The sequence below is a fragment of the Apostichopus japonicus genome, chromosome 10 (assembly GCF_037975245.1).
Source record: "Apostichopus japonicus isolate 1M-3 chromosome 10, ASM3797524v1, whole genome shotgun sequence".
NCBI classification, from domain to species: Eukaryota; Metazoa; Echinodermata; class Holothuroidea; order Aspidochirotida; family Stichopodidae; genus Apostichopus; species Apostichopus japonicus.
The window spans coordinates 15,284,195-15,550,000 of NC_092570.1; the positions used below are offsets into that span (position 1 = coordinate 15,284,195).

General features: G+C 37.3%; 10 protein-coding genes and 2 long non-coding RNA genes across 33 annotated transcripts in view; 6 read left to right on the forward strand and 6 right to left on the reverse strand.

The window, feature by feature from the left end:
• Positions 1–13,936: 13,936 nt before the first annotated feature.
• LOC139974641 (uncharacterized) lies at positions 13,937–51,434 on the reverse strand. Its single transcript, XM_071981867.1, has 9 exons — positions 51,275–51,434; positions 48,587–48,705; positions 47,247–47,310; positions 45,618–45,685; positions 44,872–44,977; positions 43,370–43,488; positions 41,210–41,340; positions 24,041–24,199; positions 13,937–16,154 (listed from the first exon to the last, which is right to left on the reverse strand). Exons 1-8 carry the CDS (start codon positions 51,402–51,404, stop codon positions 24,094–24,096), a joined length of 843 nt encoding a protein of 280 aa, XP_071837968.1. The 5' UTR covers positions 51,405–51,434; the 3' UTR covers positions 13,937–16,154; positions 24,041–24,093.
• Positions 18,128–217,231, reverse strand: LOC139974640 (uncharacterized). Of its 2 annotated transcripts, XM_071981866.1 has the most exons (7): positions 217,065–217,231; positions 214,284–214,460; positions 212,071–212,252; positions 208,883–209,069; positions 207,937–208,110; positions 206,609–206,780; positions 18,128–18,147 (listed from the first exon to the last, which is right to left on the reverse strand). In XM_071981866.1, the coding sequence occupies exons 1-6, from the start codon at positions 217,147–217,149 to the stop codon at positions 206,617–206,619; spliced, it is 969 nt and encodes a 322-aa protein (XP_071837967.1). In that variant the 5' UTR covers positions 217,150–217,231; the 3' UTR covers positions 18,128–18,147; positions 206,609–206,616. The 2 variants fall into 2 exon arrangements, with proteins under 2 accessions (XP_071837967.1, XP_071837966.1); XM_071981865.1 differs by lacking the exon at positions 18,128–18,147 and having other exon boundaries at positions 206,133–206,780.
• Positions 53,627–89,170, reverse strand: LOC139974996 (uncharacterized). Of its 10 annotated transcripts, XR_011795611.1 has the most exons (9): positions 88,911–89,169; positions 87,058–88,295; positions 80,609–80,638; positions 67,035–70,810; positions 63,927–63,998; positions 58,578–62,047; positions 57,690–57,743; positions 57,273–57,352; positions 53,627–55,065 (listed from the first exon to the last, which is right to left on the reverse strand). XR_011795611.1 is itself a non-coding variant. In XM_071982574.1 (4 exons), the coding sequence occupies exons 1-3, from the start codon at positions 58,817–58,819 to the stop codon at positions 57,295–57,297; spliced, it is 354 nt and encodes a 117-aa protein (XP_071838675.1). In that variant the 5' UTR covers positions 58,820–58,963; the 3' UTR covers positions 53,627–55,065; positions 57,273–57,294. The 10 variants fall into 10 exon arrangements, 1 of the variants encoding a protein (XP_071838675.1); XR_011795617.1 differs by lacking the exon at positions 67,035–70,810 and having other exon boundaries at positions 63,906–63,998; positions 88,911–89,170; XR_011795615.1 differs by lacking the exon at positions 67,035–70,810.
• On the forward strand, positions 55,387–97,635 carry LOC139974997 (uncharacterized). 2 transcript variants are annotated; one of them, XR_011795621.1, is made up of 4 exons: positions 55,387–55,562; positions 69,163–69,718; positions 95,457–95,623; positions 96,689–97,635. It is a non-coding gene; the product is annotated as an uncharacterized lncRNA (long non-coding RNA). The 2 variants fall into 2 exon arrangements; XR_011795620.1 differs by lacking the exon at positions 55,387–55,562 and adding an exon at positions 64,005–65,144.
• Positions 108,405–137,799, reverse strand: LOC139974994 (uncharacterized). 2 transcript variants are annotated; one of them, XM_071982569.1, is made up of 11 exons: positions 137,570–137,799; positions 131,855–132,126; positions 129,868–130,121; positions 129,072–129,211; positions 127,736–127,868; positions 123,205–124,527; positions 121,984–122,166; positions 120,786–121,087; positions 118,657–118,835; positions 113,045–113,189; positions 108,405–111,868 (listed from the first exon to the last, which is right to left on the reverse strand). In XM_071982569.1, exons 2-11 carry the CDS (start codon positions 132,092–132,094, stop codon positions 111,846–111,848), a joined length of 2,922 nt encoding a protein of 973 aa, XP_071838670.1. In that variant the 5' UTR covers positions 132,095–132,126; positions 137,570–137,799; the 3' UTR covers positions 108,405–111,845. The 2 variants fall into 2 exon arrangements, with proteins under 2 accessions (XP_071838670.1, XP_071838671.1); XM_071982570.1 differs by having other exon boundaries at positions 137,566–137,799.
• Positions 141,077–155,265, forward strand: LOC139974995 (uncharacterized). Of its 2 annotated transcripts, none has more exons than XM_071982571.1 (9): positions 141,077–141,236; positions 148,355–148,571; positions 149,584–149,668; positions 150,382–150,434; positions 151,631–151,762; positions 152,026–152,219; positions 152,819–152,899; positions 154,096–154,315; positions 155,081–155,265. In XM_071982571.1, exons 1-9 carry the CDS (start codon positions 141,168–141,170, stop codon positions 155,122–155,124), a joined length of 1,095 nt encoding a protein of 364 aa, XP_071838672.1. In that variant the 5' UTR covers positions 141,077–141,167; the 3' UTR covers positions 155,125–155,265. The 2 variants fall into 2 exon arrangements, with proteins under 2 accessions (XP_071838672.1, XP_071838674.1); XM_071982573.1 differs by having other exon boundaries at positions 141,082–141,236; positions 148,358–148,571.
• On the forward strand, positions 158,321–159,152 carry LOC139975238 (uncharacterized). The gene is made up of 2 exons (XR_011795702.1): positions 158,321–158,525; positions 158,886–159,152. It is a non-coding gene; the product is annotated as an uncharacterized lncRNA (long non-coding RNA).
• Positions 163,873–173,753, forward strand: LOC139974638 (uncharacterized). 2 transcript variants are annotated; one of them, XM_071981860.1, is made up of 9 exons: positions 163,873–164,054; positions 166,236–166,461; positions 167,596–167,653; positions 168,191–168,243; positions 168,974–169,102; positions 170,132–170,322; positions 171,812–171,892; positions 172,750–172,972; positions 173,385–173,753. In XM_071981860.1, the coding sequence occupies exons 2-9, from the start codon at positions 166,239–166,241 to the stop codon at positions 173,426–173,428; spliced, it is 1,002 nt and encodes a 333-aa protein (XP_071837961.1). In that variant the 5' UTR covers positions 163,873–164,054; positions 166,236–166,238; the 3' UTR covers positions 173,429–173,753. The 2 variants fall into 2 exon arrangements, with proteins under 2 accessions (XP_071837961.1, XP_071837960.1); XM_071981859.1 differs by having other exon boundaries at positions 163,874–164,054; positions 166,236–166,470; positions 173,385–173,752.
• LOC139974642 (uncharacterized) lies at positions 181,796–190,154 on the forward strand. Of its 2 annotated transcripts, none has more exons than XM_071981869.1 (6): positions 181,796–181,964; positions 184,507–184,672; positions 185,133–185,230; positions 185,949–186,135; positions 186,622–186,786; positions 188,190–190,154. In XM_071981869.1, the coding sequence occupies exons 2-6, from the start codon at positions 184,582–184,584 to the stop codon at positions 188,321–188,323; spliced, it is 675 nt and encodes a 224-aa protein (XP_071837970.1). In that variant the 5' UTR covers positions 181,796–181,964; positions 184,507–184,581; the 3' UTR covers positions 188,324–190,154. The 2 variants fall into 2 exon arrangements, with proteins under 2 accessions (XP_071837970.1, XP_071837969.1); XM_071981868.1 differs by having other exon boundaries at positions 181,797–181,960.
• A 4,803-nt stretch (positions 217,232–222,034) lies between the features above and the next one.
• Positions 222,035–243,066, reverse strand: LOC139974639 (LIM and senescent cell antigen-like-containing domain protein 1). Of its 3 annotated transcripts, none has more exons than XM_071981861.1 (13): positions 242,913–243,066; positions 241,228–241,335; positions 240,916–240,961; positions 234,358–234,424; positions 231,086–231,206; positions 230,461–230,501; positions 228,125–228,155; positions 226,932–227,009; positions 226,041–226,191; positions 225,367–225,459; positions 224,185–224,233; positions 223,593–223,668; positions 222,035–222,354 (listed from the first exon to the last, which is right to left on the reverse strand). In XM_071981861.1, the coding sequence occupies exons 1-13, from the start codon at positions 242,930–242,932 to the stop codon at positions 222,234–222,236; spliced, it is 1,002 nt and encodes a 333-aa protein (XP_071837962.1). In that variant the 5' UTR covers positions 242,933–243,066; the 3' UTR covers positions 222,035–222,233. The 3 variants fall into 3 exon arrangements, with proteins under 3 accessions (XP_071837962.1, XP_071837963.1, XP_071837965.1); XM_071981862.1 differs by having other exon boundaries at positions 242,788–242,927; XM_071981864.1 differs by lacking the exon at positions 242,913–243,066 and adding an exon at positions 242,675–242,693.
• A 2,017-nt stretch (positions 243,067–245,083) lies between these two features.
• LOC139974635 (trimethyllysine dioxygenase, mitochondrial-like) lies at positions 245,084–262,293 on the forward strand. 2 transcript variants are annotated; one of them, XM_071981849.1, is made up of 8 exons: positions 245,084–245,228; positions 245,737–245,950; positions 250,918–251,080; positions 253,889–254,004; positions 255,872–256,125; positions 257,424–257,578; positions 258,239–258,463; positions 259,179–262,293. In XM_071981849.1, exons 2-8 carry the CDS (start codon positions 245,788–245,790, stop codon positions 259,450–259,452), a joined length of 1,350 nt encoding a protein of 449 aa, XP_071837950.1. In that variant the 5' UTR covers positions 245,084–245,228; positions 245,737–245,787; the 3' UTR covers positions 259,453–262,293. The 2 variants fall into 2 exon arrangements, with proteins under 2 accessions (XP_071837950.1, XP_071837949.1); XM_071981848.1 differs by having other exon boundaries at positions 245,087–245,242.
• A 2,123-nt stretch (positions 262,294–264,416) lies between these two features.
• The window catches only part of LOC139974637 (uncharacterized), a 14,333-nt gene continuing 12,943 nt past the window's right edge, over positions 264,417–265,806 (reverse strand). For all 4 annotated transcript variants that reach the window (XM_071981857.1, XM_071981856.1, XM_071981858.1 and 1 more), the window contains exon 8: positions 264,417–264,789. In XM_071981857.1, coding sequence (XP_071837958.1) covers positions 264,557–264,789 — 233 coding nt within the window. In that variant the 3' untranslated portion in view covers positions 264,417–264,556. The remainder of the gene's footprint in view (positions 264,790–265,806) is intronic.

Consider the following 265,806-nt stretch of genomic DNA (forward strand, 5'->3'; position numbering starts at 1 on the left):
TCCACCCACTTATTTCCTGAAATTACACGAAACGAGGTTAATTAGTATTCTAAGAAGTGTGCAGTGCTTAGAAAACCAACACATCGAACAAAATTTCAATACCGAATCGGATCGTCCATTATTAAAATAATCCAGGGAGTTAATGGTGCCTACTCTCTCATGTGACATTTCAAAGAGATATTACTAATCACATTGGAAGCATCTGACTTATTATACGTTCATATCACTCAAGGTCATTAATGCTACTGGAATGCTCCACTCGAAGCTTCGTTTATAAATCCCGTGTTTGCAATTTTCTCCGCGTTCTACCCGAACAGCCCAGTCTTGATTCTTGATTAATGAACATCCTCATAAGCAAACTTGCTGTCCCGGATGTGTAACTTAACCCTGGTCATTGGTAACTTGTCACGCATACACACCAAAGTGTGCACAATTCAAACAATCTCTCCTGGGGCACCACAGTGCACCACAGCCACGACAGCCACGTGTCCCCTGGGGGACTTCCCACAAACCGGCGCACGCAACTATATTTACAAGTCACCTCGCAAGTCCCCATTTATACACCTGGGTGAAGAGAGGCAATGGAGATAAAGTGCCTTGCCCAAGGACACAACGCAGTGATCTGGCCAGGGCTCGAACCTGTAATCCTTAGATCACAAGCCCACTGCCTTAACCACTTGACCACAACGCCCTCTTGTAACTGCGCTGCTTCAAATTCACGTTTTGATGGCAAGTTCTGTGTTAGGCTCGGAATATCCGTCTTCTCTACAACTGATGACAAATAATACAGTAAGTGTTTGTTTCGGTTAAAAATACTATGGTTCTGAGTTCATGACCGACGCAGTGTTTATAGTTCATATGATCGCTCCAATATTGCGCTTGAGAGTTAATACATCTAAGGTTCTCTTCATTATCAGAACACGTGTGAAGAATGATACGATTATATTAACTGACATTGGGCCTTGACCTTCAGTTCTTTTTGCAATCATCATACATCTTGTCGATAATCTTAATGGTTTTGGGGGTAGGCCTCATTGACCCTCACAATAACTACACGAAAAGGAATCAACAAACTATGAGTTTCATCACTATACATTACACTCTGCAGCATCTTACACAGCCATACCCCGCTCATCGGCCGCGAGCTATGTTCCCTTGTCTATTAATTGTAGGTATGCCTCCCATATACTGTCCAATAAACAGTGGGTTTGTAATATCTGCTTGATAGCATCCTCCGCGCCCCAGGCATCCGAAATATCATTTGCTGAAAACTGTGGGGGAATCAATTAGGTTCAAGCCATCGTTGAAATATATCTGGGCTCCAGGCGGTTGAATAAGAAACACTACATTAGAGGGGTTCCATTCATGTTGTAAGACTACAAGATAGCATCGAGAACCGAAAGACAATTCACTTCTGAAGTGTTTTCTATGGATACTGGGGCCGTTTGTCATGTCACGAATCCACTACAAGTCTCCAACAGGCCTTAAATTAACCTTTAGGTATTTCTTATCAAAGCAATGATCACATGGTATACCGGGTATAGTTACGATTACAAACGATGTAATAATAAGTTGGTTAAATGGTGTTAAATATAAATCCAATTTTGGGCGAAAAGATATTTGGTTGTCTTAATATAGGGTTGCCGCACTGTCAATATAAATGTTAAAATTTATTTCATTTTTCACTTGAATGTTAATACTAAAACCACAAAACAAGGTTGGAAAAATTATTTTAAAAAAATAGATTGTTGTATAAGTTTGACGGATTGCAAAACGTAAATTGATTTTTTTTACCGGATTAGATTCGTATAAACGCAAGTGAATATTTCGTTTTTTATGTATCAATTATATATTCCATGATAAATTTTTCAAACATATTTAAATGTCGTTATTAACGTTTCATCTTGCTAGAGCTAATTTTCATGATCGATTCCATTCTTGGGTTATCCGAAAATTACATTCTTCAACGGAATCGATATGCGGTTAGACAGTATTAGCTTTTATTAGACATGAATGAAACGTGAAACAAGTTTTGTATACAGAGATTATTGGTTAGGCGTCATAATCATCGTATGTATAATGTGGTAGGCAAACACCAAATCGTAACACTATAAGACAATGTATTAATTTCTGGTCATCTACGCACATATATTTGCTCTGTTTTTCTCTTTATTCTTTGAAGACGTGTATATAGTTAAAAAATTACTTATCCATGTGAAATCCTTGAGAGGAAAGTATCAGTTCAAAACTTACGAAATCAGGGATCACGATTGACATATGCGATTGATATATTAAATATTATTATTATAGAAAATGTAACCGGAATAGTACATGGCTTGATCAATTTTTACTATGAATAAGAGACAACCGTTAATCAGTATAAACTGAAGTGTGTTGTAACACCGTAAGACATGTTAGACCTGTCAACAGATGCTACTGTGGAAGAATTCCTCACAGACGAATTTATTACTCAAAGGCTGTTTCAACCAATGACTGGTTAGGAGTAGAAACAACTGTCCTTATGTTTGACTAGTAAGTATACCCTGTAAAATTGGTACAAATTGTAGATTTTAAGCGTTTGGCAGTAAAGTGTCATCCACTTCTCTGTAAGTCCAGTCAAACATGCATAGGATTGTATGTTTAATATTTTATGTTTGTAAGTCTTTCACAGTAACAACTACGGTACTCATAAATGTAACACATGTTACGAAAATGTAATACATATCAGTTTAACTGATTAACGGGTACTCAACTTTACCAGTTTTAGCTGATAAAGCCATGACAAGTGGATGAAACTGTTCAGTTTAACCTAAGCTTTTCATTAAAAACGCGCCTGAGGCAACACGGTAAATTCGAAGCGCTCGTTCGCCGAAGAATTACGATAAATGTCACAATGTGTTTTGTGTGTCGCATTGTTGATAACATTCGTTTTGGGAATTAACCTTCCAGTGACTCGTTCGCTTCAGAATTGCCGATTGTCGTTATCATTCCCTTAGATGCACAGATAAGTGTCGCTGGCAATATGCAATGTTTTCAAGAAATCTTGTTTGCAATGAGTTATCGGACTAGGAATGTAATAGCGTCGTTTGACAAGACTATTCCTATGTAGCTGAGTTTATGATGTCACTGATATCATGACATGAACAGGAATCTAAGCAGAAAACGCTAGTTGATCCAGGCAATGTGACATTTCAGAATGGACTCTTTGATGAGGGGCGCTATGTAACTTTTCGTTGTCAAGTGATTATAATTACCACAATTATAGTCGAATATTTTATTTTTCTTATCGCTTAATATGAAATAATCACACATATTTCACGTCGCGATCCACGAGTAGGAAGATATGTAAAACGAATCTACAGCGTACACACGTTCATGAAACCGTACAAAAAGTTGAAATGTAAAACATTTTGATAATACCTGATCAAAATATCGATTGCAATAATCGTTACATATGAACAAGAAGCCGACAGTAGAAAAATGCAACAGAAAGTGCAAGTTAAGCTATAGCTACAAAACACAAAGCATGGCAAAGGCCTGACTTTTACAATCCATAATTAATGTTACTACACACACACACACACACACACCCATATATATATATATATATATATATATATATATATATATATATATATATATATATATATATATATATATATATATATATATAGATATATTGATAGATACATAAATTGATAGATAGACTGATAGATAAATAGACTGATAGACATAAATAGACTGATAGATAGATATTAAGGATGATCGTCATTCCACTGCAGGCATTTCCCCCTGTATCGAACAATGCTAGTCTATAATAGTTCGCACCCTATTTTGAACGAGGAGACAGTTTCTTATATTTCACACACGATGTTGTACCTGCATAACTTAAATTAGACTGTAAACCCTACGGCCTGCTATATATATATATATATATATATATATATATATATATATATATATATATATATATATATATATATATATATATATAGCTAAAATGGATTTCGTTGAATCCTCACAAATCTGCAAAAAAAAAGCTTGCAATAACGTAATGTTTAGTATTTCGGATATCAAAACTAGGTCGAACAAAAGTTAATCTTAATATCAAAATAAAAGAAAAAACCAAGAATGAAATCAGAGAAACTCATTCCAAGACAAATATCTTGATAAAAAAAGTAGGTCGCACTGTGACTCAGGGAAAACGAAAACACTTTTGAACTGTCTCTAATTTACTAATAGACTTTTATATCGAGTTACTATTTGTCCGTACAGGTGGCAGGAGAATATTCCATACAGACGAGAAATCTACGAAATGTCATCTCTTATGGGATTAACTCGATTTGATTATAACGACGTGGCCGGTGTGAGCAACAAATCACGTCACTCGTACTTTTGAATGGTAAGAAATTACATCTTCCGAAAAGCGAAAAGTAAAGAAGTCATTTATATATATATATATCTTCCTCGTTTTGTCCCCCTTTTATGCTTTGATCTTCCAAAGATAGCATGGCATTTAGCGTTATATCTTGGAAATGTTTTGCTATTACCCACGGTTAGAACTCGCACTCGGTAAACAAAATAGCCGGCAGCCGCGTGTTAGCAGAATATTTACACACCAAAATGCGATCCGATGGCCTAATTTCGCACAGTCAGTTTCAATGATTAATACATTAGAATGGTTATTGTCAGGTGTTGTGCTAGTTCAAGTTAGTGGGATGCAGTTATATAATTACCCACAATTCCCTTTTGTTGGTAGGAAAAGTCACAACACAGATTACGCACTAGAATTAATGGCCGTACTGACTTATAGGCCTATATATACTTGGTATACTTTTTAAATCCAATATAAGGTGTGAAGAGGGTGTTCAACTGGATATTCTTACCTACTTTGTGAGGGCCGACGACAGACCTGATATGATGGTGATCGGGGGACCATAGCCACCGGAGCCCGTGGTCAATTTGGTGGGGGGGGGTGGACCGGGAAATGTGGGATAAAGACTAACTTATTCACATTTTCATTACATAAGTCAGGAAGCATGAGGATTTTCAAATAGGGGCCCAGTGACATCATTGAGACCGGGCCTCCGTGGAGCCAGGGCCCCGTGAGTTGACAAAGGCCGCATCGGCCTAGTTTACGCCACTGCCTACAATGTGTACAATTCTACTGTATAAGCTGTAAGTCTATAACCTATACACATAAACAGTGCATCCCCCACATAGTTAAAAAACTAGGCCATCGGATCGCATTTTGGTGTGTAAATATTCTGCTAACACGCGGCTTGCGGCTATTTTGTTTACCGAGTGCGAGTACAAGTCTACAATATGCAGACTATCCGGATAAGCTTGGTTCTACTGAATATACGCTAAGCCAGTGTATATGTCAACATTAAACCCCACTGATATAGCCACAGTGACATTTCCTTTGTCATTGTATCCGGATACATATATGGATATATATCCGGATACACACACTTCTCAGAGACGCTGATATATAGGTTTAATTATTTGTTTGGCGTATGTACACTTTCGCAGTCGAGAAATTAAGAATTATTTATTAAAATGTTCAGACTGTTCAATTAATGGAAACAGATAGTGATTTTCAAAGTGCAATCGAACGAAGTTTTGTCTCTAAATAGCTCGGTGTTTTTCTCTCTCACTTTATCTCTTTAATTATTGTTTGGCGTATGTACACTTTCGCAGTCGAGAAATTAAGAATTATTTATCAATTGTATTGATTTCACAAGTTCCGTCAAATGTCAGGCAAACGTTTTACAGACAGTTACGTACATATCGTGGGTGGATGCTATAGTTACTCATTGAAGCCCCATAATTATTCGCAGGTTTGCGAAAACATTGCGAACCAACGTGTCACGTCAAGGTTACTAACGGGGGAACCTTAAGTTGAAACTATACCGTTCAGTAGAATGGATTAGTACGTCCGGTCAGCAATGTATAGACTACCTGTTTTGCTTTTGTTTTGAATGTGTCTTTGATGTTACATGTTTGACCCTAAAATCGTAAAAAACGCAGTCCTTCAGGATGGTTATGGTTATGGTTAAGTTTCATTTCAAGTAATGTACAATTTTGTTTTTGAAATGTATGCTTTTGGTTTTTGAATGATTAGTTCTAAAGGAAATGGTCTGTGCAACAACACATTTAAAGTTACATAAATATATATATATATATTATATACATTTATATATATATATATATATATATAAATAAATATATTTATATATATATCAACAAAGGGTGATACAATACATATCAACCGCCAGAATATCCCTTACCTTTCAAGACAAACCGAGCAACCGAGCCAGTTTATCGAATAAGAAACGAAAAGGGTACAATTTGTCTTTCCCGAACGATATGCAGGGTAGTGAGAAATAGTTTTGTCGTTCCCCTTAAGAGATGCATTCGTTGTTGTTTGTTATTCCCTCTTTAAAATGTTCAGACTGTTCAATTAATGGAAACAGATAGTGATTTTCAAAGTGCAATCGAACGAAGTTTTGTCTCTAAATAGCTCGGTGTTTTTATCTCTCTCTCTCAGTCTGTCTACTTTCTCTTGTAACGTTGAGTATTTTGTACTTTTCCCTATTGATTTGCCAGGCTAGATACTACAAGAACGAGCTCCTTTTGGACTAGCTAAATCGGTCTAGAATATCGACAACCGATCGTTCGTTCACGGCACAGAGTCACTTTTAAAGCAGTCTGTGGACGTTGCTTGGTATTTTAAATCACTTTGACCTTTAAAGGTCATCAGCTTTGGCCAAAATGGTCTAGCATGGTAACAATTACTTCATTAATTAGATGTATTAACATGGAACTTTAGTCCCAGCATCCAGAGTGTGTAATTCAGATTTGTGGTGAGTTCATTACCATGTTCTAGCACATACTAGGGATGCACCGGATATCCGGTCCGGCCGGACTATCCGGCCGGATAGTGAGCAATTATCCGGTTCCGGCCGGATATTTTTCAAAATCCGGCCGGATCTTTTTCAAAGTCTGGCCGGATCTTTTTCAAAATCTAGCCTGAATTATTCCTGAAAAAAGGTCTTGGTATTAACTTAAATCAGTGTAAAGTTGTAAACTATTTCCAAAAATTAATATAAACATTCAAAGTAAGGAAAATTAGGTTCAACATGTTTAATTTAATTTTCTCAATGGTCTGACCCACTGTTTCTAAAGATCAACCAAAATAATACAACTATCGTACTTCTACTTCTTTTTAATGATTTTCTTTTGTGTAATGAATAAAATCCGGTTCCAGCCGGAATTTTATTCGGCCGGATTGCATGTACTATCCGGCAAAATCCGGTTCCGGCCGGATCCAAAAAGTTGGATCCGGTGCATCCCTAGCACATACCACAGTTTCCCAAACTCGTACTCTCTCTGATGGGTTCGCACTCGGTGCATTTTTTGAAACTACGTAGCTGAAACTATAAGCTTTGATATACATTACAATGATGTGCAATGTAAAAAAAAGTTCTTCACTATGTTATGCAGTACAATACAAAAGAATGCAGTGCAATGCATTGCAACACAATATAGTGCAATGCGATACGGTAAGTTTCGATACATTAAGTACAATACAATGCAGTGCAATACAACACACTACAGTGTACTCTACTTCAATACAATGCAAAGCAATTCAATACACTGTAATGCACTACACTGTATTACAATACACTACAATACAATGCAAAACAGTTCAATACAATACAATGCAATGCACTACACTGTACTACAATGCAAAGCAATTCAATACACTGCAATGCACTACACTGTACTACAATACACTACAATGCAATTCAATGCACTGCAACGCACTACACTGTACTACAATACACTACAATACAATGCAAAGCAATTCAGTACACTGCAATGCAATACACTGTACTATAATACACTACACTACATTACAAAGCAATACATGTACAGAACAATCAATCGTAGGCTGAAGCATATAAGTGTATCATGATAGAAAAAGGTTACATCGAGAGTATACCCACCTTCTTCAAGTTCTAGACACACTTTCAAAAAACGCAAATCTAAGAGAAGATTTTGAACTCTAAAACATTGTGTATTGCGATTGGCGCAAAATCCTCTACGTTGATTGTCGAAATCCGACTCACACATAAGCTAATATCCCTGAGGTTCTAGAATGAAATATGAGAAAAAGTAGTAATCACTAAAAGTCACAAAAAGTACGTATACTATATGAAATATCAGAGAGCAAAACAACGAATACGATGAAAAGAAATATAAAGAAATAAGAATATGCGGAAGTAACCATCAAAAGTTTTGAAGCTCAATTTTTTTTTTGGCGATTAAGCTGGGTATAAGTTTAGGATAGAAAGTGGGTCCCTTTATATCCCTTTCATAACTAGCGAATACAGTCATCCTAGGAGCTGGTTTGCTCTTTCAAAAAAACAAAAAACAAAAAAACAATTGCTTTATTTTTGAAGGTCGCCAACGTTTTTCAATTTGACAAACAGATCAATCGATGTAGGATCGGTCATACAGAAAAATCACTGTATAGAAAACATGACTGAACCTGGTAGGAATTGAGTTTCTTTAACCCAAGCAGCTACTTCAGTTTCAGCTACTCATTTTTAAGCAGTTAAGGAACACTTTTTAAATATTAAACTAATTTTGATAAATTGTAGATATAAAAACAGCAGCAACAACAACAAGAACAACAACAACAAAAATAATAATAACAAAGAAACAAAAAAAAAACGGTTCGGTTATCAGTTCGGATTGCACTGGTAACACTTTTGCGTTTTGAGATAGGACCCTTCAAACATCTGAGGTTTTGCGATTCAAGTGGGCTGGACTACTTTTTCTAACATGAATACAGACAGTTTTAGGTCAATTCATGAGATCCAATATGTAAACTCATTACGAAATCATACACTTTTGTGGACTAAATAGGAAAACAGGACGATTTTGACCTCAAATAACGTTAAAAACTTTTTACACAAATTTGTCGACGAGACTTGGTGTTATACATGACATCTAAGGGTGGTATGCTGTTTATATGACGTAAAACTATATGATGACATGATCCGCTCTACTGTTGCCAGATGCATAAAAAAAAATTGAAAATAAGATCACCACATCTTTGTCAGACGAAATCTTGAGGATTATGAGGACCCAAAGCTATAGATGATTCCAGCAGGTGTATACGGAAGCTTAAAAAGGCCATAAACATAACAAAGACTTTGCCCTATAAGTTGACTTATTGGGGCAGTTCTCTTATGTTGATGGCACTTTTAAGCCTCCGTATGTGTGTTTAACAATCGACCTCTGCAACCAGAAATTCCTTCAACAACTTAACAGCGTATAACATATCAAGATGAATTTAAAACCTACCCTGTGTCTTCCTTTAACAGTAATAATGTTAGTGATGAAAAACCATATGCATCTGCTTTAAATTGTCTAACATTATCCACTCTCAAGAGTCTTGTAAACAATCGTCGCCCGCTTCAACAACCAGTTGTTGAACTTCAAGAAGCAGAAATGGAATAGATCGTGATATATCACGCGTTATATCTCGCATCTTCTGGAGTCGACCGTAAAACTTCGAATTAAAACAATTCAGTTTGAGTCGTGTTTGGCGTCTCCTTCAATTCAATCAATTTATTTCAGGATTTAAAGCACAATTCAACGTTTCAGGTCAACGTTTCAAAGTCTAAACGCAATAACATTGAAAAGAAAGTCTAAACGCAATAACCTTGAAAAGAAAAAGTCATACCGGAAATGTAGTTTTTTTTTTACCTTTACCGTTTTATTGTACACGCAGTATAGGCGGTTTTCTAAACAATGAACATTTTGTGTAAAGTGCTTTTGGTAAAAAAACGAAAGAATAAAACTAGTTACCTGGTCTTAGCCAGAACAAGCTAAAAAACTGTCTCTTTTGGGGTTGAATTTTCATAAGATGGGATACCGTCACAAAATAAATCAATAAGCAAATTAAAACTTAAGGTACGTGAAATTACATGTTACTTAACTCCATCAAGGTCGCGAAAGGAATGTTAAAGGTAGGCATAAATGTCTAAAGGGTGCATATGAAACAATAAAACATTTCTTTATTAAAATTTACACACAAAAAACAAATACACAAAATTCTTCAACTTACATTGTCTTGTAACGAAAATTATTTACAAATAAAAAATGAAATGGTGGGACTTGTTTACTTAATATTTCGTCGTCGTTTTTTTTTTGGATCAAAGAGAAAAAAACATTGGTAATTAAAACGAGTAAATGAATAAACAAACTATAATGCGAGTACCAATTGCGTATATGAGCTTAACTTCGATTGGTCAAACATTTAATTAGTAATGATAATCAAACAAGGTGCAGACGAATATATTGTGCAAAATTAGAATACCAAAAGTAGGCACCATCTTTTGGTGTTATTTATCAGTGGGGTTTAACTTACAGACTTTAAAAAAAAAACAGATATACACACGTAATGCATCTGTATGTTAAGATTCCTTGCGAGACTTCTAAAAATATAAACATCGGGGTTTTATATGATCCTATAGAGTAGTTGCTTATTTTTATTTTCGTTTCCTATAGCATTGCAACTTTTAGAAATGAATAGATTTTCCAATTAAACAAACAATTCCAAGTAAAACTTTTTTTCATCTGCTAAGGAGAATGAGTTTGATTGAACTCAACAGTTCCTTAAGAATTTATTTACAATTTTTACCAAAAATGACGCAAAGTATATATATATATATATATATATATATATATATATATATGTAATATATATATATATATATATATATATATATATATATATATATATATAATTAAATAACTATATATATATATATATATATATTCTATCCCTTTTTGCTTAATTTGCAATAACTGAAGCCCTCCTTTTTTTTAACTATTTGAAGTCGATAGATAAATTGATTCTAAATTTATCCAAATAATATATAATAAGTCACTGTTTCAATAACTTATAACCATTAGCCATTGTTTGGAAAGGTTGATCCAAGAACGCAAGACATTTTTCTTACAAACATTCTATAATTAAAATTCTGAACATTCCAATTTTTTCGATGAAACCTTCGCAGCTGAGAAAGAAAGGTGAAAAAACTGTCATGTCCTTTTAACAGTTGTCCCATAGGTCACGGACTTACTGACTTGGGGGCATCCAAGCACTTACTCAAATTCTATACCACGTATCAGACACGCAAACACTTGATTAAGAGATTGCGCCACTTAAATAATTGTTTCTCTTTTGACGTGACTGAAATAGATAAACACAAATGTGAAAGGGTAATATAGGGCATTTTTATTTCCAAGTAAAATCTGAAGATTCGCAAAAACTTGATTCGTGTATGTGAATGATATAACTATGCAGTTTTTTTTCTACCTGTTTGTAGGGGGAACAACTTCCGATTAGTTCTTTTCTTAAGGTTTTTGTCATTTTTTTATTTTCATATTCCCTTGCAAATCTATCACTTGTATTTTGGAAACTAAATATAAGGAATACAAAATTATCTTGGCTACAAGTCAATCTTTTGCAAGATGAACACATCTTCGTGGAGAGAAATTTTGTGATGGCATGTCTTTTGGGGTTATCTGGATTATATTTTACTGCTGATATGTTATAATATAACCATAAAAGATAAAGTTGATTGCAGGCAATTTTTTCCAAAGTGTTCACCATTAAAGTATGCTCATTGTCCAAAATGATCCTTTTAAGGCTAAATTTATGATGACGTCATTCCCTCAGTTTTGACATAATTGGTAATGGAAATCAGTTTCTTCTATACATTTTCATTATTGCAACAAAAAATGCTCTTTTAAATTTCATGTAAACAAAGGTTGGAGGAAGCAAGAACCACGTCCTTGAACAATGGTTAGGGCATAGTTAACATTGTTGCCCCACCCCCGCCCACCCACCCCACCCCGTTTTTGTTGTTGATTCCTGGCAATTTCATCAAACCTAAACAAAATCACACTTTAAGTTTTATCTAACCTAAAGTAAGATTACAATTGTTGAAAGCAACCAGACATTCTTCTGCTACGTTTTTTTTTTTACACCAAAATGAATATTAATAAGTATGTTATTGAAATATATTCAAATACAACACTTCCATTGCCCAGACATTTCTTGTTATCAAAGACGAACAAAGAGCAAACAGAATTTCGAAAACGTTGAACCTTTTTCTAATCATGATTTGAAATTAAAACTTGACTGATTAAATTTGAAATGAAAATTGACTAATTTTCATATCGATGAGAAATTAAAGAGTCGATCAAAACCAGTGCAAAAAGCTGCACAGCGTTCAATAAGATAGGCTGCAGGAGCTGCAACATCCCCTGCAGCAAGGCTGAACCAATAACAAACAATAGACATGACCTCGACAGACCAGCAGCGCGTAACGTGCTTAGCCGCTGTGCCGATTGTGCTAAGCTGTACAACAGTTGCACAGTGTTCAAGAATATAGCTGCATCGGCTGCAACATCCCCTGCAGCAAGGCTGAATCAATAACAAATAGACAAAACCTCGACAGACCAGCAGCGCGTATTGTACTTAGCCGCTGTGCCGATTGTGCTAAGCTGTACAACAGTTGCAGAGTGTGCAAGAAGATAGCTGCATCAGCTGCAACATCCCGTGCAGCAAGGCTGAATCAATAACAAACAATAGACATGACCTCGACAGACCAGCAGCGCGTATTGTACTTAGCCGCTGTGCCGATTGTGCTAAGCTGTACAACAGTTTGCACAGTGTGCAAGAAGATAGGCTGCAGCAGATGCAACATCCCCTGCAGCAAGGCTGAATCAATAACAAACAATAGACATGAACTCGACAGTCCAGCAGCGCGTATTGTACTTAGCCGCTGTGCCGATTGTGCTTAACTGTAAAACACAAGCGATTAATACCTATACTACACGTCTTGGCTGAAGGACGCTGCAGCCCCCACAGCTACTGACTTTTGACCTAGTACATACTTATCTAGACCAACTGACTTCTGTGTAACTGCCACAGTTTTTTTTTCTCTAAGATAAAACTCGAACGACATTGAAAATGCCCAAGGCAAAACCCAAGTAGACGTTTTCTCATCAATGACTGCAGGAATAACAGCACTGAAAATAGCATGCAATCACATTTAAAAGTAAAATTTTGGAGTTGTAATATTTTCCATTTCTTATTTAGCCATTCTCCTTGTCCTAATACAGTCACGCTATTATAGTATAGCTCTTTTGTTGATTTCCCAAAAGTTTTGAATAAGTTTTAGGGGCTTGCAAAAAAACAAAAAAACAACAAAGTTTCAAATTTTATGAATATGACTTTAAACAAAAAAATATATAAATGCCAAAGGAATTGTTGCTATACCTGACAGCCAGCCAGCTTGGCTGTATTAAGACAAGTAGCTGAAGTCACTGTGGAATATAACTTTAGTTACCTTAAAAGCAACCTTGTAATTCTGGTAAAAATTTCGACACTTTGCCATGATGAAAATTTCCACTTTTTTGAGTTTGTTTATCAGCTGTCATGAATCGTTAAACAAAAACAAAACAGATTGAAAGGAAAGAGAGAAAGAAACCAAACAAATCCTCATGATAATAATATGAGATAACAATTAAATACGGAAAATTGAAATGAACAACAAATTTCTCAGGACTCAAAAAAATCATAAATTCATTGAAAAACTGGAAAGATCAAATCTAACACAAATAGCAAACTGAGTAGAAATCATAACTCATATTATGTCTGCTAACTTCTTACTATAATGTTAACTACTTACTTGTAAATTTTGGTCTCCTGCTGCTGTATTTACATTTGAAAATAATAATAATTTACAAACAAAAAACTTGTTTGTATTTATTAAAGGTCATCCATTTGATATTGACCTCAAATTTATTTAACACACCCCCTAAAATTGTTTTTTTTGGGGGGGGGATCGGGAATGCAATGTTCTTTATTATCTTCTTTGTTGGTGCAAACTCTCTAAACTGGATGAAACCATGACAACTGCTTTAACGGAGCAATTTTACATTTCGAGGTCAATTTTAAGCAGCCAACAGAGACTTTTTCAAGCTTAGGTTACAATTGATCGGACTAAAGGCAGCACCAGCAGCCTCTGACTGTTTGTTTATACCAAAGAGAATAATAACGAGGAATTAATGAATTTTGAAACCAACTGGAATAATTCCTAATTTTGTTTCTTGTTACTGTTAATTCATTACTGGTAATTAAAATTGACAAACACCAGTTAATTTCCTATATTGTTTTATACGGGATTCTAGTATGGGGGAGCAATCTGTATGAAACAATCGGTATGAAAATCATATCGGTTTTAAGTTGAGAATGTTGAAAGGATTAATGTCAAGTCTGACATTTGACAATTTCTTCTTGAATATTCTTGAATATGAAGTTACGCAAAAAATGGCAGCTGATACCCAAAAGCTTTATTTAAATTCCTAAAGTAATCTTCCTAACGATTAATTCCTTGGATTCCATTTGGAAATACGTCTTCTGGTTACCTGAATATGTACGTTCTCTGTATTTTCAATATCATCTAATATGTCACTGGTTTATTGGCAAAAGAAAAATCTTTTCCCACTGTGGGTATTAACTTAGATATTATAAAGAAAGATTTTGAATATCATCTAACATGCCACTGGTTTTTTGGCAAAAAAAATATTCTTTCCCAATGTGGGTATTAATTTAGATATTATAAAGAAAATAAAGCAAAGAAAATATATTTCTTTCCAGCTAAAATGACATGATGACATCATTCATTTCACTGTTGTGAGATATATTCGGCAAATAACCCCAAAGATTTGCAAACAAACGTATAGCCTAATTTTGGCCAAAAACACAACAAAAAAAAAACTATTAGGATGTTATTCTGACTCAAAGATGCAGAAAATATCCATCAAGTATTGTAGAGCAATCAATTTTCTGCCACCTGACCTGAATATCACTTTAAGTTTCCATACTGAGGAAAGAATGAACCTCGTCAATAGATCTATATATATAGCAATATAGCATATAGAATATAGCAATAGATCAAACGAGAAACAGAGTCCTAAATGGTCAATTCACCAAATAATGCAACACATTCAGCTTTATTTAATACCCAAGTGGGGAACAGGGTTGCCAGTTTTCGGTTGTGAAATCGGCCAGGTTAGCTGCTGAATCAGGTAAATAGAAAAAACCCCGCCACATACGAAGTTGGTGTTATTTTTTATGAAAATTGACCCTGTATATGGATAAGAATTGGTGTCACATTATCTGATGCTATGGAATGAACATGCCCAAAATTGCCCATATTTTTTTTTTTTTACTAACGATTAGCCCTATAGAATCAATGTTCTTTGATGGAATTAGGCAATTTTCAGCTACATTTTTTGGTCTTCAAATTGCCAGGCCATTCCAACGCAAAAAGAGTAAAAAAAAAATAAAAAAAAATAAAAACATGCTGTTTGGCCGGACTTTTCATTTTCCTCCAGCCAAGGAAATTTGAAAAAAACCCTCAAACTTGCCATTTTCGACATTTGAAACGTCAAACTGGCAATTCCTGGTGATGAGTCTTTTTTAGACATCACATATCTTCCTACAGGTGACTACTTGAATGTTATTTAAGACTTTCACAAACACACACATCTACGAATCACTACCACATGGAATCCATCATTAAATTTTTGCCTCCTTGAGATACCTGTACAATATATTGTGTTCTTTCACAATCATTCTAAGTTTTCCTGATGAAAGGGAGCCAGCAACATGCATTTATAAATAAATGACTCACTGATTAACAGACAAAACTTTAACTTGACTAAATTACTCAAACTAGGTCACAGGTGTTTTAAACTGTAACCAACTACGAGCAGCCCCTTGTTTCTCTAGCAAAAAAACCCACCTTCATTTGAAATTCATCAGCTTCGTCATCAAAGCTTTGACCATTTTCTTTTACCATGTCAAACCTACAATTATGTACACTCTCTGTACTACTTAACTGCATGCACAGCCCAGCCACTATTCAGTCACCTGTTCTTACAAAGAAGTTGATAATTATATTTAACTGCTGTAGACTTCCATGATGCTTCTTGTTCTTCATCCTCCTACTTCTATAACCTTCGGGTATAATCTTCTTTTGCACCACCGCCTGTAAAAAGCAAGGCGAAACAAGAGGCTGCATCAAGACTGAAGCAGAATTTGCAAGTGAAATTATCTTTCCTTTTTTCCCCCTCATCTACATCAAACATGATGATTAAAAAATAGGGCAAGACTTTCACTGATACTACGAGCACACTGTTTCCTCTTACTTTCACTACTTAAAGAAACATGATATTTAAAAAAAAAAAATATCCTGCACAAACCAAAAAAGGGCAGGGGTAGCAGGGAGGGGGTGGGGGAGGTGTATGAAGGGTGAGGACAAGTTCCCCCTCCCCAGTTATGCACAAGGAAAGAAACATAAAAAATGCTCTTTCATAAATTATAAGTATTCCAAAACGGGCAGGAACAGCAGGGAGGGGGTGGGGGGAGGGGGACTTTGAAGGGGAGGGTATAAGTTCCCTATCCAGTAACACACAAGGAAAGAAACATCAAAACTGCTCATTTCATAATTTACAAGTATCCCTTTGTGGCAATAAAAGTACCATTTTGGGGGGTTACTTTTTAAATAAAAAGTGTTTTTACTAAAAAAGTGTATTCATGTTGAGTAATGATTTAAAAAAAACTGTGTTTAGAAAGTGCCCTTTGGTTGAAAAAAAACATGCAAAACTTTGTGGTTTTGTCCCCTCAGAGTAAAGAGTGACATATTTTCGTATACTGTCCCTGCAAGTTTAACACCTCCTTCCCCCCTCCACCCACCAGATTCAGTACCTTCTTCTGCCTTGAGGAGCGAAAGATTATTAGCTGGTCCAAAATATGAAGCAATTAATAACTCTGTGATTGTAGAAAGTGAGCAGGACCAAACGCATGCATAAATGTTATATGAAACTGTGTTTTGTATTTTAATTAACATTCAAATTAACATTCTCAATGTAGTTGTATTTTGCCAATATTTCATCAACTGTGTGTAAAATACTGTACAAAAACGAATCATTGCTTCTACTAGATTATCTGCGAAGACAGATGCTTGAAATGGTGAGAACCTCGAGTGTTTCTTTGCACATGTTGTTACTGTACATACATTAGCATAATCCAATATGGATGCACTTACCGTAACCAAAATGAAACATACAGATGCTATTTTCCCCTTCCCCCTGACCACTTCTTGTCGATGGCCTTTTGTACTATGTTTTGAAACTTCATTGTAAACACTTGTTTGTAAATTCCAACTTGATTTACTATATTAGTCACTAAACTATTCTTGAGAGGTTTCGTGTTTAATTTGTAATACTCATGTTTCGTATGGCATCATGATCTTGTATTTTGTTATTTTGAAACATCAAATTACCTCTGTCACATGTCAGTTTTACTGAAGACACAAAGTCACCTAAAACAAAATGACAAGAAAAAAGAAAAAGCAAAGGTCACAGCTGTTCTTTAGCGGCCTCTTTAGACCCAAACACAGGCATACAGCTCAATTACAATATTTTATTGGAGGGCTGCTTAAAACTGTTTTCAATGCTTGAAAGTTACTGTTGATCTGAAGTCGAGCTATGGCCCCCATTGGGCGAGAAGCAGCCCGCGAACAGTTGGGAGTAGAGCTGAGTGTGGTCAGCCCAGAGTTGGGGAGGGTTTGGTCCCAAGAGATCCTATCCACAGCCTTCAACCACATACTTGATAATGACACCACTCTTTTTCACTTGCCCATTGGTGGCAGGTAGGGGTCAAGAAAAATAATTCAAACTGAGCTAATATGTCACAAGTAGTTTTAGAGTGGGGAAAGAGATTTCGGGCAACCCGTCATGTGGGAGGGGCTTCGGTCCCAAGAGAGCATAAACCGCAGCCATTCTCTAGCTCATGTGTACTGTATGTTGCATCCTTCAAGTTTATTTAGCAAAGTTCTACCTTTCTTTTTTATCACAACCCATATGGCAAAATAGTTTAATTTGATCACGATCCATTGATCCTTTTAGATTTTGGATCAATTTAGATTGAGCTTGATCTAGAGTAACAAGGTTAAATAGGCTTGCTGTTTATATGTTTGAGGTATAAACACTGTTTATAGGTTTGAGGTAAATACTGTTTATAGGTTTGAGGTAAACACTGATTCTAGGTTTGAGGTCAACACTATTGATAGGTTTGAGGTCAACACTGTTTATCGGTTTGAAGTAACACAGTTTGAAGTAACATTTTGAGGTTAACACTGTTTATAGGTTTGAGTCAATACTGTTTATAGGTTTGAGGTAAACACTGTTTACAGGTTTGAGGTCTATAGGTTTGAGGTAAACACTGTTTATAGGTTTGAGGTCAACACTGTTTATAGGTTTGAGGTAAACACTGTTTATAGGTTTGAGGTAAACACTGTTTATAGGTTTGAGGTAAACACTGTTTATAGGTTTGAGGTAAACACTGTTTATAGGTTTGAGGTAAGCACTGTTTATAGGTTTGAGGTCAACACTGTTTATAGGTTTGAGGTCAACACTGTTTATAGGTTTGTTGTAAACACTGTTGATAGGTTTGAGGTCAACACTGTTTATCGGTTTGAAGTAACACAGTTTGAAGTAACACTTTGAGGTTAACACTGTTTATAGGTTTGAGTCAATACTGTTTATAGGTTTGAGGTAAACACTGTTTACAGGTTTGAGGTCTATAGGTTTGAGGTAAACACTGTTTATAGGTTTGAGGTCAACACTGTTTATAGGTTTGAGGTAAACACTGTTTAAAGGTTTGAGGTAAACACTGTTTATAGGTTTGAGGTAAACACTGTTTATAGGTTTGAGGTAAACACTGTTTATAGGTTTGAGGTAAACACTATTTAAAGGTTTGAGGTAAACACTGTTTAGAGGTTTGAGGTCAACACTGTTTATAGGTTTGAGGTCAACACTGTTTAAAGGTTTGAGGTAAACACTGTTTATAGGTTCGAGGTCAACACTGTTTATAGGATTGAAGTAACACTGTATATAGGTTTGAAGTAACACTGTATATAGGTTTGAGGTCAACACTGTTTATAGGTTTGAGGTAAACACTATTTAAAGGTTTGAGGTAAACACTGTTTAGAGGTTTGAGGTCAACACTGTTTATAGGTTTGAGGTCAACACTGTTTAAAGGTTTGAGGTAAACACTGTTTATAGGTTCGAGGTCAACACTGTTTATAGGATTGAAGTAACACTGTATATAGGTTTGAAGTAACACTGTATATAGGTTTGAGGTCAACACTGTTTATAGGTTTGAGGTAAACACTAAAGGAAGTCAGCATATTCATCTGACAACAAATGAACATTTTTCTTTGTCCCCTGGCAAATTTGAAATTGACATTAAAACAAAAATTATGTTTTTCAATCTGTCAGCACTGTGCCACTTCCATATACTGTATATACTGTCACGTAGTAGAATATACCTCTGGGTGGAAGCTGATATCGTCATCTTGCGTTTAGGAAGTTCCAATATCTTCTACATAGCACTGCTATTTTCAGCAAGAAGAATAATTATATTGCCCATGTGTGTCTCCCTGTGCAGGGTATTGCAAGTATTACACAAACAGGTTTAATTTTTCTAAATATTTCTTTTTTTTTTTTTTAGTCAATTTATTTGAACGAAGCAAAAAAAGTATTAAACTCCCTAACAGCAAATCTTTGATTTAAGGACATTTATCATTTTTGTCAAAGCCATTTGAAACTGAAATCCCCATGACAATATAGAATATTAGCTTTCCAAGACTGATTAAATTTCGTTTCAAGATAATTAAAATATTTGGAAAATTGGCAAATTTTGGATTTTACATAAACATTATCAAATTCTAAATATGACAAAGCAACCAAATCTTGAGAACCGTATAAAATCCACATTTGGTGAAAAAAAAGAAGAGAAAAAAGGAATTGAGGAAAAATTACTATTTCCTTGTTCTTATTTTGATTAAATACTTGCAGCTTCGTTAAGATTTTCGACCAAATTGACAGAAGGCTGGTTTCCAACTCATTACGAGTTTCATTTATATATATATATTTATATATAAAATGAGGTCAGTGTCCTCTGCATTCTACTTTTTTAATTAGTTTTAATTCCAGAGATTTCCATTGTCACAGATAAAAGTCAATGCGATAAATATTCAGATTGAGCGGTACACTTCTCTCCCAACACTTTGCTATTTTACAGATGACAATCTCTGTAAACAGAGTACAGTAAATCAATATGTAAACAACCAAATTATAAAACATAAACACCCTCTAACCACCCCCTCACCCCAGCCCCCGAAGATACAATATTTAATTAAAAAGTCTGTAGCATACCAAAGGTCACGTGACCAGTAAACGCCGTAACTAATTAGCAGCCTTAGCCCAGTATCATTACCATGCACACCAAAAATTTCTGAATGAATTTAAGAAGAGAGCAATTAGTCCTACTCTCCTTTTTTTACATTTTGAATTGCATTGGGTTATAATATTTTTACAGCCATCACGGGATAGCACAGATCTGCCTAAATTTAAATACGACATCTGAGTGGCTAAAAATCTTTGGGATAAAAGGGAGTGAGTTATTCACCATTTCATCAAATGTAGACAATTTAGTTTGCCATAGTTTTTTAAAACAAATTTATGTAAGGTACTATCTTATTTTCTCATTTGCGAATCACCTGTTTGGTTTTGGTGGATAATTTTACGCTGGTTGGTGTAATCTTGATGGAAACTATAGGACCAAAAACAATTAATCATACTCTCTTTTCTCTTGTTGACTCTCATTTTAATCTCTCTCCTTCAGGTCGAAAGGATGGCACCACTACAGTAGATTCAGAAGTTCAAGAAAATTATGGCCGGAAAAAAAAACTCTGATATTGCAACTAAACTCCAAGATGGATAATAGCCCCTGCTCGGACTACATATCTATGAATCTGAGACAGGACGAAACGAAGAAATCAAGGCTGCAGCCGAACGTGAGGCCACCCTATCGAGGCTACTTCTACCTTTTGGCTTTAAATGATGGAGTTTGTGAAACCTTTGTCTCGGCCAGGGTTATTCGACTTCCTATCGATCATTCGGAAGCATCTGACACGATTGGCAATCTCGGCTTTTTCGATGGGGTAACGAATCAGGCGCTGAAGTGACCTTTGGAAAAGTGGTGTAGCCTTTTCGAGTACCTGGCCTTAAGGCAATTGACGATGACCACATTAAAAAACGGCATAATTAAAGTCGGTGTTTGTCTTTGCAAAACACACGAAATAGTTTACAGAAAGGGTTTCGCATCAAGACTCAAGAACTGATATAGTGTTCAAAATGCAAACGTTTGTGTATCACTTGAGATAAAGCTAAATTTTTGCCATGAATGTGACTTTCTATAGGGGAGACACACTTGATCTTTCAAGGACAACATAAAGCACATAAGTATGCACAGTGTACCTAAAATCATAATTTGTCATTTACAGGTCATCAGTACTACCCCTCCAGCTCCCCTCTCGGCCCTCCAAATATGCTCACCCTCAGCATTCTACTTCAACCACACCAAACCTAGTTAAATCCAGACTGAAACATTTAATGGTCTATTTTATAAATATATATGTTGGAATACAGTGGTATTACGACCTTGCTTACCGGTTTCGAACCTCTGGACATACATTCAGCGTCCATAGCCTAGCGGTTAGGTTGTCCGCATATAAAGCGGGAGGCCCGGGTTCGAATCTCGGTGGAGGCTGGAAGTTTTATCACTGTTCTGGATTTTCATACTCATTACGTTTTAAATTATATATATATATATCTATATTTCTATATATATAGATATATATAGATATAGATATACATACATACATTTTATATACACACATACATTTCACAATAATTTACAAACACTTTGCAAGTTATTTTCAATTTGGACATGTATCCCTACAGCAGGATCCTTGTCCACAGTAGAGGCGTTTATTTACACATCTGAGTCAATCGAACCATGAAACCTGTGTTATCCTCTAAGGCTAGAGACAACTTGTGGACATGTGCAGTATATGGCAACATGATCTGTTCTTCAAAACGGGTGAAGTGGGACCAGAAATAGAACCACCGCGCATTAGAAGCTGCGGTTTTATCTTTAAACACTACAATACTAATGCTCATCTATACTATACTTACAACCCTTAAGTTCATAGGAAGTACAGGCATATACAGTATATGTATTCACATACATACTCAAGTACAGAAATGGCAGTACACAGTACTGTACTGTAGATAAATAGATATATTCAAGGACAAGAGAAAAATCAGCATAAAAACCGACAAATCACCCAATTTGAGCCCCCTTGAGATGGAGTATCAACGAAATGTTAAATATTTTAGCTGACTCCTTGAGAAGAAAAAAGGGAAAAACAAAAAAATCTAAACAAAAACAAAGATTTTGTCTAGTTTTTAATGGAGATGCGACTTTTGAAGGAAATTTTTTTTTCACTTCCTTGTTGAAGTATACAAAAAATCTAAAAAATTCCCCAAATTGAGTTTATGAAATCTTGTACTCCTACAACTTTGAATGAATCAAGAATGTTTAAAACAGTAGCAATCAAGAAGTGGGGTGGGGGGGTAGAAATCTAATGCTGGGGACTTGGGGTCTTCACCTGAAGAATTTTAGGGAAATATTCTAGATTTTAGGGATTATTTAAAACTCTTATCTCTCAATGCTTTCTTTTGTTATCTGTTCCAATACAGTGGTCATTTATACCTGTTCATTGTTTATTTTTTGCTTGTCACTCATTTGCTGATACCAAGGATCCAGCTGAAATGATTCCTACTGTAGTTGGATAAAAAAGGGGCAGAAATGTACTCCTACTCAGGGGGGTAGTGGGGGGGTACAACATCAGAGGGGCACTTTCTCATTCCACAACCACCACTCGTTATGCTATTAACCGATACACACCGGCCATATCACTTAAATATATATGATGTGTTAGTATGCTATCAATACTAATATGGTGCACGTGAATAATTAAAATAAAATATTAAAATTAACAAAGGCTTAAGATATCCAAAAGACAGTTCTTCATCAAAGGGGCACATTTTATTTGCCAGTAGGGCATATTTGGAAAAAAGTAGGGGGAGGGGGACGTTCCCCCAGGCTCCTACACTCTTGCTCCTACTGCACACTTTTCAAGGGGGAGTGGAGGTGGGGGGGGAGGGAAGAAATCAGCGGTACCCTCTGTCCCTTGTCCCTGTGTCTATGATACTGTTCATAGAACGATGTGAATTTTAAATGTAAGTTTGCTGGTCATCTTCATAAGTAGAAACATGGTTATTGAACAGCAAATTCCTTCATATCAGACTTTACAAGAGCTAACATAATTTGTCAACCTTTATAAGGATTTTATCACCCTTATGAGGTTAAAATGAACTACATTATTCTGGGTGATTGTTGTATTAAACAGCATCAAGAAATTCATGACACCCCCCTTCCCCACTCCCCTTGGAAAAAACCTCAAAGGCTGCTAAAGCTAACACAGTTTGGCACAAAACTGAAAGAGCACAGGGGAAAATTCAATTTTGCCAACCATCATTCCTTCCACTGATCTGTTAGTGCACAAAGTTACACTCCATCTTTTCTATACCCTACTCGTAAGATTTTGATCAGCTCAACGGTGACTTTTATAGCCTGTCACCGGAGTGTACCCACCGGGCAATAAATTCGTTGATATGTATACATGTATCTGTCAGTTCATTTCTATTATACAGTATAGTATTCTCCTCAAAGTTTTCCGTTGAAAACGCCGAAAAGAACTGTCATAATTTTGAAGGATAAATGAATTTTTCTTAAAATTGAATCTCTCTGTGCTATATAAATTGACATGAAGGCGAGCAATAAGGAGAAAAAGAAAGAAAAAAAAATAACATTATTTCAACCTTTTGAATGTAACATATTGATTATTTATTTAAAACATTTATTTTTGTTTTATTTAAGAAAAAGAGTTATATATACCCGTTCCAGATATCTCAACCTGTCTCCTTGCCTGTGATCGGTTGCCGTGGGCGTCAGCTGGTCTGGATCAAGAAGTTTATGACTGGCTTTAGCGGCTGTTTCATCTCCACCTCGGGTGACGTGACCAGGGCGTATAACGATGACGTCAGGTTGACCAACCTGAGAAAGGTTAGAAAACAGATAGAGACATTGAAAAAGACATCTCTAAAATGATGATCGTGTATTTATATAAAGATGGCAATTCTGGGCCTTTAGGTAGAATATCACAAGCATACACAATTTATGGTAACGTTTCCAGGCTTTATTCTTTCTGATGCCTCTGTACCAATTTTCACGCATGTCCACTAGCGAGACCGTAAGGTAAGCTCTCGGGGACAGAAGAAAAAGACAAGAGGGAAGGTTCAAAACCGTACAGTAGAAGGAAGTGTAATAACCTACCTGGAAGAAAGGCTTAATGGTTAGGATTTCGCAATGCAGTGATAATACAGTAGTACAGTGAACTGAACTTGTTTTTTTATTTTGTTTTTTTGGTAACCTATATAAATCCCAAGAGTTGATTCGGTACAAAGAGTTAAATGCTCATTGCATCCCCTACCGTCTTAGCTACTGTAGATGATCTAAATAAACTTTGGCAAAATATAAACAAAAGCAGAGAACTGATCAAACTCAATTTTTTAGATAAAATTATTGATGTTACTGTACTGTATTTATCAACATAAAATTCCAGAGATATACTGTACCTAGTACAGGTTAGCTTCATTGGAAACAAATTTAGTTGTGGGGTTGAAAACCTAATTATTTGGAATATTTAGCAATTTCCATAAAAGCCACAAAAAAAAAAAAAATTGGATGACAAAATGCAAAGTTTTGGCAATTTGAAGCTCCTTAAATTTAGTCACCATTTCTTGTATATTTTGGCAAACCTAATGAAATTTAAGTCCAACCAGATTGCATCTGTTCAAACTAAAAAAGTCACCACCTTTTTATTTGCAATAAACAAATTGAATTTTCTTCCACTAAAAACATCTGGTTATTTCATTCTCAATTAAATCATCTATCTTCTACCTATAAAATAAATTGCAATGCAAGAAAGCATACAGTAGTATAAGCTGCATATGACTCATGGTTTGGGTACAAGTAATGATACTTACCTGTCCCGCCCTACTTAAGCACTTTTCAATCTACCCAGCCGACTCGACTGGTAATGCTGTAATATTACTGCAGTCTTTAATCCCAGATCGCGACCCTTATCCCACACTGGGGACCCTAATCCCATAATGGGGATCCTACTACTTCATTGGGGACCCTTATACCATATCAGCAACCCTAATCCCATACTAGTGACCCTAATCCCACAATGGGGGACCCTAATACCACATCAGCGACCATAATACTTAATCTGGGACCCTAATCCAACAACCTGGACATTGCACACTTCCAGAAGGCAACCCAGTAGTTCTTTATAGGAGTTTTGAAAGATACAGGAATGATTCGTTGGATGTAGTCTGAATTGATTTACTGTACAGTATGGCAGGCATGCTGATGTAGGGTGCCATAGATAGTTTCTAGCTAATGCTCTTTCATAACAGTCAGTTAAAGTACTAATTTGCCATTTACGGTATAAACGGTAAATAATTTCCTTGTAACGCTTACACTGCAATTCATGCTCTGTAAAGAAGGAAATAGGGGCGTGGGATGGGTCGGGTGGGGGGGGGGGGAGGGTTGATAAAATCTAGTCCATCATCAGGCTTCTTCACCGTTAATAAATGAATTCAAACTGTACACACGGTTGATAATCACTCTGGCAATGTTATTATTTGTTTTTTCTTTAATTCATATACAGTATATACAGTATGGGCCTACTGTAAATCATACTGTACAAGATGCATTGAGAACCGGTACATGCTAAAAAATACACCGGTTATCACACAAGAAATGAACACTTTTCACAGCAGAAATTGTATTCCACTTGCTATTAAACTAATATTTCATTCTACATGCTGAATGGTCTGTATATTTATAAAAGGTTTTAAATTAGGATTCATCAGAGGTTGGGGGTGGGAGAGGGTGGGAGGGGTGGGAGGGGGTGGGAGGGGGATGTGATCCCATGATCCCCAAATTGTCATTTAACCAAAATTCCATCAGACAGATAGACGTGTACTGTACTGAAACTGGACATGTGACTGACCTTTCCAAAGCCTTAATGGAGATGGTCAATTTTTCACATGTTATTTAAGCAAACGGAATGAAACATTATCCCAGTCGTCAAGCTACCGCACACCCATTACTCAATTCTTGCATCGAATCAATTACCTCTCCACCCAACATACATCACCTGCTGATTCCATTATAAATTTAAAAAAAAATTCACTTCATCATATGCAATTGTCACGTTTCAAAATTACGATATAATAATACCAAAATTGCTCTCCCTCCCTTGCATGGAGTAATCTGTACTTCAAAAGCCTATAACTAAATCTTTCTAAAATAAAAGTTCTGTTTTAAAAAAAGACACTGAATATCTTCTTCTTTAATTGTATTCATCCCACACATTTGCTTTTTTTAAAAAAAAAAAATTTTTGACAAGTTCCCAAATCTCTGGAAATCTGATGAGTAGATTCATATCCCGGGTAGAAGAAAACTAAAGGATGAATTACTGCAAAGAAAGAAAAAAACTCCCAAAAATCAGTCGAAAGTTAACTTAAGAGCTGAAGACCGTGTAAAGCCAATAACCTACTAACACAAATTCACTCGATATTACTCCGAGGACAAGAGCCTTGTCAAATGACTCTTCTTTCTTTGTTTTTGTTATTTTAAACAAGAGAGGAAATAATTGATTCCAGAATTTTCTGACACACATTCAGAGATCTTGGCAAACCTATAAAAACTTTATCTGGACCGATGTCGATATCTGTTACGGTGGTCATTTGTGGATTGAAGTAAGAAGAAGAAGAAGTAACAAATGACCTTTGATGGATCAGCTCAAACGCTCTGTGCACTTGAAAGAAAGACTTCCAAACATTCTATTCCGCGTGGGAGCCTCGTCCCCGGCTTTCCTCAGAGACCATAACAGATACAGTAGAACCAGTACAAACTAAATCTATTTGACTTTAATCGAACATAGAAACCATGCATCGTATGTATGTCACGTTGAAGAAAGAAATAAAGGAAAAAAAACACAGTCGTGGGATGCCTATTTCCGCTGCAAGGTTATGAAAAAAGAAAAATCGCGACTTAAAACTTTAGAGCTAAAATCTCCCATTTCGCAGTCGCTTTGGCAAATTTGATGCTGAATGATATTGATACGCTTGTGACAAGTCGGTCAATCTACTCCGAGGTTCCGTCACGCACTGATAGTTTAGTGACACCTGAGGGTGTAGTGACAGATCCAGCTGGTAAATGGATCTTACACTAAACAGATCTATATGCAGTAACACAGTATCTCATTTCTATTTTTAGGAAATTTTTAGGAGTTCTTGTCATCACATCACCAAAATTAAGTCGAGTCTGTATATTGTTAAGTATTTAGTGCTGAAAACCCCCCCGAAAAGTTTTTTTTTTCTTTCTGAATTTGTTGGGTAATTTTCAAATGAATTTCAATACTGTATAATTATCACCATAGCGACTGCAGTTTGCTAGTGACTAAGTCAAAGTTTCATTTGACATCGTGTGAAGACGTAGAACAAAATGTTGAAATTTTTCCCAAATAATTTAATAAAGGCTTGCTAATTTGTGAGTTATTAATAATTTTAAACACTGTGGTTGGGAGACTACAATGGAAGACCAACTTTTTGAACTTGAACTAAACGATTAATTCTTTGCTACTTAACATTTGGTAAATGGTGTAACAAGCAAAAGTGGGGAGGGGTGGGTCTCCCCTCAGGACTCTTTACCTGCACATTGTCATACTGTACTTCCCACCCGCACCACCAACCCGCAAAAAACTGAAACATCACATCATAAAACAGGGATTACGATATTGGAGTATTTGGAACTAAAATCATGTCTCTGCAAATGTTCGCTCTAAAGTACTTCAAACATGACTGCAGAATGGAAAGTTTTTGTTATAGGTGAGTGCAAAGATAAATGGTTCTGGCGCCCCCTCTCTTTTGAAGCATCTTCTGTGGCTGTTAATATATTCAGCTCGTCAAGCTGCAATGTCTACTGAGGCACTATTAAACTCCATTTGGTCTAAGCTTTGGTTCACCAGGGGCCCCAAAATATTACGTTTAAAAGAAATATTAAAAAAAAGGATAATTTCTTTCGTGTTAGTTCTACTTTAGAAAATTTTAAAAAAAATTAACAAACTAGGAAAGTATAAAACAATCCTTTTGTATTGAAAGGTAGTACTTATGGTACAACCCATTGTGAAAGAAAATTTTGCATTTTCCGGCACCCTTTTTAAAGATTTTCAAGAAAGAGGAAAAATAATAAGAAGAACTTTTCAATATTTTTAAATTTTAGTGTCATAGTAATGAATTTATGTATATGCAATTATGGCAGAAATGCAATTCACATTGAAAGTTCTAAAGAGTTGTATTTTGACCTAGATTTTCAAATTATGATTAAATCAGACCATTACATGCCTTAGTACAAAGCAGTAGCCCATCAGAGGAGGTTTAGTGAAGGAGACTAAGGGACCACAAGGGGGGGGGGGCAAATAAAAGTGAAATGTAAAAGCTGGATAGTCAAAAGTGTTTTGGAAATTACTTTTGTCTTTTTTGTAAATTTTTCTTTTAGAATGCATTCAGCATAAAAATTTTACTGTACTAGCTAATCAGCACACAATATCAATTTGCAAGCAGGGCTGTTCGTCTTTTTTTGAAAGTTTTTCTTTTAAAATGCATTCAGCATAAAAATTTTACTGTACTAGGCTTATGGACACAAAATATCAATTTGCAAGCAGGGCTGTTCAAACTTTATAGAGAAAGCAAAACGGCAAGAGATAAATTTACACGAGTGGACTTTAGTCAATTTACACGGTTTATAAGTACACGTCACATACAGTTCGGTCGGTGTGCATTATTCAAATGAGTCCCCCTACTTGTGTTAGAATATAGATACCATGTGGCGCTTACACTTCCGTAATTTAACGTTTCTTTATCATAATCCTAGAGTCGGTCTGACCTTGAATAGTGGCCAGAATATCCCACGACCAAAGATTCTAATTAATTCTGCGTAGAAATCAGACACCAAAACCCGAGGCACTCTTACAAATAAAACTCTTCCGAGTGGGTGTTTTTTTTCTCTCTCTCCTCCAACATTTCTGTACTTCACTGCGCTATGATCTCTATTGCTCAAAAAAAGAGAAAAAAAAAATTAGAAAAAAAAAACCTAGGGTGACAATGTTAAGCTGTCATGAAAAGTGGTAGATAACAGGCTAGTGGCTAGCAAACTCCAAAGTCCTTCAGAGTCAAGGTTATGTCGATGACTCTTGGTCATTTTGCGGACGAGGAGAGGCTTGCAAAGAGATTGATCGTTTTTTTATTTCCTGTGGGCTACAGATTCAGCTTATACAGTCAATATTAGTTTATTAAAAAGTTCTTGTTTGCTCGGGGATTAACAAAAGTAAACATGACTATGACTGCCAAAGCCTCTAATTATTTGATTCCTGGTTTGCTCAAAGTTCTGAAGAGGATGATGCAGTTTCACTTGATAAGGATGCAAAGTTGACGAAAAAAAGAACCTTTTATCATTCACAGAGAAAATAAATCTCGCAAAATCTATTTCCACTGATCATTATCCACTCAAATCTACTCAACCCCTAAAGTTCTACACTATTTTCCTTCTCCTCCTCCAAAGAAAAGTTCAATAATGAAGGAATATAAAGATCGTAAACCGTGCCGAGTCAGTGACATGTAAAAGATATAGGCTCAAGATGGTTCCCATTTGGTTCAAATTTATGTTCAAAGAATGAATTTTAAATCTCTCCTGAATATTACATTAATTATATAAATCAGGCTTCTCAAGTATATTGGAAAAGCGCCAGGGTTTGCAAGTTTCTTCCCAGGTGGTGAAAGCCATGGACAGAAGAAACAGGTTTTCTTCAAGTTTCTTCCACTAAAATTGCAAGAAACTCAAACAAGTGGGAAATTACTGTTTAAGTTTTAACACATGTATTTTGTGTACTGACTGATTAATGTAAAATCTAAGAACTAAACAGAACTAATCCATAGGGTAACCCAGAGCACAGATACAACTGTCAATAAATCAGCTCTGATAAACCCCTCATAAATCTTGGAGCATGGAGCCACTGGCCACAACTTCTTGCTTAGAGCCGGGAGATAACCCTTCTTTCTAAACAAACATGGATTTTCCAATGCTTTTCGTTTGGTCACTACAGCTGGTCCAGTTTGGTGTAATCATAGGTTCTTGGGCCCCTACATGATTATTTTTAAGACATTCACATTCCTTTAAGAAATTTAAGAGACTTTTACTATTGTGGCACCCAGTTGGGTCAGTCTATTTCTATACTGTACTTTACTACTTTCATGTCCTGCTTAATAGCACTTGTATTGTCAGTACGAGCTATAAGAATATCATGTTTCTATCAAGGTTAGGAACTGTTTGTACTGACAATACCAGTGCTTTGAGAGCATGATATTGGAGTACAATTAAGAGAGGTATTAGCTTTAGGAAATTGTCCCAACTGGCTGGATGAACTCACCCAGTTGGGACAATTTTTTCTATACTGTACTTCCTTCCATGGCCCGCTTCAAAGCACTGGTATTGTCAGTACGAGCAGTATGAATATCATGTTTCTATCAGATCAAGTTTAGGAACTGTTTTTACTGTCAGTATGAGTGCTTTGAAGCATGGTATGGGAGGAGAGTATAGAGGGGTAATATGCATTAGCAGATTATCCCAACTGGCTGATTATGGAGGGGGGTGACGGAAGGTGTTAGGTTGGGGGAGGAATTTGCATCTCGGTATAGTTTGGACACACTCTTAGTACCATATACTGTATATAATGTTCAAAGTTTCTAAACAGACAAGACAATTAAGTTGTCAGTCTTTGTATGTCAAATAAACCCAGAATTTGTTCCTCTCAAGAATTCATACCACATACATGTCACATCTTGATGAAAACTGACAAACATTTTCAAAACTGCCTGTCAACTGAAGGGTTTTATTATGTTCGTGTATTGAAATGTTGTGTATTATGTTGTTTATTTCAGTGACTGAATTAAAATTCTTTGCATGAATGAATGGATGAATGATTGCATGAATGAATGAATGAATGAAAGTGTATATTGTTTTTCTTCTGGGAGAAACCTCCTAGTTATACATTCCCCTACGGCTTAAACAACCCTAGGGCCATACTCCCCCTCCCCCCCCCCCCCCCTCCTTCTTCATGAAATCTTGGCAAGATCTGCTCCTGATAAGGAACAATGATGGAGTTAAGCACAGAAAATACTGCGTCTTTTGAAAGAAAAAAGACTGAGGGTAGCTTTCTTTACATATATTGCGCACTAATTTACTGCATATATATTACATAGAATAAAAGGTGTCGTGAACTTTTGGTGAGGAAACCATGCCATGGAACATCATCATTACACTTTATACAACACCTAATTGTATTCTGGTCATTTGATTGGTCAATTGCTCGTTGATTGCATGTAAAATCCGCTCTATTCCACTATGAAATAGAACCATGGGTTATACTTTTTTGGTAGCACTTTTTGCAATTGTAAGAGAGCATAGAAACCTGTCTGTTCAAAACAATCTGTTCCATGAGTGCATTATACCCATCTTTATATAATATGTTGTATAAAACAAATAATGAATGGTTTCCATTCGTGCAATAGTGCAAATATTTCATTCGTTGAAAGATGTAATTTGTTCAATTCAACTCGGCTGCGCCCTCGTTGAATGGAACAAATTACATCTTTCAACTCATGAAATATTTGCACTATTGCACTCATAACCATTCATTATTTGTATAATGTTAGATTCTCGCTATATTACAAAGTTATATCATAGATCAAAACTAGGTCGACACGAATTCCCTCATTATGATGATCTTCTACGTCATGTTTGCACTTACTGTGACACCTCACTGAGATGTCACTTATGCTGTACTTAAGACTCCTGACAACAGAATTCAAGATATTTTACCGTTGAAGCGACTAATCTTGGGATTGGGTTGACAAATAGAACTTGAGATTTTTATATCAAAATAAGAAAAATACTGAAGTTTTGACTCAATATATTACTGTAAAGGTAAGTACAATTGATCAAATAAATCAAAATTTCCAAAAACAAAAAAAAGGTAAAGGGAAATTATTTTTATGGACAAGTATGATACATATATGAGTTTTGGCATAGATGTAGGTAGAGTATGCTGGTTATAGACATGCACAGTTTAGAAAGAACATAAATCAAATAGAATATCAAGCTCGAAAGGGAAAACTGAGCAAATTTGAGAAAAAGTTACAAGTTAAAGGGAATTATGGTTACAAATATGACACAAATGAAAACCATACAAGTTTTGGCACAGGTTCAAGTAAGTAGTAATATAGACAAATGAGTGTGTAGACTCCTATGTCAGAACTTCCATTATTAACTATCATGGTCATGTAGCCATTCAAAGAACCCTTCTACCAACAACCCTTCTATTGATCAACATCCTTCTACAAACAATCCTTCTATCAACAACTCTTCTACCAACAACTCTTCTTTCGATCATCAATCATTCTACCAACAATCCTTCTACGTATCAACAACCCTTGTATCAGCAATCCTTCTATCAATAATCCTTCCAACAACCCTTCTATCAACAATCCTTCTATCAACAATCCTTCTAACAACAACCCTTCAAACAACAACCCTTCTATCAACAATCCTTTTATCAAAAATCCTTCTACAGTATCAACAACCCTTCTATCAACAACCCATGTACCAACAACCCTTCTATCAACAACCCCTCTACCAACGACCTTTCTATCAACAATCCTTCTATCAGCAATCCTTCTATCAACAACCCTTCTAACAACAATCCTTCTACCAACAACCCATGTACCAACAATCCTTTCTATCAACAACCCCTCTACCAACGACCTTTCTACCAACCAACAATCCTTCTATCAACAATCCTTCTAACAACAACCCTCTAAATCTTGGCCTTGTACTCTCCTTCTTGGTTTTTGACAAGATATACAAAGTAAATACAGGACAACAGATCCACCATCTTCCTGACTTCAAACAGTTTTCAAAATTCACTGGTGTCTAAGTTCTTCCTTCTCTACAGGAAGAGTATACCGGCCTATCCAACAGGGCAATGGAAACTTGATTCCGATACCTGTATTCGATCTATTCTGGACATACAATATTAATAACACCATCAGTGGTAGTTGCTATGTGAGTTACATCAAACCGTGACAGGAAACATGACACAAGAGCCCTTGGAGAGATGCTCTGGTCTGTTGCCTTCCAAAAGAATTGTCAACATTTTAGGTTTAAAGGAGCAGTACATCATGTTAGGGACTTCTATCATGCAGTTGGTGGTGGTAAAATACAGACTCCAAAAATACTGTACTTGTTTATAAGTTGCAATATTTTTGCTTTTATGTGTATGCCTCTGCATGTATGTATTTTCTTTACATCCTTTTTTTTTTCTTTTTTTTTTACAGATGTGTCAACTTTTAGAGAGATTTCATGAACATTAGATTCAAAGATTTTGTGGTATCTGGGGAAAAAGTTTATGATTAAAGCTAAGTGCTTGGAAAGTTTGTAATCACAAGAAAAAGAAAAAGAAAAAAAAGGGAACAGAGAAGGGAAAGGAAAAATAAGAAAGGAGAAGAGAAATGGACAGAGATCTGAGCAAAGACGAAACACGAGAGAAAGATGAGGTTAATGACCTGACGTTGAAACATTAGACGTTTTACTTGTGACAAAAAAGGACCTTGACATAAAATGAGACTATTGAGTTTGATGGAAAAGACCGGTAGATTAAAGATACCTATGAGGCACTTGAGGAAATTGTCAAAACTTTTCCAGAAGACAGAATTGAGCTACGAGCAAGGGGGAAATAGAAAAAAAAACTTGACAAACACTTGGCAAAAGATGCACAAAATATATAAAAAAGGGAAGGGAAGGGAAGGAGAAAAAGAAATCTTGCAGTATCTCTCACATTCAAAAATGAAAACATGTCTACTTGTCAAACTCTCTACTATGCTCTCTGCGGGGAATTTTTTCCAAACCGACTAGAGAAACTCGAAAAAAAAATTGCATCATTTTTGCAAAATATTTTTATTTCAAGCAAAGCAGCAAGTCCTATAGTTTTGATTTATGAAAATTTAAGAAATGTGAGAACTTTTGTTGATATTATGATTTCCAATAAAGTTAATTTTAAGCTAAAATTTGGAGTTGGGTTGATAATCTCAAGTCTCCCTCTGATGGGGCCATTAAATATCATAACATAATTAGATATCACTTTAATAATATTATGGCTAAAAAAAATGAAATGCGATTACAAATTAATATACGTCAATCCTGACTACAACAAAGTCCCACATATTTCAAATAAGAATAATTGGTTTCATTTGAAAACCTTTTGTCTCACTTAATTATTCCAATTAGAGAGAGTGGGTATGTGATGGTTTCATATTTTTAGTCACAGACAGTTATGTTGGTTTAACTCTACAGTAACTCTCCTTTAAGTAAATTTATCGTGGACGGTATGACAGTAAGTACGGTACAGTACCATCAGACTGTCAGAAATCCAACCAGACACATGCAGCTTTTTTAATTCTGGCCGCAGTACATCGGGCGATCCCTCGTGTATGCTGAAAGTGTGAAGTGGGCATGCTGGAATTGATTGTACCAGCCCTTAGAGGTATGTTGCCGCAGTCCAAAAATAGATTCGTGTGAAGGACTACCGTTAAGCTGCAAAGATTCATCGCCTTCGCAACAGACGCAACTTCAACAAAAAAAAACATTTCTTAGTCCCATCAGGACCTTAGTAATTGATGAAAATCTGCCAAAGAGTGGATCAAATCCCAGTTAATAATTTTTTGGGTAAACTACGGGCTTAATTTTGTGCCTTTTCTTTTCCCTCCAGCAGCAGAAACCTTGGTTAAAAGTGGGTATGGTATTAAAGGAAGGTTATGGTACAGCTGGTTTTAAATGCAATATAAAAAAAAATATCTTAAATAAGAACAAAATATCAAAACAAAAAGATGATCTGCAACTTTGAATTGATAGGCTTGACTGCCCCTAGAACTATCACAAAATTTTGTTTTACCATTTGGTAACTTCGCGTTTACAGAATGCTAACTTCTACTTTTTAAAAAAGATAAGCTGCCATTTTTGGCAATTTAATTTAAGGCCTAATGACCTACAGAATATGACAGAAGCGTGTAGATTATTTCATTATTGCTTTGTACAATTATTGCAAACTTCAGGTTTACAATATGCTACACACAACTAACTTGTACTGAACTTTCAAAAAAGTTTAGCTGCCATTTTGGGCAATTATTTTAAGGCCTAATGACCAACAGAATATGACAGAAGCGTGTGGATTATATCATTATTGCTTTGTACAATTATTGCAAACTTCAGGTTTACAATACGGCGTACGTAATTGACAAACCTCTCCTTCTCAACGGCTAGCTGCAAAGTGTTTGGAAACAAGGAAGCCTAACAAACCAAGGTGTGCCCATATTATTTGATGGTTACTTTGTACAACTTTCTGTAGAACATTTTCCACCAGACCTACAGTACTGAACATTATCATTCTTCTCGTTATTAAATTACAAATTATTTTATTAAGTTCAAATAATGAGCAGTTTTAACTGATTAATTAACTAGTCTTGTAGAAATGATACTTGAGTTAGTTCTTTCAAACAGCGAAAGTTGCCATTGTTGTTAAACCTACGTGTACATTGGTACTATAGGCCACAAGAAGGGTTGTTAGTTTTTTTTTTTGGGGGGGGGATGAAATGGGGGGAGGGTTGGATGGAGGGGAGGAAAGGAGATTTAATAATCTCTTTACTACAAGTAGAACAGTAATAACACTGACTTTCTCAACATCTGTTTTTCATTACTTATACTGAGCTTGACTCTTGAAAAAGTTAAGTTACTTCCACCCCTTCCCACGCCCAGGGCAAATGCCCCCTGTTCTCCAGCCTCACTACAGGCCTGCCTTACTGCCCCGCCCCCCTTCTCCCTCTTTCAATGGCAGAAACTGCTTCACAGCTAGAACCCAGCAAACTCATATATTTTCTGTTGAATTTCATCATTTTTTCTTTCTCCCTGTTTCATTTGATGCCAGAAACACAGAACGAAACAGAAACACTGCTTGAATTATAAAATCAGGTAAATCATTTCAAATTATTGAGCTAAGCCTTACAAATTGGAAAAAATTAATAATGAAATACTATACTTTGCTTTTTTTTAAAGTAGAAAAAAACGGGTTTGGGACATTTTTCTGGGTTGGGGTAAAAAATTATCATCAAGTGGCAATCAAACCTCTAGAAGCTGCCTAGATGTGCCACCGTTGGGCAATATTTAAGATGGTAAATGAAACCGAATCCGACAATACCGAAAATGTGCCTTAACTCCCTGTTATAACGCTGAACTTACAGTACTAACAGACTTTTCAAAATGTATTCAGTTTATATAGAGGGCAGTATTAAGGAATTCCTCACCAACCAGCTGTCAATGACCTCACCATGTAATTAATCCCAACGTCTAGTTCTTTAATGTCTATTGTTTTGGGCAGGGGCTCTGATCTCTTTGTTTATATAGTTGTATTGTACCGGTATATGCGTATTGTGAAACCAAAGGCAAACAATTGGTCTCTAGAGAACAATGGAAAATTCTTAAAGCAACTGCAAGAAGCTTGGAATTATAACAAATTATGGACATTCTACTGAATATAAAAACGTTATGTCATCTTAGAAATTCATTTCCGTCCCATTATTTTTATGTAACAACCTTCCCCTTTAAAGAAAGAAAAATATTTTATTTGAGCCATGAAGTATAAACCAAAAGGGGAAATGCAAAGGGAAGGGATATTACTAACTCGCATTTGCCTCATTCCTACCCCTGTCCTCTTCCTGTTACCCCTCTCCACTCCCTTCCTTACCTCTTTACCTCTCTTCCCCTCTCATTTCCTTTGACTTTAAAAAAAGTTAAACCTTGTAGTCTTGACACTAGTATATTTTAACACGAAATATTCTTTCATACACAAACACTCACATCCTGTTGCATTCCCTTTCCCTTCCAACCTCTCCCCTCCACCCCCCCCAAGCCCCCCCCCTTTGATGTATATCATAAACAAACAACACCTCATCAAAAGTGGCTGTCCTCAAAGTGAGCCTTTAAATATGTTTACCCAATCTACCAAATGTTTGATATCTGTCTTCCATCCTCATCTTTCGTTTGAAAATCCTCCCCCCCTCTTCCCCCTTTATTTTTTCCTTTCCTGTCATGGCTAACCGGATTTGAAACTCAATCTGCTCAGTCACAAAACATAAAGTACTCAAACAGTTCCAAAATTGTAACCTTCAATCACGGGAGTTGCCAACTTCGTCCATCTGAATTGCCTCTCTTTAGCAAGACCCCCCCACCCACCCCCACCCCCCAGGACTGAGGTCCCAAACAAGAGCCTTTGACATATTTGCTCTCCATCAAAAATGAGCTTGAAGCATTGATTTGTGAAAGTGAAACTGTTCATGTACAGTTGAAAATCACAACGATGCATCTCTCAAGGAAAAATGTGACATGTACAAAATCTTTCTGAAGATGATGTTCCAAACCAAATATTTCTGACAGACAATTTTTTTTTACCTTAGCAACAGCTCTAGGCCATGGGTATACATATCAATTGTATTGATGATAATCCATTGCCTACAACCCATTAATCCATCTGACTCACACTTACTTCTTAGATCATCAGAATCGAACTGTTGTTGTTGTTATTTCTGTAAACAACTTTTCTTTTATTTTGTTTTTCCTTTTGTTGATATGGCTAGATTTACCCAAGACCTTTAAAATGTAATATGCAGTATCAACCTGAAGTACAGTATTAAGAAGTAGATAATAATTACATCTTCCAGGCACCCTTGATGTATGTATACACACCCACACACTTGCACACCCACGCACACACACACATGCCCACATACAAAGCAGACAGCAAATAGAAAGATGAAAGATGGCCAAATAAAACATGATCAAAAAATTTTGATTATATCATGCGACGCCAAGAGACTCTTTGCATAATTTTGCTACAGCCAAAAGCGTACAACTATATCCCACAGGTGAATACCTTATATACATCTTACGAATATTTATGTACCCTCCCCCCTCCCCCCCCCCCCGAAACACCTTCAACTCCCAGCAGATCCGCAAGGACACCCACACCGCTCAATAATATTAAGACAACCTCCCCATCAAACTTTCACACATTCACACAAACTTAATGTAATGTGTCATCACTTTACAATCCAACAGATTGAAAAATAAAAAAAACATTAAAGTAAACTAGACTATTATATTATATATGACAAGTTCCACATGATTGTTATACCCTTTGCTAAAATATTCCACTGCAACAGGAGAAATCATACAACGCTATCCAATTTGAACAGAAGAACTTCATTGCATGATGAGTCATTCATTGTGTGACTTTTATAAGCCTTTTACATCATTGAAGAAAGTTCGCCTCACACTTTCTTTAAATCTGCTATCGAGGGAGTTATGTTTCTTTATCACTCGCATCTATCTCTCTCTGGCCAAAAAGGCAGCCCCCCCGTCCCCCCCCCCCACAAAAATTGATTTTCCGTGACATCCTTCCCAATTGGTTATTTGATTTCACAGAAGATCTTCGATAACACAAGTAGCAAACATACACCAAACGTCAAATAACCAAACTTTACTCAGATGGCATTCTTAGCCAGTATCATGGGCAGGTGATTTCATGATTTCTCGTGATGTATTCTGACTTTCTCATGATGTATTCTGACACTTTATCACTGTCAACACTGTCAATAAAACATGACATGTTTGGTGTCCTATATCGGAGTGTACTGTAATAGTATCACAGAACTGAAGTATCTGGGCTGTCAATGGCATAAATTTGGAAGCCTAGTATATTGAGGGCAGTATTAAAGAATTATTCATGTCGCATGAACAATTTGGATGAGAACTTGGAAGGGAAAATTCTGCATTTTTTTGTTGTCTTTGAAAGAGTGATCCCCAGTGATGTGAGGGTGCCACTTTCTTAGCGCCTTACTGAACCAAGGGGTGACTGGAAGTCTTCTTATTACACAAAGGGGAACAACTTGGATTGAGAGGAGAGGGAGGTGGAGGTGAGGGGAATAGGGGTGCAAGATAAAGTTTAATAAACACTGTATAATTTTAAGGTTAACCTGAAAACACATGATCTGAATCCTCCAAAACGTACACAATCGTCCATGATTTTTAATGTCTATTTCTCAAAGAAAATCAGAGTCAAGACAATTTCTATGTTTGGATGATGGAGTACACAATTGGAAGTACATGTGATGCAGAAGACTAGATCAATTCAGGCAGTTTTAGACCACTTTAGGCCTAGCAGGAGCAGCGTACGAAAAATTGTTTTTAGTACTGAGTGAAGAGGTTTGTCTACAAGTGGCGAAAACTTCAGGCTCTCACGGCGAAAAAACCTTCACGGTCATGAAACGGAAAGTTGATGGTGCCGTGAAGAGCCAACTTGTAGCGTTTGGCTAGTGAAAGCTTCTATCTTGACTTAGAGACCACATTACTCTTCTGATTTAGTGTGTAAGTCAACAGGCCTTTTAATATGCGAGTATTTTACATTTACATTTACAAAATAACAATGGGAGAACTACTACATATATTTCCTTTGGGGATTTACTGTGTTTAAGTCAATGGGGCAATTTTCTGGAGTAGGTTATCAAATAATATAGACAATACTTGCAATTAGTAACGAGGGGGACAAATGACCTAGAGAGTTAGAGCAGTTTCCTTGATAATGTTAACAAGGTTCAAAGTTCACAGTTAGTTTTAAATACATTTCTCTCATATGCACGCCGGTAAAAAATTTAAAAAATATATATACTACTGTACAGCAAGAGACAACTTACAATATTAGTGAATACATATAAAAGACAACAATATAGTAAAAACTTTGTGGCAAATGAAACTAGTGACTGTTCAGACATTTTGTTCACAACTGTACCAAAACAGAAAGACTGATAAATGCCTATAAATTCCAACAGATAAATCTTTGATGATGTTTTCAGACCTCCTGGTTCTCCTTGTAAGGGTAAAATAAAAATGCTGGACAAACACCCATTATCCGTAATACTGTGACCCCCGGAGATGAGAACCTAGAACCGTGTTAAGAACATAAATCTGTATCAGGAGTGACCTCATGAGAAAGATAAGGTCTTCACGAAGGACATTTGTTTTGATCCTGAAAGGTTGCCTATTATTATATTTAAACAACAGACAATTAGGACTTTGATTTAGGGAGATTTAAAATGCTCTGACGCGCGTAGATCTACAGCAGCGGCAATTGAAATGACAGGAGCAAAATCCTGATATAAATATATTCTTATGAGTAAGACCAAGTTAACTCCCACACTCATTACTGATTGTTGAAAGACCCCAGCACATCTAAAACATAGTTGAAATATCTCTGCTTAAATGAAAACTTTCTTACCCCCAAGAATTGAATAATCTAAAGGTTATGGCTGGTAAGGTCATAGTGGCAAAGTTCTTCCACATCTTCGAATATTTTATTTTTAAATTGGAGACAATTTCGGAGACAGAGGTCTCGCGAATTAAAGATGAATTTTGACCAGGATTGGAACTTAAAGACATACAGTGACTGGACACCTTTTGTCGTAACCAAGAGATCAATCAGTGATAATGACAGTTAACTTCTCTGTGTTCTTTGGGTGAGAGGTGAATTACTAACCGTTTACAACCGGGAAATGTAAACTTTGTGTCCCACAATTCATGTTGTCATATTGTTAACTTTTCATTCCCACACCTTCGGAGTCGATACCTACCATCAGTCCTTAATGGATCCATTTTCATGGAGCAAACTAACAAAGAAGAGGGGTACATGACAACAGACTTTAAGGGGCCCTATATCGACCTTCCACAGGCAAAAAATGGTTCCAAACCTAAATTTGATAATCTGAAACTTACCAATTTCTCAGGCCATCAGGTAATTGAGGATGATCAGTTGATAGGGACTTCTTCAGTGTCTTGAAGGTGGTCTCTATACTGGTTCTGTACTCCACTAATGATCGGACATTTGTAAACTTTGTCAGGGTTGTCTGAGGAATAAAAATGTTGCGAATTGAGTTGCTGTTTTCTTTCTTCTTCTCTCTTTTTTTTTCTCTCCTACAGAGGTACAATAAAATATTAAGAAACTCCATTTCTTAAAGAAGCTAGACATAATTTTGTCTTCTATAATGGACAATATGATGCACTGTATGCTCTGAATTTTCAATACATTGTAGGAGTGTGCTTTTAATCTAATATCAGAGTAACTTTGGACGCTTACCCTAAGCTTATCTAAAAACGCGACATATACAGAAGCTCCTGCATCTACTGCAGGTCTACAAGTATGAGTACCAGTACAAAGCGATCTGTACCAGTGAGAGTACATGGAATTTGTTTTCTCCAAGTACGAGAACAAAACGATATGTGCTAGTGAAGGTACATGGATTTTGTTTCTCCAAGTACCAGTACAAAGCGATCTGTACCAGTGAGAGTACATGGAATTTGTTTTCTCCAAGTACGAGAACAAAACGATATGTGCTAGTGAAGGTACATGGATTTTGTTTCTCCAAGTACAAGTACAAAACGATCTGTACCAGTGAGAGCACATGGATTTTTTTCCTCCAAGTATGAGTACAAAGCAATGAGAACCAATGAGAGTACATGGAATTTGTTTCTCCAAGTACAAGTACAAAGCGATGTGTACCGGTATGAGTACATGAAATTTGTATACGAGTACAATGTCCTGAGTACCAGTACAAGTACAGAGAAATGTACTCCAGTACAGACTGAAGTACGAGTAATGGCCCACATACAAGTGTGCGTGTAAGACAACAAATACTTCATCAAGTGAGTAGGCTTATAAATCGGGTGATGGCACACTTTGGGGTCAGAAAGAATTAATTCACAGCACGATGAACTCACTGGTGAATGAAATGTGGGAGGACGTTTTGTTAAGTTGGCACGGCACTAGGGTTCTAGGATTTTTCAACACAAACACACTACTTTCAATATAAGTGACATGTTTGTCTTCCAAAACCAGCACACAACAAATAAAACTAGCAGTTTCTTGCAGTTTAGTAGCCCCTGAGTAGTTTTGTAGTCCTCCACACCATTTTGACCGGCATTATATGTTCTCTTTACAAAGTTGTTGATAAAGCAAGAATATATTCTTTACAAAAAGGACTAAATCCTTTGGAAATAAAGTACCTCATTATGGTAATATGATTGTAGGGAACAGGTAATTCACAGTAAAAAGTGACCACATAGGCCTGTATGATCGTGATCTTTATGTGTGTGTTTATAAAGGAACGCACATTAACAACGTTTAAGCTCATAAATTGTATCTAAACAGTTACTCTTCATCTACATTACCTTCGTTGGGACCTAGAAACCAAAATGGATACATTAAAACAGTAAAACAATCAATGGAATGATATTATCAATTAATTGCTACTTTGCATTGAATAATGCTCAGTAGTTTTGCTATTAAACAATTACCAACAGAGTGTACAGATTGCAAATAGAATGCGGACAGGTCCGAAAGTTCGTAAAAATAACAATTACGAAATGCAGGCTGTTAAAGGACACAGAAACCCAACCCATCATTATTGGTCTATTTGATTTTAGAGAAATACTGTCATGACCAACTTCCCCCAAAACAGCTAAGAAAAATCTGGTTCTTTTTGGAAGATATCCCAGATTTGATGTTCTCTTTAACACACAAGGCTGAAGACTTGATCAAGTTTAAAGTTGTTCAAGTATAAAGACTTTATCAAGTCTAAATATGAAATATTTGATCCATGTTTGCTTCAGTTTTTTTTTTTATGTTTTTTTTATATGTTTTTATAACAACAATTATTTTCTGTAATGAAGATGGGTTTTGCAAATGCTGAATCTAAAATATTGAACCCTCTTAATATGACCGTATGATGTCATTGGTTTCCATGTCAACACTATTAAAATCCTACTTTGAAAACATTTTAAAAAAAATAGAGAGAAAGTAAAAGTTTTACAAAATGAAAGCTAAAATGAAAGCCAAAGATGATGATGATAGGGGCTGTTTTGCATTAATTTACTCACATATAACAAGGCCACTTGGTGTGCAATGTACTTATGATTATGTAACTTCTCACAATCTGACTGGATTTGCTGGCACAAACTGGTAATCTGATTCAAGCTGGCCAGGTGGGCAAAATGTGCTGGAAAGTAGAAACCAAATAAAAATTGCAAGTATCATCCAAAAAGACTACTAAATGAATTTCTACAAATAATTTAAAACATTACAACTTCTCATGATAATCAAAGTTGATCATAATAATATTTTGTACCGCAAGTTAACAAGAAAATTTTTGCCTTGAATGTATACAGTTGGCTTGAAGCTTTCACTGTATGTGAGAAAGCAGTCCTATTAAAGCACAAATGTGGAATTTACTCAAGTTTAAGAATCAAATTGAGAAGTTTACACAATGATATCAGTACCCACAAAGCAGGAATCTGGATTTGACTCAGCTTCAGGAATCATGCTGAGAAGCATGAACAATGATATCAGTACCCACAAAGCAGGAATCTGGATTTCACTCCGCTTCAGGAATCATGCCGAGAAGCACATACAAATGATACTAGTACCCACAAAGCAGGAATATGGATTTGACTTAGCTTCAGGAATCATTCTGAGATAGCATGTACAATGATATCAGTACCCACAAAGAAGGAATATGGATTCCACTCAGCTTCAGGAATCATGCTGAGAAGCATGAACAATGATATCAGTACCCACAAAGCAGGAATCTGGATTTGACTCCGCTTCAGGAATCATGCCGAGAAGCACATACAAATGATACTAGTACCCACAAAGCAGGAATATGGATTTGACTTAGCTTCAGGAATCATTCTGAGATAGCATGTACAATGATATCAGTACCCACAAAGAAGGAATATGGATTCCACTCAGCTTCAGGAATCATGCTGAGAAGCATGAACAATGATATCAGTACCCACAAAGCAGGAATCTGGCTTTGACTCCGCTTCAGGAATCATTCTGAGATAGCATGTACAATGATATCAGTACCCACAAAGAAGGAATATGGATTCCACTCAGCTTCAGGAATCATGCTGAGAAGCATTAACAGTGATATCAGTACCCACAAAGCAAGAGAAACTGGATTTGACTCCGCTTCAGGAATCATGCCGAGAAGCACATACAAATGATACTAGTACCCACAAAGCAGGAATATGGATTTCTCTCAGCTTCAGGAATCATACTGAGAAGCATATACAAATGATATCAGTACCCACAAAGCAGGAATCTGGCTTTGAATCAGCTTCAGGAATCAGGCTGAGAAGCACATACAATGATATCGGTACCCACACAACAGGAATCTGGCTTTGAATCAGCTTCAGGAATCATTCTGAGAAGCACATACAAATGATATCAGTACCCACACAGCAGGAATATGGATTTCACTCAGCTTCAAGAATCATGCTGAGAAGCATATACAAATGATACCAGTATCCACAAAGCATGAATCTGGCTTTGAATCGGCTTCAGGAATCATCCTACTAAACACTGCTAAGTTTCTTACCATCCACAGATGTTGATTTGATGTCGGGAGGTATAACATGGGGATCTTCTGCTACTTTTGCTGCCCGTGGGAACATCAGTGCCAGTCCAGTCATATTGAGGTACTCCTACAAAAAGGGAGTAACACAATAAATTAGCATGCCCAATTGTCACCTACTGAAGACATCATCTACTGCAAGAAGAGAAAATTAATACACATCTGATTCCCCTCTAAATTGATTCCTCCACCCACACACCACTCTCCCCCTGCCCCACCAACAACAGCAGCAAGTGAAAAAAGTTTCAATTGCCTGGCTGTTTATTAATTTGTCCTTTACTCTTGCCAAAGCTTGACAATCTCTGCACAATTTACTATTTTGACCTAGATATAAATTTGCTGTGGTTATGTCACTACTAGAGGTATGCAAACACTATGCCCATAAGTCCTTTCCCTCTATCCACCACATGCCCCCTACCTTCACCCTCCCCCCCCCCTTACGGACTTCTATATAAAAATATATTGGAAGAATACCTGAATAGATTATATAGCCATAAAGCCAAAGTGACTTCATATAAGGTATCAAATCAAGTAATAATATTATTTTTTTTAATTGATGACAAATGGGACATTTAAGAATATTGTAAGCAGTTCCAAAATTGGTTGCATTTTTTGCATATTATATCCCATCTAAGATGCTGTGCATCTTGTGTATTCACTCCCTCTCTCTCTCATTGTGAATGTAATATGTACAAGAATAAGTTACTCACTGGTACGGTAGGTGAAGGTTTGGGTAGGCACTGCAGTACTTTCTCAACTTTGTCCAAAATTAGATTTGCTGCAAATTAAAAAGAGAAGGGGAAAAACAACGTTTCAGCTATACAGTGTATTAGAGACAAACAGTGAAGAAGACCTTTATTATCAACATCGAGTTGTTAGGAATTGTTTTGAGTAATGTCCAGAAAAAAGAATATAGGCAACACTTTGCATATAAAAAGGTACATTTTCACGTATAGCACTGTGCTTTAATTTACCGACGTTACACAACATGCATGATGCACTGGAGTTTAAGCATTCTTTACGTTAAACAAAGGGCTTTATACTTAATAATGAGGTTACAAAGTAGTGGGATGAAACGAAATGTCCTAAAATAAAAAATAAATAAAAAAATCATCGTGGAAGGCCAGTATCGCTTCACAAAATGTTGCACGAAAATGGTCAAATTGCTATACAAGTCCAAAGATGTAATAGCAGTTTTTCATACAGGAAAATATAGTGTTTTATAAGAGGAATTTCGGATCCTTCAGAACAGCTGCACAAAGTTTGAACGAAAAATTATTCCCCAAAGGCAGTTTATTTTATGACCCTTAAGGTGCATATGAGGGGGAAGCTACATGGCTTATAACTTTCACTTCACTTTGGGTGGCTCTCCAATATGACAGCATTAGCTCAGTTAGGACTCGTTTTGACAATCTAACAGACCATTTCAAATGGCAGAAAACATTAATATTCATTTGGATGAAAATCCTACTGGACCTTTAATTTTAGCCAGACTTGTACCAACCACATCCCAGAATCCTCCAGAATTGTTATTTCCAATGCTATCTCTTTTATAGACTCGACCCTAGCACTGTGACCCCTCATAACCCTAGTACAAACTTGTATCTGAAAACTTTAACTCTTAACCAAAGAAATTTCTCCAATTTTGTTTATGGGTGGTAACATAAGTTAAGCGATCTAGGAGGGGATGGTCCCTTTGTCTCTGCTTATGTCGCACATGGACAAATAACAATTCTTTCAAATTCAACAAATGGTAGAGAGGACACTAGAGGACTATGGTCAGTACATATGTCATTTTACAGTCACTCACTATCGTGTACTAAAAAAACAATTGCAATATTCATTAATTGCAATTCTGTTTGTTAAGACAGTATGTGACAAAGATCCCCCAAATCATCTGTTATTTGTAGCTGGATTTTATGAAACTTGTTTATATGTACTGCATAAGCTATAGTTTAATTAATGTCATGATAATTAATGAAACTGTGAGAGGTTTGCATCCAAGTTAGTTCAACCGGGGAATATGATATAACACAGGACGATAGGTGGGGTGTCTACTTCCTTTTTTCTTTGATGGGACAGAGGGAGGGGAGGGGAGGGTAGGGCAGATCAGAGCCAAACAAAACAAGATGTAGAAATTACTGTACCTGTGGTTTTACCAAGGTAATAATGAACATCGCATTCTGCTCTTAAAGTTCCCATAGTACTGATGTTAAGGTCAAATGTACAAAAATAAACACTGGTTTACTATTGATAATATGTAGTTTGAATAATCACAATCTCTTTTAAATTCAAAATATTAGTATATCTTCAATTTTAGAATTCAATTTAATCCAAACCTTGCGTTCCGAAAGTGTTGCTGTAGTTTCTCTTTCTGCCTCTGAACCCTGGTTTCTGAGTTGTCTGTCAAAAATCAAGAAGAAAAAAGTTCAGAATTTAAGTAAAAGAAAAGCATATCCTGCTTAGGTATATAACCAAGTTGTATCTACATTTATACAAAAGTATTAGACTTTTGGTACAGTGAAGAGGTAGACATTGAGGTTTGTCAGCTGAGTGTCAAGATCAACATCTGAAGCAAACCATTTTCAAGAGGTGAGTTTACGGTGATTGGCTACAGTCTGTAAGTCGTTTCGCAGCACAGACAGCCTAAACACAGAGATATTTTATTTTGAGATATTTTGTTTCTTTGTCACAGTGTTACTTTCTTTTAAGGATGACATACAATTAAACCAGCCAATGTGGGAAAGTATTGAAGGAAGACACCATAAATCCTGACAGAAGGGTGTTATATGGTACACTTGAGGTCAGAGTTGACCCTACCATCCCAAATTAGCAGGATGTTGGGTGTTCACTAATCTCAGTGCTTTTATATGTGTGAGGAGGTGTTGAGGGAGGAGTTTGGGGTGGGGAAGGAGGCCTTGGTACAACAGTCGACATGCAGAACACAATACTGTCAAGTACAGTAAAGCAGGGGTGGGGGATCCTTTGTGTACATAAGAGAAATAGGCTAAGGAGTAACAGGCTAAGACCACTTTCTTTCTTCTGGTATCAATGTTATGGAAATGCAATCACCCGTACTATATAATATAACACACTGCCAATATAAGAGGAAATAAAAGCATCTGCAGGGCGAATTTTTAACGGTCGTCGGGCCGTCTGATATGACCAAATTTCTGTTCGGACGACCTCAATCAGCTTTGGAGGTCTCCCGGAGGACAACCGGTTGTTTCCATCCAATTCAGATTGCATTGCAATTACTGTATGGTCAATACCGTACACGAACAAGGTAAATATTAAAGATTGGTATCACCCTCCATCACTTCTGAGATACTCAATATAATACAAAAATAGTGGTAGGCCTGTGATCCACCCTAAGGAGAGTATTACTGGCCCACAGCTGGTGTTCTATTCACCAAACCTACAGTACATATCTCTCTTACAGTGTAAATATTGGTCATTCTTTGCTATTTTGCTACATTTTTTTCGTCAACCATATTTCCTGTTCAGGCAACTCTCCCCCCCCCCCCCCTCTCCAAAAAATTAAAAGGGTGACCCACTTGTCTGGAGGAAAACCAGAAGAAAAAAATTAATAAAATTTTGTCCTGTTCATACTGTTTTCTATGTTATACACAATATTCTTTTCCTTCTCATAGAATTCATCATCGAAACACACTGATACCTCATGGTACTCTCGTTGGCAAAGCAGTTCCAGCTGAGAGCAAAAGGTCATGACCTCTATAACCAGGTCAGGTCCGGACATGGCGACTTCCCACAATGATTCATGAAGCCTGAGTTCCACTGTGCATAGGAATATGAAAATTAATACAATATGACAAAAGACAAATAAAATTTTACTATGTATACATCAAGTCCAGAGTCAAATTTTTTTTAACATTTTGAAAAACAACCCAAAAGATTTGTGATGTTTTGCATAATAAATTAACTCGGTACAACCAAATGTTCACAATGAACGATGAAAGGGAATATTTTAGTTCCTTTTGTTTTACAATCATGATTTTACCTGAATGAGTGTCTTATCTTCACTTAATACAGAATACAAGAAATAGTAAGCAGTATATAATTGAAAAAATGTTGAAGTTAACTTAACATTGGACGACAAGGTAATGCTAACAGCATAATGTCAAAGTTAAGAACTTTTTAGCAAACTTGGCTCTGAAGTGGAGGGGACCCTATATTTTGCAAGTTAAGCTGTCTCCTGTAACTTAAGTTAATATTGCAGTCTTCACTTAAGAGGTGGGAGTTGTAGGGTTAGCAGGCCTCGACCAATAATCACCAACTCGCCAATGGCAAGTACAATTTGGCGGCTGGCCAGTACAAAATGCATTACGCTCCACACTTCGGCTGGTTGCTCATTCGCTCGTGAACTGCCTTTAAACGATAGGCTTGCTATTAATTTGTCAGCCAATCAACATAGGTCCTATTGCCTAATGTTACGCAACATTATCAAGCCCACTGTTACAAGTACGGTCTTACGGAACAGCTCTGTTCACCAGCGCATAAGTAATTTGACACTGAATAATGCACGTGTAGCCAAAATGGAAGAAAAGAAACAGAAATAAAATGTGTTTACCACAACCAGGTGTAGCAAGTTGTGTATCCAGCGGTACAAAAGGAAAATAGTCAGTAGGTAACCGCAAACAAGATAAGGCCTTCTGTACCTGACCATAACTAAGAAATTGTCTTTAGTCACCCATCCCAATTCACAACACAGTGATAAGAGGCATAGCTTTGGCTTTTTTCCCCAAACTTTCAGTATTACCAATTTACTATGACAACAAATTGCGAAGCACAATGAATGAAGCAACTGTCTTACTATGCATAATGCTCCACATATGTACAGTACATAATTACACTCATTAGAATAGTTACTGTACTGTTAAAGTGCAAATAAGTAATTGTTGCTTTGTGTCACAAGGGTTTTTCTTCATATATTTTGTATCCTAAATTGAAAGTTTTTGTTTTGGGAACAATTATTTGTTATTTTTTGCCCCCTCCCTTCCTTCAAATGATGCAACTTGATTCAACACCATCATTTAATCATTTTTCTAAAGAAGTTTTTGCGGAAACCGTAGAGGAAAAAAGAACTTCTGTTTAAAAACAGAACCAAAGGAAAAAATCCTGTATATTTGTACCAAAAGTTTCTAAGTATCACAATTTAACTACTGTCTGAGCTTTGGTTGTTTTTGACTTATCAGCACACAATTAATATATAGCCTATCCCACTTGAAAATTGTTAGCTTTAATTGTAGTGAACTTGAAGCAAGTTCAAATCGTAGTTTAATTTTCAATGACCAATGTCAATGGGAGTTAACTGTGTGAAATGGCCCACTACTTTTACGTAAATTATGTATGGGGATATTGCACTTTTTTCAAGTTTTAAACACTTTAGAAGAATCCCAATTAAATAGATCGTTTTGCTGTAACCAACAAACATAATCCACAGTGGTAGCCTAATTCAGGCCATATTACATAGGCCAATATCACTCTAACAATTAGCAATAAAAAGTGGCGAGTAGAATTATTGCCTCAGTCACCAGTTGGAAAAGTTGTTTTAAAAGTATTTGTCAAGGCCTGAGGGTTAGGAATTTAACTTTTATGTGGAGTAGTTGTATTGTATTGCACACTACAAATGTCATTGTATTATATGTTGAGCAGTATAATGTAGCCTGCAAATGCACCGCTGTGATGATGAACAGAATACAATCAGTAGAGCGCAGACTTTTTAAATGTTGTACTCCTATCTCTCACTTCTCTTTAACTTAAGAACACAGGATAGCATTTGCAACCCTTTGGAAGCTACCTTGATCTGCTCCTTGAATTTGCAATGCACTCCATCTATCTGATCAGACTGTGCTATAAAAACAGTACTTCTTACATGAAGAAAGAACGCCATGACCCAGTACTGGCAGTAGCCTAGTACAGTACTAAAGTACTAAGTACAGCCTACAGGCATATACTTCTACAGAATTTGTCCAGGTTATCACGAATACATATTAAAATATATATAAACTATAGACGTCTATAGTTATAAAGCCTTGTTATGGTGCTCGACGTATAATGTATCAGACTGCATAAGTTTAAATTTAGCAAAACTTTAAATTTACATTTGCTGCATATAATTTTAGCCTAGGCATCACCTAACGCTAGGCTGTACACAAGACATATGCATGGCTAGCGTTAGGCTAACGTAGAGACGCATCGTTAAGAATGCACTAGGCCTAACAAAGAATGAGTTCGAACTTCGAAGCTTGTTCAGTAAACATAGTAAACTATTTTAATTCCATTCTTGATGAAATTATCAATCTAAGACCTGTCTAAAACTTCTCTTTCGATTCAAAGTTCTCACCTTTGTACTCAGGGCTGTAAGAATAAGGGACTCGTAAAGGTACAGCATCCAAGGGTTGCGCCATTTTTGGACAGTAACTGTTTCTAAATGTGTGTAAAATATTAGGTGGAAAGGTGACTGCTAACTTCATGTTTCATTTTCAAAGGGTGGCACAACAATATCAAAAAAGTTATCTGAGCGATAACACACGTTTGGATTTTTGTTAGTTTTTAGAATGTATAGAAACTTGTGGAAAATAGCTCTTGTTGCATATTGTCAATGACTGCACATTTACGACATTCGAACTAAGTAATATTTACACATAATTGGATACCCCGATCTAGTTCAATACACACCTAGGTCGTAATAACAACATGGGCTGCTGCTAAATAAGAGAGGTGCAACTGAACTGTCAACAAGCTATAATGCATTACCTCTAAACCTTTGTATCAGGTATTTTTTCCTGGTCAAACTCAGTATACCACGCACAGCTCTGCGTGCTTTGGACTGCACAGTTCCAACATACAATTACATAATATTGTTAATCAGGGATATTACAGACAATTTGAAATTATACCTGCCTTCTCGTAATATCTGATAAAGTAGGAGAGAGTGAAAGAATTAGGGGGGGGGGGGGAATAAGGAACTCAGTGAGTCAATTTTCAAGAGAGTTTTTTTACGCGAAATAGATTTTATGTTCACGTGTAAAGTATGTATTGTAAATCCCCCCCCCCCCCCCCGCCTCGTTTATTCAATGTTTTATGTTTATCGCATTTCTTGAAAGTAACTAATTCTTCAAGATTGAAAACTAAAACTAATCAATTAAATTGGGTTTATCCTCAAACAGGGACGAGAAAACAACCCCGTTAATACTTCTACACTAAATGCATATACTTAAGTCATGACGCCGTAAAGAAAAACTTAATCAATAGAAAATAATTTGAACGAATTCAGGATTGATGAGTTGTAGAGCGCCACATGACGAAGAAACCTGTAATTGGTAAAAGAGACAGCAAAAACTTCAAGTATTGTCATTTCAATAATACCGGAAATAATTATACATATTTACTGACATTCTACACATTTTAAGTAATATCCGTTTCGATCGGTACAGTTACCTACTATAACGCATAAACTGATGTTAAGTTATATTATTGTTTTGTCTTGAAGGAGTATGGGTGCGCATTGGGGGTGGGGGAGGGGGTGGGGAGTGTTAGCGAGGTGACATGGTCCATACGCATTTTGCTACTGATGAATTTTCCTTTATAATCCCCTCTCAAATATTGGGTGCAGTACATTCTGTTATGATCGGTTTTCCAGTTTCTCGAGTCTCCCGTTTATAATTTAATAATTCTGAAGAAAGTGAAGTTACCCCCTCTATTAAGTTTACCAGTTTACCAGACTGATGTTAAAGGGGAAATAGAAGCTATAAACTTTTCTGCTTAGAGAATACCGTTTTGCAGTACACTCTTTTCGACAGAAGCAACACGAATGCTCGAAAACATTTCTTTCAACCTTAAAAATCGATTTAATTGCCACCCATGCATGGCATTCGCCAATTTGTTTGAATTCCGACAGTTCCCGCTTGTTTCGTGACGTAAGCGAGCCGCGTTACGCATTTCAACACATTACATTTCCTTGGCGTCGCTCGCGATAACGAAGGCAATATGTAGTCAAATGTTTCTTCTGAAACACTTCCGGACTCTGGAATTTGGGGATAAAAAGAGAACATGGATGGATGCATTTGGACTTGACTGCTTGCTATCAAATCGATCCTGAATACACAGTGGTGGAACTGAGACAATCAGACCTAGAGCTTGCTAAACAGATCGCATCTGTGCCCGACAGTGGCATTTACTATATGTTGCTAGTATACTGCCAACACTAGTAACAGTTCTGCGACGGAGGGGTACGCCTTTTGTGCCTTTAGTACGTTCTATTTTCCCTGGAAACCTTCTCCCGTCAGGAATAACATAATATCGTTTTCCCTTCCCCGCTTATTTTTCACCTCTCTTGTTTACACAACCAAATAATTGGTACTACGACATTTTGCACCAACTTCCGAAAAATCTCGGACAACAAGTGTACAATGTATATGCAGAGAAAGGCATTTAACTTACGATGTGGCTTACTGACGTGTTTTTTTTTAAGCGCCCTCGTCATATAATGGCCGCCAACAAGGTAGGTTTGAAATAATAGTTAGAACTTCCTGAAAATTCGGGGGAAAGGTAGTTTTGACTAGTTGTTTCACATAGGGTGTAAGAATATTAGTCTCTACTATGAGGTCACTACAAAACCTCAGGGTTTATATCTCCTTTAAAAGATTATGCAAGTTTAATAAACAAGGAATACAAAAAATAATGACGAAAAAAGCAAAGTGAACGTTTCTTTATTCAAGATGCTGGTGTATTAATTGCACACAACGATTCACAAAAAGCCAAAAGTGGTATATTGGAATTAAAGTACACCATGGATAATTTTACCCCGGCTCCCCTCACCTGCAGAATACATTCAGAAGTCTCCCCAGACCCTGCCCCCCCCCACCATCCCCTCCCCTTCTTCTATAGTTTGCGCTGTTAATACTTTAATAAAGGCAACGGACGGTAAAGCTAACGCAAATGTTGATATTAAATGACCATGATACATGATTATGCCTTATCCATTAAAAAAACATCACAATTAAAGCCCACTAAAACAAAGATATGGTCGGGTATGAAATGCTGCGGAGTAGACTACAATGTAACAGAGTACTGTTTATCTCACACTCATTACAATTATATATATATATATATATATATATATATATATATATATATATATATATATATATATATATATATATATATATATATATATATAGGGGATTTATATCTCCTTTATAAGATTATGCAAGTTAAATAAACAAGGGATAACAAAAATAATGACGAAAAAAGAAAAGTGAACGTTTTTTTTTTTTTATTCAAGATGCAGGTGTCTCAATTGCACACAACGATTCAAAAAAGGCCTAAATGGGAATATTGGAATTAAAGTACACCATGGATAAGAATTTTACCCCGGCACCCCTCACCTGCAGAATACATTCAGAAGACTCACCAGACCCCCCCCCCACCATCCCCTCCCCTTCTTCTATAGTTTACACTGTAAATACTCTAAGAAAGGTAACGGACGGTACACCTAATATATAATTTCTATATATATATATTCATATATGTATATATACATATATATATATATATTCATATATGTATATATGTATATATACATATATATATATATATATATATACATATATATATATATATATATATATATATATATATATATATATATATATATATATATATATATAAAGCAATAAGGAGATAACGAATACAATACGCTGTGATGAGGCTGCGAGCAGAGGACTATCGCTTGGGTATCAAAGGCCTGCAGAACATTGTACGGGATGCACAAATGATTCATTTTGTCGGCATGTTTTGGGGGTAGCTAGGCTAGCTCCCGCCAACCCCCCCCCCCCCGCCCCCAACACACAAATACACACAATAAAATTCATGTCTCACTGCACCTCAAGATCTGTAAATTTGTTGTACTTAAGTCAAAACTTGGATTAGATATATCAGTACTATAATCAATTACAATGCGTTTCCATGGGTTTTATATCGAACAGTGACGACAGAAGAACTATGTTGACACCAACTTTTATACACTTCATGTATATTCTAGTAATTACGTAGAGAAAAACTTAATTAAGAGAAAATAATTTGAACGAATACAGGATCGATGAGTTGTAGAGCGCCACATGCAGAAGAACCCTATAATTGGTAAAAGAGACAGCAAAAAATCAATTATTGTCTTTTTAATTATACCGGAAAAAGTTATACATTTTTATTGACATTCTACAAAGTTTGAGTAATATCCGTTTCGATCGGTACTGTAACCGACAATAACGCGTTTATATTTAATAATACTAAAGAAAATAAACTACCCCCTCTACTAAGTTTACCAGCTAAACCAAACACTGAATGGTTGAGTAGCTACGTGAGTGACCCGTTACACACATGAAAATTCGCGTAAGTTAATCAAACTCGTAAAATTCCATAATAGGGTACGGTATATTCGCTTTGTATAATAAACCGTGTACTCGATATGTTTGGTCATATTCGCATCAGAAGGTTTAGAATCAGTCAGAGCTCATGTGAGGTTCTTGCGAAAAAATACTTGGGTTACCGAGGAAAAAAGTAATATTCATTTCTAGTTTTTGTTAAATTTGTTGGACCCATTTCGTTTCTTCATTTCTGAACCATAATTGGTAAGTAGACTACTCTATATATACCTAAATATATATATATATATATATATATATATACTTAGATATGTAGTGTGTGTTTTCTCGTCTTTACTGAAAAACATTGACCTAGTGTCTACGAGTGTTGAATATATAGGTATAAGCAATGACACTATGTCATTATCTTAAAATCATTTCAATAGCAGGCGAAAGTTTCAATTTTAAAGCATTTCTCTTAATTGACTAAAACCGTTTTCGGGTGTTAATGTTTATTTTCATCCACTTGTCTTGGTTTCTATTGCATTTTTTTATTTTTTTTTATTTTATTTTAATGAGCCAAGTGCATGTTTGTACACATGGAAACATTGAAAGTGATTGCATTAAGGGGCAAAAAGAAATTAAGATAAACTAAATATAACGAAAATGTGACCACTTAAGCATGTTTAAAGGAAATGCAACGCGTTATTCAGCAAATTCATAAAATGGCGTAGGAAACATTTCTAAGGTCACACCCAATAAAGATCAACGTTGGCAACTATTGATTATTCAACCTTTAATAAAAAAGGTGTCAAGCTTATTGTATATAAATGAGCTGTTTTGTGTAACGTCTGCTAAACAAGTGGATATGTCGTGTATTGTATGTATTCGTGAACTGTCGACAACATTGACTCATTGTGTGTATAACCCTCAGGGATCGTCAGAACATATTTTTTATTTATACGCGAATGTTGCCATTTTTTTTAATATGAGGCTAAAAGCTTTCTATTCACAATTAAATGACATTAATTTAATAGCTTGTCAATGAATTTTGTTATTGTATATAAGTGAGCTGTATGTGTTAGGTCTGCTAATAAAGTAGATATGTCGTGTATTGTATGCATTCGTGAACTGTAGACAAAAGTTATTCATTGTGTGTATAGGCCTAACCTTCAGGGATCGTCAAAACATATTTTTTATTTATTCGCGAATGTTGCAATTTTTTTAATTCATTGTGTGTATTACCCTCAGGGATCGTCAGAACATATTTTTTATTTATAAGCGAATGTTGCAATTTTTTTATTAATATTAGGCTAAAAGCTTTCTATTGGCACAATTAAATGACATTAATTAAATAGCTTGTCAAGGATTTTTTTATTGTATATAAGTGAGCTGTAAATGTTAGGTCTGCTAATCAAGTAGATCTGTCGTGTATTGTATGTATTCGTGAACTGTAGACAACATTTATTCATTGTGTGTATAGGCCTAACCCTCAGGGATCGTCAGAACATATTTTTTATTTATACGCGAATGTTGCATGGGTTTTTTTTTTAATATGAGGCCAGAAGCTTTCTATTCACAATTAAATGACATTAATTAAATAGCTTGTCAAGGAATTTTGTTATTGTATATAAGTGAGCTGTATGTGTTAGGTCTGCTAATAAAGTGGATCTGTAGTGTATTGTATGTATTTTCGAATTGTAAACAACATTTACTCATTGTGTATATCACCCTCAGGGATCGTCAGAACATATCTTTTATTTATACGCGAATGTTGAATTTTTTTAAATATGAGGCTAAAAGCTTTCTATTACAATAATTTCTATTTCACAATTAAATGACATTAACTTTCCGCCATGTCCCCGAGAAAAAGAAATTCTTAAAAAAAAACTAATATCAATATTAAATAGATAGATAGATAGATAACATTTTTCTTAACAATAATTAACGAATAAACCTGATAATTCATGGCTTTACCTGAATACACAGATGAATGTAGTTATCTCCGGGCTGGTTCGTTGTAGTTACCCTGTTGCCCACTTTGCTCAGAAGAGGCTCTACATCAGAAATTTAAGAGGGTGATATGAACCAACTCATAATTATGTAACTATGTAAAATATGTAATAACTGATAGTAATGAACAAGCTACTTCACTGTAATTTTAAATATTTTAAATATATTTTATATATTTTAAATAATTTAAAATATAGGTTGAAGCCTTGTGTAGAATAGACATATTGACATACAGCCTGTATCGAAATGGGTATATTAAATACCATATATGTATATTCCTTCGGTGAGCGAAGAAACAGAATCAGGTTTATAAATATCACGTATTTTTACCAGATATTCACTTATTTGTTAAGAATAGTTTAGAATATGCATGGAACTTACGAGCTTTTTGTTATAAGCGGTTCGTTGTATGTTCCACTTTGATCGTCACCACCTCTGAGAATAATAATATTAAGAAGAATTCAATTTTTCAAAACTGCTGCTCAATAACATGAGAGAGAGCGCGCGAGAGAGGTGGAGAGAGTGAAAAAGAGATATATACTATTATTCTCTAATATTTTAAATAACTTGAAAAGGGATCAACTTGTTCCACCTTAGTTTCAGCTATGTGCCATGTCAGCTCTACAAAAGTGAACCCATTTCGTTTTCTTGAAATGGATATGTTCTTTGGATCAAGTATTTGGTTTTTTGCAATATTGTTAATATTACCAAATACAGAATTATATGACTGTGAAGTAACTGTATTTGTTTAATTTTATTTTACTACAATCGAGAATTAAAAATTCAAAGCATAAAATTGCGTTAATCGGAAGTTTTTGAAGATTCTAAAAGAATCAAATCCAAAACTGCATGTATTGTTTTTTATTTGATTTAAAACGTTCTGTATTTAGATCTTTCTTTAAACCGTTAATATAATAATGCATGTAGCATACCTCAATTTGATCTTGTGAATGTGTTCTTTATCATTTTACATTGACAAAAAAGAACAATTTGTTAAATGGAGTGATGAAAACCAATTAAGGAAGAAGAAAGGCCAAAATCTTGGAAGGATTATTTAGTATAAACATTTAGAGAGAAAAAAAAGCCGTCATATCTTACCTTGATTCAGATTGATTCTCAGAGATTTGGGTGTCTATTTACATCGGCAACAAGAAAGAATAATATTCAAATGGCAAGAAGAAATCCAATTAAGTTATATGAAAGTCCAAAATCGTTTAAGGAAGTCTATAAGTATAAACATTAAGAAGAACAAAAACCGTCATATCTTACCCTGATTCAGATTGAGACTCAGATTTTTGAGTATTCTCAGATGTTTTATTTTTCTCCGATTTTTTCTCAGATGCTTGAGTTTTCTCAGATGCTTGAGTTTTCTCAGATGCTTGAGTTTTCTTAGATGCTTGAGTTTTCTTAGATGCTTGAGTATTTTTAGATGTTTGATTTTCCGCGGATGTTTGAGTTTTCTCAGATGTTTGAGTCTCCTCAGATGATTGAGAATTACCCTCGCTATCCATATTGAAAAGAAAATTTAATTTTCTCTAAGAGTTTTTAGATAAAGTTTCCCACCAATTTAGTAATGTTATCTGGGGTACTTTTTCAGATGTGATGAAGTAGAATTATATATTACTTCAATCAGAATAAGAGGCATTTGATGAAAACAGTTATATTTATATCTGATCTTTATTATCGATATTTCGGTGTGCGGGATTAACCAATGAAAACGTTCATCGTTTCATCACCTTTATTATTTTCATGGTTTAGCCAATCAAAAATCATTTACATGTGTGTGTGACAGATGTATTGGGGGTGCTACCCAATTTGAGCATGCGCAGAGTCTGCGACATTTTCCACAGATATGGTTGTTGCAATAAGTGGTTTAACCAATGAAAACGTTGCAATTGTTCATACGACACGTTACCTTGTAGGCCGTGCCCTGTGTCAGATCTGCCCTCACTTAATATTCCAAAAGCTATTTTTAATCCGAGTAGTTTTCCCGAGTATTGTTTTGTTAACTATATTTTGCGAGAGAATCTATTAGTGTGAAAAAATCGAGGGCAGCGTCAAGGTACTGTTTATGAAGGAAGGAATTTCCCCACACTTAGTTTCTATCCCAGTGTGTTTATGTTAACAAGCTAATAGCACAATACGAGAGATCCAGTCAAGAGTTATACAATGTTGGAACTTTAAGTAATTTGTTTTTTCTTCAAATTCATTGATTTGTTTTTAAAATAAAATGTGCCTTTTTTTCACTAAAAGGAGATTTTTTTATCTTTCAAGTCCCATTTTACAATGATTTTTCTATGGTAACGCCAAAGTGATTAATTATAGAAAATAAAACCCGATAAATGTAACAATAAAGATTTTTTTCTATTTAAATCAGTTTGTCGAAAACTAAAATTGAAAAATACCTTTCCATGACGAATATAGTCGTAATACAATTTAGCAAATTCCAGAGGCGTTTAACTATTGAAGGGTATCTAATGATTTGCGAATTTTCTTTAGTTTGCACAAAAAGTGACACAAATTATTACCAATGGGAGAGCTGCTTCAATAGCTCCTCAATGCAACAAAAGTATATGTGTGTGATGGGGGGGGGGGGTGGGAGGAGAAGCGGACATTGTTGATAATAGTACTGACTTAGAGTTCTGATTTTATCAAGTCTGGATATAAAATAGGTCAGCTATGTGTTGTCGTAGCCAAATATCTGATTGAGGCAAAATGGAAGAGAGTTTATTGTAGGGAGTATGTTTTTTTGAAAAAACATGACATCACATTATGACGAAATCTCGTACATGGGTTTTTGTAATTAGTTCATGTAATGATAACGCACTGCAAACCTCTTCCCCACCTCACCCCTGCCCACCTGCCCACCCATGTCCACAATTAAGTTGAAGATGTTCAACACACCCCTCCTTGTACCCTATCATTCAGCGTATTTTCGTTCATTTCTTTTTCATAGACAAGTATAAGTATTTTACTAACTCAAGAACAAAGTGTCAAAGGTTAGCAATTTGCCTAAGATGTTAATTGCATCCCCATTTCTTTGGTATATCTTACAGTTGATTTTGTGACGTCATGTTTTGTGTCGACTTGTTATAGCTTTACATGCTTTTATAGATTTATGGTGGCATCTTACTACATATAAATAAATTGCTCGATATACCCAAATTAACTTGAGGGTTGAAAAGATTATTTACAACCTAATGACGATATTCCAAACACGACCAGACGAAACCATCGAATTAGTAAATCTTTCAGAAAATTTCATTATTCTATAGTCTCAATTTCACGATTGGTGTCAACATAGTTTAGCAAATGTTTTAAACAAGGAATCAATAAATGATGACAAAAAGAGAAAAGTGAATATTTCATATTCAAGATGCATGTATATTGATTACAAAAAAACAGTTCACAAAAAGCCAAAAAGCAGATTATTGGCATTAAAGTACACCATGGATAAGATAACTAATTTAAAAGGATCTCAACACCTATTGCTACGAAGTTTACCCCGGCAACTTCCCCCAACCCCTATTCCAACACCGTCGTTTTGGGTCGCTTCATCACCCCATCCAGCTAACTATGCATTCCGATGACTCCGCACCACTCCCTTCCCCTCCAGCCTTCTATATTTTGAACCTTTTTCTAATTTTAAGAAAGGTAATGAACGGTGAAATTAACCATAAATGTTGATGTAAAATGACCATGATACATGCTGTGCCTCTTCCATTAAAAGCCATAACAATTACACCCCACTATAAAATGCTTCCCAGCAACAACAGCAAAAAGATCTTAATTTGTTACTGGTTCGGATTTAGTTCTAAAATGTAACAAAATACTGATTATCTCACACCCACGACAATTATATTTATGATACATATATCAAGAGTTCTCAAATAATTATCTACGAGGGCAAGAGAACAAAAACAACATTGTTTAGACCAATTAAAGGGGTAGTAGATAGGATCCAAAATTCACGATACCTACCATAGACTGGCAACGTGCAGTGCATGCAGGTCTGCATAAAGGGTGCAATCAAAGCATAGATAAGAGTGCTGTTGCGGGCCGATATGTATTTTTTTTCCTCACTTTTTGTTGTTGTTGTTGGCCGGATTGGAATCATTTCGCGAGTCTTAATTGGCCCGCGGGTGGCCAACTGAGAACCCCTGGTATATCAAAATGAAATTTCTAAAAAATGTGTAACAAAATTGTCCACGACCCAGGCTCATCCATAACTGATCTTAAAACAGCGAAATATGCCAGAGAGAAGAGATTCGTTGAATATGCATAGGTATAATGTCGGGTCGTGAATATCCATTGTCTCACGTATGATTCAGCCTCGGTTCGTGAATATCCATTGTCTCACGTACGATTCAGCCTCTCTTTCAGAAACACCTAATACCTCCTCATCTCCTTGTCAGGAGCAACTGAGAAGCCTCTTATTGTCTTACACCTCTTCTGTCTTAATCCTGGTTTCCCCCGAAGTCCATTGCGACGACGTCGTTGCCGTTTCGAGAGAAAGAAGCGCAGTGTTAGAGAAATGGCAGTTGCTTAGAGGAACGACCCCCCCCCCCCCCACCCCGCAAAAAAAAAATGCCTAAGGAGTTCCTGTATGCCTCCGTAGAGTCAGAGTGGTCACTCACATCTTGAACGCAGTGAAGTTCGTATATTCTTGATGGAACAAATCTATATCCATGCATCTTTTGAAAGGAATTGTTGTCCTAAATCGGCCCTCATGTTCGATTCTAATCAGGGGGAAAGAGGGAGAGAAAAGAGAGATGTTAAGAATTAGAAAGGGGAAAACATGCCACAGATGTATCAAGAGAACCCCCTCGTCTTCGTTGTGAATGATATATTCAGAGGCGACAGAATGCAGTTTAATCGGGCAGGTGGGGGTGGGGGCCGGAAGAAGTGGGGGTTAACACACTTTGACTGGCAGTGAGACATGTGACTGTTGACATGCAAATTGAAAAAAAAAGTTAACGTTTGTCTGTGCTGTTCATTACCTTTGTTATATATATACATATATATATAATATATATAAATATATATATATATATTTATATATATATATATATATATATATATATATATATATATATTTTTATATATATATTTATATATATATATATATATATATATATATATATATATATATATATATATATATATATATATATATATATATATATATAAAACAAAGGTAAACAGTCTTCTTCAGCTTGAATAAAATCAAAGTACCAACGTGTTATTGTTGTTGATGATAACTTCATGAATATCCAGCATCATGAATAATTTAAAGTGACAAACTCAATTGCTTTCTGTTGGTTTACTGGTTTATCTATATAAATTCAGGAGTAAGTCTAACGATATGGATAATTATTGGATTTTCCCCATATTTCGCTCGCTCGCTCAAAATTTTTTTTATTCGTAGACAGTTTTGAAAGATATTTTGTATATTGAAAAATCGATCTTTACCATCGAAATATGAGAGAAAATGGTCACAATGGCTAAAAGAAGGCAACGATAAGTTGTATATCTCGTTTTTTATTGTTTTTGGATAGCTGAATATCCATGACAGATATTAATTTTTAAAATTAATAATCCCTAGGAGAGATTGATTGAATTGTGCACACTTTGGTGTGTAAGTGTGACAAGTTACCGATGACCAGGGTTAAGTCGTGTGATAAGGCCTTGGCCATGAATAAGAATGTAAACATGAGATAAACATAATAATAATTATAATTATAATAATAATAATAATAATAATAATAATAATAATAATAATAATAATAATAATAATACTTATAATAATAATAATAATAATAATAATAATAGTAACAATAATAATAAAAACACGGAAGTCAAGTACAGCAGTTCATAAAATCGACCCTTATATATACAGACCCTTATATATATATATACATATATATATATATATATATATATATATATATATATATATATATATATATATATATATATATATATATATATATATATATGTATATATATATATATATGTATATATATATATATATGTATATATATAAATATATATATATATATATATATATATATATATATATATATTTATAAATTCAATGACGAAATATTACAAGCTATATCTGAAAACTATGAAATACCTATTGCCTAAACATGAACATATAGATTGTCTTTTAAACCAATTTCTTTCTCAAAGTGTTCTTGAGGGAAGGGGAGGGGAGGGAGGGGAAGGGGAAGGGAGGGAGGGGGTAGGGGAAGGGAGGGAGGGGAGGGGAAGGAGAGGGGAGGAGCGAGGGTAGGTCAGACAAGTTTATTTCCCCTCCCCTGTCACTGCCCAGAACTCATTAATAACGTCCTGTTTAGATTGTCAAAAATCAGAAACCTCTAGCGTTTATACACCTTTGTCGACACGCTCAAAGTTTAAACGGAATATCCCGTTGGCTGAAAGTGTTTGACAACACTATTTTTTGGACATGTAAGCTAAAAACACAACAAAATTCATGGTATTTCTTTAATACGGCAAATATTAGAATTTCTTTTTCAAACTTTTTTGATGGTATTTTGCTTTTAAAAGAGTATAAAAAATAATGTGAATACCATTTAAGAGGAGAAACTAACTTAATTTATCGTTTAGTTGGTTCGTTGCCGCTGTTGTTTTGCCCCTTGGTGTTTCCTGAAGACGAAGTCGAACTGCGGATAAACGAAATGTGATTTTTATGACACAAATCTATTTCGTTACCACAAAATTAAACATTCTATTAGACTATACTCATAAGCATACTACTTTGGTATTAAATCTTATCAAGAGAAACACTGGGGTGTGACAAAAACTGAAAGGCTGCCCTGCTATATACAAACACTGTCTTGATTAGTGACCCCAATTTTCATATTCATCATCTTGGCAATCCTTGGGGTAAGGGGGAGGGGAGGGGTCTACAGAGAGATGGCAACCCTTCTACCTTTGAGAAATGTACATATGATTAAAGCAACTTAGCGTTATATTTTTCAACTATTGGAAAAAATATATTTTCATGATTTTTTACCATTTTTTCCCCTGCAAATTTCTGTTTCCGAATTATTTGGCGACTCTCCAAAAAACACATATTTAACGCGACCTTATTTTGAATTACCAGGGATGTTAATGCAAACATTGTTATAACCAAGGTGTTATATGTCTCTTCCATATTTTGTCTACATTCTTTAAAAAAGCAGTTCTTTGCAAAGTTATATTTGGTAAACCTATATCCACCGGGGGAAAAAATGATGCATTTTTAAACATATTTAGACATTATGTTAGGGCCTAATTTTAGTCTAAACGCTGGTTTGGGATAATAACTATTTTTCGAATTCCTGTGGAAATATTAAAGGGATCAACCCTAAGACTTCCTGTACATTTCCTATACATTTTTTGGCGATGAAAAGTGAGTAGTAGAGCCAATTAAATGAGTTGAGAGATTTCTAAAAAAAAATGTAAAAAGAAAAGGCTTTAACTCACATCAACCCACGCCAATGTGCAACACTTCGCTGATTTTGGAATTCAAAAATGAAAACATGTTGACGCAGAAAGTTTGGCTTCCTGTACACGGAAATGGGGATTGTTTTTCCAGGGGCACGATAAATTCACAAGGAAGAGTTGTATGTGTGTTTAAAAAAAAATCTTTTACAAATACTGTAATTCAGTACAAGAGGGGTCGTCTTAGGGTTAACAGTAGGCTGAGAAGAAATTATTGTAAGTTAGATGTTTTAAGGAAGAAGGCAAAAGACTAATGTAACGTCGGGTATATTCTGTATTTCACTTCCAAATATCGTTTTTGATTAGTTTGGACCAATTTACCGGTGAGTAAATATTCTTTTCGTAGTTATAATTCATTGCATTCAGCATAAGGAAAGAAAATCAATGGCATTAATTGTAGTAAATTGTTAATTTTCTTAATATTTACAGGCTAGTTTAGTTATGTTCATTTTAATTGTCTAAACTGAAAACACGTCATCCATATTTACACTGTTTAATTTCTCGACCTCGAATTATTATTTTTTTTTTTTTAAGTTCTCAAAGATAAGTAAGTCCCTTGTCAAAGAATTATTATTGTCGATGCACTTATAACAGATACCCAAATTTTTTTTTTACAAGGAAAATGGATGTATGATTTCTGTTGTTTAATTTTTGCCATATAAATAGGTCAGAACCTTCCAGAAGAAATAAAATAAGCATGGGACCTAACATTCATAATTAAGATAATTTTATGGATCACCAAATAAGATTATACTTGTTACCACATTAACATGACCAAAAGGTATCTATATTCAACTATTCCCATTTAACATCATTATGTCACTCTTACTACAAAATATTATCCTGAAGGGGAAATCTCAACTTTAAGAAAAAAAAATCATGGATTCCAAGCCCAAAAGAAGTTTTTGTGATAGTTTTTTGTCAATGTTTTCATAAGATTCCACTGTCAAATATTGTTCAATAGCATTGTCATTGAAATGTATACTCCGTGAAGAGTGATACCTGATAAAATTGATAAATTGATAAAATACTTCCTCAATAGATTTTGTTAAAATATAGCCAACATCTCCGTGCAAGGGTGACATATACACGAGCCATTTCATTGGCATGCTTTATTTTGAGTGAACATAAAATTCTTCGTTCGATGTCTTTTTAAATTTAAGTTACACAATGATACTCTAATATTAATGCAGATGGGCTCATTGAAAGTTGCAGGGAAAACAAACGTTTTTTTTTTCTCTTTGACATTAAATACATTTTTTAAATAGGATATGATTGGCTAGGCCCCTATATGTATTTTCTTATTGATGAATGAGTAATAACAATCATATAATTTTTTCCTCGATATTCTTTTGTGTTATTTGCAATGAACAAAAGGTATTGTATCACGGCCTAGAAAATTTAATGGTTTTTGTACAATATTGTTTATGTCTCTTGTCTCGTTGTTAATAACTTAGTCTATAATTTCCGAGTAAATATTTAGTAGGCCTAAAAGAAACTTTCTCAAATTATTTGATAATTTTCAGTTCCGCTTTTAGCGGGATAGTTTGTTTATATTCAGTTTCTAAGCTAACGTTACTTAGAACTAGTGAAATCCTAAAACATGTAGGACCTTAGATCGAATTGATAGTAAAAATCGTGTTTTTGGCCAAAGTTGAAACCTATTTCGAGTTTGATAATTGTTAATAGTAACAATAATTACTAATGTATCTTGTGTTGGTGTAGAATCTACTAAGTAATTAATTAAAACAATGCATCAGACTGAGTTGACTGTAAACAAAAAAGTTAATTAGGATGACTCAATAATGAGTATAGAATTAGTTATTTTGTCAAAGCGAGAGGAAGATAGCTATGGATATTACGGGGTAAGAGAGGGAGCGGTGGGGGCGGAGGAACATGCGTAAATAAAGACAAAAGAAATCATGACATTATGAATTCATGAAAACTTAAACTGATCGATTCAAACTAACCGATGAATTACTGGGAAACTAAGCCTATCATTTGACACTTGTCGCGAGATAGATTTTTAGATTTTTATTACCATTGCCGAAGGACATCGCCTACCGATAACAAAAGTTAATTATATAAAAAATAACTATCTATATAAAATAATTATAATTATATAACCAAACATATTATGATATAACAATATAGATTATAGAAACTATAGCTGATAAGGTATAATAGATAATGTCTTTTTAAATTAAACTCGCCTCGGTTCATTTTCACTTGAAAATACTCCACCTTGTCCGTGTTCGTTAATTAACATGGTTCCAGAACCACAAACGCAGTGTAGGTACATTTTGAAAGGTGGAATAAAAACAAACTCCCAGGTAAAACTCTCACAGTGAATTATATAGGATACTTGTTCGAAGCAAGCTTAACACGGAATAAACTCATAAGCCTGGCTTGTATTTGATCCAGTCACATTCTGTCTTAGTTTATCATATCGAGGCTGCCTTTCTAATAAATATTCATGAATATCTAATGTTACAGGCAAGATCTGATTCGCTAAGGCGATTTCTAATAGCCAATGACGTGTCACCGACGAATATACACCCCCCCAACCCTCCCCTTTTCTTAGGGCGTTGTTTTCTACTTCGTCTGTATTATTTAACCTTTAGGATACGCACGTCACAATATATTGAGTTTTTTTCAGGCGTATTTTGTTGGCAAAAAGTTCAATATAAACTATTGTACTGTTACTTTAGGAGTCAAGAACATATATATATATATATATATATATATATATATATATATATATGTCATGATTTTTATATAACATTTTCAAACTATCATTTGGAAAACTTCTCGTGTTATTCTGGACATTCATCGACTATTATCAACTGTAACTACTAACATATTTTAGCTTAAATATAGATCAAATATTACTTGAAATAATCTGCAATAGCGCCCTCACTTATATTTTCATTTCTTAAACTTAACGATTGTAGTAGTATGTTCACTTACCGAAGTCAGGTCTGCTGAGATAGAGAGGAAGCGAGGGAGGAGGGGTGGGGTGGGGGTTGGGAGTATGATGAGGTCAGGAGAGGTAAGGAAAAAAGCCCGGTTACCTTTGGTCCTTAGTGGAAGTGGGGAGTGATAATGTATTCCCAGGGGTCCGAACTGGGTCTCGGCGTCTCTGGCTGGAGATGGTATTTTACTCCCTTACCAAAACGCCCCCGGCACTGACAACCCCCCCCCCCTCCCCACGTAAATCAAAATTTGACAGTGCAAGCGATAGCAGCATATTGACAAAGAACAATAACGAAGTTACAAATAAGTTTTAACTACAGCGCAAAGCAACGCATTGATGAATAATATACCCGGTGATATCCATATTTAAGTTCTCCTTATGTAATTATATTGTTTAGTCCATTTGATGTCTTAATACAATTAGAAACTAAGGGTAGTGTTATTAACATTGTTGCATAAAGTCATTATACGTTAGAGGTGTATGTCATAGAACTAATTACCTATGAGAAGATATGGGTTTAAACAATTTTGATTTTCTATTCATCCTTCCTATACTAGTTATTGCGATAAATTTTTGTTTTGAGCCAGAAAATTTAATATGTTAGTCAGTATTACCATTTCGGTGTTATTATTTTGTTTGTTTTATGTAATTGGTCAAAAGTAGGTTGTCCAACGTATTTATCATGTAAATGCTGTATGGTGATACTAAAAACAACTGGTGATTACATAACACCAACTGAAGTTGATTTTCAAGGACTTTCTCACAAATAGAAACTGGTATACATGGCGTTACAAATTAATGCTTATTCGAAGTTAAACCTGCCAAGGATATGGAGCTCTAAATGGGAACGTGTTTTTAACGTCAGATTTGATTGCACGTTTCAAATTTCACAATTGAGATTGATTTAAAGATATGAAACAATGCCACATACTAATACACACATTATATCGAATATTTTCTTATTACTTTTAATTTTCTTTCTTTCTTTCTTTCTATATATATATATATATATATATATATATACAGATAGGTAGATAGACAGATACAAAACACTGAGTGTGAATTTCTATTGTTCTGCCTGTAGGCAGACAAGTCAAAACTTGCAATACAGCATGTTACAAACTGGGGAAGAACCCATATCTGAAACACATTGCCTAATTTATTTACATACGCCAGAGATGGTTACAGTACTGTTCATTTAGGAACCTAAAACATAATTATTAATAGTCAACAGACAGGTATACTGTAGTTGAGATTCCGCTTTCCCTAAATAACCAACCAGACACAGTTCGTCTACATATGTGTTCGTGTGTTGATAATCTCTTGAATGTCTCGCATATCTGCTTCATTCGATTTTGTAACAGGCAAGCCTCTGGATCTGTGTGTTCGCGCACTGATGACTCCGACGGCCTTCGATCGGGATTTCAAGCAAGTTTGGATGTACAGCGCGTTCAGTTGTAATAGTGTCGTCACACGTTATCCATTGCATAGTACACATTACCGTTCTGTTTAATCGAAGGGTTATATGCTCACTGTTGTCAACAGTATTTAACGTTTGGGGGAGTTCGAGAAAAGATTGACGTGGTTAAATTCTGCTGGTTGTGTCCCGTTTTCAACAAATCTTGCAGTCTATTTTAAAATTCAGTGGAGGAGACAAGGAGAGACGAGGGTTATTTGAAGAGAAGAAAAATATAGACAACTTGTCATCTTGCTCACGGAAATTGGGCGTTGGTTCACAAAGGCTAACATAGACAACGTACAGCAATAACTTGTTTCACCAACGAGAATATTGCTGGCCAGAGTGATCCGAAAAACAGCACAATAAGAGGTTATTTACAACAGTGAAATTCGAAAGGAAAACAAGAAAGATCGTGAAATTTGTTGTGTCGGAATTATAATTTTTGTGAGAACAAACGATCGGTGAGTAATCTATTGTTGTTTTTTTTTTTTTTAATTCAGTCTAACATTGTGCTCATACCTTGAGCGCATACATGAATTTACTGCCAACCAATGCTTATTATGCTTAATTAACACAACACCCTTTTTTCTTTAAAGAATGAAAAACAATTATTAATGAACAATTAAAGCTTAACAGATTGGAAGGAATAGAAAGTACAATTATGAATCAGTTTGATTCAACAACTATAAATGGCTCATATCATAAAACACAGGCGTCAATGACGTCACCAAAACATTCTTGACGATATCAGTACTGCGCATGAGCAATGCAATCACTGACACAATGTCAAAGAGCATTGTGAGACAACATTCACGATTTTAAGGGATCAGCATAACAAAACACACAAAAAAAGATTAAAGAAATACAGTATGGAAAACAAGGGCTAACTAATTAACACATTATTATATATCGTAAGGAGTTTACCCCTATATATCTAACTTGGGTATTATTAACTGTTCATGTAGGGGGGGGGGGGGGGGGTTTGGGGTTTTTTCGGTGTTTTTTGCATCATGTATTGCTTGTACATGACAGAGCCTGATTGGTGACATATCTTCAAGTGCCCGAATTTGCTTCATTCACTTCCTTGTATGCATATATGCACATATAGTGTGTGCAGCAATGCCTAACGTACTGGCAATTCGCATGGTATACATAACTCACAGTATACGTAGACGTAATTATGTACAGGTAAACGATTGAAGAAACAAAACTAAGACACAGTGTCACTTGAAAGAAAATTGAAACCCAAACACATTAGACCGCCACTAAAGAATAATTAACATTATATGAAGATTAACCAGCAAAGTAAGATTAAATTAACAGAAACATACATGTGGTGATCCTCTTCCCTCGATTTGGCCCCCCCCCCCCTTCGACCTCTCTCATCTTCCCTCCCATCTGAAACCTCTTCTGTCGCTTCGGATCATGACGCCGGGAACGGGATCAAATGTGTCTCTTCTTCGGGTTACAGGATGATGACGATGGGCAAATGACCATGTTGTCTTTCTGGAGCGGTGTCCATCTTAGAGTGGAAGTGTGTTAGATAGTCCCCACTATAAAACAGAATGAAAAAGAAATAACTTTGACGTCCTCAGGGTTGTAGCTATATCCCCTACACCCACTATCCCTCCCCACATCGCTCCCCCCCCCCCGCCCCGACCATTCACTTGCACTAAATATTCCGATTAACCTCCTGATATAGCATTCATTGCCACACTTTTTACTTTTATTTTTTTTTTCTGTTTTCAAGTAACCATATAGTCAGCATAACGTGAGGGTTTTAGAATTATGTACAACATATTGCTATTATATTACACAGGCATATTGAGAAAATTGCGAAAGAACCTGTACAGTGTACTGGTATTGCACAATATCAAGGTTCATACCTTAGAGCGAGCCTGTATGACTGTGCACATATTTTAAAACAGTATTTCTGTCTGTGTGGGGGTGGTGTGGGGTGGGGTGGGAGAGGGTGGAGGGGGTGAAGTAGATTGGAGGGAATATAGTGGCTAGTCAAGATAGTTGCGTAATGTGTGAATAACAAATGTTCTTTCCATTGACTTTTATGTGTAATTTGTATGTACAGTAGGAAAGAGGAAACTTCTTTGCACAACAAAAAATTCCCATTGCGATGCAGTGATAATACAGATAAGATGTTTTCAAGGGCAAAGTTCCGCATGATGGTACTCCAAAGTCTTTAATGGGTGGAAATGATAAGATATGCCCGCAAGATCAAACTATAAACTTTTAACTGGTTAGTATATATATATATATATATATATATATATATATATATATATATATATATATATATATATATATATATATATATATATATATATTTATATATATATATATATATATATTAATATATATATATATATATATAAATATATATATGTATGTATATATATATATATTTATATATATATATATACATATATATATACATATATATATACATATACATATATATATATACATATATATATATATATATTTATATATATATATATATATATGTACATATATAGGTTTGTAAGAAGCTATGCAAAGAAGGACATAAATAGAGGAAACTCATTAACATGTCATACTTATTAGTTCAGTTGTGTTGTTATACCTAAGTACGATGTCTATACTTCCTGAACACACAGCAACTCAAACTCGTTAAATCCTATAGGAGATCATTGATATTAAAGACAAGGATGTATGGATAACTAAATCGAAACTAATGGACTTCCTTAAAATGTATGTAACTTAGTAGATCCAAGTGGAGGAAAGTGTACTCAAGCCACAGAGCACTAAAGGATCAAAGCAAAATATGAATACACTTCCTTTATTGATGTTAAAATACAAGTAATGCATCCAAGTGGGTTAAAGCTACACAGTGTCCTGAAAGCACTATAATATTCATTAGTACACTGTCAGTTTCCTACCCATATAAAGATAAGTCCCATAAAAATCATGCCCTTATAGCCTTGGTGTATTTGTAAACTTTTGATACGCATGTACCGTTGATATAAGAAACTGGGTAACCGGATATCCGATACCGATTATAAAGTTTGATGTGAATATTCGTTAAGTTTACCTTATACCTGTTTTCATTACAAAATTTAAAATTCAGGTAAACAATAATATTAAAAAAAGATTTTTTTTTTTAGAGAAGTCAAATGCTAAAAATAGTTGTACTTGACAAATTGTGAAGTCAAAAACATTTCAGTAGATACGGTAAACTAAGGAAATAAAGGGGTGGGAGGGGACACAGGGGTAGGAGGGGGGCAGGTAGGTGTGGAGATAGGAATGCATTTCGTTAAACTCAAACACAGGACTTTAGCTTACGTATACAGAATCATAAGATTTAATCCAGACTTCGTATAATATGTGTGTCATATACGTAGATATTACACAGAATACAAATGTTTGCTCTTATGCCAGGAATAGGCATACAGTAAAGCCCTATATATGGATTAGAATTGTTCTTTTAGAATGCAATTGTGCTCTTAGAAATGGACAGGCTTTCGCTAAAGGTGTTCTTATATTATAATTGGTTGAATTGGTTGGAGAAAAAAAAAACAACAACAAAGAGGAATTGTTGAATGGATCTAATCAATTGGAAAGTAAGTAAGGTAACTGAAGGAGTGAAGGGTACATAAAACAAATCAAGTGAACTATACTTAACTAATATACGCCTACGTTAAAACAGGTTGTATACACAGAAAGGTATACCCTGCATATTAACGAATGAAAAGGTCAATGAGTCATCGACTTTGAGGGAAAGAAAAATTAATGCTTGAATTAGTATAAGTAGTATTAGTATTACTTATTAACAAGAAACACAAGGTTAACAGTAAACAAAGTAAACAAATTTAAGAAAGTAAACAAAGGAAGATAAGAGCAAGGGCTTCATAACAAGTTTATCAACGATAGGTCGTAATTAATAACAAATAACGAAAAAATTTGCAAAAGGAAAATAAACTTACATTTTTAAGCAAAGGTAGTTGTTTTGTATTCTACTTTCGTGGCTGCGGCTCGTTGTGGCTTCCACTTTGACCGAGCAATCCACACGTAATATAATTAATGAAACTAGGTGGTTCGTTTTGGTCGTAGTCAGGCATTTTGAATTATTTTTTTGAAATATTGAAACGAAATGTTTGAAGTTCAATTCCTATGTTATGTTGAAGTTTTTGAGTTCGAATTTGGTCGTCTCAATATCTTCTGATAAAGTTTAAGAACATTTTACTCATATATATATAAGATACAGTGCACATACCCTGATAATAATTTTCATCGAAGGGGATTTTATTTATGTAATTTTACTTACCTTCTTCTCATTGGATGAGAAATATTCAGATTCAAAAATCTCCAATGAAAAAGACCGTTGAATGTTACCGATTCATGAATAGGAATGAAATGATGACGTTATCAGACACAAGTTCTCTTAAGCCCTCTGTAATTTGTGAAATCTCATGATCTCGCAGAGAACTGACCATTCAGAGACGTTGTAAGAAATTGATGTAATGCAACGTGTCTCAAAACATACGGTAATAAATTGCAATTTGAATATCCCTTGCTTCACTGAAGTCCAGACAAAACCAGTTTAATGTTAGTTATTGTAATAGGACGTGTATCACGTGATATGCTTACTGATGGGTGGTTCCATTTCATCATAAGCAGGTGAATGCATTAACTCGTCGGGGGAGACAATCATTTATTGCCAAATAATCTCATAAAAACTTAAAAACTATAAGGTTGCACAATTTAATATTTCACAATGTATATAAACCAAAAGGGTATTTTTCAATAAACTACGAATTTTGCTAATATTCAAACAATTAAACCTCATTTATTGCTCATCCCAAGTAAGCAGAACGGGAAGGTCACCTGTGTAAAATAGAATTCACTTTATGACGTCATAGTCCGGTATTCCCCCATCTTGCGCAACGCTACTTCATGTCAATCGGCTACATACTTTGACGTCGCAACAAACTGGATATTCGTTTCAGCTTCCCTTAAAACTTTAACGAATATCCTACTTTTTAAATTAATTTATGTTATTTTCTTTACGTAAACCACTTTTAGAGACTATTTGTTAGTCAAAATAGTTCAATTTACTTACCTTAATGCCTAATAGGTGAGGGATATTTCAATACAAAATATGTACCTTGAATCACAGCAAACAGTTTATAAACCAACGTGACACGTACATTCAAGAGATATTCAAAGCCTAAAACAACGATGAAATATGCTCCTTTTAACGGTTAATTCGGTAAAAAATTGTTCATGATTAATCAAAGTCATCTTTTATCCTTCTTGATGTTAAAGTTTTAATTAAATTAAATGTAAAATGTGTTGCAATAAAATTAAAATAAACCAATACAAGCAACTTACAATGCTAATCCTATAGCATCCACTTGCTATATTCTTAACATATCCAAACGTCGATAGGGATATTAATTTCATAAAACAAGGCTATCCTCCATACACACAATATGTATCTAAGTCGGGGAAATACGGGGTGTAGATTAGGGGTGAAGGGAGGAGGCAGATGAAGGGCTAAGAGGTCACAAGATGAACAGACCTTTTTTATGCATATACCTGTCAAGGAAAGGACTTTACGCTGAGATTCACAGACGAATTTTCCTCACCAGTTACTTTGTTTCTAAAATTAATTCTTCTTCCTTCATAGATTTACTTAAATTCAACCTCAATTTGCTTAAATTACTCATTAAATTCACAAAATTCGTCAAACTTTTCTCTTCATTATTTGCAGACTTTGATACAGTCTTTAATGGATGCATTTTGTATAGTTACTTGCAAAAGTGAAAGAAAAACCAAGAAACACGGTACATCGAATGCCGGTATGTGTATATGTGTGTGTTTCTGCAGTCTCTCTGTGCGTGTTTCAAAAGAATTGGGTGAGGGTGTGGAGTGAGGGATCTGGGAAAGCATCATTGCTGATTAACGAAATCCTGATTTCTGAAAACGAACACCGAATAAATTGCACTGTATTGCAAAGAAAAGTAACCACAAAAGGCTAAAATAAATTCCATTTCTACGTCTCCCCTCCCTCGACTCATCTTTAATCTTTAAGGTGCCCCCTTCCCTATTTTGTTAAAGCTCATAACCAAAATCACACAAGCAATGTACTTCCTAATCGTAACATTATCAGTGTATGTACACTCCCTGTACCATTGCCGTGTGAATAGTTTCAAGCACAACAATGCCACACTGAAATCACAAAAAAAAAATCTAAGTTGTTCCAGTTTTTTCTGGATTCCTACAAGCATAAAACCACAGTTGTATAAAGGCCTCGACCCTTTCTCCGTTTATCGAGATAATCTTAAGTGTGATTTTATGTTACACACGTAAACCGTATTCACATAACGTTGCATACCTGATACGCTTCGAAAGACGAAGAGAATTCAGGGATCACCTCAACATATCACCAAAACACAATAAGCCTATAATACATGTAAGGTTTCGCACAGAGTCTGTACTGCATTTTGTGTAAACATTATTACGGTTCATAATTATGTAGGACTATAGACTCTCCACTAGACAGACTGAAATATATCAGATGTTTGCAGCTGTTGTTGCTGTTGTTTATCGGTCGATTGCATTTGTTTCTGTTTAACAATTGTTCTACAATTTAGTTCACGGATTGTATTATACTGCATAGGTGCAGTAGATGTTAATTGAGATGTTTCAAAAGACAGAAACGAATGGAAATTCGTTAACATACAAGTAGGCATACATAACATACAAGTCAGGTAAACGACTTATTTTGTGTGAACATTTTGACGAAAGACAAACCAGTTCGTTGAGATATATAACGAATGAAATAACAACTTTTATAACTGAAAACAAGTGTCTGCTGTAATTGGTAATCCATGAAAACACCAGCATATGTAACGTTTTAGCGAGCAATATCTATTTGAATATATACATGTGTGTGCATACCAATATCATGCTATCAGAACGTGGGCGTTTATATAGAGTTGTACTATACTCCATATCATTATGTCCGACATATCTCAGTATTGTGTAAACGAAAGAATTCAAACTTTAGCATGTGTTTATTTGCTTCTTAAACTGAAAGGTCGTTACCAGGTTAACCGTTGAGTACTTTGGCGCCTTTATCTGTTATAATTTACGGCTGTTTTAGTTTTGGCGCCTTGGCAACATTGCATAGTATATACAAGGGGAGGAAGTAGCTATTGTTGTTTTGAAACGTTTTTTTGTGACACAGTATAGTGACTCGGGAAAAAATAAAATCATGAACGAAGCGCGTGATCATCTAGCCCTGGCTAAGCAGAAAGAAAAGAATGTCGGTAAACAAAAAAAAAATGCAATTCGTGAAAAACACATCACAAAGATCGATGGAATGCAATCGAAGCCTGTTTTTCTGTTGCTTTGAAAAATATGCGAGGGCTTCCTGTTTGTCAGTCATGCATGTAACCATAAAAGGGCAACAGGAGTAACGCATTTAATACAGCCCCCCCCCCCCCAAAAAAAAAAGAGAGGGAAAATGGCAAACCTTTTAATTATTTCTAACTGTCTAGACTATATTGAAATATCATGTTGTGGTAGGTCCTATATTTGATAATGAATGCAAAACGTCCATTATTTCTATTCATGAATATGGCGTGTGGCCAACACAAATTGAAACTAAAAAAAAAATGAAAAAAAATAATGTATTTTGAACAGCTGTCCAAATTTAATATGAATAAGATAAAACAAAAAAATGGAAAAGCGAAGTTCATGTCGTGGGAATTTTTTCGTATTTAAACCTCGTTATCTGTAGAAAGGTGAGGAGGTTATAGATTTCATACTCAAAAATCGTTATCTTTAGAGCGTTGAAGAGGTGATACAGGTATATATTTCAACACAAGAGTTTTCCCAATTGCGCAATAACCACTGGCGCCTTGTGAGAGAATTTTACCGCCCGTAAAACAATATAATAAATAAATAGGGCCCAGATATGTTTTTTTCCCCCAATATACACTGACCTAGACATTAAACAGAAGAAGGAAATAACCATACATTAAACGTACATGAAATAACAACACCGTACATATTAATACCGACAGTTTTGACACTATTAAGCTTCTTTTTTCGAATAATGTCAATGAGAAGAAAAATTGTTTTTTTTTTAGAGCTTTTGGTGGGGGGGGGGGGGGTAGAAACTCAACGAATTAACTACCAAACTATGGAAAATTGTTACTGAAAATAATTCAGAATTATTTGGATACTCAAATCTCATCATCAGTAGAAAGCCATACAGGCTAAGATAGCTGTTTTATGTCTAGTTTCTGTAACAAAGCCTCTCGTCTTCATATGTGTGCTAAATACTTGACGAATTTATTTTTAGAAACTAACTTTAATATACAAGTTAATAAAATGGGGTATTGAAACTAAAGATGAGGTGATACAGGTATATTGCAACACAAGGGATTTCCCAATTGCGCAATAACCCCTTGGGCACGAAACGAAATTGATATACAAGACCAAAACAATATACAATATACATTGACCTAAAAGGTTAGTTATAGCATAATTTAAATATATATTGAAACATATACAACAAGGAAGGAAATAACCACACATTAAACGTACATTAAATAACAACACCTTACATATTAATACAGTCAGTTTTGACACTATTAAGCTTCTTGTTTCTTGCATAATATTAATTGGAAGATTTTTTTTGAGTTTTGGAGAAGTTAGGGTGTTAGGGGAGAGGGGGGGGGGGTAGAAACTTAACGAATTTACTACCAAACTGTGCAAAATTGTTACTTAAAATAATTCAGAGTTATTAATATACTCAAAACTCGTCATCTGTAGAAAGCCATACAGGCTAAGATAGCTGTTTTATGTCTAGTTTCTGTAACAAAAGCCTCTCGTCTTCTTATATGTGCGAACAACTTGACGAATTCATCTCGAGTTCATGACGAGTTCATATAATGGGGTGATGAAACTAAAGATGAAGCGATACAGGTATATTGCAACATAAGGGATTTCCCAATTTCGCAATAACCCTTGGGAGCGAAACGAATTGTTTCACAAGACCAAAAAAAGGGGGGGGGGGAACATGATGTTTTACAATATACAGTGAACTTTGACATTAAACAGAGTAAGGGAAAATTCCAGTTCTGTAAATAAGTAAATTAACAACACGAGTTAGTACACGGTAATATAGACTGTATAAAGAATATAGAGCTGTCTCGAGTGATGTTAAGCTTTCGGAGAGGGGAAAGGGAGGAAATTAAGCTTAACGAATTTTCTACCAAATTGTCCAAAATTATTACTTAAAATACATCAGAGTCATTTGCATACTTAAAACCCGTCATCCGTAGAAAGCCATTTAAGGTTGGTGCTTGATGCGTCTCACAGTAACAAAAGCTTTTCGTCTCTTTTGTGTGGGAAAAGAATTCGACGAATTTATTTTTTAATCTATTGTGTCCACTTGCCTAAATCTACAAGTTCATGAACTTTCAATGGGATGATGAAACTAATATGAGGTGACAAAGTATATTGCAACATAAGGAATTTCCCAATTGCGCAATAAACTCTAGGGGCCTAAAGATTTTCATTTTAATGAAAAACAAAGAACGAAAGCAAACCCAATATGTTTTACAATATAAATTGACCTAGACATTAAACAGAGTAAGGGACAATTCCAGTTCTGGAAATAACAACACAGTACGCGGTAACATAAACTGTATTAAGAATACAGAGCTCTTACAAATGATGGTTAAGTGAAAGACCAACACTATTTTTTTTAGTTCTCGGGGAAGGGGATATAAAACTTAACGAATTTTCTACCTTAGTGAGTAAAATTGTTACTGAAAATACATCAGTTTTACATAAACTACATTTTCCAAGCATATACTGGCATATTAGCTAACAATGTACACTGCCTTACATACACTGTGAAGAATTCAAATTGAACTATTTTGCAAAAATAATTTTGTTCTTTTTGTTTTCTTTTATAGATTTTTGACATAATTTATGTTAGAAAATTGTTTATGCCTAACGGATACTACATTACATGTCTACATTATACAACCAAAACGGGGAAAGGAGTCTGGTGGGGTGTTTAGGAATGGGAGGCGGAGGTAGTAAAATATGATATCTTTAATGATAAAGGGAAACAGCAATTGAGTTTGTGTGATGTCACATACCACAAATATCTTTCATCAAGTCTTTTCAAAATCTTCTTGACTACGCTCTTCATAGTCATAAAGTGACGTGTTTTACTAGTATATGACAAGGAATAAAACTGTGGACAAGTTTTTTTCTGTCATTTTAAACCTTAATATATTAAGAAAAAAAAAGGGAAAATTCTTGATATGAAAGAGGAACGAAAAGTCCATGAACCTAAATAATCTGATAGGCTGACGCAAACCAAACTTAACTTTTCATTTGAGATCAAGGGTTGAATAAAAACTGTTAAAGAAAAAAAAAAGATATATATTTTTTAAGCTACCTGGAACACGTGACATCCTGTTTACAATTGAACTCGACATTAGTCACCACCCACTCCCTTAAACAAACAACGGTCCTTGTTAAATCAAACGACATTTCTCGATCGGGATTTTCCACCGTTAGCGAGAATAGATTGTATACATGTGTCACATACGCATAGTTAAGTTGTACATACAATATTGTACAACAGGGAGTTCAACAGAATGACCAAACTGTTTTGTTTCCTTTTTTTTGGAGACAAAAACGATATTACATATAACTTCATCCAAAAGTTAACGAATTTTTAACAATTTTAGCAATAATCTTCAAATGTTACAACTTATTATGTATGTAAATAATGTAAATATTATTATGATTTAGTTTCAAACAACATTAAGTTTGCTAATATTATTTTATTTTAAGAGCTTTGTTCATGCCATCATTTTATTCTGATATAAAAATCTTTGTACAAGGTAAATGAAACCATGACAAGTTTATCTTCTCAATTTATACATACATATATATATATATATATATATATATATATATATATATATATATATATATATATGTATATATATATATACAGATATATATGTATGTATATATATATATATATATATATGTATAAATTGAGAAGATAAACTTATATAAACATATATATATATATATATATACATACATATATACATATATATAAATATATATACATAAATATATATAAAATATGTATATATATACATATATATTTATATATTTATATATATATATATATCTATATATATATATATTTATATATATATATATATTTCCCCCCCCCCCTTTTTCATGTAATATGTTTCAGATACATTGAACCCCAGCAAAAGTGAAAATAGTAAACTTACATATACCCAGGTTTAGCGCCCACTGGTCACCTGTAAAGGTATAATAAAAAGAAACAGTCATATATAGCAAAACTGTTTTTATTAGTTGGAGATATAAACAGACACATAGAAGAAAATATTTTTTCTTAAAGTAATAAACCTGTAATCTGCTTTTGTTTCTTTGTTGTTGTTGATTTTTGTTGTTCCATTCTCTTCCAGCTATGTATCATTGGCACGTAACAGGAAATTCCTCAACAATACTTTATCTGTAATACTTTATTTACATAATGTATTACATAATATGTAACCGTTTGGAGGAGAATTAACGATTCTTGTGGTTGTTATATAATTTGGTCTCAGGCAGACATCTTTACCTCCCAATAAACTGATAAATTTAATCAGATATTTCATTGTAACAATTGCACATGGTTCGAGTCTCTTTTATAATCCACACAGAAAGACACACATTTTTTTCTCGTCTAAATTCATCATCCGTGTGTCAATATTTTGATGAACTCGCAACACATTTTGATGTTTCTAGATTGCCAATTTTTGTTCTTTAAATGGTCGAGTTTGGTATCAGAAAAACTGACTGAAATAAATGAAGACCAGTTTGCATCGACAATAGATACATAACTGAATTGAATTGTCTGTCAGGATAATGTATCTTGATTCATACAAACATATAAGTCTTGTTGTATTACATCATTTTTTGAACTTAACATTGTCGATATGAATATATAACTTACCTTATCATGTACAAAACTAAACTTTTCCGTAAAAAAACATGGAAATATTAAGGTTTGTCACCTGTATCCCTTTTGCTACCTGTATCGAACAATGCTGGTCTTGTTTTAGGGAACTGTTTTGACTTACTCTACAGATCAAGTCACAAATAATTTGTGAATCCTACTTACGGATCTCGAAAGAGATATTTTGAATAGAATTGTTAAATGAAATAGAAATTAACGAAATAACATACATATGCTTAATAACATAATAAATAAATATTCAAAAATTAAAAATATTCACAAATGAAACTATTCCGACTCGAAATCAAACACAAAAAACAACGAAGAGAACTATTCAATAAAACGAAAATCGGTAAAAGAAACACTAATTATAATGGAACAAGTACAAACTTTAAATCAGTGATTTAAATGTAAACTGCGTTTTCATTTGGTGGATATGCTTATTACTCACCTAATAAATTGATATTTAATTTTTTTTATAAAAAGACATATCTCATGCAAGACGAGACTTAACGATTGATTTTGTTAATGTAGCATATAAATAGTTCTTCGACTCACTTTTTTCCAAGGTTAGTCCCGGTATTTTGGTATTCTCTTAAACGGTTTACATAAAGGGTTTTCACAGATGAAAACGTAGTAATAATAATAATCATCCTCACGATCCAAAGTTCCATACACACGTGAGTGACAATAATCACATTTAAATTTTCTTTTTCGTTTTTCTGGTTCGTTGTAAGAACCTTGCGGACCTATGTTCTGGCCTCCTTTCTTCTTGCGAGAATTAGCGTTATTCGAATTCATTTTAATCGTTTCAAAGAGTGAAAATTATCCCTAAATTTAAGAATCAGTCATGAAAACCTTAATCAATCTATGAGCAAGCACAGACCCCTTTTCCCCTCGAAGTATATACCGACGTTACTACAAATGCAGGTATGACATGCAATAGTGTACACATTAACAAGTTTTTTTTATATATATAGAGAGCATCTCAAACGTTTAATGTATAAACCAATAGAAAAATTGTGCCTTGTCACTACCATGTGACGTACGTAGCTTATTTGTATGAAAGGGCACAGGCTAAAGTGTTGTTAAATTGAGGTAGTATATAAAGGTGTTGATAAAATTGGTTCAATATGTAAGTGATATCATAGTTTTTCAAAGCAGGATCACTTTCATGGTTAGAAATCAATTCAACTTCTCCCATATTATTTCTTAATTTTGCATCTGAAATATTATATATTTTAGTAAAAGTTGACCTCTGAGCCTCCTTGTTTACATGAGTTTCTGTACAAGTTTATGTTCCTCTTGCAAGGCGAAAAGAATATCGCTAGCGGTGGTAGCACTAAAACATTTTTCTTTCAATGACTATGAGATAGCTTTTAAGAACAGTCCCTTTCTGTTTTCATAAATTTGCTCTTCCTATGCCATTCAATTATGTTAATTACATTAAGATACAGAATATATGTATTGTGCTGAAGTAAGAAAAAAAAGAGACTACTTTGTTTGTCACATATGTTTGTATTATTATGTGACATTGACAGAAAAAAAATTGTGGTTGTTATGTCACAGTAAGAGATATGTAAATATTGTTGTATAAAATGAACGAACGGGTAATTAACGAGTTAAAACTCAAAACATCCCCAACAAAATTCCAGTCCCCTACTTAATTAAGTTTGTATAGATATAAAAGACTAACGTATTTCGTTTTTTGTGCAGGAGGAGGGGGGGGGGGGGAGGAGAAGTTTTCGAAACTGTTAATTTTATTAATTTGGTAAGTTTGTACTTTGATTCCACGGTATTTTACCATTTTGTATGTGCTATCTTTGATTTTAAGTTTCTTTTTTTTAAGATTGAATATTCAAAGGTTGGCATTTTATCGATAGTTTTTTTTTCCTGTTGGAATAGGTTGATTTCTTACCTCAAAATTTGAGGTATCGAATTTGATGGATAATAGTTGCCATAGTATTATTGATTCTTTTTTTTTTGCTGAATGGAGGGAAAAGAATGTACGAAAAAAATAGTTTAAAAATAACTGCGATAGCATTGGAGAACTATAGCATATTTAACGTAGAAGAAGGCTATCAAAGTTGTCGTAAATTTTGCATTATATAAGCAATCCTTAAAGAATCATTTTGATAACTCAGTTGGATAGTTATTCACTAAGACCTCAAGTTGAACTTAAATTAAATTAATTAATCTTCTTACGTGATGCCGTTTGCCGACTTTTAACTGCCATACTTTCCACATCTTGTATTGAAACATATCCACTGAATAGGCCAACTAGTTATTTTGGTCTTGAACTGTCCGCATCGTACACATTTATGGCTATATCCGCTTCTCCTTGGTTGATTGCTACTCATATTCCATCCATGCATTGTCCGCGAATTGTTGGTGTACCGGTTAGGTCCATTGGAACCCATTTTGTAAGTTGTTTTCCTTTGTTGCTTTTATCCTTTTATTGTTATACCAAACCAATAGGAATTAACTATATTTCCGTTCAGATCACCACGTTAAATTTAAACTATTGCTTGCCGATATGGTCACTGAAAGCGAATGAGCGAAACGGGGATCAGTAACATTTCTTGTTTTTTTGAAAGACAATTACCAGATATATAAATATTCATATCGTACGTCATATATAATGCCAAAGGTCAGACTTTGCTTATAATTGTTTGCAACAATTCGTAATTTCTATTTTTATGTCATTTTTATATACATATGTTTACCAGAGCTGATTCACCAGTATATTGTGGTTCCATACCATTCCCCCCCCCCCCCCTCCCCAATCAACACACAACAATATTTTACTGTATATATTGATTAAGGTTAGGAATCGGATGCCTAATTTTGTGAACTGGATTATCTATATAGCTTTGTCTCTCTAAGGATGTATTTCTGTTGATCAGACGGACATATCCTTATACCATAAACACTATCACAGCTTAGACCCTTAAGTTTTGAAAGAGTTCCAATTTTCCAAATTCATATCAAAATTTGTACTTATCCTTAAAATCCAACAAATGATCATATATTAGCTAGGGTGTAAACTGTATAGGCCTGTTTAATTAATACGTTCGTTTACAAATAAACATGCAACATATGGTATAGGCCTATATATATATACCTAAGTTAAAGAGAGAGAGAAAATTGTTCGCTTCACACAAATACCGAACATTATTACCCTTGGTTAGAGCAAAGGCAAGTAAAAAATGTGTCATCATATAGAATAAAGTTGATAAAATTTCACAAGTTTTCACGCAACGCGAACGATATTAAATATAAATCCTACCTCGATCACGCTTCACTAAGAAGATTTTGTTTTCGGCTTAGAAGATGACTCGGACTTGTCACCTTTTGTCTTCTTCTTGCCTTTATTTCCCACTTTATTTTTTGTGGGATAATTTCCGCTAGTATTCGGACCTTTTGTAGTTGTACTAGTGTTTTTCGTTTTTGCTTTCGGCATGATGATGTTTATATATCATGTCTTCCTTTACTTCTTTATGACAAATGATATCACAATTTAACAATTATAATGATAAATGACTATACATTCACGTGCATAGGTAGTAATATAGCGGGGAAAACACATGACGCTCGTTTCGGCCATTTTGGAAATTTCGCGCCAAAAAAAAAGATAAGCGTTTTCTGTAGCAAGTATACTGATATCGATAAGCTAATTAGAATAGAGGAGTGGCTTATGTTATTCGAACCTACCTATTTTATTTGAATATTCTGTGACGTAATGTGATGCATGTGATGAATCATGTTCTGAGAACCTGTTTCTATACTACCATGCACGTGTCCACTCTTTCATATTAAATTTAGATAGCCTATACTGAATAGCACCATGCGATTCATGACATGTCATGTTTTCTTATCTTGGATAAAGGTTATGTTGCTTTAGTTTTTATGCATTGGTTCGAAATCAAATAATTGCCCTCAAATCCGCGAAATCTGAAATAGCTAGCGAGCTAGCTTATATATTTCAGTTGTATCCTGTATATTTTGTAAATGGGTTTAATATTAATTGTTATGCTATATTACCTTACATTAATATATAGGTTTCCTTGAGTTTTTTTTCACTGTTAAAACAAAAGTATTAATTGATTTAAAAGCTTACCTAGACGTTATAAACATCCAGTATTTTTCCGTTTGCCCGCCAATTTGCAGTTATTCTGACTAGCGCACTCCACCCGCCGTTCACTAACTTTCTTCATGAATGTACCACATTCGCGACAATTCCATCTAACCGGCTGGTTGTCATCGATATTTGGGCCAATATACTTGTGCTGGTTACTTTTATCCCTTTTTTTTGGATCTGAAGACATTTTCTTGACCAAAGTAGACAGCAATTTGGTACTCACTAAATAGTACTGATGCTTCTAAAGTGATAGCAAGTGCTAAGTAACAAGATAACACTACTCACTAGTAACAATCTGAGGAAGGGCTTTTTCAAACATATAACCAGATATGAATATTCATATATATATATATGTATACTACGTCATAATGTCAAAGGTTAAATTTCCTACTTTTTTCTGCGTATACATATTATATAATTACGTGTTCCTCCTATGCACGGAGTCCGTTTTCAAAAATGTTGCGCTATTAAAAAGCAAATACATCCATAGAGTTTTCTGCTTCTTCATGATATTGGATTTTTTCTAACTCATTTTGCATATTAAATAGAATACCGCTATTGGAGACCCATATCGCTCTGTATTGTTTCATCATTACAAAATTGTCTTTGCCACAAACGGATTTATACATTTATTAAGGGGTTAGATTTGCTTTTACACAACTAAGAGAAAGAATAAAAAACAAGGTAAGCTGAAAACCTACAGAATTATTTCGTCTTTAGAAGCGAAGTTACGAAAATAGTATGTATTTTGTTTTCATGATATATGTTAATTTTTATATTTATGCGACGACCTAATATTAGATTTATATAAAGGCTAGCCTATTTATCTAGTTCTGGGGTTGATACTAACTAAAAATATGTTATACATATGGATATGTATTCATTCAGGACATTTCGAATAGGACGACCTTCCCTAAAATTAGCTTGAGCTATTCATGTTTTTTTTTATTTATATAACATATTAAATCTAAGAATTATAACCTTTAGTTTGCGAACCAAATTGATATAAAAAAGGGAACATAAAAGATCAAATTAAACGCGAAATATTGTAAAGATATAAGAGTATCCTAAAACTCATTGATGTGTGTTTATGTGTGTCAATGCTGTTGCACACAAATCAATTGACCTTTGGGGATAATGCTGATAACGCGCGGCCGTGTCGTACGGCTAAAATTTGTTGCTTTATCCCGTCAGCATTTAGCTCTCTGAATATACACCTACGTGGTTCTACAGCAAATTAAGTTTGATCCTGACTACGGTAATTAGATGTTTCTCTAACATATTTCTACGGTAAAATTGTCACTGTGGGCTTAACATACAAACATATATATATCAAGGTTATGTAAGATGTATAAAAGAATAAAAACCAACGTTAACTTATCATATAGCTTTTGAGGCGTATTTCTTGAAGATAAGTGGATTGAAATAATAAAAACATTGTCATCATTTAAGACATTCACGATTGCGATTCTCTGAACTTACCAGTTCCATCCTCTCTCCCCACCCCCACCCCACCCCCTTACCCCCCCCCCCCGCCCTATACTCAGTGGTAAACAATATTTATAAATGTTACTCACTTTATACTTCTCTGTATAGTTGATGGACCGTTGTACAGTTTTTATTTTGGTTTTGGGTGTCCCTACGACCGCTTTAGACCGCTTACTAGCGGTTGACGCTGTAGTCCTTTTGGGCTTAGCTATAGCTGGTTTCTTGTAGGTTTTCATAGCTGAGTTCGTCTTAGGTTTCCGAGTGTATGATTTCTTCCCTTGACTTAAAGCTCTGTTGCTAACACTGACATTAGCAACGACAGTGACTTTTACTTGTTTGCAATTAGCTTTTTTAGGCATTTTTTTCTCAGTATTAGCTGGCTAGATATAAACTTAAAGGCTGTACAATATTCTTAAATAGACACACCGCCTGATGCCTTGTGAAATGCCTTGTCTAAACTGTTATAAGTAAAAAAGTTAAAGTTGAGACACAACCGTTATAGTTAAAAGCAAATCGCGCTTAATTTTTTTTGGGAAAATGGCGGGAAGACAATGTTGTTTCGTTATCGATAAGGTTCCATAGGTAATGTCTGGCAAAGGTTTAGATAACAACTGTCATATCTCAAATAATACATAGCATAACTTGTCAATGATTAAAAGAGGAAAAAACCGAGAAAGCCTATCAGGAAATACTATACAATGAACAGGAAGGAACAGTTAAGCTAACTTGCTTATTAAGAACTCGGCAATATAGTGCCTTTTTTAAAATATTTAATGAGTTAGACCCAGGTCTGAAAAGAAGCCATGTTAGGGGGAAAGGGGGGGGGGAGGGTGAAGACAGTCCCATGAACCGGTGTTAATAATGGGCCCGGGTATATTAAGAATACTGCATTCTTTCCTTACATTGTATTCTTTAACACAAAGAGGAGTACACAGGGAAGTTGTAACTGTTTCAGGCTATTTTTCCTGCCCTGACTTGGATGATTGTAATATAGTCATATACACACATTGAGCTCTATTTTACGATGACAGGATATTTCTTTAACGTAGATGATTTATTGGGGATAAGCTACTACAAAGTCAAACAATTTAAAACAACAACAAATTTAAAAGGGAATATAGAAAGAGAAATTGTTGATTGTTTTTTAAATCAAATGGGTCTATATATTTTATTTACTAAAAAAAGTTTTTTTTAATTTTTTATCGGTCTTTCACAAACTCCGATGCAACGTCATAAGGTGATCGGTGTATCATTTTTTAGTTGGTTTGCGTGGAGGTTCGTTGTGGCTTGCCACCTGGAACTTCGTTGACCCGGGTATTTTTTTATACTTTTCGGAGGGGAAATAAAAAAAGAAAAGTCACAAAGTATTTGCAGTAAATTATATTTTATTTATATTGTCGAATTATGATGTAGTAGCCTCAGAAATGTATAAATGTGTGTGTTCATAACTTTTCATCGTATCGTAAGACAGCCTGAAGACATTTTTAATGATTATTTTGTCTTTAACCCTTCTATGCGATGTTCCATTAGCCCGATTACAACCCACTCCTGTATCAACCAAAAATGAATAAGTATAAAGGAATTAAATACACTATATTTAAAGTAAAACATCATGCATATATTGTGTTCATTTAGTAATTTAGATCATTCTTTCCCTAAATAACTTTTCTAGGGGGTCAGATTAGTTAGTCCCCTGTCAAGCCCAATCCGTTTCTTTCTTTCTCCTCCGTCCCCTCTTATTTGTCAGAAGTTGAGCTTAATCATCTTGATTTATTTGTAATATTTGCAGAGATGTGTTGTGGTCATTTGTACAATAGTTGTAATAAGTTCATTTAAATAAGCATTTGGATTCCAGCTATCACAGATGCTATAACAACACTATGCAGCTATGTGGTTTGAAGCATATCTAGTAATACTGTATATACAGCTGAATTGTACCTACCCTTGCAATCGGCTCATTTTGACAACCTCCACTTGAGCATACTTCTGTTTGCTGGTTTACAAATTTTCCACATCCCGTGCATTTGAGGCGGAATGAATCCATGTTAAATTATCGTGTCTTTGCTTCAGTTATAGTAATTGTTTTAGTACCTCTCTGACACCTCTCTTTGAGACGAAACTGTTTTAGTTGAACATCTATCGCCGACCTGTTTTTAACGGTGTTCAATAAATGGTTGACTGCATGGGTTTATCTGGAAACCAGATTTCCCGCCGAATAAAAGCAACACGAATGCGGATGCGCATGCGCATATTGTGACATTTCCAGATTGATCAACTGTATTTAACCCCTCAATGGATAATTGAATGCTCCCATTAAACAGGCAATAGTATTCAAATAAATACAAAAAAAAAATTAAATCATGTAGACATGTACCAAGAATCCTAAAACAATACAATGGACAATGCCAAGAGTCCGAAACAGTCCTAAGAAAATGTACCAAACATGTAAGCTATAACGTTTAAAATTTAAGTTATGAATTTTATGCATTGTGGAATAAATGAGGGGTGTTGATTTGTACTAGCCACTGGCAATCACATCCTATCACTTCGAGGGATCACTGCGCTGTCCAGAAGCAAGCGCAATGGGTGACAATAAGCACGCACAATGTTGTCTAGTTTAACCGCTAGTAACTGTTGATAGGACAATTCCAATGTTGGCCAATGTAGACAAACGAGACTGACGAAAGTGACCGTTTTTTCGTCAGCGATGTTTGTATAACTGGTCATCCTTCTCCTCATTCTTCTCCTTCTCCTCCTCCACCTTCCCCACCTTCTCCTTCTTCTCCTACTTCTTCTCCTTCTTCCCCTACTTCTCCTTCTTCTTCTCATTCTCCTCCTTCTCCTCCTTCTCTTACATCTTCTACTTCTCCTCCTTCTCCTCCTTCTACTCCTTCTCCTACTTTTCATTTCCTTCTTCTGATTCACTTTCTCCTACTTCTCCTCCTTCTCCTTCTCCTTCTCTTTCTCCTTCTCCTTCTCCTTCTCCTTCTCCTTCTCCTTCTCCTTCTCCTTCTCCTTCTCCTTCTCCTTCTCCTTCTCCTTCTCCTTCTCCTTCTCCTTCTCCTTCTCCTTCTCCTTCTCCTTCTCTTTCTCCTTCTCTTTCTCTTTCTCCTTCTCCTTCTCCTTCTCCTTCTCTTTCTCCTTCTCTTTCTCCTTCTCCTTCTCCTTCTCCTTCTCCTTCTCCTCCTCCTTCTCCTTCTCCTTCTCCTTCTCCTTCTCCTTCTCCTTCTCCTTCTCCTTCTCCTTCTCCTTCTCCTTCTCCTCCTTCTCCTTCTCCTTCTCCTTCTCTTTCTCCTTCTCTTTCTCCTTATCCTTCTCCTTCTCCTTCTCCTTCTCCTTCTCCTTCTCCTTCTCCTTCTCCTTCTCCTTCTCCTTCTCCTTCTCCTTCTCCTTCTCCTTCTCCTTCTCTTTCTCTTTCTCCTTCTCCTTCTCCTTCTCCTTCTCCTTCTCCTTCTCCTTCTCCTTCTCTTTCTCTTTCTCCTTCTCCTTCTCCTTTTCCTTCTCCTTCTACTTCTTCTTCTTCTCCTTCTCCTCCTCCTTCTCTATCGTAAAACAAGTATTCACTTCAAAGCTTAAGATAATTTCACACGAGGTGCGCATGTAAATGGGATAACATAAAAACATAACAACCACAAAGTTGTTACAAAACATAAACAATAATTTCTAATATTCAAGAAAATAGATTATAAAATACATCACTCCCCCCCCCCCCCCCCTCCTTTTCTATTATGTTCGCACAGTGCCAGGTAAAGGCAACAGGCAGACTATAAAAAAAAGGGTAAGCAGCTGTTTTGACAATTTGGTCTAAATGCAAAAACAATGTAAAGCCCGAACGATATTATATAGAGGATACGTTGCCTTGGCGACGAGGGAATTAGACAGCAGGAGAAAACTGTATACGGGCCACTAATCATGTATTCAACCAGGAGTTAATATTGACACTAATGCCGCTAGTAATAAAAACAATGCAGAATAATTTGTGAAATGGGACTGCCGAATTCATTAAAAATTCATATGAAGATCACGACGTTTTGGGATGTCTTCATTTTGATGAGGTTCTGGTTCAATGAATAGGTAGTAATAGAAAACATTGTGTGTTGTTCATATGGTTTATTTTGATACAACCTAACAGCTTAGGCTAAGGCCATTTCAAATTCTGGCATGTTATTATTATGCTTTACTATATGTCCAAACGTTTAGTGTTCTTTCAATTATATATACCAACTATAGATAACTACACATGTAAAGATATATGCGTCATAAATGTGATAATAAACAGGATTTTTTCCCCCCTGTTAGTTATGAAACTGCGTCCTTCTGGCCTCCAGAGGTCGGTATATAGAAATTACAGACAACATTATGTTGTTACTTAATCAATTTCAGCGTCCCCCTCCCTCCCCGTTTCACCTGTCAGAAATGCCGTTGTCAATCCCAAGGCTCTGATAAAGAAATGTTATGAGGGGTTTTTTCTCTTCCATATTGCCTTAAAGCAGCGGTCCTCAATTATTAAGGTTAACGACTCAGATTGTTCCATATAAGGACTGACCAACCAGACTCCAACCTCCCAGAAAGCTAGGGCTTTAACTATGAACCAAATTTTATTGGTTAAAAAGTGGGGGGGGGGGGTAACTGAATCAATACGTCGGTAAGCTCCGAAGAATCTACATTTAATAACTGTTTATGCCATTTGTAAAGATCCCTCGACCCACCATTTTGTTTTTTGCAGAGGGCTTTACACTTATTGGGTCGAGTCTCATGGTTTGCGGACAGTCTCAAAACATGTTATTTGAGTTGATTGTGATAAACATTTGTTTACAAGTTTACAACAGGTTGGTTAGTTAGGTCTAAGTGCAAACAATTGTATCAACCAAACGGAAGAATAAGAAGTAAAACAGCCACTTTCATTCATTTAACTCTGCAGTCTGAACAATTAAACTTCCGTTATAAACTTGATAGTCTTGTTAACGGTAAGTAGGTATGGGGGTGGGTATAGGTGGACATTGCCATGACTTTAAGATAATCTATATATAATATATGACACAACGAAAGGAATAGTTTAGCCTTAATTTAAATAATAGACCTACGTTACAAAACATTCATGTCACGTTAGATTTTTTTAAAGGCTCCTCTTCTTGCGCCCCCCCCTTCCCCACCCCATACAGGAATGATTTTGTTAAAAAAGGTTTTGTGCCTCTACTCAGCTAACGTCTGCATATGTTTGGTAGCATGTGTGTGTGATCTTACACTTCTGTATGATATCATGCCTGGTAAGTAAAGAAACGTATGCTTAGTGAGAGAAGTTATGTTAAGTGTGAGTAGATATGTTTAATGTGAGTAGATATGGTTTAGTACAGATTTGCAAACGTTGACCGAAATTTTCTAAGAATAACAATATTTGACCACAGCTTGTACTTTCACCATTGTATTTCATATTATCGCTGACTCTGAGCATAAGTAGTTGCAGTAAACTGCGACATGCAATATCCCTACCCATATACCCTTTCCCTCATCTCCCGAGGAAATATCTTTGAAAGTAGAATATGTGTAAAGTTTGAATTTAGGTCTTTTATAAAATACAGACAGCTCATTTTTATCACTACACGTTGACAACCTTATACTCTGATTTTCATAGGTTGTGCAACCCAAAGCTAATGACACGTCAAATAAGAGGCGCTATAATAATAAGCAAATATTTATATAGCGCTTTATGCAAAGGCCTCAAAGCGCTTTATGCAGCAATTAGGTTAAGTTTCCATACTTTCAACTAGCCTACGGTTACATTGCGCGTATAATATACGCCATATAATACGGTAATGCTTAGTGGCCATGTTAATTTCCAAATTCAGAAAACAAGTTATACTTAGGAATTTTTTTTTTTTTTTTTGGGGGGGGGGGGTTGAGGGTTTGAGGACGGCGGGTCTACTTAGATGGACGATTCCAGAGAGGGAATAATACATATGGCGACCCATTTTAGATTTACCTGCATATTGGATGGATATGTGGGGCCGATTGGGGGTGTAGGGGGAGGGGCGAAGTGGAAGACCAATAACCTTTAAGTTGCAATAGCTGCCAATAATCATCGAAGATATAATATAAAAAAAATCAACCAGAATGGTACACACAGTTTCATATACGGCCAAGCTCTCCAGCACATATTATTATCCTATATATGACTACCTACAACTACCTATACGGTACGTTCATTGTATATTTACCAGTTAACACTGGTCGTGGCGTTATCTCCATTACTGGGAAATTTGTCTTTGTTTTATGACCAGCAACGTCGACTACTGCTTGGGCATAATATGTAACACTGCATGATTTATCAAAATATAAACCAACTATCGAAAGGGTAACAACGGGCTGATTAGCCACCGTGCCTGGGCAAATTGATTTAAATTCGTCGTGGGCCAGCATGTACTTTACAGGCATCCGTAGAATCTTGGAATTCCCCAGGCGATTGCGCTTCTACCGTGTTTCCCAGTTAGCAACAAACCACCAGCAAACTGTTGTAACAAGCTCATTGGCTGCTGAAGTTCCTTCCACCTATATATCTTGCAAAACGGGGAATCTTACCATTTCATCAGTGGTCTGAATTCCTTTAACCCTCTTAACCATTCGTTGCAACAGTTGTTATTTAATTCGATAAAATAGTCGATACTTCAAGTCTGAACATGACTTCCAACCTACACAGTATTTATTGTACACGTACTCAATTGTTTGATTATTGTTTGGGTGTGAACTTCGATACCACATTGCCAGTTGTTCTCATATGACACATACGGATAGGCGTGCAAAGTACACCACTTCGAAGTTAGCTCTCTATTGCGGCACCTAGCGACGCAAGCAACCCAATATTGCACAATGTATCAAGTGACGTAGGCTGTAGAGTATCGAATTGCGTAAGTCATTAACGGGCGGTATTCCCAAATGAAATACACGTTGATCAGATGGTGCAATATGTTATGGTAAAGAAAAAAAGAGACAAACATAAATACCGAATGTTTACAATAGAAGAGTTCTAACATTTTATAATGACTTTTCGAAATGGCGGCTTTAGAAAGATCGAATTAAAGCCCCTGTAAACGTTGGCTTGGAATCTGCGAAATTCAATTGAGATCGTATAAGCAGTAAGGACGGTATTGTATAACGGAGGGTTACCATCTATAAAAGCGTAAGGAATGCATTTTGGTAGTGTACTATTTCTTCAAGTCGTAGACCAGAGCTTTCGTTTTTATAAACAAAAATCCGCTCCCCCTCCCACCCCCCCCCCCCGCTAGTCACACCCCTTATAGAGGTGGATGAAAAATCGTTCGCACCCCCTTTACCAGCTGTGGCTGAACGCTTTGGGCATTAGACATGAGGCTTAGAGGGCTTACTCTTTTAAGTAAATTTGTTACGTGTGTCCATCATAGCTTCCCAGCCTCTGTATAGTCCTGCCACGCAAGTATTGAAAATAGCGATTCCGACGACTAAAGTCTTAATTGTAGTGACAAGACTTGTTTAAGTGTTATATCTATCTCTTCTATATAATTTCCTTCAAAGTGCTTGTCGTATTTTCAAACTGGATTTTAAGTCTCTAGCAAATTAGGACCATGAAGGAATGGACACCTACCATGTCTTCTACAGTGATTGATTTTATATATAAAGGTGTCGCACCACAATTAATTATACTCCCATTGACATACACACTAAACACATCACTTTCCAAGGCCAATAGATCATAGATAGAAGTTTTCAACTGACATGTCCTACCCACCATATCATAGCTGATGGCTTGGGCTATCACAGCACATTCAACTTTTGCCAACATTACCGTTTTGATTTGGAGCTAGAAGGGATCAAAGTTATCATAGTGCTCCCCCCCCCCCCAAACCCATCTGCCAGCTGTCGCTGCCGAATCTTCTTGTTCCACCCAAGATTTTTCTAAAATACCTTAAATCACCTTAAATCCTCCAGATTTGCTAAACCATCTGTATAGTTTATTTCATCCTCCTCAACATCCAAGCATCAAATAGTATGATGATGACTCAAACAAATGCCAAATAAATATCGATACAGTAGGTCACTTTTGGGCTATTTTCCGACAATTGTTAACCTCTCTGGCGGGCGTGCGCTACTCTAATCTGCGGTGTGATTCCTAAACTTACCACAACACAGTAGGCGTGGTGTTTGGAGAAGCATTCTACTACCTACTTGCGTTTCTAAAACTTTCAGGCACATCCTGCCCGGTTCACTTTCGCTGATTTAATGTTAACTTTCTTTTCATTTTGATGTTGAACTCTTCCTGTTGTAGTTAGCAAAACGAATATAGCAAACTACTTTTGTGAAGTGTGTGTAGTATTATTGTTTCCTGGAAAGTATAAGATAACCCCCTCCCATCCGTTGTCTGCCATCTGCCCATAGATAATACTTTAAAAAAAAAATCCCATTTCGTTTCCTGTGAAATTATTGTCACAAAATTTCTCACATTTATTTGTTCTTTCAGCGTTACCATGGGTACCCAGGGAAATTGCTTTTCGTCCAAAGGGTCAGATGCGAAACAAGAAAATCAAGAGGATGAAAATGCGCAAAAGACGACTGCAGTGACTGCTGCTCAAGGAATGACTCCAATTTCGTCGAATGAACCAGCTAGAAGGAAGAGAAAGAAGCCAGGTAAAAAAGCTTATAAAGTTAGGACCTGGATAATAAAGATCAAATTTTAAAAAGAACTTTTGACTAGAAACGTTGACACGGTAGCTAACCATATAGAGTGTGACAGAAAGCTATAGAAGCTTATAGTTTTCATTTGTCACTAATTTAAATTACCTTCAATTGACATTCTACCATGACTTTGTCAAGCGATGACATCGAGCAAACATATGTCAATATTGCAACCGTTAAATACAAATAAATAAGGTAGCCCAGAAGTGACACTAATATACCAGATTTTCATTTCCACAAATATTTACATGCCATCGCGGTGTTTTGTGTTTTTCTAATGTCAAAGTGTCTATGCTAATGTTAGGGACATTAGGGTATGGATGTGAGACAGAGGACATAATAGTAAATAAAAGGATATCACACTAGGAGAAGGACTGTTATAGGGATATCACACTAACGAAATGAAAGTATATACATTATAAAAAAAATTTAAAAATATACAGTATAGACATGGAAGTATGAATGTAGAAAGTATAGGGACACGAGAGTATGTAAATGGTATAGTATGGATTTTAAGAGTATATGGATGTGAGACATAAGACATGAATTTAAACATTGGGACATGTCAGTAGTGAAAAGAGATAACATATCGAGTACCATGGGTTTAATATAGACATGCGGTCATGAGAAAGAGGATATGCAATAATATGGGCTAGGATTAGTCCTTCTACACACCTTATGATTTTTTGGTTTTGGAGGCAAATATTGATGATTCTTTCCCTATGATATATTTGGTACTGTTGCCTATACAATTACCAACATAAACCCTATGCACGCTTGCAATATGTGGATAAGTGTTAGCAATCAGTATGGTAGGCGAGCTAGGCCTATACATAATATGACGGGCATGATACTCCAATAACGCCCTTTTCCGTATTAACATTATTTCCTTTATTGAATGATGCCAGCACTTCAGTTATACTTTCGTATTGTCTACATGTAGTTTTTATAGTTTTCTAAACCTCTTTCCGTTTAGATATAATATCGTTTGTCTTTCGTTTTCATCTTTTTCTTCAGATGGCAGTACATGAATTGAGGCTACTATAGAACCAAGCTAGCGAGCGTTGTTATTTTTCGGACGTGAAAAGCTATGTGAATATTTACAAAGGAACTTGGGCATGCTGCAGAATGTTTAGGGAGAAAATATCATTTCAGCTTTTTGAGGCTCCATATAGCGACATCAAGACACTGAAGAAAACGAAAAAATCATTCGGTGACTATGTAAGTCCTGCAAAAGGGATCTGGACATACGAAAGGAAACGGTTTATTCACAAGGAGGAAAAAGAAAGACATTTGATATGTAGATTGGCGTAACCTATAAGGAAGCGTCTTGTAACGTGTTAGAAGACTTACGCAGAAATCCCGAACTGTAACAAATACCGTCTTTAACATGGTACATTGTCCATTCCAACCTTAAGTTTGATTGTTCAAAATTGGATAAAAAAAGCAAAAGTGTAAAAAATGAAACAATATTTTAGTAGCAGAACATATAAAAGGTATATGGGGGATATCAGAATTTGTCATAAGTTACCATATTGCCTTAGAATTGTAGTGAACTTGTATCATAAATGTGTGACTATTTTGCAGCCAGAGGTTACAAACAGTAGTTTGACAATTTCTATTCAACAAGAGCAACAATAAAAGCAGTTATATACTGTAGCTACATTTCCGTTGCACACTTTAAGATTTGCATGGTAAGTTTTATAGTTTGGTCTTTTTTATTTCGAAATATATATATAAAATTAAAAAAAAAACGAACAAGTTAGAACACGCCATTTTTCTTTCAAAACCTAGATTTAAATACCCCCATTACTCACTCAAAATGAACAATGCAATACAATAGCAGTGTATTATTGTTACTGCCTAAACCACTTAACACCCTAACAATGGGGGTCGAAAAGAGTAGCCCACTATAGATTAGACAAGCATTGTTGGCTATAGTATATATTTGTCTTGTATTATAGTTTGATACAAATCGTTCCATTGCACTTTCAATTGGGAGACTTAATGAAGCGAAACGCGAACCCAGACTATATATTCCGTTAGGGCGACACGCTCTCTTCTCGTGTAAAGCAAATATTATATTATAATAATTGCAAAGTGTTACACAAGTACCATCAACGAAATAAGATAATATGATCAACAAACGAATGAATTACTTACAGTCTCCGTAAAATATTATTCTATATATATATATTTATGTATATATATATATATAGCTATATATATATATATATATATATATATATACATATATATATATATAGATAGATATATATATATATATGTATATATATATATATATATATATATATATATATATATATATATATATATATATATATATATATATATATATATATATATATATATATGCAGCTGCATAAATAGTACGAAAATGGTGGGACCAGATGTAAACAAGAAACACCCAGCTGTGCCAATATTTGATGCAAAATGAAATGAAATGAGGACCACACTTTACCTTCAAAGGAAGACATTTACGTTAGACTATCAAGATGGAAAATTAATTGAGCTTGTCGCTATCTTAATAACAATTTTTTTTGTCGGGGGAGGTTGGGTGTAGGGACCGGGGTGAGGAGGAGGGGGTGGTGGAGGGGTATGTAGAGGCCGGTTCTTATCGTATTTATTATAACGCACGTATTTACTTTTGTTGACTGCCATTGCTTATTTTCAACACACTTGGAAACGCTTGAATTCTGTGGGGTCATTTAATACATATACCTTTTTGTGTCTTAAACATGGTTCAACTGCACAGAAACCCACCATATTGTACTTTTTACAACTAGCATCTTTGTGTACTATTGCCTGCTGGTTTAGTTGTGTATTCCTGTTATCTACATAGATATTTTGTGCTTTCTTTTCTATAGTTTCTTTGTTTAAGTATTATTTAAGTTTTAATGTTTCTTATCTCCTTTTTATTGCTTGTACTCTTTTCATCTTCTCGTATATCCATTGTATTCACTCTAAACCTTTTTTTCATCAACTCACCTCTGAAGGCCCATTGTTATGTTCAGCATTATATGGTAGGTTGTATGCTATACTCCCTCCGCACACAGTTTCGAGTTAATATAGGCCTATATGTTAAATCGAGTAGGCCCATGAATATAAGTATATAGAACATGGGCATGGTCATATATCATGGTCATTAATGAAAGATAAGGAATGGTTCTCTTCGAATCCAAGGTTCTATCTATGAAAAGATGGTGTTCAGTTGTATCAAAAATTTACAACTAATTACGCCCATAAGGTGTTATATACTCACGCTGCATAGCCTAATAATGATACGTTTCCAAGGGGCCTACAACTGTACAACCATGCATGGAAGATAGCAAAGTTGCTACATTTTGTGACATGAGGGTAGGGTGCAAACATGGTCAGAAATAGGCAGAAGGGGGTAACTGTGGAGCCAAGGGGCATGTGGATGTTGTCCCAAAAATGTTAGGAGAAGCAAGTTCATCATCTAAAACATCTAAACACAAATTCACTGATTTTATTCAATCTAATTTTGTCGGGGCAAAATATTACATGGGATGATTCCCCCCCCCCCCCCTGTGCCCCTCCTCCCAGCCTTCTTAATCACCGTCTATGCCCGTGTTAGGTAGCAGTACAAACGACCTATTTAGAGTGTTCATTATTTTTATTTTCTTCTGCAAACCACCTCATATTCGTTGTTTTACTCTCTATAAGTAACATTGATTGGATAAGCTGATCTTTGTCATTCCTTTCCAATTTTGCTCAGCACGTTCCTTTATTTTGTCTTCATATGTCATAAAGGTTGGCAGTTTTATGGTCCTGCATGTTTAACAATGCAGTATTCTGAAGTAAAGACACGGTGACGTCAACTCTTTGTATTGAGACTATATGTGTTTTCTTTAAGGTATACATGGAGAAAAGGAAAACAGAATATTTGTCAAGATGAAAATGTCTCTATGCTGTATTAATAGTTAGATTGGTCATGTTTTCAATTCCAATGGTTAGAGTGACTCTTTTATCGATCAGATTGTGCTAAGTCACAGTCTGTAAACACAGAATATGGCAGCATAAACCTGCAAAAATATAATTATCATGTACCACATTTCGGAAATCAGAGTTCTGGTAACCTTGAAATATTCCTGTTCATCTGTACTCTCTCTGTGGTTTATGTCAGTTTCGTTCAAATAAAGGATAATAAGGACCTTAATCATGTATTATGAATTTTCTTACCGATGTTTCTAAATTTAAAGTTATTAAAGGGTTACAGAACAACAAGCATCTCATATATTGTCTCTGAATAGCCAACAAAATTTGACTACGACGCGGAAAGGACCTAGTAACCCCCCTCCACCTCCACCACACCCCACCCCTTTCACCAACGTCCTCACCACATATTGTCCTTCATACTACCATTTTGTTCAAATTGGTTGTTCAAATATTTAGTGAATTTTCGTTGTTGTACAAAACAACTATCTGTATCTGCTTAGATATAGCTTCAACAATACATAGCATCATGCCGCAGGGTGTGGTTTGTGGACCACGTACGTGATTGTTTATAACCTATGACCTTTTCAAATGATTGTGATGTCATCGAAGAAACTTTTGTTATTGACAACAGTCAATCTTTAAAGCACTCATAAGGTTTTGGTTGAATATTCTTGTTCTTATTTTATTGAAAGACACCCCGACAACCTATAGGGCTAACCTTAAAGTGTAGGAATCGGGTTTTGATTTTCAGTTCCAGGAACACTGACAAGAATTATGTATAGCAAATGAAAATGCAAACTAGATGGAAACAAAAACATTGTTTATTGCAATGTTTTGGTAGTGCCGTCAACATTTCAAAACGTCCATTGTTTTTGTTTTCTGTCCTATATCACCTAGCCCACCCCACTCCGATCCCCAACCGCCTCCATAAATATACTTCTGAAAGTTACTGACTAACCGCAAAACGTTGTTTGTTACACAAGATGTCGAAAATGCAAAACTGTCCTGTCATTTGAGATTGATAATCAACCCCAACTTCTGCTTTTAAGCAACTGTTATGTTTTTCTTTTCACCAAGCATGGTTCTTAAAGTAGCGATTTTAAGCTAAAATGTATACTATTAACGAGCTTACATGTATATATGTATATATATATATATCAAAGGCCTCACAGCGCCAGATATATGACTCATGCCACACTTGTTTATTTGACATGATTACATCTTGCTATCATTAGCTATACGTATACGTCTTATAACTTAAACGAAGAGGAAGATATACCGATAAAGCTTAACTACTGCCAAGAGATACTTTTGAAAGCTCCACCGTTGCCATGGATATCGATGCCATGGATATCGATACTGAAAACTCTAGATTCTCGGTGAAAGATTGAGGGCTTGTTCATATTGAGACAGTCATATCCATATGTAATGATTGAACTGTTCATTAAGTCAATAGACTATAGCTTATTAAAAATTAAAAACAAAAGGTACTTAAACTGTAGTATTAACATCAATCATCAAAAGCTAGTTGAAGCATCGTTCATAATGAACGCTATCTTTCAGGACTTTTCAAAGAAAACAGACAACAGAAAGAAAACCATGAACTTATGTAATTATTCGTGCATGGTAAGAACTACTGGTTGCTTTTTAATGGCAAAGAAAGAAAGATAGAATCATATCATATTGAATAATTTTGTTCGTTATGTAGGCAATTGAGATATCAAAGTGTCTCCGCCAAGTGTTATAAAAGTATACTTGAAAATCAAAGAGTTTATGAGTCATAATTATTTTTGGTTTAAACTTGAAACGAGAAATAAGATGGTTATATAATATTCATGTTCCATAATTCAGTATAACAAGTTTGGTAGTAGGCCAAGCTACGACAGAATGAATACATGTGAATACGCGTTAGCGAGATGGTTTTATTAGATATTTTGCAGATAGTGGTAGTGATGTGGAGGGTGGTGCGGAAGGGGAGGGGTGGAAAGGGCCAAATTAGGTAGGGAAGGGTGATGGTGTGTTAAAGATGGTGAGGAGAATTGAGTAAAAGAAATATATATGTGAAGTTAACATATAAAGAGTGGTTGTGTTAAGGGGGAGGAAGGTGGGAGGGCTGGGTGCAGGTGGTTTGTAGGGCAAGAAGGGTTGTCTACTGAAACGGTTTCACTATAATGGTTTGTTTAATCTCACTGAATTTGGCTTAAAATGAGTAAACGAAGTATTCGAGAAAAACAAATTCTGTCTTTATGTTTGCCTTGAAAATATCAGTACAACATTCAAAGTCGTATTATTGTAGTGTGAGGTCGCTGCGTTCTGTAAATATGTGATGTCTTTCATTTCAACGATGTGTTTGAAATATATGACACGTCCATGTCACCCAAAAATATGCATTTTGTGTTTTATTTCTTTCCATTCATTACTTTTGAGTTCTCTCTTCCGTCTTCATCTAGTTTGAGGCTGAAAGTTATTGAGGGGGGGGGGAGGGGTGGGTGGGTGGGTATAATAACGGTGCCATTTACATTGTGCTGGGGTTGAGGAACGGAGATGGGGGGTTAATGTGATCATCGACTAGTTCGGAACTTGCAAGATCTAAATACATCTGAGTTAAGCAATCTGACTGATTTCCTTTCTTCATGCACCATCCCCGTGCCCCCTTGTTTGTGTAGACCAATAGGCCTACGTGCTCAACGTGACGTCAGGAGTTTCAAACCTATTTCATCAAGTTCCCGCCAACCGAAAATTATTGAAAGAACTTGCAAAATGCAAGCATTATCCATCTGTGTGAATCAAGAAATTGGGAAGTAGTGGAATAGGAGTTGGGATGGGCGGGGGTGACCAGAATCCTGTAGGGCGAGGGAACGCTGTAGTACCATGTTACAAGTTTCACAATTTATCCTAACGGTATTGTAACAAACCCAAAGGCAAAGCTTTGGCTTTTATTATCTGGATGAGGATAGGGAGATATTTTGTGCGTGGTGAGTGTTGTAGGGCGGGCGGGACGGGGTGTGGGAAGGTGGTGGTCGGTTGGGGAAGGACCAAGGCTGTAAGGAATATCCACCCCACATATCATATTCCTTATGGAAAGTATCCACACTGAAGAATCGCAGAACTTGATCAAGTCGAAAAATGACGTCACGAGGTTATAAGTGTTTTGTACTATTCATGTTAATTTTCCTAATATTAGGGTAACATGCAAATTCTAAGATTGTGGTAGGAAATGCATAAATCATCAAAGCTATCTGATAGTACCGCTGTGCTCCGAAGTTTCTTCTCCCCTCCCCTACACCCCCCCCCTTTTCTCCATCCCATGCCAGATTGCCCGCCATCGCTGTATGACAATGTGAAAAAAATTTTATTAAAGTTTAACAGCCATTTTGCATTAGATTGCCATTTTTCTAATGATAAATGGCTGTTAAACTTTTAAATCTCTCATTCGTAACCTTTCGCCTGTTCTTAGCCCTTTGGAAGCTGCACTTTCTTAAGTGGACATTAGTTGTATCCCTATATTAAACCTATACATGTGTTGCATACCTCGAGCATACTACATAGTGGATATATTCTTGTCTAAAGCTTTCGCCTTACACCCAGTCATTTAACTAACCTCTGCAGTTCCACCTTTACCAAAGATGGAAACCTTTATATGTATCCTTGATAAATTGGCTGCCACGCAAACGGCCGCAAACAATTACCAAATTGCATTGCGGCTAGTTGATTTTATGAGTCATATAGGTAACGATAAGCAAAATACCCTTGCCTGGACGAATTTAATCAGCTAGGCAAAGGCAAAGCCATCGTAATAGCAGCTGCTACATTAGCATCATATGTTACTCAGGAAATCGATTTATGCTAATTTAAACCCATCTTCATCATTCATTCATTCATATCCTACCGTAACCTTTACATTAGATCTGATAACGGTAGGCCTCACATTCTTTTGACAGGTCGAAATAGCAGTTGCCACTCGTATATTCTTAAATGGCGCTGAGATGCGAATCAATTTATTAAATTAAGAGGAAACCTCCCAGGGGTATCTTTGAAAGAAGATGCATCGAATTGAAACATCAAGGGATGATTGAGATGCTGTCTGTTACAGAGATAACGTATACTTGTACACCGGGATATAATGATGGAATTTTGACAGACCAGTGGCGTAGGAAGGTACTTTTGAGTGGGGGGGGGGGCTGAAGACTGATGGCCGGCCTGGGGGAGGGGTCTAAGGGGAGGGGGTGTCCCCCTCCCCTTTGGAATTTTTTGCATTTCCAGGTGGCCTCAGATGCAATTTGGTGCAATATAGCACACTTCAACACCCACTCCATTTTGTAAACTTAATTTTGTATTTTCAGCTGGCCTTAGATGCAATTTGGTGCTCCAAATGAGATTTTTTTCTCATTTGGAAATGAAAAAGGGGTTTTCTGACTTGCGGAGCGGGGGGGCGGAATGATACTTCCGCCCCTCCACATTTTTCACTGGGGGGGCTGGCGCCCCCCCAGCCCCCCCGGTTCCTACGCCCTTGGGACAGACAGTCAGTGGTAAAGATAAATAAAAACAGAAAGTGGATCAAAACCAGCGGACAAGAACGTATGTCGTGCTTACTTTTCACAGTATACCAGTAAAGGTAGCATGAAACTTCTTAGCGGCATCAAAGTTGTATGGAAAAGTGTAGGTGCCATCTACATTTTGCGATTGTTTCGTTTGATTTCTTGAGAGACATTTATCAATTATGTAATTGATAAATTCTTCATACAGAGCAGTTCTTCGTATAGTAAAAAAATATCTATATGATTAACTTTTCATTATGCAATGTTGAGCAATAAATTGATTAAATGTTATTAGTATATAAACATACCGTCAGTAAAATGATATATTGTTTAAAAACTCCTTATACGGGTCCTTACCAATTCGGCATTAGAATACAAAGTGTAAAAAAAAAATACATCTGCTTAACGTCTTCGAAAGTAAACGTAATCATCCAATTATCCAATAATTAGCCCATTTTTAAATAAATGGACAATTCATTATCTTTAATTCCGTAGAGAAATATTAAAATGATTACACTTCATATAGAAATCGTTAAGTATTAAATTGATTAAATGTTTTACTATATATAAACATATACCGTCAGTAAAATGAAAAAATTGTCTAAAAACAATTTACACGGCTTTTATCATCAACTTCAAATATTCAGATTGATTGCTTCTTTTGCCTTACTTGAATGAATGAATGATGAGCTGATATTGTTTTAATTAAAGTTCCATGATTCATTTGTTATCAAAACCTTGTCAAAGGAACTGCGCATCTGTTAACCATTTCGACATTTGATATCGCGTGTTGTGTATACATAAAAGCTGGTTATAAAACTATAACGATGTGCATAGGATGTATAACAGTGTAACATTCGGTGGACGTCAAACTGTGTATCTGTAAAAGAAACTGATGTGAGGGGGTTGGTTGGGGTGGGGGCGGGGGGGGGGGGTGGAGAGGCGGACGTGGGTCTCACCATGCTTATATTCCATTCAATATTGGCTTATTTTTCCTTCCACGTTTAATCAGTGTCGATGAATCTGTCGCGAAACGGTTTGCTCAATCACAAATTATATTCAGTAAGAAAGAAAAGGAGATTTTTTTGTTACTCTACCGTGTACGCTGTAATCTTTATTTAAAGAGAAACAACACTTGAATGTAAGGCTAGCTATAAAAATAGAATGAAAAGTTACATGTGTTGATTTATTAAGCCTTTCTTATTATTTTTTACTGTCCGGCCTTTTACTTTCAGATATCTTTTGAATTTCTCTGCTCTCTATATAGCTGTCTATTATATTTACATTTGAATGGGTAAAATGAAACGAACAGTGGAAAGGAAATATTGAATGCAAATGTAGTCACAGCCGAACAGGGAAACAACCAAACCATGCATTGTACTCTCTATTTTGCATAAGTCACGTTATTAATTTAGCAATTATATACTTGAATCAATACTATGTCTGGTTGCTGTAGCGACGACATGTTCGACGAGCGGCTATTGTTTCAATTTCGATGAAGCTTTTACTAAGCTTCCTCGACTTCCCTCTACGCCTTGGGTTCCCTAACTCAGGGGTGCATGAACCCCCAGGGGTGCGTGAGTCCATCCCAGGGGGCTCGTGTGACGTTTCTGAAAGTCAAAACTAGACTACTTTTTGTTGCACTGAAATCTGATATATCATATAATTTAGTAATGTACAAAAGTCGTATACCTATCGACAAACTCTTTTCGCGTTCCATACGCATATGTTGCCATAGTGGTACCGTACCGTACATGTGATAAATAACTGAATTATGAAACAGACACAGGCCGCATGACTTTGGTGAAGTTGGTGTACGCATGACAGTACGTCGTGAAGATAAAGAGCTGATAAAGTAACTGAAAGGTTGGCCAAAGTAATTATTATTATTTTGGAAATTCCAGATGACCTCCATGTTGCCCGACACAGAGCAAAGTTAGCATAAATTCATGCTTGAAAATTCTCAGTGTTGAGTGACAATAATGACTCAGATCGTGTCTCGAAAAGTTGGGGGTTCGTGGACATCTCGGACATCCACATGGGTTCGTGGGGGGGGGGGGATAAAGTTAAACAAACCCTCCCGTCGTCCCTCCCTTTTGTCCCTTCCTTCCTTCTCTCCCTCCCTCTCGAAAGGGCGGATCAAGGATTTCATAAAGATGGGGTGTGGTTATGGGGTCGTTGAAACTGACTGCCATGTATAGGTAGAGGCAGCTATGTCCCCCAGTAGAATCAAACTGGACGTAGGTTGAATTGTGCATTCTGAAGCATTTGTATAGGCTATTGTACATCCTATAATGCAAGGTTGTGCTTGTTTTGAATTTTGGAGCGAGGTTGAAAAAAAGGATTTGTGTATACCTACAACACCCGTCCTCTTGATCTATTTTCTCCATTCCTGATCCCTTCCCTTTCCCCGCTTAGTCGAAGTCACTATACTCACCCCCCCCCCACCCCCACATTGGAAGTCACCCCGATTTGAAATGGGCCAACTTTCTCTCAGCCCAATTGGTTTAGCTCCTGTTACTCTTTTTGGTTCTTTTCAATCTGTTCCGTTCTATTATGTCATCTCTGTTATATTTTTTGGGTATTTTGAACAATATGAGTGCGAATACAACAAACAAACTATACTCGTTTGATCGTGTATCTTTCAATGGTATAAAACCTGTACTGCATTGACACATGTACTTGTAGCCTATAAGGTCACTGTCCATGCATTCTGAGCAGAGCATTCAAGTACTATAGAGGCCCAAATGGTTCATCGAGGCGGAATTATTTTCACACCACGTCCTCGATAAAAGTGGCACGCAATTAACCGTTATGATGTATTGCTGTGTGCTGTTGGGCTGCGTCGTTTCCTTGTCCCATATTCATATTGATAGACAGTTGTCTCTAGGAATGATCACAGCCTCAATAAGTACCTGATGGGGAGGTATGTATCTATACCGCTGGGCTGGTATGTTAGGCATCTTAATTAGACGGATGGATGGGTAATTAAAGGTTACTTTACGTTCTCATATATTTTGATAAATAGATGTAACGATCTTGTACGTGTTATCCTTCCGTCTGCTGATATACACGTTATACACGATAGTGCTGCATGGACTTGGATAGTTCGCCAGTGTTGGGTGGACAGCACGCATAGTCCAGTCTATATATGTAACAAAGTTCGTGGAGTCATATATCCTTGCCAATATGGGGAGTTTGGAGGCGGGAGCAGGGACAGCGGAAGACGGTTCAGTTTGGCGGGGCACAAACATCTTTTTTATCTTTAACATATGGGCACTTTTAAATAGCGACGGGCACATATTTTACTTACGCAAATGGAAAAGGGTTACACTACTTTTAATGGCCAAAAGGGTCACGTGTTACTTTTGAAAAGAGGCACAAAGTTGAAGTTTTCCACAAAACTGGGATGGAAGTGATCCCCCGTATCACTGTCTCCCTTGCCTCTATTGAGTGGCGGTGGGGTGGGGGTTCGAAATGAAAGAAAGATGGCAAAGATGTAGCCCTAGCGTTTTAGCTGTAATAATCTTAAAAAGATTTTAAACATAAAAAGTACAATTTTAGACGTATGTGGATTTTCAAGTATATAGGTCGAAATTTCGAATGCAATAGTAATTTCATTTTTTAATGTTTCCTCTCGGCTACCGTAGATACGTGCTTTCGCCACCACTAATTATGAAAAGGTGTTACATTTCAAAAGTACATGAGCAACGTGACAGGGATGGGAGGGATGAAGGGGCAGGATGGAAGGCAGGCCAGAAGGGGAGGAGAGAGAGGAGGCAGAGGGGAAGGAGGGAGAGAGAAAGCGAAGGGAGGGGAAGAGGGGTGGAGATGGGAGAGGTGGAGGGGCAGGATGGTGGGGAGGCGAGAAGTAGAGCAGGCCAGGAGGGGAGACAGGGGGCCAGAGAGGGAGAAGGGAGAGATAAGAGGGAGACAGGGATGGGACATCATGGGAGAGATGGAGGGGCAGGATGGAAGGGAGGCTTGAAGTGGAGCAGGTGGGAGGGGAGATAGGGAGGGAGATGGAGAGAGACGGGAAGGGTTAGAGAGGGACAGGGATGGAGGGGGAGGAGGAACCTGCTGTCAAATATGTCATTTGCGTAATACCGTAATCAAACCTGTACTACTAGTGACAGAAATTTCCAGGAATTAATAAAAGGAAATAAAAGAAGAAACCACAAAACACAAGCCAAAAAAAAAACACACAATTAGCATATTGTGACATTTCTGCATTTTTTGACATGCATGTAATAACTACAATGGAATTATAAATGAACATTTAATTACCATCACCAACGATTTGATATTGTAGCTATGATATCATGGTTTATTAAAGACATCATTAGTAAAAGTAACAAAGATGATATATTCATACAAACAATTGCACTCAAACTTTCTTCTTTTTTTTTCCTTGCAAAAACTGCTAAATCTGTCAAGAAATGGAATCAAAAGTAGGACCTCCAGCTGGCAAGAGATAAGAATCAAAATATGAGATTAAAAACAAAGGCACTGCAACGTTCAGAAGTGAAAAAAGGGTGTGTGTGACCACATCTGACCCCCCCCCCCCCTCTCCCACCCCTTCAATTTCCCATCAAACTGCCTATAACACATCTATCTACTTCTGTGTAAACTGTCACAGTTCATGTCACAAAACCTCCTGCACAGCTTAACATCAAACCCAACAATTTTTGTTTTCAATTTCTATACCATTGGGTGACAGTCAACTAAATTATCTTTACATGGTGGTACTCCACACTCCTATGGCTAAATGGATTACGGTGGTACAGAGAATTTTTTTATCCATACTGCATAGCGTTTTGCTATACGAAATGCTCAAGTTGTGAGCCCAAAAAAACAAAGAGGAGTTCTGGCAATTTTTGTTACACAGAAATATAGCATATTCAGCATTTACTCTCTGAGAACACAAAACTTCATCAAAATACAAAGCTACTATACAAATTTTGAATGTTACACATTTCAGCTTTAACGACCCTGGGGGGTGCAAACCACCTTCCTTGATAAAATAATATTGCATTATAATGTTTCAGAAGCAGGGTGCTACTCAGCCTCAAGAATAAACACCAAAAGACCGCAATCATTGATGTCAGCAAGCAAGAAGAGCACATTTTGCACACTCTTACTAAACTAAACATTTGTTGAATTGTAAATTAAAAATCGCAAAAATAAAACAAAAAGAAAAGTTTTCAAATTATGTCACAGATATTACAATAATAAGCCACCGAAGATAATACAGCTTATTTTCGTTGGGTCCACAAAAAAAAAGTTTTAACAAGGAATTAAAAAACAGAGGACATTAGTTTAAAATTTTCTCACAAAAAAGCCGTATTTCTGTGTTGAGCATAAGAAAACATGCTAAACCGTTTTAAAGTCAGATCTTACGAATAACTCAAAAATAAAAATTTGTCATCCGCAATGAAAAACTAAGAACAGAGAAACGACCCCTGTATTCTGATAAATATAATACTTAAAGTCATTGAAGATTCGCCCCAAACCTAATTACGGATGGTAGCAAGCAGTGTGTGTATTTCCTGGGATCGATGGTGGTGTCTTAACACTTCTGTTACACCTCATTCGAAACTAGGTCAGATTACTGGCATCAGACGTTTCTTTGTGCACCAGTCTTCACTCTCTTTAAACAACATGTTTTTTTTTGAGTGGGGGGGGGGCGGGTTGAGCATAAATCTGAGCCTTCCAATTATCTTGTTTGAGAGATTAGACAGGCCAAACTTTGATCCCAAACAGGATCAACAAAAGTAGTGTACATTCTTGACAAATTTTAGCGAATAAAAGAATAACAGCAAAGTGGTATGACTAGGCTAAGGCTAATGAGCCCACACTAAATTTAGATTTCTGCATGATTTCTGCATGATTTTAATTATCTGTCATAGGAACACCTCAACATTCTTGTTTTTGTCATGTGATCTTGTTTTGTCACGGTTTTCACTTTTCGTCACGGCTCTAACAAATCAGGTACACGATATTCGTAACAATCTGGTTAAAAACGGAAAATGACAGACACCAATTGCTGTCTTGTATTTTATCAGTCAGAATGTCTTTCAGTCCGGGTAAATTTTGTAGGATTTCTTGCTCTATTTCTCCCTCGGACAATCAGATCTTACTCAATGTTTGTCCCAACAGCAAAACTTTGATGCCAGATAAAAAATGTAGCAAACAAAAAATAACAAAGAATAAACTATATGTACACTGTAGAAGAGATGTGTAGGCTTGGACAACAGCTTTTGGGCCAGTAAAACTCCCCTTTGGGTGGAACATAGGCCTGGAAAAATCAAAAATCCACTGCAAACATATATCTAGTTAGCTTTAAAAACGTCAAACCTTTGACCTAATTCACTGGCCAAGCTATAAATCATTTTCTATAATCACAACGACACCATCTTCCTACCCACAACTTCTGAACGACAAACAAATTTGGTGAACCTATTCCAATCCCGAATAAGAATTAAACTTGTTTCTAATGATAGCTTTGAAATAATTATCACAAGCATTTAGCCATTTTATATTCACCTCAGTTAAGATTGCGAAACATTTCATTTTTGGATATTGTCAGACCTTACAATTTCAACTTACAATACATTTGCCAAGAAACGGAAAGCAATATCTGCACAGTTATGAATACAAATTTGGCCAGATAGCATGTTTCACTATGACACACAACCTTACATCCCGCTTGAATTGCAGCAAAAGCAATTTTTTTCCTCCTTTCTATGTTTCCTGTCATGATTTGCAAGTCAAAATGTTTTTTAACATAGAACATACAGACAAAGTTGGAAGTTGAAGTGAACACACATGTTTGATTCATTATTAACACCACACACATTCATATTATAGTTTTTCTGGGTCAAATACTGTGACAATAATAACATGCACATGTATACATTTAGTATTTCTGGGTCAAATAATGAAATAATATTCACACCCACATACATATAGTAGTTCTGGTTCAAATAATGTAATAATAATAATCACACACACATACATTTAGTACTTCTGGGTCAATTAATGTGTTAATAATCACACACACCTTCATATAGTAAATTCTGGGTCAAATAATGTGATAAAAATCACAAGGGAACATAACCATATTTTTACATACTACGGACTGCACCTATGCAAGTAACATGTTTCTCCCATGTTAGTTACCTAACCTAGCACTTGACTTTAAAACAGACCGCAAAAATTTCCCCCAGAAATACTTCATGAGAAAAAGAGGTTTTGAATTGCTATAAGACTCCTTGGGCCGCATTAATAGGATTTTAAACCTCGCAGGCTCATAGGAAATTGGCTTGATGGTGGCCCATGTGGCCGCCATGCCTAACATTACCAACCAGCGACCGAATACCATAGCTGAAATTCCAAACATGAGCAGACCATCCCTTCTTTTTTAGTGTTTACTGCAGTTGAAATAATATAAGACCTCGACTAAAAGCAAAACATGATTGTACTGGAAGAAAACAAAAGATTCACTGCTAGATTCTACATACATAATATTGTTTCAGCAAATTACAAGCAACTAGATGTCATCTACAAACTATCAGATTATGACGAAAGCCTGCCGGTAGGTATTTATACTAAACCTTTCATCTCCTGTCATCTGCCAAAAAAAAACCCAGCTCTCAGGATAAACGGCATTTCTTGGCTGTATTCAAAGAAAAAATGAGAAAGAAAAGTCAAAGGTCAAAAAACATTATACATGAACATTTTATCCTAAGCTTTTTTCAAACATCCGAAAATATTCCGGGAAGTGTAGAATCTGTGATGTTATACTAAGTATGTAACATCAGTGGTGTAGTGGGGGTGGGGGGGGTGGTCTGCCCCGGGTACCAGTCAGGTACCATATGAGAAATAAATAACAGAAATAAAAATGAGAATTCCTAAAAATATAATCAGTTCAAGCTTTGCCAAAGATAGCACCATGTTGCCTCCAAGCCACTTTACATAAAACAATTTTTTGCACCCCCTTCACCTTAGACTCCTCCCACAGGATGACACCCCTTGCATGGGGTGACAAAGGGTAAGGATCCACCACAGGTGCCAACTATTCTAAGTACACCACTGTTTAACACAGACACATAAAACTTGCGAGTTTCATCATGTCTTGTGACAGAGGAAGAGCCAATGTGTGTATATTGCTGATTCAACTCCTTCTGATTGTCAAAGGAAAAAGTTAAATCACATTGTCTGGATCACATGGAGGTCACATCACATGGCTCACATGTTTTCATGACGTGGTCTGGATCACATGATTCAACTCATTCAAATCGTCCACAAAAAAAAAAATCAGAATTGTTTCCTGTTTTTTCATAGTTTTCTAAGTTTTCCATGTTTTTAGTAATGTTTCTCCTTTGTTTCCCTGGTGAATTGTTTTTTTGTGTTTTCACTAGCTTGATAACAAACCTTTGTTTCTTCTAGTGCCCATCATACCTACTTTATAATTAATCTAGTCTACAAGACACCTGTAAATTGACTATTTGTGTATATGTGAGGAGAGTAAATTTAAACACTCAAGTCTTGGAATACTTAGCATGACCCAGGCTAGGCATAAAAAATATTTAAAAAATGCTCGAGTTTTCCATTCCGTAGAACATTTGAAAATTACCCAATCAAAATGGAGGACCGTGGCAAGAAACTAAAATTTTGAAAATAGAATGGAAACTTCAACTCCTACTCAATAACTAATTTTACTATTTTGTGCATAACCATGGTGGCAGTAGGGGGATGACACACTAGGTCCACCAATTGCGTGACACCAGGTTAAGTTTGAAAAAGTTGAAATAGTCGACACGGCTCTAAGCTGCCAAGTTCATTCTTATACCTTTATGCAAATCTTTCTCATCTTCATTCTCATCGCTTCCAAAATGTGCGCCGGGATCCAGCGAGGGCAGCTTTCCAATCTCCTGGCCGGCTGCCTCCTGCTGTCGAAGGAATTCAGGAACGTCCAGCAAACGAACTTCAAAATTCTGCGGCAGAATAAGAATATTATATATATGCATTTTTTTTTTAAACTTCATTTCCACTCTTATATATATCTTTAAACCAGAGAGCCAGAAGGCTTTGTGATTCCTTGCCTTATAAGTTTCTAAAGACATGAAATCCCCTGATTGATCATAGCTTTGAGCTTGCAAGCTTAGGAGCTTTCCAGACTTCTGACCTATGTTTGAATTCAAATGACATTTCCATCAGCATCATATTTAGGGCAAATATTTGGGACCATATCTGTCACTAAAATGTGCTAGTTGTAATAACAAAATGTGCTTGTTGTAATAACAAGCACTAATAGGGCCAAATTAGGTGTCAAATTTAATCCCTGGGGTCTTTAATATTGAGAACACCGAGAATTTATCAACAACAACAAAAATTATCAAAACTTCAAACGTGTTTATCTCCGAAACGAAAAGAGCTTCTTCGAAAAATGTCAACATATTTTGAATGAGATTATCACACACCACAAATGTACTGAAAACGCGGCAAATTGGCTAGGTGTCTGTAGTACTTTAACATAGTGTGTACAAACAGCCTTGACAGCAGCCATAACTCAAATTGGGGTGGGGGGGGGGGCTAGTGTAGGCTCATACAATGGCCAGTTTCTACAAAAGTTTTAACAGTACAGGGGATCTTATGATGATAGTCAATGTGGGACCAACTTGTAGTAAATAATACCAGGTCATGCATGGCCACTTTTCCCCACATGGACTAACTTCTTTTTTTATAATTTTTTTTTTTATATAAATAAAGATGTTTATTTTATTTATGAGTAAACCACAATGGAAGCAGAACCATGCTGGGGTAGGGAAACCTTCCAGGCAAATAGCCAGTTTCCAATGATATGTAGGTTTCTTGTGATCACAGAAAATGTGGGACCAATGCCAATAGCCTGTATATAATGATAAAGATAATTGCCTGCCTTAATTCCCACGTAACAATTGCTTTTGCGAAATATGCTTAGTGTCAAGCAAGAGTCTTCAACAGGGGGCAGCAACCTTTTAGATACGGTGACACACTGGGCATTTTTGCCAGTTTGGGATCAATATTGGTGGTCAACCTGTAGTGAATATGCAATACTAGACTATAATAAACCCCCCCCCCTCCCTCTCTCCCCTTCCACAATGGCTACATGTAATTTCTTTTATAAAAAATGTTCATATACTTTTAGGCTGGCAAATGGTGTGAACTACCAGCAACTCCAGCTCAACTAAGGAAGTATAATTGTTGTAGGAGACAGACTGTATTTAAGTGGAGGACTGAAGTACTTTAACATGTTTGTCATGATTAATCATGGATTGAATACATCAAGTGCCCAACTTTCCAACTTCTAATGTGTACAGTACCATCAACGTGCCTTAAAGTAACTAGGGGAAAATAATATGAATCATATTTCAAAATTCTGCACATGCCCATACAGCGGGTTCTTACAATCTCTCATTTTAAGTTGCAAGCTACCTACGTTACGTGTCCTTCAAATAGTCTTTGTGAAAAGATAATACTAATGCATTAATCTAGTGCCCTAACAATTTAGAAGCTTAAAAGAAAATCAGTTAACCTTTTCCACTTTTATTACTCTCACACTTATAGGCTCGCTATGATTCTGCTATCTTAAGTTACCAAACACATTTATTCATACTCATACTCCACAGACATTGCAATGGAAGAAATATTCCAGAAATGTGGAAACTCCCAAAAAGAAAAACCTCTCAGAATTAAAGCATAGAAAGTGATGTTAAATTTTATACTGTTATTTTATAACCTTTTACCCCCATCATTCACTTCTATTTTACAACCATAAGCAGTATCTCTAAAGTGGTCTCCCCAGGACCTGTTATCACTAAACATGTGAAAGATAAAGCCTGAATGTGACCTTATCGACATGCGGTACTTCATACAGAACAATCAACAAAGAAGGGCATATGAGTTTGATCTTTGACCTGTAATCACGTAAATATAAATGGGAAAGGAATGTAAACTTAATGACATGCGGTACTTGTAAAGAACAATCAACAAGAAGGGCAGATGAGTTTGACCTCTGGGTTCACATGGGCCTCTTTCTTGCAGGACTGGAGTGATACAGCATGCAAAAGGGATACTATATCTAGCTAGCTGAATAGCTAACTAACTGTAGCATACAGTATATGGTTTGACAATACTGAACTATGCAGTGGTTATTAACCGAGTATAAGTTTTAAGCAGCATGTAACTTTCAGCCTGGAGCTTTGTTCTTCAGTAAACTATAAATGTCGCTGTGTGTAATTCTGTGGGCATACTTTAAATAGAACTACCAAGTTCATGGTACATTATGACAGCAGCATGACCCATGTGACTGCAGCATGTGTACAGCAGAAAAAAGCTGTATGGTGATTTTGGTGGGGGAGGGTGAGGGAGAGGGAACGGAGAGGGGGAGGGAGAGGGAGTGGGGAGGGAGAGGGAAGGGAGGAGGAGGGAGAGGAAGAGGGATTGAAAATCACAGGATGGTACAGTAAATTTATCTAACTTTTAACATGGCTCAAGCAGCAAAATATTACTGTTTTAAAAATGTTGCAATTCTTACACACTTTCTAACATGCGTTTGCATTGCTTGGACTGAACTTCAAAGGTTCTTATAAATTTAATTATTTTGTAGGCATATTAGAAACAGAAATGTTAACAAGTGTGTTCATCAAATCCTTTGAAATGGAATAACAAAAGCAAGTTCACCTCCACGTTTTGAAATAGCCTACATAACCTGAACGCAAGTCTCATTTGCAACCGACCATTAGCATTTGCTCACCAAATTTGAGACAAAATAATATGAGTACTGTTTTTCTATGGGTACCAGTCAGTTTGAAATTGCCCCTTAGTGACGTCATTGTGGGGATGTTGAAAATTGTTCAGGAAATTATATCAGTCATACAGGGTAATGATGGTCCAATGCTTTAACATACTTTCAAGTTCATTCGATTTGAAATTTTCAATAATAGGTGGCAGCAGATGTGGTCATCATTGTTGTAAGAGGGATTTTAAAATGGTGATGCATTTTGAACACATCCGTGCCTTTCAATACTGAGCCACTATTTTGGAAACTTTATTGCACCTATTGCAGTGTGGATCGTGTGAATTTTTAAAATAATTTAATCAAGAATTTAGTTGATAAGAGGAGTTAACTTTGGCCGAATCATCCTTCCCTTTCTTCTCACTACAATAGTGGACAGTATGGAACTCATATTGGTTACAGATTTCAAAGTTTGATATTTAATCGTTCAGGTATCGTGGTTAATTACTTATGTGCGAAGTAAATTAAACCTGCGAACTGATTTATTAGGCCTTAGTTATAATATTTATAATAATAAGCATATTTATAAACTACTTATATACTAAACTTATTTCCTAAAATAAACACATGCCATGTTTTTCCTCAAGCTTGTTTTTTAATGATCACTGTAAACGTTTCATGACTTGCAAGTGTGCAACTCTACGCCTTTCGAGCCTAACGGTGTAATGCCCGTTGAACGAGTTATTCGTTACATGTGGTTTGATTTACGACAGTTACAGTATATTTTGCAACCTTTACATTCTTTCAAGGGAGTACCAGCAACTCGATATCACACTTGTGCAAGGCCTATCCAAAACTTGTTGTTTCTTTGTTCGGCACTATGGCTAGCACTCCAGGAGGTCCCGGGTGTTTATAAATTAGTTTGAAACTCTGTACAAACTGTAATATCAATTAAACCTTATTGTTAAATGGTTGTACAGTTACAAGCTAATCAGATGTTGCATGATTTCTTTCAAGTATCGAAAGATTCCATTCAATTATTTTGTTGGACCGTTCCACTAAATAAACAGGGGGGTAGGTAAACTTATGAGCGTAAGAGTTCCGTCTGCAAAATAATGTGACTAACAAAGTACAAAAACTCACTCACTAGTGAATTACAAGATATTCAGGATTTTTAAGGGACTAAGAATGGTTTTGGTAACAGTTCAATCATTATAATTCGAGAACTATTTGAAATTCCAGAGGACACATGGGTTCAATAGTACAGTTTATTTATCCTGCCCCCACCGTCCCCCCTGCCTCTCTTAAAAAAGACAGCAGGTTACTTATTTCATTTGTGTGAAATATGAGGTAATAAATAAATCTAACATAAGTCTAACATAGGTTACTCATTGTCAATGAAGAGACATTGACAGTGACCAAGTACCTACTCCATAACGATCAATGTGACACTACTTTGGACATTAACGTTAAACAAAATTCAAGTTATTACGTGCTAGGCCTATATTCCATCTTTAAACCATTGTTTGTGGATTGTTTGGATGGACATTAACCTGACATCGTTATTATCAATGTATCGCATGTATCCTTAACGGTTACTGTGTGATATACGAGTGGGTATGTTTTCTTCTGGTTTTTAGCTTGGCCTTGACCATCGACATTTACCCCAGCGGCCATGAAATGCCCATACAACGTTTACCCCAGTGGCCATTAAATGCCCCACCGACGGTTACCCCAGCGGCCATGAAATGCCCCAATCGAGAAAGTATTTAGACTGGTCTTAGATCCTCTATAACACTGCATGCTTTTCATGATTTCTTTTGAATCCAAAATGAGTCAGTAACCAATTCCATGAAAAAGTTCTTTCTACAGAAAAACTATATCATTGATTGAAAAGTTGGAATCTGCAGAGCATGGATGTGTGGGGGGGAGCTTGGACACTTCTATACATTACGATGCAGACCGTTGTAATCTAGCTCAAATACGGACTTTGAAGTTCGATGAAGTGATTATTAGAAACAGACCAGTTGATTGTGCAGTCAACTGATGAAAACAATAAAGCCTAAATTACTCAATTGCTATGTCCTCTTTCATGAAATGTAAGTTATCATAGCTTGCGTGTAACATTGATAGGACACTAGCGTAGTGTCCTGGCTATTTATGCCTAAACGAACAGTTTAACTGACCGCAGTCATGACAAGTAAGAATATCCCGTACGGGTGCAGAAATCGATTCAACTAATGAGAACAAAAACCTGCTGGAAAAAAAATCCAAAATGAAATAATAAAACAACACCAATAACAGAGACTAATAACGAGCCTCGTTGAGAGATTTTGCTCACTTCTTCATCACCACTTGACGGCACTATTCACGACATGCCCTTCATCAGAACTGGTATGTATTTAGTGTGTATTGTGTTTCTTCCACACAATAAGAAGAGATGAGAAAACATACAAAAACGTTTGCACCATGCATATCATGAAGGAAATCATCCAGAAGATATGAAAATGAGGGTTCTATAGGTTGTAAAACAATTGCTAGTGCTGTTCCACATATCTAGAGATGTGTATTTATCCACTGGCTCCACAATTGAATGTTTTTTTACCTATTTCGAGCATTTTCCAGATGGAAAATCCTTCTCGCTTTTTTTTTCTCCTTTTCATTTTCACTTTTTTTAAACTCACCACAAAAGCTCTGTCTAGATTACTTTTATGCTTGTCTCCTCTGATCAGCCGAGTTAATTCTATGTAATCCTCCTTGAGATCTTCGTAGTCGAGAATTCTCCTGTCGTAGCCGAGTTCAAGGGTCAGTTTTAGAGCTTGGTGGTAGTTCTTCTCGGCCTCTTTGTAATCATCGATGATATCTGTGATCCAAAGAACGAGAACAATATGAGGAGGTAGACACAAGTCGAGAACAGTAATGACTATTAAAATGCACAACTGGAGTCGAAAGAAAAAATCTTTTTTCTTGCCTCATACTTAAGTACTTTAGTACACAAACAATACTGTGGTTCCTGTTTAGTCCAAAGAGACAGTAATTAAGAGAAATTTAATGTCAAAGTTGGCAGATTCTCACTGACCAGAAACGTGATGCTTAAAAGCTCATGAACGTGCAGGTCACCGTGTGACGTCATTCTGTGGAGTGTACTGCGAAGGCGAAACGATAACAATGGACTATCCACATACTTCTTGTAAGAGAGTGAACCTTTTATCAACCTTCACTCTTCCAATAAACATGCAGCTACAACGTTGTTTTCACACATTTGTTAACTCATTTTGGGTAGCAATTCTTCAATTAAAAGTAAATTATGGTTAAAAAACTGCCTCAACATCTGGTCATATTTCGTAAGATACGCTGCTATTGTAGGCCAGTATACATGCCATACGATATTGAGGTCTTGCCGCAATTGAAATGCCTACCTTGTGAAATAAGTCGACATCTCGGTTATTTCTTCATTTGAGGTTGCAGTTAATCGTTTTTGCAGTTAGTTTCCAGTCAGTGGAGGCAATATTAATTAAATCCTCATAATATAAAGCTTTGGGTATGTCTCAGTCTCGCTGCCATAATGTAAGGGTTTCAGAAAGTCACAACTCCACAAAAGCAGATACACAAGCAAAGGGAACACCACAGTCAAAAAGAAGGGACTGATAGATTCCATATTCCAAATACCAGTTTCAAAAGTTAAAAAAATGTGAAAACTTTTACCGTCTCAGTACAATATATTCATGCCTACAATACATATCGTCCGTAAGTGTTAGTGTGCATCTCTTAGTTAGCTGTGTGCGTAGTTTTGTGTCGTTGGTTCTGCTTTTAAGAGAACTATAGCAGTCACACAGGGTCTAGTGTACATTACTGTTTTGTAATATGATCTTTTTTGACCTGCACCAATGGGGTAAATCACGGCTGAAGATAAACAATTGAGTATGCACGTTAGAATAACGCGGCAATTTTGGCTAATGAATTTTGGCATATATCAAAATTAGGGAATCTTTACCTTTAGAAGGGCCTCTGCGTAGACAATACTGCCTATAATACGTGTTTGTGTCAAAATGCGCTAAACATATATTCGCCTGCAGACGGTGGGAAACCCCGGGAGCGAGAAAGTCTTTTTCGGGTACTACCTTACAAAATTAATGCAAAGCCTGCAACGATTTTCGTCGGTTTTATGACTGGGGATACGTAAAGCAAGTTTAATTTCAGTTTTCATAAGTGCTTTTGCAACCTGCTCGGCTGCTACCATGTAATTCGTTGGCATTCTGATTTAAACAGTATGACAGAGTGTCCTATTGGCATAGTGTTAGTGCTGAAGTGAATAGCTTGATCGAAAGCTTTCCTTGATCGACTCCGCAAATGTACCCCACAGGTTGACCTGCAGTCACGTGAGCGCTTAGGAATTTTTGCTAAAAGAGCAAATTCCTCGTCCAAAAGCTTTTACCGAGTGCCCCTCAAAAATCATACAATGAGCCATACATCAATGGAAAGGTACAAGTGTAACATATGTAACAAATGTAACATAGATTTGAGAGGATTAGATGTCAAAAAATCACCAGCTCTGCCTTTTAAACAGCGACGTCGAACTTTTTGCACGTCAACAAAAGTCTGACACTTCTTATCTTTATTGTTGCTAGAGCTTGCACTCAAACTGCTACAATTATTTATTGAAATTATTTATTTATTGATCTCTCTCTCCTTTTTTTTTAGTAACGTTATGTTTGATGCCTGACATCTCACCAGTGATTCTAAAACACCGGCTATTCTGAACTTACTAGGACAATTACAGAAAAAAAAGACGAGGGAAGCACTTTGTTCATACCGACTGATGCCCCAGCTTTCTGGGCTTCCTCTCCTCGTCTGTGGTAACACATCCCGACCTGGTAAAAGCTTCTGGCGACATCCCCCTTCAGACCAATGTTCTCCTGGTTGCGATCAAAGGTGTTCTTCCTCATGTTCAGGGCCTGCAGCGCAAACTTGAGTGCCTCGTCATATTCCTTCATCTCGTAGAGACTGAGAGATTTGTTCCTGATGTATCTAGCGATGTACACCGACTTTTGGAGTCCCAGCGACCGTTGGATTCTCAGGGCACGGTCGTAGTATGCGATGGACTCACGGTAATACCTGTCAAAGGGAAGAGGCAAAACGTGTCTTCATTTGCTTTTGTTTCTGAAGCGACGATTAAATCATTTGCGGTCACGGCGACACGTAAAAAGTTACCACTGACCGGTGCCAATAACCTGCAGAGGTTCCAGAAATAATCTAAAAATGTGCTGAAGACTCTGGAGATGTTCGTAAAAGGAAGCAAAAGCTCAGGAAAAAATTAAACCTTTTGATATCATTTCGGTCAAGACCACTCAGCTATAATAAGAGATTTCCCACTTCTAAGTATTTTGAAAACTAGGAGGATGGAAAATGTAACGGTAACCGCAATGAAATAGTGCAATGCCTAAAATCGCCTGGATTTATCACTGGCATTGCCACTTATCTTTAGAGGAATTTCTAACATCGAAATTTAGATTATGCTGTTATTGGATCTTACATTTGCCATTTTGAGTGTGAACTCAGTGTACAAAAAAAGGGGGGAAAGAAGTCAAATTCACTGGGCCATTTTGATTTCAGGAAACTGTATTTTCAATTTTAAACCTTGGTTTCATCAAGCAATGTTTACCTTCTTATATCCTCACAAAGTTCTTTCAAGTTACGGGGCAGTTTCACATTGCGATGATGGAAAATGTGCCAAATGTAGACTCCCCACCCCCCCCCCCCCCAAATAGGCCTTTCTCTTTTGAATCTGTAAAAGAAACTTCTGTTTCATTTCATGTCATTTATTTTTTTTTCTTCTCAATATACATACAATGTAGGTTGACTATGTATGCTTTTTATACGATAAATCTAATTTTAAATGTACAAAGAGAAAAGGAAGTGGTCTAAAAAACCTTAATAAGCTCAACGAGTAGATCCACTCCCCGAAAAAAAAAGGAAAAAAAAAGAAGAAAAAAGGAAATAATAGAACTAACGTTTCAGCTTCCTTGGGTTTATCCTTGTCCATCCACTCATTTCCTTTGGAATAATAACATGCTCCAATGTTCATGATATGCATTGGAGAATCAAAGTGTTGCTCCGGTTTGCCTTTGGTCACGATACCGATAATTTTCCATGCCAGAAGGTGGTTTTCAAGAGATTTGGAAATATCACCTTTCCTGGGAAAAGAAACCACGAAATGAAAAAAATTTGAGAATTTTGCGAACAATATTGATGGCGAGTGACATTTAGAATGGGAGTGTTTAGGAGGTGTGGCCGTGCATCTTACATACATTTGCAGACTTTTTAAATTCCAGGCTTATTTAATCATAACTGGAAATTCGGTTACCACAGAATTGCCAATGGCATTCACTGGAAAGCTCAACGGTCGATCGCCCCTCGAGCCGCACATGAAAAATGGTCATGGATAAAAAAAAATAACAAAATAAGATCGCTGAAACTTGTTCAAGCTGCAAACTTTGACAGTCTTGGCCTTCGGGGTGAAAACTTGGTCGGTAAAAATAACAGTCATCTTCAGAGATGCATTGAGCCACACAATGAAAAATGTTGTAGTGTATGTCTGTTCATTGGACTCATAAAGGAAATGTTTATTCCATGTTGGCTTTGAGGGCATCATTGCCGTGGTCCTGCAGGGACAGAGGAATGGTAGACTACCTGTGTTTCAGTGTAGTACAATGAACACGTCAGAGGTATGACGTTTGTCCAGTTGAATAGTTTACGATAATGTAACTAAATCTTACCACAAAGGAATACACTGTGTCCAGTCGTTGCGCAGCACGTGATCTAAGAAATCAAATATACCGTATTTGACAAGTTGTGATACGATATCTTTGAGAGTCATCAAATTGTTGAGTCGCTGTGTTGCACCATTACTTGACAACACATTACAGAGCATAAGATTGAAGTGTGAGTTGACAAGTTTCGATAGCATGATCTCCGTGAAAATGATCACAGTATGGAGCTGCTGTGTCTTTCCACTTGAATCAATTGATAACCTCCTCAGACACACCATATTTGTGGAGTCACCGAGTTACATGCAACACAGCGACTCAACCAATTTTTTTAATTTGCAGGAATTCTACAAATTTGTTGTGATATTGTGTTATACTAACTCATTAAGTCCTGAAAAACTACAACATCTTTCCAGTTTTCATACTGGGTGTACGTAGTTAACCCCTTTGTTTTTTATCACTTACTTGAAGTAGAGGGATCCCAGTGAGTTGATGGTCCTAGCTGTTAATGTATCCTCTCCCAGAAGCTTTTCCTGAATCTTCTTTGCTGCTTCCAAAAGTTCTAACCCTTGAGGGAAATCTGGATCGGGCATAGCTGCGAACGCTCTCCCCTTCACGTACATACACTGTGCCAGGGCCAGACGTCCATTGTCAGACAAGGGCTCCGTCTTGTCCTTCAATTTCAGTTCTTGGATCACTGGCGTCAGGTTATCTATCGGCACTTGAAAGCCCATCAGGTCCACATTTTGGTCCTGGGCCCATGCCATGTACAGGCCCCAATCTTCGACGTCACCCCTCAGTCGGGCCTGTTTCGCCAGGCCGGCAAAAAGGGCATAGCGTTTCTTGATCTCCAAAAACTTCTCCAGGAAAGTATGGGCCCGTAACTTGCCCGCCTTTGTAGAAGACTTGCTGGCCGGAAGGGCCAGACTCTGAGGAAAGAGCGGTTTGCTCTGATCATCCAACTTGCAGCCGGACTGTATCTCCAGATAATGCATGATGTTAGCTTGTTGGCTGTCCATCTTCAGAAACCCCTCCTGGGCGTTGGTGCTGGCGAGTCCGGCGATCTCGTCCAGGACATCCGACATGCCGTCCGAAAACCGCTGGAGGGCGTCGTGGAATATGTTCTTGGAATTCTGGTCGCCGTAACATTCCCTCAGACAGGACGTCCTCACCAGGGCGTGCATCGAGTACCACTTGGGTCCTTGGTCCTGCTCAAAGTAGTCCGGCTCTCCCTCCAGCATCCCCCAACGGTTCTTGAGATCGTCCAGATAATAGTCGGCCACGTCCGCCTCGCTTCGGTCCAGGACGTGTGCCACGTCTCGGTCGCTGAAGGTGCTCGGGAAGACGGACAGACGGATCAACACTTCCCTCAGTTCTTGGCTCAGGTCGTTGATCATCTCCCCCATCTTCGGGAGGACGTCCTTCTCGTAGTTGGAGTCCTCCCCCATGCTGAAGTAGCCCTCGTCTTCTTCGGGCGGCGTCCTCAGGGCGACGTGGGCTTTGTCGGGGTGGGACAGAGTCTCCAGCAGGCGAGACGGTTTGATGCCGTTACGGAGACGGCTGGCTACGGCTCGGAGCATCTTGGGGCAGTTTCCGCAAACGACGGCCAGTTCCTTCGCGTACTGGTCGTCTAGATACCTCTTTGCTATACGCTCCAAGGGTGAGACATGGTCGGGTGGGCGCGATGCCTTACGAAGCAGCTTGATGGAGTCGAGTTCATCCAAGGGCTGGACGGAGATAGGCAGGAAGCTATCCTTCTGTGTCAGATGGACAAAGTCGATGGGAAACCTGTGTTAGATAGAACCAAAAGAGATAATCGCTTTCCAAAGAGAGTCTGAGAACCACATCATCAACACATCATGGTCCAACCATTCATGACCTTGCAATACTGATTTTGTAAAAAACTCAACACCTAGCAGTTACATGGACTTGACTCACAACAACTCGAGAAGAAGCGATTGAAAAGCAAAAACGTTTTACGGCCTTCAACAACAGCTTTTTCAACACACTAGAAATTTGTCAAGCACATATGGTATCTGATGTCATCTATACATGCTTTATTCTTTAAAAGATATTAAAAAAAAAAAGACCACAGCTAGTTTAAAATTTGTGTAAAAGTAAGTTGGCCTGACGTTAAGTGCTGATCAAAGATTTAAAATTTGATCAGCACTTATAAACAAAGCAAAGAATAACAACAATAACACTGTACTGAAGCATCAATGTCATTTAGAGGTTTGCTCTTAAAATGTTGCAATCCAGGCAAATAGCATTGCTTAATTATCAATAGGACAATCCAAAGAGCTTTAAAAGAAAAAATTTGAGTTCTTAGATTTCTCTTCAGGGTTTGGAAGTACGACATATGAAAAAACTAAAATTCTTTGGTAAGACACCCAATGGCAATGTTTCAGTGGCAGACACATTTTCCACACTGATGGTGATAGGTGAAAAAAAAAACCTCCATCCTTTAATTAACTCTTAACATAATTAATTGCTTGAAGATGACTTCTGTCCGATAAAACCATTCATTACTCCAATGTGTCATAGTAGGCAGGGGGGTAGGAAGCTTCCAAAAAGTGGGGGGGGGTAGGGTTGGGCGATATTTGCTTTTTAATGTCACGATAAATATTTCAAAAATTATCACGATTATATTTCGATAATTACGATAATTTTTTCATGTTGTTTTTAGTGTGTTCGCGAACACACTAAAAACAACTGCCGATTTCCCACCGGTGTTTTCGCGCAGCAAACACACCGAGCATAATGGCGTGGGGTTCAAGGCCCGCCTTAGAGCCCCGTTGGGTTCAAGGGGTGGAACCCCTTGTGGGGGTCCAGGGGCGAAGGCCCCCGGAAAAGTTAAGTATTTTTGCGTGTCTGGCGATAAAAAAATTCGCAATTGAGGATTGAAAATACTGACTAACTTTATGAATTTAAATTGTCACGAAACTGATGAAAGTTTTAAAATGACAAGTTAGAGTAGCTATATTATGTGATAAAATGAAAAGAGAATTAATATGTCTTACAATCTTTATAAAGTTTAACTTACAAAACTGTCGATATTATGAAACAAACTACGTTCGGCAAAGCCCCGTTTCTAGACTGCCTAACAATCAGTTTACAACTGCAGTGTTTAACCGTACTTAAATATCACGGTAGGCTACAATGTGCTTCAAATTTTCTCAGATACCTTGCAAAACAACCCCCGTCTAACACCTGTTTGTTAACATTTTTGGCACGTTTCCAAAAAACTTTTCATGGAGTAAAATTCTTTGGCTCCACTCTAGAATTAATTAGGTCAGTCAGTAAAGGATCCGTAAAGTTATGCGAAATATTATCTTAGACGTTCAAGGAAAGTAGGTAAATATCCCCGTAACATTAAGGTAAGTAAAACACACCTCAAGCCAACCGACTCCTCCGTATGAACAAAACAATCTATTCCCCATGATACACGAGGCACAGTCTATACCATACAGACATAGCACGATATCAAGGCCCCAGTAGCTACAGTATGGCCATCTTTATGAAAGTAAACCTTGTAATTCCATGCTTTAGGCCACCAGGCGTGATTAACTTAATGCTAAATATTGTTTCCATGTCCTTGTAGAAATCATCAACTTCGCAAAATACAATTAGTTGTGTTTTTGTTGTTACGTGAGATCCGTAACCGACAAAGTGGTTAGGCTATTTACTATAAACTTAACTATGGTAGGATATTATTATTATTTTTTGGAAATTCTAGAAAATACTTTCTTTCCCCCGCTTTACACCAGATGTGGTCTTCTGGTTTATTCATAAATGGGTGTACTAGAGCCTTGTTTACATGACACTTGTTGCATTTAGCACGATATGCCAGTTTCGCGTGAATTTTTCGAAAGTATTTTGCTCCATCTTTCGTAAAATTAGAAAGGTGTACCAACTTACTTTTCGTACACAATTGGTAATTTTTCTACTGATTTTCAGAGTTTTGTTCTCTATACAGTCAATGTTGTAAAGAACGGGTTTTTACGAAGTTCAAAAGTCAGTAAATGAAGTTGATAAAATATTTCTTTTCAACTTTCTTAACCATGGAATGCTAGAATAACATTTACACATAAAACGGAGAATTTTTTTTTCTACATCTATTTCAAATTTTTTTCACAAGAAATTATCGTCATTTGTTCAATCCTCAAAAAATATCGTCTTGAAAAAAAATTATCGCGATAATAATAATTTTCGATATATCGCCCAACCCTAGGGGGGGGCACAACATCAGAGGGGCAGTTTCTCATTCCACAACCACCACTCGTTATGCTTTTCCGATACACACCGGCCATATCACTCACATATATATGATGTTATAGTATGATATCACTACTATTATGGTGCACGTGAATAATTCAAATAAAATATTAACAAAGGCTTAAGATATCCAAAAGACAGTTCTTCATCAAAGGGGCACATTTTATTTGCCAGTAGCGTACATTTGCTATTTTGGAAAAACTTGAGGGGGCACGTGACCCCCTCCCCCGGCTCCTTCCCCCCTGATAGAAGGTCATCAGTGATGAAATGATGACGCATGTCCTTTTAACTTAAATTCCTCTTAATGTTGTTGTTTGTGTTTTGCGGTAAAAAATGAAAATTCCCTTTGATACAGGTAGCTGTCAATGTTCCCGGAGTTAATGGTTTTCTCAAATGGAAATAAACTTATAAAGATATTGTGATGTGGATAAATAAGACATATCGTAATGAAAAATAAATATAGACATTTTTCAAACCCATTTGCAATGATGACCTTAGTTACGGCGTATGCTGTAGGCCAGACGTACGTATAAAACTGCATCAAACACTAGAAGAAAATATTGAATTGTACCATTAAACATGCCATCTTTCAGTTACTGTACCAGTGCAATCATTTGATGGGAATAATTGTTTATTAGGAGGGGAATATTCCTTTAAGTGCAAGTACAAACTGATGGCTTCACATATTTATCTTAAAAGTCTCTGGCACTAGGTGTTTTACCTGCAAGTCACAATCAGCTTGAGCCATTTATTTTTACAGTCCAGCAAGGCCGATAGCTGGTTTTTGAAGTTGTCTGCTGCCTGTGACGTCGGACACAACAGATCATCTGCATTATCCATAAGCAGCAGGGTGCCTGCAAGAAATTGTTTTGAGAGAAAAAAGTTATTATCAAATATTTTGTAGAAAGAAAATTTAAATCCCCCAAATTCACAAAGACAACACCAAAGATCTTATTTAACCCTTTTTGAGGCTAATAACTACTCTATATTCATAAAAATGAGGTTCTACACTATTTTTGTTTGCTTTTATCTTACCTACATTTATATGTATTCAAGTCATTTTATGGCGGTATGTGGACGACCACAAAACCTTGAAAAACTCACAAAGGTGTACCATCATATGGTTTTGTTCCATCTCCCACATGCCTTTGGTACTTTTCTTAATAAACCATTAATAGGCTAATTAAATGCGATGGTGTTAATGCTTTAAAGCAGAATTGACCGAGCGGTCTTACCATAATCGAACGGACACAGTTTGTATGATACTATAACCTCTAATGACAAATTGCAGTGAGGTGATTTGAGGTACCCACGGTGAATCATAAAAGGGGAAACTGCAATTGGTGTAGGTCCTTTGTCACCCATTCAAAATAGTTTCACTAGTAATCTTTTAGACATAAATAGTAAACACTCTCCTCAGTAGAATAGCTATCAAAAGTATGGATAGTATGGCTACCATAGATAATGATTTCTACACAGTATGACACATTTTGACCAATCATTCATCCATCCATCCATCCATTCATTCCCTCATGCATTCATTTCATCTCATATAAACTAGAAATAAGATAAGTCCCAAGAACTTTTATTCTGTATCTCTCAGCAACAAATGATTTTTGTGCCATACCCTTCCCCTTCTTCCTTTCATCCCACTGCCCTTTGTTTTTGTGTTTTAATTTACTCTACTCATTGTTCAATGGTCCAATTTATTTGTCTCTCCATCTATCATTCTCATCTCTATTTCAATGTGTCCTCTTCTAATCCATTTTCTTTCAGTTAGTTTGCCTTTGAAAAAGATACTGCCGATATTGAAACCCTTTTTCTTTTCTCTTTTTAAACATGTATAGCAATAACTTAGCAAAGAAATATTATTTGCACTCAGAATATAAAAAAAAAACAACTTTGCGTATGGGCCGACTGTAATCTTTACGATGAAACGTTTTATTACTAATCGATAAAGTTTTGTCTAACATTTTCAAATATTGGAACACCTGTCTACGGTAAAGTAAAGTTGTGTTACTGCACAGACATACGGTGGAGCAGTGGAGACTACTAACGTTGCTTTCTGGTGCACAAGGTCTCAAAGAGAATGTCTTCGTCATACTCGTTCAGCGATATTCGCATCCCTAGCTCCCTTAGGATGATCACTCCCATCTCCAGGGTACTCGTCACTTTGTGCAGTCTCACCATACGCATCCTGATATCCAAAGAAAATTGAGATTGGGAACAGAGTAATCGAAACAAAAAAGTGCATGCATTTTTGCAGGTATTTTAGTACCTAATTTCTCTCCAATCAAGATATTTTCATACCTAGTTCTTCTTGAGTAAGACATTTTTTTACCCTAATCGAGATACATTCATACCCCATTTTTTATCCAATCAAGATGTATTCATACATCGTTCTTCTTGAGTAAGATATTTCTTTACCCTGTCCTCCCCCCCAACCAAGAGATGTCATTCCTTATCCTCCCCCATCCAAGAAACTTTTCTGCATAGTTCTTCCCTTATCAAGAGATTTCCTTATCATGTTTGTCAGCAAGATGATTTTTAAACCATGTTCTCCCCCAATCAAGAGATTTATCTCACCCTGTTTCTTTCCCCAAGCAAGTGAGTTTCTTCCATAGTGCCATTTCTTATCTAGAATTCAAGGACTTTGGAACTTCAGCCCATTCTCCGATCAAGATACAGTTTTGATATCTTGTTCTTCCTCAAGCAAGAGACTTTTGTACAATACCCTCTCATTCAATAGATACCCTTTCTCTTTTGTCTTTCCTTCCACTCTTCACTATCAATTAAAACTTTTCTTTCTAACCCTACAGTAGTACTTTTCCCTAATCGTACAAATTTTCTTACCCTGTCGCATCGAGACCGTATTCCGTTCCATAGTACGCCGAGATCTGTTGAGCGAGCTTTGTCTTGCCTAAGCCTGTCATTCCATGGATGTAAAGACATTTAATCTTGTCATCGTCCTTACCGAGAAACCTAAGGGCGACATTGATCTCCTTCTCCCTACCCATGAAGTAAGGATCATGCTGTCCTCTCAGGAGCTTTATCTTTGAAACGTATTCTTGATAGTCCTGTTCGTACCTTTCGACATCTTCGATGCTCTGCAAATAGCAGAAAGAAAATCAAAAGAAACTGAGATGAGATTTAAACAGGTAGTGATTATTTGCAGAAATTATTGCTTTGACTCACCCGTGCAGATGGAAAGGAGATCATGTCTATTAAAAGGTGTGAAGACTCGCGCAAAAAGAAACGTCTAATGCCGGTAATCTGACCTAGTTTTGAATGAAGTGTAACAGAAGTGTTAGACACCACCATCATCCCAGAAAATACACACACAGCTTGCTACTGTCGGTAATTAGACACTTCGTGTTGAGTCAGTACATACAGCTGCAGTCAATACCCATAAAACAGTGTACAGCGATGGACATCTCAGGTCCAGCTAAAGATAACAAGGTATCACGTTTCATTACTGTCTGCATTTTGTAGCGACACAAACAAAACGTCACTTGCAAGCAACAGAAAGTTTACTTTTTCTGATGGCCGCACGCGGTTTGGGCAAGTCTTCAATGCCTTTAACTGGTTGCATAGCAACCCTTACTTCTCTCACCATCAAGTTTGAGTTCTGATGTTATGACTTTTCAACAAATAAAATCTTCCCAAATGTCTCTCTCATAAAGAATGCAAATTGATGGCCAATTTGATGGTCTAAACTAGACAGTAATTTATAATGATTCTGCTAAATTGTATTTAAGCAAACGTTGCATATTTATTAGTGTTAATCATTAGCAGAGAGCAACACCAACTTCCTAGCCTAGAAATAAAAGTGGCTATTAAATTAAGCTTTAAATTCACTCAACATTTTATGATTGTAGTATGAAATATTACCATAAATTTGACAAGACTAAACCAAACAGGCTGCTCTTTAATTTTATTGCATCAATGTCAAAATATTTATACTGTATGTTAAAAATCCTGAGACAGGTTGCTGCTTTTAAAAGAAATGTCAACAATTAGTATAGACAGGCTTTATATACATAAGGGAGGTGACATTCCCAGTATGACGTGTCTTGCCCTGACAAAATTGGGGTTAAACTTGCTGTAGTCACTGTTCGGTCGATCAATTTTAATGCACAACTAAACCATCCATAGATTTTGCAGCCTGACTAAAGATAATTATGTAAAATGTGTGAAACCAAACATTTTCTGACTCGGAGTGAATCAGGATTTTCCACTCTTACAGCCCACCGAAGACTGCACGACTGACCGACCACCATCTGACTCAACTCAACCGTTGTGACCTAGTGTTCAATAGTTGTGAGGGCCCCACTTAACACACCAAATGACTGTCAAGTGCACATGACTTTACAACTACTTCCTGTTAACCACCAGTGCTGGTTTAGGTCACACGCAAACTACTTTCCCATAAACTGGATACATTTTTTAAGAATTAGACAGTTTTGGAACCGCCTCACTCTGGCAACTGCCAGTCAGTTCAGGTTTCCCCGACTGAGGGCAGATGAGACTTAATACTGTCAAAATTGTCATCGAGTGTGTGGTGGGCTTGCGTTGAATTGAGGGGTATCCAATGATTTTATGTGACAGATTTGATGATGTGTAGACCTATTTAATTCTAATGAAAAGTGTACTTACATGACACTATCTCAGCAATGTTGAAATGGGACATACAGTACTTCAGAAATGAAATAGTGTCAATGAAAATGTTGGAATTCAACATATTTCAAATTTAATCATTTCAAGGGCATACTTAGCAGTCAAGCTAGTCGACAATTTAGCAGGGAACTACCGACTGGTCAATTCCAGACTGATTACTTACTGCGTCAGCACCAACATCCGCAAGAAGCTTTTTAAGATAACTTGTGTTGTCCATATCAATCACCCCAGCCTCCTGCAGAGCTGCGAACATGTCTAGCCACGAACTCTTGGCCTCTGCATTGCTCTGGGGGAGATGAGAGCGGACGCACACCCATGCTTCCTTTAGTTGATCTTCTCTGAGATCACGGCTAAGACTGACCAGCAGCTTCCCCCATGGTAACTGGTGTTTGTGTTCAGTCATTATTGCATCTCATTTGTTACTATGGGGGGGTTCTGTTGAAAGGAAATTGTTAAAATAACTGGTTAAATATATATATATATATATTTTTTAATAGTACTTGACATAATGTATAATTTAAAGCATATGTCATATCCCCTTACACTAAATGCTCAGTAGCTTTTGCAATGTTCTGTATTTTAAGTACAAATGCTAGCAGGTAATGTACTGTATGTATATGAAACAAATCCTGAGTAGACCCTAAGTACTAGTCCTGCACCGTCCTGTAACGTAGAGCGAGCATACTGTACGGCATATTACTGGGTGCACTGCTGTTAAGTGTTTTGAAGTTTCCCTCTCAACCCCCCAAAATATAAAAACACAGCAAATCTGTATGGACTATGAACTGTGTAGCTTCAACGTCTATAATTGCTTCTCTCGACTTTCTGAAGCTTGTTGGGCTATGGATTATGCAGAAAAAGTGAGATGAGAAACATCGTGGATAGTGCAAGTGAGTTTCTTTCTAAAAAGTCATGAGAAAAATCTCAAATACACAGTTATTTCTTTTTGTCCTTTTGGTCATTTGTACACATGTGAAGTGACACAGTAAAAATAACTGACTTGAAACACACGTATGGTCAAAAGCAGTGCAAACATTTTGCAAATAAATGCAAAGTTTGTAACAAGAGAATGATAGGACCCTTATGGAAGAAATTTAACTATGTAAACAATATTTGAACATCAATTGTGAGGTGAGGGACACATGTTAACTGTTCTCAAATAAAATTGCGAACATACAACTAATCATGTCAATTTGGAGGGGAATATCTAATCATACTAGGCCTAACGGAGAATTCTACATATAACAATACCATGGTTTCTATCCATTATTATCAGAAGTTTTAACAAATGTTGCATTTATGAAAATATGCATGATAGTCCTAGGCTAGTAACCTTTAGAATTGTTATTCAAACTTCATGTGCAGTCATGTATTTCTTGTCGACATGAAGTTCCAGATGTTTATTCTCATCTCTTCACTGATGGCAAAAATATTTTCATTTCCGATAAGAGTTGCTATTAGTTTATACTTAAAGCTGTAAAGTGTAAGGGCAATGAAGTATTTTATAGATATGTGTGAGGTTAGATTGGAGGTGCATTGTGGGTGAATCAGGTTGGACGTGCCAAGAACATCGCTGCAAGTCCGAAGCTCAAATTACCATCAGATCGAGCTAATTTTACCCCAAATCGTTGACTAACATCATCAATAAACGTTTTTACTGTAGATATACACTTTTATTGACTTTGGTCATTGGATGATCGTGATTTTCAGTGATTTTACACCAAGCTGGTCGGCCATTTTGAAAGACATCAATTCAAGCGGACATCGATTTTTCAAGAAGCACCTGGAAGTCGCAATAATGGAGTAACATTCTTGGGGACAGGGCGTATGGTTAAGTAGCTGCGGTTTGAGTAGGGCGACCCCAACTCACTGCAGAGTGCTGAAAATATGGCATCATCAACTGTGAGTATGTTCTCATTCATCATCATTGTATGGGTGCTGTCCAGATCACCAACAACAGATGGACCCGTGTTATTAAATGCGTTGAAAAGAACGAGCAATACCCTGAACGGAAAAATTGACTCACACAGAAAATTAGTTGTGAGCAACCCAGAGTTCTTGTATAAGCTTTATCCAGCCAGTTTACTCAAATTCAACAGACACATAACACCAAAATCAAAGACACACAAATGTGCGTTATTATATTTATGTATCTTAGTTATTGTTCAGGCCCATGATTGCCAACCAAATCCAGGGCCAAACCCAGGTATTGACATAGCTAACATTTCAAGGTCTAGTATCTCAGACTCAATGTTCCCATGTCATCTGTGTCACAAGGCTTGTTTATGGGGAGAAAGATCAATCTGCTGTGACCATTGTGAAGAGTGGTATCATGTTGACTGTTTGGAAATGCATACCACGAGTTTCGAGATATTTACAGAGGACAGTAAGCTGACGTGGATGTGCTGGATTTGTAATATGCCCAATTTTGCAAGTAGTCTATTTAAATCAGGACCCACTGATCTTGCAAATACCTTGAGCAATTATACTACTAGTAGTATAGTAAGTATAGATGAGGAAGATTTGCAAAATTTAAAATCTCCTATTGCAACCTCGTCTCCGCAACACAAAAGTACACCCACTGAAAAAGATAATGTTAAAGATAACGTTACAGAACTCATACCAGAGAAAAGACAGTGTCAAAGAAATACCAAAGGACTCACACAGGAGATTAAACATCCAATAAGAGAGAAGAAAAAGGTGTTAAGGAAAAAGTCTCGTCCTATCAAGGTTCTTGTCATAAATTTCCAAAGCGTGAAGAAAAAAGCGGCTGAATTGGCAGTTTGCCTGGAAACACACGACCCGGACCTTGTAATAGGAACTGAGACCTGGTTAAAAGATTCCATCCAGAGTAGTGAAATTTTCCCACCAAATTACTCGGTGATAAGGAAAGACAGGTTGCCAAAGAAAGTGAAAAGTAAAGATGGGAAGTCTTTGATCGATAGATCCTGGGGAGGTGTCCTAATTGCCACCAAAAAGGACATAATTAGTATGCACAGACCCGATTTGGATATTGAAGGTGAAATTATCTGGACCCAGATTGAGATGTTTGGAGAAAAATCAATTCTTGTTGGCACTTTTTATAGGCCGCCAAGTTCAGATTTGGCATACTTGTGCACCTTAAGGGAGTCACTCAGTAAGATCAAAAAGTCTCAGCATAGTAATGTGTGGTTAGCAGGGGACTTAAATTTAGGAGACATAATTTGGAGTAACCAATCTGTCAAACTAGGTGCCCCAAAGGCTAACATCAGTAAAGAATTGATAAATATTGCTGCCGATTTTGGATTTGAGCAGGTCATTGACAAACCAACAAGAGGTGAAAGAATTTTAGATCTTTTCTTCACCACAAACCCCACCTTAGTCACAAAATCAACAGTGGTTCCTGGTATCAGTGACCACGACGGGATTGCATCTGTTGTGTTAAACACCTCTGTTAAAAGGTCTAACCAGCCTCCTAGGAAGATCTACCTGTACCTCTATCAGAGAGCAAATACTGAAGATTTGAAGGCGGACGCACAGAAAATAAGTGATGATTTCGCCAGTAGAGATTTATCTGTGACCGATGCAGAGAATCTTTGGAATGAGCTCAAAGATAGAGTTTTGGCCTCAGAGGAGAAACATGTTCCCTCAAAAATAGTTAGGGGTAAGAAAACATCACCTTGGATAACATCTCAAATTAAACGCCATCAAAGAAAAAAGCAAAGAGCATATAACAGAGCGGTCAAGAGTAACACCCCTGAGGAGTGGGAAAGGTTCCGTGAAATACGTAAATCCGTTAAAAAGGAAACCAGAAAATCATATAGAAAGTTCATACATGACAAGTGTGCTGAATCCACTAAACAACTATACAGTTTCATAAAAGCATTGAAAAATGATAACACCAGTATTTCAGCTCTCAAAGATCCGGAATTGGGAATTTTGGTTACAGACAGTCAGCAAAAAGCTGAAATCCTAAGTAAACAATTTCAATCCCAGTTTACAAAGGAAAATCTTGAAGATCTTCCAACTGAGCCTGAAAGTAAAATTCCATCTATGCCGGACTTTATTATACACGAGGCTGGGGTAATCAAACTGTTGGTAGAACTGAACTCAAACAAAGCCACCGGCCCCGATGGAATTTCAGCCAAATATCTCAAAACAACAGCAGAAGAGATAGGCTTGGCAGTCAAAATCATTTTTCAACTTTCATTAGATACAGGTGTAGTACCAACAGACTGGTTGATTTCAAACATAACTCCCATTTTTAAAAAAGGGGACCGTACTGTACCATCCAACTATAGATCGGTGAACCTGACGTCTGTTGCGAGTAAAATATTCGAACACATACTGAAATCAAATGTCATGCAACACCTGGATAAACACCAAATTTTGTGTGAAAATCAACACGGCTTTCGTAGAAACCACTCATGTGAGACACAGCTGATAAATACAACTCATGAGATAGCTTGTCTTTTAGACCAAAAACATCAGGTGGACATGATTATTATGGATTTCGCGAAAGCGTTTGACAAGGTTCCACATCGCAGATTACTTCTCAAACTTGATCGTTATGGTATAAGGGGAAAAGCACTTAATTGGACAGAAGCATTCCTCACTCAAAGAAAACAGCGAGTAGTGATAGATGGTAAATGTTCCGAATGGGTAGATGTGAAATCTAGTGTTCCTCAGGGAACAGTTACGGGACCCATGGACTTCCTAGTGTTTATTAATGACTTGCCTCAGAACTTAACATCTAGCGTGAAACTCTTTGCAGATGATTGCATCGTGTTCAGAAAAGTAGCCGGTCCTGAGGATGCTGGCATGTTACAAAAGGACTTAGATGTGCTCACTGCATGGCAGTCAAAGTGGCAAATGGCATTTAATGCCCAAAAGTGTTATGTTCTGAGAGTGACTCATTCAAAATCCCCCAAAAAATTCATATACACACTTAATAATACAGAGTTGGCTGAAAAGAAAGAATACCCTTACCTTGGGGTAACACTTACGTCAAATTGGTCATGGAACTCACACGTAAATAATACTGCTGCAAAGGCAAACAGAACCCTAGGGTTTATAAAGAGAAACTTACATTCATGCTCAAAACAGGTAAAAAACTTAGCATACAAATCTTTAGTGCGACCAACAATGGAGTACTGTGGATCTGTATGGGATCCATCAACCAAAGAACTTAAACAGAAACTAGAATCCGTTCAAAACAGGGGTGCTCGGTTCGTAACCGCCGATTACAGAAGGACTAGCAGTGTGTCACACATGAAACAAGAACTGAAATGGGAACCTTTGGAGGAAAGAAGAAGAGTGACTAGAGTCTGCATATTACACCAAGCCCAATCGGGTCGCCTTGCCATACCAACGCAAAAAATTCTGCGCCAGGTCGTCCGCTCTTCAAGACACGGATCTTACATTCAAATTCCCTGCAACAAAAACTGTTTAAAATTCTTATTCATGCCAAAAACTCTAATAGACTGGAACGCCCTCCCACAACACATCAAAGAAATCGAGGACAAGGATAACTTCAAAGCGGCTGTCGCCCAACACTACAGCCAGAAACCAATCACAGCTTAAACAAGACTGCACCACCCTACTCGTTTTACCCCTTTTAGGAGAGTTGAGTAGTAACATTCCAGATCCAGATCCAGATTCAGTACTAATAAACTTGGGCTACTGTGCGCTCAGCCTATAGCTCTAGGGTAGGCCTAGGTGCGTCTTAACGCCCACACTGCTTGAAAGTTGAAAGGCTAAATAAGGTAGGGCTACAAAGTAATACTACTAGCCTAGACAATAGGCCTAGCCTATACTCTTTTGCAATGGATGAGAATGGTAACACAGTTTCATCGTGTTTTGCCACAACTTATTTGAGCATTTTCAGTGGGGTACTTGCGCGATTATCGAAGTTAATCTTCGCACAACTGGATCATAGCCTGGTCCACTGGTGTGTTTGGATCAAGTCACAGAAATGTATACATAGACACAACTTCCGGATTGTAGCTTGCAGCCAGTTAAGGTCAACAGTCCACCCAATTATGGAACGCCAAAGTATAGACCGCCAAAACTATGGAACGTCAAATGGACCTCAGTTGGCGTTGCTACCCTAAACAGGAGGTGCGACTACCCTAAACAGGAGGTGCTACTACCAAAACAGGAGGTGCTACTACCCTAAGCAGGAGCCTGGAGGTGCTGCTATCCTAAACAGGATGTGCTACTACGCCAAGCAGGAGGTGCTAATTCTCTTTACAGAAGGTGCTACTACTCCTAAGTTACATGCTGCTGTAGAAAGGTGGCGCTACTACTCTAAATAGGCAATGCTACTAATACTACGGAGTACGGACGGCGATGATACTGTAAAGTAATCGCGCTGCAACACGACGGAGCCCTTGTTGTAACTTTTAAACTAATGGCGGTGAAGAGTTAAATGTTTGAGGTAAATGTATGCAACCTTTTCGAGATAATGAAGTGATAAATGGTATTTCATGACAACATAAATTATTCACATGTGAGTCACCATGCTTCACAGGAGACATCTGACAGTTAAAATAACGAGATTAATTTACAATTGAAACAATGTAATATAGAGAAGAAAGAGACTAGGCCTACTTGTAAGGAGAAAACAACCATGGCATACTGCTAAAATGCTCAGGTTGCAATACATCTATAATGCAGGGGCGTATCCAGGGGGGGGGGCGCAACAGGCGCGAGCCCCCCCCTATTGGCCGTCACCAAAAAAAAAAAAAAGTTTAGCAAAAAAAAAAAAAAAAAATTGATGACGACCTTTATGTGAGATGTCGGTGATCGCTCAACCCCCCCCCCCCCCCTCCCGTATGCTTTATTTTTTGTTTGCCAAAAAAGGTTCTGGCGAAGTTCGGCGGCATAATAGTTTTAGAAACATAGATGGTAATTGTGTTTGTATTATCACTATAAACACTAAGTGACATGCCAGCCATACTAAATTGTGCATTTTGTGTCCATATTTACTGGAAATGTTGCTTATTATTAAGGTCGAAAAATGGATCACATATGGCCATGGGCGGCGATCCTGGGTGCAGGGGGGATATATCCCCCCATGAAAATGGGTGGAGGGGATGTAATGCACCAATTCCCCCCCCCCCCCCCCCACCAAATGCCAGGGATAAGAATATTTTCATGCCTACATTTATGCATCTTCGTTAATGTACGGCTCTTTTTTAGCTTCATTTCTCGCCTACCATAAACGCAGTGCGATCTTTTCAAATTAAGCGTCTTTATAAAGCAAAAATAGTTGACTGTAGGCTTCATTGGCCCTATAACAACAAAATGTATTATTGCGCCCACGGTATTGATATAGTACATATAGGCACCCTCATATAGTATTCATATAGGCCCTATAGTAGGCCTACACACGTACATGTTCCCTCGAACAGCTGAGAATCTCATGTAACCAGGGTAATGCTTAATACACGTTTCACCTGGATGCCCTAGCAATCGGTACCTAGGAATGTAACTTTGTGTAATTGTGTATTGCATGTGTATAGGCCTATAATAGCCTGCATGAGGCCATTTTCTTCATCGAATAATATAACAGAGCTCTCGAACATTCTAACGTTGCGCCTGAAACAAGATTGACAGGGGCAATTTTCCCAAAATAACACCCGAAATTAAAAAAAAAAGGTATTTTGGATCCTGATTATGAGATATTTCGGACATGACATCCCTATTTTAAAGTTGGGTATATGCCGCTTGGAAACCTCGGGAAGTGCCGTTTCCGGCCATCTAGAGGGTTTGTTAATCCCAAAATTTTCTTGTACGCTTCGCGCCCACTCATGGTGGCGCTACGCTTAGATAGTCAACAAGGTCATATCCCCCCCCCCCACTCGGAAGTACGGATCGCCGCCCATGCATATGACACCATTTTGCATTTCAGCCCTTCTTTGAAAGCAAAAATTGTACACCCCTCCCCTTAGACTCATCCCCCAGGACGGCGATCATTCATGCCTGGCGCCCCCCCCCCTATTGGAAAATCCTGGATACGCCCCTGTATAATGGTGCCTTGTTCCATTGTAACTTAAATATTCTTCAATACAGGTATGTGCACGATGTTAACAAAATATTAGAAACAACATGTCAAATATTGTTAAGCAACAAATTCTTTGACACTTGAAATCCTATAACCATGTTATTAGTGTGGGGGATGGATATTTTTTGAGAAGTTATCTATTTCTTCTTCTATGTTGACCTTTATCTTGCAAATATGTATTTACCAGTTTTTTCTTGGACAATCTGACACGTCCATGGAAAATAGTCAGAAAGTAGAGAGATATATATTATATGGGAAGTTCTATCCAAAATCGTTTTGCGTTTTGACCTATTTTCCAAGCACCTGCATCATCAACTTATCCACAGCAACAATGGTATCTTGGTAGTTTAATAACTGTGAAGTACCTTTCGGTTGATACTAGGGTCTTGCACATTTCTCCCAAGCTATCTTTTGCTTTCTTCTGATGTTGGAAGATTTGCTACGGAAAAGCAAAGAAGCCAAACAGGTTTGCCAATTGGGCCCACTTTCCCCAAAATGTTTATTCAAGCCCTGCCTCCCGCAGTGAAAAATCACTTAGATTGGTTTGTACACTGCGACGGTCGCTAATTGCTGTGGAAGAAACATGATCTCACGTGACACACATTTTCGATACGATACTACCTAAGCGTACAATAATTTTTTATTGGCAAATATACCCCCCCAGAACGCCGGAAATAACACTTCGCAGACCCAATGATGCTCCCAAACCTGCTTAAGTTTAGATCTCATGGCTTATAGAAACTTAGTTTGGGGAAATATATGGGCGCCTGCAGAGAAAAAAATCAGGGGACAAATAATCCAAGTAGACTTTTGTGTACGATGGGTCTGGGTTCCTCTCCCAGAAAACAATTATAGACTGCCGCAAATGCGATTTCCGTCCTATATTTTAACAACTGTGGATAAATATAATAAAATAGGAACTGCTGCATGTCATTTGCACAATGCTGGGTCAAACTGTGCCAAGACAAATTGTCAAGACAAATTGATGGGGACACGGTATATCATGTACCCACCACTGAAGAAGTTGGTGGGGACGCGTCCCGCTGTCCCCACCAGGATCTGCGCCCATGCGCAGAAACGGACTCTGTGGCATGTTCAGTTTGCACGCGAGAAAAAGAGAAAAAAACGACTTGGACAAGACTACGTCAAGTGGAGTATCTTGATCGAGGGTCGACCCCAGGCGAAGGACAGACTACTCGAGTGAATACCACAGCTGTATCCAAAGTAGCATTCTTTATCGGACATATTTTCGCTTCTTACAACGGTGGTTTACAAAGAAACAATTAAACCCTTTGTATTGTAAGTCATATAGCCCTCACATCACGATCTAGTGCGCAAAATCACCCATCCTAAAGTTACGCCTACTTCACTTACGTACTGAGCTAGCATCACAATTATTGCTTATACGTGGCCGAGAGACATTCGGTTGATGTCGACAACTAAATCTACACAGGCTCTCAACACCACAGCTGCAGTACTACAGTTGGAATTGGAAGAGGTAAGTTCTTCTAAATTATTCGTCCATTTTAGGTTTACAAGAAAGTAGCATGATTTATCGAAAGCATATATAGATATGATATAATTATAAATCCACAGCAATACTTTGTAAGCCCATATCGAATTATAACCGGTTATAGTAAGCGGCATATGGTTTGTTTGGGATACGTATAGCATAAAAGTGATTGACATGGGATAATCCCACCTCCCCACTCTCAAATGTTCAAATTTTGGATTTAAAGAAACAGTTGATGATACTGTTAACAAGCTTCCTCAATAATATCATAGTGTAACATTTGACACGGTACAAAACATCTGCTCAAACTTTCCATTAGTCTGATATAAGTTATATTCTACTCATTGTTTACTGTATCTGATATTGTTAACAATTTGTTTTATGAACTATTTGATATGTAATCGTATCCATGGAATGTTAAAAACAAACTTTAAACTTGCAAAAAGAACACACACATTTAATCTGTGTAACATCAGCTGAGTAGATTTTTCTTGTTGATGGTGATCATTTCGGAATGTGTATATAATTGAAAACGTAATGAGTTGGAAAATCCAGAACAGTGAAAAAAACTTCCAGCCTCCACCGGGATTCGAACCCGGGCTCCCCGTTTTATATGCGGAAACCTATATATATATATTAGTCTCCGTATACTTTTCATTCAGTGTGCGCTTTCGGTAACACGGATGTGCGCTCGTTTAGGTATAGCAATCATTGTGGCGGACCAATTCGTTGATCATACCGGACTCCCTCTTGAATAGCGTTAATCATTGTTATACAAAAGAAGCCATCACTGATTATGCTGCCAGCGGAACATCTGCACACAGACATGTGAAAAAACATACATCGTATTAGCTGTTGATAGCATTCTTGAGTTTAGAGTGTGTATATAAAGAATGTTTCTTCTCTTTCTCAAGTATTTAAACAAGCGACCTACGTACAACTTTAACAATCAAGTCATTGTTATAGGCTAAGTAACGTGAAACAGTGTGACAAATAAGAAGTGAATTGAAAAAAGTTACTAAGCATGGAATTACCGCAGTTCAAATACCGCCAAAAACTGTTCCTTCTGTTTCGTAAATCTATTGTGAAGTTGAGAAGGAGGGATTCGATGTAACATGTGCTTTTAAATTAAGGGAGTATACTGAAAGCGGCAATATAAGGTGCACAGAACTTCAATATATATCTTATTTGTATGATTGATCCTTCGGTAATACATAAATAGACGATATTGTATCACATGTATTATGTGGATATTTATTACGTTATATAGGCTGTATATAGTTGCTATAAGGGGCCACAAACCTAACCATTATGTTAAGCTTATATATGGCAGAGATCTGTTTGAAAGCCAAACAATTCAGCAGGCTTATAACCAGCTTAGAAAAATCTTGCTTTATTTGGCAGATATCCTATTAAAAAATGTCATTTCTGTGGAGCGCTGTTTAAGTTATTAAAAACGGTGATGTCATATAGTGCCTTTATATGATCTGAAACTCTTTAACCATTTCTCTTTCGTTTCGTTTTCTCTTTATATTTTTCAAGGTAGAAAGTTAACAGTGTTGACACTGAAACTACTGAAGACCAATATGTATATAAAGAGCTACATGTTTTTTATTTATTTTTTTATTTTTATTTGATATTTTTTTAATTTTTATTCAATTCGACACTGCAAAATCCATCTCAGTTACAGAAAATTACAGAAAATAAACATTATAACAGAGAATAGAAAGAAAATACGAGTAAAGTAAGAAAAAGATAAAACATTGACGCGCATGTGGCTCGATGACGTCATATTTAGACTTGATCAAGTCTTCGGCAGTGTCATCACGGTATCATGGAACATAAAATGTGTGATATCTCCCTTTAAGTCTTTGCTGAGCTGCGTTTTTTTTTTGGGGGGGGGGCGGCTTTGCACATAGGTTGATAATATTTGTTTGGTTTCTGCATATACCCTTTCATATTTATTTTTGTGAATATTATGATACAATTTGTATATATGAATTAATTAGTGTTATCAGAATTATAGTGTGGGAGATATATGTGCTTCCGGTGTATAACAGCCAAACAGCGGTCATCGCATTTTGATATCACCAAGTATTACTATTAGGCTTCTGTGTGATCTATTTTATAATCCCATTTGAAGTTAATATTTAGAAAACATATTAAATAATCCAGATTGTATACTTTACTGTTGTTTTTCGTGACGCGTTGCGTTGGGATACTAAACGATACTACGATACTAAACTGGGCCGCTTACTGATCAAACTCTCTGATCAAAACATTTTTATTAGAATATATTAAAACAGCTATCTTTTTTTGTTGAAAAAATAAATCGAAATTAAAAAAATCCCATATCATCGTTTTATTGTTTATCTAGGTTATTTATCTCAATTAGTGAAGTATAAAAGATGTAAATTTAGGCATTTCTCTATAACGAAAACGACGGGAAAAAAGTAGGCCTTAATTTATTCCCCACGATATGTTAACAAACAAACTGGGACTTAGTTTGAGTAATTTACTAGAGTGGGTTTGGTGGATTGTTGCATTGATGAATATTTTTGAGGTCTGTATGCATCATTACTCAACCGTGAAGAATGATCAAAGGATATGCCGGCAGCATCCGATGCCAACACTTTGAGGCCATTATATCAGATGGAGTTTAGACAATTAACTCTTATATAGGTCTATTTAAATCACAAAACATGAATCTACGAAGGACAGAAACCTATTCAGACGACCGAGGCTCTTGGTATTGCTTGAAGATATGGCAGGGGCGGATGCAGGATTTTTGACAGAGGGGGGTCTGACTGGTCCAGCCGCGCCTGATCGAAAGACTATCTAAGCGGAGCGCCACCATCGGTTGGCGCGGAGCGTACCAGAAAATTTTTGGCTTTACAAACCCCCCCAGATGGCCGGAAACGGCACTTCCCGAGTATTCTAAGCTGCATGTACCTAGCCTGAAAATATGGATCTCATGTCTGCAATTTCTCAATTGATGAGAAAAAAACAATCTATGAAATATGGTAATACATATCAGATGAGTTGAGATGATACAAAAATCATGCCTTTAGCCACCAATCCCCCTCCCGTTCCGTCACCACTGTTTGATGCAGGGCCGGATCCAGGATTCTGGAAGGGTGAGGGGTTTGGCCTCCAGTGATCCTAGGGTCTAAGGGGAGTGGGTTTCCCTCTATCCATTGTGAAATTCTTGGATATTTAAGTACAACAGGGAACCCCCTTCAATTTAGCCATTCAAAGCACCTACAAAAACTCACTCGAATTGTATCTGCATCAGTACGAGTTAGATAGTGTTATTGATGATCTATTCATGGTAGATTGGAGAGAACAAACGCCGTGGATGTTTCTCAATGAACTTTCGGACCACTTCGTCAGTGTCGATATGAGTGTTATAATACGTGTTCATGAGAACAAGAGCTGTGAGACGTTCCTTGCCCATTGTTGATCGGAGAACAGTTTTATGCCTTCTCACCGCAGAAAACGATCTCTCATGAAGAATTCGTCGGCGCATCCTATGCAGCCTACCGCTCTGCCACCTCACCGCCCAAAACAATTCGAACACCACCTCAATTTTGAAACTTTTGGGTCTGAAAAATGAGATTTTTAGGCATTTTTTGCACGTGTAGCACTCGTGCACACTATAGTTCATTTGACGGAAAAGACACACCTGGCTGACTTGTAAGGATAACCGCCCTTCTGACGTCCTACATGTTTAAAATTGGCGTTTAATTAAATTATTTTTTCTCTCTCTCTTTTTTTCTCTCTTTTTTTTTCTCTTTTTTTTTCTCTTTTTTTTTCTCTTTTTTTTTTTTGGGCCAAGAGCAGGGGGGGTCCGGACCCCCTGGACCCCCCCGGATCCGCGCCTCTATGGATCGTTACTTTATAATATTGTTGTCCATAGACGTTTAAAGGAGTGGCTATTCTGAAGATCAACTCTTAGATTAGCGTAAAGCCTTTAATGAACTAAATCTGATCAACTCCAAGGTATTATTTGTATTTCGTGTCCTGCGTGAAATTCGAAGTAACCTGTCAGAAAAAATTGTAAAATAATTGCTCGGGGCAGAACAATTAATTGTATAGCAATAGGGATGATACCTAACTATCCATGCAGTATTTTGACGTATACGAGAGACCAGACTTTAATCAGAGTTGACCTTGTTGTTTTCATTCCCGTCACCGTCTATTAGCTTTACCCCTTATCAAAAGCTGAAACCGAGGTTTAACCTCGCCCAAACTTTTGCAGTCTATTGTTCACTTAATTGTTTTGAACGAAAAAAAAGAAGAAAAACAAAAGACTGATAAAAACAAAGGATTTGTCAATGTCATTTTTCTGTACTGTTATTGTAATTGAAAATAATTCATCGAACAAAAGAGGTGCTTTTGTGACCTTTTAATTCAAAGGTAACGATTTGTTTTCAGAAATAGAAGGAAAAAATGGAGACAGTTTGTCTTTTAGTCCACTTGGGGATTAAAAAATCATCAACGCAAGGTTACCCGTAATTCTACAAAAGTACTTTGTAAAGTAACCGTCTTTGTAAAAAGGTAAACAGATATCTATTGTTATAATTTTGTAGGGTGACCAATCAATATAGGGTAAGGTGAATATTAATTATTTTCTAATATTTGAAGAATAAAGAAGGTCGGTATATTGGTTTGTGACCACAATCAATTCACAGGTAGCTAGCAAATACCACGAAGGTGATCAACGAATGCGTCTTTGATTTTTTAAGCAAAACTTCCAAACTAGCATACTATATAGGCAACCACAATGTCCGTCCTTGACCCAGGGGCGTATCCAGGATTTTCCACTAGGTGGGCGTCAGGCATGAATGATCGCCGTCCTGGGGGATGGGTCTAAGGGGAGGGGTGGACAATTTTTGCTTTCGAAGAAGGGCTGAAATGCAAAATGGTGCCATATGTGATCCATTTTTCGACCTTAATAATAAGCAACATTTCCAGTAAAAATGGACACAAAATGCACAATTTAGTATGGCTGGCATGTCACTTAGTGTTTATAGAGATAATACAAACACAATTACCATCTATGTTTCTAAAACTATTATTCCGCCGAACTTCGCCAGAACCTCTTTTGGCAAACAAAAAATAAAGCATACGGGAGGGGGGGGGGGGGGTTGAACGATCACCGACATCTCACATAAAGGTCGTCATCAATTTTTTTTTTTTAGCTTAACTTTATATTCGGAGAAATATTATGACATCAGATTCTTACGTTCTTTATGATAATTTTCGAAATAATTAGATAAATCTAACTGCGTCCCTTGAGGAAAGTAGTTCCTAGGATTTATCAATGAAAATTTATGGAAGCAATATGACTTTCAAAAGTATCAAAGAAAATAACGCGTTGTTATGTATGCTAATAAACTGCTCAGATTGGACCTTTTACGTTATAGTTGAAATAAACGAAGGGAAGGGGCGGGGTGGGGGCAGCTTTCTACTCACCATGAGCAGCATGTTTAAGGCAAACAGGTATGTATACTATCACCCCCCCCCCCCCTCTCACATACAGTTAAAAGGATGGATTGGCCTACCAGCAAAACGACTGCGTATACCGGTACACCGCTGTGTTCGAGCCCCTGACTAAGGTTTCAAAGTCTCATGCACTTAAGTTTCATTTAGTTTAGTCCAACCATGGAGGTCTGTTTATAGCTCTATGGTCCAACGCTCTAGACGCAGCGCTTGTTCCAGTTCCCTGTATCACCTGTTGGATCACAGAACAGGCAGCAGTTTATGCCACTGTCTGCCCCTGTATATATACAAGAGGCCTAAATTCTTGATCTCACACTCCCTATTCTATAAAGTCGTTGTATTCAAACATTGACTGCAACTGGGTCACTTCACACTTCATACTACATGCCTTTGCCAGTGACTAAATATGACCCTGACAATATCAATGTTTGCGGTGCGTAATATTTCTTCCACAACGACATGTATGTTCCACAACGACATGTATGTTTTAGCGGTAATACATGCTACTATGCATATATACACGTCTTTACCTGTTACTGTTAGATTCAGCAAATGCATTGCATTCTTCCTATAATTTGTCCCAAAGAACTACAACGCAAGTTTGTTTTTATTTCATTTTCGTTTGCTTGAAAGTGTTTTGCCCTTCCCTTCCCTTCCCTTCCCTTCCCTTCCCTTCCCTTCCCTTCCCTTCCCTTCCCTTCCCTTCCCTTCCCTTCCCTTCCCTTCCCTTCCCTTCCCTTCCCTTCCCTTCCCTTCCCTTCCCTTCCCTTCCCTTCCCTTCCCTTCCCTTCCCTTCCCTTCCCTTCCCTTCCCTTCCCTTCCCTTCCCTTCCCTTCCCTTCCCTTCCCTTCCCTTCCCTTCCCTTCCCTTCCCTTCCCTTCCCTTCCCTTCCCTTCCCTGATGTTATCGATCTGTCGCTTCCCTTCCCTTCTCTGATGTTATCGATCTGTCGCTTCCCTTCTCTGATGTTATCGATCTGTCGCTTCCCTTCTCTGATGTTATCGATCTGTCGCTTCCCTTCTCTGATGTTATCGATCTGTCGCTTCCCTTCTCTGATGTTATCGATCTGTCGCTTCCTTTCTGTTCACTTTTACAGATTCATTTCTTAGTCGTCCTTGTTGTTTTGCTATTATTATTGTTGTTGTTATAGTTGTTGTTGTTCAGTGGCGGAGCTAGGGGTATTGGTCAGGGGGGAGAGAATGGTCTGTAGGGGCGCTTTCGACACTATCTAAGCGGAGCGCCACGACAGATTGGCGCGGAGCGTACAAAAAAAAATTGAGTACAGAAACTCCCTAGATCGCCGGAAATGACCCTTTCCAGGCCTTGCTAATTTGCAGATAAACGAAGAATAAATAGGTGTCATCGCCATTTGTCAGAAAATTGCACCAACAAAATGTGACAAATGTCAATGGGTATTTGAGAGCGCAATAAAAAGTCAATAATCGCGAATAAGTAAAAAGTGGTAAAAAACTGAGAAGGGCGCCAGCAGTCCATTTGAGTCCGTCAGGGGGGGGGGGGCATCCGCCCCCTCTGACTGTGTGAACGCTCCGCCACTGTTGTTGTTGTATATTGATACATATTTTCTCTTCTCTCTCTAGCAGGGAATGGCAAGTTCTGACACCCCAAACGGTGACAAATCTCATATTATCCAAGACGAAGACAACAAAATGGACGACAAGACAGGGAAGCTGATCACTGTTTGCGTTATTATCGCAAACGTGATCGCCGCAGTGGCCCTCATCTTGGCTTTTATCGGGGTAGTTAAAAATGGTAACCAATATTACCTCAACGCCGATGGAACTTCAAGCAGTAGTGGTAAGAATATCATCGAATTGACCTCTGCACTCCACAGTATAGGAAAACGTAGTACCGTATACAGGGTTGTCCAACCTACGGCCCGCGGGCCACAGTCCGGCCCGCCGCAGGGTTGCGTCCGGCCCGCCAGAGATGCTCTACGGTGCGAAATTTTAGTGAGCAGATTTATTGATAACAATTTGAAGCTATATAATCAATCATTCGAACCTTAATCTGGGCCCAAAAAAACTGCATACAGGTTAGTTTGTGTGACACTCTCTCAGCGGAGGAAGGGGGGGGGGGGGGAGGCGGCTGAACTTTATTCATCTTTTTTATCAGGAAGGAAAATCAATCAGTGGCTTCGGGCAAAAAAATCGAAAAATCGAGTGTAGGGTTCATGCGGCCTCTCCTTCATCATAATCATTCCATGTGGCCCTCCTCTGCAAAAGGTTGGACAACCCTGGTATATATACCATGAAGGTCATGTGACGTGCACCCAGGTGCTATTAACGTATTATGTAACCCTTTTGTCAGGTTGAAGTGATAAGCGTTCCGTATAGACAACATAACGCTACTTATATAACGGGCATTTGCGGTAAATTTGAGGTTTACTTCCCGTCCCTTAATTAAAAATCATGATGTGCATGGACCCTGGCTACTACTCGAACATATATACAACATGTATATCATCATCATCATATACAATATATATGTATATATATTTATATATATATATGTATGTATATATATATGTATGTATTTATATATATATATATATGTATATGTATATAGACATGTATATGTATATGTGTGTATATGTATATGTATATATATATATATATATATATATATATGTATATGTATATATATATATATATATATATATATATATATATATATAAATATAATTGAAATCGTAGTGTATATATATATATGTATATAGATATATATATATTTATAAATATAATTGAAATCGTAGTGAGTTGGAAAATCCAGAACAGTATTTACTAGTTGGTTTTCGTCTCCTCCACAGATGCTCGAACATATCCGGGCGTTTCCAGTGAAGACAAAATTTGGGTCTTCCAGATTGGACATTTCGGATCTAATACTCAGTATTTGTAAGATATGCAGATATGTTTGTTTAAACATTTATCGCTAATTGTTATTGAAAATCAATCAGTTCTCATCATGAAGTTTGTAGACTATGAATGCTGATTTTGAAAAAGCTTAAAGGCATTGAAGACTCGCCCAAAACCGCGTGCGAAAAAAAAAAAATTTCTGTTGCTTGCAAGTGACAATTTGTTCGTGTCGCTACAAAATGCAGAGAGGAATGAAATGTGATACCTTGTTATCTTTAGCTTGACCTGAGATGTCCATCTCTTTATCGTGTATACACTGTGCTGTGGGTATTGACCGCAGCTGTATGTACTGACTGTACACTAGTGTCTAATTACCGACGGTAGCAAGCTGGTGTGCATTTTCTGGGATCGATGGTGGTGTCTAACACTTCTGTTACACTTCATTCGAAACTAGGTCAGATAACCGGCATTAGACGTTTCGTTTTGCGCGAGTCTTCACACCCTTAAATTGTTCAAAATTCTGTTCTGCAACTATTATATTTGACCGTCTTCATTGGGACAGACAAATTTTACTCATATGACTGAATTTTCTTTCGAATAGCAGTCACCAAGATATTCTTTAGCCGCAAGACGGCCTCGAGAGCAGAGGCTGGGCCACAATTATTTCACCGATACCTGTATATATGTGGAGAGAGAGAGAAGTGTGTCTGTTTCACATTGAAGTTTTACTAAATTTACACATTTTCACACAGGGACGAAGATTCCGGAACTATTCGTGGATATGACGTCGATGTGACCAATGCTGGTATGCTTTCTTCCTTCTCCCCCCCCCCCCCCTTATTTTTGGGCCCAAAATTGGGGATAAATAATTCCCTCCACTTTCGTTCTTTATAGATTACAGTGTAATGTTATGTCAGTTGTATGAAAGCCGGTATACACTTTAACTTGTATGTATGGTATAGTCACAGTCAAATCGGAGGTTTAATTGAAAATCAGTTAACGTCTGTACCTAAGAATGCTTCGAACCGCGTAAGATACATTATAGAAGTGCTTTTATTGTCAAAATACATGGTTTGAACATACAAATTAGCCTAGTTACACTTACAGCTATAAACTTAAGGACCAACTCACATATTCCTAAGAAACGCACTATTTCTTTAAAAATGAATATATTTGTATAATTTCACCACACACCTGCAGCCCCTATATACTTGTTTCAATCTGATCCATTGAAAAATTACAAACCAGTTTGTGCAGTTGTGGTATATTTATCAGTCTAAATACATGCAGATGTCACGAAAATAGAGACATATTTGGCTTTATCAAAGCATGTATTATATCTCCTCAGTTAACCATATACCCCCCTAATATGGACTTTCCCCCTAATATGGACTCCCCCCCCCCCTTATCTTAATCTATACTGATTAAGAAGATCGAATTAAAGAAAAAGGGATTGGCACCATGATCATGGGCCTTGCAGCCGGGGGTGGGGAGGGAAAGGGTTAAGAGGTTCCCTCCCCCCCCCCACTCTAAACAAACTATTTTCAGGGGAACACGAAGATGCATATATATGTACATAAACTTTTAGCATGCACAGTAAGATACCTCCATAATGATTTGCTGAGAAGACAATTTCAGAGTAAATGCATCTTTCTGATATATATATATTTTTTGTAATGCTAGAAATATCGCTTGAATGCATGACCGCTTTAATGCTTGAAAAATCGCTAGAGAACAAGAAATATCAGAAGAGGCTGATCTTCTGGGATTTCCCTCCCCCCACCCCCCCCCCCCCCCCCCCCCCAGATAATGAAAAAAGCGTATCTCCGTATTTGGAAATATTGTCCTTTATTGCCCCTGATTCTAGACTTTTTGCAGGATACATCAAGGGTGCTATAAAAAATATATCACGCAAGCAAATCCAATGTAGTTAAAAAACAAAAAAGGAATTTTACAACTTTAGACTGGTTTGATTAAAAGTCATTTTCTCTTTTATTTCAGTCTGCCAAATTGCCAATAAGAATTGTCGCCTTGTATGGGACTTGTATGAGCGATGCTGGGATTCCCAAGTAGGACAGAGACCACGTGGTGGTATGGGTCTCATGGGCAGTTCTTGGTATGACGCATGCATTGGTAAGTAACATATAATTCATTCCTCTATTACCTGTCTCATCTATGCATACGCACTCTGATCTACCGTTTATACCCTAAGCACTGGTAAGATTCTTGCATTATTACTCATCACAATTACTTTGCTATAAGTTCCAAACGTTGCTTGATAAGTTTGAGTTCTTATTTAGTAATGGTATAGGTGCTGAATATATCAAAATTAAATATTTATAAACTCTAAGGTTAATTTGATGAAATCACTGTGTTCATCCTCTCGTTCATAACAGGCTGGTACCATACCAGGGATCGTGCACGGACCTTTGCATTTTCCACTCCGATCGAGAAGGCCCTACAACCCGTCTTCTATGCGAAAGCAGGAACATCGAGTCCGTTAAACTGGCCAAACTTTGCCGGACAAACTGTCGGCTTTTTAGATGGTTGGTGGATTGATGAGCGCTGTCTGTCACGATATAATCCTACCGTACGTTTGAAATATTTGACCAACAGTTTTCAATACAAGTAATGGATTACCTTTATTTACCCCTTACATGTCTCCGCCTTACAAATGTACTATTACAACCTATAGAATAACAATTCTCATGTAACATATTTTATTCGCACACTTTCACTTTCTTCCAATTTTACGCATTCAGGAATTTATCAATTAATCATTATTTACAAGTGTATATTATACTCTACGGGTGGATGCGCCTAGATAAGGAGGCTTAGAAAGAGGGGCGGGAGGACGGAGGAGGGAGGGTAGGGTAGAGGGTAGGAGAGCGGGTAGGAGAGCGGGTAGGAGGGAGGGTAGGAGGGAGGGTAGGAGGGAGGGTAGGAGGGAGGGTAGGAGGGAGGGTAGGAGAGAGGGTAGGAGGGAGGGTAGGAGGGAGGGTAGGAGGGAGGGAGGGTAGGAGGGAGGGTAGGAGGGAGGAGAGGAGGGAGGAGAGGAGGGAGGAGAGAAGAGGAGGGAGGAGAGGAGGGAGAGGTAGTGGTTGACATTTTCACCCATTTGTTCAATTCTTTGGGAGTACACTTTGTCAGTTTCTCTACAGGATAGTTTCATATTTGTTGATTTTCTAGGGATTCGATCCCCTCAGCAATTCACAAGTTATCCATTACCAAACGGAAGAAGAGGCCGTTGCTGCATTGAATTCTGGAGAGGTAACTTATTACTGAGTAGCGCCAACATATTTATTTATTTTTTTTTCAGTTCAGTGAACCGTAAGAGATGACAAATTGACTTTTGTGTGTTTCGGTATTAGGCCTACTTAAGTAAAATTTCAGTAATAATTACTAATACGATAATTGGTCAAAATATGACCAATGGATACATTTTTTAATGAATCTTTTGCGATAACGATACCACAAATTTCTTTGTCCAGAATTTTTTTTTTATATTGGTATAAAATAATTTTTGGAATTTTACTTCACTTTTGTTGAAAGGTAAGTTCTACAGTTCCTAATGAAATGCAACGTTTTTAGTTTCAGATTTTATCATTGCCAAAAAAAAAGGAATAATATTTACCAAAACCAACCCAAAAGAAATTACTGCTTTCACTAGTGATTCAGAAGCTCACAATATGTTGGCATAAAAATAGTCTTAAAAGCACAAGTGTAAACAAACCTTAATTTTATCAAAGAGGATAGGTAATATCTAATTATGGCGGTCTCGAAAGTAACGGCGAGTCCCTATTGGTCTAGCCTTGCCCGGTATACGCCCATGTGGATAGCAAATAGTTACTATCTATTGAGTTGTACCTGTACACCATAGCTGTCAGTCAATAGCCGGAACGGTGTCCAATTCGGTTCGTAAATACAAAACCGGCTCCCAAACTTGCTCATATACCGTCTACGAACTCTTCCGACGTTAAAGGATTGAGCAATCTACCATCCTACCATGAAGATTGATTAACCTATGTATATAAGCATAGTAAAAAAGAGTTGCTTCTGTCTGTACCTTCGCTCTAACTAGTGTGTATGTGTGTATGTATGTATGTATGTATGTATGTTTGTATTTTAGATCCTCCTGCAAGCAGGAACTCGCGAAGAAGCCATCATTGGCTTATCAAAGCCGCAAGCTGACCGAAGTCAGTCTCTTACATTCATATTTAACGTCCATGATTATGAATCATTGTTAATTGTCAACAACTCTGTAACTGGACGACATACATTAATCTTGGAGTGACTCGAACCGGGGAACTTATGATTGGAAGGCACCGGCGTTAACCACTGAGCTAACACTCCACAGAATGTAGAACCTCTGACACTCGTAGAACATTGATATTAACTTGTGTGACCATTACTATAAACTACTATATCACAGATTGACTTATTTTTTTAAATTTTTCCTAATGCAGATTGATGTCGGATTCCTCCCTAAGGTAGCCTTTCTGGACGAACACCCGGATATAGAGTTGGTCTTCACGCCACCCTCTGATCAATGCGCCAATGGTGGACCTGGTCTCATGACCCCCAAGGACCAATTTGAGTTGTTAACCTGGTGGAATGCTGCCTTTGATAACCTTATCTCTACCAGTGAATATAGAAGTATCTGTGACAATATCAGAGAGGATCACGGTAAGTCCATCTGCAGATCTGAGATGGGAGGGGTGGGAGGGGTGGGAGGGGTTGGGAGGGGCGGGAGGGGCGGCAGAGGTAGAGGGGCAGGGGAGGGGCAGGGGAAACATTTTAAACAATGTTAAGAAGTAGTGATATTACCGCCTGTGGCTGGTCATGGTGAGCATATATATGTAAAACATATTGACCAAATATCTGAATATTATAGACACATGGTCTGAGGAAGGGGATGGGGTGGGATGGGTGAGGGGTGGTGGGTGGGGAAGACAGTGGAGCATGGTGAATTCGTAAATCTCTCTGTTAGTATGCTACAGCGGCCCCGACACAGGGTTAACATTTTGGAGTTGGAGAGGTAGTGAGGAGGAGGGGGGGGGGGGGTGGCGTGGTGAGGCGGACAGGGCTCAGACCAAAGTTTAGTGATGGTGTAATTGTTGACTGTTGGGTTGTAGGGGGGAGGGCACCATGCCTGCATCCCAATAAATTTTGAAAATTATTGGAAGTTGAGGAGGGGAAAGGGTCCTTGGTCACCTCTCTAGTGTCCGGGTCCCATATGATGGTAAATCCTGGTTTAAAGCAGCGTATTGTGTTAATCTCGTTAATCTTTTCGGTGATACTCTATTGTATAATCCCATATCACGTAATATAAGGTCATTATTTTAAAACTAAATCCAAGGTTCATTTTCAAATAATGAAAGTGGGTCACTATTATAATCTTCTTACAATGACCTCTGTCATATACTCTCTATGCCTACTTTATCATTGCAGGTGACCAACCTGGAGCTGATCCAGAAGATGTCTGTGTGGCCTAGAAAAGACAACTCGAACCCCTTCAGTCTTCCGAGATTATTTACGAGCTTTGGTGTAATAAAACAGAAATAAATCGATAGATATTTGATTTCTATATATGCATCATTTCTGTAAATGTGATTTGCATATCTTTGGACTTTCAACAACAAACACATATATCCTTGAATATTAAATATTTAGTCTGTCAAGTATATTTGGTCTGTATACCTCCTATAAAAAAATATATATAAAATAATTAAAAAAATCAGATTCTTGCTTTTCTATGGTAGAAATTTATAATAATCTAGGGATTCTCTTTTGTTTCTGATTGTTAAACTTCACTGGTTTACTAATTTCTCCTGTTGACATTCTTCAAATATATCATAGTTCTTCCAGTGTAATATTTAAAACACCAAATATGTTGGATTTCTAGCTGATCAAAAACTTGCGTTATTTTTTTGAAGTCTTCATGTTTTTACTTTCTCTGCAGTAGAAAATGAACCCCCAAACATATTTGTCCTTTCCATGGCCGACCACTTGGTCAATTGGTTCAGGGTACTGACCCTTCTTTTCTATTTGAAGCAACGTCCAAAGAGGCTTACATCGTTCTCTGATTAACCATGAGAATGACGAAATTGTGAGTGTGTCTATAGGTTGACCTTTGTCTAATTTTAATGAATGGCTTTTACATCATATTCTATAATTATACGAGCTTAAAGTGAAGTTTGATTTAGATTCTATCGAATCATATGCTTTGTGGGAAGGAAATGCTGAGTTAACACTACAGAACAATATAAGAGATCCGTATATCGTCCTACCCACACACGTTGGCTATCACCGTAATGAAAATTAGCGAGCTGCTATATAGCCAGCAACTCCGAGACAAAAGAGCTATTATCTGCTGTGAACAAAATTCAGCAGACACACACAATAGCGTAGTACTCTGGCTTAATTTAACTAATTTAAAACCAGTCAATGATGTTGACCGTTCGAAGTCAATCAGCACAATGACGGCGGTATTTAGTCAGCCAGCGCTTCTCACGTGGTTCTGGAATGTAAAGCATGATGAGATAGAATTACAAACCCCCCCCCCCCACCAAATAAGGGTTTGGCAAATATTTGTGACCAAAATCTGGCTACGCATACAGCCAACCGATATTCGGTAAAAGTTTGTGCATTTACACAAGTATTTATGATATTTTAACCAATTTGAAATATCAAAACACCTTGAATTGGATAACAGATGGTTCACAAATTATATAGAAATTTCCTGATTGTGCATTTTATTTTGGTACCAGAGCTTTTCAAAAGTTTCAGAAGTGTAAGCACAAAAGTCACAATTAAAGGATTAGTTCAGGTGTCATACATGTTTATCTTATATGAAAGAAGACAATAAAAGAAACACAATGATGAAGAAACTGTTCAAATATCTTATTCCGTTATGGAGATATTCAAGTTTAAAGCTGAAATCAGACTAGCTGTGATGTCACATCCTCACATTTCTGAAAAGTCTTTGTTATTTTATTAAATGTTTTGTGAGATCTTATGACTTACAACCAAAAGATATGTCATGTGGATCTCATATTTGTCAAGGGAAGTATCAGAGATTTAACATCTGAAGAATTTTTGATTATATGTTTTTTTGATTTGTGAAAAAAATGTAATTAATTTTTATTAAAATATATTCACACATGTTAAGAAAGTGAGGATGTGACATCACACCCTCACGGTTAGTCTTTCTACACCAGTCATTTTCAAAGAAATTTTTATATCTTCAAAGCGTGATATCTCCTAAACAGAGCATGCTATCATGGTAGTTTCTTCACTGTTCTGTTTGCCTTTTTGAGCTCTTTCAAGATAGACATGTTAGACACCTGAAACAATCCTTTAACCATATGGGCATATGCAACGAAAACAAATGCTGGCGTTCCATGCGGGTTTATAAGCCTGTCTACAATGTCTTTCATTTACCGCGGTGTTGACAAATATGTATGTTTTTGCTACCACTATATTTTCACATTTTCACATTCTCTGTTTATTCACATATAAGTAATGTTCCGCATTCCGTTGTTTTTTGTATACCAATCAGTAAATACAATTAATGAGGTAATACTTTAATTGAACCCGTGTAGCTTCATTCTTTCTTTTAATCATTTGGCCGAAAGCAGTTGGTTTTAATTATGCAAACCGAAGTCAGGATTATTGAAAACAAGGTAGCAATTATTAATCAAACTTGGACAACTTTCCGGACAGAGTTTTTTTCCTTTTATAGAGCAAGAAGTTCATAATAGCAAGAAATTACAGATGGTCATTTTGCCGCCAAACTGTAGCATGCTAAAACGTTTCAAAATTATTTTCAGGGGGCGGGGGCGGGGGGAGGGTCGCTATTCCTACAATCGAGAAACGAGATTCTTGAATAATGTTCACTATTTGTTCCACAATGAATACACACTGTCTTATAGGCACACGACAGAAAGACAATCGCTCTACATTGGTTTAATATCCAACACACTATGCTGGACTGGGTGATGGAGGGGGGGGGGGAGGTTGTCGAGGTTGGGTATATTATGACAGAGGGGTAGCGATAAAAAAAGTCCTTTTAGTTCAGTCTAAAATGTTATATAACACTCCTTGCTGTGTTCTTTATAAACGAAAGAGGTAATTCCGCGAAACGAATTGCTTGTCCAATATAATCCACACCAACTCTAACCTTAGTGTTTCTTCTTTGCTTGAGTAAAGCGGTCTGTTGAATAAAAGCTTTATTCGAAAAACATAAATCAGGTAACCATATTGCAGCCAAATGTTAATATCAAAGTACTTTTCGATTGGGGAAAAGATGGGGCGGGTTGGGAGAGAAGGGGACGGGTTGGGGAGGGGAAGGGGTGGAGAAGTAGTGTTCTGACCCTCCAAATTATTACGAGATTCGAGAAAGTTTAAATCAGAAAAGGGATAATCTTGGTGCTGTAAACTATACTTGTGGAATGTTTGACTAATTTACAGGTATATAACATCTATACACATAAATGATATGCACACGGCTGAACAAAGACCTTATACTATCGGAAGCCACTAAATACTAACCCCTACAGCGGGTCGGACCATTTCGAGTGCCCTCGGAACTCGGTTTCGGGTGCAACTGTGCTCGGCGCTCTCGGTTCCCGAATTACGTTATTTTGCCCAGGTCTCGGAGGTTAGTTGACTCTATGTAATAACTTGTGAGACCTGCTACTCGAGATAGAGATAGATATAATAGCGGTTTGAAACGGTACTTCTAGTTTTTAAATGATATTTGTAAATAACCAGGTCTTGGAGGTTAGTTGACTCTATGTAATAACTTGTGAGGCCTGCTACGAGATAGAGATAGATATAATAGCGGTTTGAAACGGTACTTGCAGTTTTTAAAATGATATATGTACACAACCAGGTCTAGGAGGTTAGTTGACTCTATGTAATAACTTGTGAGACCTGTTACTTGAGATGAAGACGGATCTAACCGTTTGAAGTGAATTTTGCAGCTTTAAATTTGATATTTGTACACAACCAGGTCTAGGAGGTTAGTTGACTCTATGTAATAACTTGTGAGACCTGTTACTTGAGATGAAGACGGATCTAACCGTTTGAAGTGAATTTTGCAGCTTTAAATTTGATATTTGTACACAACCAGGTCTAGGAGGTTAGTTGACTCTATGTAATAACTTGTGAGACCTGTTACTTGAGATGAAGATAGATCTAAACGTTTGAAGTGAATTTTGCAGCTTTAAATTTGATATTTGTACACAACCAGGTCTAGGAGGTTAGTTGACTCTATGTAATAACTTGTGAGACCTGTTACTTGAGATGAAGATAGATATATGGGTTTGAAACGGTACTCACAGTTTTTAAAATGATATATGTACACAACCAGGTCTTGGAGGTTAGTTAACTCTGTGTAATAACTTGTGAGACCTGCTATACTTGAGATATAAAGATAAATACAACAGTACTTTATTGCAGCTTTCTTATATACATTTGTTAACTTAAAATGTCAAGAATAAACCGTGAAACGTTTGGATATATTTGTGTACTTGTCTCCTATTTTCACCTCTTTTACTTAATCGCGAGCGGGACTTGGCCCGGCAATTCGTACGTGTTACACGAGCTCGTACCCGCACTGTACACGTGAAATGTACAACATGTGCATCTACGTAGTTATGCAAGACTGTGACGTCAGGTGAGATCATTCTCGCTCGGGATCCTTACCGAAGAACCGAACCGCTACGCGGGTTAGTATTTAGTGGCTTCCTATACTATCGGGCTCAGCTAACCTTTGACCTGGTCATGTGTAGTATCTATGTCCACTTTCCAAGAGCCTCGTGATACATACTTGACGCAACGTCATCATCTTCATCTACGGATGAACCTACAGTTTCGATGTTTGATAGGCGGGAGGGGAGGGGGGGGGGGTGAGAGCGGATCAAGTTGTTGGATTGTCGTGCAAATGCAAGTGGTCCTACCTTGTTTATGAAGTAAAACTGAACTATAGTCATAGTGTATACTTGTTTTTAATTATGTCCAAATATTTTCAAAAATCCACAGCCACTAGAAGCTTGAAGGATGAATTCATAGGCAAATAATTAATTGTGATGTCGTGAAAATCGTCCAAGGGGTAATTTTTTAACACTTGACCTTTAATTTGATTATTTTTTTTAATATGCTTTAAAGATGCTTTAAAGATCAATTCCAGAGTTGAGACCACTTAACATATAGATGATATCAATAAAAAAAATATGTAAAAAATATACTTCCCAAATAGCTCAATACAAGAAAATATAACATTCCCTCTACTCTCTGAACAGTGGTTCGAATAAAAACTTTTGAATTGAGTAGCTTTCGGTATAATATTTATTTCTTGAGAAATAACCCTTTCTATGATCAGGGGCTCATTGATTAAAGTGTCTCAATTACCAAGTCTATACAATCAGACTATAGGGGTCGGCGTGTCAGAAGCAATACATATCTCAACAAGGGCGTAGGAACCGGGGGGCTGGGGGGGGCGCCAGCCCCCCAGTGAAAAATATGGGGGGGCGGAAGTATCATTCCGCCCCCCGCTCCGCAAGTCAGAAAACCCCTTTTTCATTTCCAAATGAGAAAAAAATCTCATTTGGAGCACCAAATTGCATTGAAGGCCAGGTGAAAATGCAAAATTCTTTACAAAATGGAGTGAGAGTTGAAGTGTGCTATATTGCACCAAATTGCATCTGAGGCCACCTTGAAATGCAAACAAATTCCAAAGGGGAGGGGGACACCCCCTCCCCTTAGACCCCTCCCCCAGGCCGGCCATCAGTCTTCAGCCCCCCCCCCACTCAAAAGTACCTTCCTACGCCACTGTATCTCAACATAGGGAAGAGAAATATTTATGGGCCGAAATAACATGTTAAAGGATAACACTTACAGTATGGCTATATCGTATATGTCGTTATGATAAAATGAAAATGCAAGCCGGTAACGTTTAGTTATTCCAGTATCCAAGATAGGAGAAAGCTTTAATGAAATTTATATCAAAACGTTTTGGATAGTATACTTTTATAATGAATATATTGCTCTATATACTCGAATAGTTGTATTGCTACTTAAATAATATTAATAATAAATATTACATAAGTAACACTATAAAGACCTTCGAGAAGGTAGATGATAAAAACAATTAAAAGAGTACACAATTTCCAAATTCATTTAAGTATGAATGCAACATAAGTTTATATATAACGTAAGTAACAATACAAGTATCCGAGTACGACTTAAGACTGGCAAAGACTTAAGTAGACTCCATGATTTCCAAAATTCATTAAGTACATGCACAGGAGAATTTTGGTTTATACGTACATATAGACCTATTCATTGACTCGTGCACCCGATAATTTGAAAATCATTTATACTTTGTTTGTCCGTCCATTCGTCTGTCTGTCTGTCTGGCTGGCTGGCTTTTCCACTTCAGAAGTTAAGAAAAGAGCTGCGTAGGTGGATTTTAATTAAAAACATGCAACTTACGGTCAGGCGCGGCGTAACGGAAAAATTATTGGGGGGCTAATGTGTGGAGACTATCTAAGCGGAGCGCCACCATCGGTTGGCGCTGAGCGTACAAGAAAATTTTGGGTTTTTTCAAACCCCCAGATGGCCGGAAACGGCACTTCCCGAGTGTTTTATGCTGCGAATACCTAGCCCTAAAATATGGGTCTCAAGCCTGCAATTTCTCAGATTGCACGTAAAAGTCTGTAAAAACATTGTAATTTGTATATTCGATGGTGTTTTAAGAGAGTAGCTATTACTCGTAGTGTACTCGCAAAGACGTTTTTGAGTGTAGTAAGGGCAGTGGCGGAGCTAGGGGTATTGGTCAGGGGGGACAAGAATGGTCTGTAGGGGCGCTTTCGACACTATCTAAGCGGAGCGCCACCACAGGTTGGCGCGGAGCGTACAGAAAATTTTTGAGAAAAGTTACTCCCTAGATTGCAGGAAATGACCCTTTCCGGGCCTTGCTAATTTGCAGATAAACGGAGAACAAATAGGTGTCGTCGCCATTTTGTCGGAAAATTACACCAACAGAATATGACAAATGTCAATAGATATATGAGAGCGCAATAAAATAGTCAATAATCGCGAATAAGTTAAAAGTAGTGAAAAGCTGAAAAGGGCGCCAGCAGTCCATTTGAGTCCGTCAGGAGGGCGGGGGGATCCGCCCCTGACTGTATATATGGACGCTCCGCCACTAAGTAAGGGGATGTTGGAGAACTGGCTGAAATGAGGCAAGTCATTGGCCTAAGACGAAGTTGTGTTACGCTTACCGGTACTCACACTAACTGCTTCCACTTTTCACGGGGCGTGAAGACGCGATTGGGGTGACAATGTGGTCTATAGCCAGGGGACGGGCCGAGGGACCAGGGTCCCCCAGCAATTACTAAAATTATTACACCTATATAGTATACGTGTGCATCGGACAGATCGACAAGTATGCATTGAAAAATGGGCAGATGCACGTTTCGGAGCCTTGGTAAATATTGGGGGGGGGGGGCTTATCATGCATTTGCCCCCTCAACTTTTTTATTGGGGGGGGGGCTGAGCCCCCCAAGCCCCCCCCGGTTCCGCCGCCACTGCTTATGGTTTGTACCGTCACCACAATGGAACTTATATGTTATTGTTATAAGTGTATTATGCGTATATAGTGCAGTGAACCTGCAATTTATCCTTGCCTTTACTGATTATATATAGTGCATTAGGCCTGCTACTTATACTAGCAGTAATAATAATAGTTTACTGTATACTAAAAAAAATCTTCTTGTTAAAATAGTCTTTCATTTAATACATTCCTGATGTATTGTTTGTCTGTTGAGTGTTCTATTTGTACCCTCTCTTCTCTCTCTCTCTCTCGTCAAGAACTGTTATCCCCCCCCCCCCCACCAACATATATTACATACAGGGGCTTTCTACTATATCTCAGGGCAAATACATATATGTCTCTCACCCACCCACACACACCCGCATACATGCCGTTGATCTAGAAACTTAGCTGCTTTAACAGGAATTTTGTATCAAGCAAACATCATTAAAATCTCGATCTACAATCTCACATGCATAACAAATATTGATCCAACACTTGACACGTACCAATGCAGGCTAGCTTGTTGTTGTTATATATATATATATATATATATATTAGCGGTTAGTGGTTAGTGGTTAACGCCGGCGTCTCCCAGTCATGAGATCCCCGGTTCGATTCCCCGCCGACAGCAATGTGTGTCGTCTGGCAGGGGTGTTGTTCGATAACAACTTCCTGACATGGACGTTAAATGGATGTGTGCCGAGAGATTGGCTTCGGTCAGCTTGCGAGTCTACAAGCCTCCATGGCTTCTTTCGCGAGTTCCTGTTTGCGGGAAGATCAAATATACATACATACATACATACATACATATATATATGCCATTTTTACTTAAATTCACACTTTTAAGAGACAGTTTAGAGTTTGAATAAAAGTTTATAAAAGTGTAAATTTAAGAACTAACTTTTCAATTTCAGTTTTTGTGTGAATTAATGTATACGATGTGCCAGTTTAAGAACAAGTTGAGACGTGCGCATGTTAGAAAAATTCTAAAACCTAAATATGAGGTCTGCCCATGCTTCCCTTCTTGAGATACCAGTTTTACAAGATTTTCACAATTTGACCCCTCATGGTGACCCCAAATGACCTTTGACCTCCATCATGAACAATAGGCTTCTTGTACTCAATGTGGTACTTCTACACACTAAATGTGAGGTCTGCCCAAGCTTCCTTTCTTGAGATATTGTGTTTACTAGGTTTCTACAGTTTGACCCCTGGTGATCTCAAATGACCCTTGACCTCCACAGAAAACAATAGGCGTCTTGAACTTAACACATACACACCAAACATGAACTTGGTTCAACATTCCCTTCTTGAGATATCGTGTTTACAAGCTGGGCGTCACAAACGCACACAGACCACATACGCCATCATGAATGCAAAGGTTACGATATTCATCGAAACCAAAAATTAAACAAACCTTAAATAAGCCACAAGCGACCTGGTTCCCAAACGTTTGAACTATAAAACTGAGTTATGAAAGAGAAGTGGGTCTATAAACACATGGGTGGGTTCAAGGCTTCGTGTGAGACGTACACAATACCTTTTGTTCAACTATATAGCTGTGGGGGAGACCTAGCAAGTAAACATACGACCCTGGCTAGCATATATAACCTCCACTCCTCATCGCGTTCTAACAATTACGGTTCAATCAACTATGCAATGCAATATCTAAAACATATAAATGTGACCAGTCATCTATTTCACCCATTGTGTATACAACCGCTCAGTATACGCTGCACTTTCCTTTGAAACCTGCAAGAAGCCAACCGTTGACCTTAAATACAGCCGTTATATAATCTCGCTTTTGTCGAAGTTGTAAAGGTAAGAAATAAATTTATCGATATTAACTCTGAAGCAAACTTTCACATAATTTTAACTTTTTTATTTGAAAACTGTATAAGAATCATGCAAATATATTTAGCCTGTATCTATGTTCGATGTGTGAGAAAAGTGTTGCCAAAAGTACAAATTGTTTGTACCACTCACACGATACAGGCCATTTGGAAGAGAGTCTGGAAATGTTGTTGAACGTGTGCAGGGGAGGGGGGTTGTTCCCCTCTCCGCGGCTACCGCCCTACTCAAGTCCCTACTCCATGACGATATACGTTATAAATATATAAATACATATGAAGTAAAAAACCTGTTTATTTGATTGCAATATTTCATATATAGAGGCTCACTATGAAGAGATAAACACAATATAGTTTCTTCAATTCAAATTGCAAAAAAGAGTTCTTTCCTTCAAAAGTGTCTTTCCATTTTAATCGCAGATATTCAGACTGGTAAAATTATACAATTAAAATGTTTAAGTATAAGGAAAATAAAAATATATGAAAATATAATGATAATAATAATAATAACAACTATGTAGTAGACTTCATTTTGATGAGGGGGGGGGGGTGGAGCAGATATGTTCTTATCCACAGTTTATTTCGTAATGACACCATATTGAACATCATGTTAACACACATACACACACTATATAATCATTTTCTTCACTGTCGTTTTCAAATCTTCCCATTGCTCCTTGCATAGTAAACTGAATGACACGGCTCATTTCGATGGCTCTATGCTTTGCTGTTGATTAGTGACATTAAAAAACAATGTAGTTCTTTGTCGTGACTTCTAACACTTCTAACACTCATCGATAGCGTCACAAAACATATATAAAAACATATTTATATATATATATATATATATATATATATATATATATATTAGATTCCAGATTATTATATATAGATATTCTAGATTTTCCAACTCATAAACGTTTTCGGTTATATATATATTCATTCGCCTTTTGTCGTTTACCTCCATTTCGTTAACAAAAAGTCTGTTTAAAGTATCTCTTACGAGATCCGGCTTTGGGAATCACAAAGGACTTCGAGTTGGTTAGAATCATGTTTGATATCTAGAGTACGGCAAAATATGTCACCAAAAACAGAACTAGTATTGTTCGATACAGGTGACAAACGACTACAGTGGAATTACGACCTTCCTTACCGGTTTTAACCTCTGGACATACAATCGGCGTCCATATATATCCTAGCGGTTGGGGTGTCCGCAAGTGGGGCGGGAGGCCCAGGTTCGGTAGATTTTCCAACTCATTACGTTTTCGGTTATATATATATATATATTTATATATGTAGATATATATAAATATATATATATATGTATTTATACATATATACATATATACATATATGTATATATATATATATAAATATATATATATATACACACACACATTTGGTTTTACATATATATATATATATATATATATATATATATATATATATATATATATATATATATTAGATTCCAGATTATTATATATAGATATTCTAGATTTTCCAACTCATAAACGTTTTCGGTTATATATATATTCATTCGCCTTTTGTCGTTTACCTCCATTTCATTAACAAAAAGTATGTTTAAAGTATCTCTTTCGTGATCCGGCTTTGGGAATCACAAATGACTTCGAGTTGGTTAGAATCATGTTTGATATCTAGAGTAAGGCAAATATGTCACCAAAAACAGAACTAGTATTGTTCGATACAGGTGACAAACGACTACAGTGGAATTACGGCCTTCCTTACCGGTTTTAACCTCTGGACATTGAATCGGCGTCCATATATATCCTAGCGGTTGGGGTGTCCGCAAGTGGGGCGTAATTATATATATATATATGTATTTATACATATATATATATACACACACACACATGTGGTTATATATATATATATATATATATATATATATATATATATATATATATATATATATATAAATATATATATATATATACACACACACACACACACACATTTGGTTTTTAAATAAGTTTTTTTTTTTTGTTTTGTGTGATTTATCACATCACTGTTTGTATAGCAATCCTGTTCATTCTGTTGACCCGGGTGCTTTCACATCTTGTTAATTACTTATTTATCTTATTCTGTTTTTTTTCGGTGTTTTTAAATAATTTTATTATTGTTCCTGCAGGTGATGGCAAGTAAACTAGAAGCTGCATCCACATCTGACATTGCGAAGATAATTCCGGACGAGAAAGCTAACACAATGGACGCCAAAACGGTCAAATTTATTGTCTTCTTCGTTGCCGTGGCAAACGTCATAGCTTTGGTTGCGCTGATCGTAGCTTTTGTGGGCGCCAGTAAAAGCAACGAATTTTACATTGACACCGCAGGGTCGGTAGATTCCGATGTACTGGGTGAGACTGGTGAGTTGATAAAATCAAGCAGAACAAATAAGGTCTTCTCGGTTGATAATTAAAGGCCTTAAGGCCTCTTCAGTGGTGTGTTATCGAAGTGTTAGCTTTATAATACGCTCTACACCGTCCCGGCTTCCCATTCCTCATCACTACATCTGGTTTTTTCCCTTCTTCCTGACTCCCCCCTCCATCGCACCCCACCCAACCCAAAACAACGCCACCCCAACCCTCTAGACCAGTTTATGACTATGTTTATATGAAGGTTAACTTATAGCAATTAAAGGAGAGTTTCACTATATGGTGATATTTTCATGTTGCAGCTTAGGGTTGATGGTGGGGGGGGGGGGCGTGGCGGGGAGGAGAAGTGGGATAGGAAGAGGGACGTACAGTCAAGGATTTTTTTGTGTTAAGGTCGCAAACGAAAACTCCATAACTTTCCTATCTGGGGCTATTCTCCGACTCAACCTCATCCCTCACATCGACTATTTTTTTCCTTTTTTTCAAGAAGTGAGATTTTCTTCCAGACTGTTCAGTAGATGATTAATACATTACGTCACTTCTCATTTCTCGAGTTGACGTCACTCTTACATCTTCGTGAAAGTGACTTCCATCTACCTATCTCCTTTGGTCATATATTTAGAAGTGTTGATCTTTGTTAATGAAGAGTTCAATTGTCTTAAGTGTGCTCGACGGAGACGGCAGAACGACCCGCGAAAACATGCATAGAGTTGTGACCATTTTCAACTTTAATGTATCGGGTACTGGCTATGGTATGCCCGACGGAGACGGCAGAACGACACACGAACACATGCATAGAGTTGTGACCATTGTCAACTTTAATGTATCGGGTACTGGCTATGGTATGCCCGACGGAGACGGCAGAACGACACACGAACACATGCATAGAGTTGTGACCATTGTCAACTTTAATGTATCGGGTACTGGCTATGGTATGCCCGACGGAGACGGCAGAACGACGCACGAACACATGCATAGAGTTGTGACCATTGTCAACATTACGTTTATCCATTTTGGTTTATATGAGGAATAAGCAATGCTATAATCAATTGAATGTGATAAATTCATTTTCGTATTGCGTGCAAATTATGAAACATATATATCTTCCGCCTTCAGGAGTGGATAGGGTATGGGTGTTTCAGATTGGCCATTACGTCGGAAATACACAATATCTGTGAGTATGAATATTATTTTACATTATCATTTCATAATTTCATGTTGTTAACATCTTCATAAAGCAAATGATCATTTGGAAAATATTCTATTGGCGTTCACTAAACTCTTGCTTTTCAATGATCGATTACTTGAATAACCTTAATTTATTAATTGATCAGTATATCGATATGTTGGTTAGCATGGATTGAAGAATTGGTAAATGGCAGAATAGGTGGATGGACAGATGGATTATTTGACTGATGTATTGATGGGTTGCTCGAATGATTAAAATATTGAAGAATTGATTGGCGAATTATTGGCATATTGAATGATCGATTGTTGGACGGATTAACTGATTCATTCATTGCATGGTGGATCGATCGATTGATCGATTCTTTCAACATGTCAATCACATGGCTGATGGATTGAAATATTGGTTGACATATTGATTGATAGACTGAATAATTATTGCTTGGTTCTTCAATTAGTTGATTAAACTATTAATTATAAGAGATGGATTGATTTTCATTGATTGATCGATTGCATTTCTTTACAGGGATGAAGATTCTGGAACTATAAAAGGATACAATGTTGACGTCGTCAATGCTGGTAACACACTCATCACTTTAGCTATACGTAACACTACAACAATATAGCCTACAGCTTATAATTTCTACTAAGTTAATGCGGTAGGTTACATTGATGACATAACATAAATAACATCGAATGGGTTTTGTGGTAGCTTAGAAAAAAAAGCACTCCTCATGACGTAAACACCGATCCCATCGGAAACTTGTCGTGAAAACCAGTGAACCATGAAAATTATAATGTAGCGTACTCCATATAAATACCGCATTGACTTACACACTAAATCGTCAAAGTAATATGGTCTCTAAGTCCTTTTAGAAGTTCTAACTATAGCAAACACAACCTATACACATCTCTGGATAGCTGATACGTTGGCCATTCGTGGCACTTTCAAGTTCTCGTATAATGGGCTACCATATAGATTTTCTTGGAAGGCCTGACGTGGTTAAAACTTGCATAAATTTCCCTCAAGTCTTGCACTACATGTGCTCCCACTCATGCTCTATATTACATCCGAGCCACACACACACCTAAATAGATCATGTTATCGAACGAGAGTATCTCCTGTTTTTTTTTTTTTGGTGGCACTTTTCCATCATGGTGGATTCAAATAGACTCTATGGAATATATATGTCACCTTAAAAAATATAGTCTATCCCTATCATGCTCATTTTGCAGCCTAACCCCCCCCCACCCCCCTTCTCGTACGTCCGACCATCTGAATTTCTTCATATCCTTTAATTAACTTCAGTTTGCCAGATAGCCAATAAAAACTGCCGCTTGACGTGGGACTTGTACGAGCGTTGCTGGGATTCCCAGGCAGGCGAGAGACCTCGAGGTGGCATTGGTTTGATGGGAGGATGGTACGACGCATGCGTAGGTAAGAAAAACGGGTTGTACTCTTTGAGGTCAAGCCTTCTGACGTATTTCAAGATTCTTTTTTTGTTTTGTTTGCATTTAATGTGAACAAATATCACGTGAATAGGACCAACATGAAGAGGCTACCGACCGGGGAACCAGGATCACTTAGGGGATGGGGGGGGGGGGGCGAGGAGCAGGCGCGTAGCCAGGAATTTGCCAAGGGAGGGGGAAACGGTAGATTCGGCATTGCAAACTATCTAAGCGTAGCGCCACCATAATTGGCGCGAAGCGTACAAGAAAAATTTGGCTGAAAACAGTGCCTCCCATATCGCTGGAAATGGCACTTTCCAGGCCTTGTTAGTTGCATCTTAGCATTTTCTCTTTTGAAAATACTAGCGATATCATAAAAACATAAAAAAAAATTTTTAAATATGCTCGGGGGCGGCTGCCCCCTTCGCCCCCTCCCCCTGGCTCCGCGCCTGGCGAGGAGTAACAAATAATGCATTATAATGATCGAAATCATGTCAAAATGATGACTTCAAACAGAAATAGAAGGCAAAGGTATCCGACCTTTCCTCTCGAAGCCAACTCACTTGAATGAGTATATATTACAGTTTGTTACACCTTAAAACCCAAATCCCGATAAAATATATGTTCTCTGTCGTACCTGATGTTTAAACCGAAAACGGTAATTTGTGTCGACTTACAACTATATACAAAAACTCAAGCCCATCAAAAGGAAAAAGTTTTGCAAATTTGGGCATAGTATGTTTGAATACAATCTTTTCTGTATTGCTTGAAGCAATTAAAACTCGCTACCAAGGTGTATCTATAAACGGTTGTAGATACTTGTTGAAATTCTGATTGCTGACACCAATATGTAACAACGAAGAGAAAAAAAGAGAAAGAAATACAACCCATTAAAGTTCACATAAAATGATGTTCCAGTCAATGTAGTAAAAGCTTGAAGAGTGGAATATATATAGCTCTATATACTAAACGTTTAATATAAAGACAAACCCTAACCCTTTGGTTTCAAAATTTATAGGATGGGCTATCACTCGAGACCGGGCTAGGACTTACTCCTTTTCTACCCCATTCGAGAAAACATATGAACCAACCTACTGGGTCAAACCTGGTGGATCGTTCACGAGCCCGAATTTCAACAATTTAAAGGTCGCCATTTTGGATGGTTGGTCGGTAGATGAACATTGCCTAGCTCGCTATGATGATGTAACCGTAAGTATTCTCACAATGGTGAAATTATTCATTCTCATCTTTAATAAGAAAATCAACAGATATATTGAGCTGTTGATGAGTTCGACAATCAGAGAGAAAGGAGGAGAGAGAGGGGGGGGGGGGGGAGAAGGAGAGAGAGAAACATGTACAAACGCTTCAGTCGCACTTTGTTTTTCCATTTAAAGTCGCTTACTTATTATTCTAAGAAAAAATAAATGATTCTAAGTCAACATCGTCACTAAATTAAACTTCTCCGACAATAAGAAGAAATAATTCGGACTTTTGTAAAACAAAAATTGTTTTAGAGAAACGCACGCCAGCGGATTTCAATGAGAAAGAAAGACAACCGACATCTGTATCTTACGATGATCTTATGATGTTATGAACTACCTTCAAAACATGTCGCTCCGTCTGGGAGATAGTTTGGGTTTCAAAACTCTTGTCTGTTGATGATGATGATGATGATGATGATGATGATGATGATGATGATGATGATGATGATGATGATGATGATGATGATGATGATGATGATGATGATGATGATGATGATAAATTGATAATCATAATATAAAGCGTAGACTTATCCACTGGTAAAGGCGTATCACAATATCATCCTAGTAAACGATAGCCTGTCAAACACAGAGACAATCCTTTTACATGGCAGCAGCTAAACAGCCCCCAAACTTACAATTTATTTGACCCGATTTATACACCTGAAGAGAGGCAATGGAGATAAAGTGCCTTGCCCAAGGACACAACGTTATGATCTGATATATAAACATATCAATCCATCCATCCATCCATCCATCCATCCATCCATCCATCCATCCATCCATCCATCCATCCATCCATCCATCCATCCATCCATCCATCCATCCATCCATCCATCCATCCATCCATCCATCCATCCATCCATCCATCCATCCATCCATCCATCCATCCATCCATCCATCCATCCATCCATCCATCCATCCATCCATCCATCCATCCATCCATCCATCCATCCATCCATCCATCCATCCATCCATCCATCCATCCATCCATCCATCCATCCATCCATCCATCCATCCATCCATCCATCCATCCATCCATCCATCCATCCATCCATCCATCCATCCATCCATCCATCCATCCATCCATCCATCCATCCATCCATCCATCCATCCATCCATCCATCCATCCATCCATCCATCCATCCATCCATCCATCCATCCATCCATCCAACTATCTATCTATCTATCTATTTATTTATTTAGCTATCTATCTAGCTATCTAGCTATATATATATATAAACATACATATATATATATATATATATACATATATACATATATAAACATACATATATATATATATATATATATATATATAAATATACATATATATATATATATATATATGTGTGTGTGTGTGTTTATATATCAATATATGTATCAATATATATATATATATCAATATATATAATATTATATATTTTTTTTGTCTATAGGATTTTGATGAAAGTGATGCAAGTCAAGTGATCCACTTCCGGTCAGAAGATGATGTCATTGCTGCACTGCAAGCAGACATGGTAATAAAACATTTACTGAATATAGCAGTATAGACCAATATTTACATATAAGACTATCGGTCTTTCCGATGGTAAATTTAAATCGGCCCGACGAGAGATTGGTGTTCAAGTGGTGCTACAAAACCCGAGGCCCGTGATCAACAATGGACCCGGGGCCCATGTAAGGATGAGTCAGGTTAGGGCTACACTGCTCATCAAAAATGAATCTCTACACGCTCAGCTTGAATTTATACCCATTGATTTATGAAGGATTTAAAAAAAGGTGCACTGTGATATAATTCGGTTCCCGAGGCCCGACGTGGCTCTCTGGTTTTAATGTTATAGTTGTAAAAGCGATTCAGGAGGCTGGTCGATTGTTGTGTGATTATGTCATTAACACAGTAATTTAATGGCAGCGGTTTGGAAACTTTAAGGCATCGACCTTCCAATATTCCTCCCACCCCAAACCTCCAATATGTTGAATTTGTATTGATTTGTTATTTTGAGTAGATCGTTTATTCGAGATTTCCAAAACTTGAATGAGTGATACCAGTAAATTATAATAATAATATTAATATGTCAGCAATTTCTTCGACTCTAATTAATGCAATTTTTGATTTATTTAAGAGATCACGAAATAGATCAATAGGCCTATATATGATATCATCACTTAATTTAATAATATGATTAAAATTAAAAAGATTGAAATCATTATTTATGGATTTTTTTGTACGTGATGTGCTCTGCTTTATTGTGGGGTGGAGTATTGTGCTGTGTTTTGATGTGATGTGATGTATTGTGTTGTGTGATGTATTCAGCTGTGGCTTGATTTGTTAAAACGCATGGATATTTACTTTTCATTTTTTCCTCGATTTTAGGTTGATGTGGCCTTCCTACCGAAAATTCCCTACTTAGACAGCCACTTAGAGATCGAGTTAGCAGCCTATCAACCGGATATAGATCGATGTGTTTTGGGTGGACCAGCCATGATGATGCCCAAAGATCAGGATGAGTTGGCCACGTGGTTCAATGCTGCCTTCAACACGTTGAAATCCTCTTACCAATATCAGGATATATGTGATAATCTGAAGGACGAGCACGGTATGTGTATAGCAATTTTCACGTTCACAGAGAAATCCGATTTCAAGACATTTTGTTCGTCTATGTTCAAAATGATTCATTTGATCAATCAACAATTTGCATCGGCCAGAAGAGTACGGTTTGTCTATTGTCTTCGAAATACATACCGTACCTACATCAGTAGGTTATTTGCCAATTTCACTATTTGGGGTATGATGACAAACCTCGCCCCCCCTCCCCGCCACCCCCTCCTAACATACCCATACACCCACTCAAGGTTTTCTTAACATTTCGGTTAAAATCTCGTGAAGGTGGTGATTCGTTTGTGACCAGAATGCTTCAATTCCGCAGTTTGTGAACCAGTCAAAAGTTAATAATATTAATAAGTTAATAAAGTTAATATTGTATATTTATTTCCATTCTCTTCTGGCAGGTGACCAACCCGGTAATGATCCTGAATATATTTGTGTCGACTAAACTGTACAACAATAAGAAACTAGTTTTGGGCCTTCTACGACATTTACGAATTTTAATGGTTTCTACGATAAAAGTTCAACGAACGCAGGGTGGAGAATTTATCACTTTCATAATTAATTCATAAAATTAAATATACAAGTATTATCTTATTAACTTTTCAAGTAAGGTACACGGAGAAATATTGAATAATGTATTTGTACTGTAAACGTTTTAACTGTATTTTTTTTCTTTGCTGAATACATTTTCCTCAGTATATTATAATTTGCAATCAAATGGCAAATTAAATGATTTCAGTAAATTACCTAACTATATGTTGATCGGTATATATATATATATATATATATACATATATAAATATATATTTATATATATATATATATATACATATATGTATATATATATATATATATATAGATATAGATATATATATATATATATATACATACATACATATTTATATATATATAAATATAGGCCTATATATATACATATATATATATATATATATATATATAGTCGTCCACAATTTTATTACAGCTTCATTTTATGTTGAATTTCATGGGGAAAAACTGCAGATTAATTGTAAAAGAATCGTATGAAGTGTCTCGTCAACGTGATAGTTTTTCAAGTGTATGGTCTTAGCACATTCATGGCGTCAATAAACTGGTTTGGGAGAAAATTGTCTTCGATTTTGATTATTTGTTTCAGGATGTACTAAGGATTCCCACAGGAACTTAATTTATCGATACATTGACATGTTTAGTCAGTTTGGAGTACTGAATCGGCGCGGTACTCTTATCTTTTAGTAGTAGAAAGCTCCCATATCAGCAGCAGATACCCTCGCTCTCACCCCCAAACCCCACCCCACCCCTCCCCCACCCACCGCCACCTCTCCTCCCATCTCTATCGACTTCAAAGTCGTATTAGTGTGTAAGGTAAAAATTGTCATCCGCAATCGTTTAGCGACCCCTTTCCACTCCTCGATTGTTCATATATGTTAGTTATGAGTTAAGTTATAAATTGTCTTGGCTGAAGTTTACTAGGCCAAATGTGTTTTTACGGCAGGCGGGCGGTTATTCTGATAGGTGCATCCTTTTGTTTCATCGGTTGATCAAAGCCTTTAAATCTCACAATTAAAGATTATAAACATGCAGATTTAACTAGTAAAAAATAGATAGGATATCCCTCCATTCCACTTATGAGTCTTGTAAAAAATCATCGAGAAAAACAAAATGGCAAAGAGATTTGCTAAGAGAATTTCAAGTTGTCTTGAGTTTTCTTTCCAAAGTTTATAATGCAGGATGTGTATTATTTTTTTTATAGAGTGGTTAGTTATATTATGAACGTTCCCATTTATACTCATAATCAACTTATTTAACAAAATACACAGCAGGAGGATTTCCTGGTAATTATGGTCGAACGATTTCTTGTTATTAAACCCTGTATATCCTTGGATTTGTATCCCAGGAAGAAACCCGTAATAACCAATTAAACAGAAAAGAGTAGGAAAACAATGAGGCCAGATATCGGGGGAAAAAAAAGAAGATAGTTGAAAAGCATACCCCATAGCAAACGTTCATTTTTGGGGATTATGTGTTTGGAACATCTTCTATAAGCATCCTGATAAAGTTATACATTAAATTCATTCTAGAGAAAAACAATACTTGAGGTTGCTACGATTTGTCCCAAAAGTGATTTTGAAGCAAACAGGCATCTGATGTCACAGATGCAAACTGACATATTTGTTTAATTTCTCTTTCTCAAATTTAAATCTAATGTTCTTCATCACAATTAGGATGCATTAATATATGAATACACTGTATAGTCATTTGAGGTATTGATAACTTCAAATTCCCCTACAAACAAATAGGGCACCTGACAACTACAAGGTTAACTAACAATAAAGTGTGCAACTATGACGTCACTTAAAGGCATTGAAGACTCGCCCCAAACCGCGTGCCGCCCTCCGAAAAATGTTAACTTTCCGTTGCTGGCAAGTGAAGTTTTCTTCTTGTCGCTACAAAATGCAGACAGTAATGAAACGTGATACCTTGTTATCTTTTATCTGGACCTGAGATCAGGGAGTTCCATAACAACTCCCTGATGAGATGTCCATCGATGCTATGTTCACTGCGTTGTGGGTATTAACCGTAGCTGCATGTATTGACTGTACACCAGTGTCTAATTAACGACGTTAGCAAGTTGTGTGTGTATTTTCTGTGATCGATGGTGGTGTCTAACTCTTCTGTTACACCTCATCCGAAACTAGGTCAGATTACCGGCATCGGACTTTTCTTTATGCGCGAGTCTTCACTCCCTTTAAATTATAGACTCTGACAATATCCACTATCAATATCTTGAACATAAAATACTCTTAGTACATTGGTTAAAAATTAGTTCTTTTTGGATTATGAACTAATAGACAAATGAGTTCTAAACTATAAGGCATTTGTTAAACAGCGCTCTCTATTTAAGAAGCAAGGCGTCCATCATGACAAAACTATTGATTACACTACTGTGAATGACCCTTTACGTGGTTGATATAGCCTATGAAAGAATATGGTGCCTTCGTATAATAACAGGAATATCTCAGCAATGGCGAAAGGATATACCACCGTTTTAAGCCTACTAATAGCGGCACGTTAGTTCAAATGACATACGAATCATAATTATGCAGTCTTGCTTTTTTTCTTAGTTCTTTCTTTGGTCCACGTTAGTTAAGTTTTTACTTATTTGAACTTCCCTTGTCATATTCATTATACAAAGATATTGTACAATATATATACTTGTAGGCCATGTTTTACATATTTACACATAGTTAACTTTAATACATGTATAAATATATACATGTATATACATGTAGCACGACTTTACAATTTAACCCTGGTCATTGGTAACTTGTCACACCTACACACCAAAGTGTGCACAATTCAATCAATCTCTCCTGGGGCACCACGGTGCACCACAACCACGTGTCCCCCGGGGGACTTCCACCGGTGCAGCCACAAACCGGCGCACACAACTATATTTACCAGTTACCTCGCAAGTCCCCATTTATACACCTGGGTGAAGAGAGGCAATGGAGAAAAAGCGCCTTGCCCAAGGACAAACGTAATGATCTGGCCAGGGCTCGAACCTGTAATCCTTAGATCACAAGTCCACTGCCTTAGCCACTTGACCACAACGCCCTCCTGTATTACATATTTACACATAACTTATATTAACTTATGTAACTTAACCATATGTAACTGACCATATATATATGTATATATATATATATATATATATATATATATATATATATATATATATATATATATATATAGATCTATAAAGATAGATAGATAGACATATAGCTATAGCTCCACCTATTTCTATCTCTCTGTCTGTCTCTCTGTCTCCACGTCTCTCCACCTCTGTCTCTCTATCTATCTATCTGTCTATCTGTCTGTCTCTCTGTCTATCTATCTATCTGTCTATCTGTCTGTCTATCTGTCTATCTGTCTATCTCTCTGTCTGTCTGTCTGTCTGTCTATCTATCATATATAAGTTAACTATGTGTAAATATAGATAGATAGACATATAGCTATAGCTCCACCTATATCTTTCTCTCTCTGTCTGTCTCTCTGTCTCCACGTCTCTCCACCTCTGTCTCTCTGTCTCTGTCTATCTGTCTATCTACCTATCTATATATATATATATATATATATATAAATGAAAATCTTTATGAGTTGGAAAATCAAGAACAGTGAAAAAACTTTCAGCCTCCACCGGGATTCGAACCACGGGCCTCCCGCTCTGTACGCGGACACCCTAACCACTAGGCTATGGACGCTGATTGTATGTCCAGAGGTTCGAAACCGGTAAGGAAGATCGTAATTCCACTGTAGGCGTTTGTCACCTATATCGAACAATACTAGTTCTGTTTTTGGTGACATATTTTGCCCTACTCTAGAGATCAAACATGATGCTATCCAACTCGAAAATCATTTGTGATTCCTAAAGCCGGATCTCGAAAGAGATACTTTGAACAGACTTTATGTTAATGCAATGGATATATATATATATATATATATATATATATATATATAAATATATATATATATATTTATATATATATATTATATATATATATACATATATAAGTTAACTATGTGTAAATATGTAATTCATGGACATCTGGCAGTGGTGGCCCACCAATACAAAGTACTGGAAATGCCCATCCCTTACATATTAAGTGATACCTATCTTTTCCCAGTAGGTTCCAACTGGTTACCTCATGAGCTGACCTAGGTCCATGAGGGGGTGGGCATTTGGGGGTCTTCTGGCATGGGTACCCCCATCCCTACTAATAGAAATTACTGGAAATGCCCATCCCTTACATATAGAGTCCTGCCAATCCTTTTCCAGTAATTTTCAACTGGTTACCTCATTGGCTGACCTAGGTCAATGAGGGGATGGGCATGGGCATTTTGGGGGTCCACTGGCAGGGGTACCCCACTTATAGAAATTAATGGAAATGCCTATCTTTACATATAGAGTCCTGTCAATCAGTTTCCAGTAGTTTTCAACTGGTTACCTCATGAGCTGACCTAGGTCAATGAGGGGATGGGCATTTTGGGGGTCCACTGGCAGGGGTACCTCACCAAAAAAAAATACTGGAAATGCCCATCCCTTGTATCTGTAGTCCTAACCATCATTTTCCAGTAGGTTTCAAGTGGTTACCTCATGAGCTGACCTAGGCCATTCGTGAGGGGTTAATGATTGATGACTGGCGAAGCTACCCCACCACCAATAATTAATGGCGATGGCCATTTGTTGCTCTTGGGGCCATACCTGACACATTGTACTTACTTTGATGGGGTTACCAATGAAAGTTGATCTAGTTTAGCTTTTTAGGTGACTTTAAAATTGCCCTCCCAGCCACATCCACCACAGCAGGTTTGCCAGTCGTCTGGTTTCATATACAGGAATGCACTGTGAACATTGTGATGTACAAGGCAATTGGTTACCTTCCCAGCTAACCAAACCCTCTGGGCTACCGGTCTAAGACCAGCATCGCTAAATTATAGGCAAAACCAATCCTCAGGTTGGAGAAGACAGACGCCACTCAATCTTGCAGTAGTTCCAGATAGGCTACGAGACGGGGTAGGACTTGACTCGACACACCCGGAGCTTAGCCACACCCGGAGCTTAGCCTTTAAGATCCTCCTTCGATGCCCGGCCCTAGGTGTGCCCACCCTGGCATGGTTTAGGGTAGGGGTATTTTGTTACAATACGCCCATCGATGGGAAGTCTTGGTTCCGGACGTTTGGATTTTGGGCGTGGTATCCGTGGGGCACCAGATAGAATTTATCACTCCGCCAGACGGCGGAGGGAGGAGAACAACACCAACACCCAAGCAAGGATCCGAACCAACGCCGGGCACTGGAGATAGAATTTAAAATGTTTAAACACGAGGCCACTAAACAGAGCGTTTATCACACCAAAGCTCTTCAAGATGGAGACGCTCTCCGTCATAGAACCATCCCTCAGCAGGGAAATGTGGGCATCGACGGTGGATCTGAAGGACGCCTCACTTTACGTACCAATCCACCCAACGCATCAACGCTTCCTCGAGTTCAACTACAGAGGGGTAGACTCCAAGTTCGTTGCACTGCCGTTCGGACTTTCCTCCTCACCAGGAGTGTTTACCCGCGTGGCCGGCGCAGCATTAAAAGACCTTCGTCGGAGAGGTATTCCCCTCTCCGTATACTTAGACGACTGTTTTGTACCGGGCGAATCTTACCAAGATACGGCGGACAACACCGCCCTTTCAGTAAATCTCCTGATACACCTGGGATGCATTATCAACATGGAGATATCGAACTTGATACCGAGTCAAGAAGTCAAGTACCTCGGGGCCCATCTCGATTTCACCGAAGGGACGATCTGTATGGCACAGGTTTGGTTACGACTCTTAGGGTTGATGACCAGCCTAGTAGACATCATCCCATTCTACAGGCTGCGGATGAGACCAATCCAGGTAGACCTGTTGAGATTCTACAGACTAGACCTGGAAAAACAGGTTCCGATGTCACAACTAGAGCCACAACACCAACTTTGATGGCAACCTCCGAGAATAGTGCCAAGGGAAAGCCATTTCACCAAGAAAGATCCTTAACACCAATCACTTCGGACGCCTCATTGACGGTCTGGAGGCGTTCTGCTAGGCACTCACAGTACCGGGGCTTAAAAAAATTACCATATTAGCGAACAGTATCGAACAGTAACATTATCGAAGCAGTAGCATGAGCACTCCACCACTATCAGGAGCAAATCAGGGGCTACACTGTTACAGCGTTCACCGACAGCACAACGGTGGTCGCCTACATCAACAAACGGGGGGAGGGGGCAGGTCAACGCGACTATATCAAGCAATAGGATCCTTCTCCACTGGTGCATACAAAACGATATTACTGCTCAGGGCCTCCCACGTCGCTTGGAAAGATAATCAGTTGGCAGACGCTCTCTCCAGAGGGAGAGTGGTCCCAAGAACATCGTTACATGCAAACAACTCTTCAGCATTTCCGGCCTCTTTGCGCAAGTCAAGAATAACAAATTTCCAACCTTTTGTTCCAGGATGTTTTACCCACTAGCCTGGGCAAGCGACGCGATGGATGTCAATATCATCAAACGGAATGGAAGCATATGCCTTTCCGCTACTGTACCTCATTATCGAAAGTATTGCTGTAGCTGAAGAGGTCCGTAACAAGATTACTCCTCATAGCTCCCAGATGGCCCAGAAGACGATGTTTCCCTCTCCACCTCGACTTTCTCTGTGGAGTTCCACGCATCCTACCGGATTCCCCGCACCTGCTTACCCAAGCCAAGGGTAGAATCTTCCACCCAAATATCCGATCTGTCAACTTGACTGCGTGGCCCTTGTCACTTATTCTACGAGACTTGGTAGGTTCTACCGATGGTGTGCGGACTCACAGGTTGATCCATCTTCACATTCAGGGTATGACAAGTCGAAGAACTGTTGTCCGGAAGCTCCCACACTCCAGGAGCATAACCGGAATCCTCAGAGATATAGCAAGTTACCCTTTCGAACCAATGGCATTGTCATCTGTACGGCACCAAATGTACAAGACCGTGTTCTTAGTAGCATCAGTAGAAGAAGCTGCCTCTATGCGCTCTCCGTGGCGGAGGGTCAGATGCGCTTTGTTACTCACTAGGTTCGTCTGATTCCCGACTTCGAGCCTGGGGACATTTTTCTTCCCAAAAGCTCACATTTCTCGTCAATGAGGGTGGACAGACTATGGTGCCTAGTTAGGGCACTACTATGGTACATCGAAAGAACTAAAACAATACGTACATCATCGAAGCTATTCATCCTTTCAGCCGCACCTCACTCTCCAGCCTCTAAGGATACTATTTCAAGATGGTTGGTATGGCTGATTCAACCCGAGTCTGAGAAAGTTGTACTTGGAAGTAGTGTGAATGGGTTTAAGAATGCTTTGGACAAGCACTTTAAAAATTGTAATCGGGTCTGAGTGTTTGTGTCTTCAGTTTTCTTCCCTCGGTCCTCGATGGGGACCTGAGTGTCCCTCCCGATCCCTTTTTCTACTAAACTAAACTTAACTAAACCCCAGTCTGCAAGGGGAGAAATAATACGAGCACACGATCTTAGGAGGCCAGGCGTCCTCCAAGGCTCTGCTTGCATGTGTTCCTTTAGAGGATATCGTAAGAGCAGCAGCATCGAAGACTCAGTCAACTTTTGTGGCCGCATATTTGACCGACACTCTTGCATCGGCTTTTGGGCGTGCAGTGTTGGGAATTTCTTCGGGTAGGTCCCGCACGTTTGGTCTCCCGCCATTGCAACAGTGCCACTCCGTGCAGACGTGGAGTGGGATACAGGTAAGAGGGGAGCAAAGTAAACTCCCCAAACCTTATTGGTTTGGGGATTTACGAGCGACGATACTTACCTGTCTCTCCCTCCTCCACCACCACCAGCAGGACCTACACCTAAGCAACATCCCTTGACTTGACGGCGGAAGACCCGTATCTGTTACACAATGTTTACAAGAACGTTGACGTTTTCTGTGTGTGTTTAGGTCGACCTTAGCTTTGTCTAGTTCCAATTAACGGCTTACATCATAACATTAGAACCCCCCCCCCCCCAAAAAAAAAGGTTTTGGCAAATATTATTGACCAATAAAAATATGGCAAATATTATTATTGATATCCGGTAAACTTTTGAGCATTTATAAGTGCGATCATTTACTTCGCCCCTCTTTTACATGTCTCCTAATCCACATCTGCACTTTCCTATCTACCTATCTACACATTGGAAAGTTTCAGCACTGCGCCCTCACTCCCTGAGCACCGTCTACTTAACCCTCCTTCCGAAAGTATACGATTCAGGAAGAACGCTGCGCATTTTCGTCTGCAAAATTTGCTTCAACACTTTGGATCGTTACCGTGTTCGGATTGGATCCCTCCCTTTATACTGGAATATTATTTCTCGTCACTACTAAGAAGCACTGTGTAGGTATCATTTGTTTATAATGTATTTTCACATGATTTTGCCCTCCCTCTCTGTCCGTTTTGTTCGTCATATCTTTTGTACATTGTTTAGTACAGGTACCAGTTGTGTGTCGTCTACGTGTTAGGCGTTGCCTAATCATGGCTAGTTACGCGTGATGACGTGGTCTTTAACTAAGAAACTTTAACTAAGAAAAGCCATGCCTGTATATTAAAAAAAAAAGATATAAGTCTACAATGTAAATCCCGCATTTATCCCCAATCTACTCTCCCAACTATAGTCTAATGTAGTATACTTCGAACAAACAAGAAATATTTGTGGCTGAACATGTCTTTCTCTATCTCAAAAGACAAAAGGCGTTTAAAGGCTTGTTGCCATGTTTATGAAGTAAAACTGGCTTATAGTCATAATCTATATATACTTGTTTTGAATTTTGTCCAATATTTACAAAATCCACAGCCACTAGAAGCTTGAATTCATAGGCTCAGAATTAATTGCAATGTAGTGAAAAACGGTCCAAGTGGTATTTTGTTAATACTTGAGCTTTCATTTGATTATTATTATTATTTTTTTTTGTTTTGAGAAATGATCCTTTAAGTTTAATATCAATTCCAGAGTTGAGACCACCTCAATAAATGGTATCGATTTGCCAACTCTTCAAATGAAATGAAAAAAAAAACATGAGAAAAACTCAATATGAAAAAAACCCTTGAATTTTTTACTTTCATCACCTATTCAATTATACGCATACCCAAATGACAAAATGGCGGAGTGTGCTGTATTGAATATCAACAGATTGGTTTGCGTTATTGTACTATATTTGTGAGTGGTTTCGACAAATCGATGCTCTATTATTGTACACAGTTATCGAAGCATGTAATGTGTGGGCGATGGACAATAAATCCGTTATGTTTGCAATATTTGTTCTGACTGTTCATGCATCACATTAGCTATTTTACAGTGTAAATATATAACCGTTATATGGTCTACACAGTAAAATGTGTATATACACACTACTATTGACAAACGGCCAAACTATCGGTTTAATAACCATATTCTATGTTGTCGATATCTAGGGGAAGGGCGGGCGTGGGGGGAGGGGGGTGGGGTGTATGCTATGACACAGAGGTATCGATAAAGAAAGGGTTCCTTTTTCCCTTTTCAAAGTAGTCCTTTTTAATAATGTGAATTTAGACCCCCAAAAAAGATGAAACATTGCAATCTTTTTTTTAAGGAGGAGATTTAGAAACCTGGCCATTCAGCGTTTATTAAACTAAATATCATTCCCTTCAAGGTACCCCACCCCCCTTCCATCCCCTCTATACTCTCTGAACAGCGAAGTATTTATTCTGTGGCTCGAAATAACCCTATCATCATTACCGAGTCTACAATCAGACTGTAGGGTCAGCGCGTCAGAAGCATAGGGTCGGCGCGTCAGAAGCAATATACATAATTTCATTAGGAAAGAGAAACATTCATGGGCCGAAATAACATGTTAACGGATACCATTAGGCAGTACAGTTTTACAGTATATATCCTATTACCAAGAAAAAAATGAGAGCGAAAACCGAAAGAAAAATTGTCAATAATGTTACTTTTTATTTGGAAAACTGTAGAATCATGTAAATATATACCTATGTTTGATGTGAGAAAATCGTTGCAACAATAACAACTGAATTGGTTGCTTCCACTCACACGTTAAAGGCCAATTGGAAGAAAGTCTTAAAAAGGTTAACGTGTGGGGAGGGGGCTCTTGACGGTTGTTCCCCTACCCACAGCTATACCACCCTACTCAAGTCCCTACTCCATGACACTATACTTCATAAATACGAATGAAACATTGAAAGCATCTGCCTGTTTATTATCAGTTGATTGCAATATTTCATATAGAGGCTCACTATGAATAGATTACCCCGTACATGATTTAAACACCACTGAGTTTCTTCAATGCAAATTGCAAAAAAAAAAACAGTTCTTTCCTTCAAAAGTGTCTTTCCATTTTAATCGCAGATATTCAGACTGTTTAAATCATACAGATAAAATGTTTAAGTAAAAAAAAAAAAAATAAACGAAAATATAATGATAATAATAATAATAATATCAACTATGTAGTAGACTTATTTTTTGATGGGGGTGGGGGGTGGGGCAGGCATGTTCTTATCCACAGCTTATTTCGTAATGACACCATATTGAACATCATGTTAACACACATACACACACTATATAATCATTTTCCTCACTGAAGGCTGTACTGTCGTTCCAAATCTTCCCATTGCTCCTTGCATAGTAAACTGAATAAAACAGCTCTTTTCAATAACTCTATGCTTTGCTGTTCAATAGTGACATTAAAAATCGATGACGTGATTCATTGTTATGGCAAAAAGTTGTGTGAAAACAAGCCATATTTTACATTTCATTAGGAACATTATAAATGATATATATATATATATATATATATATATATATATATATATATATATATATATATATATTGTTTTCTTTCTTTTTTTTACGTTTGTTTTTTTTTAAATATTTTTTATTCTTCAAGGTTTTGGCAAATAAATTAGAAGCTGCATCCACATCTGACGTTTTGAAGATAATTCAGGAGGAGAGAGATAACAGAATGGCCTCCCGAACGGTTAAATTTATTGTTGTATTAGTCGTCATTGCAAACGTCTTAGCTTTTGTGGGCGCAGGGTCGGTAAAGGAAATAGGTGAGTTGATGAAATCAGAAAGAACAAATAAAATCTTCACGGTTAATAATTAACGCCACTTCAATGAGATGTTGTCGATCAGTGTAAGTTTTATATCACGCTCTTCACCGTGCTTCACCTTCCCTATCCTCATCACTAAATATGGCTATTTTCCTTATTTATATATATATATATATATATATATATATATATAGGCTATATATATATATATATATATATATATAGGCTATATATATTTATAGGCTATATATATATATAGGCTATATATATATATATATATATACATATATATATATATATATATATATATACATATATATAGGATATATATATATATTCCATGATATGATATGATATGATTCGATAGATATATAGATAGAAAGACAGATAGATAGATAGATAGATATAGATTAGATATATATCATTATGTTATTCCGTTTTACTTTCATTATTACCCAAGACGGCAGCCCGCAAACGTTTCTATGGATCATAACTGATAGTGATGACGAGACTTGTTCTTTAATGCAAATGAAAGCCAGCATCAGCCATCCAATTTTTGTAAGTACTTATTAAAAAGAAACTTATGAGACATTTCACTTTCAAATATTCCAGCAAAAAAGGTGTATTACATGAAAGTATCAAGCTTAGAACTACTTAATTTGCTTTCAGGACAATAGTGCACACAACCATGGAACAAATAGAAAGACTGACTGCAATGTGGGAGAAAGGGGGGCATGGGGGGGTGGGGGTAGCGGGTTCAAAGTGAGTAACTTTAGAAATGACAGAACATAAAAATATGATATCACGTCGCTCAGTAAGAGTTCATGGTAATGGGAGGGGTGAGAATGGATAGATGGATGGAGGGATGGACAGACGGACAGGTAGGTCTATATATATACATGCGAAGGAAGTATAAAAACTTTCTCCTGTGCATGTACTCAATGGAATTTGGAAATCATGAAGCCTACTAAAGTCTTTGCTCTTAAGTCGTACTCGGATACTTGTATTGCTACTTACGTTATATATAATCTTCTGTTGCATACTTAGTTCCATGAATTTGGAACGGTGTACTCTTCTTTTTTTATCTCCCTTATCGGAGGCCTACATTGTTACTGAAGTCATATTTATTAATGTTTATGTTTGAATTAACTAGCAATACAACTATCCGAGTATATAGAGCGAGGACTTCATTTACAGGTACTACAAAAACTATCGATCTAATTTTCAGAATTGCGATTCCATACTGCTAAATAATAATATTAATCTCTATCTTTAGGATGTTGAGGTTACTGTGCCTAAGGAAGCTGAAACGTCTGTATATGAAACGTGTCCTACTGATGATGTTGACTTTAACCTAACGTGGACCGACGAAGGTTTTAACTGGCATATCTCGCTACAATTTCAAGTTTCCAGCGATTCGAAAACCTACACATTGTTACGTAATACGGGCTATGCTGAAGGCGGTAAGTGACATGAAGGGGCACATTCGGGCTATATTTTAGTGTCAATCATAACATTTAAGTCTGTAGTTAACACCAATTAAGTAAAAATATGAATAGCTATTACAACTCTATATTATTATATTTTTCCAACAAAATTTGAAATGTGTTGTTTACATATCTTACGTTTGAATCAAATTACAAATACCGTAATTAATTTCTTAAAACAAATAAATGCGCGATTATTATGATCGAATTATTATTATACATTTTTTTTTTACAATACACAATTATCAATGCGTTATTATCAATCAAACTGTTATTAGTGAATGCTAAATTGGTATTCGCGTAACATTTATTATTATCACTCTTTTCTTAATAGCATATTATCCATTATTCGTTAACAAATATTAGATATATAGATAGATTTAGTTATAATTACTACTATTTTTTCTTTCAGTATTTTGTGAATAACTGTTACTAATACTTTGTTTTCTTCCTTTAACATAGAGGACGGATCGAACAGGCGTGATTGGGACCACACAGAATACTCCTATCCTACTGTAGCCATCAAAGAGCATTTTGCCTGTAGTTTCTTTGTAGCAATTCGCGCCAGATTTGAGAACGTACGTTGGCAGCCTTTCGCAAACTTAAATGATGGAGAACTTGGGACAGGTGAGAATAAAATTCAAAAGGGTTTACAGTGCTTGCATCTCGTGGATGGAGCCACGAATATTTAAAATAGCAAATGATATGTTATGTCATGAGAGTTTTAATTACCATTGGCGGCGCGACGAGGGGGGGGGGGGCAGGTACCGCCACTGTCATTCACAACTATTGAGAGGAAGAGTTCTGAAGCACCCTATAGTAAGTGCCCTGGTGGAAATTCCAGTTGAACTTTTGAACTGGGTTCAACTGGAATTTTCTATACGGAAATTGGCCCAAATTTGAACTAGGTTGAAATGGGTAAACTGGGGTTCCCAACTGGTTCAACTATGTTTTACTGGGTCCAACTGGTTCAACTATGTTTACTGGGTCCAACTGGTTCAACTATGTTTTACTGGGTCCAACTGGTTCAACTGTTTTATTGGGTCCAACTGGCTCAACTATGTTTTACTGGGTCCAACTGGTTCAACTATGTTTTAGTGGGTCAACTATGTTTTAGTGGGTCAACTATGTTTTACTGGGTTCAACTGGGTCAACTATGTTTTGCTGGGTTAAACTGGGTGAACTCTGTTTTACTGCTTATATTTTGGAATAGCTTGAACTTGGATTCTCAACTGGTGTTATCTACACTTATATAACACCACACTATAAGGACGTTGAGCCTCAACAAACACCCCTCCCCCCAACCCCGATATTTTGGTCGGTGGGAACCTAGCTGTGACGTCACACATGCATTTTGTTCGATATGCCCGAAATATTGCGAAGGTCATCTCTCTCGTTGGCAAGAGCGTATAAACCATGGGGCTGGGGAGCGCCAGCCCCCAGTGAAAAATATGTGGGCGGAAGTATCATTCCGCCCCCCCCCCCCCCCCGCTTCGCAAGTCAGAAACCCCCTTTTTCATTTCTCAATAAATGATAACAACATTCGTCATTTTACTCATTACATTTTGGAAGAACAAAATTTCATTTGGAGCACCAAATTGCATCTAAGGCCAGGTGAAAATGCAAAATTATTTACAAAATGGAGTGGGTGTTGAAGTGTGCTATATTGCACCAAATTGCATCTGAGGCCACCTGGAAATGCAAAAAAATTCCAATGGGGAGAGGGAAACCCCCTCTCTTTAGACCCTCCCCCAGGCCCGGCCATCAGTCTTCAGCCCCCCCCCCCCCACACTCAAAAGTACCTTCCTACGCCACTGCTCGTTGGGCAATAATTGTTTCAATAATTAAAACCTTCCTAGTCATGTCGGTCTGATGATATTCCAGATCACTTACTTAGAAAGAAAGAAAGAAAGAAAAAACATAATAAAAGTAATGTTGATTTTTCAAGATCATAACTTTTTATCTATCAAATGTGAACTTGATTTGTGATCATCTCTCTCTCGCCATCTCTCATTCTCTCTCTTCTTTAGGCCAGGAGTGCGTTAAAGGACTGAGTGGAGGGACATCATTCGCAATCTTTATAGTTGCAATTATCGCTATTGCCTCCGCCATTTGTGTAGGCATGTGCGCACATCCAGGGAGGAAAACAGCGGTTAAAGAGTGAACTTTGACAAGGTTGAATTTTTATACAGTTACTAGGGTCGATTATTATTCTACAGGGACGTTTTTCTAATGGATTTTTTTCTAATGGAAAAATAAAAATTATTCTAAAGTGATGGGTTTCAAATTGTATTTTGTCGAATTCTTTTGACAGATTGTATTTTTATACCAAGTTTCTGTTTATTCTTGTCTGCTTTTTTATTAATTTTTTATTATTATTTTTTTTGGCTTGAAAATTTCCGTGTTTAACCATTTAAGAACTCAGTATATATACATTCAGAATCGTATGAACAAAACGATCTACCTGGAAAGGTCTTAAGAAGTGGGAACAGGCAGCAAACGAATCGAAATGATGAACATTATTCACCCCGTCGTGATAGTCTTGAATCAAAGCGGTGAATCTTCTTTCAATCAATTAAAAGAAAGAGCCACGCTTTCCGTGTATTCTCGTAAAGAGAGAAAATGCAACAAGATAGGAAATCATCTGAAAAGACGCATAGACTTTACAAGATGGACGGGACACACCAAAAGATAGTATTTCTCATTTATATACGGAAATTATATATTATTATAATCTTTGTTTATTCAATTATCTCTACTTTGTAGCGATAAAATTATCTTGTTCTTTGCCATGTTTGGTAGCTTCCATTGATTTCAGTTGTAAATATTCATTTAGCAATTTTTTTCGGGCTCAAATTACCTTCACTTTTCGTAACCGTATTAAATTCGTTGTTTTCACGTATTCCTATAGTTGATGACACTTACCTCATACTTCGCTTTGGTGAAAATATTTGGAGGGAATGTATTATTTGATATCCATCTAGCCTTACGAACAACCAGTATTGTTGCAGAAAGTATAGGACTACCTAATGAAACAAGTGAACTCGTTACATGATGTGGGCATTTTGTGCTAAAACAAACTGGTGACCGATTATACTAACATATGTTTAACAAGTTTACCAACTGTCCGAAATCATTTAAATATATGACGAAGACGTTCCTATTTCTTAAAAGGGAAAAGGCTTAAGTCTCAAAGTAACAGGAATTAAGAACAAACAAACAGTCAAATTCATTTATTTTATCTGAGTATCTCCTAATGAGATATAGCCTCATTCTTTTGACGATATAGATGTCTTTTCATGAAGAACTTAAAACCCACCCCCCACCCCCCGCCAATCAGGTACAGCAATTGTGGTCCGCCCCTGTCCGAGAGTATATATTTGGTGATTTCAGGACATGTATAGGTTGTGTCGGAACAAGGAAAGGTTTAAGATATTGTTTATGATATTTAAAGGCATTACTATGGCGCGCCATTTGTGCCAATTCAGCATAATGCAACGAGACGGCATAATAGTGTGAAAGGTCGTGAAATTACCCAACGATATAATATTGCAATCAAGTGGTACCCTTTGATTTAGATGTAATCAGTTGTAGTTAATATATCATAGAGGTTAAGCCATAGATGTTCCTTTCCTATAGAATGTAGTGAAATAGGTCTATGTGTGACCAATCTGCCTTCGATGGATTACGTTGCCAAGGTCGTTAGCACCTGACCTTACTCTGACCGTTTGTCAAGGCTAGGCTATAACGTAATGACTGTATATAAGGATCAGAGGCTATATAAAAGCTTCAGTTTGGGTCACTAGCATGTCAGTCCAAACTTTGATTTTACATTTGAGGGTAGTGAGGAGGAGTGTAACTCCTTAGAGATTGAGACCGATCCAAGATGTGGAGTTCTAGATCACCGGAGAACATTCTCTCTGTAAATAGTTGTACATGGTATTGTTATATATACCGCAGTGTAAGTTTTAATAAAGTAGTTAACTACAACGGAAGACTTTCCTCTCGATTTGTCATCATTTCCTCCCAAGTGTGGTCCTTTTTTTTTATTTCAACATCATCACTGACATCCTGGTAGAACGAAAAACAAAAAGAACCCAACGTCCCCGGTAAACGTTACACAATATCTTCTCACACAACACGCGGCGAGTCATACAATACAGATTGGTAGAATGCAATACTGTGTTGTTTAAACGGTACATGACGGCCGTGTAATGTACACGCGTTTTTCGAAAGCTATACATTGATGACTATAACAGTCGGAGATCTGACCTCATGAAAAAAACTGTTATTGCGCAATTATTAGCCACGGGAAGTTCAACCGGATGTAGTCAAACTACTCTCTCCCGGATTGCGAAGTTGCGCGAATCCAATCGACACTTCATAAGGAAATAGTCGGAATTATGCATATTTATATATTAACTTTCTTCATATGTGATGTAAAACTCCTATTCCTAAAATTCCTTTACCCGAGAATATCCGAGTTTTGACGAGCCTCAGCTGCTGGGGTACGGTTGACGACGAGTAAATGAACGTTACTTGCGAGAAATAGTGAGGTGAGTACCTAAATGTTAGCTCCGATTTTATCTGTGACATTGCCGTCTTAAGTCACTAGTCGTGCCAACGAATGTATTTTCTGGTATAAAACATTTGTTTCTACAATATACCACAACTGTGGAGTCGTTTCACAGTTGAATGAGGTTCTTTTTGGCCTGCTGTAAGTGAGACCCTAAACGTGTTGCTTGTGTTTTTTTATTTTTATCCTATCGTATACACTACACTTAAAGCAATAAGAGTAGTACAACAAAAAAGTAAGAGAGACCACATTACAGTTAAAATTGGCGATAAACACATAGGCCTAGGAGATACCGACGCCAAAATTAAAGAAATCAGCAAACATTTCGAAAAGACTTTTATCTGCAATATCCCAGATCCCAGACCAAACGTGTTTCCAGAAAAACTATAAACACGCCCTTTGATGAAGATGAAATTTAACGAGCAGTCTCATCCTTAAATAAATAATAGAACCCCAGGTTGTGACAAGGTCATAGGCGAACATCTCAAATATGCCCCATGCACCCACAAACACGTAGCAAATATCTTAAATAGTATAGCCGAATCAGGAGATTTCCCAATTGAAATTAGACAAGGAATCCTAAATCCTATCCAAAAACTGGGAAAGACTAAAGGTCCACCAGAAAACTTAAGACCAGTCATTTTATTATCAACACTAAGGAAAATTCTTGCGGTTTGTGTGGCCTGGAGGATTCGTCCATTATTGATGAGCATATCCTCCCCATTACCCAGACTGCCTACACTTCAGGACGTTGCACAGCTGAACTTGTCTTCGATTTTAAAGTGCTAGCAGAAAAAAAGCTATAACATCCGTAGGTTACACTATAAATCTATTGATGCTAGATATCAGCAAGGCGTTCGACACAATTCAAAGAGGGTCCTTGCTTAATGACCTAGAACAGGTTCTTGACAACGACGAACTTCACCTGATATCACTGCTCATCGATAACGTCTCCTACACCGTCAAACTATAGAGGGCAAACTCGGACTTCCTTTTAACACTAATATGGCCTAATTTCTCCGGCAATATTTACGAAATTTCAAATTAGCATTCCACCTATTACACATATAACACATATCGTTTTCTTCTACGCGCATGTGTCTTTTTTTTTGGCCATTTATGAATCATATTTGGCAATATATGGTTATCGGAAAACTCTATGCGTGTAGCCTTACGCGACCGCCGTATAGTCATAGGCGTACGAGGCGGGGGGGGGGGGGCAGACTGCCCCCCCAAATTTCTAGAGGACAAGAAATTCGAGCAAAAGTCCTGAAAAATTCGGGCAGCCTAAGAGGAGAAAAAAAAATATTCTCCTCTTAGGCTGCCCGAATTTTTCAGGACTTTTGCCAGAATTTTTTTGTCCTCTTGAAATATATATATAAATATATATATATAAATATGCAGTAGCTTGCCCGAATCTTTTTCAATTTTTGCCCGACAGTTCCATGATTTTCTTTATTTAGCATCATGATGCCCGAATATTTCCGTGTAACACCACCGTAAGCGCAGTTCATCTGGGCTACCACGCTTTTTGCACGATCAATTTTGTTTCTAACTAGTCAATTGTATACCTGGACCAAGGGCGGCGGAACCGGGGGACAAAAATATATATATGTTTATTTTTTTCTCCTCTTAGGCTGCCCGAATTTTGCAGGACTTTTGCCCGAATTTCTTGTCCTCTGGAAATATATATATAAATATATGGGGGCACGTGCCCCCCCCCACTTTTCCTCAGGTTAAAATGTGCCTGTTTTCTACATAAAAATTGAGGTGCCTCAAGTTAGCAAGAGGCCAGGGAACCAGAATGAACACTCGGGAAGGGCCGTTTCCGGCCATCTGAGGGGTTTGTAAAACCAAAAATTTTCTAGTACGCTCCGCGCCAACCGATGGTGGCGCTCCGCTCAGATAGTCGTGCATACAACTTTGCAAATCCTGGCTAAGCCCCTGACTTTTAATGAATTTCTGTGGGTCAAACTCAAAGCTTTTTCGAATGGAAAAAATTTGTTAAGATATTAACAAGAAAAAAAATATAATTCGGAAGATTCCTACATTAGCAACTAGCATGATTTCACCTCATCTTGTCTCAAAAGAAAACTTGTTCCTTGTTTCCCAATTTGCTCATTGGATATTGCAGTGCTAGTATGCATATTTTCCTTGAGGGGGGGGGGGCGTTGATGGAGTGATGTGTATACACAAATAAGATAATACAATAAGAGTTATAAAGGGTACTTATAAGGCTGCATCAGTCCAATCGAATTTCTGCAAAGTGCCCTTTGATGTCGGTGCCCCGCCCCCCAGATTAAAGTGCTTCCGCCGCCCTTGACCTGGACATCCCCAACATGAGTGTATATAAGAAACATTTTCTTTTTCATGGATGGTGGTGGGGGGGGAGGGGGTGCCTACAAGCCTAGAAGTACAGGTTTATCATATTCTTTGTTATATTTTATACTTTTTTTGTGAGACAAATTGCAAATTTCACCCGACACAGCGACATTATCCCGCCTACGTGTCGTTGAACAATGTATGTATTTCTGGAGGTAGCTGAGTACTGTGTTAAAATAATAAATAAGGTAACTAAATAGGAGCTTAAAAAATATACTGTCCCATTTTTCCCCTTCAAAGTGATGTTACCATTTTTTCTTCTTCTAAATTTACCAAATTTTTGGGGAAGTGTAAATTTGTAAAACGTGAGATTATAAAATAAAGAATGTTTAGATGCAACTTGCAAGGCCTCAGAAGTGCCGTTTCCGGCAATCTGAGAGGCATTGTTTACCACAAATTTTCTTGTACGCTACGCGCCAACCGATGGTGGCGCTCCGCTTAGATGGTGTCACGGGAACTTTCGGGCACAAAAAGTTCTGCCCCCCCAAACTGAAATGGTCCCGTACGCCTATGCGTATAGTTCAAACGTTATAGTATGCAAAATCGGTAAAAAAAAATGGAAGGTCACGTGGGCAGATCTCCAACTGATAATAACTCCAACATGTACCCTAGCTGATAATATCTGCAATGTATTCTATTGTCTGCTTCTGGTTTTATTCACTTAATATAAAGACTTTACGCTCAAATGAATGTCGATCAATACATGTTCAGAGTGACATTGAAATCCGCACGGTGTTGAATTGATTGACCTTGAAGTACAATAAGGCCGTCTGCCTGATGCCATAACAATGCTTAGGTTTTGAATTTTGCTCACACTTTTTGGTGACTAATTGGTGACTGACTTGAGTGAAAATGAGTACAATTTTGATATTAGGTTTGGTTTTTCTGTTTGTTAGCAGTGTCAAAATGTGCACATGGTTAAGCCAAGAATAAAAATGGCGGCTAGATGCTATGATGAATTTGAAGTTTCTTATTAATAGCCAGGATCGGAGTGTAGGTAATATAAAATATTCCCAGAAACATATAAGCCCACCATAAATGAGTTAGGAACGAGCGCTGAGATTTCACAATCTATTACTATAAGCTGCCACGATACAGAAAATATATCGGCACGAAACCCTCAATAATATATAGAAAAACATGTACTTAAAACGAAAATGGTCACAGGGGAGGTCTCAATACCGAAGTAGAATCCTATAACAATACGTACAATATTGTATAAAGGACAAACACCAAAAAAAGATACAAATACAACCACAATGGTCGGAGCCAGGGCTACTACCGAACCGAACGATTCAGAACGGGAGGGAAGACTGATTCACATGTCTCACAATCTGATTCAACCGAGCTGATGAACAGATGTCACGTGACCTGTAATATTTATGTCACTGTGCGCATCGAAAGCACATGTGACTGAAAACAGTGACATGTAGCCTAGATAAACAGAGAGCGACAGATATATTGACCAACAGCATCAAAATATATTCTCCACTGGCAGCTGAAACACATCGACTGCATGTACTTTAAGTCAAATGAAGTGGGAAGTTGGTTTTTCATTTTTGAATTGATATTTTACATCAATGTGCATTTCTGTATATACACCAATATCCCCATGCAAAACTGTTCATATACTTGTTTCACTTATGCACTTGTTTCATATTTAAAAGCAATATATAAATGCACTAACATGGGGTACTTGCAAATAGCTGATACTTTTTGAAGCAAATTGGTGATGACTCTGGAAATAACTTATCATGGCTAGTTAATGAGATTTGCTGAATGCCTTCATACTTATAGATGATACACTCCTCTGATAGCAAATTCTGTGACCTTGATGAGGAAAAAGTCAACTTTGATGATTGGAGGAATTGTTTATCCAGAAGTTCATCAATTTCTGTTTGGTGATCTCTTTTTATAGAGGTATCTTGATCTGAAACAAAATTTAAAAATTGTAAAACAATTACAATCCCTCAGGATACCTCCTCTATCTGAAAGTGACCTACAGTTGCTTTGTTGGGTTGGTGTGTGTGTTTTTGTGTGCATGAAATTTCTCTAAAAAAATGTTTTAAATTGAAGTCAATAAAACATGCTAATTACTTGAAGTTTTCAAAAAATCCTTCCCTGGAGGTCTTTACTTTCCAATTTGTTCTCACAAATATATACATGAGCACACAAGATGACTGAATGTCTGGTAAGGTAAATTTCCTCCTGCGTGATAGTCAAAACAGTCTAAGAATTTTGACCAAAGGATATTCGAAAAACCTGGCATAATTGTGATCAATAGAGCATACCTTTAACTCAAACTAAAATGCATTTTGACAAACTTCTTACCTTCAACTGCTTTATATGTTGAGGTAATTGTGTCACTCATTTTTTTGCTCTGATAATATCTGTTTTTTGGTGAAAGCCACATAGCAATTACGGCGGTAGAACATTTCTTCAAAGCTGTCAGGCTGTTTTTTTTATTTTTTTTTATTTTTTGTAGGTGGCTACAACTTCATGAGCAACACCATACTGTGGGCCAGTTAATTCGCACCATTCCTCAGCACAGGCAATAACTTTTAACCAACTGATTGGAGTAAACTCTGTCAATGGCCCATCCTTCCCAACACTGTGAACTACACATTTGTGTGCAGTCATCATTGTGGACTGTTAGCTCAGTGGTTAACGCCGGTGCCTTTCAATCATAAGGTCACAAGTTCGAGTCAATCCAAAACTAATGTATGTCGTCCAGTTACAGAGTTGTTTACATAATTTATAATCATGGACGTTAAATATGAATCTAAGAGCCTGACTTCGGTCAGCTTGCGGCTTTGATAAGCAAATGATGGCTTCTTCGCGAGTTCCTGCTTGCAGGAGGATCTAAAATACATCATGAAACCGTCAGAGAAAATAGCAAATTAAAACATAAAGCGGAAGGCATGGAACTTTATTAGTTCACATATTCATAATAATAGCTAGTCAATATAGAGACCTTGGTGCAGTGAGGCACAGCGTCTGCTTTCCCAGCCCTTGGGATAGAGGCTAGGCCAAGTGAAATCCACTTGAACAGATCCTAGTGTTATGGTACATTGCACAAACCTTACAGAGCTGGCCTGGTTGTTTTAACAAAACTTCTTTGTCTCTTATTGACTTGTGCAAAGTCTAACAGGTCTATGCCATTAATAACTAGGGTTAGTCTGAGCATACGTGCTTACTAAGTTCTAACGTCACATCAGTTAAGTTATCCCAGGCCTAGAACGGTTTTGATTATTTATTATGTTAAAACTAAAAGGAGCAACAACTAACGCACGTTACTCGTTACTCGTTAGGCGTACGTCTAGGGCCATATATTTGTTACAATTTAAGTCAACCATAGTTTTAAACTTGTACTTAAAAAACCCCTTTTTTTTAAACCCTGCCATTGCAAAATTTCCTCGATAAGTAGTCTAGGTATTAACCAAATCGGTTGTACCAACGTTTGATCGTCCTTATTATAAGGCAATCATAAACTAGGCCAAGCTAAGGCATAGCCTATATTAGTAATATTGTTACTTCTGCCTAATTAGTCTAACGGGTAGTAACGTCAACGAAGACCAGGCAGCTAGGCTTTTATAGTAATGCAATATCGCAATACAACCTACGTTAGGCTTTGCAGCGTAGGCACATAACCAACAGAAATTTCGACCTCAGCTGCCTATACAATATCATACAAGTGTACACAAGTAACCACTTTTTTGGCTAAGTCGTTCTATTCTTACTTTTGTCAAAACTTTTTCTGATCACGTGGACTGTCATCTCCTTTATATTGAAGCAATGATGGGCTGTCGCCAGGCACCTTTAAATGCAGTCAGTGCGTAATCTAGGCTATCTACAGTAGATATGATATAAACAAAGTTCAGGCCGTGTCAAAAGGTCACGAGAAGCAGCCCTGTGATTGGTTAGTTGCCCAAAATCAGGCATGTCCCACAACCAGTTAAAATACCAACGTTTTACATTTTTACATTGCGTTTTTACCAAGGGCGTAGGAACCGGGGGGCTGGGGGGGGGGGGCGCCAGCCCCCCAGTGAAAAATATGGGGGGCAGAAGTATCGTTCCGCCCCCCCCCCCCCCCCGCTCCGCAAGTCAGAAAACCCCTTTTTCATTTCCAAATGAGAAAAAAAATCTCATTTGAAGCACCAAATTGCATCTAAGGCCAGGTGAAAATGCAAAATTCTTTACAAAATGGAGTGGGTGTTGAAGTGTGCTATATTGCACCAAATTGCATCTGAGGCCACCTGGAAATGCAAACAAATTCCAAAGGGGAGAGGGATACCCCCTCCCCTTAGACCCCTCCCCCAGGCCAGCCATCAGTCTTCAGCCCCCCCCCCCCCACTCAAAAGTACCTTCCTACGCCACTGGTTTTTACATTAATGTGCAAGAACTGTTTTGTTGGCATAGTAAACTATGATTCTTACGATTATTCTCCGCATTTTTAAGCTTCAATCACACCAGTGAACCGAAAATGTGAGCTAAGGAAGCGAAAAACAACCCAGGCTCAAAAACTTGTGAAACAGCAAAGCAGGCAAATGTATTGTTTTTTTTTTTTTGGAGTGTGCAAAAATCCCAAACTTTAAGAATTTTTCATTTACAAATAAGGCAAAAACCCTCCTGCTTTTTTTTGTACAAACAGAATGGTAATATATCTCTTTTGGAACAAATAATCAAACTTTTGCAATGTAACACGTTTTGAGTTATTGGCTGTCAAAGAAGACCTCTTTTGTATATCAGAGCAACTATGCAATCTCATAAATGAATATTGAGAAATATTGAGAGCTAGAACCCTGAAATTTGTTTAGTTGTAAACTATACCCTCACAGCTCTTACATGGTTAGTTACCTTGGTAAAAATTGGCTCTAGAGCATACACAACTTGCAAATATATTAGAGCGGAAAGCATTTGAATCATTATTTCGTATTATTTGAACTGGACATATTAACCTCTGAAAGAATCAAGTATCCAGAAGCAATACGGTAAGTTTAGGTATAATTTATCACTAAAAAATGGGATTGTTTAGTGAAAAATAGGATATACAACATACTTGATCTTAGTAATACAGTGAACAGCAGTGTGATGTGACAAACAATAAATTCACAATGACACATCAGGCTGTCCTGGAATGACCATTGACCTCAACAACAGGTTTCTTGTACTACATGTGGTAAATCAACATACTAAATCTGACATCTCTCCTTGTTTAAATATTGTATAAAACATGGTTTTCACAATTTGAACCCTGGTGAACTCAAACGACCAATGACCTCCGCCCACAACATTAGGCTTCTTGTACTCAATGTGGTACAGTTGTCAGTTACATACCAAATATGCGATCTGTCCAAGCTTCTTTTGCGATATTATGTTTAGGAAGGTACGTTAGTGTAGAGTTTATTTACTAGTATCGTCCACTTTTTTTACCCAATTCCATGGAAGAAACGCATGAAAACACTTGTTTATTCATTGCAATGAAAGGAAATGACACAATTTCGCAAGCTACATCGTTAAGACCGAAAGAAAGAAAGAGAAGGGCCTGACACAGACTAACCACAAACGTGAAAGTAGTCCTAGGCCCAACGGTCGTAAACAAAATAGAGAGATTTGATTGGCGCATGATCTATTGGACCGGGCATGCAAATTTTGATTGAAGTTTGTAGAATCTACGGACTCGTTAATAAATCTGGCGAATTTGATTCAGCTCAAAATGATTAACTGCAGATAACTCAACTGCAATAATGCATATTGATATGGAAATTACATAGAACGGTGTCATTTTCACTGAGATTTTAGTTCAGTAAGCTGGAAAGGTCCAGGTTTAAATTTGGCAAACAAGTATTGAGACTTTAAGGCATTTGAGCCACTTTTCTTGGGGCGGTTGTACAGATCAAATTTGGTGGTTGTACCAAAAGATCATCTTTGACGGTCATCTTTGACGGATCATCTTTGGCGGTTGTACAGATCATCTCAGATGGTCTTTGGTGCATAAATCGCTTCATTCACGTACGTAATGCACGAGCGTCATATATTAGTTGTTTCATCTTTCTTTTTTTGTTTGTTAAAGAAAACAGGAATTTTGGAACTGAATATCGCTGTGTGGACTGTGGATGCAGAATATTGAATTCCGTTGCCATGGTAACAGATGATCTATACATGGGAAGGTATCTATGATTCTGTGTTATGTTATATACGAACAGGAAACATTATACACAGGTGTGCTAAAATCTGATAACAACATCAGATCATTGGGATTATTTACCCAGTTTTTTAACAGTGCTTATTAACATCCTTAATGATCAGAATACTGAGAAACAAATATATAAGTTACCATTACTATTATTCATGTCACAAGGGTGCTGAGAGGTACCCACAATGTAGACAAATGCCGGTGTGACAGTACAGAGTGTCCCCCTGTACAAAGTGTCCACGGGGACAATCTGTACCAGCATATTTAGTCCGGTCGGACATTATCTGCTGAAAATTGTGTCCCCACCTCACAGCAAATATAGTCCCGCCGGACGAAATGTCCTGGTACAGAATGTCCGCAAATACTTCATAGCATATTTTGTCCCGCATAAAATTTAAGCATTTCGACATTCAAAAGGCAATTGAGTTCATTATATCAATAATTAGAGCAGATGCATACATAGGTAGATGTTACAGGAAATAAATGAGACGTTGTGCGTTGCTGCAAAACAAAAAATAGAACGGGAAAAAAAGAAAAGAAAAAGAAACAAGTCTTCCATCTGTAGAAGATGTTAATCATGTTTTTGTTGTGATTGCTGCTATTTTATCCTCCGTATATGTTGCATGTTGTATTCGGCAACTACATTGCGTTCATAGTCATCTTTACAGAGGGAGAGATAGTATAAACCTAACCCCCCCCCCCCCAAACGGAGGGCGGGTACGGGATAGGGAATGCAACAGCTACAACAAAAAATGATAATTGCAGAGGTAAAATATTACGAACTTTAGGAGTCCAAACTTCATTGTTGCCGTATTTCCCTAACACACAGTGGGTAAGATTTGGCAAGTATGGTAACTGTACTTCATGGCTCTACGAGAGTTGCCTAGCCAATATGAAATTTCATCCGTGCGTAAAGCTCATTATAGGACAGGAACCGAGGGTGTTTTCATCCTAAACGAAATCGGCAACGCTGTATACAAAACTCAGGCCCATACACATAATTTTGAGTGCAAGGATTCGGGGGGGGGGGGGTGGGATGGTAAGTTATCGAATGTGTGTCCTGGGGAGGCGTCTTCTTAAGTCTGTGACCTATCTGTGATGAGTTCCAAAATATTTTTGTTTGCTAATAACAACCATGAAGTAGCTGGACTAGATACTTCTCTGACCTTGAAAATGTCAATACTTCCCCAACCCTCTCCGTATGGGCTTGACACCTATTTATTGACTTTCATTACTACTTTACTTTTTTATCCTTCCTTATTTTTGTCACTCAATCGTCGAGTCAAGGTTTTCTCCCTCTCAACAAGGTGGAGGGCCATTCCCCCACCCCCTGCCCCTAAGCTCCGTTGTGATGGCCATGCGTGAAGCAAATTTTCATTTGTATAGACAAATGGCATTCCAGGCAATTCCAGTGATAAAGGTTCGTTGTTTCTTATTATGAATGTTTCTTATTGGACAAAAGTGGTTCAAATTAGAAAAGATATATTAGAACGATACCCTCTTCAAAAGAGCTGCAAACATACAGGAAACAAAACAAAGCCAAACAAGGGAAAGAATAAAGCAAATAGGACAGAGCAGGATGCAATATGCTAGATTTTTTGTCTCATCATGTTTCTCACACTTTAAATATGTCATTCTTGTAGAGAAAAGTTTGTTCAAAGAAAGTTAATATAGTAAAAATCAAAACATGAAATTGGATGATAGTCATGCACAAACACAAAATTCTGAATCTATATCAGACTGGGCAAAGAGTGAAAAATGATTATACATGGGATCAGGGAGGTAGGAGCCGGGGGGGGCACTGTCTGTACATGCTATTTTTAAAATGGCATCCCATATCTTTTTATAGCACGTTTAACAATTCACAATCTCAATAAATAGTATTGATAACATACTTACACATCATACATCATATTTAAGTGATATGGCCGGTGTGTATCGGTTTATAGCATATCGAGTGGTGGTTGTGGAATGAGAAAATGTCCCTCTGATGTTGTGTGCCCACACCCACTTCCTACCCCCTGCATGGGGAAATTTAACTGGAATGATGACTCTCCCTTGTAGCTCTGATGCAACTAAAGATAATCCATGCTTTCTAGAGCATCCTTCAAGCAGGGAGGTATTGCTTGATTAGAATGATATACTACTGTCACTCTTCTTCAAACAATATGTACTTGAAACTCTCATAATCCACATGAAGAACATCCTCTTTAGAGTTTGGCAAAGACCTCAATAAAACCATGCAGAAGTTTCCCTATTAGAATTCCCCCCTTGAACTGCTTTCCACAAACAGTAGGATTACCTATATAATGCTTTAATGTGCAACTTGATACCGTCAAAAATTTAATCTTGATTGTAAATTACAAATAAAATAGCTGATTCTCATGTATCCAACGGGTTTTTCGTTAAGACTTACACAGAAATCCATAACAGCAAAAGTTACAACAGGAAGAAGAATATGGTCGGTTATATGTTTTACTATGAGAACTTATCTTGAACACAACTTCCAGAACCAAGAAACACGCCTTCTTATTTGTTATTTAATGAAGTAATGAGGTGATAAAGAATTTCGAGCGTCACATCCCTTCGACTACGACTGGCAGTGAAAAGTCAATGGCCTGTCTTTGCTTAAACGTATAGCAGCCGACGCAATTTTCTCTCATGATATGTTAGAGTGAAAGACAAGATTATTGTCGGTAACAAGTTAAAAGAAAATCGTCTAGACATGTCTTCTGTAACCTCATACATACTCCCTCCATTGGTGGTCAGGGATGAGATACCAGTACAACCAAATCTGTGCAAAATAAAAGTTGAAAGCAATATTATGAGTAGTGAATACCACACTGTAAGTCATATATAAAATAAATTATCATCTTGAAAGGTTATGTGTAAGCTCCACTACCAAGATAATTAACATTCACCATGTTGTTTAAGTGTAGACTGTATAGTGTACAACTGAACTATGCTTAGGCATTGAGTTAATTGGATGATCTTTTATTATGACACCTACATGTTTATAGGATTACTGGCTCCATTTTATTAATTGGAAATTGCATGTCATAATTTTGGCGCTATATTGTACAGTTCACTACCAAACCTGAAAAGTTTTAACCACATGAGCCAATACAACATTTGTGACATATTAATTAAATTTAATATCAGAAATTTATCAAATTAGAGTAAGCTAGGATACAACAGAAATTTGATGCCTTTTGGTGCTCTATTGATGTATGTGTGCATGGTATGACTGTTTAATGCCGATCAAACATTAATTATCCTGAATCAGGATCCATGGGGGTTCAAAACATCCTCTGTATGACCCAAATGCAAAAACAAATAATGCTAGCTTACCATTATTATAGTAAAATGTACTATTATACATCATTTTGCATCAAGAGACCTAAACATTGCCTTATTTTGCCAAAGAAAAAGGGGTCCCTCTCCCAGGTTTCAGGAAATATCCCCCACCACACACACAAACACATTTAGCAATTTTCCACAACGGACCTAACAGAGAACTGGTACCAAAACTCAGTTGATACATTATCTCTCTTATCTTGTCGAAATTCCTGTCAAAACAGCCAAGTAGTAATAAGTTCACACTTTCTAAACAGAAAAGTTCCCTGTGGTTACAATATCAAACTGTCCAACACCTTTTTGAAAAACAACACACAATAGGTGGTGTCTAGCTGTGGAATGTGGTCTTAATTATTTACTCATCAATTGTTTGAACAAATAAACTGCGTCTGCTGCAGTGAAACATGTCCAGCCAAAATCACTTTTTGGGGATGTAGACCAAATTAAGACAATTGTCAGGCTATATGCTACTTAAGAACCAGAGGTGGAAACTTTGCAAGTAAATATAGGAACAAAAACTATGTACATATAAACTTGTTAATGGGGACTTAACCTGCACATTTTTACAGTACACTTTCTCGGTTCTCACCTACCTTCGTGACCTTTCTGTATGCTTAATACCTATTTGGAAATAATTTATACTCAAACACAGCATTCTGCCATGCACTACAAGTTATTTGCATGGTACAAATAACAGATATGATGCCATTCATATTGGAACTAACTACAGAAAATTATTAACTTTTTAAGACATGCTTACCTCATCATCACATCAGTAATGCAATAAGAAGTTGATGCTGCAGTCTTGTCAGGCACTGCCTTAGTCTCAGGCCACTTTGAATAGAAGTCAGACAGTGTTATGATGTACAGTCGCTTGGCAGCTGTCACTGGTAGAGGACCAATAAGATCTACACCAACCTGTTAAGAAAAAAGACAGCATTTAGGTGCTAATTTCAAAAACAATTACAAGTTGCAGGCTTTGCCTTGACTGTTGTTCTATTCCATTGCTTCATTCTGTACACAGATCTAGATAAAAACAGTGGGATATCTGATCGAAACAGGGTGTTGGTGGATTTAGGCCAAATATTTTTTACCTTGCAAACATGAAAATGTAACTTACACCATACTGTACCATATATTTACAATCTCTTCAACCACTAAACCAGAAAAATGATACGCCACTTTTTGCAACTTACAATTATATTCCTATATTGATGGTTGCTCTGCAGTTAGGCCAGAGTGTGGCTTAAAGGTATGCTGTATCGGCCTTAAATATGCCAAATTTTCACTATGGACAAAATTCTTTAAGTATGTTTATTTCCCTGGAGGAAATTTACCTCACTGGGACATTCAATCATCTTGTGTCATCATTTAGAATGTCTGAGCACAATTTAAAGGGTTATTACCCCTTGGAAAGTACTTTTTGAAAACTTTTAGCAATTAAAGTGGCCAAAATTTAGGCCAATACAGACTACCTTTAAACTTGTAAATGTTGAATTTGTCCAGAAAGAGTGACATTAACTATACTAAACCTTCACGGCATACTGCGGTCATCTTGTGCAATTAAAACAGATTGAGAATTTACCTGTTTCCATAATCCAGTTACAGGAATGCTATGGAGACTTGTTCGTAGGTCTACAGGACAATGACGCTTTGACATCCTGTTGAACATAACTTGTTACATCAACGTTGATAGTTTTCCAATAGAATCTAGACATAGTCTGTTGTCTGGTTTATCTATGCAAAGATGAACACCTTCAAAGAGATAAGAAAATTCATGATCAAGGAGATATCATGTTTTTTTGCCCACCCCCCCCCCAAAAAACAAAAAACAAGCACACACAAATATATGGGCTGCAGGATTGGTAGTTCTAGCTGAAGTGCCTTAAAATTGAATTACAACTCTATATCGGTGTTTGAAATGGAATATTCCCATTATTGTACATATTGCATGGCCACTATTTGGGTCTATAGATATTTAAGGAGTTTTCTTCTGCAGTGAGGTTTGGCATGTAGAGAATATGCCACACCTAAAAAAGTACTATCAGGCCTTCAATATCTGTTCTTACCAACCAAAATTAATGAACGTGAATTTGTTATGTACAGTATTAGTGCCACTTTCCTCTAGAAGTAGTCTAGGCTATATGCTATAGTCCAATAATAGCATTTTATAGTGTCCGATGCATGCAAACCAGACTAGCTCTGTAAGCTTTAGTGATCTGTTGTTATCTTTTATGATAGGCAGGGCGATAAAAGGTAGAAATTTATAATAATTTTCACAAAAATTTGTTAAGACAATTGGGTAAACAAAACGAAAAGAAATAGGCCCTAATAACTTTGTTCATGCACTTACAACTTTGCTCAAGCATACAACTGATTATAATATTGCATAAGCAATTGCTTGACTTTTGCGAATGAGTTTTTACAACTAACCAAACGTGGTAAAAGAATATCATGATTTGTGCACCAATCAGTTCTAGAGGCCTGGTTATAGTTTAACTGTGGAATGGCCGTTCGCCATTTAACAACCAATACCATATTGTGTATCCTATACTGTAAGTTACAGACATTACCTTATAGATGTCACTAGTCAGTATGAGCTGCCTCGATTTGGGCGAGTTGAGAAGCCCTAGATAGCAAAACTTTCCTTCAATTTCGGTACGCAAGAGTTCCATTTTCAGCCAGTCTGAAAGACTGACTTTGTCTCCGTAAGATCCTTCTCTGTTTTATTCTTGTAAACCCACTTGGATAGCTCTCATCTCTTAGAATATCCGCAATTTGTCTCACGTTTTCTGTTAGCTTTTCCATTTTTAGTTGTCGCACGACTTTACTGCTAAAATATACGGAAGCCGAAATGCGACAGTTTGCTAATAATACGGATACTGCCAGAGTCCATTACTAATTAAATTTTTGCTACTCGAACGTACATGATAATGCGGACATAGTGTTCAGGGGGACACAATTTACAACCAAATATGCGACCAACAAATAATGTCCCCCCTCGTTTCATCATAGCATAAACTGTCCTGGGAGACAGTCTGTACCAACTGGCCTTGTACAAAAGGTCCGGGAGACTAAATGTACTGGTAAATTCAGTATAAACTGTCCCAGTGGGACTGGGACAGTTTATACTGAATATGGAATATTTGCGACAGTTTGTACTGCTACACCGGCTGCCTGTGTCTCGTGACAAAGTACCATAAAAGTACCACAATAAAGGTTGTTTAATTTTCGAATTATTTTCTCGAACATTTCGCGAATTGCTTAAACGCACAGACATTATTTGACATTATTATTACAGTATTTCTCATTGTTTTGTCTCTTGGAGGGTGAGGAGGGGGTGGTGGGGGTGATTTGGGGTCGGGGTGGGCATGAATTCATACAAGAAAAAGCAAGGGGTAGTGGTCTGCCATAAACTTTAGTGTGTAAATTAAAGCAATAACGAGAGATGTCACGCAGAAGTGTTTATACGACAGTATGTATTTCAAAGAATATACGGTAGTCTTTAAGAAAATTAATTACCACAACTTTCAAATATCAAATATAATTTTCATGTCAGCTGCACTGTATTGTTAAAAGGCACATCATATCATAAACTACAACATCAACTTTATTTGTTTGTGATGACTCCCCTGGGTCAAGGAATTCCTTGTTATGCTCTCTACGAAAAGTCGTACATATTTATTTAATACAAAAATTACATCTGAAAAAAAAATTTCTTCATGTTTTGTACATCAGCTTTTAACATTACATATACATATTGCAATGAACTTCATCTTTATGTGATATCAGTTTCGGTTGCAAGCTGAGTAAGTATCTGAGTAAATACACCAATAGCTTCCTTAAGTCCACCACCAACGCCGCATCCCACCAACCCCCCTTCCCCCTCCTCCCACCCCTTCCTCCACGCTTCCCCCGTTTATGTTTACACCTTTTGGTATTAAAGTTATACTCCGCTATTGTTTGTAAATCTTCGGTAAGATGAACCTTTTTTCCTGAGGACGAAGAACAATCCGACAGCCACGATGAAGACGGCCAGTAGGGTCAGCGTCACAATTAACCCCACCCTCTTAGTTTTCCCCCCTGGAAGTGGGTCACCACATTTAAATTCTACAAGTAAACAAAGAAGAAAAAAAGAAAGAGAAAAATAATCAACGAAAAGCAAACAATGGAAAAAAAAGGAATATTAAGACCTTTTCGTTCATCATTAACGTTTCTTTGAATAGCCAAAGTAAGCAGCATCCGTGAAGTTCTTTTGCTTGTGTTCGTACAACAAATACTGACGGGACTGAACTGAATCACCTCATCTTCGCAGATTAGCTCTTCCCTTTTGTAATCATGACAATTAGTGATGTTATTAATTTATAAAAAAACTTGATCATCGAATTATTGGCGTAACTTTTGGCTTAAGACACATGTTACTGACACCACCTTCATTCATCTCCAAGAACAAAAGTGTTGAAAACACCAGACAAAAAAATTTATCAGCAGATCATAAGCCTATTCATCCCCGTGAATCAAAATTGTTGTCGTTCATGATGACGTCATCATTCATTTAGCTCAGCTTCTTAATGACCCTTTTTTTGTCAGCTATTCTATTGATTCATCAATCCATCCATCCAACCATCAATCAATCCATCCATCCATCCATCCATTCATCCATCCATCCATATATCCATCCATCCATCCATCCATCCATCCATCCATCCATCCATCCATCCATCCATCCATCCATCCATCCATCCATCAATCAATCCATCCATCCATCCATCCATTCATCCATCCATCCATATATCCATCCATCCATCCATCCATCCATCCATACATCTATCCATCCATCCATCCATCCATCCATCCATCCATCCATCCATCCATCCATCCATCAATCAATCCATCCATCCATCCATCCATTCATCCATCCATCCATATATCCATCCATCCATCCATCCATCCATCCATCCATCCATCTACGAATTATATTTCTTACTTTGTTTTAAAACGTAAATTGAAATGATGTCAACTCTCGTAGCAGATTAACGCTATATATTTACTCAGAGAAATGAATTGTTATTTCCAGCTTTCTTTTGTCCCTCCCTCCATTCCACCCTCCCCCCTCCATTCCACCCTCCCCCCCCATTCCCCTCCCCATCCTCACTCTCTCCTGAAGTTTGAACAATGGCCAACAAGAGTATTTATTTACATTAGTTTTAAGGCTTACAACTTTCCTGTCAAGCGTGATTGAGAGAAGAAGTATACAAAATCTTACCGTCGCCGTAATCTTTGTCTTTGGTCGATTGGACAAACGGCTGGAATTTTCTATGAGTAATATCAAGAGTGATGCTTGCAATCTCTTCCGTCCACTTATCGTCACAGAAAAAATAGTCCCCAACAGGGGCTTCCAAGAAAACAGAGTGTCGATCGCCTACATAAGTTTTGACGTCTAAAAATGGAAAAAAACATGGGAGTTAATTGCTTCTCATAAAGTTTCCGGCGTGGTTTATCAGGGGGAGGAGGGGGATTTTAATTTTACAGTTGCAAGACAAAAACAGAGAGATGATGAAGAAAGAAGCACTTTGAATAAATATCGGCCATCACGGGTAGATTGACACACATAAAGATAAAACAAGGAAGGCACTTAGGCACCCCTGGTGTTAGAAAACCGGGCCGGGTGGGGCGAGATCAGAGAGGGCGCAGTGGCCTACGACGTTATGGGGCGTTGTCATGATTGAAATTACTTCCAAAAGTATTCCATAATTTTCATAATTTTGTGGTATCTTAATTATGAGAATTTATATAAATGTAATAGAATATTTCAACCACGAAACAAGAAGACTATATTTTACTTTTCGTATTTGGTATATGGTCCTGACTTTTAAACTTATTCCTTGCGTGTGCAGAGCGATGGGGGGGGGGGGGGGGTGACGGGCGAGGCCGGGGTTAGACAATGGGGGTAATTGTGTTATTTGGACCCGTGCTTTCATTGTTCATTTGTACTTAAATATATGAAAACGAACCGAGAATGGTATACATTATTTTATGTCACATATTTCCTTGGACACCCTTCCATATTTTCCTGCCCCCCCTAATTGAGCCTGGGACTGTAACATCCACTCCATCCCACCCACCCACCCACCTCTCTCTCCCCATCCACATCCCCAAACATGACTGTCATGTGATCTTGATAAGTGATCTTCCAGTGGCATTATACTTACCGATCAAAAGCGTAAAATTGAGTCTTGTTAACTTGTAAGTATCGTCGGCCATTTCAAATTGTAAATTCATCTCGAAAACTTTCGTCGCAGATGTTTCCTCTTCTAAGAGCAAATTAAACAGCGCCACATCTCCCATACACTTTGAGCCATTGCTAGAAGCTTCCGGAGGTATCTCAATGGACTCACCCTACATAGACAAGAAACGGATGACAATATTATACAAATAATGAATGGTTATGAGTGCAATAGTGCAAATATTTCATTGAAGTTGAAAGATGGAATGTTCCATTCAACGAGGCGCAGCCGAGTTGAATGGAACAAATTACATCTTTCAAAGAATGAAATATTTGCACTATTGCACGAATGGAAACCATTATTTGTTTTATACAACACCTTCAAATTTGGATATAATTGGATGTAAAATGCACTCATGCAACAGATTTTTTTGAACAGACAGGTTTCTCTGCTCTCTTACCATTGAAAAAAGTGCTATCAAAAAAGTATAACACATGGTTCTATTTCATAGAGTGCAATAGAGCGGATTTTGCATGCAATCGACGAGCAATTGACCAATCAAATGGCCGGAATATAAGTAGGTGTTGTATAAAACACATTATCGCGGCACCAGAATTATAAGAGTGGGCGCAGTGGATGGCAAGCAAACAGCTTGGTGTAGAGGGCGTGGGGTGGGGTGGGTGGCCAAAAACTTGTTGTAATAAGTGCACATCACGGGCAAATTAAGGGGGCAGAGAGGTTTCAGTATTTTTTTTCAGACACGATTACAATTTTGCCTAAAGTCATTCAGTAATATATATTAATATTTTCTTCGTCATCTCCATATGCCACGGACGGATGGACGGACGGACGAACGGATGGATATATAATTAAAGATAAACTGGTAAAATAGTTTACAAGCCCATAGGGTGACGTAAAGTTAGGAAGGCTACATTTGAGATGGGTTGTTTTAACCGTAACAACTGATGAAGAACGTTTTTACTTTAATTATAATTGTCCCATATTTTTGCCATTGGAATACTCCTTTAAGAGCACGAAGCGAATTAATACCCAATACCATTTCCAGTATTTGTCCTATAACGGGATATTACCTGAGCAGACTACGAACAAAACGTCACAATAATGGATGGATAGAGGGTTTCATATTTACGTATACCTCGCCCATATACTTGAATACACCGCCAAGCTGTATTTTCATACATTCCTGTTAACGTATACCTCGCCCATACTTGAATACACCACCAAGCTGTATTTTCATACAATCTTATTAACATATAGCCTACCTCGCCATACTTGAATGCACCGCCAAGCTGTATTTTCATACATTCTTGTTAACATATACCTCGCCCATACTTGAATACACCGCCAAGCTGTATTTTCATACATTCCTGTTAACATATACCTCGCCATACTTGAATACACCGCCAAGCTGTATTTTCATACATTCTTGTTAACATATACCTCGCCATACTTGAATGCACCGCCAAGCTGTATTTTCATACAATCCTGTTAACATATACCTCGCCATACTTGAATACACCGCCAAGCTGTATTTTCATACAATCCTGTTAACATTTACCTCGCCCATACTTGAATACACCGCCAAGCTGTATTTTCATACAATCCTGTTAACATTTACCTCGCCCATACTTGAATACACCGCCAAGCTGTGTTTTCATACATTCTTGTTAACATATACCTCGCCATACTTGAATACACCGCCAAGCTGTATTTTCATACATTCTTGTTAACATATACCTCGCCCATACTTGAATACACCGCCAAGCTGTATTTTCATACATTCTTGTTAACATATACCTCGCCCATACTTGAATACACCGCCAAGCTGTATTTTCATACATTCTTGTTAACATATACCTCGCCCATACTTGAATGCACCGCCAAGCTGTATTTTCATACATTCCTGTTAACATATACCTCGCCCATACTTGAATGCACCGCCAAGCTGTATTTTCATACATTCCTGTTCACATATACCTCGCCCATACTTGAAAGCACCGCCAAGCTGTATTTTCATACATTCCTGTTCACATATACCTCGCCATACTTGAATGCACCGCCAAGCTGTATTTTCATACATTCTTGTTAACATATACCTCGCCCATACTTGAATACACCGCCAAGCTGTATTTTCATACAATCCTGTTAACATATACCTCGCCCATACTTGAATACACCGCCAAGCTGTATTTTCATACAATCCTGTTAACATATACCTCGCCATACTTGAATGCACCGCCAAGCTGTATTTTCATACATTCCTGTTAACATATACCTCGCCATACTTGAATGCACCGCCAAGCTGTATTTTCATACAATCCTGTTAACATTTACCTCGCCCATACTTGAATACACCGCCAAGCTGTATTTTCATACATTCCTGTTAACATATACCTCGCCATACTTGAATACACCGCCAAGCTGTATTTTCATACAATCCTGTTAACATTTACCTCGCCCATACTTGAATACACCGCCAAGCTGTATTTTCATACATTCTTGTTAACATGTACCTCGCCATACTTGAATACACCGCCAAGCTGTATTTTCATACATTCTTGTTAACATATACCTCGCCCATACTTGAATGCACCGCCAAGCTGTATTTTCATACATTCTTGTTAACATATACCTCGCCCATACTTGAATACACCGCCAAGCTGTATTTTCATACATTCTTGTTAACATATACCTCGCCCATACTTGAATGCACCGCCAAGCTGTATTTTCATACATTCCTGTTCACATATACCTCGCCCATACTTGAATGCACCGCCAAGCTGTATTTTCATACATTCCTGTTCACATATACCTCGCCCATACTTGAATGCACCGCCAAGCTGTATACATTCCTGTTAACATATACCTCGCCATACTTGAATGCACCGCCAAGCTGTATTTTCATACATTCCTGTTAACATATACCTCGCCCATACTTGAATACACCGCCAAGCTGTATACATTCCTGTTAACATATACCTCGCCATACTTGAATGCACCGCCAAGCTGTATTTTCATACATTCTTGTTATTATATACCTCGCCCATACTTGAATACACCGCCAAGCTGTATTCATTCCTGTTCACATATACCTCGCCCATACTTGAATGCACCGCCAAGCTGTATTTTCATACATTCCTGTTAACATATACCTCGCCATACTGGAATACACCGCCAAGCAGTATTTTCATACAATCTTTCCCATCCTTAACGACAGTCCATTCCCCGAACTTCTTAGCATCGGTCGTCATCGGCATGGTGAAAGTTGTAGTCGCTATCACGTCCGTTACAAAACTTGTCGTCATATCAGTTTGAAGATTAGTGGTAAGTTCACCTTAAGTTTGATCGAAAAGAAAAGTGGAAAATATAGAGAGCATTCTGTAAACGAAAGCAAAAATGGTATATATTCTATCGGTCGGACATCTGCGATTTGTCGCATGACCCGAGGTCAAATGTCGACACAGCTGTAATTCTATGCGAACGGACTGAAGACAAGTTGAATGTTTTAACCATACACAAAGGCGTAGGAGGCGGGGGGGGGCTGGGAGGGGGGCTGCAGCCCCCAACCAAAGTTTTTGGGTGAAAATTCGGGCATTATGCTGAGAATTTTTCGGGCACCTACTGAAAGAATAATAATTTGCAATGTGTTTTTCAATGGTTAAACTTATATTATTATGATCAGTATTGTTGTAACGACTTCCCCAATAATTGTAACCAATATGGAAGGGTAATAACACGGAAAATGATTGTATGTTATTGGCATGTGATGTAATAACCTATGAATGCCTATATGAAAGGCATTCAAAGTAGAATCATCTTATTTGCTAAGGGCATCTATGGTCAGGCTCAGATCCCTATTGACTGCCTAAGAAAGCCTCTGCGTAGGAGTCGGAACATGCATGATATGCATTTCTGCCAACTGTATGCCAGTACCAATTGCTATAAGTATAGTTTTTTTCCAAATACAATTAGGGATTGGAATAGTCTGCCTTCAGACCTCATTAGTAGTTCCAGTGGTTCTGTGAATCCTGTCACTTATATCAGTACTCGGGTCAGATTTAACTAGTTATTCTCTTGACGTGTGTGTGGTGAGATATTGTCCCTTTTTGCGGATGTGTCACCGTATCGAAGACGAAGACGAAGATGATATGCAGATTAACATGTTGAACGCGCGCGGAGCGCGCGAAAAATTTTGGTTATATTTTTCGGGCAAGTCGTTACAGCCCCCCCCCCCCCCCCCCCCCCAATCAAATTAGGCTCCTACGCCTATGACCATACAGAATTAAGGAAATAGTTTCCAGGGAACATACGAACCGAGCCAAGTGCTATTTTATACGTACAGACCGCTAGGCTTATGAATATGTTGAAACAGGTAGGCCTATACTTCGTTTTACATTAAGTATATATAGTTTAGTTGTTAAAACGCCAACGTTATGTTTTGTATTCCAACCTGTTGTTGGGCATACCTATTCCCGTATAATATTTGCATGACGTGTGGATCTTCTCCCGAAAATGATTTTGTTCGCATACATGCGTAGCACCAACTTTCATTACACTGCAGAAATAGACCGAATTACTAACCGACTTAACAGGAAACGAGCATCAATTGTATATAGCCTATACATTCGCATATATATAATATAACATATATAACACCGTGTAGAAAGAAAAGATCTATATAACAGTTGATGGTAGGCTATATCAGGGATGAGACTGAGCCGGGGAAAAAAAATCTGAAATTTATCTATCGCCGCCCTGGAGGAGGGGTTTAAGGGGAGGGGGTGTCCCCCTCCCCTTTAGAATTTTTTTGTCAGGTAAGGAGGGCTTAGATGCAAAATGGTGGACTCTAGATGGAATCTATCACATCACGTAACTCGCCAAAAAAAGTGTGGAATTTCTGCTTGTATAATTTATCCATTAGCTTTTTTGAACCAAAAAAAGGCTTTTTTGCTTGCTTTGTGCTACTTGATTCCACCACTGGTCAAATTCGGTGTTCCTTCCCTTCACAGTCCAGCATGTTCGGCAAAAAAAAATAAAAAAATAAAATTAAATAAAAAAATAAATAAAAAATAATAAAAAACGCGAATTACGAGAAAAAAACGCGAAAATGAAAAAAAAAATCGGAAATCCGCGTTTCCGCGGAAGAGTCTCATGCCTGCTATATACGTATATTTTTGTCTACCTAAATTTAATGATTACAATCGTTCACATCAATAACAAAACTGTCCACGTACAAGATATAGCAAATCATGTGAAAGAAAAATTTCGTCAAGCAAAATCAAAGAAATGTTTCTTAATTTCTTTGAAACATATACTACTATATTGAAACAGAAAATTGAATACTCATGCATGTAAGTACCGGTACCTGTTATGGGTGAAGTAGGTGCGTTTGTTGTTGCGTTGGTTGCCGTGGTTTTTGCCATGGTTGTTGCCATTGTTGTTACCACTGATGTTGGTTGGGCGACTGTAGTGGTTGCATTTTCATCCAGTCTCCATACGGCTTGAGCTTCGGCTGATAAAGTTCCAGTTGTCAGGATAAAAACTGTTATGTCAGGTTATAAAACAGTCGTTATTAGATTTTAAAAAAAAAACGGCATACTTTAATAAAATACATTTTTTGTGTAATAGCTTCTCAGCCTTTTGGCTAAGATCATGTGTCGGATATGTTCCCTTTTGAGGGGAATGGTGATACACACCCGACGATGATCACACAGTCACAGTCTCTATGCAATTGGGACTGGGGTTGAGAGCGGATCAGTCGTTCGGTTGTTTCAAGTTGGTTTTCGTGCCCAGGTTCTTTCCTGGGTGACTTCTCTTAAAAAGTGTTTTTTTTTTATGTTTTATTAATCGGTGCAGATATCTATAGACAGGACTAAAATCCCACCAAACCGCAGTTCAAAATGTGGTAATTTCCATACATTTGTTAGCATATAGGCCTAAATTAATGTACTTCTTGTTATTTAAAAATGTCCTTTTGGTGTGAACGTAAAAGCTTATTAATTACAAAGTGTTGTATTGCTGAAATATATATATATATATATATATATATATTTATATATATATATATAGGTATATATAGATATATATATTTATATATATATATAGGTATATATATATATATATATATATATAGGTATATATGTATTAACACTTTATGTAATCAGGATTGTTTCAACGAACCGTTATTATGTTAGCGTATAGGTGAAGGAACCGAAGAGCAAGGGGCGACAGCCACCCCCCAAGGTCAAAAGCTGTGGGCGAAGCCATCTCCCAGATTAGAATGTAATAAATATTGTAATATGTCAATACGCGAAAGGTTGTTCCAGTTATGCAAATGGTAGTTGTGTACTATTTTGCGAGCTTTCATGTGCTCGGAACTCGAATCAAAAATATTTAATTTAAACATTTCTGGCCAGCGTACACCCAAACCCCCCGCACGCGATTATCCCCCCAAACTGAACTGACCCTGAAATCATTTCCTCGATTCTGATTGGCTCTCAGCGAGCACGTGATATACTTAAGTATTCAACATGGATCCCTCCAAGTATGATCAACACGAACAAATTCAAGATATTCACATTAGCAACTTTCCAGAACTTTTGGTAGGTATATATGAACGAAAGTATATCGTGTTCTGAACACAATGAAACAACTATGGCCAACTACTGCGCCCATTATAGGCAGTCCTCGATCGTTTGTTTACTCGCTTGACTCCGCTCTACACAACACAAGTAATGTAGCCTATTGTACTGTGTATAGTATATAACACAATAAAACACAGTGCATTTGAATTGTATACGTGGAGCCGATGCACATAATACGAGGTGTTTGTGTACATTTGGACTTGCGATACTTTTAGTTTTATGATAATAAATTCAAAATGTATTCAGTCAATGAATCATGATAGGCCTAGTCGAATATGCATTGGTAATTAAGACGGCGAGCGACTGTGTGCTAGCCAGTGAGTGTACAGTGAGGTACAGTGAGTGTAACAGCCATTGAATCACTTCGGATTCATTGATAAACGCAGACTACCATTCCGGTTTTGATCAGCCAATCAGAATCAAGGAAATAATTTTAATGTCTGTTCAGTTTGGGGGAAAATCGCCCGCCCCCCCCCCTCCGCACGGGGTATTCGCGCCTTCAGCGATCGCATGTTCTGGCAAGTCCAGAGTTGTGTTAAACAAATTATCACAAGGAGTATATCAAAATGCGACGAGAATAGGTCCTTATGTGCATTAGTTTTGCTTGTTATGTGCCATGAAATCGCATCTAAAAGTATTTAATACTAACAATTTCTTAGGGAGCCCCAATGCGGGACAACGAGGAATAATTTATTCTCGGTTTCATAATATATTTAATGAGAATGAAAACTACCAAAAGGGGCCCTATATGGATATTAATTTTCCCACTAGGATCGACCAGCTGGCTTCCGATGACCCTGTGTGTGGCACTAGGGTTTTGCACTTTAGTTCTCTAATAACTCATGTTGGCCCACTGAAAATTCGAAAGTGCTACAATGCGAAGTTATTAAACAAATAGACCAACATATCACTGTAAATAACGTCATAATCGTTAAAGAACGACTACACCAAAGCAAATGAAATTTCATTTTGAACACTAGCTGTGTTAAAACTTGGAGGGAAAATTCCAAATTTTAGCAATTAAGATGACACCCACAGTATCCTTCGAATAGACTTGATTCAAGACAGTCAAAATGCGCTACTATAGCCTATAGTACACAATTTTTATTATAGTATCATAATACTTCAGAGAAAAACACCAATACATAATGAAATGAATACGTTTAAACTTTACTGTAGATACCAAGAGGAATCATTTTAGCACAACTCTGTCTGAACTTAGCGACAGTTCTGAACAGACTATTTTAAAGGCTTCTGTGAAACCGTAAACTATAGTGGGAGCCTGGGAGGTTAAACTTTGTGGATTGATGTCGCCACAGAACGCCGTACGTCCTAATGGCAGCTGTATGTGGTTCCTACGTTTTCAACGTGTCTACCCGCTGCCAGAATATAGGCTCATACAGGTGTTATAGAAACAGGTATTAATTAACAGGTAGTATTTTCTATACACAGGCCTCTTCAAATAAAAGAAATCATATATTACACTATAAGCGATACTTTACCGTAACATATCGTTTTCCACAACAGTGACGCCATTGTTATATCGAACTCTGCAACTCGTAGCTGTATATAGTTAATAGTCTGCATGCAGCGAAATGTAAACCAATCGCAAAGACAGTCTATATATATAGGCCCATGTAGAACTTGTATAGGCTATATACAGGTAAGGAAATACTATGCTGTACAGCCTGTACGGTTATCAAAGCAGAACGAATCACATGACAGAGATTGTGTGTGGACTTTTGACCTTATATGCTGTTCATTTGTTACTACACAAAGGCTTTTCAGGTCTGCTTACATTCGCGTGTATGTTATATAGTAAACAGAACTGTACGTGTCTACTCGAACTTAAAAATCGATTATTTTGAGATCTCATGTCTTAGGATTTTGAACTTTCAATAAATTCAGTAATGGATTATGGGTCGCCGTTTGCAATTAACATAATTAGAGAACTGTTGGTTGGGGGAAATCATTGAAATTTCAAATGTCAATTTTTGATTACTTTGTTTTCATCATATGATGATTATTATATATAATAATCAATAACACAACTCTAGCTCGATACATAGGCCTACATTAATACCCGAATGAGCCCATGATCATGATGTCCGTATTCCGTATCACTGGGAATTATGTATATTGTCTTATTCAGCCTAGCATGAGTTTTTTCTTACCCAGTAAAAACGGTCCCTCCCTATCCGAAGAGGTAGGCTACCCTTTTTCTAAGCATCAGTATTGCGGGTGGCCACCTTTTGGTCGGGGCCCCCGGCTCAGCACGGTCCGAGCCCATAGGAGTCACGAGTGAATGAGACAAAAGTCAACAACAAAGTTCATCCTCTCGATCATTTACTACTACACAATAGAACTGCAAATCAGATATCTTAGATCGTCGAGATTGAATGCATAATCGGTAGCTGGCAGGAATTTTATTCTGAACTTGTCGTTCAAAGCAAAGTTTGAGTGCTATAGTAACGCGTTGTTTACAGCCATTTCGGTTTTCAAGATATTCAGCATATAAACCTCTTAAATGCTCCTTATAAGGCTTAATTCACGATGTCGTTGCATGTTTTGTTCTTCTTAATGTGAGGGTGTGACGTCACATCCTCACTTTCTTAACATTTGTGAATATATTTCTTTAAAAATTATTTACATTTTTTAACACATTTGAAAATAATATAATCAAAAATTCTTCAGATGTTTAATCTACTTCCTTTGGACAAATATGAGATCTCCTGATATATATTTTGGTTGAAAGTCATGAAATCTCACAAAATATTTAAAGGAAAAAAACAAAGACTTTTCAGGAATGTGAGGATGTGACATCACAGCTAGTCAGATTTCAGCAGTTTCTACACAATCTGATAAAACTTTACACTTGAATATCTCTTTAACCGAAAAAGATATTTGAACAGTTCTTTCACCATTGTGTTTCTTTTATTGTCCTCTTTCATATAACATAAACATGTATGACAACTGAACCAATCCTTTAACCGCTTTCTGTTAGAATGAATACGCTCGCTTTGAAAATTGGCTCCTATGGCCTAACCACAATGCACAGTAAGCCGCCATTGTTTATAAAATACGTCTGAAATTCTATCTTGATGACGTCAGGAAGTCTTTTACCGTGTGGTAGACTCACCGTGGAAAATATTCAGCCGTTGTTGCTGAGGCTAGAACTTAACAAGGGCTTGCAATTTCCTATAAGAACAATGCTGAATGGCATATGTTATTCTACTGAGTTTTGAGTTGCATGTGTAAAGAAACTGGTCTATGAATTAGTGGTCCAGCTACTTTCATCAATGAGCCGATGTTTCAAGGGGGCCCTCCTGAAACTTTTTAAGTGTTTTATAGAAGTTCATCCTGGACACATAGCAGTGTTTTTTGTAACAGTTCTCCAACAGATCAAAATTTAATTTTGCACCTTATATCATCCGTTTTGGAGAGGATAGGTGGATGGGAATCATAGAAGAACCAGAGATTCAACTGGCTATGGGAGTCCTTTCATGAACATGCATGCACACTGAAAAACATGTCATCACCATGGCATAGATTCCTTTTCCCAAGACATCAAAAGTTCAAAACATTAACCGTCTTCTTGTAAACAGCAATTTAAACACACCACGATGGTATATAAAACACACTGAATGAAGACAAATATGGAAACATTTCATTTGTTTTTTCCGTCAACTCTTTCTTTGGAAAATGTTTTCCTCATTTAAAGATATGAATCGTGATGGGATTTATAAAGACTACATATTTGTAACGTTAAAGTATGAAGCATACGTTCAGTTAACCAATGGGAAGTATAATGGTACTGTCTCTTTTTAGATGTCCCTCCCCCCCCCAACAATGAAAACATTGCAATAATACAAATCAGTCCACCCAGTTGGGAGAATTCTCTCTATACTATACTATACTGTACTGTCGTGTCCCGCTTTCAGAGCACTCGTAGTGTCAGTATGAGCAGTATGAATAGTATGTTTCTATCAGATGAAAGGTTAGGAACTGTTCGTACTGTCAATACGAGTGCTTTAAAGCATGAAAAGGGAGGACAGTTTTGAGTGGTATTAGCATTAAAAAAAAGCTGTCCCAACTGGCTGAATCGGTCAGGCAACATTATAGATATTCGTAATGCCCTCTTTGGTAATTTGCATATGAAAGCCATGCAACATTTATAAGAGCCACTTAAAGCAGGAAAAACTGTGAAAAGACACTGCAGACTAAAAGCTCTCACTGATACAAAACATATCGCTGTCTTAAAGAGATAAAATTAGTAACTTTATTCCTCTCCTTCTTCCTCCCCCATGCTCTCCCCCTCCCTCCTCTCCCCTCCACCCAATCTGAGAGACAAATGTCAAAAAGGCATTGGAACAGCAAGGAAAATGATTCAAGTGATCCTTGAAAGAAAAAAATGATACCTGGACGATGGTATTTTATACTGTCATGCTCTGTGGGAGTTTTTATTTTCTTTAGTGTTTCAGGTTTATGCATATTTTAATGAGGTCTATGACCTGTCTTTCTAAAGACCTTCACAATATAAGTCTGCCCACCCCCCCAACCCCTCCCCCCAAACAAAAAGCAACTATGACTGTTGTCAATTCCTCCCTATTAAACAGTATCTTAAACTTTTAACGAATGAATATTTGTCAATCTTGAAAAATTCTGAGAAAACACTATAATGATTTTCTCAAATTAATCTCTAACGATTCGTACAGGTTTGGCACTTCTTTGCAAGGTACATCCAACCTTGCAACCATTGAGTTTTAGGATAATTTAGAAAGTTTTAAAACACTTTGATTTTATCAAAATAACTCTTTAACACATGTTCCATCTTTCCTTCTATCAACTATGGAAGTATGCAGTCTTAACTGATACATCTTGACCAGTTATGACGCTGAAAAAAAAGAATGCTATTGATTTGTTAAACCATGCTATAGCACTTGAAACAAGGTCCTTCATTCAAGGAAATATATAATTTTGATTTTCCAGAAGAAAACAAATTATGTGAGATTTTTCTCTGAAGACAATTAAACTGAAAACAAAATTGACCAACATTTTTTATTATGAAAGTATTAAGATAAATTCTAAGTTTAGGGTCAAACCTTTTCTCCCATTTTTCTGTTTTTAGTTTTGAAGCCTAATTATTTAGATATAAAAACTATTATTCTACAATTTTCACTAAATTAGATCTTTAATAGAGAATTACATTGTTAGAAAATTCTACAAGTGTGAGTAATGAAATATAGGAAAAGAAAAAAAAAAGAAAAAAAGAAAAGAAAAAGAAATTAAATTTCACAGAAGAATAATTTTAGATGAATATGTTTAAAAGGTTCATCAGAATTCAAAATTATAAATAATAATAACTTCAATGGAAACAAAAATAGAATACACAGGATGGTTTCAATGATTGTGTACAACAAAAAAAGACTGATTATAATTGTAACATTGTTAGCATATATTACTAATTTCTCAGACTCTCAAACAAGCAATGACTTGATTATAAGCCTGGCAAACAGCAATACATGCACTATAACTTGTACTTTCAAAAGTGTGTGGGGAGAGGGGAAGGGGGGGTGGTAAATTCTATAATTTCTCAATTGATTTAGGTAAAGGCTGAACCTATATGGAAGGGGCCATATAAAGGATTTAAACAAGGAGAGGGTATTACCCTGGGTTCTTTGAATCCGACCACCATGTAGAAACAAGAACAAAATTGGGGGCTATCACCACCCAATCATCACCCACCCTGTCTCTCTGGTGAATATGAATCTATGTATATGGTCTGCCGTGAATCTCTTCCAAAACTGATCAAGACTTTTAGATTATGCGATCTATCACCCACGTACGGAAGTTTACGTATCAGGAAACTTTAACCACATACCAATTAACTTATACTAATTAATCAAATTAGATTAATACACACACGTAAGTCATATTTCATATAATTATCACCTGATCTATTCTCATGACTGTTTTTTTCTTCTGATGTTTACCAATGTTTGTCTTTTGCTTGACAAATGGTGACCGTAGAAAACCGAATTGTTGTCACTTGTTATACATGAACCGAACCACGGTGGAATACGGAGCAAAAGACTGCCAGCTATTTATTTACTTATTGATTCATATCTGGTGCAAACAAGTCATTGCTCACAAGGGAGAGGACCGAGTTACTTACTGAAGGGTGTTAATAATCCGATTCCATCCAAATTTTCATGGACTACAACAAAAACCAAAACGTTTTGAGTTGGTTTCACATTTGAGATGTGAATATGCATTCTTCAAAAAAAAAAAAAAAACACTTTAACTAAAAGCTGTATTAGTAAATAATAATAATGATAAAAATAATAATAATAACAATAATAATAATAATAATATAATACTAAGTTATTCAAAACTAAATTCATGATTTTCAACTTTATGTTTTTTGACTAGAGTTCACTAGATGTTTTAATCATTATTTTTTTTGGGGCGGTGGGGGGGGGAACAGATATGAGAGTGATATTTTAATACCAAAAATTTGTAATTCTTTCATAAAGCTATCATGTTCAAACAACCTTTCCCAATATAAAAGGGACAGTTAGTTGTCTGATCTTGGAACATGCAGATCAAGAAGGCCAGTAGGTTTTTGTAAAAATTATATGACGTTTCCATGGCGATAACGTTTCGTTTTTTTACTTGGTTTTGCCAAATTTCGACTGCTCGTTCTTCTTGATTCTTCTCTTCATTTCGACCGGAAACTTGTCAAAGCACCTTTTACAAGCTGGTTTCAGGTCAAACTCAACAAATTTACTCCTGAAAAGAAATGGAAAGGGAAATGAGATCATATTTCTAGAGTGGGGGGAGTGGGGGTTTAGGGGGGTGTAGTGTGTAGTGGGGGTGAAGGGTGTAGGGGGCGGGGGAACTGCGGTGGGTTGTGGGGACTCCCAGTCTCAAAATTTTGCAGCCGACCCACTCTGCCTAACTACTTTCTTAGACTAACACCATTGCCACAAATCCTCTCTGGGAATTTATTAATTAATTTTTTTCTATGAATGTTACAAGTGAACTGCTTTGCAGAAAAGTTCTGGGGATGTTTTTCATGCTCGTCCTCCTAACTAAATATGATCTCTTTGGAAATCGATTAAGTTTGAACACGTCTAAACTTTTTCAGCTTCATATGCAATAGCTATCCTTCCTTTAATCTAACCTGCAATGTAACAAATCCATTTTGGTGGTTAATCAAATTTTGATTACACTTTGCATTTTTTCCTGCTTTCTATGCAACAAAAACTGGGCTATTTTTCTGCCTGATGAAACTGCAACACCAAAATGTGTGCAGACCTAAGCTAAGGTGTCCTTCTTCGTGAAGAAGAATACAGGATAACAAGGTTGGTGTTTGCTCTGACATTGACAGTGTATAGAAACTTACATACCTGGCACAGCACAGCCAACTGTTACACAAACTCACCCAAACCCCTATGCAATTGTAACCGATATATAATAGGTTTTGGTTATACAGAGAAAGTTAAAGGGTGTGAAGACTTGCGCAAAAAGAAACGGTTCATGCCGGTACTCTGACCTAGTTTCGAATGAGGTGTAACAACGGTTTTAGACACCACCATCGATTCCAGAAAATACACACACAGCTTGCTACCTTTGGTAATTAGACACTAGTGTACAGTCAGTACATACAGATACGGTCAATACTCACAGGTCCAGCTAAAGATAACAAGGTATCACGTTTCATTACTGTCTGCATTTTGTAGCGACAAGCAGAAAACGTCACTTGCAAGCAACGGAAAGTTAAGTTCATGATAACCAACCCAAAAAAGAGGGAGGGGGGAGGGGAATGTTATAAAGCCCACAAATATGATAATTGAATGATTAACCATTGATTTAATCCCCATATTAATGTTGCAACCGTACAAATGATCTTCCTGTTTGGGCAATTTTGAGATGAGGTTTCAAATAGAAACGGTAACCCGATCTTGAAATAAAAGTAATCAGCTAAATTGGCTCCGGAACGTGAAACAGAGAGGAAAAGTGCTTACTTTGTGTTGAGTAGAGTGTCACAGATGGAACAATAAAAATGTTCTTCACACCAAGTTTTGTTCATGGTACACATCACTGGAACGAAGAGATGGAGATATGATGAATTAAAAATAAGGGTGACTTCTGGGGCAACATGATCATGTTTGCTATAGTTGGCTGGTGAGATTGCAACCAACATTTCAATATAATTTACAGGTTTTCAGAAATTAAATTTCTTTTTATAATTGGAAGACCTATTCCTTTTACTTGTTTTTTTGGTGATTTAAATCTCCTTTATCACCAACTAAACTACTTTTTTTTTACTTTCTTTGTTTCTTCCGAGATTCATTGAAATCTCCTTCGTAGGATGAAATCCAAAGTTCCAAATCCAAATGAAAGAAATACACCTGGATTTTTGTCTTTTTTTTCCTATCCTTACATGGTAACATTTGCAGGAGAACTCAGGAGAAAAGTACTAGTACTTCCATAGATCATTGAAGTTGCCAGGTAACATTTCATCAACTTTTAAATTACTTTATTCAACAAATAGCGACAGGACAAAACGTTGACAAAGATAAAGATTAAAACAAATGGTAAAATTGTATTACTTACTTTCAGATATTATAGCCTTGCTGCAGTAGTAGCACATATTACCAAATAACTGCAAAATGCAAGAAAAGAAATGAATATAAAAAAAAAAGTCAGAAAACATTCAGGGGAAATTTTCCATATTTGTGGAAATTAAAATTTGTGATGGTCATTTGAACAGAGCTAACATGGAAACTATCTTACTGAAGGAATATATATGTCACACAGGGTTCTGCCCAAGGTGGATTGAGTGCCGGCAGGACTATCTAAGCGGAGCGCCACCATCGGTTGGCGCGGAGCGTACAAGAAAATTTTGGGTTTTGGAAACCGCCCAGATGGCCGGAAACGGCCCTTCCCGAGTATTCTGAGCCACATGTAGACAGCTTTGAAATGAGATCTCATGTCTGGAATTTTTCATAATTAATGAAAAAAGTTAGGACAAATATCTGGAGCACCAGAGTACAGACCAGCCGGTGGTGCCTATTAAATAAATCATTCAGGCTGAGATGATAATTTTAGATGGACAGTGAGTGAGAGTCCACTCCCAAATAAAGACGAATCATAATGAATTATGTATTCTCTCTCATTTATTCAACATCGGGCCTATGAAATCGGTCCATTGAAAAGATATCACATAATTACATAATTACCCTACCCAACTACCACGGTACATGTGCTGCGAATTTTCCCAGGTACCTTGCCAAACAACTGTGAGCTCATCCCCTGTCTAACACCTAAGTATGACACTGTGATGTGTTGGATATTTTGAACAGTTATGAACTGGATTTCCCCTAGTCTCAAACAGATTGTTTCTGTACGTTCGACCCTCCGGCTATGGAGCTGTTTTTTGGAGTTCCTATCGAAAATAAGTGCCGGTCGGAAAAGTCACTCAGGCAGATTGTGGCGGTCGGTAATTCAGCGTGCTGGTCGGGCCCGACCGGCGCCGACCGGCAGCGGCAGAACCCTGGTCACATGAAAATATGAATTAATAAATTCCACAATTACACCCCCTCCCCCACCCCAACTTTATTTTCAAAAGCAATCAACTTGTCTTACAAATGAAGACTTCCTTCTCAATATCTCATCATTAGTTGTTAAGTATTTGTAAAATGCTTACCACTGGGAATGATTGATGACAATCCATGAAACTTGTGTTTTTTCTCTAGTTTAGCCTACGTTTTAAATATTCATAAAAATGTCATATACCTGATTGTAATGGGTCTCGCAGTAAGCCTTCCCATTCTTCTCATAATGCCTATGGCCCAAAAATGGCTTCTCGCATCTAGCACAGACAAAATGCTGGAAGAACAAAAAAAATTAACACTCAGAGAGACCAGATTACTATTAAAAAATGTTACCAGTTTTGTAGCTTCTGAGATGGTTAGGTAAGTGCAGCATTTCGTTGGAGTTGGGCATGAAGGGAGTAGCAATGTTAATAGTGACGTGCATTCATGATCATCACATGTATACACAGATTTTAACTCCTGTACAAATAGCTTTACACTAACCCTTGGGTGCCAGACTGAACATGGGAAGCCAAACATGCAAATAAAGAAAGATTGATATAACCCTCCTGACAGACTTGTTATCATTTCTTTACAATGCTGCCATATTATGGATCCACTTCCTCAATTTAAATCCCTAAATCTCAACATCTGTAAGAAACTGGGAGATCATTCTGGTAATTCTGTATGAATTTTTTCGGACCAAAATTTTGGCAGAGATACCGACCTTTCCTTCTCTCAATGTGATAGTAGTATGGTGATAATAGGCCAACAAAGTTAGGTCTGAGTTTTGTCTGTGGGTATAATGGATTGTTAACCCAGGAATAAAGAAAAACAGACAACAACAACAATGGAGAGAAGATACCATGTACACACCTCTACGTGCCACTGCTTGCCTAAGGCCGTCACGATTCGTTCCTCAATGGGGCGATGGCAAGCGCTGCATATGGGTATACCCATCTTGTCGTGGCAGGGCAGGCAGTAGAGCTCGCCTCGTAGTTCGCGAGCAGTGGACGTCAACTCTTCTCTATATATCGTGAGAGAAAATATCAAATGAAAGGGGGGGGGGGGAAGTTGCTGAGAATGATCTATAAGGAAAATGAGCTGGGAAGCAAACATTCAAGATGACAGAGACTGTCATTCATGAGTAAGGTTTAGCACCCCTGAATTAAAACTTTCAATACCACTCCCCTCCCCTGCTGCCCCCCCCCTCCTCTACACCTTCCTCATCAACCAGAAATGTGGATTTTGTAACGATTGAATTGTAAGTGTTTTTACCCAAGATCAGAGAAATCGACGTCAGTTAACTAAAGACGACAGATGGTAAGACATCTGTGAAGTTTTTCTAGCAAAACACATAATTAAAAGTCTTCTACCAAAGAAAAACCGAAATGAGAATTGACAGATTCTCATTCTCGCAGAGAAGTATTATTCTTCCAACGAGGAGCACTGGCCAAATTCCATGACAGCTGTAGTCAAAATATATCAGCTAATGGTTGTACCTTATTGACTAATTTACCTAAGAAGGTACAATAATATCGAGACCGTATCTCTGGATAAATTACTGATGCATGCATCGTTTTCGGTATATTTTTTTTGTTCCATTGGTGTTGTTGTTGCCGTGGTTGCTCATTCTATGAGCTTAGCAGATTCACAAATGGCTACAGCCTAGTATATCACTTTCTCCACGTTCGATAGCTAGCGTTGAGTATGAAAAGTTCAAACTGTTCCACCGCTCTGCAAGAGATAGACCAACTTGAAACTTACCCACAGCTGCCACAGTTAAAGTGATACGGGTGGTACGTCTCCATCTTAAACTTGATGTGACCATCTTCGATGATACCGCTGTGATAATAACAAGAGAGCGGGGGGGGAGGGGGGGGAGAGAGAGGAAGAAAACAGGAAAAAAACATGAGATATTATGCTTAGTCCTTCAGAAAGTTCTTGATAATCATTTTAATCACTCCTGATGCATAAGTAACCTATTATGTCTGAAACATTTAAGGAAAAACCAGTCATGATACACTTCATGTTTTGTGAAATGATTTTTTGTTCAGTTATCACAAAAGGTAAAGGGATGGATCCGTCCGGAGGCGGGGGCAATGTAACACTCATATGGAGAGAAAAAATTTCTCCTCCACTGCTAGTTGAAAACACCCATCTCAATAACTTGTCTCTGAATCAAGATATTGTTGATAAAATGAAGGCTAGTTTGACTGGCTAAACCTACAATGGATCTCAGTAGGTCTTCTTGTGATGTCATGACAGCAGTAAATGTCCTTTGAACAAATGCTTTACTTTCCTATTATTATATTCTTATTGTTGTTTGTTTGTTTGTTTGACTGGCAAAGGTTCTCTCTATGTCGTTAGAATTTCATCAAAATTTTAAAATTTCTGTTTTTGTAGAATCATTATTTTCCTCTGTGCAGAAGTGAGCTAAAACATTTATAGCTGCACTGCTGTGATGAATTCTACCACTCACGAGATACCACCAAAATTGGAAATTAAATATGTATCTTTGTTATCGAATAAAACGTTACGACCATTTCGTTACGACCTTTTTCTTACGATGCAGAACACTTTCCGCAACTTTATCAACCAATCAAACTCACCCATTAGAGAAATATCCCTATTAAAGAATACATACAGAAACATAGAGTACATGCTGATAACTCATTTGACAGATCACATGATTGGGTTCATACTGTGTATATAAGCTGTTTAATATAAAACGAACGACTCTGTATGGTATATACATTATTACAACATCTGGGAAATTCGATCCAGATGTATGTATTAACTAATAATGAGGCTAACAGATTAACATTTTGCAAATTTGAACTGTCGGCATCAATCTTTTCATTTAGTAAATCATTCATATCCATTTAAAATATGAAAACTCAAGATGGTTCCATATTTAGGCAATGGACACCAAGCACATAAAGCAATATTGCACTTACTGGCATTTGTAGCAGATATGCTTTCCGCTACCTACGGGTGGAGAAAAAAGAAAGAAGAAAAAGAAGAACAAATTCTATATCACTTCAAAATCAAATCTTTTCGATCTTTACAGATATGAAACGATATTGCCGAAGACGAATGTAGTACTCGCATTCTGTTCACTGGCCCGTCTATTCAACGATTTCTCGAGGCAGTTATTATTTTAAACCAGAACTATGTTCTTGATGGAAACTAGTACACCCCATATTTACCAAACATTCTACAAAATGTAACAGCAGTGCTCAACCTACAGTACTACCGGCAACCAGGCGCGGCAGAATGGAAAAATTATTGGGGGGGCTAATGTGTGGAGACTATCTAAGCGGAGCGCCACCATCGGTTGGCGCGGAGCGTACAAGAAAATTTTGGGTTTTTTCAAACCCCCAGATGGCCGGAAACGGCACTTCCCGAGTGTTTTATGCTGCGAATACCTAGCCCTAAAATATGGGTCTCAAGCTTGAAAATTTCTCAGATTGCACGTAAAAGTCTGTAAAAACATTGCAATTTGTATATTCGATGGTGTTTTAAGAGAGTAGCTGTTACTCGTAGTGTACTCGCAAAGACGTTTTTGAGTGTAGTAAGGGCAGTGGCGGAGCTAGGGGTATTGGTCAGGGGAGGCAAGAATGGTCTGTAGGGGCGCTTTCGACACTATCTAAGCGGAGCGCCACCACAGGTTGGCGCGGAGCGTACAGAAAATTTTTAGTAAAGTTACTCCCTAGATTGCAGGAAATGACCCTTTCCGGGCCTTGCTAATTTGCAGATAAACGGAGAATAAATAGGTGTCGTCGCCATTTTGTCGGAAAATTATACACCAACAGAATATGACAAATGTCAATAGGTATATGAGAGCGCAATAAAATAGTCAATAATTGCGAATAAGTTCAAAGTAGTGAAAAACTGAAAAGGGCGCCAGCAGTCCATTTGAGTCCGTCAGGAGGGGGGGGGGTGGATCCGCCCCTGACTGTATATATGGACGCTCCGCCACTAAGTAAGGGGATGTTGGAGAACTGGCTGAAATGAGGCAAGTCATTGGCCTAAGACGAAGTTGTGTTACGCTTACCGGTACTCACACTCACTGCTTCCACTTTTCACGGGCGTGAAGACGCGGTTGGGGTGACAATGTGGTCTATAGCCAGGGGACGGGCCGAGGGACCAGGGTCCCCCAGCAATTACTAAAATTATTACACCTATATAGTATACGTGTGCATTGGACAGATCGACAAGTATGTATTGAAAAATGGGGAGATGTACGTTTCGGAGCCTTGGTAAATATTGGGGGGGCTTATCATGCATTTGCCCCCTCAACTTTTTCATTGGGGGGCTGAGCCCCCCCAAGCCCCCCCGGTTCCGCCGCCACTGCCGGCAACGTTGATTAGTTACAACCGATGCATCGTCACGGTTTCAAATTATTGGTGTCAGAATATAAGGTGAGGGTACTTGGTATTTTGGACTTTATCCAGCAAAGAATGAAAATAAGTTCCGCTTCATCGAAGGTAACTAACTACCTATAAGCAAGTTCATTGTGTATTTGTAACCTGCTTTTAATAACTACTTTATATTCGTCTGTGGTGTTATTCACTTCTTCTCCTTCGAGGAATACTAATATAGAATGATGCCAGGTAGAATATTGTCCATCCAGATATTTTGACTGTTGTAATATTTGGTGTATAGTTATTCCATCTCAGTAATGACTGTCTCTAGCTGGGATGAGTTTAGATTGGAGATTACCGTAGTAAATGTCACTCCTTCTCCAAAGTAGTTCCACTTGAGTGAGCCGTCTTATTGCAAACCCGTCAATCATTGGAGCGAATCAAGTTTATCAACAACGGTGTGCTACCAAATAATATTCCTTAAGTTTGAAGGTTAATACAAACTCAAATTGTGTCCTGCAGTCATCAAAATCTGTAATGGAGTCTTGTTTCTGTAGGCCAGTGGTAAGGCATGAAACATTGGCCTATTAAATGGACTGCAGCAAAATTCTGGGACCATATCTAAAACCCTGCAGCAGGTATATGTATATCTGTTAAACTCCACATATAAACATCTAAATGATCATGTCTTCCCCTGATATCATCTTAGGCTTCCATGCGCCATATCAATCATCTTTCTTTAAAAGGCCTGCCTGCTATGACAGAAACTTTGCCCACCGGTATCCTGGGGCCTTGCTACAGTAGTCTGTTGCGGCTACTCCTCCTGGAAATGGTTCAATTAACGAACAGGTCCTACACAGTTTATTTGCAAATGAATGGAACCAGTGGCTATAAAATTAGTAGATAATGAAGAATAATGTACTTACTAGCTGCTTTCTCCTTCAAATGACAAGGATGGCAGAGGGCTCTTGAAATCAAAGAAAGAGAGAGAGGAAGAAACCTTGAGTATAAATTTCTGATCTAGTTCAGTAGACATGTTGCACGATTACATGATATAAATTATTATAAATGACACATGTATGATTATTATTATAAGTGCAAACATGTCAAAATGATGCACAGAAGCTAGTGGGGTAGTTTGGTGGGGTTGGGGTGGTGGTAGAGGGGTAGGGGGAACTGTTTAAATGTGGCAAATATGTGTTAACTACATAGTTACTTGAGAGAGCTTGGGTGGAGTAAATAAGAACCTGGCATGAAAATCAATGATTCAATTCATTTTCAAGCCCACACAATCACCGATGCAACGTTATACCAAAATTAGAGACAAACCTTTGAAACCTCAGCATACAGTAAACTTGCTACTTTAAGCTCAATGGATACATCATGTACAAATGAAAAGAAATATTTGCAGGAAACCGATTTTTCTTTTGTTGTTTGTTCTTGACAATATTATTTTGATACAGAACCTATTGGAACCTCAAATAGACTCTCCATTTCTATCTCTAACTTCCAATTTCCCCAAATGATACCTCCAAGTCCTCCGTTCCTTACCTTCCCCTGTTCTTCACGAAGCCTGTATCCGCAAGTTGCGTCCCACAGAGTTGACATAGGAAACATGCCGGATGCCAATTGTTATTCATAGCCTTGATGACTCGACCAATCACAAATTCCTCTTTAAAAGTCAGAGAGCGGGGGAGAGAGAGAAAACAGAAATATAGTCAGAAATATATTTGTGAGCACGACGTGCAGGTGAAAGAATTTAGTGTGTGTGAAGAGGGTTGACGTGATGAACGATACATACAGGACAAGTTTATCAAGCGTACAAAGAATGTGGCAGTTTGTTGAACTCGAAAAATTGGTACTGCACTTAGATTCTGGGAAAAGGGGCACAATGACTGCGGATGGGATACTGTAAAAGGGGTGTTATGTAATCCAAGCTGACAAACAAAAACCAAGATGGTCTTCTATTTCAAAGGCTAAACTTAAAATCAGGAGGCACGTTCACTTGTTCAGTATCTACTCCTATATATATATTATTAATTTAACAAATTAAGAAAAAGGCTACTAAGCCAATTGCCACCTACGTATAGCACACACATTACCAATTATAAACCCCCCCCCCAAAAAAAAAAAAAAACCTTCCTTAAATCCAATTTTCTGATATCCTAATTTCCTGCATTTTTTTTCTTTCTCTTCTTTGGGACAGAAAGGTGCCAAGATACATGTCATTTTCTCCTTCTTCACATTTCAGATTAATTTAGAGTTTGGCAAATCACACCATACCTTAAAGGCCTTCCATCCCTCCATTATATTTTTCACACATCTCATAGGTTGAAGGTGTCTTACGTCCTTATTTATAAGATGAATAATTTACGACTGGCGAGCCCCCCAAGGGCAATTTACGATATTTTCGTATAGAGCGAATTATAGGCTAGAAGGCCAGAACTAGTTGGGAAGTTGCTCTTTGGAATTCAGTGTGGTTCACGAGATGATGAATCTACTGTACTGTAATTCTGACATTCACTAATTTGGCACTTATTAACCCTCTTTCACTGTGTACGGTATCATGTCAAATTACAAGCATGGCGAGAGAATTATGCGAACCTCAACGAAGAGGACAGTAAATGTCCTGGTATTAAACTTAAGAGAGGACACAAACCCAAGCATCACCTTAAGTAATATATGAAGAGAATCATCTTTGAGAAGAACAATAATTCCCCCAAAACAGAGCTCTAAGAAAAACCTTACTTCATTTGGGAGATATCCTGGTTTAAAAGTCTTGCCTGAGACTGTATTTTTTAATCTTTTTTTTATTCGAAATTTGTGATGTCGTACAGTGCCCACTGGGATCTGAAATCTTTTTCTTTCTCTTGCACTGTAGTGCACATGGCATTTCAAGATCTACATTAAATACCATAACGATCGAGGTAAAGTTGTGCAGGCCTCCTAACTCTAGATTGCTACAGTTAGAGTCGGGAGGTCAACTTTGTGTCACTTCCGAATAATTTACTTCTGGAAAGTCTTAACAGAATCTTTTAGATTTCAGAATCAATGATCTACAAACGATCTACATATTATATTACCACGATACCTCCTTAGTTGCGGAATGAACAAACCTTCCTTGGAAAATACAATCGTGACCAATCTGAGTTTTAATTTTATGCAAACAGGCTATCATCTCGGAGAAAGTTCTCGAACTATTAAAAGTGATAGAGTCGGAAGGGAGGGAGTGGGTCATCGACCCTGGTTGTAGGATATCATTGGAGGGCAATGTTAAAACTTATCAATATCGTTGGGGCAGTGTAGAGTGAACAGTCCAAACGAGGGGGTGTGTTGACGTATTGAGAAGTGACAAACGGTGATGACCTTTTCACAAGACAGGTCAAACATCTCAATTATTTTGATGACCGTGTTGCAATCCACAGTGTCAGTTAATCACTTTTTGCAGTTGCTGTTTCCAATTTACTAAAACAATAGAATACACAGTACTTTCATAACTAGTGTGCAGTATTAACAATGGAGGCCCACCAATGGGGCCTCAGCTGATCCTTGCAGAACCAGCCACATTATTTCAAATGCAAATTGATGTACAGTAGTACATGACTAGTCGGTATGTCAGTAAAGCTGAAAGCTATGTAATTTACAAAATAAAATTCTCCCTGTGCCTCTCTGTCTCTGACAGTGAACAGACCCATAAATAACCAACCGTAGTGTTGTTGTGACTGAATGACGTTAAATGTGTAAAGCCGACGCAATTCATTAGACAGGTTTACACCGGGTTGCTGTTTTAGTGTGTCTGATCAATGGCGGACCATACGGTACACGGTAATAGGGTTTAACGATCTTAAATTTAGTTATGATTATTAATGTAGGCACTACATTAATAATGTGTGTCTGATCGATAGCGGACCATACGGTACACGGTAATAGGGTTTACCGATCTTAAATTTAGTTACGATTATTAATGTAGGCACTACACATGTATAAATTAATATCAATAAATTACAAATGTGTAGAAACTTAGCAGTTGAATAAAGCTCAATACTGTCAACTCCTTTAATAGACTGTGTATAGTAGGCTGTCTATTGCTATACAGTAGATCATATAGCCCTGGGGAAATTGAAGCTAATAACTTATGGTCCCAAAATTTAATTGTGATAAAGCTTCTTAAAACAGTTTCAATAGAGCACTGTAGCTGAAAGTTCTCGCTTTCCATATACAGTATTATTCCCAGAAATACAGAGTCGGAGAACAGTCCAACCAGAGAAAGGTACAACCTGAGAACGGTTCAACCAGATAACGGTTCAACCAGAGGACAGTTCCACCTGAGAACGGTTCAACCGGAGAACGGCTCAACCAGGGAACGGTCCAACTGGAGAACAGTTCCACCTGGGAACAGTTCAACCTGAAAACTGTTCGACCTGGGAACGGTTCAACCAGAGAACAGCTCAACCAGGGAACGGTCCAACCGGATAACGGTTCAACCAGAGAACAGTTCCACCTGAGAACGGTTCAACCGGAGAACGGCTCAACCAGGAAACGGTCCAATTGGAGAACAGTTTCACCTGGGAACGGTTCAACCTGAGAATGGTTAAACCGGATAACGGTTCCACTTTGACGATTACTCTGATACCCTGAAGGTGGCAGTAACATGCTAGTTGAAATTTGGAAATGTGTTACCATTATTCTACTTTCTAGCATATTTGGAAGGAAAAGAAATTGATGACAGATTTTCGATCCCGACTGTTGATTCGGTCGCCTTAAGAATTGATTTACTTAGCATCCCTGGATACTGTGTGTACTGTGTATATATATATACTCACTGCATTTGCCACAGCATGGTGCGAAGAGCATATTGAAGTCATGTTCGCAGTATTTCCTCCCTTCAAACTGTAAAAATTGAAAAGAAAGGAAAAAAAACAGGATGGGATTAATATCACCAATAGAGGATATAAGGGCATGCTGAGAGCTGTACTCTCGTTGCAAACCATGACATTCTAATTTACATCTGTTTCCTGTTTTTACGTGTTGCACTGAGTTGTGTACTGGCATACATACTGTACATATACAGTACAGTAGTGTAACTGTTTCCAGAATCTTTCCACAGTACAGGTACAGTTGTTGACATTCAGGGTTTGAGGATTTTGAACTAACTTGGATAAAAATAATTTGTGAAAGCAGTTTGGAACAGATAAAAGTTTATGATCTAGACATCTAGTTTGGTCAAAGACATGTTACAATTGGAATAATACATGGATGCTATGCCTATAAAGGCACTGTACCGTATGCCATGAAAAAGGCTATCAACGATACAGTTACAGTAGATACAATACAATATGGTCACATTTTTCTATCTCTTTACAATATTACTACTGTGCACATACAGAATTGCACATGTTCTCAAATCATGACAGTGACTGTATTATATACTACCATGCTCAGACTAAAACTTTGTACACAATGTTTCAATATTGAGATCAATACCCAACAGGCCGGTCCACCCCAAGCAATGATTCTTCACGTAAGTTTCTGATGAAGGGTAAAATGTGCTCTACTCGGATTGCCGTGGACCATTCTCCGTTGCATGAGGACCATGGTGAGAGTTTGGACCCAATCCTCAACAGTGCAACAGTTAAGTGTATGCTATGCTGATGTACCTACAGTAGGGGTACCCCCATGACGGAAATGGGCTCGTGACATTGCATGGGAAGTAAAAGAACTGAAGGTTTTACTACATAACATTGTTCACTTGGAACGAACTGTTACATCCCACTGACAAATTAAAACTGAGCATTTAAAAGGAAACTTACAAAAAGACTTTTCTTTTCTACAAGAACATTTTTTGATGCTAAACGACACTGAGCATTGATGGACTTTGGATATTAGGCGCTGACATAACTTTTTTTCATGAATGATTGAACGATCGATCGATTTATTTATTGTAGCAAATTCAGCAGGCTCAGATATTATGAAGTATATACTGTACATACTGTTTGAATAAATTAACTTACCTTTTAAAATCATGTTTAGAAAAATTAAGTGATAGCAAATAGTAAAGTACTGTATATATGCAATTAAGTTCACACACATCTATGTGTCTGCCAAAATTGTCTAAAAGTTACAAAACTACATTACTTGTGTCCATGATGCGAAGATTAAATCATATTATTGAATAGAAGGGTACCATCACATTTGAGGTAAATGCTCAATTTCATATTTGTATTGCATACAGTACATGTACTGTACTAACTAGTCTACAGTATGTGTAAAACTTGTTGAAGTTCCCAAGCTACAATGTGTGGTGTGCAGCAAAGGTATGCAGCCACTCCTTGCACAGTATGTGAACATGTTGTATACCATGTCACCCTACGGTACATACAGTATATGTATTTTATAAACAATTTATCATGTACTGTGAAATTTGACAAGGTTTTTATGTAAGGACCTTACAGTTACATTCTAGTGTTCAGTACTTAGCAACAGTACAGTAATTTCAGACATTTTTTACCGTACGCCAGGATGGACCATTTATATTACAGACTATGTACAGATGATATATCATTATAATACCAGATTTTACCCAGATCTTTTTAATTGAATATAGATAGGAAATTGGTCTATTCATCAAGGAATAAACACAGACAGGTTATTAGTTTCTCAGCCAGTTATGAATATTTCTTACTTGATGTACCTGTATTTTATAAGGACAGGTAAATCTACACCAAATGTTTAAACTGCACTGCCATGTATAACTTACTGTAGTGTATGTTACTGTGTATGTCAGTATCTAGTGTTAAGCAACAGTTCAAGGACTTGCAGCTCATTGTACAGTACCTATGACTCACAAAGACCTTATTATCCTCCCTATTGAGTCATTGAAATATTACAATCAGAGGAATGCATACTGCAATATGTACCTGTATTAAACCAGAAGAAGTTGTTTCTTAACATTATAATGTATCCTACTTAAACATTAATGTTACATAATGACATACTATGAGTAAGTACTACTGTACAATGAATGTACAGTACACTAGTACAGAGTAACATACTGTAAACAAATTACTTAGTTCAAATGTTAACACTGTACTTGACTTACGAATGTTTTGACAAAATTATCATGTTTCAGACACCAATCTTGGAGGTTTTTCTTTGAAAAACTCCAGGTTTGAATTTTTTTTGGGTCTTCTGGGGGTGGGCCAGGGACCAGGGTGGGGGACCTGGAAGTTCTGCTGCATTATATTGCATTGCATTGAATCGTTGTACGCTGCCTGCACAATGTACAGGACACCATACTATACAGTGTAACGTTAGCTGTATGGTGCAATATGGACGTACTTGAACACTTTACAATCCATAGCTCATCACTAATGCAAATCCTGAACTGCAGTTTGCATTTATCCCAATAGCCAGAACAGCACAATGAGACTTTTTCATCATGCAATGTTTATTCTCAAAGCAGAGGTCAAAGGTTAATCTCCATATCAAACATATCCTGACTTACTGAACTATAATACTGTCTGTATGTGATGTTTTTTGTCATTGATCCTTGTGTGGAATAATTTACTTATATACAGTTTGGAATAGTGAGACTAGTCTTTATATAATAACAATAAAAATCTACTCAAATGCCCTTAGGTTGGATATCAATTTCAGGGTCTTGGAAAACTAACAGTACTTAAAGAGAAAAAGTTTTTTAAGGAGAGCAAAGAGTTGCTTTTAAGGAAAGCACAACTCTTTTGAAATGGAAATTATGTTAAGCTTCATATTTTGATCTTGAATAACAGAACCAAATGTTTGTTAAACTTTTCCTTGTAGATACAACAGTGTATGGTTAGAGGAGGGATTTATGGGATATGATTAAAAAGGGGAAATTTTTTATATGAAAGTTACTGTTGTCAGTAAATACAAGCAAACTGATGTGTCTGTTAAAGATATAGATTGCTTTCAGGTCTTGAATTAATATTATAAAATTTGGTGGGTTGGGGAGTGGGGATAATTATTATCACATGCAATGACGTCTTAAACAAATTATGTAAGTGTCATTTTGTGTACTGTACTTCTAGGTAGGACCAAGTATATGAAGTATTTTATTTAAGAGAGAAAAGGTTCAGAATAGTATCAACATTTAGATTAATGCCAGGACAAGAATTTATACTGTACATCTCCGTAAACCTTATCATTTTGCTCGCAATACACGGTGGTTTGACTATACTTGAAAGCAACCTTCACTGAAGTGTCAAAAGGCCAATTTCTCCTTCTGAATAATTTAAGGACAAAATCTGAGTACTTATCACCTATTTTCATGGAATGTAACAGTTCATCTACCCCCCCCCCACCCCCTAAAAATAGGCTCTTGAATAAATAATCCAGCAGAGTAAAATATTATAGCTCAGTGACCAATTCTCTTGAAGGGGCCTGAAACAGTAAATTAAACGTTTGATGACAGTGCGGGTTAACAGTGTTGTTAGGGTTAGTCTGTTAGACAACAGGGGAAACAACAGAGTTAGAACAAGTTGAACCTGGCATCCCGGACATGTTGGGTAGTCTCTGTCTACAATATAACCATTCATTAAGAAACACACACACATAAATTCATAAGGGTTTGGAAAGACTTTTCACAAGGGGGAAGGGGCCAGGGGGGGCAGGTATTTTGCCTTGAAAATTTCCTTGACTGACAAACAATCATGACATGAATTTTTGGTTAAATTTGCCCCTAAAAATAAACCATTTTTTTCCTGCCACCAAACACCGCCACCCTGAGGCTGACCCCTCGCCTTGTATGTCTACTACTGTATACTGTACATCACATTGTAACAGCCTGCTATATAGTATGTACAGTACAATACAGGATGTGATTAAAGTGGATGATCTCCTTCCATAGTTAAACCTGTACTTGTATATCTATGTAGTTCAGGTACTGTACCTACTGTACATTGGCCTACCTTAGGCACTTTTGAAACTATTGAATGTTTACTTTCCTGTGATGAATGAATCAAAACGTTTCAAAACTTGAACTACAATTGTCTTCAAATGTGTGCTTAATTACTAAGCATACTGTACATACAGTAGTATTGCACATGCACTATACTACAAGCCACACACTGCAAATAGCTCAATGCCAATAACTTATTCAGTTTTGGGCTGCAGACAGTACTTTTTAGTACCTTTTTGTTTACCCTGAAATAAACTCTCTGTCTCTATATTAAAGATGCCTTTAACAATTACTAAACCCCAAGTACTGTATTCTATGGTACCACAGTAGGGCACAGTCCACTATACAACAAACACTGTAATACTGGGGGAAGTAATCACTTGACTATAACAGGACTCGATACTCCATAAAATACTGTCATAAGAATATGTTGCCATGGAAACTGCAGTGGGCGTATTTACAGTCCTGCAGTATCACTGCTGCACACTTTGTTGATTAAATGTCATGGCAGGGCAATAACACTGCACAGTAGATGTTCTTGCTTCAATGGGCCACAAATATAAAACAGCCACATCTTGCTGTTAATATATATACAGTAACTTAACTTGCAGAGATATTTACAATCATAAAATTCCACAAGTACCAAACAGATGATTTTATGATTGAAGTGGTAACTGACTGGTGCAATTTGTCCTAGTAACACTATTTCTGTCAGGGGAAATTTCGGTCAGGAAATTACAGACTGTAGACTTTGCGAATGGTAGATTCGGTCGGAGGTGGTGGACGTTGACCCTGAAATGGTGGTCTGCAGTGCTAACACATTCAAGTTTATAGACTTTAAAGGGTGTGAAGACTCGCACAAAAAGAAACGTCTAATGCCCGTAATCTGACCTAGTTTAGAATGAGGTGTAACAGAAGTGTTAGACACCACCATCGATCCCAGAAAATACACACACAACTCGCTACCGTCGGTAATTAGACACTAGTGTACAGTCAGTACATACAGCTGCAGTCAATACCCACAGCACAGTGTATAAACGATACAGCGATGGACATCTCAGGTCCAGCTAAAGACAACAAGGTATCACGTTTCATTACTGTCTGCATTTTGTAGCGACACGAACCAAACGTCACTTGCAAGCAACAGAAAGTTAACTTTTTCAGATGGCCGCACGCGGTTTGGGGCGAGTCTTCAATGCCTTTAATGGGAACGGTGCAATGTAGTAGGGTCAAGACTGGTGATATGAAGTATTACTGTATATCTTCTTACCAAGCTATGGGTTTAATCAGCTACTGAAATATTAACTGGAGTATATATATCAATTTTAAAGGAACCTTTCTTCATCTTGTGTTGAACTTGGTAAATCTGCTACAAGGTTCTATAAAGCGATCCCATAAACAGAGAGCAGTTCTTTATATAGCACTTAGTAGCTTAGTAACTTAGTAACAGTCAAGTTTCAAGTCGAAAAAGAAAAGTCTCAAAACATGAACATGAGGACACTTATAATGATTGATGATATTTGAATGGCAAAAGAATATAATAAGCCATAAAAAGTTAATGACATTACATTATACTCTTCATTGTTATGTTGCAAACTATTATCAAAACAAAAACTAAAACACCCAAATGTGTTACTTACTGAGATATTTAAGTAAGAAAAGATGAACATGGGGAGCAGTCTTGTATTATGAATAGGTACAAATTGTCAGGGACACACTGCATACAGACTGTACAATATGTAAACTACATTACTTAGCTCTGTACAGTATGTTAACCAATTTAATAACTGTAAAAACTTTTTTATAGTGTCAAATATACTGTGCTTCAATGTTTAACATGTTATTAGGTAAACACAGAGCAACTTGCTGAACATACAAAATGGAACATTAGAAAAGGAATGCTATGTTAAGGCAGTTTTCTTTAATTTTACTTTTTTTTATTTTTTCTTTAACATAAACTTTAGGATTTACAACTGTTTAGTGCAAACAAACTTTGTAAACCTCAAAACTGTTTTAAACCTACAAGACAGTAATGCCCATAAACAAATTGCAGTACCTGGCATGAATATTTATGAACCATAATACTTACCTGTCCAACCTACATGTATGCACTCTAAGATCTACCTTATAGGTCTACTAAAACTTGATAACATCTCCTCTCAAAAGTTAAGGGAATGCAAAGTCATTTATTCCATGAATGGTCGTACTGATATATCCAGCAAGCAAAATTGAATGTCAGTTGTAGTTGCACACAATGTAATTGTATGCTTTTCCAGACCGTGCAAAACCATAGTTTGGGAAAGCAAGATGGAATCTTGAACAAAATGGTATCCGATTGAACTTTACAACTGGTGTATATTTCAAAGTTAGAGGTAACATGCAACAAACGATAAAATTTAGCAAATTTTTAATCAGTACAAGTACAGGAGAAAGAAATTGAGCTCACCTCAAAAAAGGTTCCTTCAGGAAATGGTTGAAAACATTGGGCACATCTTTAATAAAGAGAACAGGATTTTAGTTATTAATGTACCATACTGTATATACCGATAGAGCAAATTATTTAAAATTTAGTTTCAATTTAGTAAAAATTATTTAAAATCAGTTTACACCCCAATTATAGGAACATTGATGGGAGGAACAATGAGGGAGAAGATACAGGGGTGAGGGTGAGGGGGTTGTTGGTACATTTAGAGGGGAATAGACAGTTAAAACAATTTAGTGGTTAATTTACTGCATCCTTTTTAATTGATATACTTACACAAAACAATCTTCGTGCCAGCATTCTCCACCAGAATTGACTATTCTCTCGTCTAACTTGAATCCGTCATGACATCGAGTACAGAGGGCTGTGGATGCCATGTCTGACCTGTGACGAAAATTATCACATTTATGTAGCAAACATATGGTAATAATTATTTGGAGATTCCTCTTAAAACAATTACACAATTAGTGCTGTAGAATTGTCTGACTACAATAAAGTCAAAAAAATATGAAATTTGTCTTGAGAACTTGGTGACAACTACACTATGGTCAGAAAGAACACTACCCCTTCCCTTCCCTAACATCCCCCCTAGTGTGGGAGAACTTCCCACAAAATTCGGCACACATTTCTGATAATTATGAAATAATATCTGACAGTATAATATGATACATCAATGTGACCGGTGAAAGTTTAGAAGCTTTACAGACGTAACTTAGCAGAGCTGGTCAGGCATCACTCCTATTTCAAATGTATTGAATGACACTGTATGTGCACAACTTTTACAACATATATACAGCTTTTTATAGATATATCCACTTGTAAGTGACCACTGACATATCCACTTTTGTAATGTATCAATTTTGGATATATATCCCTACCAGCAGTTCCTGGGTTGTGAAAGTTTTCGACAGTAAAGGTCTCAGCAGGTCTAGTATTTACAGTAAGCGATAACGGACTACATAGGTATGATCTCTTTGCGAAATATATAAGGGATTACTAGTACGTGATGGAATCCAGTTGGATACTGTTGGACTAGCCTAGATTAAAAAGTTTATAGGGTCTCAGTTAGGCCTACCAAGTAAAATATAAATTGGCACAGTAAGCCTGCTCATACTGTACTAACACCAAACCTTGAATGAATACCACCACTAGAATTGCATCTTTTCATCAAAACTTGATAAATATCTGGCCAAATCTTTACAAAACTGAGCAAGTTGGGGCTAACTGTTGGAAGGAATTTTCAGCATCATAACAGTTCAACGTGTTCCCAAATTTGGCGACCCCCAGAATCGAATGAATTCATTACTTATGAAAATAAGTTGCAAGTCCCCATCTGAGTGATACACTAGTGGTTATGCTAGAGTGTTGCCATTGTGACATGGACTATTTGTGGAAGTGCAGTTTGTTCGTTTACTTGTTTAGGGGGAGGGAGGGGAGAAAATATAGTTAGAAACACTTTCAGGCGAATGACAATTTTTAAATTGTATGTCTGGCAAGCATTAGACTCTGACTCTGAGTAATACTTCATAGGCCTAAATTAGGCTTTGGAATTACTCCTTGCTTATGCCTAACTTTTACTTTTGTTAGGCTGGTACTATTTTAGTGGCCTCCACTAGGTCTACATAATACATTAACTTGATACGCCGTTCCACTAGGCCTAACGTTAGTAATGTAATCATCAATATACTTAATACGAGATGCCTAAATTAATTATGTTTGTAACCTTAGGGCCTATGATGAATGCCAGTAAGGTGAAAAATATGTGTGGAATTCCATCCTAGCCTGCGGGAATACCTTACACAGCAGTGAACAAGTGCTGAATGACTAGCAACTTACGTTGTGCGTGAAATATTAAAACAGAAACTGACGATACGGATGAAAGGAAGGATAAAGAAACGTTTGAAAATTTGAAGATAGTCCTCGCACAACCAGCTTCCGTATGACTGTCAACTTGAACTTACGCTTTTGTCATGGGCGGCATGAATACTTCAATTGATTGCTAGGCAAATAGCGGAAAGGTGGGTCAATGAAATCTTGTCAGGATATCGGAAGCTGACAGACTTGTGTATATTCTGATATAGCGTCCTCTCTTTTCACGTCTTACAGCCTGTGCATAAGTGATCGTGAAGAAAGATATGTTTGCGCCCTCTATCACAGAAACATGTAACGATAGAAAAGAGCAAAGGAATTTATGGCAAGAAATTGATTCGAACCAGTGACCTGTTGATTACAAGGGAGAAAATGTCATTTGACCATGCAAAAGTCCCTTTGACTTGCACACTGAATGTCACAGCAATGTCGTTTCTTTCTAGATGTTCTCACTATATAAAAGTTACCCCTCACAGGCAAGGGCGGCGGAAGCACTTTTAATCTGGGGGGGGGGGGGGGGCACCGACATCAAAGGGCACTTTGCAGAAATTCGATTGGACTGATGCAGCCTTATAGTTAGTACCCTTTATAACTCTTATTGTATTATCTTATTTGCGTATACACATCACTCCATCAACGCCCCCCCCCCCCCTTTCAAGGAAAATATGCATACTAGCACTGCAATATCCAATGTGCAAATTGGGAAACAAGGAACAAGTTTTCTTTTGAGACAAAATGAGGTGAAATCATGCTAGTTGCTAATGTAGGAATCTTCCGAATTAGAGTTTATTTGTTGTCAATTTCTTAACAATTTTTTTTCCATTCGAAATAGCTTTGAGTGTGACCCAAAGAAATTCATTAAAAGTCAGGGGCGTAGCCAGGATCTGCAAAGTTGTATTCACGACTATCTGAGCGGAGCGCCACGGCCATCGGTTGGCGCGGAGCGTAAAAGAAAATTTTTGGTTTTACAAACCCCTCAGATGGCTGGAAACGGCCCTTCCCGAGTTTCATTCTGGTTCCCTGGCCTCTTGCTAACTTGAGACACCTCAATTTTTATGTAGAAAAAGGGCACATTTTTAACCCGAGGAAAAGTGGGGGGGGGGCACGTGCCCCCTGTGCCCCCCGGTTCCGCCGCCCTTGCTCACAGGACAGCTGTCACGTTGTCCACTCAAGTTTCCTTATCACGACCATGTAAATCTTTAGCAACGAAGCCAAACTTTTTCGACACCTGTAAACAATCCTCTTTACTTACCACTTAACAAATTCATTACCCCTGCGGCCCGAGAGTCAATTAGGGAATCCCGAAAAAATCATGGAGGAGGATCGAAACATTTGGGATAAAGGGATAGCATAAATTTCACTTTCATAATGAAAATTAAAAATGACGGTTGTTCGTTGATATAATCCAAGTGCGCTCTATAAATGGTTGCTTGAATCACGTCATCACATTCTTTCCTACACTTGTGTTCTCACCCATCGGTTAATTAACTGATTATGAGCTGCCAGAACGTAGGGACGCCATTGCCAACATTTTTCTCGGATTTCCCTGGGTTGACATATATTGGTGTTGTACCACAATTAATTGCAGGAGGTTCATAATGAGCATTTCTTGCGAGAATGGTTAGCCTTCCAGGCGGATGTATCCGGCGGATGTACATTTTATGGGATGGTGATTTGTTTAGAGATGGTCTTCAATTACATATCAATGTCATTAGCAGATTCCTAAATCTGAGAAATTATGTTAAACCTAAACTTTAGCCAAAGAATCGAACAAATGTATTTCCATTTTCGATGAAATGACCTCTCACTTTGCATCTCTTTCAACTGTACACACTGAATATAGTATATTTATTTGCGTTATACTACCTTTATGGGAAATTCCCCACGATGAATTTAAAGATAGGCTATTAGCGCGTATTTCAGATTAAGTTGCAAAGCTAAACTTGAGATTAGCAGATCAATAACATTCTAATTGAATTCGTTATATCACTATATAAACCTGGCATGTGATTGAACAGAGAAAATATATATATCAGTACTTAATTATGAGATGATATAGTCGCCTTCATAAAGCTATTTCTATGTGATCTACCAATAGCCTTAACATATCGAGTAACTTACAAATACATTGTATATTATGACAGTCGACTATCCTTGGCATGCCGTAGCCAATCCGTGACTTTCACGCCACCTTCAAAATGATGTCAGTACAGCTACACCAAATCCGAGCATGCTTCGAAATGTAAACACTAATTACTAGGTTACGTCACATTGCAAATATTACAACTGCCCTCGCAATTGCACACCATTAAGTTTGTGCATCATAACACAGAGTGAGGCCTGACTTTAGAATCCGTACCAGAATCCGTACCCAGAGTGATAACACTTAATGAGCAGATCCGAAGCTGGTATGAGGACGATGGTGGGATACTGAAATTGTGATCATCCATAGGCCTAGGCTAGAGTTTAGTGTTACTTCGGCATACAGTCATTAAGCTGCTGTATAATACTGGTTATACTGACCACTAAATTAGACATAGGCCTAGGCCTAATAAATGCCTAAACTGAGGCGCTAACGTCTTTGGTATTTACTTCTGCTGGTATGTTGTTACTGAGCAAGTTCAGTCTTGCATACGTGACATTAGGAACGAAGGATGTAGGCAAGGGGATGGATAGTGAATTACTGTTGATCATGAAAGTATGGCAGAGATATCGTGTGTTAGATCTGATATTTCAATGTTAATATTGCCAAAGTTTAATATTTATGTACTTATATGCTAGTTTAATGGAATACTGGATACTTGTGATGTGGTATGTGGAATATCGTGGCATGATTTTTTTTTTAATGCAGCAGTTCGAAAAAATTGTCGTAATTACTTCTTTTTTTTATATGGTTAATGTTTTTCCTTTCTACAGGATCATTGATCTTCACATCACATTGACAGCTGTTAAATCTGAGGGTTCAAAATGACCCATTGCTTACGGCTATTACAAAGGCCGTATCAAACTCTTGGATGTTTGCCTGCCAGATTCTCGTGCTATTCAAATGTCGCTAGAGGAAAAATACAGACTTCAAGCTCTTCATCATGTGACCTTAACTCGGTATATTTGAAGAAATGTTCAGGTTTTGGTGAGTGTTCAGGCCAATACCATTTGTCAAGAGTATATAGCATGCCATGAGTTTTTGAAGCACTTGGTATAAGTTTTTCATCTGATGGCAAATTGCTAAATTTGTTAAGACAGGTTCTCTTCAAGATGTTGGTTTGTTGTTCAAGGCAACCTGATTAACAGAAAACATTCATTGATTGATGTCTTAATTTATTGATATTATTATCAAATTTAGTTCTATTATTTGAGGATAGATTGGGTTACGAAATGAAAGTGGGTAGATTTTTGACATGTCACTAATTTTTGACTCATTGTCAAGCTTTATTTAAAGATAACACAAACCCAAACATCATCTTTATGGAAAAGCAAAACTTGTCATAACTTGTGTGATTATTTCACTTAACAAAATGGTACTGTACCGACAAGAGAAAGAAGATTCTTTAAGCCATCCAGACCAAGTGCATAATGGAGGAGAGATTGGGTGACTCGATCAGGGGGTATTACATTAAGAATGAGTACTTAAGTTGTATTGGAAACTTAGTGTATAGATAGTACTTTAAGAATGGGTACTTAAGTCATATTGGAAATCTAGTATAGATAGTACTTTAAGAATGAGTAACTTAAATCATATTGGAAATCTAGTATCTATAGATACTGTAGTACATGAAGAATGAGTACTTAAGTCATATTGGAAATGTAGTATAGATAGTACTTTAAGAATGAGTACTTAAGTCATATTGGAAATCTAGTATAGGAATGAGTACTTAAGTCATATTGGAAATGTAGTATAGATAGTACTTTAAGAATGAGTACTAAAGTCATATTGGAAATGTAGTATAGATAGTACTTTAAGAATGAGTACTTAAGTCATATTGGAAATTAGATAGTTTATACTTTAAGAATGAGTACTTAAGTCATATTGGATATCTAGTATATATAGTACATTAAGAATGAGTACTTAAGTCATATTGGAAATGTAGTATAGATAGTACTTTAAACATGAGTACTTAAGTCAAATTGGAAATCTAGACTATAGATAGTACTTAAAGGTGGACATTAAAGAGACATGCACAGTTACTCTAGTATTACTGTACTTGTTCCCACACCTTAGGGCATTGTACTTAATGTATTCATAGTCTCATTTTGTAATACTTGTACTATAAATGGAAATGGTACAGTAGGTTGTTTATGATTTAGGTATATTTACAAAGGTAGAAAAAAAGTTGTCACCAAACCCAAGACAAAAAGGAAGTAAATCTGGTTGTTTAAAAATGTGTTGCCAGGAGTTGAAACTAATTGCATAATGACTGCTTAATAGTCATGTGTGTGTAACATGAATGTCAGGAATAAAGATCACTGATTGGAGTATAAAACAATAATACCCTCCAAAGTATCCAGCATTGCAGACCTCTTTCACACAGCTATGCTGTTTACAATGGATGGTTTACTCAGGGGTGGTCTCATGAGAAGGGAGGTCAGTGACTGGCGGGGTCCAGTCACAGAGGGTGCTCAGTGTTAAAAAAGTTACCCGTGTTCACTCTAGATGTGGTAGAGCGAAAGTGCAGAGGTTGCGAGCAGACAGGTAAGCGAGGTCACTTATAAATATCCAAGGCTGGTTATTTTTGTGATCGAGAGATTTAGATAAGGTATACTTTATATACAGGCCTATATACCCTCTCCTTTAGGTGTGTACATCATAACAACTAGATGCATACAGTGTTGTGAGGTTTGTACAATGGTGTGTTAACTGTCCCATGAAGGGTTGTCTGTGGTTATATAAACCACACATATTCAATTTGTACCATGTCAGACTTTGATACCAGCAAACTGAATAACTGATATTGATATTTTATGGTTTAATAACTGCAAGTTTAGTGATGTGGATTGACTGAATCAGGGCTGTATATTAATTCTCTGATGTTAATGATGGTGGGTTATCTGTTTGTAAGATTGCACTACAAACAAATCAAGGTTATTTGTGTAATATTGTGTTCTAGTGTCACGTGAAATCATACTGTATGCAGAAACTTATAGTACTCTCTGCAGAAGACAAACACTCGGTCACAAGTTTCTGTCTTGTTCTGAGAAGTATCATAATAAACTAAAGATCTGCAAACAGTGTGCACTTATAGAAATGATTAAACTTGAAAATTAATTAAAATGTTATATAAAAATGTGATTCTAATTCTAATGTGATAAGAATCTGCAAATATATACCATTCAAAATTTGAAGTTGGGGAAAAATTGAAGCATATTACACCACTTCTTTTAACTTATTTAAAGCAGAAATCTGTATATTGATGCCACACATAAATCTTGATTTTAAGTGAAAGTTTTTTGGGAAAAAATGAATGTCTTTGTCCAACATTCTAACAACCTTGATAGATTATTCCCATGACATTGAGAATGATATGAATAGAGTAGAGGATATAAATACATTACTGTACTTATTTATTGAAGACTTCAAAAATTGTCACTAACCAAGAAGAAAAGGGAGAAAAGAACTGATTGTTAAACAGGAATTGCCAGGTGTTGAAACTAATTTTAAAGACAATTTAAACGTTAATGTGTTGTTAGTTAGATTTATCACACTTTGTGTATAACATCTCCAATGGTTTAGTTAGAGGCGATGCTAAGGGTATTGGTCAGGGGGCGAGAACGGTCTGTATGGGCGCTTTCGACACTATCTAAGCAGAGCGCCACCACAGGTTGGCGCGGAGCGTACAGAAATTTTTTGAGTAAAGATACTCCCTAGATCGCCGAAAATGGCCCTTTCCGGGCCTTGCTAATTTGCAGATAAACGAAGAATAAATAGGTATCATCGCCAACAAAATGTTACAAATGTCAATAGGTAGATAAAAGCGCAATAAAAAAGTCAATAATCGCGAATAAGTAAATCGTGGTAAAAAGCTGAAATGGGCGCCAGCAGTCCATTTGAGTCCATCAGGGGGGGAATCCCCCCCTGACTGTATGGATGCTCCCCCACTGGGTTTAGTCCATCAGCTACCTTTCAGAAGTTGTATATATTCAAACCAAATCAGTAAACAATGGACTACATGTCACCATTTGCTATGTGATATCATCTCCCACATGTTGACGATGTGTTGATTATTGTGCAGCATGCATATGAAGTGTATTAAACAGCCATGTATATATACTAGTGTTTACACGGGTCCAAAAATCGGGAACCGGGTACCCGAGGGCCGTTACCCGTCGGGTATCCGGGTACCCGGATAAAAAATTGTTTACCCTTGTGTATCACGATTTTCAAAAAATTACATATAGGATGCTGTAATAAATGCATTATATTCTCTACTGTCAATGTTTTCATGTTCAAATACGTAGGTGTAAGATAAGGTATAAAACCTTGCGGTTACTATTTTTTGGTTATCCCGTCTATAATCCATAAACATCGCGTAAAATTCCTTGTCAGCCTTTCCTTCTTTGAAATGAACGAATGAATAAATAATAATTTCTTCCACATGGTAGCCTAACACCACACTAAGTCAATGAGAAATCTAGCTAAGCCTAACCATCTGTTTATTTGCTGAAGTTGTGATGCAGTTATAAGACATCCATGGAATACTTTCGTTATTGCTGTTACGTTCGACCACATGGTTGCCTAACACCACACTAAGTCAATGGGGTAGTCTAGCCTAGCCATCTGTTTATTAGCTGAAATTGTGACGCACTTATAAGATATCTAGGGAAAGCTTTCGTTATTGCTATCTTCGAACACATGGTAGCCTAACAACACACTAAGTCAATGGGAAATCAGCCTAACCATCGGTTTGCAATTTTTACTAAACAATCACACTGCGTATGATTCGGGTAATAAATTAGGAACCGGGTAGTATCGCGTCGAGCGGGCCCCTTCGTTATTGCTGTTATCTTCGACAGCATTGTAGCCTTACACCACACTAAGTCAATGGGATATCTGCCTAACCGTCGCCGTTTGCCCATTTTTTTTTAAATCACACTTAACCTAGGATTCGGGTAATAAATTAGGAACCGGGTAGTATTGCGTCGGGCGGGTACCCGGGTACCCGGATAACCCGTGCAAACACTAATATATACTATAGTATGCGAAGTAGAAATGATTGTGTCCAAATAAAATTCTTTGTTTAAAGTACAGTATAAAAAAACCCAAAATGCACAGCATTGAAGACAAACTTTTAACTCATTTAATGATCTGCTCAATATGTGCTTGCATGGTGGTATCAAAAAGCATTGCCAAGCAACAATCTCAGGTCCCTACCACCCCCCCCCCGCACCTCCCTCTCTCCCTTTAAACTGAATCAAAATTTGAAATGACTACCAAAGTTACCCGGTTGAATGGTTTTATCACTTACTGTATAAAGATTCACAAGCTAATTAAGCTTGCTATGGGGACCTAGGAAAATATAAATGCACAGGTACAGTATGTGCACAGTTGCCTAATTTGCATATTAAACAGATGATTGTTGTTAAAAGATAAGAACGTGTTGACGAGCGTTAAAATTGCAGAGTTCACTTTGTACAAGATGTACTGTATAAATTTAAACATCGATACCCAAATACACAAAAGTTAGCCAAACTGAAGTAAATTCATTTCAATGAACTATTGTGGAAGTATTTACCCCTTTGCTATGGTAGGCCCAACCGTACGTTAAGAGTTGTAGGCAATAGTTTCATTACTAATTAAACGAAGCAATAAACAGTTATACTTTGAGAACTACAGTATAGCGCTGGTGATTACTCGTTTGGTATAAGTTTTGCTACATCGGTGATGTCATATTGATAATTGAGTTTTCACTACAGTCATTAATGAATCAAATTATCAACCCTGCTGCACTTTCTCCCCCTCACATTCTCATCCTCCAGGCCTCAACCACCCTCCCCCCCCACCTCCCCTCTCCCTATCAGCCATATTCCTTTGCAATCCCTCTCTGCTTTTAATTTCCTCATCAACCACCTCTCAGGGCAGTATATTCTGATTTTACCTCACAGGTGCTACAACAATTCCTTCTCATCCTCACACGAGAACCGTCTCCCACAAAGCTGCTACTTTCGATAGCACCACCGTAGAAGTAAAGGACGACCATCTTCTGATGACGGAGGAAGGAGGGGGTAGTGTGAGGATACCGTTCTACTGGCTGCGAGACAATTGCAGGTATATATCCAGAGATGCCAACCAGTACGATTTTATCGTATTTAGTACGATAAAACAAGTGAAATAGGATAATACGATATTGCCTCTTGAAATACGATTTTTCATCTTTCAAAAAAAAAAAAAAAAAAAAATTAAAGGAAGCGGAATTGCATAGAAACATGTACAAGTAACCCCCCAAACCCCGACAAACACGTTGAACAACGAGCCTACATGGGCGGGAAATACGTGGAATCGGCAGCTTTACAATTTTCTTATTAAATGTTAATGAAAAAGCAAACATTTTACTTGCCAGTCTTACCAGTAAAACATTTTTCTGACATTTTACTGGCCCGGGGCCAACGGGCCAGTGGTAGTGTTGAGTTTGAGTGAAAATCTGATTTTTCTCTACAAAATCTGATTTTTTAGGATATTCAGTCTGTTATTTTGTGTCAAGAGGTTGGCATCTCTGTATATCCCCTGAGTCACCCAATCTCCTCCATTATACACTCTGTCTGGATGGCTTAAAGAATCTTCTTTCTCTTGTCGGTACAGGTACCATTTTGTTTAGTAAAATAATCACACAAGTTATGACAACGGTTTTGCTTTTCGGTGAAATTTTGCTCATAAATTTGCTCAATCTGTACGAAGAGGTCAAAGTTTTGGCGGAAAAAGAGATACGTTGTCATGATTGACGGTGTGATTTTTTTACTGGTACTCAGACAATGATACCAAAAGCAATCGTAGCGTTAGGAAACTGTTTCATAATTTGTATGCGTTAAAGGAATGCAAGATCATGAAGTTTCAAAACTGGTCAGTGCACACTGCCATAAAATACCAATTAAAATTAGATTGTGTAAATGATTGCTGGTGTTCCTCCAATCAACCTTGAAATGTCTATTGTAATTCATATACTTCGGAAACAGTAAAACTTTGACTGGATGCATGGTTATATTACCATTTATAAATCCCCTACTAGAGTGTTTATTGCTTTGGGCCGATGAGGTGCTTAACATTTAGTGTACAGGGTTTAATTGTAAATATCACAGCATCAGGCGCGTAGCCAGGAATTTGCCAAGGGAGGGGCGAAACTGTAGATTCGGCATTGCAAACTACTGTATCTAAGCGTAGCGCCACCATGGTTGGTGCGAAGCGTACAAGAAAATTTTGGCTGAAAATGCCTCCCAGATCGCTGGAAATGTCACTTCCCAGGCCTTGTAAGCTGCATCTTAGCATTTTCTCTTTTGAAAATACTAGCGATATCATAAAAACATTAAAATTTTTTTTTTAAATATGCTCAAGGGGGGCCTGCCCCCTTCGCCCCCCCCCCCCTTGGCTACGTGCCTGCACAGCATTTTTCTTTCATCTTTTTTCTTCTGATTATTTGGCAGTCTTTGATAGTTTGACAGGACCCAGGGACCATGTGAGGGACATCCCACTTGAAAATTTGAAAGTGGAAGACCACAGAATGACTGGATATAATCTTGAAAATTGGTCACTTGAATTAGTTTGTCAAGAGTGTACCCTTGATCATTTTGAAGATATTTGAGTTTTCGTACGATACGTAACATGTCAAGTTAACCCTGGAAATATTTTACTGTGCAAATCAAGGACGTTGTAACATAAATACACATGTACTTTGTGTTTCACTGTGGCTGGCCTGAGCGGAACTAATAAATTGGCAATAAAGGCACAGAGCCTTTGCAAAAGGGAAGTGGACATATGTATATAGCAAGCTGGTTTGGAGAGTGTTTTACGGTTTCGAGTAATATAGTCACAGCTAGTGGAGTAACAGTCACGGTTTCAATTAGCAGTCACATACTACAGTAACAGTCACAGTTTTGAGTAATAATCACGGTGTAGAGTGAAAGTCACATTTTCAAGTAACAGTCACGGTTTCGGGTAACAGACATGGTTTCAAGTAACAGACATGGTTTCGAGTAACTGTCACAGTTTTGAGTAATAGTCACGGTTTAGAGTACAGTCATTGTTTCAAGTAACCGTCACATTTTTCGAGTAACAGTCACAGTTCGAGTAACAGACATTGTTTCGAGTAACTAACAGTTTTGCGTAATAGGCACGTTGTAGAGAAGCAGTCAAGGCTTCAAGTAACAGTCACGGTTTCGAGTAACAGACACGTTTCCGAGTAACTGTCACAGTTTTGAGTAATAGTCATGGTGTAGAGTAGCAGTCACGGCTTCAAGTAACAGTAACGTTTTCGAGTAACAGTCACGGTTTCTAGTAACAGTCACGGTTTCTAGTAACAGTCACGGTTTCGAGTAACAGACACGGTTTCGAGTAACAGTCACGGTTTCAAATAACGGACACGGTTACGAGTAAAAGTCACTGTTTTGAGTAACAGTCACGGTTTAGAGAGTCAGAATCTACCTGTCCACAGAAATTGATGGTTTCGAGAATCCGAAGAGTAGACTGGCATCTAAAAAGGAAACGTAATCATCACAACTAGCCACCTTAACTAACTTTAACATAAACTTGTTCATTGATCATACAAACTGCCGCATATTACAAGAAGTGTCAGTAGTCCTATATCTGAAAGTTGAGTCCTATACAGATTGAGATACTAAAGAAAACTGTTCAGTTAAGTTACCAGGAAAAGTTGAAATTGTTAATTTAGCCCATGGATTTTGCACCATAAATGATGAACTAAGGCCCAAAAGTTTGAAAGATTTGCCAATTAATTGGATAGATAAAAAAAGAAAAAATTAATAAAGTAAGAAAGAGGGCTTGGATATATAGCTAGTGGCTATACAGAGCTGAACTTGTTCTCTTTATCAATCTTGTCTCTTTATTACTATTTTCATCTCTCCTCAGATGTTCCTCCTGCTTCCATCATGACACCAATCAAATCCTCCACAACATTGTAGATTTAAATCTGGATATTAAACCAACTGATGTTCAATCTGACCACTGTGAGGTAACCATCACTTGTAAGTAACAAATAATTTAAACAACACCCATCATCTCTAACATTTTCATTTAAACTTTGGAAACAATGTTGAAGAATTTCCAACTGTTTTAAGTTTTACTGCATATACAGTACAGGTTTAAATATTAATATACTCAGGCTCAAATTTTTTGTAATATTCTGTCTGCCATAAGAGGGAGGGAGGCAGTTCCCCTTGCATTGTTTTCTAGGGGAACTGAAGCCCCTCAGTAGTATATACATAATAATAATAATAATAATAATTTATTTTATAAATCGTAAAATCCACAAAAGTGCTTTAAAACGCTATGTAACAGTAAATAAAAAAATGTATGACACAAAATATGTAGTAAAACTGCAGAATAAAATACAATATAAATGAGTATGAAAAATAAAAAGCATGCACCTTTGAGTGTGTTGGAGTACTGCACATGAATAGAATTGAATACCCAGTTTATATATTGCAGTAATGCTGTCTAAATAGGTAGGTTTTCAGCTTTGACTTGAATGTTGTAAGACTAGAAACAGTTCTGAGTTCAGAACACATGGTTGTAGCTTAATGGTGTTTTATATGCAATGGTTGCTTGTGAGCAGTGGCGTAGGAAGGTACTTTTGAGTGGGGGGCTGAAGACTGATGGCCGACCTGGGGGAGGGGTCTAAGGGGAGGGGGTGTCCCCCTCCCCTTTGGAATTTTTTGCATTTCCAGGTGGCCTCAGATGCGATTTGGTGCAATATAGCACACTTCAACACCCACTCCATTTTGTAAACTTAATTTTGTATTTTCACCTAGCCTTAGATGCAATTTGGTGCTCCAAATGAGGTTTTTTTTCTCATTTGGAAATGAAAAAGGGGTTTTCTGACTTGCGAAGCGGGGGGGTGGAATGATACTTCCGCCCCTCCACATTTTTCACTGGGGGGGCTGGCGCCCCCCCAGCCCCCCCGGTTCCTACGCCCTTGCTTGTGAGAATGAGAATAGTGAAAGAAACATATAGAGAGAGAGGTGGAGAGAGGGCAAAACCTCAATTCTGCGATGAGCTGTTGAGTTTGGAAAAGTGATAAGTTGATAACCTTGAAAAGGATCATATACCCTGCAAAATATATGATTATTTTGGTACCTAGGAGATTCCAAGTGACAGTTTTTAATATTCCGACCAGGAAGTTTGTTTGAAATTTTTGGTTCCCTGGATATCATTGATAAACTTTGTTGTAGGAATGGAAAGTTTCAGTTTAAAGAGGTCATTGTCTTGTTTTGCTGGCAAGGGCAAATCAAAGTAAGGACTAAAAAAAACAAAATGTGAGAGTTTTTGGATGAAAACTCTTCCAACTTTAGAGCTGCTAAATAGTTAACTAACTATGAAATAACTATAAAAAGTAAAATAAATTCAGAGTTCATTGTTTGGGGCTAAAAAATGTTATCCGCTCCTCAATGTATTCAAGTAGAATATGTTTGGGGTTTCCTTTGTTATAATTTCTCATTTCCTTCTTATGTGAGCATGCAGCTAGGTGGATCTACAATGTTTCAAACCATGTTATTAAGGTAGTTAATACTGTCAAAGCTGAAAGAAATATTGTGGAAATAGTCATTAAAAAGAACTCTATTGTGCCCTCTAAGCGCTCCAATCTGAGGACAGAATCAACTTCATCGTTCCGTTCAATACTTGGAGATTATAATTTCAAATCTGATATCATTTACATGTAGGTACCCTTCAAAATAATTTATTCGGGCAAAGTGGGGGGGGAAGGGACCGGGGGGAGAGGGGAACTCCCAGGCGGCAACAACTTGTTCTCCCCATTTTCCGGTAACACTTTATAAGCATCTATGTCGTTGATAAGACTCATTCATATCGTACTTTCTACGCTTTACAATTCAGGGGATGATTGTCACAAGACGGTGTTCTCCAACTCATGGCTGAGAGAGTATTTTCCTGGTGCAGCTGACAACGCCATGACTGGTGAACAGGATATTTACCGAACCCTTTGGCAGGGAAATTACTTTAATATGCCTTCCTTTGAACTAGTCGACCTTCAAAATGACAGACCAACGCTGAAGAAACTCCTGCAGACTCTGCATGAATATGGGGTGGCCCTGATAGGTGGAGTTGACACTTCATCAGAAGCTCACGCTGTAAGTACAGTATGTGACAAGTCTGGTATGTATGTATAAATGTATGTTAGTACATGTGTGTGTATGTACGTATGTATGTGTACTGTATGTGTGTATATGTATGCGTGCATTTGTTTGTATTCTGACCGAGGACTTGAACAAAAGAATTGCCGGTCCTCGGAAGAATTCTATTGTATGGGGTATTGTTAAGGTTATGGTATGTGGATTTGAACAATGGAAAATTCCTCGGTTGGAATGTAATACAAACATGCGTGTACTTGTGTGTGTGTGTGCGTGCGTGTGTGTGTGTGTGTGTAAACTGAACTCCATGTCCATTGAAAGTGTGGTGTAAAGTTTGTATCACAGTAAGGCGATTACCCATCATGCTTTGGGCCACGAGAGAGGGAGCCAGAAGAACAGTAACTGACTAAAGAGAAGCCATATTTAATGCCAATTGTATAGGATATAGCCATTCACAAGAAAGAGAAATACTCACCCATATCTATTAACATATTTAGTAGGATAAATTATAGTGCTTCTTTATTTTGTGTCTTATACTGAATTCTAAGTACCATTATCGGCGATAATCTACCATGAAAAATCACTGACTGTCCTATAGATGTGTTGTTTTGTGCAAAATTCATGAAGAACATTTAAAGCAACCTGTTCTGGGACTGTCACATTTTTATTTCCTCTCTCTTTTGTGGGAGGATTTCTTCAAAGAATTAAAAGAATTAAGCACACTAAGTTGCTTGATAGAATTCAGTTTACTTCATCATTACATGACAATCCAAACGATTAAAGCTAAAGATTGGATATGGCAAAAATACCTGCTTCTATATGTTAAATGATCTGATAAGTAAAATCTTCCCGGTATTTAGCTAAACGTGACATTTGATAATTGAGGAAATTTGCTTTTGCGTGTGGTTTGAAATGTATTTGATTAGAAATATTAGGTAAAGTTGTTGTCAGGTAAATAGGCTATCCTTTTGGTTTAGAAGGTCATCAGTTTTGAGGCAAATCTTTTCAGCTGCATGTTGCCTAGTAACTGATTTGCCTTACTGTTTGCAACATTTGTGATCTAAAGGCTGGCTTTGGTAATGCCGTCTCCTTTTCTACAACCTCTTCATAGTATCGGGTGGTGGTTGGGCTGGATTGGGAGGATGCTTGGGACTGAAGGACACTATGAATGTGTGACTGTAGGTCCATTTCAATAACACCTTTACTTAGGTCGAAAAAATGTATTGATAAGCCCTCGTTGTATGATCACTAAACGGGCAACAAAATACTCGTAACAGAATTATTAATTTTTTCTTCAGAATGTTGCAAGGCTGGTGGCCGGAGGGATCCAGTCTACATTCTACCATCCCGAGGTCTGTGTGGCTAGCCCTGGATTAGATATAGCCGATACAGCCTACACAAATCTGGCCATCCCTCTACATACCGATGCCAGCTACTTTAGTCCACCTTGTCGGTAAGCATATTCGTCTGAATTTTTTTCCAGCTGCCAAAAGTGTTAGGAACTTTCTCAGAACGGGATTCGAACCTGCGGTCTCGGAGTTACAAGTTCTCGGCTCTAACGGCAGTCAGAGACCCTGATGACCCTCAACAAAGAAATGTCTGAACATGGGGTCAAGGGTCAAATGTCATGTCATGAACTGCTAATATTTTGGGATATAGTACCTAGTGTGCGAGTCACCGGTTTAAATCCAACCTATTTTTATTTTTCATATTTTTTACATTCAAAGTTTGTTAACAGTTTCCAAATTCAATTTCTGTTGTTAATTTTTATAATTGCATGGTTTTTTTTTTTAAGTGGGACATGTATCCAAGATTCAGCTTGGTTCTGCTCCTGTGTGTAGGTTACTGTCAGTGTTGCACAAACGTTTAAACATTAGTTAAAATATGAATGTATCAAACTTCAAACATATAAATTGCTGTAGCTGAAACATATTTCACTAAGGGCACCAGAAGATACCGTGGAAACATTATTTCAACTCTTCGCAATTTCCATTACCTTTCATAAAGATTCCATTTTGGGTTTTCTTTTTTTTGGGAGGGGAGGGGGGGGGGGGTAATCTGCATTCTACTCATCAAAATGATCCCTCTAGTGTTGTATGTGCTTATTTTGCAGTGGCATGACACTTCAAATAACAGAAAGGTCTGGGAATGGAGGTAGAACGGTCATTTCAGATGGCTTCTACGCCCTGGAGAGGCTGAGATTTAGCCAACCAGAATATTTTCAACTTCTCTGTGACACGTCGATAACGGCTCATTATTTGGACGATGAAAGGGACATGAGAAACTGCGAACCTGTCGTTAAAATGAACTCGAATACCAAACAGGTTGAACGACTAAGGTAAAAGGTGCACTTTTTTAATTTGTTGTAAATGTCCTAGCAACGTACCTTGATGGCGGCAAATTGTATTCTTTAAGGTTTCAAGTACCATGAGAAGGAGGTTCATAACTTTGCTAATGTCAAGACTCAAATTCAAGTGCTGAAAGAGAGGAAAATTTTAAGTTTTGAATGTGAATTAAAAGTTGTTATTATTTAATTTATTAGTTTCTACAGACTTTTGTTGATTCTGTGAAGAACAGACACGATTTTAATATGATAAATTCTAACAGCAGCTTAATGGGCAGAGGTTTGATGCTATTCCATAGAAACATCCTGTGACTATATTAGCTGCACTAGTCAACATTCATTTCAGATGATAATTTTTTTTTTGTGGAGATTTTCCATTTTTTAAAATATTTTTTGATATGGTGACATTTGAAATAGTCATAACATGTCCTATTTAAGGTCTTTGAAAGATGTTTTGACAATATTAAGATATTTGAAGTGTTTCAAGCTTTAACACACCAGAGCATTATCCTATTCTGTAGACTAATACACACACTTCTATTCCTACTAACCCAATGTCACCATGGATACAATGTCATTTCTCCTTGTTGCATGATTTTACAGCTTGACGACAGAGTACTTTATCTATGTTTGAAATAGCCGCATGCTATATTAAAGAAACACACTACAGAAAAAGAATTAAATTGACTGTCGTTGCGTTTTCCTCCAGGTTCAATCCGTTTGACAGGGCTACAATTACAAATTTGCCGTACGAAGATATGTTGGAATTTTACAAGGCTTACCAGGCTCTGGCCAAAGAGATCTACGACGATGAAAAAGCCTTCAAGATTCTTTTGAAACCGGACCAGATGGTGGTATACGACAACTGGCGTATCCTTCACGCTCGAGAATCCTTCACGGGCCACCGTGTCCTTAAGTGCACATACCTCAGACATGACGACTGGATGAGCCAAATGAGAAAGATTGGTGGACTCAGAGTTTAGACAACCCCCTGGGCCAGATGCAGTGGAGGGAGGAGGGGGGGTGGAGGGGGGAACCACATAGGGTACATGCATCAAATTTTTGGTGAAAAAATGCAGTAGTGCCCCCATTCATAAAAATTAGTAGTGACACCTCTCTCATTTTTTTGTAACTAGGAAGTGCCATTTTTTTGACAACATTCAAATACTGGAATCAGTTTGATACCCTCTCCGGCTGTGTCTGCTGGTAATGGTGCTGTATGTAAGGAAACCTGTTTATGCCAACATATGCAAAATTGTATAGGAACGATATTCGTTGAACTATTTCCATCGTCGTTAATTTAAATTATGTAGCAGGCTCTGTATAGTCTCTGTATGCATGGTTTCCTACATGATTTTTATCTGCCGAGACCACTATCGCATGTTTACGTCGGTATTCTTGTGTCGATACATCCTAATCAAGTTATAAGCTAAACTATGCATTGAGAAAGTTAAATTGTGTGAAATTAATAATGTAACATATAATGTGACAGCTTTCTGTGACACCAAGTTACAACTGGTTTGTTAAACTCAAAATGCATCCAGAACTCAAGCCAAATCCAATATTAGTATTAAAGTAGTTTTACTTGAAAACTATACCAATACTGCTACGAAAGTGGCATCATCATTTAACTATATTAGTGTGTCTAATGACTAAGCTAATTAGCATAACATGCTTAGCTAAATTACAGTAATTTGGGAACAGTTTCCACAATGTTTGTCTACGCCTGAGACAAAGAGTTTTCCTTTGGCAAGTAGTAAGGCATCTGTGAGTCATTTGTATGCTAGAGGTATCACTGTCACTCATATTAGAACTGTCTTTTGTATTATTTTGAAACCAATTGTGGAAAACGCTCATTGGTCAGTGCGGCCAGCAACACAGAACCATTGTCCTGTGGAGGTTATGCTGCAAAGATGTGCCACAGATCTAAAAGTGGGTCGTGATTTATTCGAGTCAATCACTTCATTGAGTACAAGAGACACTGGCATGTTGTCAATTGAACTTGTAGGAGTAAGTATCTAGACTAATAATTTATAGCTGTTAATGATGGACAGAAAATGCTGTGCAAAAGTTGCCAAATTTGCTAGAAGGCAATATGCCAAGAAGTTCTATTAACAGACTTTCTTTCCCAGAATCTTAGTAAGTATTAGTATTTGATATTTGAAGATAAAATCAACTTTTAGATCTAGTCAAAGATTGCTATTCAAAATAACCATAAAATTGTCATGTGTTCAATCCCTTTAGTCAAACATGTAACTAAATGACTAAGTTTGTTATTGCATTGCAAGATGTACATAACTGCAAAATTGCAATGTATCAGGACCACCGATACGTCATGAGGCATGTACAGCTTTGCAGTGTGTGTGGTCTGCGAGGTTTTAATCCCCTTGACCTGACAGGATCTTCCATGAGGGCTGAACCAGGACCTACCAGACTCCAACCCCTCAGAATCATTGTTCAGAATGCGTGGAAGTTATAGCTTGGATTCCTGGACTTGTTGATCAGAAAAGAAACAAAATAACTTTAATAATTGATATCCGTCAGCGAACACCGCAGACTGGATAACTTTTAGGGAGACGTCTGGCAAACAAACAAAAAATAATTTAACCCACCGAAAATGTTCTTGTAGCAACCGATTTTTGGGATTGTGATCCCATAGTTTGAGGCATGTCAGCTGTGTACAGAGTATTACATAACATTGTTGGTTTCTACGGCAGCACATAGACTTGTTCGCCCGAAAGCAATGTTCTCTTTTTGTTTCTTCTTTTTTACAATCGATCCTCTCTACTTTGTGATAAGGAGAATATCTCTTCCATTTTGTAGGTGCTGTCATAGTCTCTGTACCGTTCCCTATAACTCTCTTAAAGGCATATTGAAGAGCTCGCCCAAAAACCGTGTGCCGCGCTCTGAATAAGTTAACTTTCCGTTGCTTGCAATGAAGTGAAGTAATCTTCTTGTCGATACAAAACGCAGACAGTAATGAAAACGTGATACCTTGTTATCTTTTATCTAGACCTGGGATGTCCATCGCTGTTATGTACACTGTGTTGTGGGTATTGACTGTAGCTGTATATATTGACTGTACACTAGTGTCTAATTATGGTCGATGGATCGATGGTGGTGTGTCACTTATCTGTAACACCTCATTCGAAACTAGGTCAGATTACCGGCATGAGACGTTTGTTTGTGCGCGAGTCTTCACACCCTCTAAAGCAGCTATCGGGATGAAACTTGGCATGAAATATTCGGCGTCAATTTAAAGGAGATAATTCACAAATTTGCACTCCCATATTACTTTGTAGACATTGTCATATAATATTATATATATAGATAGCTGGAAAAAAAAATATTGAACTGGGATACAGTGTTTGCTGTTGTATACTTTGTCAGTTATAACTGGACAGTCAACCTTTTTGTCTTAAATTTGGCAGTCAATAGCAATGCAGCAACATACAAGAGAGGTAAGGCCTGGGTGAGATCAGGTATAGCTGGATGGGGGGGGGGGGCTTGTTTCAATTTGAATGTATGAATGTCAACATTTAACTCACATAACTTTTTAATTTAGAACTCGTTGGAATTTCATCTTTAGGTTTGTGTTTCAGCTTAAGTTTGCAATCAAACTGCCTTAAACTTTGTACATCATTAGATTCATTGTCAATGTGTGTGACATGAAAGTTTTTCTGTTTCTTTTTTTTCAAAGTCAGTTTTTGAACTGTTCCTGGGTACAATAGGGACTACACTTACAGGCATAATTACCCGTGTTTGTGACATAAATTGCTTTCTTAATCAAATTCAAATTGTGCAATAAATATATTATAACTTCACCTATATAGCATTCAGTTCTCTTTTTCTCAACCTTCATCAGGTATTTAGGTTATGCTGAAAGGGCTTGCCTCCACCCCATTCCCCCTGCTTCCACCCCATCCCACCCCTCCCCCCTCGTCAAGCTTAATCCAGCCCTGAACAGGTAAAGGGTGAAAACAATCTGTTCCATTAATCCATCAAATATGACTTCACCAGGACCGATAAAATGAAATTAGGGATAATTAATTTCAGAGAATACATGCAAAATGCAACAACGAGATATGACTTAACAAATGTGTAGGTTACATATTATCTTTTATTTCTTGGATTAAATGGTCATAGGAAGATTTATGCAGTTATCAATAAGCGGTATTTATAAGGGGAAGGGTAGTCTGGGGGTCTTACCCTCCCTCCCCCTCCCCTCACCTGGAAAAAATATCATGTGTGGCATTAATTATGTTTATAATTAAGGCTATAGTCGGTTAGCTGTGCTTAATATTAGAACCGTTTACTAGTTTGTGGAAAAATTGGATCAATTATGATTGGTTTTATAGTTCCAGGATTTATCCATATATTAAACCTACCAAGCTTCACCAGTATTTATGATAATTAATTAGACACGAAATTCTAGGCTGGTAATGGTGAAACCACTGTAGGCCTAGCACTGGATGAATAATTATTGTAAAGATAGAAACTTAACTCTTGAAGTTGTCAAGAAGTATTTACGAATAATACCACAGGAAATCGTCACCGCTTGAAATAAATCTGTATACTAAATAGCTATCTCTTTAAGCTATAATGAACGATTCGCTCAAATGCAGATCTTTCTTAGTGTTGGTTAACTTGTGCAAGCTAGATGTACACGGTGGTGGTAGCACCAACAAGGGAAGAGGAGGGGGAGGGGCCGTGCACCTAAGTACAGTAGCCTATGTAGCCTAGCTATATACGAGCCCGCATAACGACTTGAACGCGTTGAATTCGGAAAAGTTAACTTGGCATCATATACGGTTTATAACAGTAGGCCCATATAGTAAAACGATTAAAATCTGCAGAGAAATAGAAGGGACGGCCTCGAACACATATATACGGAAATGGATTAAAAATGCTAAATACTTATGTTTTCCTTTCCTTAATTCTATCGTCTTTGCCCTTTATGGAGTTCGATTCTGTCTATCGACCATTTAATTTAATATGTTTACAGGAGTCATCTTCTTCTTCTTGCTTGTAAAGGGGTATACTATTACAGCTTAAATGTGTGTTGAACGTTTAAGTAATTCTACCGTCCAAAATGTGATTACTTTTGTCTAATTTTTAAGATATTTCCTTTCCTGTGGCAAACATTGAAACTTGAAAGTGCTTCAGGCTAGATTTTTAATTATTCAAAACCTCATGCATGCCTCCATTGTGTCTTTTCTGTGTCAACGTCCTGTCCTGACAATACAAAGCAGGCGCGAATCCAAGGTTTCCTAACCCAGGGGTGCATTACTATTCAAACGGAGCGCCACCATCAGTTGGCGCGCAGCGCACAAGAAAATTTCTGGTTTTGAAATACGCACTCCGCACCCCCCCCCCCCCCTCCCCCATATTCACAGAAGATGTGCTCAATTCTACAATCACACGCGGAATTTATTTTAGATTCATTGTACGAGTAACGGTACCAGGTTTGGGTTAACAATTAGCACATTCACGTCGGGGTGTATAACATTTTATCTCTGGATGGCAGTGTTGCATCGAAAAACACCTGCCTAGTGCAGTTCGCATATAGATCCTGGTCTAATACCGAAATGCGGCATATTCCCCGACGACTCGGTCGAGTTTGAGACCAGCCATAGTTGGTTTCATAGCACAATTGTACATACACACCCACGCGTTATGATAGACCATACATAGTATATATATATATATATATATATATATATATATATATATCACAGCATATATTATTGTGATGATGATATATGTGATATTATTGCTCTACTACGGTATTGAGCACTTTCTGCTACTACTGATTATACTTATACGTGTGATATATATATATATATACTTATATATATATATCCTATATATATATATATATATATATATATATATATATATATATATTATACACATAAGAGAGGAAAAATGGAAACGTCAAGAAAATGGAGTTTTCGGTGTAAGGGTAGGCTGAGGCGTACGCCCCTTCCGAAATCCTCGATCCGTCACTGGCTACCCTGTGTATTAATAGGGATCAGCGCTGTAATCATGTCACTGTTCCTCTTTCTCTTCCCGGTGTCTTGGCATTTATCTTCTACTCCCTCCTTTTCTCCCTTTTCTCTCTTTCTTCTTTTTTATCTCCCCCTTCTTCCTCTCCTGTTCCTCTTTTTTTTTCCCCGTCTTTTCTTCCCCTTTTTCTTCTCTGTTTTCCATCTCCCCCTGGTTACGCGTCTGCATATTTAGAAGTGGGCCGTTAATTTCAAACAGAGATCCTGTCAGGGTCAATACGGCTCGATTTCCTCTTTTCGTAATGTACAAATCTGCGAAAAACACGAGAAACGATCATTTAGCAAGCTGATTCTTATATAGCCCCAAAAAACTGATTTGGCATAACTATTGGTAATGACGCCTCAACACGAAGAAAATACATATAGCCACTTGATTAACGAACACACTTTCAATACTCTTAACATCATATTTAATACAATTACATTGGGGTGGGGGGGGGAGAACTTTTTCCCAAAAGGACCTAAACCAGCAGTACCAAACAACAACAACAACACTGAGTTTTCCATGGACCTTCCGTCTCATCTCAGTAACGTTTAACCTATGTACGAAAGTGAATTTTCATAAGACACCGTTCACGAATCGAAGTGATAATGTTCGATCGTGGCAACTTTGTATGGATTTTACCAGATTCAGAAAAACTTCCGGTTTCTAAGTGTGTGTTTAAATAACTTGCTCGGCCAGATTGGGTATGAAAGACTAGCCATAGCTAGTCTTTAGCTAGTCTAGCTATAGCTAGTCTTTAGCTAGACTAGCTATAGCTAGTCTTTCACATATATCTTATACTCCTGTTTATATCTGTTTTATATTGTTCTGTCGTGTTGGTTTTTAGGTTCTAACTTCAATTGGAATTATCACTCTATAGCATTCAAATTGTAGATTTTGAAGTCAATCAGTTTAATCGCTTTACGCTTCACCAGTACTTTTAATAGTTTTTTGATCTCATATTCCTGTATATTTCTGTAGATGGTACATGTATTTACTGTTTTTCTAATTAATGTTTTTTGGCATTGTATTTTCTAGATTGTAAAGCGCACAGATGCATCGCGCGTAGTGCGCTATATATATAAGATTTTATTTACATTATACGGTAGCTGTGAAATAGCATATAGACATTTTTAACTATCATGTAACGGCGACTTGTTCTTAAATCTCTTAACGCCTAGGTTCTAAGTCATATTGTCAGCCTCCATATTTTAGGGACATAATTCAAATGGAACAATTCATGGAACAATCCATTTCTAGCGGTAGTAAAGGAAATACCAAGCGAA

Excerpts from the sequence above, each read along its gene's own strand:
- LOC139974641 (XM_071981867.1), bottom strand. The coding sequence starts at position 51,404 with ATGAAGTTAGCAGTCACCTTTCCACCTAATATTTTACACACATTTAGA. Across the intron at positions 47,311-48,586 it reads GCCAACGAGAGTACCATGAG|ACAACTCAGAAACCAGGGTT; the intron begins GTATCAGTGTGT and ends GATTTTTGACAG. Across the intron at positions 45,686-47,246 it reads CAACACTTTCGGAACGCAAG|CAAATCTAATTTTGGACAAA; the intron begins GTTTGGATTAAA and ends TTTAATTTGCAG.
- LOC139974996 (XM_071982574.1), bottom strand. The coding sequence starts at position 58,819 with ATGGATAGCGAGGGTAATTCTCAATCATCTGAGGAGACTCAAACATCT. Across the intron at positions 57,744-58,577 it reads GAGTCTCAATCTGAATCAGG|AGGTGGTGACGATCAAAGTG; the intron begins GTAAGATATGAC and ends TATTATTCTCAG. Across the intron at positions 57,353-57,689 it reads CCGCTTATAACAAAAAGCTC|AGCCTCTTCTGAGCAAAGTG; the intron begins GTAAGTTCCATG and ends TTTCTGATGTAG.
- LOC139974994 (XM_071982569.1), bottom strand. The coding sequence starts at position 132,094 with ATGACTGAACACAAACACCAGTTACCATGGGGGAAGCTGCTGGTCAGT. Across the intron at positions 122,167-123,204 it reads CTGGGATCCCTCTACTTCAA|GAAAGGTGATATTTCCAAAT; the intron begins GTAAGTGATAAA and ends TTCTTTTCCCAG. Across the intron at positions 113,190-118,656 it reads ATCTAGACAGAGCTTTTGTG|AATTTTGAAGTTCGTTTGCT; the intron begins GTGAGTTTAAAA and ends ATTCTGCCGCAG.
- LOC139974995 (XM_071982571.1), top strand. The coding sequence starts at position 141,168 with ATGTCGACAACTAAATCTACACAGGCTCTCAACACCACAGCTGCAGTA. Across the intron at positions 152,220-152,818 it reads TGTCACGATATAATCCTACC|GGATTCGATCCCCTCAGCAA; the intron begins GTACGTTTGAAA and ends TTGATTTTCTAG. Across the intron at positions 154,316-155,080 it reads CAATATCAGAGAGGATCACG|GTGACCAACCTGGAGCTGAT; the intron begins GTAAGTCCATCT and ends TTATCATTGCAG.
- LOC139974638 (XM_071981859.1), top strand. The coding sequence starts at position 166,239 with ATGGCAAGTAAACTAGAAGCTGCATCCACATCTGACATTGCGAAGATA. Across the intron at positions 169,103-170,131 it reads ATGGTACGACGCATGCGTAG|GATGGGCTATCACTCGAGAC; the intron begins GTAAGAAAAACG and ends CAAAATTTATAG. Across the intron at positions 170,323-171,811 it reads CTCGCTATGATGATGTAACC|GATTTTGATGAAAGTGATGC; the intron begins GTAAGTATTCTC and ends TTTTGTCTATAG.
- LOC139974642 (XM_071981869.1), top strand. The coding sequence starts at position 184,582 with ATGGCCTCCCGAACGGTTAAATTTATTGTTGTATTAGTCGTCATTGCA. Across the intron at positions 184,673-185,132 it reads AGGGTCGGTAAAGGAAATAG|ACGGCAGCCCGCAAACGTTT; the intron begins GTGAGTTGATGA and ends TTATTACCCAAG. Across the intron at positions 186,787-188,189 it reads TGATGGAGAACTTGGGACAG|GCCAGGAGTGCGTTAAAGGA; the intron begins GTGAGAATAAAA and ends TCTCTTCTTTAG.
- LOC139974640 (XM_071981866.1), bottom strand. The coding sequence starts at position 217,149 with ATGCAGACTATTAACTATATACAGCTACGAGTTGCAGAGTTCGATATA. Across the intron at positions 212,253-214,283 it reads ACCTACTTCACCCATAACAG|GTGAACTTACCACTAATCTT; the intron begins GTACCGGTACTT and ends ATCAAACTTAAG. Across the intron at positions 206,781-207,936 it reads AGACAAAGATTACGGCGACG|AATTTAAATGTGGTGACCCA; the intron begins GTAAGATTTTGT and ends GTTTACTTGTAG.
- LOC139974639 (XM_071981861.1), bottom strand. The coding sequence starts at position 242,932 with ATGCCGCCCATGACAAAAGC. Across the intron at positions 230,502-231,085 it reads TTCGTGAAGAACAGGGGAAG|AGCCCTCTGCCATCCTTGTC; the intron begins GTAAGGAACGGA and ends TTTGATTTCAAG. Across the intron at positions 228,156-230,460 it reads TTTGAAGGAGAAAGCAGCTA|GTAGCGGAAAGCATATCTGC; the intron begins GTAAGTACATTA and ends CTCCACCCGTAG.
- LOC139974635 (XM_071981849.1), top strand. The coding sequence starts at position 245,788 with ATGACCCATTGCTTACGGCTATTACAAAGGCCGTATCAAACTCTTGGA. Across the intron at positions 245,951-250,917 it reads GAAGAAATGTTCAGGTTTTG|GTGCTACAACAATTCCTTCT; the intron begins GTGAGTGTTCAG and ends TTTACCTCACAG. Across the intron at positions 256,126-257,423 it reads CTTCATCAGAAGCTCACGCT|AATGTTGCAAGGCTGGTGGC; the intron begins GTAAGTACAGTA and ends TTTTTTCTTCAG.